Here is a 278,613-nt window from a genome sequence, read left to right as displayed (position 1 = left end):
GCCAGCCTGACTTTCTGGCACCCCCAAGAATTTAAATCATTTTTGCACATTTTTGTTAATTTTCTTTTATTTCTCTTATCACTACAACAAACTATCATATTCATGCTCTTCAAATTTTATTTTTCCTGAAAAATCTATTATAATTCGTATTTCAACACTTGTAATCAACGACTTCAAACCTAAATTTAAAGATATTTGTACCTTTTTTCTGTTAATTTTTCTTTTATCTAAACCTAAACTACATATTAATAGAACTTTTTTATCAACCAAACGAAGGTGAAAGACTATTTAACAAAACAAATTTTTGTTATTTTTTGTTTAAGCCTCAATTACATGTGATTTTAACATCTCTAATTTAAAAAATATACACTGAATATACATTTTGGCATCTCTATAGTTTTCAATTATTATTATTTTTTTTTTTACTTTTCAGTTTAAATATTCAAGTAAATATACACTTGTTGCTACGCTTCCAAATACATTATAAAGATTTCCTTAATGCTCACAAAAAATATTTCAAGAAAATTAAAAATTTGCATTTTTCACAAAAAAAAAGGTGGATTAACACTCATGGTTTTCGGTCGGTTTTGCAAATTCGTACATTAATCACCGTTCAATTAATTTATTTTTACCTTCGCCCGACTGTTGAGTTTAGAAAATTAAGAGGAGACTTTCAGTTGAGATTCTTGATTGTAGAGCACCCATTTGACAATGTTGGGCCTCACCATTGTATTTTTTATTTATTTTTCGGGTTAAATATTCTACTAAACATACATTCGTTGCTCAATAAACCGTAAAACTGCTTCCAAATTCTTTCAAAAGTTTAACTTAAACGCTCAGGAAAAATATTTTGTGAAAATAAAAAATTTGCATTTTTGTCAAAAAAACAAAGGTGTTTGACAGGCTTGAGGTATGCAAAACGAGGTGAATGATGCTCACGTAAAACAAGGCCAACCATGGCACCCAAAACAACGCGGGCTTCGCTCGCAAAAAACAAGCAAGCTTCTATCACGTAAAAAGAGACGAGCTTTACGCACAAAAAACGAGGAGGGATCCAAAATCTAGGTCAGCCCTGCGCATGAAAAACAAGGCTGGCTCCGTGCATGCCAAAACGACATGAACCTAGGCACATAGGACGAGCTGGCTCTGCCCACGCTGAACGAGCCGAACTCCCGGGTGCTCAAAAAATGAGTCGGGGTGCATGCACGGAAAAATAAATTTTGAAGAACATGAATATGATAGTTTGTTGTAATGACAAGAGAAATAAAAAGTAACATTAACTAAAATGTGCAAAAATGATTATTTTTATTTTTACTTTTCAGCTTAAATAGTCAAGTAAATATACACTTGTTGCTCTATAATCGTAAATACGCTTCCAAATACATTATAAAGATTTCCTTAATGCTCACGAAAAATATTTCAAGAAAATAAAAAATTTGTATTTTTCACAAAAAAAGGTGGATTAACATTCATGGTTTTTGGTCGGTTTTGCAAATTCGTACATTAATCACCGTTCAATTAATTTATTTTCACCTTCGCCCGACTGTTGAGTTTAGAAAATTAAGAGGAGACTTTCTGTTGAGATTCTTGATTGTAGAACCCCATTTGACAATGTTTTGGGCCTCACCACCATATTTTTCACTTATTTTTTTAGTTTTCAGCTTAAATATTCTACTGAATATACATTTGTTGCTCAATAAATCATAAAACTGCTTCCAAATGCCTTATAAAGTTTTTCTTAATGCAAACGGAAAATATTTCTAGAAAACAAAAATTTGCATTTTTCACAAAAAACGTGGGTTAACTCACAGTTTTTAGTCGGTTTTACAAATTTGTACATAAATCATCGTCCAAACTGTTTATTTTCACCTTCGCCACACCATGAAATTTTGAAAATTAAGATAAGACTTTCCTTGAGATTCTTGAGGGTAGAACTCCATTTGACAATGTTTTGAATCTCACTGGTATATTTTTCACTTATGTTTTTAGTTTTCGGCTTAAATATTCTACTAAATATACATTTGCTGCTCAATAAATCATACATCCGCTTCCAAATGCCTTATAAAGTTTTCTTGAATGCTCAGGGACAATATTTCCCAAAAATAAAAAATTTGCATTTTGGCAAAAAACATAGGTTAACACTTATGGTTTTTAGTCAGTTTTACAAATTCTTACGTAAATCATCATCCAATCTATTTATTTTCTCCTTCGCCTCACCTTGAAGTTTTGAAAATTAAGGTAAGACTTTCCATTGATATTCTTGTGGGTGGAACCCCATTTTAACAATGTTTTGGGCGTCACTTGTAAAATTTTCACTTATTTTATTAGTTTTCGGCTTAAAATATTGTATTAAATATACATTTGTTGCTCAATAAATCATAAAACCGCTTCCAAATGCCTTATAAAGTTCTCCTTAATGCTCACGGAAAGTATTTCACGAAAATAAAAAATTTGCATTATGACAAAAATCGTGGGTTAACACTTAGGGTTTTTAGTCAAGTTTTGCAAATTCATAAATCATCGTTCGATCTATTTAATTTAACCTTAGCCTCACAGTGAAATTTTGAAAATTAAGGTAAAACTTTCCATTGAAATTCTTGAGGGTGGAACCCCATTTTAACAATGTTTTGGGCCTCACTTGTATATTTTTCACTTTTTTTTTTTAGTTTCCGGCTTAAATATTCTACTAAATATACATTGTTTCTCAATAAATCGTAAATCCATTTCCAAAGGCCTTATAAGGTTTTCCTTAATGGTCACGGAAATATTTCGCGAAAATAAAAATTTGTTTATATGATAAAAAAAAACGTGGGTTAATGCTCATGGTTTTTAGTCAGATTTGCAAATTCGTACATAAATCATCATTCAATCTATTTATTTTCACATTCGCCTCACTCTGACGTTTTGAAAATTAAGGTAAGACTTTCTATTGATATTCTTGAGGGTTGAACAACATTTGACAATGTTTTCGACCATACTGGTATATTTTTCACTTATTTTTTTAGTTTTTCGGCTTAAATATTCTTCTAAAAAAACATTTGTTGCTCAATAGATCGTAATTCACTTCCAAATAGCTTATAAATTTGTTCTTAATTCTCACGGAAAATATTTCATGAAAATAAAAAATCTGCAATTTTGACAAAAAAAACGTGGGTTTACACTAACAATTTTTAGTCTGTTTTGCAAATTCGTACATAAATCATCGTTCAATCTATTTATTTTCACCTTCACCTCACCATGAAATTTTGAAAATTAAGTTAAGACTTTCCGGTTATATTCTTGAGGGTGGAACCCCATTTTACAATGTTTTGGGCCTCATTGGTATATTTTTCACTTATTTTTTTAGTTTTTAGCTTAAATATTTTATGAAATATACATTTGTTGTTCAATAAATCATAAATCCGCTTCCAAATGCCTTATAATTTTTTCCTTAATGCTCACGAACTATTTCACGGATACAAAATTTGCATTTTTGACCAAAAAAAAAAAAAAAAAAACGTAGGTATTACCCACTGCTTTTAGGTAGTTTTGCAAAATGGTAAAAAAAAACGTCTTAAAGTCTATACGCTTTCACCTGCAACATACCGTGACAATTTGAGAGTTAATGTTGTACTTTTTCTTTATATTCTTGTGAATGGAGTTCCTTTTCTGTAATATTTTGGTGCCAGCAACTATTTCTTTTACATTTGGTTTTCAACTTTTGGCTTAAATATTATATTAAATTTTATTTGTGGCTCAATAAATGGTAACACCCTTCCAAATGCCTTAGAAAGATTTTGTTAATTATGAGGGAAAATATCAGGTAAAAATAAAAAATTTGAAATTTTCTAAAAAAATGTGGACTAACCATCACTGTTTTTGGGCAGTTTTGCAAAATAGTAAAAAAATAATCGGCATAGAATCTATATGCTTTCACCTTCAATGCACTGTGACGATTTGAGAATCAATGTTAGACTTTTTGTTATATTATTGTGGATGGAGTTCCTTTTCGGCAATGTTTTAGGGCCAATACTATTTTTTTGCATTTATTTTTCAACTTTTGGCATAAATATTTTATTAAAAATTCATCTATGGCTCATAAATGGTAATACACTTCCAAATATCTTATAAATATATTTTTTTAATTATGAGGGACAATATTTGGGAAAAATAAAAAAAAATATTTGATTTTTACTCAAAAAACATGCACTAACCATCATGGTGTTTGGGCGGTTTTTCGAAACAGTACAAAAAAAAGGTCATATCTATATGCTTTCACCTTCAATGCACCGTGACGATTTGAGAATTAATGTTAGACTATTTGTTTATATTCTTGTGGATGGTTGTGAGTTCCATTTCGACAATGCTTCGGGGCCAGCAACTATTTTTTTACATTTATTTTTAAACTTGCAACTTAAATATTTTATTAAAAATTCATTTGTGGCTCGATAAATGGTAACACTATTTTTAAATGCCTTATAAAGATTTTTTTAATTATGAGGGAAAATTTTTGGCAAAAACAAAAAAAATTAATTTTCTCAAAAAATGTGAACTAACCAACATGGTTTTTAGGCGGTTTTGCAAAATAGAACCAAAAGTGTTGTAAAGTTTGTATGCTTTCATCTTCAACACATTGTGATGTCTTTAAAAGTCATCCAAGACTTTTCGTTAATAATCTTGAGGGTGAAGTCCCATTTCGGAAATGTTTTGAGCCCTTATTATTTTTTATTTCTTTATGTTTTCAATTTTCGGCTCAAATATTGTATTATAAATATATTTTTGGCTCAATATATGGTAAAACTTCTTTCAACCGCCTTCTAAAGTTTTTCTTAATCACGACGAAAAATATTTCACAGAAAAATAAAAAATAAAATTGCATTTTTCTAAAAGACATGGGCTAACCATCACGGTTTCTAGACAGTTTTGTAAATTTGTACAAAAGTTGTTATAAAAAATCTGCTTTCATCTTCACTGCATCGTAAGTTCTTGAAAATTCATCTAAGACTTTTTGTTAATACCCATTTCGGCAATATTTTGAGCACTACTACTATTTTTTTCCATTTATTTTTTCAATTATCAGCTTAAATGTTCTATTAAAGACATATTCGTGCTCAATATATAGGAAAACCTCTTTAATGTGCCTTAAAAAAAAAATCTTAATCATGAGGAAAAAAAAATTTGCAAAAATAAAAAAAATTCATTTTTTCAAAAAATATGGGCTAACTATCACGGTTTTTAGGTGGTTTTGCAAATTGTACAAAAGTCGTCATAAAATATTTCACGTTTGCCGCATCGTATGGTTTAGAAAATTTATGTAAAACCTTCCATTGATATTCTTGAGTTTGGAACTCCATTTCGGCAATGTTTTCGCCCCACTATATTTTTTCCTAATTTTCCGCTTAAATATTCTATGAGAAATTCATTTGTGGTTCAAAAAATGATAAACCTGCTTCACTATTCCTTATAAAGATTTTCATGATCATGACGAAAAATATTTCGTAAAAATAAAAAATTTACATTTTTCTCCAAAAAAACAAAAAAAAAAAAAAAAAAGGGACGATTGACAATTTTTAGTCTGTTTTGCAAATTTGGACAAAAGTTGTCATAAAATAGACTTACTTTCACCTTCATAGCGGCATGAGGTTTTGAGAATTCATGTAATACTTTTCGTTGATATTCATGAGGGTGAAATATTGTTTTGGCAATGTTATTTCTTCATTTATTTTTCAGTTTTCAGCTTAAATATTTTATAAAAATACATTTATGACTCAATAAATGTTAAAATCACTTCCAAATACCTTATAAAAAATTTCTTAATCATTACGAAAAATATTTGGCAAAATTAAAGTATCAGTTTTCGGTCCCATGCGGAGAAAAACTAGAGTAATCGAAAGGGATGGTATGGATATAGGACAGCTAAACCGAAATTGGAGAGTATCATGCTGCAGTTGCAGTGCACCTTTCCTATGCTGCCGGCCTATCCGAGTCTTATCAACCGACGACAAGGCATATTTGACATACATGTGACATAATCATTCTGCAATAAACTGCCGTCTTTTGTGTTGGGGTCGTAGGTTCAAAATCTCATGTACCAAAGTTTGTATAAAAATAAACAAACTGAAACTGTAATCACGCCTTGATTCATTTCTTACAAACAATTCATGCAGAACAAGAGGAACACATTGATAATCTCCTTCCAACTACCTTAATCTTCATATTAATCTATCCTTCCAACTGTTGATATACATGATGATAATCTACACCTATCAGATCTAACTATTTCTTCCCAAACCGCCTATTTTCGTTTACATCCATCTGGACAAAGATGGCTATAAATTAGCAGGCTAAAATTACATCTAGGATTCCCCATCTTACAAAAATCGTACTAAACTGTGCCACAGCCTTCGACATTTCACTTGGGGATTTCATACCTAAACATACATATATATTTACCAATAAATGGCCAAGTGATCACTTGATTTTACCTTCTCTATGCCTTCTCTTGATGCCTGGAGAGCTCCTTGTCAGCAAAATGCAAAAGCCTCCTCAATCTCAAAACCATATCGCAATGAAACGGCAGTGCACTTCGCCTCTCCAGGTACGCTGGACTTGCAGTCATCCATGAGAGTGCATGAAGCTCGGTTGCCAGGGATTCCAGAATGACATGAGTCTCAAACTCCAATTCTCTAGCTTCCGAGCTTGGACTCCTTCCAGCTTGTTTGGTATTACCCCTCATGAGTTTGTCTTGGCTAAAGCTATTACCTCCATAATGATCAATAAGACTGACCAAAAGAGATGAGGGCCATTCTTCTTTCAAGTTGCTCCTACGATCTCTCCTCACAGTAGGTACAGCTTTGGAAACCACAAAACAAGTAGAAAGGGGGATAGCAGAGCCTTTACTATGAAGGAGATGGGCTAGTGGAGGTGATTCGGCTGTGAGGCACGTGGGCAGCTGAAGAGGTGTTGGCGGGAGGAATCGCATGCTCGGTGATGGGATCAGAATGTAAGAAGCAGGTGTGGAGCCAAGAGACTTCACAGGTGTGAAGCCTTCCAGATATGCTGATGAGCCCATACCGACAGCACCTTGAGCTCCTGCACAAAAATTGGAGTCAATATTATAATCAAATTTCACAATTACTTCTCTGATCCGCTTGGCATATTAATAAAAATAAAGGTTTGAAGTGTCTCAGAAATAAACTTGCGTGATTTAGCTAACGGAACTATTTTCATAAAAAAATTTCTCTTGTTTGTGTGGATCTGTAGAACCCTGGTTCACATCGCATAAAAAAAAAGTCCCAATTAATGCTGTTAGCTTTTGTTCTCAATACTTCTTTTCCCCTCTTTTTTAAGACACGCAAAAGAAGAAAGAGAACTTCGCTATGCAAATGGAAAAGATGCGTGTTCAGTTCAGTGAAAACTATTATTCCAAAAATACCAAGTTCATGTATTGGCCCTTAAAGAACAAAGCACAACAGAGGTGCTGGTTATTAAATTTTCCTTTTCAGTCAGATATAAATTAACAGAAAATACAAAGAGTGTAAAAAAATGTACAGATAAGGACTGGAAGATATAACTGACCCGGAGATTGTGTATCTGCTTGAAAAACAAGATGCAAAGAGTGATCAATTGCAATTGTAACAAAGCTGATACTTTGCACCCACTGAAGCAAACTCCTTGAGCTGTCCATTAACTGTGTGCCCATGAGCTGCTTTCTGACAGAAGATTGTCCTAAGCCACCCTTATTATATCCAGACATTTTTGAGTGAGAGCTGCCATACAGAGGGCCAGGTGAAGAAGGTAAGGTTCTTTCTTGAATCATACTCATTTCCTGCTGTTGCATGGAAGGCCCATTACTACTAGCAGACATCCCATCAGACACAGATCGCCGCAGTTGTAAGTGCCATTTTTTCACTTCTGAACCCCCAACTGAATTAATTGCTTTCTGCCACTCTGTTCACAATTAGATGGGAAAATTTGAAAATTCAACACCGATGCCAATTTGAGAAAAGAGAATAAAAGCTGTGAATTAAAATTTACTGCATCAGTGAAAGTGATCTCAACATATAAGATGTACAAATAATAACCAAATTGATTGCAATTACCAACAGAAAAAGAGGTTAAAAGAATTCTAAATGCATGTGGATGTGGGCACTTCATCTCATAATTTATTTCTCACCCATGTGGCCACTGTATCTCATGATACAATTGTCACCCTAGAATCCCTAATAATATAGACTTCATTTTCCATCACAGTTCATCTTCAAAATTATTAATCTACTCAATACGTTGCAGCTTTGTAACCGCACCAACACACAACGTCAACTTTAAACAGAGAAGATAAGAACTATTAAACATAAAATGATGGGAATGAAACTCAGTATACCTTGGTATTCAAGTTCATAGAAACTTCCAATGCGTGCAATCACAAAATCCCTCGGCTTGGCAACACCAGTATCAGAAGAGCATGCCTGCAGTATCTGACAGCCTTGCTGCAGAACTTGCACAAAAAGGCATTCCAACCCCTTTGTGTCCTGTCTACTGCTGATTCCACCAAAAGGGAATATGTGGCTATCAAGTAATTCTCCCCTTGAATCTGTCCAGATACATATTAGCCAACGCCAGTCCTCTGTCCATCCGTAGCAACAATGCAGGCTTGGAGTCTTATCTGGCTCAGATCCATCTTGAGAACCTGATCCAGAATCCGCACTTCCACCCAAACTTGCATTCTGCAGAAAGCCTCCACTACTGTCATCTGACAATGGCTTTGAAGATTCTAATGATAAATTACCAAAAGCCAAAGGTGACAATGCACGCTCTAGAGAACCAGGTTCCGCAAGAATAAAAAGTGGCTCAAACATGTAGCGAGTCTCATCTTGCGGAAAAAAATCTCCAAGTCTGTTGGGATCACAGCTTACTGCTCCACTTCTTGTTGTTTGCCATGAACTATCCCAGCCACCAGTCCTCAAACTAGCATCAATTTCACCCTCTCTTGGAAGGGAATGCCCAGTAATTCGAGAGCCAACACAATCCTTCCACATCCCCGGAGTAGGAGAAGACATTTGTGTGAGGACAGTATGCGGTCTACTAGACAGTGATGACGATTGCACTGCATCACTAGATGCTCCTCGTGATATTCGGCGAGCCTTGTTGTAAACAGTAAAAGCAGTCTCCTTGAGAATTACAAGCTCATTCAGTGATGGGCTTGTAACTTTAAAAATGGCATCCACTGTCACAATCTGCAGTACCAATTTAGGAATACTAAAACCAGAAAGTACTAAAATATTTGATATTGATGCCTCATCCACTGTTGCCGAATAGCTCAATGCCTTGGAAACCTGACTGTGCAATAGAGATCTCCTATCTCTGTCCGACTGGAAAATGACCGATCCAATAGAAACAGAAGACTCAATGACAGTCTGTAAAACTGCAATAGGCTCAGGGAAGGGGCACACAACATAAATCACCTGGATACAAAGAACCAACATAATATAGGATGTCAATCACAAACTGTTAAAATAGTTTCATAATTATCTTAGGCAATTAGTAGAAAATACATTTTTCAAATAACTATCAAAATAAGGTAAAATTGACTTTCCAGCATACTCAACAGAGTCCCAAATGAATTAAGTTAAGAAAGCTTTGCAACTTAGGATAATAAAAAAATTTATCCAGATATAGGAACACCACTAAATTTCCATAATCAGGAAAGAAAAAGAACAGGTCTAAATACAAAAGTAATTGAAGGCCTACTTTACTCACCGTTGAAGGACCACTACTTCCTTCTTTTGCGTTTGTGGACAAGCAGTGACCAAGTTTCAAACCTCTGAGTGCCTTTGAGAGAGACTTAAGGTAGCTTGTCAGGTCCCAGCCATTCGAAAGAGAGAGAAAATAATCACTTATTGAGCTCACAAGAGATGCATTCCTGCTTTCTATCTTCATTGCTTGAGGGCAATCAAGTAGGACAAACCCAGGAGATGGCCTTCTCCCAGAGTCCACCTCCATTTGGTTCCCAACAATCTGGGGTAAATGAGTTCCCAATTTGCATGTTTCATAGACTGGAGAAAAGGAAGCAAAAGGTAGAATTAAAACACACAGAAAAAGGGGAGGGGTAAGAGATCAGGTGGAAGACAAATATTTTTCTCTTTCTAAACAGAGAACATCTGAAAGCATGCAAATTCACCATAGATAACTGAGTTATGCACAAACTTTTATTTTCCATTCAAGTAATAACTCCTAAATGTCTCTTTGAATTTTGAATTTACACATTTTCAGGGGTTGACTAGTCAATGTATGACTTCAACATAATTTATCCTGTTTAAAAGCCTATGTGGCAGAATTATTTCATAACATTAGGTGTTCCCTTGTGTGATTGTGAGTTTTGAGTTAAAATGTTAGAGCTTCTTCATCCTTATCTAATGATGGGATACCATCACTAAGATGATGATGCAGAACCAAGAGAAACTTAAAAGTAGGATATACAATTCTACATTTTTGTAAGGGAACTATTATTAACACTCCAAAAATCTCATTCTACACTCCTCACAAGTGTAGTTTTCTTATTAATTATAGAAAGTTTGGAGTGCAAAATGAGACTTTTGGAGTGCCAATAACAATTCCCTTTTGTAAAGGCAGATTGTTAGTTTCTTTGCTATGATACTTCAGGCAATTGTGTAACAGACAACAATAACAATTCAAATCTTGTAAACCCAAAAAGTGGATGATAATAACCTCAATTGAAGCAAACAACCACTTACCAGTTCCTAGTTGTTGGAAAAAATCAGCAGCAGCAGATGTAAGGGGATCAATGTCTGGACATACAACAGAATAAGTAATCTGCAACAATCAATAAACAGAAAGTTGAAGAAATTATTGGCAATTACAAGCATCTTAAATATTCTTCCAACAATTGGTATACAGAGATAACAGCATAAATAATTTCTATCTGGCGTTTGTTGCAAATTTGGTTCGATGAACTTACAGGTTTTTGTAGAGCATATGGCTCAAGCGGAGCCTTTTCCCAATGTTTCAGAGAGCTTGCTGATGTCTTAAGCCAGTCATCCTGATACCTAATACACAAATGATCATTTGCACATTTCTCTGTATGTGACTCACGCAAAATGAGGTAGAATAATTATTCCAAATATGTCAACAAATTCTTATCCTCTAGAAAATCAGTAAGAAGATGCCACAACCATTTCAACAAGCTATTTTTCTATCCTAACTATCATTTTCTTTTGACCATCAATAAGTTTAATACAGAACTACTGACAGTTTCATGAATCCTGAGGTGGTTTCTCATGGGCATTCAATGGCTAATGACTTCATACAAGGCTAGAACCAAAATAATTGCACAAAAGGGACAATTGACATATTTCCTAGGCTGAACACTTTTCAAGAGGTCTGGTATATTGAAACTACGCGTATACATATTACTTGTCAATGAGGGCTTTACCACCCACCACAAAGCAAAGCCTAAGCCTTTTGGATAGAAGTGCACACCTCACCAAATCCTTTGAAAACACCGGTAAATCATATTACAAGAACCTTTTGAGATGTATGGTTACATTACCAAAATGCAAGATCTTTTATTTTATCTGAGGTCCACCTAGATGAAAGGAGATTGCATTGGTCGCATTTGCACTTGATAGAAATAGCACTCATGAGGGATTTACTCTCGTGTATTTATATAATTTTGTCTGGTTGCAGGGAGCTATAAGTTGATTAAAAATAAGGCAGCTAAATGATAATTATCTTTGGGGTTAGTATGATGTTACTCGGCTATTTCAACTCTCAACCTTCTCTATCCAGGAGGTCAAAGAATCCTCCATACTATGTTGAATATGCCTCCTTATATATGAATCCTTGCTCTTAAACAAGTCAAAATCGATGCCTAATCTCACTTCCAGATGTTGTAAAAAATAGTTGTGGACACACATACCCAACAAGTATAGCAGGCAACGGATTAACAAAAAGTGTAGGTCTTAGCCGGGAGCATGTCTGCAGGTCAGACTCAGAAGTGCAGTTGTCTTGGTTTGATCTTCTTTGGGATGTCTCTTCCGCTTTTACCCCATCCATTGCACTGGAAACTGTTGAACTTCAAACTGTTAAATACATTAAAATCAACCACCTCATCAAGTACATACAAGCAAACAATACCTTTAATGAAAGTTGATCCAGCAGAACAAGACGGAGATGGGCTCAATGGTTCTCCAATAGAAGTTGCAACATCTCTACATTCACTTATAGCGGACTCAGCAGAATATACATCAAGTGTGCTCTCACCTGATTGGTTGCGACCTCTACACCAATCAGTGACTGACATTGGCCCATCCAGAATACCAAATGCAGACTTTAGTGCCGTCTTTATGTCAGACTGCAGCAAACTAATCACAGATGAAGCATGAACCTGAAATGGAGGGAACAAGAGTCATATTCTAATATCTGTTTCATCAATATATTAAACATAACCCGGTAGTAAGGTCACAAAAAGAATCTACAAGGTAAAAGTGTAATATACAGAATACAATAATTGACAAACCTAATAGACTGTCATATAATATCATTGTCTCAGAAGGTACTCAAAACTCAACCACGAGGTTGCTTTTATACAAAACAAGTAATAACTGGAACTGGCATAACATGGTTTCTTTGAAAATAACATTAATATTGACTTGGAGGAGGACATCTTTAAGAAAAGGACTTGCAAGCTTAAAGGGAACTATTTAACACTGCTACTAAAAGCATGACAGTTAGGTAACTCAACTTAAATCCTAGTATAGATGCCAAAGCACTGCATGTCCATTGATTCAATCAGTCTGTTAGGAATCTAGCTCAATTATCCAAGAAAGTTTTGACATTATCTAGTTAGACTTTAATAAATCTTCACCTCCATAGTAGTCTGTACCCGTAATTTGTAAGGCATAAGTAAATTTAATTTAGTGCAGTTCCTATAATAACTATTACCTAATAATAATATACTAATCCAAGGTTCATACATAATCAATCTCAAAGTCTTTATACTAAAGATCAGCATGAACATGCTACTGGAACAAGAACATCAATTTTCTGCGTAGAAGAACACCATATATAAGTTTATAACAAAAGCTTACATCTGCAGAGAGTGGATCAACTAACTCCACACCAGCAATGTCCAGGGAGTGACAAGAAGCCAGCGTGCCCCCACAACCTGCATGGACCATAGAAGGCCCACAAGAAAATCCCTTCCTCCATTGCTCTTGTAATGCCAGCCAACCATAAGGACCATCACCACAATCTGAGTCTAGGGCCAAATCAACAAAGGATGTAGCTTGCTGTACAAGTAATGTAAATCCATCCAGAAGTTCCTGAAGTGGTTGTCTTTGCCCATAAGATGGTAAACTTTCTTCATTGAAGGAAGAATGAGGCAAAGACGGGCTAATTTCTTTACTAGATGAACTTGTGGGTTTAGGGGCTCTAGGAGCTCCTACAGTGCGCCAGACACCCACAGGTGCATTAGGATGCCCATCTGTCATTCCTCTATCAATATCACCAGCAATTCTAACGGGTATCAATTCTTTCCTCTTCGCCTCATACTTTCCAGACATGTTTTCTGGCATGACACTTTGGTCACCTGGCAGACTACTGAAACCAGTAGATGAGAGACTGCTTGAAGACAAAAGGGTGTGCCTTATTCTACACATTGAAGTTTGAAATAGAATGCACTCAACTTCAGTTGCAAGAATGGTCCTCATAGACAGAAAGGGATTTTCTGACTCAAATCTGCCTTCAGTGATTTTCCTCTGGGCCACTTTAACAGCATTTGTAGAATTGAGAATTGGGAAAGGAGATGATGCTGCACCATCAGGGGCGAGCACAATTCCATTACTACCTGTAAGCAATCTTCCATCTTGTTGATCTTTTCCACTCTCCACATGAGTGTAATAATTCTTCGACCGGATAATATTGCTTGCATCCTTCTTTCCAGGCAATGATTTTGAATTTATTGGCATGCCAGTCTTCTCATCAGATCCATCAAAGCAAGAAGAAGGTGGTGTTGGACCATATGTGTAACTGCTTGAGTTTGAATTTGAACTCTCCGCTTTTCGAGATTTTGGCAAGTATGGGCTTCTAAAAACGGACGATGAAACTTCACTTGTAGGTGTTTCAACAGCTCCATATTCAGGAGCAAATGTCATCAGTGCCTCAGCTTTTATTATATGATCGAATTCACTTATATTAGATGCTGAAGAGCAGTTGACTGGAGCTGAGGACAGCACACTATTTATGACTTCTTGATTTTTAATGAGCGGCTCTTCCATGGCCGCTGGAGGGGGTGGAATAAAGCTTTCAAAGGATGGAAAGCCGTCAGACAAAAGCAACTGATCAGAAACATCCATCATCCCAACTGAATTGTCAACTACATCGCCAGGGTCTGGTGCAGAAAACATGAGAGACTGAGATTCGGCACTTCCTGGGGGCTTCACAAAACAAAGAAACGGGATCAGATCAAAAGAACCACAATCATGTCAATACAAGGAAAGGCGGGGACAACACAATGCAGGTATAAGAACACCTCCCCCACACCCATGGGTGTAAGAAAAGGCGAGAAGAAAACTTATTACTCAATTCAAGTAATATACAAGGCTTGAATCACACATATCAATCCATATGAATGTCATCCTTAAAGTCCATATATCTGGTATCGGATCTTAATATCAACTTACTGATAAATAACAATATCCTCCACTGTCAAATAAAGCTTGACCTCATCATTGTCAAAGACATTAAATTAATACATATATCAAGCAAAAACATATTGCAACACCAACTGCAAACAAGAAGCCTTGTAAATGAAAATCCTGGAAATATGCACTGCTTTATGATGTCAGACAGGATAAGAAAATACCTCCCCAAAAGGCAAAACATCATCTTCAAAGAGGTCACCGAAATCTCCAAATTCATTAATCAAAGCATGGATATCGGTGCCATCTCTGTCATCAACATCCCAATCCCAATGAGATCCAATCTGCTCATTTGCAAGTCCAGGGATCGCTGAGTTGCTAACTTCCATGGAACTAAAATCAGAGTTGTATGCATCCTGCAGAGAAGCACTTGTAGCTGTACCTACTTCAGCAAATGAATCTGCCATTCCAGCTCGCGGACGCTTAAAACCCTGTAGATAAATAATAATCATTTATCCCATAAACTCACCTCACATAAACAAGCAATAATATTAGGGAATCTGTAATAAGAACTTTGAAGCAAACACAGTCTGATACAAAGTCATGTTCCCATGCACTATTTATCAACATGAAGTACTAAGTCATGATACAGTCAAGTTCACATTAACTATTGATATACATTTGAGTACGAATTTTTTTAAGGCTTCTTATCCAAAATGGTCTCTGAGATTGGTATAACTTCTCATTTTGGTCTCTGAGATTTAAAATCGAAAGAAGTGGTCCCTGAGATTGTCCGCCTCAATCATTTTGGTCCTTCTGTGAGAAATCTCCGTTAAATTGAGGATATTTTTGTCAAATCAGCCCCTCCCCCTGAACTAGTGGTTTCTTCAATTTAACGGAGATTTTTAGCAGGAGAACCAAAATGATTGATGGTGGAAAATCTCAGGGACCACTTCTATCGATTTTAAATCTCAGGGACCAAAAGTGAGGAGTTTTGACAATCTCAGGGACCATTTTGGCTAAAAATCCTTCTTTTTTTTCAATTCCCAAACGAGTGTGCAAATGCCGTGATTTTTTTACATTTGATTTTTTTTTCTTTAACAGACAATAAATTGCTAATAAAAAGCCTGATTAATGGATAGATGAGATACCGATTTGGAGATATCATTTCCCAACCGATCATTAAAAGATAACCCAGACTGTCTACAGGTTAAAGAATCGGCATCTGCCTCTAGTTCACTGGCTCCTGTAGCCATCATGTAATCACTATCGCTGGAGCTGCTGCTTATGCTACTAATGCTGCTACTATTACTGTTGCTACTACTATTATACCAACGTTGAGTGCGAATCCCATCGGTTTCATTCCAGTCCTCCAAAGGTTCTATGTTTTCAGAACTGCAGAGACCAACAGACAGAAGTAAGAGAAAATACAATTCAGCCACCGTATTTTGACTCTATCTATAGTGATTGTCATAATGAACCTCAGTAATAAAGAAGTTTAGGAAAGACTTAAATTATAGGCAAAGGTAGAACATATAGTTTAGAAAATCAAACCAGATTATGTGAGAAAAGAATGACAAGCAATATTCTCGATCTAACTTGTGTGTTGATGAAAATGGAAACAACCACTACAATCTCCCAAGAAAATTGCAAATTTAGGTGTACATGTGAGTGTGTATTGAAGCAGTAGAGCGAACCTCAAAATAAACTAAATAAATATACTAAAAAGTCACAATGTGAAAATAAAATTATCTTGGCTCGAGAAACACTTAAATATAAACAATAAATCACTAACCAAAGCATAAAGAAAGATGAGCCAGCCATGGAGGGTCCAATCCAATTTTGTAGCCATAATCTACATGTTTACATCAACAGTTTTAGGTCAAGTAACATGCTAACACATAAGGAGCTAAATAAGAATGAGCAGTGCAATAATTGGACCACATATTATAGTTCTAAACAGTTTTGAACCTTGCACAATATAGTAATAAAATCATATTTCATATCGGTGCTTGCGAAGCATCCAAGTTATTCTTCTTGCATAAGTTCCTAAGCTCCTAAAATATCTTAGCACATACATATGTACACAAAACACCCAGCGGGGTTAGACAATTGCCTCCAATTTGAGCCAAGCTCTATATAATGTTAAAGAAATTTAACTCATCAATTGCAGCAACACCAGGCACAGAAAAACTAAAGGTACCTCTTCAGAGATGATCTGGCCACTTGCAAGGCCGGGACAAGCACTGCCTCAGCCGGATATACAAATGTTTTTTCATAAACGGATGAATTATCCAATGCCAACTTCTGATCACCTCTTCCCAAAGCAAGAGATTCAGAAAGGTTATGCTTTCCTGTATTTCTTAAGGAGTTTGAGTTTACTTGCAAGGACCTGTCACTTCCAGGTCTAGGACAACCAAGGGTAACTTCAACATAGCAATTTTGACCCCTTAGTTGGCAACCAGAACCTTGTGAGGCATGGTTTGCCAAACCAATAAAGCCGTTTCCAGTCTTAAACTTGCTAGAACTGCTTGAACAAAACATAATCATTAATATAATAATATTTTGTTTCTTATAAAGGAAGAAGTGCTAGTCAAAATAGTAAGAATAGTAGAGCAGGATGATAAAGGAGTAAATTCAACCTAAAATACACTTGTTTGACAAGATCACTTGGACAGCATCCAGTTAGCCTACCACACATTCCATGAGGAGAAACAATCACTGCGACCACCGATTCAATACACAATCAATGATGATTAGATTGTCAGTTGATAACATAAAGAACAACAGCCTTTTCAGGTCAAATTTTGTATACTAATCTGATTTTGTACTCCATTTAACAAAATGCAAACTGGATTAGAAAATCTGAGCAGATCCATCTCCCTACGTTCAAACTCAAATCGCAATTTAAAGGACAACGTTAAAGAGTTCTAGCACACCTCAAAGTAAATTGGGAACTAGAAGCATGGTATAGAAAGTAGACCAACCTGGAAGCCCACAACCACTATTTTTGGAAGAATGCTTTAGTTTTCTCTCTAGATCACCATTGGAAAGTGCTCGGACATGCCTATAAACATAAAGCACAAAAGAATCTGCTTGAACAAGTATCACACAAAATTTGCCAGTATAAAGTATGGTGTAGTTTTACATACTTTGCAGATACTAAAGCATGCACAAAGATTCCCTCGTCAGTGGCAGCAAAGATAAATTCAACTGTAGGCTGCCCTTTCCTGAAAATCATATATCAATCATTAGGCAACTCAACAAGCATCATGAAAGTACCAATTTATTTGGCACCTAATTATTGTAGAATCGCCCATACATGCATGCACAAACCAAGAAGGGAAAAAAAATGATCATTTACTTGGGAAGATTGTTACTTGTGAACAAGTTGATGTTAAATATAATAAAAACTTTTAACAGTAGCACCCGCACCCCCCAACCACCAACAAAAAGATGTAGGCAGTCAGATGATTGATCTGAAAATAACTTATATAATTAAGTTGAGGAACCAAGGCTATGATGATTTGAGATTGAGGTGAAATAATAAAGCATTGAATACCAGACTAAATATTTATCATCGCCATTAAATGCTGGTTATCACTGCCATCGTTCTTATTGAAAAATACGACTTTATAAAGCCTTTCTACCACTGGAATTGAAATTGAATGCATAAATTACCTGAGAAGCTCTTCACTTTCTGATGGGTGGAACTTTGAAAATACATCTCCAAATCTCATGTAGGCAAGTCCAGATAGTGCTCTGTAAATACCAAGAAAATCATTGTCAAGATACTAGTGAGAGGACTTTACTGCTTGGGTTTTCGCTGATTGATAAGCACTGACCTTTCTATACGATTCCTTAAAGCCTGAGAAAGGGCAGCTGCAACCTCTTCTGAGTCCCCAGGGGACATCCAAAGTCCAGATGCAACAACTTCTCACCAAAAATTTATAAAATTAAAATATAACTTAGCAGATACAATTTTATACCATAATAAATCTACTATTTGGCTATTGTACAAAACCATGATAACAAAAACCAAACACATAGTACCTCTTAATTTAGAGACTGCAGCTTGAGCAGAGTCAGCAACAGTTGAATGCCGCCCAGGAAGAAAAAGCCAGAGTTTAATTTTCTCATCTGTGCATGTTGTATAAAGCAGCAGTTTAGTAACCAAATTTTTGTCACCCATAGCACACAGAATTTATGGCATCTTTCTCCCTATTCTGTTAAACAAGTATCAAATGAGCATCCACCCCTAGTCCCAACAACTAAGCCATTAGGTATACACGACCATTTCATATTTGTACTTATATTATATTATATCTACAACCAGTATGGGATTTATTTCTTCAACATTACCAACCAAAAAGTTACGTGTACTAAGGAACTAAAGGATCCATTTCTCACCTGGATTGTGCACACCTTGAGATGGATCCCAAGGCCCAACAAAGGAATTGGTCCATGTGCTGAGAAATCCATCCTTCTGCAACTGTACATGTGATGAAAGTACCAGCCGTGTGGCAGCATCTTTCGCACTGCTCAACAGTGCAAATGAGAGTTAGCCTTGATAATGTTTAGAGAGCATGTCAAAGAGAGTAAGCTTTGCTAATGCTTAGAGACCATGACAGAGAGCCTTTTGCCTAACTATTAGGAAACTAAGAAGAAAGATACGGGGTGGATTTTTACCTTTTATCTGGTAGTGGGATCAACTCAGACTCATGGGGAAGCAACTGAAACCATGATACTTGATGAAAACCGCCCTGTTGAAGCAATCAATATTCTATTAACTAGCATAGCCATCATGCAAATATTTTTGAAGGATTATATTCTTTTCAAATAAGAACTAGAGAAATATAGCTCTCTCTCTCTCTCTCTCTCTCTCTCTCTCTCTCTGTGACACCCACTGAAAAAGGAAATCTCATCTCCTTCAAACCCGACTGTCTACTCTCTTTCCCTGTACAAAGATAAACGGCTTTCTTGACAATGACACATTATTTTCTTCAGCAGTAAAAATAGGGTAAATTTAAGGGGGTTTATTTTGTATGTTAATATCACAATCATACATCTTCTGCGTGTATATGTTTTACTTCCTCACACAGATTTTTTATTAAGATCCATTTTGAATTGTAATGTAAGAAAGCAATGAATCAAAGAAAAGAAGTATTCATACGTATCATGATTGAATTTACCATATGACAACATCAATATAATAAAGAAGGATTTGCAACAAAAAAACCAAATGCTTGTCTTTTGTAGCCTCAGATATCACAATAAAATTAATCAACAAGAATTAATAAGAGATTGACAAAATACATGGTTGCAAATGATCAATCATGGTTCCATTTATCATCAAAGTGGGTTTTGTTGTACTTTTATGCGAAAGCGGAAACGATTCTAACAAATTACGGCATAAGTGAAGAAACAAACAATATCAAAATAAGAACTCAAGAGATTAACGTGGTTCGGCGTAAAAGCCTACGTACGTCCACGGGCAAAGCACAACAAGGAATTTCACTGAACAAATGGAGATTGCAAAAGAGTGTTTGACTCTCACAACCCAAATCCCACAAATTACAAACCCTAAACCAAACGAGTGAAGAATCCAAACAAACGGAAGAGATTCTCCCAAATTGTTCTTGAACTCTCGAACTCACAAATTGACTCTCACCAAATTGCCACGCAAATAAGCCACACTCTCATAACTCCAAACGGTGACCTCCACCCAAAACACAATTACAGAAAACTCCCTAGAGCAATGATGCCAGCACACAAAATAAAACTACCCCCAAGGTCTTATTTATAGTGCATAGGACTTAGGTTTCAATAAGAATCCTAATCCTAATCCTAATTGGAAGTAAATCCAAATCCTAATCAAATGGTTAATCAACAAAATCTCTCCACCAAGCAGGAAATCCAACCAAGAAGTCAAAATCAAAAACAGACAGGACACCAAAACGAAATAGGTAACACAAACCTAATTTATGCATCATCCTAATTTCGAGCCGTAAATCACAACAGAGTCACCTCCCTAACTCCCAATATAATGGTGTCAGGTTATTATTAGCTTTCCTTATCCAGCGGGTTAGATTTAAGAACAGAGGGAAGCGATTGAAGTTGATTGGATGCGCAGCGTCCATTTTTCCTCTCTCCATGATCATTTCAAAAGGTAATTGGTTCCTCTCATAGTCTCGAAAAATTATTACAACCCTAGGATCTAATAACAATATCAATTAAAAGAGGAAATAAAAAAAATTAGTAAGGAAGCTACAACTAACATAGAGAGTAATTAAAGACATACAGCGTATGTTATGCAATATAAAGCAATTGTTTCTCTAGTTATGTCAGATGCATTTCAACTGTTAGATGGTAAAACAATTTAAGGACTACACATCTGTGTTCAATTATGTGGTTGTACTTGTATATGTGGCTCCTGAACAGAATCCATATACTAACAGTAATAAAGGGTTTTTCTCTCTTTTATTTAGTTAGCATTTCGGATTATATTAGGCGATATTTTCTTTGTATTAATCATTACACATTAAAAAGATCTTTTGTGGTCACTCTTCTTTTTCTCTTGCAAAGTTATAAAATATAACTGCATTCAAGCCATGATGCAATGCAAGTATGCCATATTAAGAATGAACTCAATACCGAAACTTTAAGAATTCAAAGCTAACGAAAAGAATGAAGAGAAGAGAATGGGGGTAAATGAACATACGATTTTGAAAACATTCGTCCACATTCCTTTTGAATATGATGGTAAAGCTGCAAAGCTCCTTGCCCCTCAGCTATTTACTACTCAGGACCCTTCTTTTATGATACTAAACTCATATCAAATCCAATCCCCAAGCATCTCTCACCTCTGCAAATAATACCACAATGAAAATTCATACACTTTTCCAACGCAGAGAAAAAAATAGCAAATTAAGAAAATTGTTTCCATAATGAAAATTCATACACGCTTCTAAACCCTATCTCTGTGTAAAGAGCTACAAACCCTAACAACCCGTTTGGTGGCAACAAATGGAGAGGGAAAACAAATTGAAAATTTGAAATTTCAGATACAAGCTGCACGATTTCGTAAGCTTCTCTTTCCCAATTCCGAAGATTTTCTTGGCAACGGAAAGACGGAGAGAAAAAGGAAGAAAATTTGCAATAGAACATAAGCGTACCTTGTGTGCTGTTTGGTTACCGGGAAAATTCAATCGGGGATTTTCTAACAGAGGGGTTTTCTTCTTCACTCAAGTCCCAACAGTCCAAGTGAAATGAATTTTGGATCGAATCAAGTAGAAATAATTATAGAGCGTCGGATCTCGTCCGGATCCTACCACGCACTCATTCGGATCCTTTATGTCACTCTCATCTTACGGGAGCTGCGTTAGAAATAAAATATGAATGTTTTTTGTTATTTGTCCGCGACCCGATGGGTTAACGTTGCGGATCCTGGTTCGTTCCTTACCCCTTGTCCAATTACAAGATCCAATTAGGCTCTTCCATACCATTAAAACTGCACAAGGCCCAAATGAAACTTCAAATTTCTTTGGACCACACAGACACTCTTGCCCCATACATTAACCACAAGCTCAAGAGTTAACACAAATGGCATTGGAAAAAGGATGGATGAAATTTTAGGTTTTTTAAAGTACGAGAGGGTGATTCAAACTTCGGTTCAAGATCCTTTTTCCGCATCATCTTATTAAGTTTGAGTTAACTATGTATAAAATCCAACAAGTCAATTGCGAAGCGGGTGTTACGTTGTAGTTATCTCAGGTTAATTTTGTTTTCATGTATTTTCTCTAACTATTATATATCATTTCTTCAAAAAAGACTATTATGTATCAGAGCGTCTGATTAAAAGTGTTTAATGAAGTTAAAACATTTACACCAAACTTTTCCATGTCCACCATTATTTGGCCTGATGATATGCAGTATCAAATTTATTACAAACCCTTTCTTGCACATCACAAGGTTAATTTAAATACAAATTTTTGCGTAGCCTCCAAGTAATTTGAGCACATATAAATAACCCTTCACTTTAAGCGCGGCTCTTATGCTGTCAACCATAATCTCTCACTCTCTCTCAGTCTCAAATTTCTCCAGCACAGCAGCAAAAAATAAAAAAACCATGCAGGCAGTGGCAAAGCTGAGCAAGAATCTCCCCCGCCCTCTCTTCCTCCTCCTCGCTCCCAGAACCTTAACCACCCTCACTTCTTCTTCTTCTCTATCACACTCGCTATCCTCACCGGGCTGTGACTCCGCCATCTTGCACACCACATACACGTGTCTCGCCGGAAGAACTCTGCTTCGTTCTCCCTGGTCCGCCATTCAACACCGCGGAGCCGTCGTCCAGGGCGCTGATGTAAGTTCCTGAATCCGTTTCGGTTTTTCATACTATGTATACGATTTTTTTTGAGTTGTAACTGTTGTTTGTAATCATGGGTATTCTGCAGGTAAAACCTGGAAATATCATTGAAAGGAATGGTGGGTTTGGAATTTCTCTGCGTTCAGTTTGAATTTTCGTTCAAAGTTTAAATTTTTACTAACCAAGTTTGTGAACATTGAAAAATATTGCGTCGTGGTCGGGGTTATGGTTTGCAATACCTCGTTCAGATCGTATTTATCAGGTGAGTTTGCTTATTATCTCTTTTAATGGTGATTGGTGTTGTTAATTAGTATTATGGGGTTTATTGTTGCATAATAATTTATTATTTAGGTGTTAAAGGCGGAGCATTCACATGAAGGAAGGGGAAAAGCGGTTGTTAAGGTGTGTTTCTGACCTTATCGTTATTAGAATGTTGCTCACAAGCTGTGATTGTAATTTACCAAGCTGATAACTTAATCTGTGTTTTCGTTGCAGGTGGAGGTTCGTGATCTTGACTCGGGGAACAAGACATCCCTACGATTGTCCACGGATGAGCAACTCGATAGTATGAAACTTTAACTTTGTAAATTCCTATTACTAGTTGCTTAATTGTCTACAATGTTCATAAATGGACGGTCAACGTTACCATTATTTGGTTGTCGTATCATCTTAGTTTCTTGGATATGTATTTATGCATTGCCCGTCATAATTCTTTTTTTTTGTTTCATGCCGTTTTTAATGTCTGTTTTGATAATACTGACGAACTCCAGTTGGCCGAGTTCCTTTAATCTTAATCATGCGCCATTGTTTGAGCTATTAAGCATGTGGTGCTTAAGATGATAAATCTCACACAAATTTGCTGCAGAGGTATTTGTTGAATCAAAAACTTACGTTTACATGTGCACAGACCGTGATGGCATAGTATGTTTGATAGAGTGAGTTTTATATGTTATCAAAATTTCCTTCTAGCATCACCTTTTCACTTTCTGCTGTTAATTTCCCTTCAATAATGTGTTCTGTTTTTAATTCTTATCAGCCCTGATACACTTGATCAACTCGATGTGCCGGAGGACTTGTTTGCAAAGAAGGCTAAATACCTACAAGGTCGATACTTAGTAGAGTACATGTTCCTTTTTGTTCAGTTATTTTCCATGATATTTACTTTGTTTCTTTTTCCTTATTGTCCGTCATCCAAACTATTGTTGATTGCCATGTATCTAAAATATGTTATTCACTGTGAATAGAGGAAATGGAAGTGACAGTGGAGCTGTATAATGATAAACCTCTATCCGTTAAAGTTCCAAAACACGTGACGTGCGTTGTCAAGGAAGCACAAACTCCTGTGAGGGGGACTGCACAAGCACCTAAGTATGTTTTCATTGTGAATTCAGGCTTCGCATCACTACTTGTTGTTTTCTCTTCCAGTATCTGTATTTATGGAAGTTAGTACATTGTGAGTATGCAATTGAACAAAAAAACCCTGCAATTCCTAAACCATTGATTTCTCAATTAACCTGTGAAACTAAAGCTTGCTAACATAAGACCTTTTAATCATCATGGACTTGCCTCCATCAAGGCATCAAGTGATACCTTTATGTGCGCTGGTTTGAGGACTTTGCTACAGTTGATCACGATCGGGTTGTTTATTATCTGGTGTACTTTGCATTCCCTTTTCTCCTACGAATCTTGTAGCTAAATTCTGAAGCAGTTTTCGGTTCCCATGTTCACACTAGTATACACTGTAATATTATTATATCATTTGCGCGCTTTTGCTATTCCCTTGATATTTCTCTCAAATGCAGGGAAATATTAGCTGTGATGGAACAGGGCTTCACTGTCAAAGTAAGATTAATTTTTCTGAATACATTCGATATTTAAATTTACTCATCTTCGTAGCTAATGTTTGTGTTTAATGTTTTTCGTAAATTTTCTTTTCGAACTTCTCCTAGGTACCACCTCACATCGTAGAAGGTGAAGCTGTGGTGGTTGACACCGGTGACGACTCTTATGTTAAAAGGTAATTTTATAGTTATCTCTGTGTGACATGTTTCACATCCTTGTAAGTTTCTGTTTTCTTGCACGGTTAAATATAAGATAAGCATTTTATTTCACATCTGCTCGAAGTGATAGCAGGATTTCTTTAACTTTTATAAAATATTTATAGACCAGATGCGTCTTCATACTCAACCGCCAGCGGCTAGCTCTAACGGGCTCCCAGTTTCCTGGGCTCTGCTCGCTCGGAAATGTGGTGGTTGGGGCAACAGTATCATACAAGATACTTAATTTTGGTTAATAACTAGAATGAGGCTGATGATTGAGATGTTGAAGTTAATGCCTGTACAATCGTAACTCTACTCGCGCACTGTGAAGCGTTTTTGGATTTTGCAGCAAGTCTGTTCCCTTATTTCGTTTCTTTTTTCGTTTTGGTATCAGGGCCAAGCCATAATGCTTAATATCATTGTTTCGATTGGATGGAGAGGTGGAGATTCAGTTGCTCAGCTCCACGATGACTGATTTCTTACCATCCTGACGTATAGCTGATTCAAAGTGATGTACATTTACTCGCACAACATAGTTTGGCAGCGGAAATGATACCGCTCCTTAGGCAGGATGATAGTTTTGCTCATTGACTTGCTGAACAATTGTTTTTCTCGGTGCAGTTTAGTTTATCAGTAAGAAAAAAGTTTCGCATTTTTATTAAACTACTGTTTTCGCTTAATCTTTGGCGGAAAGTGTTAAAATCTAAAAATCTTCGTCTAAGTAGGTTAAAGACTGAGTATGTCGAGTGCAAGTTCAGTGGAATAGGTGTCCGACTCCAAATGGGGTAGGGGTTAGGAATGAAAATCAAAAAGTACCGAATAGTGAAATTGGTAAGACTAAACCAGAATACTCCATAAGGAGCTTCATAAGACAGTAATTTTATGCACTAAAGTCTAATGAATGCATAGCTCTCTCCTCATTTGATGTGCAACGTGAGAAGACAGACAAGCTCAGATTGGGTATACACCACGTTGCACCAAAGTTCTCTCCAACACAAGGGATCCAAGATGTCGACATAATTTTGGTTTACCCAAGTGGTTTAAAGCTTATAATTCATTCCAACAAACAAATTCACTGGGGATTTACGCCCTCAATCAAAAACATAATTATTTAACATGATCATGCACTACAAGGAACACAAACTATAAACTTGCAGAGTATGATATGCAAAACCTTTGACGCTTCAAAACGCCAACCCCCGGTTTATACTGTGGTGTACAAAACTCATTATTTCGCTTCGACATTCATTCCTTGTCCAATTGTTCCTAACGAGAGGATCCCTCTCAAGTACTCAACTTCAAAATTAATAAGATGGGGTGTAATCCTCCTACAATTCCAGTCACACCCGAAAAATTACTAGTACAAATATCATAAATTCCAGTAAATCCTACTCCCAACTCCGATATTAGAATTCCCAATAATTAGTTTGACTTTGTAGGTGTGTTTTCGCAGAACAGGACTACAACACAACTAGAAAAATTATTGTTTGAAGTTTGAACTCAACTCCAGCAGAAATATCCGTCCACGAAGAAAACTACAACCCAAAGTTCTTTTCCAACTTCTGGATCTGGTTGAGGAAAATCCATGTCATCTGCACAATGAAACACCAAACAATTAGAATATCATCAAGAAAAATGTCCGAGGCATTCAAAAGTAAATGAAAGGCCACTTGCAATGTGAGAAAGAGAGAGTACCATGACATGGGGGGCAATTCTAACACAATATACAGGAAACCCAGTGTAAAATTTCAATGGACCTCCTGCTTTCAGGGTTTTCATGGCACAATCAAAAGAGCCAGTGTATGGATACTTTCCCTCAGCATCAGGCTGCATTTTCTGAATTTGGGTTTTCACATAGTCAAAGGGCAAACTGCAAGCAGCAGCGAAAAACCCTGAAACGGTGCTGGCACCTACAAAGATAAAGGAAGCACATGTCAATTCAACGATAATCATACGCCTAATATTAACCACGGAATGGAGAGAATAAGAGTTAACATTCCATTACTATGTAGGTGGCCATAAGCATAGGCCAAAACTAGAAAGTTCATTAACTGCTTTTTGCAGGACAGGATTGGATGAAATACCATGTAAATTATTTAATGGCATGCCACCAACTCATTAAAAGGAAACAAAAATATAGTTTCACTTTTTGGTCATAAAATATAATTTCAATTTGATAATGTAGATACAAAGGAAAGAGAGAGAGAGAGAGAGAGAGAGAGAGAGAGAGAGAGAGAGATCATCATTCAAATAGAATAACTGGAAAATAAAATATCATCGATACCCCTCAACTATCAAAATTCACAATCTTAAACAAGATGAACTCAAAATCTGTACGTGGACCGGCCTAGGGTCATAATAAGACTCAGGAAAATCTGTCCAACTTCTCTACAGATCAACCATCACCATTCATAGTTGCCGATGACAATGTTGTTCAATAATAAATTCTGGACTAAAAAGAGAGATTTTGGCTATATAGGTTTAACTCTACAATGTTCATTGTTTATTCCAAATCTTTCCTCACATAAAGCAAAACCTGCCCTAATATATGAAGTCCATTACTCTTCATTCCATGTTAACAATACTGGATATTTTCATTACTCACAAAAAGGATCGGTCATATAAAGAGTAGATTGAACAAAGTCAAGCCTAATTTCAATCACATCCAAAATAATTTAAAACAGAAGAGAATCACATTTTTATACTACTTGCAAAGAACCTTACCCAAGACAGTAGCACCTTCACCAAATCCAAGGGAATCCTTAAAAAATTCAACACTTTGATCATAAGAGGCAAGCATTCCCATGTTCAATGCCATTGCTCTAACTACGGTAGGACCTGCACCTTTCCAAAGTGCCAAAACCCCTTCATCTGCAGTAATACGATATAGAGCATGGAAAGCATTTGTGTAGTTACGGCGCTGAGCAGCAGGCAAAGTAGCATCAGCTTGCATACGAATGAGTGCTAAATCTGCTGGACTTCCAACAGATGCTCCAATGGCACCAGCAGTTAGCCCACACAAGGCTTTCTGGTATAGAGGTAGAGGCTTCCCATCATTGGCCTCAATTGCTTTGTTTGTCAGAATCCTGAACAAGTTTATCAGATTCAGATTAACAAGATGATCTAAAAAACAATGTACATATAAAATCACAATATCACATGACAAAAGTACATAAAAAGATCTAGAAAATGACACTAAACAAAGGCAAATCTTTCACTAAAAATTTTAAAAGCTTTCAAAAGCTTACTTAAGGCTGGATTTTGCAACAGACTCACCTGAATGATCCAAGACGAGCTGTGGTATATGTAGCTTGTCTTAGTAGCCCAGCAGAGAGTCCCTGCTCATAGAATTTCAGTTTAGATAAACTATCATTGTAACACATGAACTTAAGTCAATCAATCAGCACACGTAACATCAAGAACTTTAAATCAATAAAAAAACGTTCTTCCACATTTCGAACCTCAAATCTGACAATAAAATGACCTTAGATTGCACTAGGATCCAGGAAGCAGAGAGATGGGATTTGGAATACAATTTTAAGTTTAAATTGGTTGGATGTAGTATGAAAGACAACACTTTTTAGTCAAATACATGGATGAACTAAAACTTAAGTGGATGATGAATTTGATAACGGCTTGATAAAATGTGTTAATCGAAAGCCTATATCAAGTGATACTTCTGAAAGAGCTTATATTTTTTGGTCGAAACTGAAAGAACTTATCTTAGAAACATCTTTACCGATACAAATTCAAATCTAAACACCTTACAAGCATCACTTAATTTGAAATGTCATTCAACACTGGATCAATACCTTATACAAAGCACCAAAGCCTTCCTCTTTAATCATGGTCCTGGTGACCTGGGCAGCTGATCCCTGACCCAATTGAATTCTCACCTGTACCAGCCAAGTTAACAAGAACCCAGAAAGTGTGAGTCCCAATGAACCACATTACAGCACAAATCAAAACAAAAACTTTCAGGAAAAAAAAATTCCCAGATCTATAAATCATCAAGGAAACGCGATTTCAGCTCAAAAATGGAAGTGAGAATCAATAAAAACGAAGGAAAAAAAAAACATGGGTTCAATCCAAATCTCAAAAATGTAAAGAAAGATTCAAACTTTATAGTCCAAAAACTCACCTTGATCATATCAATCGGCTGGATGACACAGGTAGCAAGCATACCAGAGGCTCCGCCATTGACGAAGGGCTTAACGGTGGGCCAAACACCAGATTTGGGCGTACCTTTGTCTCCCATTATTTGGATTGGAAATGAAGAAGTGACGTGCTCGAAGAAGGTAAAGAAAGGGCGGGGGCTGATTCTGCTTTGGAGTTGCAGAAGAGGAGAAACAAAGAGGCAACGTAACAGGCTAGACTGATTGTCTTGCACTCGCAAGTCCCAACAGACCCTCCTCTGCCTCCTTGCTTTCCTCACGACCTGAAAGTTTTTCCTTTAATAAAAGAGGAAAATGAAAATGGAGTTTGTTCTATGACCTCAGATGTCTACCAAATTACAATGGTAAGACTACTTCGGGCCTCTATTCTTTATTTTTAAATTTAAATAAAATTTAATTTTCCATTTGTACAAAATAACTAAAAGAAATGATATTTGTCTTTTGACATGATCAATATTTAAAAAGATAGAGAAAATAGAAAAGTGCATCTCTTAGTGTAAGATTGAACGCTCTTACAAAATTTCTTGCAACATGTTAATATCTAACTCGCGATGAGGGCATTCTCAAACAACAAAGTCAAAAACTAAAAAGTTTAAGAATTTAATAAACAAAACACTTACATATATTAATCCATAAATTTTTCATACTAACATACAATATCCCTTAACGTATTTTCATGTTTTGAAAGCGTTGCATGACAACTTCATTACCACTTTAATATTGATACAAATATAAGCAATTCAAGGGGCAAATAAGTAATTAAATTACGCATGTCAATTGGCATGGACGTTAAGAATATTTTTTTCATGCACAGATGCACAGCGTATTACAAAAGGATCGATATTTTCAGGGGAATTCGATGTCTCCAAACGAAGTAGTGTTGGGAGGCTATTTCGGTAAATTCAAAATTAAGATTGGTGTTGCCCATTGTCCGCCTCACGAGGACCTCAGCTTATGCAACCAGCCAAAGGATTATTCACAAACATTAAATTACTGAACTGTCCAGGTTAAGATATTGGATCTGTTTCTCTTATTTTTGGGTGAAATATATTAGAGGATTTAGTAACCAGTTATCGCTAACGTGAGGAGTTTGATTTTTGTGGGAATAACATTTGATACCAACCTTGTGAAAATCGTTCATGTCACTTTCAGTTATGGGGCAGTGATCAACATCAATATATCCTCATAAACTTTCGGCCTTGTTCTTCTTTCTTTTTTTCGATAATAAACGTTAGGATCTAATATCAATGTTTTTGTAAATGTAGATTAAGTCGATTAGTCTGTAACGGTACCTTTCATTTTTTATATAAAAAGGTTTTAAGTTCGAATCTTCTCGTTGACTGATTAAAAATTAAAAACCTACACATTGTTTAGAACATCAATCACGTATTTATTATATATAATAGATTTAGATGGTATTGGTGTTGTTGATAGTGTGACGATGTGGAGGGTTGTCTCACATTAAAAAACTAATAACACTGTATGTGCTTATAACAAGTGAGAACACTTCATAGTTGGTTTTATAATGAAAGTTCAACTTTTTCATGGTATCAAAATAATTTAGTTAATTAATCACATATTGAGCTCAAAGCAATCCACATGCTCAAACGTCATATAATATACATGTTGTGCAAGTATTACACATAAAGAATGTGTTGAAAATGTAAATCCAACCTCAAAAAACTAAGAAATCTTATAAAGTTTGACGCCTTGTTATATTACCATTTAGTTAGTGAAATCTCAACGTAATAAGATGCAAATACTAATTTACAAGAATAAAATAATTAGAATCGAAGTTTGCAGTGAATGCTGATTACAAGTGACCAGCAACCACTTGGATCTGTAGTCATGCGTGATATCGTGATGAAGATTAATTATATGTTTATATAAGTACGTTTAACTTACGTGTTCGTGATCATATGGCATGTGCCATGCAAATTGCAAGGCATCTCATCATATATAGTCACAGTTTATATATTAAAATTAACAAAAAAAAATGTTATTAATCTCACCTTTTTAAAATATTGCAAATTCGCATCAGCTTCCCACCCCCCCCCCCCCCCCCCCAAATCCCAACTGCACCCACACCGCGCCCCACTTTAATCTACTTCCCACTTTGGTGTTTTATCTCACTTGTGGAAATCAATCATGCATGGCTCTGGTGCATATTTGATCTTTACCGATTTCTTTCTTAATAATAAATAATTTAATCTACTAACATTATTGTTTAGAAAAAAAAAATATATATATATTGCAAAGTCTTTTCATGAAAAATAAAAAATCAACGACTCAGACGAGTATAGATTCTCCAAGTTGGTAACTGTGTTGGACGGTTGGATTGTAAACAAAATTTGCAAATTAAACAATGCATCACCAATAGGAGTGAACACGTTTATCAACGTTTAAGTAATAATCCAATCATCAACTTACATATCATTTTGTTTACACAATTTTGTTTACAAATTTAGTCTCCCTAACATTACCTAAAGTTTAATTTCATACCCCGATCACAATCAAGGTTCTTAATCAGGTTCTAATGAAATCGTTGGAATAACCAAAGTTAGATATAATAACGTACGTATGTAATAGCTAGCATGGATGCATGAAAGACAATTGTTCGAGTTGGATTTCTAGATCTAGTCCCTCGCACAGCTCCCCAGGAAAATGGCTCTTTCTTGCTCATCGGGCAAGACCTTGTTGTTTGGTGTGCTGCAAGACAAGTTTATGGTTAGTTTGAAATGTGCCTTTGTGAGGCCTTTGATGTAGGTCTTAAGGCTCACAACCAAAACTAACAAATAGTTGTGTGTGCCATTGTTATCTTTATATAACAAATTCTTGAATAGGTGTGGATTAGGTAGTCTACTTGCACCTCAAGTTATTTAAACTTTTTGTTTATCAAAGGATTGTCGCATATGGGTTAAGTCTGCATTAAGTTCTTTTTCTTGCCTTGTAAACAAGGACTTGTAATTCATAACGTTGTATGTCCAAGATGAAGGGAGTTCAGAGCCCTTTTAACCATTTCCTCGATCAAAGTCTACTTTAATGAAAACATGCTTACTAACTTAAATAGATTTGAATGCAAATGAAACTCTTAAGTATAAAATAGTTGAAAATGACTTGAATACATGAAGGAAGCATTAAACTACAGATATACTACATATAAGTATAAACAAAAGAGACTGGGGCAAGATTTAACCTTGTCGGGCAACCACTTCTCTTTTGAGTTTACAAGGTTTTGTATGCAGTGAGGGGTGAAAAGTAAATAATTTTATTAGAGGGAATCGATACTACAACACTAAGGGAAAGTAGTAGAGCTTCTAAACTTGACAAAAGAAAGCTTTCTATGGAGATTCTACGACTGAAAAGGGGAAGTTTTGACAAACTAAGGCTTTCTAGTTTATGGCTTTGTTTGAGAGCAAAGTGAGATGTCTTTTGATTGATTGGTTGAGTGTCCTTGTCTATGGTGTCTTTCTCTGCTTTTATAGACAATTTGGTCCGACTGTCCCAGCTTTGCCTTTAGTTGATAGCTTTCAGAGGACAGTGAGTCATCATCTATTTACTCATTCATGTCATTGAAAAGTACTTTTTGGCTGTTGGTGAGATGTTCTCTGTTGCCCATCACTTCAAACATAAGCATGTGCCCTATGCCTTTGTTGAAATAGCTTCCAATTCATCTTGGGCCTATTGAATGGGCTCGGACAAGTCTTCATTTGCTTTTGCATCTATGGATCTCTATTATCACAAAACCCAATGGTAAATATAAACCCAAACAAGAATAATGCATGGAACCCCAGCTATATTATACTATTAATACATAAAAGAAAATTCTCTCTCAAAACTCCCCCAACTTGAATTATATATCCATTTCGCATATTTAAGCAGAATAGACAGCTACCATTCAATAATATACATATATAGATGTGCCAAGAAAACACATGCTCTACTTGTCCCATTTGTTGTGGTTGCAGACCAACCAATATTTTACTAGTAATAATTCAAAAGGTGCACTCATTTCTGCTATAATTATTATGCTTTGTTTCTGCCTTTTCATCGATGTTACTCTTTCAAATACACACTCATTATTCTACTAAATTTTTGGAAAATAAAAGTGAGAAAATAAAATAAATTTAGACGAAAAGAAAAATTGCGAAGAAACGCCCCCAAAGCAAGAATAACTAGTAAAGTCCCACAACCAAAACGAAGCAGAAATGTCAGACTCGTCCTTTGGTCGACATTGCTTCACTTTTGAGCGAATACAGTATTGAGATTTTTTTCTCCAAGTGCAATTGGTTTCTAAAATCGCTTTCAAATTACCTTATACCTACACTACACTGCAGGACCGATATGGAGCATCTACCTGCTCTATTGGTCCACAAAACCAAAAATCTTTCAACCTCATGCAATCAATGCCAAATGGGCCGTTTGATCAAATTTTAATGACCCGGATGCATTGATTAGTGAGCTTAGATCTTTATGGATTCGGAGGGGATCCAGTTCCTAAGAAAGCAGAGGAGCGAAGAAGCATAAAATATCAAAATCGGCCCAAAAATAAGAAACTATTAAATGATAAATTAAAATTAGAGGAGGAAAAGTTGGTGGATTGTAACATCCAGCACTAACAACAGCTATCACACTCGAAGGACGCTTGGCTTACTGCACATGGACAACCACAAGCTGGTCCGCCAACTTTTCATCTTATCCATATTGCCCTTTGAAATTAGCCACGGAATCATGCAAGTTCCAAGCGTGATAGGGTGTAACCATAATCCGATGAAGAATTCCTTGTGAGACGGATACAAGCTTAAGAATCACCGATTGAGTATTATGTCGACATGGTTACGATGAGATAAAACGTTAGTTTCCGATCCATCCTGTTGCCATCCCTAATCCAAAATGGGGAATGACCTAGAAGGGCAAAGGAGTCAATAACGTTGAAGCTGAGAACCAATGAATGTAGAAGCTGGGAGTTGGGACCCAAGGTTAGGCTGGCGCCAAATGGCAGGTAGAGGGTGACGGTGAGAGGAGGAGATCATCTTCGGATTTTTCTCCAAAGTTCAGAAATTAAGTGATCTGAGTTTTTAAAATTTGATCAAACGGTAAAAAATTGTTATAACTTTTAAAAGTTTTTATTAACTTCTTTATTTTTAACCGTTAGATCAAATTTAAAAGATCGGATTACTTAATCCTTGAATTTTGAAGGAAAAGAGAGGATGTCTAGGGTGAGGACGAGAGATGAGCTGTCTCATTTTCCCCCCTTTTTAGCAGCGGACTTCAAATCTCTGTCCATTCCCATTTTATCGAAAAAGGGCGACACACACACACAAAACCTACACGTATAGCAAAACGGGGGGTATCTTAGCACACAGCACAGCAGAGAGAGAAAGAGAGACTTCTGCAGTTCGTAAAGTTTCAATTTTTATCAGAGAAAAGAGAGAGAGATGAGAGAAATCATAAGCATTCATATTGGGCAGGCTGGAATTCAGGTGGGCAATTCATGCTGGGAGCTCTACTGCCTCGAGCATGGAATTCAACCTGATGGCCAGATGCCCAGGTAGGTTTTTGTATATCTCCATCGATATTTCTATTTATATATGCACTTTTTGTGGGTTTTTTGTTTATTTTGGTGGGTTTTTTTTTTCTCAAATGGTGGTGTGGATCAATGTGTTGTGATTTTATCATTATTGGTTATTAAAGGGTTTCTTGGAAATTTGGAATAGTTGATTTTAACATATCGGTGTTTGAGATCTTCTTTTGTATGAATTTCAGATGTCTGATTGTTGTTATCTATTTATTTGGGGGCTGTATCTGTTGATTACATCAGTAGTTTGTTGGAGTTTTTGGTTCTTTTGAGTGGACTCTCATAGGGTTCAGAAATATTTTCAAACGAATGGATTTTCTGAAAGTATTCGATGGCGAAACTAAAAGTTACCATAAAAGAAATAGAATTGATTTCGCTTGAATCCGACTGGATCGGATGCATTTGCTTTCTTTGCAAGGTTGTTGTAATCGATACGTCCCAAGTCTGGTGAGATTAGAGATAGTATTAAGGAACTAAATATGATGTTCTTTGGTTTCTGGACATAGTTATAACAATAAAACTTTGTTGATCTTTTAATAATAGTAATAATAAAGATTTATTGACAAAATGCGAATTCAAGCTTGTATGTGTTTTATTTTGTCCATGTGCATGCAATTTTAAGTTTGAATTTGTAGATGATTTGAGTGCCTAATGGACAGTTATGGTTTTGTGTCTTCAAAGTGATACCACAGTGGGCAGTGGCCACGATGCTTTCAACACCTTCTTCAGCGAGACTGGAGCAGGCAAGCATGTCCCAAGAGCCATATTTGTTGATCTCGAACCAACTGTCATTGATGAAGTTAGGACTGGGACTTACCGCCAACTCTTCCACCCTGAGCAGCTCATTTCTGGAAAGGAAGATGCTGCTAATAATTTCGCAAGAGGACACTATACAGGTAACGGATGCTGCTTCTATCTTGCATTAATGAACTCTTTTATTACGTTAATTTTGTTGAGTTAACCTTTCTGGTTCTGTTCTGCAGTTGGAAAGGAAATTGTAGATCTCTGTCTTGATCGAGTTAGGAAATTGGCCGATAATTGCACTGGTTTACAAGGATTTCTGGTGTTCAATGCTGTTGGTGGTGGTACTGGTTCTGGTTTGGGGTCCTTGCTCTTAGAACGCTTGTCGGTGGATTATGGAAAGAAGTCAAAGCTTGGGTTCACCATCTATCCTTCTCCGCAGGTACTTACGTTTACAAATACTATGACCATCCTGCATAAGTTCCAGCAGTTTCTTATTCTGGCTTAGCAATAAAACATGGAATTAGAAATGGATATACTTGAGCATTTATAAATTGTTCTGGTGGAAAAGACGTTTCTATTTTATCTAGCTTATATCAGAATATAAAATCAACTGCACTTGTTATTTCATAATGTATAATGTGATTAATAGGACTTGCTGATAAGAAGCTCATGTGTGCCTTAATTCTCTTGCATTGCAGGTTTCAACAGCAGTTGTTGAGCCTTATAATAGCGTTCTCTCTACTCATGCCCTCCTTGAACACACAGATGTATCTGTGCTCTTGGACAATGAAGCTATCTATGATATTTGCAGGAGATCTCTAGACATCGAGAGACCAACTTACACCAATTTGAATAGACTGATATCACAAGTCATATCCTCCTTGACAACATCATTGAGATTTGATGGAGCCATTAATGTTGATGTTACAGAGTTCCAGACAAACCTCGTTCCATACCCCCGCATCCATTTCATGCTTTCCTCATATGCCCCCGTTATCTCAGCTGCAAAGGCATACCATGAGCAGATCTCAATCCCTGAGATCACAAATGCAGTTTTTGAACCCTCAAGCATGATGGCCAAGTGTGATCCCCGGCATGGAAAATACATGGCCTGCTGCCTAATGTACAGGGGTGATGTAGTTCCCAAGGATGTCAATGCTGCCGTTGCAACTATCAAAACAAAAAGGACTGTGCAGTTTGTTGACTGGTAAGAACAATGCCTAAAGGGGAAAAGAAAACGATGTAAAATACTCATTTATTTTTTAAATCACATCTAATGTATCCGAAGAAACTTTGTTCAAATGCCATAGTGTCTTGAACATCAGTATACACGGTAGGAATGGAGATTTATACATGAAGCTGAAGTTATCTTGATGCCAAGTTGCTTAGATCTTTAATAACCAGTTTTCTTTCAGATAAACAGTTTGTGCATCATCCGTCTGAATTCTGGTCCACTTATATGTTTTATCTGACGAGTTCGGTGGTTCAATTCTGCAGGTGCCCAACAGGTTTCAAATGTGGTATTAACTATCAGCCTCCAACAGTTGTACCAGGGGGTGATCTTGCCAAGGTTCAGCGAGCAGTGTGCATGATCAGTAACAACACGGCAGTGGCTGAGGTGTTCTCACGCATTGACCACAAATTTGACCTCATGTATTCCAAGAGGGCATTCGTTCACTGGTATGTTGGTGAGGGAATGGAAGAAGGAGAGTTTTCAGAAGCTCGTGAAGATCTGGCTGCTCTAGAGAAAGATTACGAGGAAGTTGGCGCCGAAGGTGTTGATGATGAAGAGGGAAGTGAAGGTTACTAGTGTTGTAATGCAAGAGAAACAGTGTTTTATCATTCATCTTCGACTATCTGTGCTCCTTTTGTTGTGTAGTACACTTTCCATCTTCATGCTGTGAAATTGTCACAATCGTCACTAAGTTCTGATTATGTTTTTCTCGCTCTTTTTTGTGGTATCAATGAAGTGACATTTCTGAGAACCTGAATGTTTATGGTTCTCTTTCAAAGATATTATTACACTAGTATGTTTCCCAGGTGTTTCGAAGAGAATTCGATACGCATTATATGACGTATTTTATGTTGTTTCTCCATTTTCCTACAAGATGGTTTCATGGTATAATTTAAGGACAATACTTGCTACTCAAAGATGAGTAAGAATTTATACTCGAAACTCTTAGTGTTTTAATCACATAGCTTTATGCTTATGATCTGAAGTGTTCATACTATGAATCACAATGTAAAGATCATCTATGCTAAAAACAAATTAAAAATAAGGTCGTTTAGTCAATTTATTGTAGTAAATACATAGACGGTTCGTAATGCTTTTACTAATACCATTCATTTGTTTTCAAATAGTTTGATGACTAAACGACCTTAATTTTAATTGATTTTTTTTGCAGATGCCATCTTTATAGGATGATTTATAATATGAACGGTTTTGATTATAAACACGAAGTTCTATAAATTGACAACGAACAATTTTGAGAAATTTTAAGTAAGTTTCTACTTTATCTTTGAGTAGCTAAGTATTGATCATAACTTAATATCACTCATCGGTACCCCAACCTGCTGTCTTGAAATGCAGTTACATGTTAACTTGTTAGGTGAACCAGAAAAGTCTACTTTTTTTGTTTGATAGTTTTGAGAGAGGAGATTCGAACTTAGGATCTCTTTCAACATTGAGAGACCAAGAGATTGTATGTGTTTTAAAATGCGGTCCATTGATAAATTTTCGCTTTCATCAGTTGGCAGCAATATGATGTTTTAACAACCGATGAACCTGCCTGATTAGTTCTGGTATTTTTGTCCTGCGGTTGTTTTATAGGAATCTTCGACCTTCCCTCATTCTTCGTATTAATTGAATGCCTTGTAATATCGTGTTCGAAATTGTGGATCAAACATATATAATTGTTCTAAATCGGATAAGTGATTCTCGAATATCAATATACTACGGCATGTTACTTACTTGGAATGAAGGAAGTCACGAATCGAGAAAGGGAAAGAAGGAATGGAATCATTCTGATACCCATGTTTCAGTAAACGCGAGAAACTCAAGAATCATAATCATTACAATACTCATTCCTTCCATGCAACTTTGAAGATATTGTTCATTTTGCATCTTTAAATGGAAGTATAAGCCATTGATATCGTACAGCTTCCTACGCTTCTCATGCTTGCAAAAGCATTACACTAAACATAACCTCTCAAGATTCAAGAATAACCCTTCAATTCTCTCATTACAAAATAATCAAAACTATAAGATCACTCAGAAAAAGAGATGAAGAGTCGCCATCAGCCGAGGCAGAACAACTGAGAGAGACTAGTATGATCCCAGAGAGCGTCACCGGAGTCGTAACCATTGTCCAAGTACTCGTTCGCTCCATTCATTGCATAAATCGAAGCTGAAATCTGCCTCTCCTCAAATTCTGGCTCTGCTGCAACATTAGGTGACGATGTCATACCAATGTCTTTCGCTAGATCATTCCCTTCGTGGGTTACTGGAAGTTGATCAAACCCAGTTAAGAGTGGCCACTGGCGCCCGAAATGGTTACGAAACAACCCCGGTTGAAGAACACCGATGCAGTTGCTGACGTCTGGTCTATATGCATCATCAAACACCTGAACATTTTTCTGGCTTTTGCAATTAGGCAGAAAAGTCTCACTAAAAGTAGCAATGGAGTTGGCTGAACCGTCACTGAAAGTGGTATATTTGTTAGTAATTCTAGTAGTCGTAGCTATAGGGGTGGAATTTAGGCTGTTGGGGTTGGAACTTGAAGGGCTTTCTTTCAAGCCCTTTTTCTGGTTGAGGAGGTTTATGATCTTCAAAGAAAGTGGAGAGTTGGAAGGGACATGAGTGGGGAAGTTGGTTCTGGTATTCGAACCCCGAAGAAGGTAAGCAGCCTCGTCGTAAGCTCGAGCAGCTCCCTCGGCAGTCTCAAAGGTTCCAAGCCACATTCTTATCTTCTTTGTTGTGTCCTTGATCTCTGCAACCCACTTCCCGGATGGCCTTTGTCTCACCCCAACAAACTTGCACTTGGATTTGGTCCTCTCTTTGGACTTGCCTTGTTTGTTGGCAAAGGCTCTCTTTTGCTGCTTCGGGGCTTGATGTTCCATGCCAGATGCTGAAAGAGAGAACTTTAGCTTGTTTGAGAATGCTTCTGTAATAGCTAAAAGCACTTTCAGATAATCAAAGCGCTTTTAACAGCATTTGACATTAAAAAAAAAGAAAAGAAAAGAAAAGAAAATTCGAAGTGCTTTGGGGCTTCATGTGCCGTAGGAATGTTTGAAGAGAAGTTGTGAATGAATGAAAGAGAAAGAATGGGGGAGTCCTGTATATAAAGTTGGGACAAGGCAAAGGCTTTGTTTGGTACTTGGTAGTAGTAGGAAGCTCGTTTTCTTTCCCTTGTCAGCACGTCAATTTGTATCCGTTCGTTATTAAAAGGATGACTGATTTCTCAATGCTCACTCGCGACCAAATCATACGTTAGGTTTTTTTTTTTTTTTTTTTTTTTTTTTTTTTTGGGAATAAAAAAGCTTATGGAGGCCTGGATGACTCACAGCAACATTTAGCTTATTCTGAGTTCTGACTATCATCGTGTGATGTACCAGTATCATGAGTCGAATTAAGACATTTTACTTGGAATACGAACCTGAAATATATTCCTAACTATTGAGCCACCGATTGATAATGTCATATGTAAGTTATTTTGTGATATTTTCATCTGTAAGTGTTCCCCCTATCTTAAACTTTGTCTTGTCTAGAGAAGAATAATTATACGTCCTGCACCTAGAATTTCTAAAGATAAGAAGATAAGAAGAAGTTAAGAAGACGAAAAATATATAAATGAAATAAATGGGTTAAAGTCAAAGAACGGTTAGAAAGTAGGGCAGGGCCAGGAGGGTGTGAGTAGTTGTCGTGGTCGCTCCTCAGTCATCACCACCACCAAAGTCGCTGGTCAACGGAGAGAGAAACAAAATTCGTGGGAGCACGAAGGCATGACACATGGAGCACGAATTTGGTCCCCTCCAAATGTATTCTTAGAAAAAAGGGGAAGGAATCTCATGCTGCACGCTCTCTTGTGTTTGGTGGAATCTTTACGTAAAACATACCAAACAATTGACTTGCATTGCATCATAAAAAGATACAAACCAAAAACCAAACAAGTAAATAAGATTCAAAGCTCTAATGGCTATGGTTAGATAGAATTGGATTGTAACGGATCGTTGCTTTGTCCGATTTCTGGAGGTCATGCTCCCCAAGCCATGTTCCTGTCTCAGGCTCTAGGGTCCTTGAGACGGGCCCAAGTACGAGATTAGCTCACTTCTACACGTCGTTGAGGAGCCAAGCTTTGTTCTTTGGCATTGTTTCTCAAAGAAATGGAATCAGAAATGTCATCTTTGGATGCTCTAAAACTCTTGCACTCCTCAAGGATATATCGATCCAACACAACAGCATATACCGTTGAAATTATACCGTAAAGCCAATTTTATTGCCTTTGGGGATCAAAATTGAAAACATTATGAAAGAATCGCCATCGATAATTTCATCAACAGATTCTTACATCGGAGGTATAGGAAAATACAAGACATGATGAGACCAAAACTCCCACGAGAATTTTCTCACCAACAGCCCTCGTAACCTCGGGCACCAACAAAAACAAAAAAAAAAAAAAAAAAAGAAACCCGCACCAACAGGAACAAGTAGTCTTCTTTTCTTTTAGACTCAAAATCGTCACTATAAATTAACACTTTCATATACACCCTACAAAAAATGATTTGACCAAACCGCAACAATGACTTCCACGCTTAATCAGATGCTGACGGGTTGCTGTAAAACTTTTCGCAAAAATGACCGATGGGAAGCATCTTATGGAAAAGAATTGGTGACGTACAATGAACACGCAAGACAGGGAACAGTGTATCTGAAAGCGGCAATGTGCTCAATGCAAGCCAAAGTACTTATGAGGAGAGGATAGATTGCAGTGCAAGCTGTTGTTGGGGTTGCAAGGATGACCACGTTGAGGCCAATGTAGCTGGTGGCAACGTCTGCTGAAGCTGCTTTAACAAATTAATCATTCGGCTTGCAGTTTGTTCTGTTGCTAGATCCTTACCGGCACATAGAACCTGCATGAATAATCACACCCCTCAAAGTAAATATTCTGCAAAGCTTGAATATATATTACAAAGAGACATGCATTTAGTGGAACCATCTGATTGCCCGTACTGTTAAGATAACAATTAGACGAGAAAAAGAAAGCCTAGATTTAGGTTACAGTTATACTTGTTCGTTAATGAGTTCCTAGATCTTGCCACAAAGAAAAAATGGCTCAATCAACCAAGGTGTGCACACATCTATACCATACCATAAATCATTAAATAAGATACGTATAATCAAACTGATGGAATAGATGAATGAGAAATGAATTATTGAGGAAGCATTGATTTTGATCATGATATACGATAAATGTTGCGCCTATAATTGCTTCACCTCAATAACAATCATTAAACAAGATACATATATTCAAACAAACTGATGGAATAGAATAATAAGAAATGTATTGTTGAGGAAGCATCGATTTCAATCATGGTATATGACACTGAGAAATATAGCTTAAGAGAGCTAAATTAGATTCAAGATTACAGACCTCTGCAAACACTGCAACAATTTTGGGAAGATACTGATTGTTGGGACCCAAAAGTTCCCGATCAGACCTGTAGATGGATTACAAGGGTCACCTCTGAATTTGCTTGGTAATGATATTCCAAAAGGTAAATGTATGAAAAGGCAACAATTAACAGAACAAGGCACAAGTAAAAGAAAATTGAAACTCTACCTCTCTACCATAGAACAAAGTTGTTCATGAACAACTTTGGCTTCAACCAAGTCACCTTTAATCGGTAAACAGTTCAACCAAGCAGGAATGACCTGCAAAATTCCGAAAGGTTGACAATAAAAAAAAATTAAATAAATAATAATAAATAAATCAAACCAATAAAAAAGATATATTAATCTTAATTCTTGAAAGAGATAGTTGGCAAGACAAGTTATGATATAGTGTTGCACTAAACTGAGGAACATGCGCACAAAAAAGGTACTAGAGAGTACTGTATAGCACAGTAGTCGGATACTCATAGTCAAGACTCAAGACTCTAACGTTACTTTTTTGTGCATATATTCCATAACAACACCAACGACAAATTCTGATCATACCATATGACAACAGAGCAAATAAAAGTTAGTACCTGAGCTGCATCAATACTGTCACGGTGGAATTGGCTAATTTTTCCTAAAGCAGAAATAGCATTATCATATGCCATTACATTTTCAGATTGTTGGGCGTTAGGATGCTGGATGACAGCGTTCAGCCTTGATAGAGCCTCTGTACAAAGCCACAAGAAAATGTTACTCATAAACATACATAAATATTTCATCTATTTAATATATGCAAGCAGAATTACCGCCAATGAGAGGTTTAATTACTGCTCCACCAAACTCTGAACAAACACCAAGTCCATATACAGCTGCCTGAAAAACAAAAGTAAAACAAAAACCACTTAACACTAATGAGGAAAAGCAACCTGATACATATTGAAACAGTTCGTTGAGATCAGACCTGTCGAACATCAGGGTTTTCGTCATTGCAAGTCTCCAACAGAAAAGGAAGAAATGTGTCATAATATCTGATCCAACCAAATCAGAACCAATGAGTATAGAATGACAAGAATTACTTAAAAGTAAAACCTGAGGTTCTATTTAAAAAAACTTACTTTACAGCTGCTTCACGACACTGCTCTGCAACTTCATCAAAGATGCATATTGCAATCCTTCTCTCTTCAGGTGTTTTATCCTTGGCCTGTGTTTAGGACCCAAAATGAATAATATAATTCAGAAGACAAACAAATTAGCTCAAACATAATGGCTGACAAAAAAATTAACATTCTTCTTCCACAGGGTGAAGATTTCTAGGGAGTGATCAAGCAAATATAAACAACTAAAATCCTAAAATTGGAACTGAAAGAAAGGCTGCACCCGTGAGACGTAACTTACCCACATAGGCGTTAAATACGATGCTAGCTCATCAAAGAAAGGCAAGAAAGTGGCTTTAAACGTTTTAATCAAAGTTCCAATGATCTCTCCCACCTGGAACAATTAAAAGAAGTGTTGAAGAGAACCAGGACAAAGTCCCACACTATATAAACGATGGCCTACAAATTAAAAAATCAACAATATTATTGACGAGCTACCTAAGGATTGTGCTAAAAAAACTCACTTGATCAAAAACTTCTTCCTCTTGTTCATTTTCCTCTTTAATCAGCTCCTGTTCCTCAGCATCAAAGTCTTCTGCTTTGGTCCTTTCTGCTCTCTCTCTTTTTCTACTGGAGCTGGCAGTGATCACCTGCTTTATCTCCTCCACAATGGATCTGACCTGGCTTTCATCTAAAAGTGGTCCAGATGTCTGAAAGCAAAGATACAAGGCGCATGTATGGGGCCACACTCAAGAAATGATACGATATAAAAATGAAAATGCCACAACAATTTTTTTGTTTTGTGAACAAAGCAAATACAAATTTTTTGTTTTTTGAACAGAGCGAAGTATGATTAATTCAACAAAAATTTACTCCCAAAGCAGTTGGCTCATTTGCTGTTTCCATGCAAACTGAAATGAAGGATTGGACACTACAAAACAATTAATTAGTACTACACTGCAGTGACTGCTAGCATTTCCAAGTTCATGCCCAAAATCAAGGCAAATATTTAATTATAAAAGTTCTTGCAAATCAAACGAATTTTTTTATTCTGCAAAGAAAAGAAACTAAAATAGAAGTGGCAAAGCATGGAACGTGACTAGTATCCAGTATCTAATTAACATTTCTAATCATGAGTGTATTGACAACTTCCTTGCAGGGAAAAATATAGCAATTCCAGCACTACTGAATTGGTCATTTGGTGCGGAGTAAGTGCAAAAAGTAAAACAAACAGGGTCACAATGGAAATTCATACAATTTCTTAAAGAAAAATGACAAACCTGTAAGCATTCATTTAATGCATCCAATATATTTGCACAGATTTCGGTATCAGGTTCCTGCACACAAATTGCAATCTCATACTTCAGAGAATATTTAAATCATTACACCTAGATCAAGGAGGCTTAAGTGAAAAACAATGAACAACCTTATGTAATGCTTCCACAAGAGCTGGAACAATGTAGTCAGACAATTGCTTTATATATGTTTCATTACGACCTTGAGCTTGGCCTTTCTCTATAGCTAACTTTGCAGAACGCAGTAGCTCCGGCATTGCTAGAAAAAAAAAAAGTAGATATCTCTTTATTTAAAAATGGAGTAATCTCCAACAAAATTTGTAGAGGAAGGAGAAAATAAAAACATTGAGTATTAACAATTAATACTACCTGAAACAGCTGCCTTCCTAACTTCTTCATGGAAATAAAATTTAAGAAGTGGAACCAAAGTTGGGGCAACCTACATAAATATGACCTTAATAAGTATGCAGCCAAAGTTGGACAAAAAAAATAATCGTGACACTATCGAATACCTGATCAATCCAGGGAAAGAATCCTTCTTTCAGCTCATCAGCATAGCAACACAGCATATTGCAAGCTGTAGCTTTCTCCTCCAAGACACTAGTCTTGATTCCAATCCTTTTATCCCCAAGAGTAATTGTTTCCATACTGAAACACAAAAGCAGCTTTTAGCAAGAGAAGAAGTAACACAGAGCTACATAACAGCAATATTTCCAGATCTTGTTATCTTTTACACACTCACTTATCAAAACTATACCTCAAAACACTCTAAATCAGTTCATTGGTAACTTAACCAAATAATTATCCAGTATAGAAGCATATAAAAAATGCTGATGTGGATCTTAAAGCCACTGTGGTTATCCATGCAGTGAAAGTTCATATGAAACTACACTAGATTCAGGTACATTATATATGAAATAATGGGAAGGATACCAAGAAATAGGTAGTGGTGCAACATTTGAGACATCGTACATGCCTGTTGGTATGGAACTGAAGCAAAAAAGGAAATGAGAATAAGTTTCAGACCTATCATCATCAGAGTCATCAATATCATTGTCGTCATCTGCCGATGTGATGGTTACATCTGGCTTAAGTTGAGCAGACTGAAGCAAAGGAGGCATTACAACACTCATATATGGGAGGAAATCTTGTCCTAAGCACTTGCAGAGTCTAGCCCAGGCCTACAACATTGTAGATAAATTTTTACTGCAAATAATAAGTCTTTCTATAGTAGTTTTAGTGCAATTATAAGATAGGGCATACTTGTAACATGTAACTTGTAGTTGGATCATCCGTCTCCATGTGAGATCCTTGCAAAGCCATCAGCACTTCCATGACCTTCAGAGAAACAGTAACCACCAATCTGTGATTAGAGAAAATGGCAGCAGCATTTTTCTATTTGGTTTTTAGATTGGCCAAAATGCACAGGTTGAAAGACAATTTTTAAATTCCCAACTATAAGCAGAAAAGAGCTGAAGCATTTAACTTGACCATAGGAGAGTGTAGAAAAGGAAAAATAAAGAAGTCAATTTATGAATTTTGACAAAATCAAAATTCTATTTTGAGGAGTAAGGTAGGAAATGGTTCAAAATAGCATAAGTCTGCATGCACAAGCACCTTAAAAATTAACATGAAACCAATCATTCATCAAATTGCCATTCATATCCCAAGTCCAATAAAGTAAACGTAGTTTCATATGTATAATGACTTACTTGCTTAGCGTCTTCCCTGAATTTCTCTTTTCCAACTGCCATTCCAACCAAACTAATACACTCCATCGATTTGGCACGAAGCATACGATTAGACTTATCAGTGGCATTCACCAAGATAGCCTTCAGGTAAGGCATAACTGCATCATAGTATTTTTGAAAATGCTCCTACGCAATTACCATCAAAGTTAATCATCCATAAAAAATAACAAAAAAACCTTCACCTATAATATCGCATTATATAGTACAATACCTGAGATGAATCAGCAACGGATGCCAAAGCAGTTAAGGCACCCTCTTGCACCATTTGTTTTCCATTCTGCATGAGACGTAATAAATCAGGCACTAGTAAAAAAAAAAATACTAGTTTAAACGCATGTAATGAAGTAAGGTTTTACATCATGAATTTGGTGTTTGTATATATAATATATATACACACACACATAATCTTGAGAAGCATTACCTGCAGAAGTACAAGCAATTTGCTCACTACTCCATCCAAATACGGTGTTAAAATATCTGGAGTACAATTCTCACTGAAATTCAGCACAGCTGAAGCAGCATGCGCCTGCAGGTAACAAATTACAAAAAAGGAAGCAATAAATAGATAATCTTGCATGTGTAATTACATGAACTTGATAATGAGCTGAATAAAGCACATTCCACAATGATCACTTTTCTCCAATTTCAGAAAATAAAGAACCTCAAATGAAGGATGGCTTGCAACTATAGACACCGATGGTAGCTCACAAGTCACAACAAAAGCCCAAAAATTAGTTTTCTACTGTACTTTTCAAAAAGTTCATACTTAAATTCGACTAGAAACATACAGTCAAGCAGGTATGACTTTTGAGTGGACTCAATCAAACATCCCATCAACCAGAGACAAAAAGTGAACTAAATAAATTAGGCTTCTCCTGAAGTCAAGGACATAAGATGAACTAGCAACTTAGAACATTGATTTAAGAACACACACAAGAATGCTCTACAGTGCACAACTTGTAAAGAATCCTTAAGATGAGAAAATGCCAGTCAATGTTAGTATCGTGGTCACCCTCTAGTACATTAAAAAACTGACCTGCATTGCAAGATACAAATCCATACCATTCAAATAATGAAACTGAATATCACGTCAATCACTTAGAAACAGGACCAGATGCTACGATCAGGTACTAACCTGAACACGAGGGTTCTGAAAATCATCCATAGCTCCAGCCAATGCTGGGAGCACACTTTGGTGATATTGAACTTGCAGATCTGGGCCCAAATCAGTAGACAACTGCCCAATTGCATTAATCGCTGCCCACCTTACACGAGGATGTGGATCTTGAAATGAGTTCAAGACCATTGCTACCACTTGCTCCAAATTTTTAATCATTACCTGCAAAAAAAAAAAAAAAAAATGAAAGTAACGGATTAACGATCATCATTAATAATATGGTAATGGAAATGCATAGCTGTACTATTCACTTATTTGTGGATACAGAAGTGCCCCCTCGGAAACTGCATAGTAGGAATATACAATCACTTATGTGAAACATCTTACATCAGTGTATTATATCTGAAGGCTCTTCATTTATATTGTGTAAGTGTGAATGTGACAATCAAACCGTACAAACATTGAATAATTTCAAACGAATGTTTCTCATCACATCTAACCTGTTAGATACTCGAGTTCACACAATAGCACATTCAACACGTCAAAAACCTTGGCTCTTACCAAAACTCAACTCAATTACTTCAACAGAAAAGGCATGCTTTTTTTTTCAATACATACAATATTATCTACACTAAGGGGTGGGGAATTACACTATGTGGTTAAAGGCGGAACCATGTAAAACTGGAAAAGCAACAATTCCAAGCATAATATCACTAACTAATGACAATTAGTTAACCTGGATATACAATTTCACAAACAATGCACAACAATTAAGATAAAAATCTATACCTTAGCACAACCCTCAGCAATCTGAGCAAGGGCAATCAATGCAGCATGGTGCTTCTGCCACTCAGGGGCAGCCAAATATGCCGGCAATTGCTCAGAAGCTACCGGAACTATGGTATTCCCACCAAGGGAAATCGAAAGCCGATCCAAACACTCCTGACCAACACTGTAATTAGTGGTCTCACCGGCATCTTCATCTTCACTCTCTGCCGCATGCCATGCCGGTTCGTCCTCAATATCCAGAAGCATTTTCATTAAAATGGCAAACAATCGGCTTATAAACTGCGGCAATTTCCTCATCATGCCAGGAGCACGCTCTCTTGCCTCGGCCAGAGTGATGACGAACTCAATGGCCAAGTGCCTTGTTGATTCTTCCAAGGAATCGGCCTCAGCAATCTGTAACATTGCGCCAACGACTTCCACAATCTGCCGCCTTAGGAACCTCGGCTCGGTCCCAGCCAATTCAATCAACAATTCAAGAGCGTCCTGCGCGGTGGCTTCGTTCCCGTTGTTCAGAGCCTCCATCAACGTCTTCATCATCGCCGGCAACAGGTCCTGAAACCTATCCCTATCCACAGAGCTGGTCAAACACTGAATGAAATTGATGACGGCGTTCAAAGCCGCGATCTTCACGTCGGGGCTTGGCGAATTCCCCAGGCTATGCAAGAACACGGCGTGCAATTCCTTTATGTGCGGCACCATGATGTCGCCGATGTACTGCGATAATTGAGCGAATATCAAGAACGCCGCTTCTTGAAGCTTTGGCGAATCGGACGAGACGCACTGGAACATAAACGGCAACAGCTCCGGCCATCCGTTATCGGGTAAAATCCCAGAGGCGAGCTCGGAAATCGTATCGCAGAGCTTCTTGGAGATGGATTTCGTGTCCTCCTGCTGAATACACGTCAGCAGAATCGTCTTCAGCGTTGATTGGGTCGTCGGATTCAATCGGGGCCAGAGATACGAGTCGTTGCGGGTGAGCTGCTTGCGGAGGAGAATCGCGGACATGGCGCGGGCCTCGGCGGCGGGGGAGAACTGGAGGAGGTGGGCGAGCTTGAGGGAGAGGGAGTCGGGATCGGTCTGCTTGCAGAGGTTGAAGAGGAGCTCCGCCTGGGACCGCTGCTCGTTGGCGGAAGACATGAGGTGGGAGATCAGGGTTTGGAAAGGAGCCGGGTCGGGACCAAGAATCGTCGCCAGTTGGGCTTGCTGTAACTGAGTCGACTCGGCCATCGCAACCAGCTGCGGTTGTTTAGGGTTTTTGCCTGCCTTGGCCGTGGATTGGTGTCAGTGATGAGCCCGCGAAGAGAAGATGTCTTTTTTCTCTGTCCTCACTTTCGCTCTCTAGACTTTTGAATCAAATCAAAAGTGGGGAATTTTGGGGAGTTTTGGAGTGCGGAAGGAGGGTGCGGGGGAATTAAGGTAGGAGCGGGAGCAGAGGAGTGGGGCTCGTACATAAAAAGGAAAGAAATGCATATGGTTGGTTAGCTGGGCGTGGGTCACTCATCAATCATGATTTATGACTATATTTTTCGTACCAAATGTATTTTTGGAGGGAAGGGACATCGGACTCATTTTTTCCTTTAATATGTTATAAAATCATATCTTTGATTTTTTTTTTTTGAAAATTGTTATTAGCACTTTAAAAATCTTATTTATCACTTCAAACTTTCAATAATTAGAAAGGAAAATACACTTGTGAGAAGTGTAAATGAGATTTTTGGAGTACTAATAACAATTCTTTTTTTTTATCAAAAGAATAATATTAGGAACACTAAATTTTTAAGGGAGTTTTAACGAAACACATCCGGTCCTGTTTACTTTTAACGAAAAACCATATTTTTTAATTTTTCTGACACTATTCATTACACATTTATTTGTCATTTTTTATTAAAATTAAAGTTTTCTTGAACTTTTCAATAATTTTCTTAATTTTTAAATCAAATAATATGATTGTTGACGATTAAATTATTAATTAAGTATAAATTAATCTAATTATTTTTCATTAATAAAATATAATTTGATTGGTAAATTTAATTGAAAATTTTGTTCTGTTTAATATAATTTATGTCGACAATAGTTGGACCAATTACTTTATAAAGCAAAGCCCAACTTTTTAACAAAGTCACTTTATATATATATATATATATATATATATATATTTTTTATAAATATAAATTATTTTCTTTTTAATTTGCTTAATTCAATGGTTATGAATGTACTCCAACTGGTGTCTCTGAAGGCCATTTTAATGTTTGTTGTTGCTGTTGTTGTTTAATGAGCTTAAAAGTGTTTGGTGGCTCAAAATGAATTGATTTAATTTCAATCTAATTGTATTGTTTCTTAACTTATAAATATTGAAGAAATATTTTTTAATTTTATGTTTATGCTTTGCCAACTCCTTATTTTGGTTTTCTATGTTCCAAATTCATTAATTAAACTTCTCCTCCTTCATCTTTTATATTTATGCAAATGATTCCTTATATTTATGCAACTAATTCAAGAGCAAGGACAACATTGATTACTAAAATAATATATGAAGGACGAAATTGATGAAGTTGAAATAGAGGTGGGCTTGAAAAACGAAAAGAAAAAAAACAGAGCCATTCATTGATTCGAAAATTGAAAAAAAATCAAACCAAGGGAAAACAAAGAAACTGGACTAAACTAAAAGTTATTGGTTCAATTTCAACTTTAAAAGTTTAGAAACTAAACTGAATTAGATCTAAATTAATATTTTATATATTGATATATCCTGGGTATTTATTTTCCAAGCCCAATATTAATTTCAACACAAGTCGCACAAGCCTAACTTGAGGTGCAAAAAGTCTAAACGTCTTATTCTTAGGGAAACCTTAGCGTATTTTATTCTTCATTTTATCTCTTTGATGTCTCTTTCCTTCTATCTCATCTTATTTCTCTTTTTTTCTCTACAACTATCCCTCAATGAACTAAGGGTGCGTTTGTTGCACCGAACTGTCTCAAACTGAACTAGCTTCAGGGACCAAGCTGGACTGGCTTAGACTAGACTAAACTTGACTAACTTAGTGAAGCGTTTGGTACAGCGTCGGACTAAGAAGTTGGACTCTAATATTTTATTTTTAAATCTATATAGACAATATTTTATCATTAATTTAATGTAATCTACCAATTTATTATTATTATTTTATCATTTGCCCTTTCTCTAGAATCATCTTCTTCCATCATTTTTATCTCCACACATTGCCTCCTTCCCCTTTCCATTTTTTCTCCCTTTTTCTCCCTCATTTTCTCAGTACCACTGTCTCCCTCCACTCTATCTTTTTTGTCCCGTTTCACCCCCAGTCACTACTCTACTTTCCTCCCTCTTTTCCACACGCGATTGGAATTATCATCACAAGAGACTTGCCTCCCAAATTCTCAATTCCCAAAAAAAACCCCAACTCATCCCTCTCAAGCTTAAGATTGCCAATTCGAGTAGCGGCCATGGAAAATTTCCCATTCAGCTCCTTCTCTCTTCCCTTTGTTTTTTTTTTTTTTTGTCCAGATCCCTCCCTCTCTTCCCTCCGCCTCTTTTCCCTTCCAATCACTGGGTGGTAATTGAAACAGGGTTCTAAGAGTTTAAGTCACGGGGCTTGCAGTCAGTGAAGAAGGCTGCTTGCGACGGATAGGGAGAAGACAAGAGAGCGGCGAGATCTAGTCCTAGCTAATACCATACTTTCGGTCGGGATTAGTTAGCGCCAGTTAGCGAGGCCCGGAGTCGAGGCGAGTCCAAGCTAGCGTCATTAAAGCTAAGCCTTTGCTGCACCAAACACTGGGCTACATTAGCTATTAGTCTAGTCCAATCCAGTGAGACCTAAGGATGTCAAACAAACACACCCTAAAGGGCGTCTCCTTCCTCCCATGATCTTAATTGCAAGGTCTTTGATTTTGCTTTGAATGAATAGTAGCGAAGTCAGAGATTTGTATGAATAGGGGCATCCTCAAACAACAAAGTCACTATTAAAACTCTCAAGAATTTATTGAACAAAACACTAATATATTAATCTATAAAGTTTTTCATACAACTTATTACATTATTCCTCGAATCGTTTTCATGTTTTGAATGCATTGCATAACAATATCATTACCAATACCATTATATAAAAATAATCATGTTATCATTCATCCATTGATCTCTAAATTAGAAAGCTAAATTCTAAATTGAAATGCCAAAAACAAATTAATGAAGTAACGTCGTATAAAATACCTTGTGGAGATAAAATTCTTGTGTTGAATTTTGATAATTGATTACTTGAACTCCAACTGTCTATAACACTCCAAAATCAATTGAGTTTTGGTTGAATGAAAGGGGAGGAAAAATCTGGAGAAGTTGAGGACTGGAATTGCTTCGCAGTATGTGGTGGGATGAGTTTTGTGTGTATTAACGACCCAGGGTTAGAAAAATGAGAAGACATAATTAAATTAATTGTTAATTAAATTGTCATTAGGTAGGGCATTTGGGATCCAAAACGGTAGACTAGTTTAGTTGCCTACCAAAATTTTTAACTGTAGTTTAATTAGGGCTCGTTATTGAGAATTGGAACGCAACCATGCATATTTTTTAAATGAGTGGGGGCATCCGCCCCCTAGGCATACACTAGCTCCATCCTTGATGGTGGGATTTTTAAAAAGTCTTTCAAAATCAATAGAAATGGTCCTTGAGATTGTCCACCATCCATTATTTTGGTCATTCCGTTAAAAACTCCATTAAGTGTCCCGAAGCTCTTGGCCAGAAGTTTGGACAATTTTTAAAGCTTCGTAACTCAATTATACCTATTTGTAAGCCCAATGGTTGCCGGAGATGGCCGGAAAATAGCTTGAAAAGTGACTGGTCTGGGAGAAAACTGGAAAACTAGCCTGAAATTGGGTAAACTTTAAACGTTCATAACTTCTTCAATACTCAACGAAATCGAGTGATTCAAAAACGAAAATCATACTTCTCAACAAAATGAAGAGAATGGTATATTTCTTGATAGCTAACTCGCCATAGTTTGACCGGAAAATGGCTTGAAAGTGGCTAACTCGACAACCAAGACAACCACTTTTGAGCCATTTTCAGGCCAAACCACGGGGAGTTATCCTTCAAAAAAGGTACCATTCTTTTCATCTCGTCGAGAAGTATGATTTTCATTTTTAATCACTCAATTTGATTGAGTATTGAAGAAGTTATGAACGTTTAAAGTTTACCTAGTTTCGGGCAAGTTTTCCAGTTTTTCCACGGACCAGTCACCTTTCAGGCTATTTTTCGGCCATCTTCGGCAACCATTGGGCTTCCAAATGAGTATAATCTTGTTCTATACTTTCCTATCTTCATTTTGATATATTATGGGTCGAATTTGGTTAAGAAACGATCGAGTTACGAAGTTTTGAAAATTGCCTAAACTTTCGGCCAAGAGCTTTGGGATATTTAACGGAATTTTTAATGAAATGACCAAAATGATGTGTTATGCAAATCTCAATAACTATGTTGAATAAAAAGCTTTTTAAAAATTACAGGAAGTGATGCCCATAGAAATTCTTTGTAACCCAACTGGGCGGCTAGTTCTTGTGCGCTCTAGTTCTCTATCTGCAACTTTTCTCTCAACCCCTCTTCTTTACATTTATGTTTTCTTCTCTTGTTCGCACCATTCCAGAGTATATTCATGTGGGTGCTTGTTCCTTTTGGAAAATTAGATTGTACCCGTATGGGGATTTGTTTGATTATACCCCATAGATTAAGTTCTAGGTTTTAACAAAAAATTGAATCGAATGAAACTGAACTCACCTCTAGTATATACTTGCAGTTTAATCAATTTTAAATGCGAAAATGGTAATCACCCTATAGGGAGTTTGAATATGATTTGACATGATCATAATGCATCAAAGTGTGTATTATTAAATATAACATATTTACTGTAAAAAGAACTTTGTTGCTCGTATAGTTTGGCTTGACTATGTTTATCGTACAATTTGAGAGTAATAGTTTTTTAACAAGCTCTTTTTTGTTACTGCTGATTACAGTTGATGCCCCATTGTCAAACATAAAAAATGGAAAATGCTATGAAGATCATGTTTTTAAGATAATATTTTGTAGACCATACGATGTGGTAGTAATGATTGGGTACACTCATTAATGATTTGAACAAGGCTTATTTTTAGCTACACTATTTATAACTCGATTTTGATTATATTTTGTCATCAGAAACTCAAAAGTCGTCTCTATAAATTTCAAACTCGCTTTACATTGCCTTAGATCATTAATTTCATTATCTGCGTTTGATTTGGGAGCACTAGGCTAATCAATTTCTTTTTTATTATTTTCATCTCTTCAATTTCTTTTAAACTTAATATTTGTTTTATTATTGAATGTTAGCACATAGTAAAGATTTATAATCAAATTCATTGGCACATGTGTCATAGTCTTTCTAGGTATTAGGTCTCATTTTAGGAAGCGACTTTTGAATTTTAGGGAGGAGACTTCACAAGTCAAAAGTGAAACGGATTTTGAGTTTCAGAGAGCAAAGTTGTGACCTTTAAGTTAAAAGGGGACAAAATGTGATCAAAATCGAGTTTCAGAGCATAATTAAAAAAATATTTTTGTTTTTACAAACGATATTATGTATAGTAAGAGGGTTGGGGGGAATAGGCTAGCCTTAGAGCAAGTCTAGCCCAGCACATTTGACTGGCACCCAGTGAAGAAAATAGCCCGGCATGGCATTTTTGAGCTCCAGCCCGCACAATTGACTGGCACCCAGCCCGTGCCAGTCAACAGCCCAGCCCAAAATGGACAGACCCAGGAGCCGGTCAATTGCTTGGCGCGTGCAACACACGCGGGTGCCCAGGCGAGTAGCCGACAGGCTTTGCAGGCGCTGGGGCCCGCGTGCAGGTCCACTTGCAGTCATCCGGGTGAGGCCTACATGGCCCTCCTCAGAGCCGTTGGATTTCCAACGGTAAAAAAAATTTAAATTTAAATTTTAAATTGGACCGTTCGATCACAGATTAACGGTCCACGTTTATTTCACCAAAAATTTAAAAAAAAAAAAAAAAAAAGGCCCAACGGTCAGAAATTTGACCGTTGGCCACGTGGCATCGTGTTGGCTGTTGGATTTGATTATTTTTCAAATCCAACGGTCCAGATTAATTACAACATTAAAATTTATTAAAAATTAATTAAAAAATGTCAAAATTTTTTTAAAAAATACAGAAAAATTTTAAAAATTTAATTTTTTTTTTCTTCTATAAATACCTAACCCTCATCTTCCACCTTACACCACATTTTAATATTTTCTACACTTTCTACACTTTCTATATTTGAATATTTTGTACACATTGAGAGAAAAAAATGACTTCGTGGAAGCTCAGTGAAGATGTTACGTTTTGTGAATGTTGGGTTCGCACTACTCATGACCCGATTACGGGTAATGAGATGGATAAGCGAGAAATGTGGAGTAAAATTACGAAATCGTTCAACGATGTACATGGAAGAGATGTACATGGAAAAGATACCAGATCTAGTCAAGGTCTTCAAGGTCGTTGGAAAAAACTCAACGCATCCTTTACTTGTTGGAAAAACGTCCTCTCTCATGCTTCTGGTAATTTGCGTAGTGGGACAAGTTTAGCGGATGAGGTAACAATATTTTTATTTATTTATATGCATTCCACCCACATCAATATTTTAATTTATTTAATTTCTTATGTAATTTTTATGTAATATGCATTCCACAATACTTATGTAATTTTTATGTAATTTTTATATAATTTTTATGCATTCCACAATTCTTATGTAATTTTTATAGACACTACAAGCACAAGCATTCTACAATGCAAAGAACCATAACAAATCATTCAACAAATGAGAATGTTGGCAAATTGTCAAAGATTGCCCTAAATACCAAATTGTGGCAACCGGTCCAAAAGTTGTCATGCACGGTATGGGTTTACACAGTTCGCTAGAAGCAGACACAGCCGAACAAGAAGCCAACACATTTGAAGACACGAAAGGGATGCCTGAACAAGTGCCAGAGACCCAACCGACTCATCAGTCCCTCAGACCTCAAGGTAAAAAGGCATCAAAGAAAAAAGGTAGTTCTTCCAAAAATGACTACACTAAATATATGGAGGAACTTACTCGTCAAGGTGAACTGAACATGGCATGGGAAAATGCTAGAGATGAGGAAAAAGCTAGAGATATGGCAGCAATTATTGCAGCTACTGAGGCTCGTGATGCGGCGGCTGAGAGACAAAGAGAAATAGTTAATCGAGAGAACGAGATGATTAGAGAAGCACTTCATCGAGAGAATGAGATGCTTAGAGAAGAAAGGATGGCTCAAACAGATCGTGACACTATGAACAAGTCTCTAATAAGACTGTCTCCGAATTCAAAATATTTTTGGACTTCAGAAAAAAGAGATGTCGTGCGAAGGAGGCGTGCAAGAGATGCCGAAACAAGTCAAGGGGGTTCTAGCTACAGAAATCCTAGCAACCAAGATCCTAGCACCACATATCCTAACTCCACAGACTTTATTTAATTTCTTATGTAATTTCTTATTTACTTTTAGAACTTTATTTAATTTCTTATGTAATTTCTTATTTACTTTTAGAACTTTATTTAATTTCTTATGTAAACTTAAAACACCAAATAAAATTACATAAAACACCATTTAAACTTAAAATTACATAACCTCACCATTTAAACTTAAAACACCAAATAAAATTACATAACCTCACCATTTAAACTTAAAAAAAAAAGCAAACACACTAAATAAGATTACTTAAAAAACAATACACTTTATTCTTCAACCACAAGCCTTATTTTAATTATCTTCGCCTTCGTGCAATCTCCACTGATGGTCAATCAAGTCATTCTGGCGGGCTATGTGCCAGTATGGCTCTTGCAATGAAGTGTATCGTTGAATGATCAATTCATTGTAACGTCCATCCTGTTCCAACGGCTCGTGTTGCACGGGATCTTCGGTCCGGTCATGAGCATAGTAGATTTGTGTTCTTGAGTTGTTCATCGGATCCGGCTCGTATTCATCGACGGCATCATAATCATACTCGTCTTCAACAATCAAATTGTGGAGAATAATACACGTCATCATGATGGATCGAAGAGCCTCGACATCAAACATTCTAACTGCAGCCCTGACAATGGCCCAACGAGCTTGCAAGATACCAAAACAACGCTCGACATCCTTCCTTCACCCTTCTTGACACTTTGCGAAGTGTTTCTCTTTTTCACTTTGCGGGTGTGGCACTGTTTTGACAAATGTTGACCACCTTGGGTAAATACCATCTGCAAGGTAGTATGGTCCCTCGTACTTATTACCATTAACCCAATATGTGCATCTTGGCCCACGCCCTTGTAGCAGTTCGTCAAACACTGGAGATTGGGCAAGGACGTTTAGGTCATTCTGAGCTCCTGGAACACCAAAAAAAGCATGCCAAATCCATGTATCAAAAGAAGCCATCGCTTCCAGAATGATGCTTTTGGCTCATTTTCTGTCGCCATAAGCTCCTTGCCATGCACTTGGACAATTTTTCCATGTCCAGTGCATGCAGTCGATGCTTCCAATCATGCTAGGGAAGCCTCGCATCTCACCCTTCCTCTGAAGCCTTCGCATGTCCCTTGTCGTGGGTTGCCGAAGGTACTCATTGGTGTAAAGGGCTTCAATTGCAGAGCAAAACCGCATCAGGGACTCCAGAACTGTTGTTTTTCCCATCCTTGCGATCTCATCCACTTGATCTGCAGATGCTCCATATGCAAGCATTCGCAAGGCAGCAGTAATTTTTTGCTCAGGAAGAAGACCTAGAACATGAAAAGCATCCTCTTTTTGCACAAAATATGGATCATGGTTGCAAACATCATTCATGATTTTAGCGAACAAACTTCGTTGCATTCTAAAACGACGTCTAAAAACATGATCAGGGTAAACGCTGTTGGGAATAAAATAATCTTCCAAGAGATCTTTACCTCGTCTTTCCCTTCTTCTATCGATGTTTGCCGCACGTCCGGGTTTGGCTATCTGACCCATAGCTTCCATGATACGGCTGGAATGTGAGGCCCTCCGCCTTCTATGGTGATCATCCTCATCCTCCTCCATTGCGAAGGCCTTATCTCCACCTCCACCTTGGTCAAGATTGACCAATTCTTCCTGTTGTGCCAACAACCTTTTCTGCTGCTCTTGCAACTGTTTATACGCTCTCCTTGAAGAAGACATTGTAAGAACTCAAGATTTGAAAACGATAAAGAAGAATTCTGAGCTAAAAAAAAGGATTGAGTTTAGTGTGAGGATAGATGTAGGGATGTAGGGTTTATATGGACAAAAAAAAAAGAAGATGAGGTTCTGGACAATGCCACGTGGCACTACGTGATTGATTGAAAATCTTAGCGGAAATCTATTCAAAAAATAGTACGTTCGGATAATGACACGTGGCGTGACGAGATTGGTTAAAAATCTTATCGAAATCTTGCCTAAATTATTGTAAACAGGAAGTGACACGTGGGTTGTCGGGATTGGTTGAAAATCTTAGCGGAAATCTATTCAAAAAATAGTACGTTCGGATAATGACACGTGGCGTGACGAGATTGGTTAAAAATCCTATCCGAAATTAAAACTATTTTTTTTATTATTATTTTATAAAAAAATTATTTAATATTTTAAATGGACTGGGTGCCAGCGCATTTTGTAGGGGTGGAGATCGTTTGTGCCAGCGCATTTTTAGACTAGGTGCCAACACATTTTTTTTGGGGTGGAGATGCTTTGACCTATTACTGTTCATTGGGTCTATTACTGTTCAATTAAGTGGATAAATGGGCTGGGTGCTGGCGCAAAGTGGATAGGGGTGGAGTTGCTCTTATAATAGGTGAGACATGATAATATGGTTTAAGTTCATTTTTGACGGTAATCACTTACAAACGATCATCGTAATACTAAATAACAATAACGGTTAAAAATAAATATTTAAACAAAGAATCTAACTATCAACTAGCACTTGTATAATCTACAAAATGAACGGTCTCTTGCCTAACAAGGGAGCCCCACTCATCTACTCCCACTCATACTTTTAACGCAACGCACCGTTCCCTATCTCCGCAGTCGACACCCCAAAAAACCCTAAATTCGAAAAAGTCTAAGTGAGAGAAAGAGTGAGAGGAGAGAGAAAGAGAGATAGCCCGCCACCTTCCTCATCATCCACAGCCAAAGTCTCTAAAACCCTACCTGCAACTCTCGACTTCGCTGCAGCAATGGCCGAGTCGACTCAGCTACAGCAAGCTCAACTGGCGACGATTCTCGGGTCCGACCCGGCCCCTTTCCAAACCCTAATCTCCCACCTAATGTCCTCCGCCAATGAGCAGCGCTCCCAGGCCGAGCTCCTCTTCAATCTCTGCAAGCAGACCGATCCTGACTCCCTCTGCCTCAAACTCGCTCACCTCCTCCAGTTCTCTCCCGCTGCCGAGGCCCGAGCAATGTCTGCCATTCTCCTCCGCAAGCAGCTCACTCGCGACGACTCGTACCTCTGGCCCCGATTGAATCCGACAACCCAATCCTCGCTGAAAACGATTCTCCTGACCTGTATTCAGCAGGCGGACAACAAATCTATCTCCAAGAAGCTCTGCGATACAATTTCCGAGCTCGCCTCCGGAATCTTGCCCGACAACGGCTGGCCCGAGCTCTTGCCGTTCATGTTCCAATGCGTCTCGTCCGATTCGCCCAAGCTTCAGGAATCGGCGTTTTTGATATTTGCTCAGTTATCGCAGTACATCGGCGACACCATGGTGCCGCACATAAAGGAGTTGCACGCCGTGTTCTTGCATAGCCTGGGGAACTCGCCGAACCCTGACGTTAAAATCGCAGCTTTGAACGCCGTCATCAATTTCATCCAGTGTTTGACAAGCTCTGCCGAAAGGGATAGGTTTCAGGACCTGTTGCCGGCGATGATGAAGACGTTGATGGAGTCTTTGAACAACGGGAACGAGGCCACAGCACAGGACGCTCTTGAATTGTTGATTGAATTGGCAGGGACCGAGCCCAGGTTCCTCAGGCGGCAGATTGTGGAGGTTGTCGGGGCAATGTTACAGATTGCCGAGGCTGACACCTTGGAAGAAGCTACCCGGCACTTGGCAATTGAGTTCGTAATCACCCTTGCTGAGGCCAGGGAACGTGCTCCAGGGATGATGAGAAAATTACCACAGTTTATAAGCCGATTGTTTGCCATTTTGATGAGGATGCTTCTGGATATTGAGGACGAAGCCTCATGGCATACAGCGGAGAGTGAAGATGAGGATGCGGGTGAGACTGGTAATTACAGTGTTGGGCAGGAGTGTTTGGATAGGCTTGCCATATCCCTGGGTGGGAATACCATTGTTCCCGTGGCATCCGAGCAGTTGCCTGCTTATTTGGCTGCCCCTGAGTGGCAGAAGCACCATGCTGCATTGATTGCTCTCGCCCAAATTGCAGAGGGTTGTGGCAAGGTAGTAATTGTTATTCATTATTCATGAGTAGTATTTCCAGGTTAACTAAATGTTGGTTTGTTACACTATTATAGGATATTTTGTTGTCCAAACACTTCAGATGTTTTTCTGTTGAAGTGGTAGAATCTGCGAAAAGTACACCTTGATTGTTGATGGGTATTGTTACATTCACACTTGACACATCTAAACGAATTTTTTTAACAACAAAGCCTTATCCTACTAAGTGGGATCGGCTGTATGGATCCTAGAACGCCACTGAGCTTAGTTTTACGCTGAGTTTTCCATTAGTGCCGAGTCTTTGTTTACCTTATTGTTAATCTGTTGTTTGGTGTTTCAGGTAATGACAAAAAATTTGGAGCAAGTGGTGGCAATGGTATTGAACTCATTTCAAGATCCACATCCTCGTGTAAGGTGGGCAGCAATTAATGCAATTGGGCAACTGTCTACAGATTTGGGTCCAGATCTGCAAGTTCAATATCACCAAAGGGTACTCCCGGCATTGGCTGCAGCTATGGATGATTATCAGAATCCCCGCGTTCAGGTTAGTTGCTGATTGTGTTTTTGGGTTCTCTTTCTGATTAATTGAATTGGTGAATGATTTGGTTTTTGCCATGCTAGTGTCATCTTTAACCTACTATAACTAACACTATTTACCAAAAAAAGGTACGGTTCATGTTGACCTTGTCACCACAAGACAAATATTGAGAGACAGTTTCTCTTCTTAATACTTTACGAGTTGTGAACTGTAGAGCATTATGGTATGTATGAAGTTGCTTAAATCAATAATCTAATTAGATAGTTCATTTGATTGACGTTTACTTGAGGAGTCATTTATGCTGGAAGTAAAAAAAAAAATTAGGCTTTAGTTTTGTGAGCACTATTTATCACGGTAGGAAACAATTTGTTATGTGCTTTAGTTTTGTGAGTTTGAGTTGCTTTATGTATTGAATTTGTAATATGCGGTGATTGCTCTGGATGATAATATGACATGCCCTTTTTATTAGCTCATTATCTGGACCATGTTATTGCATGTGCTTGATTATCTATTCATTTGCGTCCTCTTTGTAATTTGATATCTGCAGGCACATGCTGCTTCAGCGTTGCTCAACTTCAGTGAGAATTGTACTCCGGATATTTTGACACCTTATTTGGATGGGGTAGTGAGCAAATTGCTTGTACTTTTACAGGTATGTGCTTCTAAAGAAAATAACATATTCATCTAATAAAAAAACTTGCATAATAATAATCTTGTTGAACTAGTATTAGTTTATGTGCTTCTAAATATTTATGTCTCATGCAGAATGGGAAACAAATGGTGCAAGAGGGAGCCCTTACTGCTTTGGCATCTGTTGCAGATTCATCTCAGGTATTGTTTCTATTTAATGTATTACCTCTTGTTTAATGTTTTTTAATAGATGATTAAGTTTGATGGTAATGGGATTTGTAGGAGCATTTCCAAAAATACTATGACGCAGTTATACCTTACCTGAAAGCTATCTTGGTGAATGCAACTGATAAGTCTAACCGCATGCTTCGTGCCAAATCCATGGAGTGCATTAGCTTGGTTGGAATGGCTGTTGGAAAGGATAAGTTTAGGGATGATGCGAAGCAGGTAAGACATTATATCTTTGTATCCATTTTTCACTGTATCAGAGCATCCTTGTTTTTGAGTTTGTATTGAAATAATTATCTTGCATACCACTGGTTATGGAATGGGTGGAACAGTCTGGATGCTTTGAAGCTTTGTTTTTTTAATTTATTTCGTAACCTCCCCCTCACGTCCCAATAGAAATTTAATTTCATTGGAATTGTAACTTTTCCTTTTTCTTGTGCACTCTACAGTTTTATATTTTTAAGCTCTTTTATGTTATGGGAATGATAAATTGAATCTTCAAGCTGTTAAAGTTCTGCTACCATTTTACTTAATCTAAGATAAGAAACCTGTTTGGAATATGCTGACAATTTCTTGTGTTGTGTGTTTGAACTTTTAACTTAGCTAATTATATAGACTCGTAAACTGATCGTACCATTATTCTTGAAGGTCATGGAAGTGCTGATGGCTTTACAAGGATCTGGAATGGAGGCAGATGATCCAACGACAAGTTACATGCTACAAGTATGTTCTTATTTCTTAAATTGCACAAACATTACTATACTTTCAACCTGGTATTTTCCATAAGAATTGATCTACAATGGTGTAGGCATGGGCAAGACTCTGCAAGTGCTTGGGACAAGATTTCCTCCCCTACATGAGTGTTGTAATGCCTCCTTTGCTTCATTCTGCTCAACTTAAGCCAGATGTAACCATTACATCTGCTGATGACAATAGTGATATTGATGATTCTGATGATGAAAGGTAGAATATTTTTCAATTTTTTTCATGCAAGTTCAATACCAACAGCCATGTATAATGTATGTGAATGTGGTATTATTAGCTATTTCTTGCTATCCTTCCTAAAGGTTGTTATAAATGCATCTGGATTTATTGTTGGTTCATATTCACTTTTACCACATTACACCATTATCTACATGCCGCAAAATGGATAAACATAATGGCTTTGACATCCATAAATGATGTTTCTCTTCTTGAACCTTTGGACGATTATCTGCGTAATGTACCAATTTAGCAATTTAAAGATTGCAAGTTGTAGTTAGTGTAATTGAATGCAGAAGATATTTACATGTTGCAGTAGGGTTATTATGCTGCTCTTTAGTAGCTGTTTCTCTTAATGTTGCTTTTCCGTTGCAGTATTGAAACAATTACTCTTGGGGATAAGAGGATTGGAATCAAGACTAGTGTCCTGGAGGAAAAAGCTACTGCTTGCAATATGCTTTGTTGCTATGCTGACGAGTTGAAAGAAGGATTCTTTCCTTGGATTGATCAGGTCTGTCATAGTGTATCGTAATTATTTTTCTTACCTGGCTTCCTATGAATGGTACTTAAAAATGTAATGTTTGTGCAGGTTGCCCCAACTTTGGTTCCACTTCTTAAATTTTATTTTCATGATGAAGTTAGGAAGGCAGCTGTTTCAGGTATTTTTTTAATTTTGATATTAAACGTTTTTATTTGGGTTTTCCCCTTCTGATAAAGAAGTAGTTGGAGGTTTGATAAAGAAAGATCTATTTTTTGTCTGTAGCGATGCCGGAGCTGCTGCTTTCTGCAAAATTAGCCATAGAGAAGGGGCAAGCTCAAGGTCGTAATGAAACCTATATAAAGCAGTTGTCTGACTACATTGTTCCAGCTCTGGTGGAAGCATTACACAAGGTTGTTTATTATTTGTCAATTAAGCCTCCTCGATCAGGGTGTAATGATATGATGTTTCTCTGAAGTATGAGAGTGCAATTTGTGTGCAGGAACCTGATACAGAAATATGTGCAAGTATTTTGGATGCACTAAATGAATGTTTACAGGTATGCCATATTTTGAAGAAATTTATTAAATTTCCTTCGAGACCTGGTTTAACTTGTGGTACTTATTCTGCACAAGTTCAGCTTTGTGGTGATGGGAATTGCTAAACCCGATTTGGGTGCCTTGCGCGGCGCACCAAAGTGCTTTACGCTTCTGACCTGGGATCGAGCCTGCCTCCTTAGAGTGTGCGGTGTCTCTCCCATGGGAATGGTTGGTAAGCTAGAGCTTATGCTTTGGTACCGTCCAGCAAGAGTCGCCCTATCGGGTGAGCTTTACTGGTCTCTCGGAGAGGTACCCAATCCTCGGAAGATCCGGGATGAAACCAGCGAATTCCCGCAATTGTGGGAAACTCGGGATAAATGTTGCCTCATATCTTGCTGGGCACCAGTAGTCTATGTATCTTGAATGCAATTTGATACTGGATGCTATTGGATACTCGAGTTACCCTGTTTTTCTGCTTTTTATTTCAACTGTTTGCAGAAGAAAAAACTGCAGTAACTATAAGAATAATAGTTTATCATTATATCTTAATTATTTTTAAACTTTGAATTGAAGACAGTTACTGCACCATAATACTAATTGTTATGTAGTTGCTACTCTACTGTCTAAAAAAAGTTCTATTTGAGTTTATTCATACTTTGCTTAGTTCGAAATTCAATAACTTTATTTTGGCATTTCCATCTTTATCATTGCTTGAATAAGACACCATTCATGCATTCTCTGCATCTTTTGTTTCAGATATCTGGACCACTTTTAGATGAAAACCAGGTCAGATCCATTGTAGAGGAGATAAAGCAGGTGATCACTGCCAGTTCAAGTAGAAAAAGAGAGAGAGCAGAAAGGACCAAAGCAGAAGACTTTGACGATGAGGAAAAAGAGCTAATTAAAGAGGAAAATGAACAAGAGGAAGAAGTTTTTGATCAAGTAAGTTTTCTCAAATACAATCTTTAAGTAGCCCATCAATACTATTGTTGATGTTTTCATGATTTTCTTTAACACCTTTTTCTCATTCCAGGTGGGGGAAATCTTAGGAACTCTGATTAAAACATTTAAAGCCTCTTTCTTACCTTTCTTTGATGAGCTATCATCGTATCTAACACCTATGTGGGTGAGTTTCATCTCAAGGGAGCTTCCCGCTTTAAGATTTCAACTTATTTGTTTATATTTGCTTAGTATCATTCCCTCTGATTGTCATTTTGAGGAACCAGAATGTTCATTTGAAAATCTTATTATTTATGTTCTATTGTGCCGATCTTTATTTTCGAGTTAGTTTCTTTGTTTAAATTATAATAGTGGGTCCAAACCAACAGGCCAAGGATAAAACACCTGAAGAGAGAAGGATCGCAATATGCATCTTTGATGATGTTGCGGAGCAGTGCCGTGAAGCAGCTTTAAAGTAAGTTTGTTCTATTAGAAATGTTTGGGCTGAACTAAGTCATATTGTTGTGAACTCATCTTTTGTTCTGATGTTGTTGGATCAGATATTATGACACATTTCTTCCTTTTCTATTGGAGGCCTGTAATGACGATAACCCTGATGTTCGACAGGTCTGATCTCACCAATCTATTTTAATGTGTAAGGGTACTTTTTTCCGTAAGTTTTATGTGATTCTTTTTGTTTTTCTTTCCTTTTCAGGCAGCTCTATATGGACTTGGTGTCTGTTCAGAGTTTGGCGGAATTGTAATTAAACCTCTTGTTGGCGGTGAGTCTGCTTGTATGTTTTACATAGTTGGAATATTTCTGATTGCTTATTGTAACACTTTCTGATGGCTTTATCCAGAGGCTCTTTCGAGGCTAAATGCTGTGATTCAGCATCCTAATGCCCTGCAAGCTGAAAATGTGATGGCATATGATAATGCTGTTTCTGCTTTAGGAAAAATATGCCAATTTCATCGTGACAGTATTGATGCAGCTCAGGTACTTTATTTTTGTTGTGACATCTGAAATTCATTTGTTCTGTTGCCACTGTATGCAGTGTGTGCACTATACAGTGTTTCCTGAATTTTTTTTGTAGCACAACACTAATGCTTTGTTGTAACTTTTATTCAAGATTTATTGACATATTTCTTTTATTGGCTGCAAATTTTTTATTTCTTCGCTTTATGGTTTGTCAACTTTCTGTCATTTGGCAGGTAATTCCTGCATGGTTGAACTGTTTACCAATTAAAGGTGACTTGATTGAAGCCAAAGTAGTTCATGACCAACTTTGTTCTATGGTGGAAAGGTAGAGCTTTGTCTGTCTTTTACTTTGTGCCTAATCCTGTTACTTTTCGCCTTTTCATGCAATTAATGTTTAGAACACCATGACCGATGAAATTTATAGAGGTGCACCTTTGTAATCCATCTGCAGGTCTGACAGAGAACTTTTGGGTCTCAACAATCAGTGTCTTCCTAAAATTGTTGCCGTGTTTGCTGAGGTTTGTGATCCATAAAATGATTTAGCACTTTTACACCAAGTATTTTACACACTTAGAAAATCATGATATGTGATATTCTCTTTTCCTCAATGACACATATCTCATTAACTGATAAAAGTACAAGTATTATCTACATTCAATTGCCTAATTTGCTTTGTTGTACTGGTCTTGCTGATAGCTGTAAACTTTTTTCACGATGATATTGCCCCTTGCTGATTTTGTTTGTAATACATATTCAAGAGTGCGAGTATATTTACTTTGAAGGGTATGATTGTTCTCTCGTAGGTTCTATGCGCGGGTAAGGATTTAGCAACAGAACAAACTGTAAGCAGAATGATTAATCTATTAAGGCAGCTTCAGCAGACTTTGCCGCCAGCTACATTGGCCTCAACATGGTCCTCCTTGCAACCTCAGCAACAGCTTGCACTGCAATCTATCCTCTCCTCATAAGTATCGTGGCTTGGATTGTGCATATTTCTGCTTTCGGATACACAGATCTGTCTTGTGTGGTAATTTGTGTCACCAATTCTTTTCCTTGAGATGGTTCCCGGCGGTTGGTTTTGCAAAGTGTGGGTGTCATCATTGTGATTTGATTGTCTACTCCTTTTGGTAAAGATGGGGTATATGCAAGTGTCAATTGTGGGGGCTCTTTTTGTGGGTGGCTGTGGTTCGTGAGGGTTGTTGGTCGACAAATTTGTGTACCAGTTTTGGTCTCGTTTGCATGTTTGGTGTATTCTATGTCTACATTTTATGTTGTGGGAGTCTGTTGCTAGTGGTTGATTCTTTCATTCTGTTTGAAATTTTGGATCCCAAAAGGCAATAAATTGGCTTTATGGTTTATACGACTGTAGATGCTCGTGTTGTGTTGGATTGAGCTTCGGCATCTCTCACATTTTTCGTCTTTTCATTACGTTCACGCGTAATCGCTTCAAGCGACCGTGGAAAGAGTGTTTGGGCCGTTTCTGTTCAAATTCGTACAAATAAATGTCCAGGAGTATCGGGTTATAATTTAAGGCGTACATTCAATGTCATTACTTGAAAATTGGGATCACGAACAAAGTTAGACTAGACTTGTAGCTCGTTTGGATGTGTTTTTAAAATAACTGAAAGTGTTTTTGGTAAAAATATTTTTGGAACCAATCTTTAGTAAAAATGAAAGTAAATCCTAGAAATGCTTTTGGAAAAGCACTTAAAAGTGTTTTATGGAAGAAGCCTATAATTGGTGTTTCTTGCAAAAATTACTTAAAATGCTTTTGGAACCTAAAAATATTTTCTCTAAAAGTGCTTTCAGCTATTTTAAAAACACATCTAAATGAGTTATTGGTTAACTGAACATTATGAAGGAAGTTAGGTCCTTTCGTATACCGAACAATTTGTAAACCTATAAATTTGAAGTGTGTAAAGATGAGTAAACCTTGAAAGATTTGTGGCAAGTTGGATGAAAATTCAAGAATAATTTTCTTTTAAGAACGACAATAAGGTTAGCAATGCAAATTGGAAGAGTGCATTGAGTTTGTTTGGTGTGTTGTAAAGCTTAAGAAAAAAGTTATATAGGACGTCAATAAGATCATCAATGTTTTATAACAAGAAATTTTGGTAGGTCAAAAAATAACACATGCAAAAAATTATTGTGTCGAAGATGAGAATGTTTTGATATGGATACGTGGACACATGAGAAAGTATAGGATTGGCACCACTTAGTGGGGAAACTTTATTGTTATTGTTGTTTTGGGTGGGAAGATTCATCTTCGGTATAAACAGAAGGTCCCAAGAAAACGAGTGCGCTTGGGCCTTGAGCAGAATCAGCACGGCAACCGTGACTTTTGCAGCACCGCGTGGTTGCTTGTCAGAGCATCTAAAGCGTCCAAAGCCAAAGCCAGACCAAAACCCGCCCTTTCTGTCTCACTCTCTCACTCTTCTCACTGGTTATGTGAGGCAAGTTAATAATCTCAAACTTGTCTTTGGCTTTGCAGTCACTTTAGTAATCTCACACTCCGTCATCGAATTACAAGTTTCAGACAGCGCGGAAGATCACTCGCTATTTACATTTTGAATGCACTCTAGCTGTTTGTGAAAAGTTGTGAGTGGCAGGTGGGTTGGGGGCTTTCGAGTTTCGACTTCATTTTTCGATGAATTATGGTGCTGAGGCTTAGTGGGAGGCGCTGAGGACAAGGGAGAAGATGCTTAATTGGTTAAGTAGGCGTTACTTTTGCACGGCTGCTCCACGGCCATGGCTATTTGTAGGTTTGGGCAATCCCGGCGATAAGTACAAAGGAACTAGACACAATGTACCCTACACTATAATGCATTCTAGATACCCTGATTTGACAATGTTTTGTGTTTCTTGTTTTTTGTTTTAATAACAAGTTTCAGATTACCTTCTTTTGGTTTGAAGCAGACGGGGTTTGAGATGATTGATGCTTTCGCTAATTCACAAGGCATTGAAATGAACACGGTCCATTGCAAAGCCATCTTTGGGCAAGGCATGTGAATCTTTGCCTATGTTACTTTGTTTGTTGTCATTTTTTATGTTTGTTTGTGAAGTTCATGGAAGTTTGGTATTGTAGGTTTTGTGGGTGGAGTTCCGGTTTTTCTTGCAAAGCCTCAAACTTACATGAATTTGAGTGGTGAATCTGTAAGTGGCTGATATACTTCCTTTTCACAATCTGATGGAATTATGATATTGTTCTTCTATTTGCAAAAAGGTTATTCATTGATCTAGCCTACCGAAATGATATTTGTTCCGTGCATTTCATTCCTTCTAGCACACTTCCAAACCCATTTGCAATTCCTTCGTGATTTTACCTGCTTCACTTTTGTATGTTAGAGACTTAGAGCTATTAATCCTACTGCTTATGTAACTAATGTTAGTAAAAGAGATATCAGTGAATGGTTTAACCTCGCGTTTCTCTTTGTTAAACAGATGGGGCCTCTTGCTGCTTATTATAAGCTACCTCTCAATCGTGTGCTAGTGGTACTTTCTTCTTCTAATTTTAAGCTTTTTTGTACTTATAGCATCTGTACGTATCTTTATGGTTTTCCTTTTATTCTTGGCTGCAGTTTCATGACGACATGACCTTACCATGTGGAGTACTTCGTCTTCACCCAAATGGAGGTCACTTATGCCACAATGGGTATGATCAAATTTATTACTTTCGGGTTTTAAGCAAATATGCTTCTATATGATTAAGCAATGATGAAAAATGTCTTGCCTAAATGTTAGAACCCACCTGGACATTTATGTTTACCATGGTTATAGTTACGTAGCCTGAATTGCTGAGTTCACAATAATTGGTGAGCTAATTATATAGCTGCATATTAAGATGGCTTTTTGGTATTAGTAGAACATCACTACTACCATGAAGAGTCAAGACCATTATTATGTGGTGTTACCAGAATTCTTCTGGTCAAGCTTGCCTTTTTCAGGATCATCAACCATTAAGCACTCATATATTTACTGAAAATGTATTAATTTTCCTCTATCTCTTGAAAGGCCTTTCAATTTTGCCATCTCCCACACTCAAACTTAGGGAAAATATGTGGAATCCGGTACTTATCACTGATTTTTTTTTTTTTTTTTTGTTATTCAGGTTGAAGAGTGTGATCTATCACTTTCGAGGGAACAGAGAATTTCCTCGACTAAGAATCGGTGAGTTTGAATGTCCAAATTTCATAGTTATGTTAATTTTATTATCACTTGCTAGAAAGTCTGTTGAATTTCTTGTAAGGTATCGGAAGGCCTCCTGGTCAAATGGATCCGAAAGCATTCTTGCTGCAAAAATTTAATGCCACAGCTCAAGGACGAGTAAGTATATTTTGGTTGTGTATTTGTCTCAAACAACATTTCTTGACACATCCATATTCTTAGTTTGTTTCTTCTATTGCATTACAACAATTACCAGATACTTAGAATTTATAAAAAGTATATTTTGAAGGATTATACTACCATTTGTTTGCTTGTTATTTACTGATTCAACTGTGGATAAGACGTTAATTAAAGAGGTAGACCTAGCTGTTTAGAAAACTTTATGAAATCTGATCTTTGTAAGATCCATTCATTCCATATGGATTGCATTCATTTTAAATTTGGCCAAGTATTATCGAATCCTGCATTTTATGTAATTGGACTCGTTTTCTGCTTAACAATTTGATGTCTAATCTTCGTTTGGTTTATGTTATCATTCCTTATATCCTAATGTAAGTCTAGTAATTACTTGGAGGGATAATGATGATGTGCCTGTTTGATCTAGATTGATGCTGCTTTGCAAGAGGGAGTTAATATATTGAAGGTCGTGCTTTCTAAAGGCTTCGCAGAAAGTGCGAGACGCTTCAATTCAGAGCAGAAATACAAGCATCTAAGAGTAGAAACCTTGCCAACATGAATTTACACAGCAGCGTCTGTAAATGAGTAAATGGGTTTTTGTTTTTTGGGATAACACTTGGGTCGTGATTGTCAGAATATATGGAAACTCGACCGGTCGTTGAATCTAAAATCAAGAGGACCTACGGGCGTTGCATTGTTGACAACCCATGTCATCGAGTAGGGTTCCAACAATCACGGCTCAAGGATTATCTTTGTTTTGAGATCGTCTTTTGTGCTATAAATGTGACCCATCACCCATCAGCTTTAAATTTCATCAATGAAGGTAGAGCGATAAACGACCTCAGACTCATCATTTCTCGAAGTTTTGCCGGGGAGTAGGCAGTCGGAAGTCTCAATGTCTCATGACTGGGGGTTGGGATCCGGTGGGCACCCAGTGCATAATTTTATCATAAATGCCCATTGTATGCAGTTTTATTTGCATTGAAGTTGTTTTCACGATTCGAACGATCTTTGGACCATAAAAAAATAATATTTTCGTTTCATGAAGACTCGTCTTTCGGTCAACTCGTTGAATAAAGCGGAGACTGGGGAGTGGCTGCCGCTGGTTGTAGTTGTATTTGTAAGGTTGTCTGAAAAATAATATAGAAAAGAAAAGAAAATAAAGGCTCAGTGCTCTGCGGGTCCCGTCTGCGGCCATCCTGTGCTGTCATTTCTGCTGCACTTTATGATTCAAACTCCGCCAGTCCCACGCGCATTCGGGTAAAGGTTAGACTGGTACTCTCCCATACGCAAAGCGTAATTGAAAGGAACATGAAAAAATAAAGTTAAAACAGAGTAGAGGTTGTAGGTTTCTAACTCTGAGTAGTTAAGATGATTAAGGCCTGGTTTGGTATTGAGGTGATTTTGAAAAAAGCTGGGAGCTGTTTTTGTGTTTGGTAAACATTCAGCTTTAGCTTTTTTTTCACAGTTTTGGGTTAAAAAAAGCCAAAAACAAGAAGCTGCAAAACCTAGCTTTGAAAAATCGACTTTTTTTCACATCTGTTTTACATAAAAGTTTACCAAACACTATAATACTGCTTTTTTTTTTTCAAAAGCATTTTTACAAAAAAGTTTACCAAACACTCTACTGCTTTATTTCACAGATGCTCATTCTCACAGCACAGCAGAATCAACTTTTTTTCAAAGTACAGCAATACCAAACCAGCCCTAATTCATGCACTCGATTTATATTGGAGGTTAAAAAATATAGAATTATATACACACCGTCTAATATTTTAGTGGATATAGTGCTTCAAAGCGTCTTGGGTTTGAAACTTTATTTAAAAAAAAAATTATTATAATATTTTCAAACCCTTCCACTCCTCTTAATAATAATAAATTAAAAAAAAAATACAGTATTATAAAATAAATCAATAAAAATCATCATATAAATGCTTAAAAGCTACTAATAACTAAGAGATATACATCAAGTGTATCTAATTAATATAGATGTACATAGCCACAATGGGAGAACTCCATACTGAAATTTTAAGTAAGGAAAAACATTGTGAGTGCACTAAATTGATGCAATTTTTTTTATAAGGCATCACTTAGTCGGATTCGTAATGTCATTTAATAAGAAATTATCACATTGACACGAGTAAGATGGAATTAACCAGCTGCCCCTAAATTCCAGTAGAGAAAATATAGCTCTGGTAAAGCAAGTGGTGTTAAAGCAATAGATAGGCGCGTGGGAGTATATTCAGCTGCCTATCACAATATTATTATAGCTGTGTCTCGGCTCCCCATCTTTTATCTCTCGATCTCATCTCCCATCCTCCTCAATACCAAACTAGGTGAAGGTACAAAACTATATCTACTTAAACACAAACAAAAAAAGAAAGAAAAACAAGATCAGGTTGTCAAGATATCAAAATCTCCATTTGTCTTCGCATTCGATCCACTCCTACTCAGAAGAAGAAGAAAAACAACACTGAAAAAGCTTTACAATGAGGAACCCCCCGTCGTCGTCGAAAGCAACAGCAGCAGCAAGTGCTACGATGACAACAGCATCGCCGTCGTCGAGTAAGGCGGGGATTGCCGGAGGGAGTAAGACGCCGTGTTGCGTAAAGGTGGGTTTGAAGAGGGGGCCGTGGACTCCCGAAGAGGACGAGCTGCTGGCCAATTACATCAAGAAAGAAGGTGAAGGACGGTGGCGGACCCTCCCTAAGCAGGCTGGGTTGCTCCGCTGCGGAAAAAGCTGTCGCCTCCGCTGGATGAACTACCTCCGCCCTTCCGTTAAGCGCGGCCAGATCGCCCCCGATGAAGAAGATCTCATTCTCCGCCTCCATCGCCTCCTCGGCAATCGGTAAAGCTACATACATACATACATACATTTATATACGCATTATCAATTTTCCTCGACAACATTATCTTATCCATATGTCCACTCTACAAATTTATCATCATTTCATTAAATTTTTAGGGTTAGGGTTTCACTGTTCATATATATTATTTTGAATTAGGGTTTAATTACTATTTTGGATGTGTGTATTATTTGTCTGTAGGTGGTCTTTGATAGCTGGGAGGATTCCAGGTCGTACGGACAATGAGATAAAGAACTACTGGAACACACACCTGAGCAAGAAGCTGATAAGCCAAGGCATAGATCCCAGAACCCACAAGCCTCTCAATCCAGATCATCACTCTGCTGCTGCCGATGCTGATGTGGACAACACAAATAAATCAGTTGCTGCTGCTGCTTCTTTCAAGGCCAATACCCGGTTCTCAAACCCTAATCCTAGTCCTCCTCCTTCTGATCGTCTTGTCCATCAAGGAGCGGATCCCAGTATCAACGGTAATGATGGAAACATCGCAATTGATCATGATCTGGGTACTATAGTCCATAGCTGTGCAAACTTGATCACGTCCATTAACAATCCCGATGCTTCTTCTTCGGCCGCAGCAATGGGCACTTTGAGTTTAAGGACCAACAACAACAGCCACGCTGGAGTACTACCTGGGGGAGGAGGAAATGAAGAGGACGAGGACATCAACTGTTGTGCGGACGACGTCTTCTCTTCGTTTCTGAATTCGTTGATCAACGAGGATCCATTTGCTGTACAACACCAATTGCAACAACAGGTACTGCACAATGGGAATGTTAGTACACACGCAGCTGGTGCTGGTTCCGACCACGTTCCTTTGATTTCTATGACTAGTGCTAGTACTATGACGCCGTCAACATTTAGCTGGGACTCTGCTGTGCTCATGTCTTCTGCTTTCATCCAAAATGATCACCAGAGGGTTACTGATCAAACGGAGCAGTAGCTAGCCACCTGTTTGATTGATCAATCACACTGCGCATGTTGAAACAAGCAATGCAGTTGCTTAATTAGTTAATTTATATGTGGAAATTAGTCCTAGGTAGGGTTTGAAATATCATATGAAATGTGATTTTGTGGGTAAGCGGTATCTCTATTCTTAATTATTCGACTACTTCAGCATCGATCATTTTGGCACTACGAATGGGGGCGTATATCACTGTATGGTCGATCATGTTTGTAATGTTATCTATATATATGTTACCGGTATTGTAAAACAAACATTTGATCAATGTTAATTAATCTATATTTATAAATATATAGAGGGTAATTTATGTGTGAATCAATTTCATGTTTTATATCTCTGCCACATTTCTCATTTTGCATGCATACATACATACATACATACATACATATACATATATGTATATGTATGTATGTATGTATGTATGTATGTATGTATGTATAGGGGTTTGTAACCCTGATGACAATGCACCGAAGAGCATCGAAATTATAATGTAAACACTTTGTATACAAAAATATAATGTCAGATGCTCAATTAAAGTTGATCTTCATGGAAGGAGATTATATATCCGTTCATTCTTTCTAAAGTGTGATCTTCAACGCATGCAAATTCAAGTTCATGGAGGGGGATCGATATGTGAATTCAACGCAGAAGAAGGTGCAAATTATCCCAGAAGTTCTTAACATGGTGAAGCTTTTACTTTACATTTATGATTAATATTGGCACTTAATGTATTCTTTGATGTTTGTATATCTCATATATAGTGTCAGTCAGATATATCCAGACTAATATGCTTCAATATTCAAAATCTACTAGCTAGCTAGGATCCGTGGATCATGAAGTGTATATGACAATCAGATACACATATATAGATGACATGAACATATAAATCTTCTTTGCTTAAATCCCAAATAAATCTTGTACTAATCCGTTTAGTATATCTGTATTCATTTAGTGCATAAACGTGGTAAATATTTGACATCTTTCTAAAATCTTATTACATCTAGCATATAATGCATCTGAGTGATAAAAGACTAGTTCTACAACCACACTTTAAACAAATTGATCATTGAGGGTAAGTATGCAAAATAAGTAAATAATGGTCGATATGATATATATGATTCCAAAATACGTTACAACACAATGATATTGCGTGCATGAAATAAGGCTATAATCATTATAGAAATTAAAATATCACATTCAGAATGTATTCATTTTTTTAAGTCATTTTTTTTAAATATTTCTAACTTTGAATTTTCTTGTTCTTGATTCTCATATAATTAAATTTAAAAAACGGGTCTTTTTTTATACCGTGTTTCCTTACTAAATCATCAAAAACATTTGAGACAATGACAAAAACACGAAACATATATAGTAGTGTTTATTATCTCCCTACATATATATACGATAGCTCCAAAACATAAACAGAAAGAGGATATGGCAACAACATAGAGGATATGGCAACAACATCAAGGTTATAGACACAACTACTGATGTAAATTAACGTTGAAAGGAACTAGAGAAAGAGAAAGAAAGATAATTAAGTTCTTATATATGAAAGATCAATGCATGGTATTAGTTAGAAATATGTTTTGGTGCAAACTTTAGTAGTGAGCACGTATTCTTGCTTTCTGTATATATAATGTGAATATATAACTGTTTAATTTGATCAGAAGTACTTAAACCTATACATAATACCTTAGAAGACATTAATTCCATTAAGGGAATGAAGTTCTAACCTTATATATAATTTTAAACTCAATCTAGTTATACACTTATACTACGAAAAATCTGGGGTTAATTAAACCACTGTTTCTGTTTAGATAGAAACAGTAGGTAGTACTTATGTTAATTCCACGTAAGCACCAATGAATCAAGAAGCTATTTAATTAAGCCATCATGCAATATGCATACATACGTGTCAAGGATGAAAGTCACTTTCTCAGAATGGCAGAGCATGAAATAACATCATCTGGTTTCAACTGATAAAAATAATTATTGAGTGTGTACACTTGATCATCTGTGGAACAAGATTTCGTTGAGCAATTTCAATCAGTTTCCCAACATTTCTGATGCGATATCGTCGTGTGAGCTTCCTGCAGAACCATGCATGAAGAATAAAATGAAATCAATAGAGTATACGCCCTTGATGCATATATGCATGATAATCATATGCTGACCGTAGGATAACATCAACACGTTCGTTCTAATTATCTAAGATGGAAGATGGCTCACAACACCAGGCTGTTGGCTTATTGTACCTTCTCTCCCTCTATGACATATCGTATATTTTACCATAACAGGACAAGGCACGACAAGCTTACTCCTCAACACCTCAAGGCTTACGCCTTGCTTTTGCGAGACCCTAAATGTCTTGATTTACATCTTCGCCTCTTGAAACATATATTGTTTATAGACCGATGTACAATAAATATTACAACAAATTCATATTCAAAGTTTTCTTTTTGTTGATAATTAAAAGGCCTAAATATTTTCACGAGCACCTCCTCTAAATATGTTGACTCACAAACTTCATGTCTTAAACTATGAGCTATAAAATTAGTTGGGTTGTGTTTAGATGAGGGACTTAGAAGTCTCAGGGCATCGAGGCCAAATTAGTAAAAAAAGATGAAACTATAAAATGTTACATAAATGCTATATTTGGACGAGGGATTTCCAAGTTATAGGATTAAAAGCCAAATTATGAAGAAAAAGGTTACAAAATGATAGGAGAGATTAGCTAATCCCTTTGCGGGGATGTGTCATTTGCAATCTCTCTTACATGTATTTGTATCGCTCTATATATAATGCATTATATCCAACATTTTGTTATCATTTTCTTTATAATTTGGCTTTTAATCCCATGACTTGGAACTACCTTATCCAAATTTAGCCAAAGGGTATTACAAATGCAATACAAGAGAACTATGAACACATATGTCTCTATAAATGATTATGTAGTACATTTTTAATTCTATGTTTTAGTGTGTTTCTTCCTTTTTTAACCTAAATTCCTGTCACTTAGTATTACAGTCTAGTGATATTTTTCTTCACTTGTAAGTGAGAGGTCTTTGGTTTGATTCTTGCCAAAAGCGAGTTTGAATCACATTATTGCTACCTCATTAGAAGACTAAACTCACCCATTTTCCCTTAGTGTAGATAATATCGTTTGCGAAAAACAAAAATCTAAATTCCTTAGGATTAAAGTCCCTCACCCAAACACAATCTTGGCTATTTGATCACTTTGTTAGAGGCACATGCAAGCGTTTAATTTCTACTACAAACTAGATACCTTTTCAGTAACTATAATAATGTTTGAAGAAAGCTCTCCCAGCCTAGAAAAAAAGCGCGGCTCCCCCTCTCCCAGAGTCAAGAACCTCCAAACTCCCATCTCGGCTTCAGCCGCCGAGCCCTTCCTCTTGGGTGGGATCGGTGGCAACCCCATCTCCTTCTTCCCTAATAACCTTCTTCTTCTTCCTTAACTCTTCTTCCCTAATAACCTTCTTCTTCTTCCTTAACTCTATCTTCTTCCTTTTCTTTTCATTTGGCCCTTGATTTCGGGTAGTTTTGTTCCGAGATTGTCTCATTTTCCTTGAGGTAATTTGTCTTATTTTTCTTCAGCTTTGTCTCAATTGTTGGCAAATCTTGTCGTTGATCCAAGTTTCATGCATTTTTATTTCCAAATTGTTGTTCCTAGTTGCGAGCCACTGCCCACCTACTAGTATGGCTACTAAAGTGCATTTTGCTCTATTTGGTAGGATTATTATGGGAGTGGTTTAAGTGCGAGTGGCTTGCCCAACCCCATTTTCCGTTCATCCTTTATGCCTGTAGGTTCTTCTTTTTGGTGGCGGCTTGACGATGGTGGTGACACTAATTTGGTGGAGGAGGCTGGTTCTTGTTTCCAGATCTAGGGTTTCGGCATAGGCATTGTTATGTGCTCATTTTTGAAGCTTGTTTTCTTATTTTACTTTTATAACTGGCTGCAATTTTACTTTAGTGTTGTGCATTGCATTTGAATTTGTCCCGCTTTTTATCAATATGTTTTATTTTTAATGAAATTAGTTGTTTGACCGAAAAAAAAAATAATGTCAATAAATTAACCAGGTAGAACTGAAACTCGAGCAAAGTGGTAGGTAACACAGTCCAAACTAGTAAAGAAACCTACCTTGGTATTGGGTATGTGGCCTGATTTTAACTTATATTGAATTCTAAATGGGCCTTTAAACATTAGCCCAAAGCTTATATTACTTGCGTGTTTGTCTACTTAAGGTGGAAAAATAACAAATTTAACCTAGCGCACTTTACAGTTGACCTTAGTTGCTGTCTCCTAACTGTTCAGGACCGTTGTGGTTTGACCTGAATATCGAAATATTTATATATCTGATAATCCGACCCTCCACTCAAAAGATCAAACTACCAGTCTTCTGCGATTGGTAGATGGTTGACTTGTTGCATGCCAATTCAGTAGCTGCTTCTACTGCAACTTGTTTGACTATTTAAAATTTGAATAGTGCTATTTGTATACTTATTTTTACTTCTTACATATTTTTCTCAGTTTTCGATCGTCGGATCGAATAGACTAAAAAGATGAATGACTAAAATTTAACAAGAATGTATGGAAAGTAAAAATAAATGTATGAATAACACATTCCTAAAACTTTGGTTGTCTATCTATTCCCTCATGAAATGTCTAACACTCCATTGATGTCCATGTGCATGAACATTTTTTGCGTATTGATACAAGCGTATCAACTACCAATCTAATCTTATATGAATAGTCAACTAATGGGTGTGAAAGAAAGAAAAAAACCCGGTTTCATGATTATAATCTTAGTGTTGTCAAGTTACAGACTTGTAATTCAAGTGAGTGAGCAAATTTACTTTCACTTCTCCGTCTGAGATCATGTTGGATTTTTTTTCATCCCTAATATGACTTGTACAGAAAACAGTGTGTCATTTTATTTTCTTAGCAAATTGCAGTTTTTTGTCATGATTAACATGCATCAAAACATTTTAAGGTTTTTTCTTTTCATGGGGTACTCTGCGAGTAAAGGGTTAAAACCTTTATTCAAGTCATTTCCAATTCATGAAGAAACAAAAAAAAGAGTGTATATATGATTTTGTATTAAATAATATTTCAGGGGTGGGTCAAAGGCTCCGAAACAAGCTTTGAGAATTTGTCTTCTGGTGGGGGTATTTTCTCATAATTTCAAATGGCCTCCGATGGGCACAATGCTGCACCTTTTCATGCCATAATATTTTCTCAACATGATAATTTGAAGAAAACATCTCAAAAATAAAAATAATCACAAAAATGTGAAAAAAGAAAGAAGAAGGAACATACACAGACAGACGGAGTGCGTCGTGAGAGTTTTGTCGTCGCTAAAAAAACATATAAACCTGAAAAACAGAGAAAAGAGAGAAAACATATATAAACAGGCATTTGCTATGAGCCCCATTTAACTTAATCATGATATTAACGTTTTTGGGCAGGCTCATTAACTAAGATGATAAGAATAAAAAGCTACCATGTACATGCATAAACCAACCTACTTCTCCAAAAAGCGCTTAACATCCACAAACATGAAGAAGGCAAGTATCATCACAAAATGATGAAAGCAAAGCACCATTAAAACAGAAAACAAGAAGCAAAAGTTTTTCAGGACTTACTGAATCATATTCATCCGCGAAAAACTGTACATCTCCGCCGTTCGAGTCCTTTTCGCCAAATGCATTACTGCTCGATGAGACTGGCGCAATGATCAAACGGGGTCATGGAAATCTCAGTAACTTAAAGTAAGGGTTGAAACTGGAAAAAGTTGTGTGAAAGAAACTTCGTGTTGTAGAAAGCTCTTGCACCCAGTTTTTTATAGGAAAGTACACGTGTCAGTCAGGTGCTTGGTGGCCAAAAGCTGCAGCTCCCTAGAGGAAAGGGATCATCTCAATATACCTTCTTTCTAATTCACCAAGTTCGGGGATCTGGATCGTTGAAATTTGATCCAACGATTATAAATAGGGACTCATTTTAAAAGTTATAATAATTTTAGCCGTTGAATCAAATTTCAATGGCCTAAATCCTTGAATTTAGTGGATTAGGAGGAAGGAATATAGAGATGATCCCTTTTCCTCCCTAGAGGCAGTGCAATGGGGGCTTATGAGAGAGGATCCGGATCTTCTTTGTGAAGATCCTCCAATTATATCCGTTTATTGTATATCGTGCGGTCAATTTTTATCAGTATTATTTATATTTAATTTTAAATAAAAAAAATTTACAATGATTTCCGACCATACGATATACGATGAACAGATGTGATTGAAGGATCATCCTAAGGCTTATAGCTGGAAGGTTTTATCTGGGATTTGACCGGTAGATTTGTATTGTTTATAAGAAAATAACCGGCTGAGAATCTTTCTGATAAAATTGGAAAACCCAACCAAACGTTCTAACCCAAAAAAAAGGTCATAGTGTTTGTTAGACAGACCAAACTTTCCAATCTCATTCTTTGCTGCCAAATACTTACTTTCCCTTCTTCCAACTGCCTATCAGCTCTCAGTCTCTATCTGCATTTTTTTTGTGGTACTATATATAATTTAACATCTGCTTATTGGGCCACTGTAGTATTTTTGTGTACTACGTTGGAGGGATGAGCATATTTTAGCAGTTGTTTATATATAACAAGGTATTAGAGCTCTAGTAAGGTTTAGAAACCTCCGACTCCCGTGCCCCACATAGTTTCAGTTATTGTACGAAGGGTGGGGTTGTACTTGTTCCGTTGTGTATGTAAGTTTTGATTTCCAAATGCATAATGGAGTTAGACATGAGGAGAAGTGTTAGCTTGATGTATATTGTCGTCTCATTCTTTTACAATATAAGATTTTCGGGCCTAATAGCTAGGCTGAGATTTGACAAAAGAAAAAAAAAAAAAAAATTAGGTCGAGAGATTATGAACAATGCTTTGCGGGTTTACAACTGATCAACTAATTAAAGATGTTTATGCTTAAGTGGATGATGTAAAAGTTTCAAAAAAAGAAGAAATGTTGATGATTTAAACAGAATTTTGTACAAAGTAGAGTATGGAACCACCATGAAAAACTGTTGTATGCAAATGTACTTCCATATTACCACCAAATAACAACCTACAGTCAGAATTTTATTATTTTATTCAAAAGGCAAACATCTAATTTAAGGACATGGAACCTACCATTCTACAGCTCAACATACAATTCCCACCGGGGAGAATATTTTAGTGTGCCGAAAACACTAGCTGATGCATTAAGAGTTAAGATACAATTTATTTTTTTCAAATTTTCAACTATTTATATTGTAACACTTGGTTGATCTAATCTTGTTTCTGTCACACTAAAACATCTCTCCTCATGCAGACCAATTTTTGATGAAAAAAATTAATATTCTTATGATTATGTGAGTCCTACTCAACTAATTGCCCCCCACCAAAATAAAAATTGTGATATTGCGAGAAGGAAAACCGAACATTAACACACAAATACAAAAAATAAATGTTCTAAATTATATAAAGTAGCTATTCAGATATAAACTCATTTCAAAGAAATTAAAAGTAAATAATTCTCAGATGCACAAGTGGATAAACCTGCTCTGCCAACTGTAAAGTTTCGCTTCATCACATAATTCCCAGTACTACGTTATATGGCAAAACATTGAGAATTTTATATGAATAAAAAAATATACAAGTTGACAGCTATAAACATCTGTTGAGAGAGAGAAAAAGATTAAAGTCACTTTACATCCCAAAAATAAAAATTATCATAAAATTTTTTTCACTAAAGAATATCTTAGAAAATTTAAGATATTGGATTGAGGTCGGTTTTTATTTTTTTTTATCTTTTTATAAGGATTCAACATGATAAGAAATTATTTTACATTTTAAAATACAGTGATGTTCAAGAATTCATATCGAACATAATTAGTGTAATAAAGTTTGATTGTTGTTATTTTTGTAGTAAAGAAAATAATTTTACGATTTACATTTCTCAGTAAAATATGTCATAACAAAAAAAAAAAAAAAAAACAAAAAAAAAAGAAAAAAGCTGTTTAACTAGAAATTGAACTTCCCTTTGCGCATGCGCGCGCTCTGTTTCTCTCTCTCCGCCCCCAATACCAATTTCTCAAATTAGGGATTTCAAATTTGATAAGCGATTTATCAAATTCACCAAAGCCTTCAGCTTCCTTTTCCAGCTGCCCTGTAATTTCAAGTAATTTGGCTATCTCGTTCTCTCGCACAAATCCCATTTCAAATTTTAAGCTCATTGGCTACAACAAAATCTAATCGAATCTCCAAATCAAAGCTCAGATTTTTACATAATTGAACTCTCGATTTTATTGCAACGTAGTTTGCCATTATTTCATCTGGGTTCGGATCATAACAAAAGTCAATTGTTTACAACAAGCGGTAGTGCTTTTTTTCCTCCTAAAGATTGAATTTCTTTGGTTCAATTAATTGCAGGAAATTGAATTGAAGAAATGGGCGAGTGGAAAAGGCATAGAATTTTGATGGTCTCTGATTTTTTCTATCCCAATTTTGGTGGGGTGGAGAATCACATCTATTATCTCACACAATGCCTTCTCAAGCTTGGTCACAAAGTCAGTATACACATTCTCCTTCACCTTCTGGGTTCTGTATATGTGTTTTTGTGTCTTTAGTTATTTAGCAGAAAAGTGGAAGTTCGAATTTCAACTGCTGATTTATTACTTCACAGTGCTGTCATGTTGCATTTCCATTACATAATGTTGCAGCTCCCATCGTGGTTATGGGAGCATTAGATGGACCTCCATTTTGTTTAGAGTAATGATGGAGGCGGGTTGTGCCCAATAATTTAGTAGATACTCACGCGTTATTGTGTAATGTGATTGGAACAGTTTAGCTGCCAAGTGAACTTTTGAGTTATAAATCAATGAAATTCTTTCATGACACAAGTCAGCTTCCTTTGTTTAATTAGTTGTTGACTAGGTGAACTTTCATTGCTTGAGTGTTCAGGTGGTCGTAATGACTCATGCCTACAACAATCGTTCTGGGGTGAGATATATGACAGGTGGTCTGAAAGTGTATTATGTACCATTTCTCATGCAGAATACATTTCCCACCTTTTATGGGACACTTCCAATAGCGAGGACTATCGTTATTCGACAAAAAATATCACTGGTACACGGACATCAAGCTTTCTCAACTCTTTGCCATGAGGCTTTGATGCACTCACCCACAATGGGGTACAAAGTCGTATTTACTGATCATTCACTCTATGGTTTTGCTTATGCGGGAAGCATACACATGAACAAGGTATTGCAGTTTACTTTGGCAGAAGTAAGTCAGGCCATTTGTGTTTCTCATACAAGCAAGGAAAACACAGTGCTAAGGTCAGGTTTGCCACCAGAAAAAGGTCTTTGTAATACCTGTTGCTGTTGACACAGCTATGTTCAAGCCTGCACCAGAACGACTGAGTAGTCATGAAATTGTAATTGTCGTTATAAGTAGATTGGTTTACCGAAAAGGGTGCAGATCTTCCTGTTGAAGTCATTCCAGAAGTATGCCGTTTATACCCTAATGTGAGTTATTTTGACATAGCATTAGATGAGATATTACATTTCTAATATCCGTTTCTGTTTGATGAATTTTGATATTGACAAGGACTTCCGTGTGCACATCAATATTTCTATGCTTGCATAACTTGGCAGCATTTCCTGTAAAATAATTTTGTTGCATGAAGCCATAACCTAAGGGGGATGCTTTTATTATAACGAAAATGTTGAGGGTGGTTTGAAGCATAGCATCATTGATGTAATTATTGGCATAGTTAAATAGCACTCAATCATCGCATTCAGAAATATGTGGTAAGGTTTGTTTCATTGTTGGAGGAGATGGACCTAAACGTGTGCGGTTGGAAGAGATGAGGGAAAAACATTCTCTTCAAGATCGAGTTGAGATGCTAGGAGCTGTGCAACTCTCTAAATTACGATCTGTCCTAATTTTTGGCCATATATTCTTAAACAGGTGCTTGTCAATCTCTTCTTTCAAGAACTGGAGAACAGTTTGTGTAATTTCTTTTGTAACTACACCAAATTATGTGAAAAAATTAATGTTGGATTTTGGTAGTTGACTTTACTGCTGGTCAAATTGGCTCTCTCTTTCTTTAATAGGAATAGTACAGCAGCAAGAATTAGATTCTCTGAAGTTAAACAGTGGTGCTACCAAAGCGGTGATACTATTAACAAAATTTGAAATATAAGTAAATTAGGAGCTGCAATAGCTTGCATATACATCTTTACATGGTTCTTTTTCTGACTAGCTTACTGTTAAAACTATGGGGAAAGTATCACAAGTTCACAACTACAGGAATTTGTACCAACATATAGGGAAATCAACTTATTGTACGGTTCTCATGCATGCTTGCTTCTGTTGTATTTTTTCCTGATACAATTTCTACCATTATTGCAGTTCTTTAACAGAAGCTTTTTGCATAGCGATCTTAGAGGCTGCAAGTTGTGGATTATTAACAGTCAGTCCACATGTAGGAGGCGTCCCAGAGGTATGATATGTGAAATCTTCCACCTCTTAGTAGAATAGTGTTTGTGGAATCTAGGCTTGTTTGAGATTTTAGCTAACGTCATTTCTGGACATAGGTACTTCCAGATGACATGATTGTACTTGCAAAACCAGATCCCAGTGATATGGTTCAAGCAATAGAGAAGGCAATATCTATACTTCCTAGAATTGACCCATAAGAAATGCACAGTCGTGTGAGTACACTGTCATTGATTGTGATCTTTAGGCAAAGTTGACTACTAATGCAGTGGTTAAATGTGCTTCCTTGTTTATTTGTTTGTTTCTACATGAAGGCATTGTACAATTGGCATGGTGTGGCAAAACGGACATAAATTGTTTTTGACCGTGCTTTGAAATGCTCAAATCAAAATCTTTTACAACGATTCTCACGGTGTGTTTTTCAGAGCTTTCTTCTAAATTGCGTACTCATACAGATGTTTGGCTAAGTCTGGTTCTTAGAACAAATTCATTGTGCATAGAGTGTGAATTGTCTGTTCTCTTCATCACATCAATGTCTGTAAAAGCACAGTGATCAATTTGAGTTTTTCCTCACCGCTTTGGGGTGAAAAGGATGCACTGGTGATTATTTTTGCATTTAGAATGCCGGATGTTGTATCTCTAGTTCCATTAGCCTATAATGATCGCAAGATGGAGGGGAGAGGGAATGTTTGTGTACTTTGTTGTTGTAAAATGTGACGGTGATTTTTATTTAAGCTGCCTTAATTGGATGAAGTAAACTTGATCAGGAGGCGGTGATGGATTTAGAGCTTCATGTCCTTACATAATTATGTCGATATGCAGAAACATCTTAGGGGCAAGGGTTGCTAATTGCTTAATTTCTTTATTGTAGATACCTTTCGTGTGGAACTTGGGCAGGAAAGATTTTTTGCTTGGTTATGATCATTGACTTACTGTTATGACATCTGTTGCAACTATGGAAGTTTGTAAAGTTTCTGTGCATGTCTTTGAATTTCCGGATTAACAAGATTGCCATGTTTAATGACCTTCCCTTCATTGTCCATCAGCCTGCAGAGGATATTGAAGAGGTGCCCGATTTTGTTCTATCCCATGATCAAGATGAAGGGACCTCGCTGGACAATGCAAACCAACGCTCGAGATGACTGCATACAAGATTGACCTTTTTTTCTTTATTATTTTTTGGTAGGGATACGTAGGATTGACCTGGTTCTTCTTTGTGTTGATTTCAGTTGGTAGCATCAGTTTAATCCCGCAAGTAATCAATTTTGTTCCAGATTTTGAATATACAAGACATAAAAGATGATTGTCTGTCGCTTGTATGACAACTTTCGAACAAATTTTGGTGGAAATTTTAAATTTGAAAGTTTATATGGCACAAAACTTGCAAACTGAATATTTTTCATTTGATAAGCTACTCTAATTTACAGGGTGAGAGATTCAACTTGCGTGTAAGGGGACGGAAACGTTGCCTTTCCCATTGGCCTAATTCACACTTGTAAATTTATAAACCACAGTCACATGATGTTACTAATTCACGTGTTATAGGCTTAACGTATAAATAAATGGCAAAATAGATACCTTACGAACTTAGATAAGTGTTCAAAGTTTATTAATAACACTGCATGACGGTGTAATGAAACTATTGAGATAGAAATGAAGGGCCCACAAACAAGTTTCTTTGTAAAAAGAATATAGAAAGGAAGGGCAATGGTACATGGCACTTGGCAAGTTGGGTACATGGAGCAAGCCTAGACATGAAACAAGCTGACCTCTAACCGTTGGTTCATCTTCAACCTCTTCCTCTCTTTCACAAGAATCAATACCATCTGTGGCTTCCATATGAGCTTCATATCTTGTTAGACAAATAAAGAATATGGTTGGAGTCCTTGTGTAATTGTATATAATATTATTCACTATTGGAAGTATAAGCCGTCCTATAAGCCGTCTTACCTACAAAGTATAAGCCGTCCTACCTACAAAGTATAAGCCGTCCTACCTACACACTTGTATCCCTTAATTTAGGGTGATTTGATCTTGTTACTTGAAGTCATGTATATAAATCCTTGTAACCTTGTAGAGAAAGATAATGAGAAAAAAAGCATTCTCTTCCATTTTTTCCACATTCACGTATCAATAACAAATATATTTTTTAGCCTACATACCTTTTTCTACATGGTATACAGAGCAGGTTTATAACCCTAGCCCTATTTTTTTTTTTTCGGCAGCTTTCTCTGCCGTTTCCATGGCTGACTCTTCTTCTTCCGATGGTGTTTTTTCCCTTCATCATTCCGACCACCCGAATCTTGTCCTTGTATCCAAGAAGTTGAATGGTGATAACTACACATCCTGGGCCCGTGGCATGCAGCTTTCCTTGAGTGCCAAGAATAAACTTGGTTTCATCACTGGCGATATCCAAGAACCTTCTTCCTCCGACGACCCTGATGCTCACGCGGCTTGGCGTCGTTGCAATGACATGATTCTCTCTTGGCTTCTGCATTCCTTGGAACCTGACCTTCAAGAATCTGTGCTTTTTTCCACCTCTGTCCAAGTTGTATGGGATGATCTTCGCGAACGCTTCTCTCAGAGTAATGCTCCACGCATCTTCCAACTCAACCGGGAACTTGCTACAATTTCTCAAGGTTTTTCTTCTATCTCCGCCTATTTTACTCGCCTGAAAGCTCTCTGGGATGAGCTTGCTTCTTATAATGATGGCTGCACGTGCTCTTGCAACGCCAAGCATGACCGTCAACAACTCATGCAATTTTTAATGGGCCTCAACGAATCCTTTGCTGCTGTTCGTGACCAGATTCTTTTAATGAATCCCCTTCCCACTGTTCGTCAGGCATGTTCCTCGGTGTCTCAAGCTGAAAAACAACGCTCCCTGGGCGTCCTCCGCTCTGTCGATCAACCTGCTGCCATGGCTGTTCGTGGCCCGTCCCGTCCCTCCTCTGCTCGTCCTCCCCTCCACTGCACCTACTGCAATTTTGATTATCATACCCGAGACACATGCCATAAACTTCATGGCTATCCCGTTGGCCATCCTCTCCATGGCCAACCGTGGCGACCACCGCGCCGTGCCACTGCTTCCAGTTCTTCCCGCAGCCATGCACCTTCCAATCCTCCCCGGCAGCCACGGTTTTCTGCTTCCCGGCCCCATAATTTCACCCAGGCCCATCACGTGCAAGACACCCAGGCCCCCGCCTCCTCTTCTACTCCAGCGACCCACCAAGTGCACGGGGCCCAGCCCACTTTGCATGACTTGCAGCTTGCCATACCTGACCTCTCTGCCGAGCAGCACTCCCGTGTTCTAGCTGCTCTACGTGACACCACCACCCCTTCTCAGGCCAATGCCGTGCTCACTACTGATTTTGCCCAAGGTTTGTTACCTGTCACCTCTCGTCATGGTCAATGGATTCTTGACAGTGGTGTTACAGATCATATTACTTCTTCCGCTTCATGTTTGGTTAATCGTTCTCCTTCACATTTGCCGCCTGTTTCTTTGCCTAGTGGTGCTTCCGCTCCCATTACTTTTACCGGCACTCTTCCTTTAAATTCCTCAGTTACTTTGAAGGATGTTTTATGTGTCCCTAATTTCCGAGTGGACCTTTTATCGGTTGGTAAACTTATAGATGGATTATCGTGTTCCATAACCTTCTTTCCTTCTTGGTGTGTTTTGCAGGACTTGGTTTCGAAGGCGATGATTGGTGTGGGTAAGCGACGTGGCAATCTGTATTACCTTGTGGCCCTTACCTCTTCTCTCCCCACCCGGCAACCTCTCTGCAACATCATTACCATCCCCTCCTCCCTCTGGCATAGGCGTCTTGGTCACCCCTCCTCCACTCGTTTGCAAGCTTTAGCTTCTAGCTCTCTTAATTGTACTTTTGATTCTAGTCATATTTGTGATGTTTGTCCGTTGGCAAAACAAACTCGTCAACCTTTTCTTTTGAGTTCAATTTCATCAACTTTCCCTTTTACTTTAATTCATTGTGATATTTGGGGCCCGAATCGTCAATCTTCTCTTTCTGGTGCTCATTATTTCTTAACCATTATGGATGATTTTTCTCGCTTTACGTGGGTCTTCCTCATGAAACATAAATCCGACACTCAACAATTAATTAAGGATTTTTTTGCTTATGTCACTACCCAATTCCGCACTACCATCCAATGCATTCGTACTGACAATGGTGGTGAATTTTTATCTCTTCGTAGTTTTTTCTCTGATCATGGGGTGCTTTTACAAACTTCTTGTGTTTATACCCCCCAACAAAATGGCGTTGTTAAAAGAAAACATCGTCATCTTCTTGAAACCGCTCGCGCCCTTCGTTTTCAATCCCATCTTCCTATCAAGTTTTGGGGGGAATGTGTTCTTACCGCTACTTATCTCATCAATCGTCTCCCTACCCGTCTTCTCCATCATAAATCCCCATTTGAGGTTCTCTTTTCGAAAACCCCATCTTATGACCACTTCCGCATCTTTGGTTGTCTGGCATATGCCACCTCTGTCACTCCCACCACCAAATTTTCCCCTCGGGCTCATCGTTGCATTTTTCTCGGTTATCCTCATGGACAAAAGGCCTATACCCTTTACGATCTCGACAATCACCGCATTTTCACTAGTCGAGACGTCATCTTTCACGAAACTACTTTCCCTTATGCCGTTTCTCACCCTCCTATCCCATCCTCTTCGCCTACCCTACCCATCCCACCCCCTCTGGACTTTACATATAACCCACCCCTTCCTGCCCCGACGCCTCACCCTCCTCCACCTTCCTCCCCTTCCACGCCTCCCACAGATTCCCTTGCTGCCCCATTACCCGTTCCTCCCCATGCCCCTGCCCTCTCGGCATCCCCTCTTTCTCCCCCCCCCCCCCCCCCCCCGCTACTTCCTTACCTTTCACCCTTTTACCCACGGACATCCCTACCCCCCCACTACCTACCAATCCTCCCCTTCCCCGCACCTCTTCCCGTGCCCATAAACCTTCATCCTATTTAAAAGACTACGTTTGCTCGCAGATGATTTTGCCATCCCACCCATCTTCGACTTCGCAACCCGGTTCTACACAAGGTACGCGATATCCACTTTGTAATTTTCTCTCTTATCACCGTTACTCTCCCAGGCATTTTTCTTACATTAACTCTGTCAGTCGGACTGTGGAGCCTTCCTCCTTTGCCGAGGCTGCCATTGACCCCAATTGGCAACGTGCTATGACTGAGGAGCTTCAAGCTTTACATGCTAATGGTACTTGGACTTTAACTTCCTTGCCCCCTGGCAAAATTCCCATTGGTTGTAAGTGGGTGTACAAACTCAAGCACAATTCCGACGGCTCTATTGACCGCTACAAAGCTCGTTTGGTTGCTAAAGGCTTCACTCAGGCTGAAGGTATTGATTATCATGACACTTTTTCTCCTACTGCTAAGATGATTACGTTGCATTGTCTTCTTGCTCTTGCTGCTAGTCAGTCTTGGTCTCTTCATCAGCTTGATGTTAATAATGCTTTCTTACATGGTGACTTACATGAAGAAATCTATATGTCTCCTCCTCCTGGTCTTCGGCGACAGGGGGAGAATCTTGTGTGTCGCCTTCACAAGTCACTTTATGGTCTTAAGCAGGCTTCTCGCCAATGGTTTGCCAAATTCACTAGTGCCATCATTTCTGCCGGTTTTCAACAATCCAAAGCTGACTATTCATTGTTCACTAAAAAGTCTGGTATTTCTTTCACAGCTTTGCTCATTTATGTGGATGATATTGTGATTACAGGCAATGATGCTAGTGCCATTAATTCTCTGAAGTCTTTTCTCCGTGATCATTTTCGGATAAAAGACCTTGGTGATTTAAAATATTTTTTGGGTATTGAGGTTTCTCGTTCCAAACAAGGGATTTATATTTCTCAACGCAAGTATGCATTAGAGATTCTCAAGGACTATGGTTTTTTGGGAGCACGACCCATTGCTTTTCCTATAGATGACACAAAATTATCTGATAAAGGAGAACTTCTCAAGGATCCTGAAAAGTATCGACGATTAGTAGGTCGGTTAATATATCTCACTATCACTCGGCCGGATATCACCTATTATGTGCATGTTCTAAGCCGTTTTATGCACGAGCCAAGGATATCTCATATGGATGATGCGCTTCGTATTGTTCGTTATTTGAAGGCTACTCCAGGTCAAGGTTTATTATTTCGTTCTGACAACCAGACCAAGTTAACTGCGTTTTGTGATTCTGATTGGGCAGGTTGCCCTATCACTCGCCGTTCGACTACTGGGTATTGTGTATTCTTGGGCGGTTCTTTGATTTCTTGGCGGACGAAACGACAGAAAACCGTTTCGCTCTCTTCAGCAGAGGCGGAATATAGGGCCATGGCAGGTGCTTGTTGCGAGATAGTTTGGCTTCGTTTTTTGTTGAAGGATTTGAACATTCCTTTCGATGGTCCTTCCATTTTATTTTGTGATAATCAAGCAGCGTTACATATAACTGCCAATCCTGTTTTTCATGAACGAACTCGTCACATTGAGATGGATTGTCACTTTATACGAGATAAGATTGTAGATGGCACAATAGAGACCAAGCATGTGGGTACGACACAACAGTTGGCAGACTTGTTTACCAAACCTCTTGGGAAAGAAAAGTTTTCGGGTATGTTACGCAAGTTGGGAGTTCTTGACATCCACTCTCCAACTTGAGGGGGAGTGTTAGACAAATAAGGAATATGGTTGGAGTCCTTGTGTAATTGTATATAATATTATTCACTATTGGAAGTATAAGCCGTCCTATAAGCCGTCCTACCTACAAAGTATAAGCCGTCCTACCTACACACTTGTATCCCTTAATTTAGGGTGATTTGATCTTGTTACTTGAAGTCATGTATATAAATCCTTGTAACCTTGTAGAGAAAGATAATGAGAAAAAAAGCATTCTCTTCCATTTTTTCCACATTCACGTATCATGTATCAATAACAAATATATTTTTTAGCCTACATACCTTTTTCTACATATCTCACTTCAAACTTCATCAGTCCATTGCTCTCTCTCTCTCCCTCTCTCTCTCTCTCTATCTCTCTCTCTCGTCAAAGCCATGGCAAGCACCAGCTCCCTCGCTCTTTGTCAAAACTGGACTTTCCACTACTTTCCTCTCAAAGAAACACGCAAAATGTCCACCAAGTTAAGATTCCTCGTAGGTTGTCCAAGTTTTCAGGGACTAAATCAAACGGGTTTGTCCTGTTTTCTTTTCTGAATGGCCAGATTGTTGAGACCAACCTTCCAAGTGTTGAAGAAACCACTTCAGTAAACAATGCGTCAGACGTCCAACTTCAAAGCAGGTGTCATGTTTTCAGTTTTCTGTTATTCGTTTTTTTTCATGGTTCTGTTTGGTTTTAGAGAGTAGGAGTATTTGAAGCAATTGTGAAGTCCTTGTTTCCGGTTTCTTGGGAACCAAACGGAACTTAGGGGATCAAATCATCGAAGTAGACGACTTTAATTTAGTTAGGGAGTTGTACATAAAATTATAAAATTATTGAGGTAATTTAATTTAAGTAACCATAGTAATTCAATTAAAATAATAAATTATGTTTGGTCCTATGTGTCACATCCCGATCCGGGCTCCACCACATCCCGGGCTCGACTCTGTCGTAGTACGATATTGTCCACTTTGGGCCCCGACCACACCATAACGGTTTTGTTTCTAAGAACTCACACGAGAATTTTCCAGTGGGTCACCCATCCTGGATTTGCTCTCGTGCGAACTCACTTAACTTCAGAGTTTTGATGAACTTCGAAGCCAATGAGCTCCCAAAAGGCCTTGTGTTATATGGAGGTGGGCATGTATATATAAGGTACAGAGGATCCTCCCCTGGGTGATGTGGGATCTAACAATCCATCTCCCTTAGGGGCCCGACGTCCTCATCGGCACATTTCCGGCCATGGATTGGCTTTGATACCAAATTGTCACATCCCGACCCGGGCTCCACCACATCCCGGGCTCGACTCCGCCATAGCACGATATTGTCTGCTTTGGGCCCCAACCACGCTATCATGGTTTTGTTTCTGGGAACTCACACGAAAACTTCTCAGTGGGTCACCCATCCTGAAATTGCTTTCAGGCGAACTCACTTAACTTTAGAGTTCCGAAACTTCGAAGCTAGTGAGCTTCCAAAAGGCCTCGTGCTATATGGATGTGGGCATGTACATATAAGGCATAGATGATCCTCATCCCTGAGCGATGTGGGATCTAACACTATGGCCCTGGGTTGGAGATGGTTTTTTGTGATAGTGCTATGTTTGGCCTGACCCTCGGTTGGAGACGGTAAGAAATATAGCCTTGCACTGTTCATTAAAATATTAATTTCTTGGAGGGTCAGAAGGTTAAAATGAGCCCTCTGGCCCTCCTTTGGTTGGAGATGGTCTTAAAGAGTGTTCCAATTTTGGTTGCCATTATATTGTATCTTTGATCCTTTATTTCAAGTGAATTGTAATTGATATGAATTATTTGTGTTTTCTATGATTATATTTATAGAGTAATGTTATTCTTACCATATTTTTGTACCACATTCATATACCACCTTATGTGGCATTTGATGTGGATAACCATATTATTTAAATTAATCAAAATTTAATTTAAATTAAAAACATTTGATAAACCAATAATTAAAAAAAAGTTTGAATTAAATGATGATTGTGGCTTACTAGGAGTCTTCTCCTTCCTTCCCTGTTCAATCCTGCTTCTTCTCCCGTTTCTTCTTTTACGCCATTTTTTTTCACTTTAGTGTGGACTATCACCCACGTCAGTACTTTTCTACCCACTCCACACTACTCACACCATACACCTTTTTTTTTTTTTTTTTTTTTTCACCCCATAGTACAAAACCACCTCTCATTATCGAGTAAAAAAGCTCCACCACCTCTTTCCACCTCTGGTCTCTAAGACACGCACTGATCATGGCCGACCAAGAGTACAAATTTCTATCACGCATTGCATAGAATTGAATAGAATTGGTGTCAATGCAAGATTGAATTAAATTCATGTAAGTAGTGGAAGTTACCTTCGACCCACTTTTGGCAATGAAGTCAACAACGGTGACGGCCTCCTTGAACTCGCCATTCTTGCAGAGGTAATTCAAGTCAGAGTTTGTGAATTTCGAGAGGGTTTTTCTGGAAAAGGAGATTGTGGGTTTGGTTTGTCGTGGTAAGAATTCATATGGGTTGCTGAATTTGGAAGGTATTATGGGTATTGGAGGTGTGAGTAGTGTGAAGTGGGTAAAAAAGTACAAGAGAGGGTGGTAGTCCACACTAACGAGAAAAAAACATGGGTGAAAAAAATGGCGTGGAAGAAGAAAAGGAGAAGATGCAGGATTGAACGGGAAAGGAAGGAAAAGACTCATCGTATGCCACAATCACCATTTAATTCTTTTTTTTTTAAGAGAAAACTAATGAAAATGATTTGAAAACTTTGAGTTTTAATCAAAAAGACAAAAAGGTGTTGTAAGTGAATAGTACCATGAGTGACTTTTTAGAGTAAAAATATCATTTTCGTTAAAAGTGAACAATACCAGGAGTGTTTTGTTAAAACTCCCATTTTTTTTAATTATTGGTTTATTTAATATTTTTAATTTAAATTAAATTCTGATTAATTTAAATGATGTGGTTGTTCACATCAGATGCGACATAAGGTGATATATAAATGTGGTATAAAACATGGTAAGAATAACATTTCTCTGTTTTTATATCACATTTATATACCACCTATGTGGCATTTGATGTGGACAGTTACATCATTTAAATTAATCAGAATTTAATTCAAATTAAAAATATTAAATAAACCAATAATTAAAAAAAAAAAACTAGAATTAAATGGTGATAGTGGCATACGATGAATCTTCTCCTTCATTTCCCGTTCAATCCTGCTTCTTCTCCGTTTCTTCTTCCACACCATTTTTTTTTCACCCAAGCTTTTTTCTTGTTAGTGTGGACTACCACACCCTCTCTTGTACTTTTGTACCTACTTCACACTACTCACACCTCCAATACCCATAGTACCCTCCAAATTCAGCAACCCATCTGAATTCTTACCATGACAAACCAAACCCACAATCTCCTTTTTCCAGAAAACCCTCCCAAAATTCACAGACTCTCACTTGAATTACATCCGCAAGCCTGGCGAGTTCACGGAGGCCGTCACCTTTCTTGACTCCATTGCCAAAAGTGGGTCGAAGGTAACTTCCACTACTTACATGAATTTACTTCAATCTTGCATTGACACCAATTCTATTCAATTCTACGCAATGCGTGAGAGAAATTTGTACTCTTGGTCGGCCATGATCGGTGCGTGTCTCAGAGACCAGAGGTGGAAAGAGGTGGTGGAGCTTTTTTACTCGATGATGAGAGGTGGGGTTTTGTACTATGGGGTGAAAAAAAAAAGGCGTCTAGTGTGAGTAGTGTAGGGGGGTGGGTACAAAAGTACTGGCGTGAGTGGTAGTCCACACTAAAGTGAAAAAAATTGGGGTGAAAAGAAAATGGCGTAAAAGAACTAGCGTGGAAGAAGAAACGGGAGAAGAAGCAGGATTGAACGGGGAAGGAAGGAGAAGACTCCTTGTATGCCTCAATCACCATTTAATTCCAACTTTTTTTTAATTATTGGTTTATTAAATGTTTTTAATTTAAATTAAATTCTGATTAATTTAAATGATGTAGCTATCCACATCAGATGTCACATAAGGTAGTATATAAATGTGGTATAAAAACATGGTAAGAATAACATTACTCATAAAAACATGGTAAGAATAACACTACTCATATTTTTAACGTTCTTTCTCCTGTGTGCCGTAGTATATGGAACTGGAGGGGTTATTCTATCCGATATCAGCATGCAGGCAACAGTGGCCCGGCATTAGTTTTGGTTCATCGTTTTGGAGCAAAGACGTCCACATCATCCACATATTACTTGTCATAAGCAGACGACTAATTGCTATAGGTATTACATGCACAAATTGCTAAGACAGTCATAATTTCACACACACAGAGACACGAGAGATATCTATTTTCGTTAGCTCGATGTATGATATGAGGTTTCATTAAATTTACATGCACATGGTTTTACTCTTTACATTGGTTGCCTATTAATTTGCTAGAGGATTATTTTGTACATAACCGGGAGAGAAATAATTAATTCTTTGCTAATTAGATTTAATAAGTCAGATCATTAGCTCCTGAAAACTGTCGCTAATGATTTAAGGATGCAGAGTCATTCGTAGAAACAAAATGAATGCTCGTTAGCACTCAAATTAGTACCCGATTAGTCCCTTATGATGATTTGAATACTTGAACAGTTAAGATCATGTTTAGAATGCATGCATACTGTGTTTAGTTCATTGGCTTTTACTGCTTCTGTCCTGTTAAAGCATGACATTTTGGACTCATGGGATGGGATACAGCAGAATAATATAATTAATACAAACTACAGACAATAGATCAATCATTAGAATTACTAATTATTTGGTTTGACAAAATAATGATGGGCTATTGTAAATTAGGCGGGAACAAACATTGATCCTAGTCTGTTGTGCTTTCTTTTTACTGTCTCCTTCATTAGTTTTTTCCCATGTGAAAACTAAGATGCATGCTGATTTATGTTAAATCTGTAGCAGATTCTCAAGGATTAAAATGAAATAAAGTCGGCAATATTGCTTCATAGTAAAATGGAGAAAAGAGACAAAATTAAGCCAGAGACATTTCACCAACATGTTCATTTGCCCATGTTTTTGTTTCACTATCGAATTTCTCTTTTTCTTTCTTGAACTATTATTAAAGCTTTGACCTTGAATTTCTCTTTTTCTTTCTTGAACTATTATTAGAGCTTTGACGTTATTCGCGTCGAATGAGGATAGAGATATGAATAAAGAATTCATGCACCGGTTATATCGAAGGTATACCTAATAAAAATAAGAAAAACAGATTGTAAGACAATTTCATCTTAAGAAAGATTGATCACGGGTCGTGCTTATGACGGTAATCCTTCGGCGGACTTGTGAAGATATGAAGAACTATTCCACACGAAATTTAAAAAACGTGTTTACAAAGAGTTTGGCGATTTCATTGTTAAATTGATTTAAGGATGAACTCTCAACTTCCACAACCCTAACAAAGAAAGTTGAATTCTTTTGGTGCCTCTTGTTCCTGCCTTTGTTCTTTGTTTTTCATTTCTTTATAGGTAACTTGCCCAAGTCCAAAGGCAACTAAACATGATTAGTGAAGCACCATATTAAAGCATGAGAGATTTCTACTTTAATTAAATCCGTTGTGGGCTCTTGTACATAATCATCATAAATAATGCACGCTTTAACCCCATTTTAGTATCATGCCTATCATAATTAAATCATGGATGGTCTAGGCCCAAGTGTGCACCAATATTGATCATTTAGTATAAGATATTCAAAGTAAAAAGTTGGCAAGTGTTCCAAGCACAGGGAGCTATATGCGGTTCTTATAGATTCATGAAAAAAAACTTATATATGGATTGAATAACCTGCTATTATGAAGGTGGGCAAACGGGTCTTGGATCCACGGGTAGGAGAATGTAGAAGTGGGTCGAGGTGGGTACAGAGCGGGTCTAATTTTTATAAATCTAAAACAGGGTGGGGTAGGACCGTTCTATGTTACTTGCGGGGCAGGGCAGGTCCAAATTGGGCCCCGACCGGACCGTATCTATTGTCCAATATGTGGAGATTTAATCTCCACCATTGATTAAATCCCACAATCCACATTCCACATTCCACATTCCTGCTCTTTTCTTTCCATACGCACCCAATCCAACTCGAATGAGTCCAGATCTCAGAAATTAGCACTCGTCTTCTTGGAAGTCTTGGTGGCGGTGGACCTGGTAATTGTGATTCTTCCATTGCCTTGACCGCTTGAGCTCCATGAGGAAGCATCAGTTCTTCTCGGGGGAAATCGTGTTGAAGTTGACCTTGCCAGTGATGGGGATTCGCTGGCTGGTCTCCGGCGAGGATAGAAAAACAGTGAACTGCCCCAGCAAGATTTTGATCTTGTGGCTTAGAACCGACAGGAACCGCGGGAAATCAAGCTTTGGGTAAACGACGAGGTCGCCGATATCGGTCTCGGTCTCATCGTAGGAGAAGACGACAGGGAACGAGACGCCTCTTTCGCCCTCCATCATCTCTACTCTCTCTTGTCTCCGGCGAGATGACATCAGATTTTCGATGATTAAATTCGTCAGAGATCACGTTGGCGACACGAAGGATCTAAGCTTAAGGGCAAGAGCGGAAGGGACGACCTTTTTGTTGAAGACCCTTTGTGGAGAAGGTGGTGGTCCAACATCTCCTGGAATGATCGAGATTTGAGAGAGCTAAAGAAGAAGAGAAAAAAAAAAAGAAAAAAAAAAAGACTCGTGGACCCAACTCGAACTGGCCCGTTTCAAACGAGCCGAGTTAGGTTCGGTTCTCGTATTAGAATTTCTTGTACCCACCCAGGCCTTTCTCGTTTCTTTTAAACTCGAGTCTGGTCTGATCCTTTTAAAATTGGGCCCGGCCCAACTCGTGCCCAACCCTAATTATGACGTCGCGGTTGATATAACTTGTTATCTACATCTACGTCAAAAGTTTCATTTTTGCTATATATATTAGCTTGAATTGAAGAAAAATGGCTATATCAACATATAAAACTTTTGAGAATCATGCATAGCAAATTATACAATGGGATTAAGCACCATAATAATCATCAAGATTATCAAATAGGATTGAAGCGTGGTCATAATTAAACCAAAAGGAGTGACCAGCAATATGACATATTGATACGACTGCTTATGATTAGGCGGTCAATGTGCTAAAAGTGCATGCATGCTAATGAGAATTTCCCTAAATTTTGCTATGTATGTATATATAGGATGGTACTATTCGCATATCCATTTTTATCTTTTACGCAATTTTCTCAATTTTTGGCCATTCGATCGAACGAATTGAAGAAAATTAATGGACAACAATTAACAAGAGTGTGGGAAGTAAAAATGAACGTGTGAATAAAATACTCTATATATATGTTGAAAAATTAAAGGATATTTTAAAGTATACCATTTAAACTAATTAGTACGATTGAGTCAATACGTTTTTAGCCACAAGATAGGTCTGTCAAAAGACAATATCATATCAAAATGTAATTTTGTTTTTATTTTCATTATTTATTTAAGCGATATTGGCAAGAGAAGGTACGAAACATTTTTGGTACTGTTCATTTTTAACGAAAAATCATATTTTTACCTTTTTTTTATACTATTCACTATACTTTTATTTGTCATTCTTTATTAAAACTAAAGTTTTTTTTGGACTTTTTATTAGTTCCCCATCCCCCCCCCCCCCTCCCTCTCTCAATTAGGAGTGAGATTTCTAAATTGAAACCTCTTCCAATATATTTGGCATTTGAATACAATAAAAGAGCTTAATTAGTTGATCAAATAAGATTTTTCCAAATCAAAGTAAGCGATGAATCTCCTCTACATAAATTCTAGGAAAAATTAGGATCCAATCCCTAGTCACCAATGTTTATAGAATGAAACTTTATTGGTTTTCAGTTTTTGATCAAAGTCCCTTGACTTCTTGACTTTGTACACCTCAGCATTTTACTATAAAATACTTCCATGTCATCTTTTTATTTTTTTTTACAACAAATTTTAATTTATAATTTCTCCCACATTATCACATTTGTAATTGAAAATCCCAAAATTTTCTCACTCAAATTTATGCTTGTATTCAAATTCAACATTATTATATTGAATATGTATCTTCAAATTTAAATTTCACCAAAAAAATTTCAAACTTATTTTTTCTCTATGACCATCATATTGCAAAATCGTAACAAATGAACATTTATATTGCTCTGAATGCAATTTTAATTTCATTGGATACATTCTCTTCTCTTGTTCCTTAATCCATGTACCCAACTTTTATTATATACTACCATTGTAACTTTTTATTTTTTTTTGTACCCATATATGTATAACTTTTTCCTATAAGATTTATATAGTATGTACTCTTAAGTAATTTGGTCTTATGGTTTGCTTCCATTTTTCTATCCTTTAATTATTTTTTACATTAAGAATTTATATGGGCAAATTGTTTTTCTTGTTTTTGTTACATATGGGTTTTAATGTTGAAATTGTTTATGGATACATTCTTGTGAATTACTATAATTGTACATGGGTACATTCTTATAGGAACATTTATCTTTTATCATGACATTCAATAAAAAAAACAATTCTTTTCTAATGGTGGAGTTTGTTGTTTAATCCCATAAAACGTTAAAGTTCAAATCTTATGGGATTTTTTATCCCATAAATATGGTAATTTATTTTATTTAATTGTTTTAAATGTTCGGACAAAAAAAATTACTTTAAAGGATGTCTATATTACAATATTTAATATAATGTTTAATTTAAAATGTAAAATACTTGACATGGAAATTGATTAATGCTAATATGTTGATGTGTACAAAGTCAAAGGACTTTGATCAAAATCTAAAAATTAATGAAGGTGCAGATCGAGAAGGGTATATATATTATTGGTGCACCCACCAAACACAAATGAGATATAGAATACAAGTGACTGAAAGAAAGGCAGAATCTTGTTTGACTGAAAATTGATAAATACTTGCATTATTTTCATATACGTGGGACCTCATACATACATACATGCATGCATGCATGCATACATACATACATATATAGCATCACCTCTCACGTGTCATGCAAGTTCTACAGTACAAAGAATTGTTAAATCGAGTATATATATGGGTGTGTGTATATAGGTAGACATCTTAATATTAGAGGGTCTGCGACTTATTCAGCAGAAACATGCAATTGATGGGTAAGTTCAAAAGGATGTGTGTATTTTGTGGAAGTAATTCAGGGCACAGAAAGATATTCAGTGATGCAGCTCTTCAACTTGGGAAAGAACTGGTTGGTACTTCTAACCTATATATATATATATATATATATATATAAAATAAAACACACTGGTTAATTAATAAATTGATTTGTTTTGTTTAATTATTGAATTTGCTTGATGGATTTGAGGGTTTTAATTGCAAGGGTTCTTAGTTAATCGATTAATTTTGCAGGTGGAGAGGAAGATGGATTTGGTGTATGGAGGAGGAAGTGTAGGGTTGATGGGGTTGGTTTCTCAAACAGTTTATGATGGCGGATGTCATGTTCTTGGGTAAGATAAGACTAATCAATGAGCACGAATATTATAAAAATAGAAAACTTTGGATTTTGAAGATATATATTCTTAGCTAATATGATTTGCGAATCTTTAGTTAATTAATCAAGTGATTAATATTCTTGTTTTTGCTTTGGCTAGAGTAATCCCAACAGTCCTAATTCCCCTTGAGGTTCTCTCTCTCTCTCTCTCTCTCTCTCTCTCTCTCTCTCTCTCTGTATTCTGCACACATATAAATGCTAACTCATGAGTATTTGTTTTGTGTTGTGATTGAATGTTATTTAGATATCAGGTAATTCAGTAGGAGAAGTATTGGTTGTATCGGATATGCATGAAAGAAAGGCTGAGATGGCACGTCGAGCTGATGCTTTCATTGCATTGCCTGGTATATATATGCATACACACACACACACACATGTTTCATATGCTTCCTTAATTACAGTATTAATTTGAATTAATTAACCAGCAAAACAAATTAACTAAAGTTACAAATATCAGAGTATGTATAAACTTCTGATGATAGTTAATTGTTAATTAATTAAGCTGCATGCATGTATGTATCATGCATTTTCATTGTTAATTAATTCTATATTTGCCTGGCTTGACTGCGAATTACTATAGGTGGGTATGGAACCATGGAAGAGTTGCTTGAGATGATAACATGGTCTCAGCTTGGAATCCATCATAAACCAGTAAGTAGTATATTACTATATGTACATATTGTATCAACAATTGCATATTAATTTTATTTTCAGTTGTCAATTTTTGTTGGGATTAACTAATTAACTAGCTAGCTAATAACCTAATTAGAATTATTGGACTTAGCATATATAATTTGATTGCATGAACTATAGGGTGAGGAGGCATGCATAACCCTAAACTATAGGCATCCTTAATGATAATATTGTTTACTCAGTTATTTGGAAAATTTAAATAATTCGTACAAATTTTCCACAACAAAATGATTGTAAGAAACAATAAGATTCCTCCCCACTCCGCTCTTTCTAGAAACTTTTCAATGTGCCCGGATTACAGCCCATTATACTAAATTTTATAGTATAAGTGGTTAGAAGTTTTTTTTTATTTTTTTATTTTTAAGTTTCCAATCACTTGTATTATAACACTTAGTGTACCGGACTGTATTCCTGGCACCCTGGAAAATCTTTGTAGACAAGTTTTGCAAACTAAATGATGCGTCATCAATAGGAATAACACGATTATCAACTTTTAAGTAATAATCCAATTATCAATTTCCATGTCATTTAGTTTACAAAATTTAATCTATAATTTTTCTTTTTTTTAAAAAAAAAAACAAACGATATTACTAAGGGGAAGGGAATAATCATTATCCTATAATTTCTCACATGTTTGTGGAATTTTTTTTATGAAATTTGTTAAAAAAAAGAAAATAGAATTCACTTGGTTTTTTCTTTTTGCGGAAAAGAAGACCACATGACATATTTATTCATCGAATATAATGTGTTAAGGTAAATCTTGGACGTGTACAATCACACCTATAGTGGTATTATTAGTCAAACATGTTTTTCATATCATTGTTTTTCGTTCTTGTAATAATTACTGCTACATGTGAAAGTTCATCAAAACTAAAAACTTCTTGGTATATATAAGCTTTTCATTTGAAATGATTATAAAAAGGGTCCATCCTAGGTCCTAAGAACTCCACCCTACACATTCATCTAGCTCTCCTCGGCTTCTTGTTCGATGGCGTGCACGTGAAATAACCTATTAATTTGGAAGGGAAAATATCATTGCACATTCTATGCAATGGAGGGAACTGGGTCTTAGGTGACAGTTGCTGTATAAGTTCACATATTCGTGATCTAATTATGTGATCTTGATTGTAGATCCATCATTTGTGATAAGACAATAGATTCTTTAAAAATTGATAATAGAACTTTCAATTTCTTAATGAATCTTGCTACGATCTGTCATATTAAACGCATATACAGTTTATAATCGTACATACATATCAACCTCACTATCCTCACTATGAGGTCTAAATGCGTTGTAAGGTCAAAAATTGCTCGCGCGCCACCGCGCAGCTGACCTTAGCACTCCTCTTCTTAGTTGCCATCCATTCAAATTAGCTAGCAAGTATTTAGCTCTATTTGGTTATAAGTCAGATCTTGCTTTCAGCTTGATAGCCATGGATATGTGATAAGGATGGCCATGGATAAAACTTGGCAACCATTTTTAGGCCCATATATAATGTGATTGAGCCCTACTCTTTCCTTGACAAATCCTTATTAGCATACCCTTGCACTAGGAAAAGGACATTTCACCTTTTTCAATAATAACCCACCAAATCTATGTCATTTATGAATTTGTAACCTTGACATTAACATATGAATATACCACATATTTTTGTCTGCAAAAATCAGGTGGGTCTCTTGAACATTGATGGGTATTATGATTGCTTGCTTCGTCTGTTTGACAAAGGTGTGGAAGAGGGGTTTATCAATTTATCTTCTAGGAATATTGTCATATCTGCAAAAACTGCTACAGAGCTGATACAGAAGATGGAGGTACTGGTATCACTCTCTCCTTTCATACTATTCCATGTCAAATTCCCGTTTTAGAAAGTACTTCTGCTCATAAACGCTTCTAGTAAAAGTTCAACACAATATTTGCTATCTGAAGTGCTTTCTAGTTGGTTTCCTTGTCCAGCACCAAAAACTGCTTTTAGAAACCATAAGCACTTTTGGTTATCTGGAAGCACTTTTCGCCCTTACAAAAGCATTCCCGAAATTACTTCAATGTGGAAACACCATTGAGGACAAGCATTGGAGATGCTCTTAGCTTTACATCAATTTCTGCTTTGAAGGCAGTTCATGTTTTCTTTTTCTTTTTTCTGCAGGAATACATACCTTTGCATAATCAAGTGGCTCCCCAAAACTGGAATGTGGAGGAAAACCATGCAAATGGTTTGTTTTAGATGAAAGCAAGGATTGAATTTAATTACATTTGATTTTCTATAGTTTAATTTGCGTCTTGAGATTGTGGATGTAATTGATACAATTGATATGGTATTTCCTTCCAGATGAAATAACAAATGTGCCTCTTAAGACATAATTCTTCATTCCCATATGCATAAAACTATAAACTGTTTAAGCATTCTGTAAAACTAAGAACACCAAAGGCGAACGATATGGCTACATGAGGAATTTTGGAGTTAAACCGATGCAAAAAGTTTCAAATTATCTGCAGGTTGAAATGTAAATCTAAACGTGCTGCATCGATCTAGACCTTTGACTCCACTTTTCAATTCAAATTTTCGCTCAATGGAATTGACTACAACTTCTAAGAGATAAAACTGATATAGGCTTTGATGTGATCAATAATACAACATATATAGCCTTTGATGATCAATATGAATTGCCAACATCCAATACAATAAAAGAACAAGCAAACAACAGCAATAAGCCTCACACGAATTCAACTGTATCATTCGAAAAGTGAATCAAAATATGGAATAAGGAACTATATGTTTCTCCAACCTGGGTCAGCATGTGTTGATTCCGTCCTTGCAATCTGCCGTCAAATTATAGAATGTTTCCACACGCGTCTTTGCCCTGTAAAGAACCTCGGTATCCACTTCAACCCTCATGTATCCATCAAAGTCAACTGGTCGTCCGTTGTTTAAAATGCTAGTCTCATTGTACCATTCACTTGTGTTACTCCAAAGTTCTTTGTAGTCATCAAGCAAATGAACCTTGTACTGCGACCTCAGTTTATCGAAGTAATTGTAGAACGGTTCATTGGTGGCTATATAAAGATTCCTCCAAGGCTGCACCATCGTCTTAACCTTCTCAAGAAGCATGTCGGGGGATGTATCATGATCGAGGTGAGGCCAAAGCTCCTTATTCTGTGCCTTCTCTCCTCGCACAACATGAACAGCATCAAAATCCCAGTCCATTTTCCCACTTATCTCTGTAACAATATTCATCAATCTCTTTGATTTCCACAGGGCATGCCACGGCCTCTGAACGTACTTAGCAGCCTGTCCTTCGCATACCCTGTACCAGTAGTTCTCTGGCTCCGGACCATCAAACTGCCTCCATATAATCGTGCTCCTCTCTTTCTTGAGTTGCATTGGGGTCACCTTATGGCTCGCAACCTTCTTAACGGGCACTTTCCTCTTATGGCTCCGATCCCACTTCTTCCAATCCTGCAGAAATTCAACCTCATCCACAATCGAGGCAGTTTCCTTCAGATGTTCATAATCAAAGTAATACCGAAAATCTTTCTCCTCCTCATCTTTATTACTCGCAGTATAACTCCCCGCCAAGCAGACACTCAAATCCATCACAAACGTCCTGTTCAAATACATAGCCTCACCTAAACCACACAAGAAACTCCATTGGAACTGATTCATCCCCTTGCAATAATCCCCTCCACGCGAATAGTACAAGTACCTCCCCCTCCTAAAATTCCTATCCGATCCCAAGCTAGGGATTGTATCATTGATCTGTTCATCACGAACTGGTGGGGCGATTTTAGCATTCCCACCACCCCTGGTGCCATTGCTACTAATCATCCTCGCCCTCCTCGCATTAATACCTGAATGCCACCCTCTGGCGTGCACCACCTTATAAGTACAATTCACTCCGAATCCGAGCTTAAACCTCCTAAAATCCCTATACTTCCTCCAAGACTTCTCCTTTCTGTTCCTAAATTTCCACAACACGTCACATTCATCCTCTTTCGACCCATTAACAGGCGTCTGATACTCCAAGAAGACAATGTTCTTAAACAACCTCAAATTAAATCTCTCCACCGCAATCAAAGCCCGTGGGTCAGAGCAATTCACTCTCTCCAAATCCTCACAATTCAACCCGTCCGACACGGTCGAATTGGTCGAACTAGAGACCTCGGCTTCGGCTTTCGCAATCACAGCCTCCGTGATTGCAAAACCCGAAGAAGGCGCAGGAACGGCGGGGGAAAGAGGTAAATCCTCGCCGGTTTTGAGGACAGAGTCGTCATTTTTGAAAGTGGCGTTCTCGGAAGCGGTGAAGAGTTTTGTTAAGGCCGGAGCTGACTCCAGCCATGGATCTGGGGGTTGGTAGGTGATGGCAATTACAGTAATTATAAGCACCGAAAATACAAAAACAGAGAAACAGAGATTGCTGATGAGTTTGATGATGTTTTGCCCGATGGGCTCGGTGGTCCGATTCGATTCTTTCATGAGTTTTCGAGAAAACCCAGGTGGGAAAACTGATAAGATCTTATGAATACATGAAAAAAATGGTGGGTTTTGAGAGAAAGTGGAAGAAAATGGGATGGGGAAAGGAAAACAGAGATTCGGAGTTGGGGATTTACTTACAGGTGATCGATTGACGAGATCTGCACAGAGAGACCAAAGTGTGAGACTTTTAGTTTTACTGGAGTGTTTGTTTTTGTTTACTTTTGTTTTGAGGACGGTGGGTTGGATGTTAATGTCGTGCGAGACAGATTTGGAGTGTAGAAGCGGAGGAGTGTTGGACTTAGGGAGCTTCAGCTGCAAGGGACGGAAGGAGGTTTCGGCTAGCTGGCCGCTGGCTTGTCTTTGACTGTTTGACTTGCACTGCTTGCATTTGCCCACGTCAGTCGTTTAGTAGGGCTCATACTTTTGTTAGGGCCCCTTTGGATGCATGGATTTGAGAGGGCCTAAAATTTCGACCAACTTTTTCTTTGGGCCTTAAACAAGAGCTTGTAAAAACGTGCAAGAACTCGTTCAAAAGTGCTAGCTGAAGTTGAGTTCTCAGGTACAAAACATCACTCGACTCCCCAAGATCTTCCCACGCAATTCCGATGTGAGATTCGGGGTATCATAATCTCCCCTCCATAGATATGGAACACAAACATTAACATGACCATGGATTTCACATTAGATCATTTTCAACCGAAGAGGTTAAACATAGTATTGTTCAAAATTATTATCATGTGAAAAATTATTTTTAAATGATCAATGTCACGCCAGATTTATATAAAAACCTAGCTCTCTCAATGATTGCTTTTACTCATCGTCAAGGAGATTCATCATCACTATTGGCCATGAATTCAGCAAGTTCATGTTCAGTAGTTTGGACTACTGGATAGTCTGACAATTTATCCATAAAATTGACAAGTTAATTAAAATAGTATTTATTCCTTTCAATTTTCATCGTCTATTTTCTACATTACTAATATGTATGGACTATTGAAGAAAAATTGAAATTTAACATAAACAAATGGGTTGCAGCTCAATATCAACTGTAATAACTCAAGGCATCATTCAAAAGTGAGACTTGGGAGTCTACATTTTTTTATTCTTACACATCTCTGGATGATTTATAATATGAACGGTTCTGATTATAAACACGAAGTTCTATAAATTAATAATGAACAATTTTGAGAAATTTTGAGTATGCGTTTCTATTTATCTTTGAGTAGTCAAGTATTGTTGATAAAATAATTATAGTGATTAGCCCACATGGTAAACAGCCGAAGAAACTGAGGAAAATCCCCACCTTCTTCAGAAACACACTAGAAGAGCCAAACCTTTTCTTTTTTCGTTGCTCCACTTAATTAATCCTAAGTTCTGTTGCTTTGTTTGGGTTAATCATTGTTTGTTCTTTCAATTTTCTTATTTTGGTTTCCATGTTACATATCAATTGTGCATTGCCACAATGACTCTTTGTAACTATATAAAGAGGCATTCTAAACATGATAGGAGATACGTTCCATACGAGATAGGCATTTTGATGACTCTGAAGGTTTTAGTAAAGAGAGCTATAGTAACGAAGAAGAAGATGACGACTTAAATCACCATGATCAAAGATAGATGGAAGCATTAAGAAATAGCATAGTCACTAGTTTGATGAATGCATCTAATTAAATTATTTTTATATTGAACTTGTACATATTTATTCTCTTTGAAGTATGTACGATATAGTTAATGGTATTTCAGTTAACCCGAGAATGACAACACTATTATTATATATTCGATGGTATTTTAAGGGTTGGATGAGGATCCTCACTGGATTCTCTTTATGAGGATCCCGAGAATCCTCCAATCATGTCTGTTTATCGTATGTTGTGCGGTTAGTTTTCATCAAGTACTATTTATATTCAATTTTAAATAAATGAATTTACAATGATTTATGACCGTACGATATACAATAAACGGACACGATTAGAGGATCCCCGGGATCCTCATTCTTAAGGGGTAAAATTATCCACACACCATTTTTACTTCTTACACACACCTCTCAATTTTCGGGTGTCGAATTGAATGAATTGAAGAATATCAATGACAAAAATTAACAAAAATGTTTGAGAGATCAAAATAAGTGTGCGGATAGTACTATCCTATTTTAACTACCATATTTCAATATTATAAATTTTTTTTCCATGATAATTATTTAGAACAGGGGCTAGGTAAAGTAAGACAGATTAAATTGGAATTGACCAATATTTTGAGTTTTTAACTACTTAATTAAATTAATGATCATCCAACAACATGTCATTTTTTATTATCTTACACACTCAATAGTTTTATATAAAAGTTTACCAAACATTCTTGATACAATGTTTTTTTTTTACTAAAAGCACTTTTATGAGTTTACCGAACACTTTCATGTTTTTCTTAAGTTATTTATTCTCACAACACAGCAGAATGGTTATAAAAAAAACATACCTAACCCCAAACGCCTTATGCGCAGTGAGCAAAGCTTAACCAGATCACCGAAGAGCATGGTTGTAGTCATGAAAGTGAAACTGTTTGTAGATAAAATGAGCCAACCATTTTGAAGCTGCGAATGACAGTATAGCAGCTGCAACGAGCATAGTTCTTGCAGCCACCGATATGGCAGCCTGCTTGGTTGCTGCAACAATTCCAACTAAAGAAAGAGCGACGACCTGCAAGACAACTTCAAGCACTTTCACACCTTTGTATCCGGCGCTGCAACTGCTGCAGTTCACCACATGGGACCAGTACCTGAAAGGGTTGTGCAAAAACCCATCGATGATGATTCAACAATATACGACTTTAAGTTTTAACACACTCTAACTTGGTTCTCAAGGCCACAACACAACCTGGTAAGGCAAATGCTTGCATTTCAACTAATAAACCCAAATTTTTTAATGTGTGCCGGAAAATTCTATATCTATTAATGGCTGAAGATTCGAAGAACAAACTGAGAGATACTTGAAGTTATTTCCAGGAAAGGAGTAAAAACTGCTCTAATTTTCTGAAACTAAGTAATCAAATTGTTGTTTAAGTCCTGCTTCATAACTATGTGAAAGTTACCTATCCAGCAACTGTTCTGTAGGAGGAGAGGGGGGAAGAGCCCCACTGAACTTGCCTCTCCAATCTACCTGACCGCCAGCATACTTGTTTAACCATTTTCTGAAACCAACCACGAGGGCATCTGACTTTGTTGGCACAAAACATGCTTTCTGCCACTGGGCAGGGCCGGCTTCCATTATCTTACGTTCCTGTACAAAGAACTCAGGTGTCAGGCAAGAATAACTGCGATAAAAGATTCGACTAAGACTTTTATTCCGTGGTCATGCAGCTGCATATTTTAACTCGTTCGAATATTTTTCTTATTGTTCAGAAGAAAACCCTCAACCGAAAAAGTAGTGTCTTACACATTCAGCAAGTGAAAAGCAAGATAATTTCTAAACCTACTATCAAGAGTTAAAAGTCACCTCAACATGAAGAAGACATAAATCGGAGTCCAGAACCAGATTGTGTCCAATATGAAACATCCACCGCGGAACAATCCTGTCAATCCATATGCCGAAGTTTCCTGGGAAGGTCCATATCAGCCTGCTATTACCCGGACTAACTGGGATGCAAATAAAAACTACAACAAGTGGCCCCTGGGCTGATGGCACCTACACAAATCACCAGACACATAAACAGATGTACAAGGATAAAAAGCTAAAGGATTTGAACAAAAAATAGAATGTTCTACCCTTTTGGTTTCAGATGATGATGCAGCCACATCACCCTGCTCAAGCGGATCAAGAGGAGAAACGTAGAACACACATGGTGACAAAAATTTACTTCGACCCCATTCCTGCTTTGCGATGAAACCATTTACGTCTAACTTCTGAACACTCAAATCCAATAGTTTACCTCCTTATCTATCAGCTTTCACTGTAAAGAAATGAAATGTAAATCATCCTGAACCTCCTACACAAAGCGAAATTAACTTAATGAAAGCGATGCATAAACTAGTATTTGCCTTTGGGTTTTTCTGGTTGCAATAATATTCCATAATGTGCATATGGAACATGAGCAGGGTCCATAAGATTTTCAATCAAGACCTCATACCTGGAATTGCAATAAAGATAACAAGCAAAGTTAAAAAGAGGAAAAGCTGAAAAATGAAAATTCCCCATACCAAAGCTTTCTCGAATCAATTAGTCACATAAGAATAATCGATATTACATATCGATACACCTAAAAATTCTTCGACATGAAAGAGGAAATAAGACCTGGATGCAGATTCACAAGGTTTCTTACTCAGTAGAGAAATAGTTTCATATCGGAACTAGTTGAAAAAATATATCTTTACTTACCCGTAAGGAATATTAAGCGACAATATCTTGGAGTATGATTGTTTCCTTTATTATAGGAATAGATTGATTTATGTAATCCTTGTATAAGTAGACTTCCTAGAATAGTCTAATTCTTATTGTATAAAGCTTGTACTTCCTGTGAAGAAAATATATACGAAAACATCTTCAACACTTCTCTCTCACGGCTTAAACCCTAGAACCCACGAAACCCTAGCAGGTCTTCAGCAGAAGCGGAGTATCGTGCCATGGCCTCTGCGACGTGTGAGCTTACATGGATGAAATACTTGTTGGCTGACTTACGAGTTGATCATCATGTGCCAGCAAAACTGCATTGTGACAATCAAGCGGCTCTTCATATAGCAGCCAATCCTGTGTTCCACGAGCGTACCAAACACATAGAGATCGATTGCCATGTTGTTCGTGAACGTATTCAATCAGGGGTTATCACGACAGCTTACGTTCGAACTGGAGCACAGTTGGCTGACATATTTACCAAGCCGCTTGGACAAGGGATGTTTCACTCATTACTTGGCAAGATGGGTGTGATTGACATTCACATTCCACCTTGAGGGGGAGTATTAAGCGACAATATCTTGGAGTATGATTGTTTCCTTTATTATAGGAATAGATTGATTTATGTAATCCTTGTATAAGTAGACTTCCTAGAATAGTCTAATTCTTATTGTATAAAGCTTGTACTTCCTGTGAAGAAAATATATACGAAAACATCTTCAACACTTCTCTCTCACGGCTTAAACCCTAGAACCCACGAAACCCTAGCAGGTTCATATTTTAACAAGGAATCTCTTTGTTTCCCATTGGACCACTATACGATGGATCATCTAGTTCAGGTATGTAGGGAGGTTTTTTATCTGCAAGAACATCTTTGTATTGAGGATCGGAATTTGGCCAAAACCACACAATGCCATTCTGCACCGTTGTTGGATAAGCAGCTACACACGCTTTTTTATTCGTGTGAATCTGCATATTAAGGTGAAAGCGTCATCCCTATTCATCTTATTTAAACTACAAATCATGCACAGCATGTAGTTTATTGCCATAGAACCATTTCTGCAAGAAGAACAACCATAGGAGTTTCGATTCAAACTTGGATACTATTACTATTACTAAGGCCACAGTTCGTCTCTAGGATTGGGTGATAAGTAACTCACTAGATTTGATGTATGGTGAAATAATAAATGAATTTCAACTGCCAAATTGTCATAGTTGAGGAATTAGATGGATTAACATAATTAAGCCATTGTCCTTGAACTGCAACAATTAGTAAGCTACAACACAAAAACGTCAGATCGCAACTGAAACTACAGAAATCAAAGAGGAACTTCGCCCGAAACTAGAGAAACCAAAATCATACTTCTATTCAAAACTATGGTATTATGTGGCATCTCTAGCAGTCTATCTGATTAACTTGTATGAAGGTTTACCGTAACCATAAGTAGCTATATATATATATGTGTGTGTGTGTGTGTGTGCGCGCGCGCGTGCGTGTGTGTGTATTACTTGCATGAAGGTGAAGGATTTCGTTCAAGAATTATTTACCGGAGGGCCATCAGTTGGTGCTTGAGGGATGAACTTGCAGTCACCGGAGCCATTAAAACACCAACCATGATAGACACACTGCAATCTGCCCCACTGATCAATCCTCCCTTCCGACAACGGCGCCAACCTGTGCGGACAAGCATCATCGAAAACCTTCCAAGCACTCTCGTTCCGGTCCCACCACACCACCACGTCTATCCCCAAAACCTTCTTTCCATGTGGGACCCTCTTATCAAGATCACAAACGGGCATCAGAGGATACCATTGGGCGTACCAGTCGAATTTCTCCTCTTGGGTCGGGTTCTCGAGTGATAAGTCGGGTGGGTTAGCAGGCTCGGTCGAAAAGGATTGTACGGCGGCGTTGAAAGTCTTGCATGCTGATGATGCAGTTCTTTGAAACAGTGAAAAGGGTGAACTGAGTTGCGGGTTAAAACCAGAGAAAGTAAGTTTTTTGGGTTGGGATTTGTCAAATTTGGAGGGGAGTTGCAGTGATGGAAGAGATGAAATTCTCAGAGCTTCCATGACTGCTGCCACCTTTGGAGGTAAAAACTTGCAAGTAAAAGTGTTGTGGCTTCTTTGTGTACTCAAACTTTTCTAGATGGTCGTAGTTGTTTTCCGCAAGGTACTTATTATACCATGACCGATTGGCCTTGTTTAATTTTCCACGTTCAGCTCGGCCCCACCCCAACCCCAACACACCCCCCCCCCCCCTCCCCCCCCCCCCCCAAACAACAAAGGAACAAATTGGTAGGAGGGAAAAATGCAAAAGCAGCACTAATATAAATCAAATTTTTAATCTAAATCTAGAAGCTATTGTTTGAAAAAAGGGTTCATATCAACACGATTTGTTGATAGAGTGAGTAATTTCAACCCAACATGGTATGATATGATTTTTTTCGTTTGAAAAAAAAAAAAAAAAAAGAGAGGAAAGAGGTAAACAGCACAAACGTCTTCCCAAACGAAAACTGAGGAAAAGTAAACCAATGACTGGGTCTTCATTTTTTTTCCACGCTGCCTATCATATTTGCAGCAAGCAATCACCATCACATAAAGCTAAAGGTTTAGATTTTTATGTGTCTGTCAAGCAACAGCAACAAACAAAAGAGCCCCAATTCAAAGATCAACCCTTTATTCAGAAAACTCTACGTTGCACAAATTTGTTGAATTGGAATCAAACTAATGAGACTGAAATCAAAATTTTAAACGAAATCCAAAAAATGAAATTGAAATTAAACAAAACCCTAACTCAATTAAAGCCCATGTTAAAAACTCCTCAGTGATATTGAAGGGTTATTCTCACTTTACTATCATCAAGTATTGTGATCTTCAAATAGTAAAAACGCTACTCTTACCATATTTATACCATCTCTCTATTAGAGATGAGATCCACATATGTTGGTGAGCCATGCCTCTAAGAAGTGGTACAAATACGGTTAGAAAATATAGTAAGTGCAAGAAGTAGGGAATGTCACGAGGTTGACAGTACATGAAGAAAAAATTGAATCTTGATTGTATTAGAATTAAAAGGGAATCAAACCCACCAATATTCTAGGATTTTGCCATCTCCTTTTGTACAAGTCTACAAGATGAAGGCATGAACAAACAAAATTGTTGCTTTATCATATTTTCTATACACAAAAGAATAAATGAATCTATATTTTTCAGTCATGAGACATTAGCAATGGCGGTTGCTCTACTTCCCGTAAAAAGTTGGAAGGACTGAGTTCTAGGAAGGCTAATGCTTTTTGAAGAAAACTTTCCTCTCTCAAGTGCCGGGGAGCTTACGAGTGCTTCCACCTCCCCAACACATTTTGTGGGTGTCAACACCCTTGGACTCAACGCACTGGTGATCTGAGGAGAGAAGTATGACCTCAAACCGGCAGCACTTCGTGGAGACAAGTTCACGTGCTCCAGTGCTCGGAACTGGAGCTCCGAGGGATAGTCCCTCACACAACCAATGCGAGGTCCAGCTCCCGTTGTCCATTTGCATGATAACTGCCTTCCAAGTTGGAATGATTCCATTCCCTTGTGTGAGTTAATCCTTTTGAGAATTGATTCTTGAGGAACCGCTTCTTCCTCCTTCTCCTCATGGTTTTCTTCAAATAGGTTCTTCTTTGAAACCATGTAATCCTGTTCCGATGGGAGAGTTTCATCCACCGTTTCATAACCATCAACTGGATTTTCTACTGGAATACCGCTGCAACTTGAACCAGCAGGTTGAGTTGCGCTCTCTACCTTCTCCAAATACCTTTCCCTGTTTCGTATTGCAAGATTAGACAATTTTCTGCTAAAACAGTGGGGCCGGCTTGACATATGAGAGTCGATTGCAGCAGCTTGTCCTACTGAATCAGTGTCCTCCGGAATCAAGTCTTCGTCAATAGTCTCTTCAGTCTTTAAATCACATACATTTGGGAGCAAGTCCTCCTCAGATGAGTTGCATCTAATATGAGCACTGCTTCTTTTCTTGCCAAGCGAACCCTCCTCTTCCTCATCAACAGGACTTAACTGAAAATAACAGAAAAGCGGGATTATTAGTATAAAGATTTCCACTAATTTTCTCTTGAAACCTATTAAATCGTAGTAAAAGAATATAAAGTTTTATTTTTCTTAATTTATACCTTAACATCTGTAAGATCCACGTTGTTCTCTTCAAGGAATGAAAGAAAGTCTCTGAAATTTTCTTCTGTAGGCCGATAGTGACCACTGTGAGGCCAAACAGCCTGTACAAAATTAACAAGAAATCAACGTTAGAAACAATCACAATATGTCAATCTCTGCCATCAAAACGATGGTATGTACGCAAGGAGTAGGAAGATTTTACGAGTTTCTCGTACTATAGCCATACCTTAATGATACCGTGTTCAACAACTAATCTCCCAGCAGCAGATGTGGCTCCTCCAGCCAAAAAACTTGAATGCTGAAATGTCCCCTTCTTTTTCTTGCCTACATATAAGGTTCTAGAAGCACTGAGGACAAAAATCCATTTGGCACCATCGGATTCTCCGGTTGTATGGAGGAGCTCCCCTGATTGCTTGAAGAATAATTTTCCATCCTCCAAAACAACTTCATAGGCCATTCTTTCCATCTACATTGAGAAGAATAAAAATCAGTAACAAAATTGGAGAAGAAACAGATTAAATGATCATCAATAAGAACATAAGGGCTCACCGGTCCGAGGTACTTGATACACTGCTGTTGAAGTTTCGATCGAGGGCATTTTTCAACAAGATTTACTTCCTTCCCTTCTCCTATGTCTAGCCAGTAGAAGAACGGTTCTCTACTCTGACAGTGAAGCCATTTAACGTAGTAAAAGTGTAGGTTATGTCCGTACCGATGCCTTGGATCAATCTGTTTTTAATCAATAACAAAGAATCGAGATCAGTAATGGCTCATGAGTCATAACAGATAGAAGAAGAAAAAAATCAAGAGTCAAATGCAATCAACTTACCGCCTCAAGCCAGTGCTGCAAAGCAAGCTTTTGTGCTTTTTCATTCTTTGATAGACCTTTTCCAACCTGCAGTGACAAAGAAATTCTTAGTTTTCCTGAAAAAATTATGAGAAACTTAAAAAGTGAAGTATAGTAATCTGTTAAAATTTTACCTTTGCGGCTCTGGTCCTTGCTCTAGACCAACGCGAAATGGCAGTTTCATGTTTCTCGATTTCAAAGAATGAAATAGAACTCCGCTTGAGCTCAGCGAAATCTAATAGCTTCCACCTAAATTATTTCAAAGAATTTAAAATTAATAAGATAAAAGCACATTAATTTTTATTTTTTTTTTTGATAAAATGGAAAGATTAGTTAGCACATGATAATGAAATGCATACCAGCTCTGTTCAACAAGAACTGCACAATCTGCTAGCTTTCGTCTGGTTCGGAAGCTTTTGTATACCTTCTGCAATTTAATTGCGGCCATGTGTTTGGGGCTGGCGGGATCCAAAAGTTGCGAGGGCCGGACCATCCCCAGAGGACTATCTGATCTTGGGGAGTGAATGTCAGTCTCTTTTCTAATGGGGCTGATTGGTGCAACGTTCATTTCTTTGCTGAAAGGGCTGAATGATGCATCGTTCTTGCTCTTTTCTAACGAAGGAGCCTTGTGCAACATCATTTTCTCTAACTCTCTCCCTTTAAAGCTAACAGAAGTTTCAAGTGTCATCTTTCCAGAACCTAAGGATTTCATTATTGTGGGTTCTGCATCACCACTATTGAAACTAACTGATCTAACCGGAGTTTTAACTTCATCGTGTCCAAAGCTGATAGACCTTACAATGACTGATTCTAACCCACTTTCCAAATCACCGTACTGCGAAAATGGGCAAGAAAAGGAAATCCCCATTCGACAGTGAAAGCAGTTTTAGCAACCCAGACAACTCGGAATCCTGAGAGAACAAAATAAATGAGGTTTAGTGAACAATTCATATCAGACAATCCATCATACAGCAAAAAAGCATGAATGAAGGTAAATCAAGCTGCTATCGGTGTAAACATGCAGTTAAATTATCCCACCATGAAAAGAACTTGGATCCACAAAACCTATAGCCTATGAGAAGATTTAGCATACAACCGAAAAGGTAACGAAACATACACATCCAGATGCAATTGCATTATCTATTTTCTCCTAATAGCATTGCCTATAAGGTAAAATCTGTCAATGTGCAAACAATTGAAGAACAAGAGGTATCATTTTATGCTTCTGCATAACCCATTGAAAAAGACCATGAATCCACATTTAGTGAATAATCCTTTGCATTATTGGATCAAACTTTGCATACAAACCCATTAAGCAAGGAGCAGGGATCCACAAAACCCATTACTTGGTAACTCAAACTCAAACAAAAATCACTGAAGAACAAGCACATTTGCATGAACTCGAGCAAACCCAGAGAAACCCATTTCATCAAAATATCATAAAGACCCAAACTTTCACCCAAGAAAGAAACTTTTACCATTTCTAACTTCATTTTACCAAACAGCAAACAGACAATACAAGTAGAAAAAGAAGAGCGAAATGCGAAATTATGTACAGAATTAAAGGGCGCATGCTTACCTTAAAAGGAGGATTTTGCAGCCAACGAAAGAGTAGACAGAGATTTTTGTGTAAAAATAGAAACGAAGGTTTTGAATTTGAATGGCGAGTGAGAGAGTTGGATTGGTTTGGTTTGGATTGAAAGGGTTCTTTTGGATTAAAAGAAGAGTTGGTTTCTCTCTTCCTTCCTTGCTGTACAAAGCTCTTGTGCTTTTCAAACTCTCCCTTCCATTGATGCATAATATATAGGAACATCACAGGTTAGAGAGAGAGAGAGAGAGAGAGAGAGAGAGAGAAATAGAGAGAGAGTCCATTTTCCCATTCCAACCACGTGGACTTGGGGATTTTACTGGGAAAAGAACCAAAATTTGAAAGAATTTTCTTTTTCCTTTAAATTTTGTTTTACCAAAAAATAAAACTTTATGTTTTTGTTTGTTTTTTCTTCCTTCTTCCCCTCTTTCTGAGAAATTGTAAGAATTCATAATTTTGATACTTGACCAAGTAGGCAAATCTGATATGTGCCCAAAAGTACATACAAATGACAAAATATAAATTTTAAATGGTTTTGCAAATGACAAAATATAACAACATATTACCCGTTCTAAAAAGATTAAAATAAAAAGTTCATGATGAAGTTACATATACATAAACATATAAATTATTAAATACTATCACTTAAGGAATTAGTATAAAAAGTTCAAAATTTGTTGTGATTAATATCTACTATCTTAATTACTATTTTCTTTTTCATGTGAATCCATCTAGCAGACTAGTAATATTTTAAGTCTTTGACTTCATCATAATTTGAACAATCTCAATATACGCGTAAGACAATTCTCATATATATCATGAAAGCTATCACATAATTTATTGTCTATATGTGTCATTTTCACTTGAAATCATAGTCAATTTACAAAGTGAGATTGACTCTCACATATAGTCGCCAGCACTTATGTCATTATATAGAATCGTGGTACCTCCAAGTAATATGGGTAACGTTGCTTAACTCGCAAGCTTTTAATTCGCTGCATATAAACCAAAGGGTTTACTAGAAGATAGAATTCACTTATATATATCTAAAAGTAAAATTACTTGGAAATACAAAAGTGACACACTTGTTAATACATGCTCTAATATAGGTTGACCCTGCTGTTATTTAAGTTTCGTTTGTGTTAGTCTTAACACGTGTGTCCAAATAACATCACATCTATCTGAGAAATATTTTTGCTCACCACCCTATTTATTACTGTTAGATGAGTTTAAATTTCAAGATATATATAGTGGATTAACACAAATTTTAAAATTTAAGCTCTTCTAATAGTGATAAATAAAACGGTGAGCATATTACCACCACTTGAGGGTGATGATTTCAAGATATATATAGTGGATTAACACAAATTTTAAAATTTAAGCTCTTCTAATAGTGATAAATAAAACGGTGAGCATATTACCACCACTTGAGGGTGATGAAACAAATGCATTCCTCTATCTATTCATACGTAAGTTGTTAGTTTGATATGGATGATGTGTGTTCACATGTGTAGTGTTTTGGATGGATATGATGAGTTGTTGGACATGATTAATTTGGATTGTTGTGTTAATTATATTGGTCTCTATTGAATTTGTTCTATATACGTGTATATTCGAAAGTGAAAGTTGAAAGTCTTTGAAACTTCCATGCATTCGCTTCTATAGTTAGAGCTATGTCCTACAAGTTGACTTGAAAATACCAAAATGCAAAAGGGGTTTGATGAGTTAATAACAAAAAGAATTCCTTGAAAAGTCTAAAGCTTGTGTTTTGTTTAGTTCCCACATATACATGAAACAGTGTATATATTATCTGTCCAAGGAAACAAAACTAAAGCGTTTATATATAGGCTGTCTGTCTGCAATATACATATATGAAATATATATGTATATGTGCATGCATTTTGGTACGAAACATTTCTTATTTAATTACAACGAACTACTTTATATCCCACTATAATTAATCAGTGCGACATACTATATATATATGTGTGTGTGTGTGAAAAAGGGTAATGCTAAAGTGACTAGTTATTTAAATCATATTTTGCAAATTATATGATGTGATTGTTGATGATTGAATTATTACTTAAATATTAATTAACGTGCTTATATTTTCTACTGGTGACATTGACACAACATATGATTTGCATTTATCTAAAAACTGCATATACCTAGCATTATCCTTTAAAGAAAGAAAAATTAACAAGGATATATGTGTTTGTGTGTGTGTATATATACATATATTAATAATTAGTAAAAGGCTATCCTTAGTAAAACATTAATAACTCTTTGTCTCAACTATATATACACAATGACTCAGCTGATGTATTTAAAAAAACAATTTAACGTACGTTTAAAAGACAGAAAAACTTGTGATTTCCAAATCTGAGTGATTTCTTTTGAACCGAAAAGGAAAAGAATAGAAAAAAGTAAAACAGTATGCTGTTGCCGTGGATAATGAAGCTAAATTTGTGTGCTACTTTTGCTTGCCATTGGACATACAACTTTTGAAAATCTGCACTTAAATGGCCAACAAAAGGATTCTTTTAAGTGGCTTTTACTAGTTCAATATTTTTAAGTTTGATCCATAATTATTTTCTATAGCTTGGAATCAAAGTTTATTTAATTTATTGCATGCATACGTAGAAATTTAGAATGACCATGCAGAGTGCATAAACGCGTAGCCGAAAAAAACCTACTTTATATCTATATCTATATATATATATATATATATATATATATATATATATGCATGTGTGTGGGAAAGTAGTCCACAGCAAAAGCGTATGAATAGTAAAATATCATATACCAGTAGACAATACGTACTATCACCCAATTGACAGCTAGGTTTACGCAGCTTGTTCATGAATTCAATGCATAACTCTGTACGGAAAACCTAAAAATGTTGCTTTAGGGGTCTGCTCCTAACAATAAAGTCTTATCACATTAAGTGATGTCAATATAATCATCACAATATCAAAACCTTACACCATAGCATTTTTGAGCAAGTTAAATGAGTGTATCATATGATGATTTTTGAACCATTTAGCTTGAGTAATGTTAGAGAAACCAAATTTTTAAACAGAATTTCTAAACCAAATGATGTGTCACCAATAAAAAATAAGTACGTTAATCAACACTTAGTTAATAATTCAATCATTAACGTTCACATCATTTGATGTACAAAATAATTTAGTTTACAAATTTAATTTCCCTAACATTATCCATTTCTATTTTTGGGATAAATTTCCTAGTTAGTTGTCACTCATGAATGAAAGTTAGATTTAGTAGTGACCTCGACACGCTAAATTGTTTTATTTATGCAATCACCAATTATCGTGGCGTAAGCTAATATGGAAAGTTTTAAAGTCAGTGTCCTGTGTTCTCGTTTGGTTTGGATAAGTACCATATTTCAATGCATATTAAAGTAAAAAAAGACATCAAACTTTTAATTTTGTCTAAATTGAAAGTAGAAAATAAATTACATATAAAAAAAACTTTTCACTTTTGATCCTACCAATATGAAAAAAAAAAATATTCGTCATGTCTAATTCATCTTGTAGCTAGCTTCAACTTGAACAAAATTTAAAAATTAATATCTTTTTTTATTTCAATGTAAATTGAATGTATTGACGAATCGAATCTAATTCAACAGAAACCATGAGAGGCAAATAATTGAAGTTTCACCGTCATTTGTGTGTTAATACGAGCCACACAATCAACAATAAGTGTGTTAAAGATTGATATTCTAACAAACCCGAATGAGATCTCAGTGTAATCTAAACGCAAACCGATCTAGATTTTCTTCCTTTTCCTTTTGGATATGGAGGTGTTAAAATATATATCATTAGTTTGGCACCTGTAAAATGAACATAAAATAGTTTTGTAGAACTCACATTTTGCAATTGGCAACGTGTTTGTCAGAAAGAGGAACCACTCAACAAACCTCGTCTTTATATACTGTGCAGTTGTTTTATAGTTTTGTTTTGTCTTTGTTTTCGAAAACCCTAATAAGTCAAAAACCATCGCGAACCTCAAAAGTTCTAAATTCTAAACTTCAAGTTTCAGTAATACATTATTATTTGGTCTGTATAATTAAAACCCTAGCTATATGCTAATTAACATTTAATTACTGAAAAATAAAAGTGAATCAGACATAACACCGTCACGTCCAACTGTCATCAATTTCGGATCTTCATGCATAAGCAAGATGATGGAAAGGATTCTCTCCGGATTCTTTCCTTCTAATCCATCGAATCAGAAAATCTGTACTATTGAAAATTGGTTCAACGGTTGAAATTATTATAACTTTTCAAATGGACTCTTATTTGTAACCGTTGAATCAAGTTTCAACGACACATATCTCTTAATTTGATAAATTAGAAGGAAAATATCCGAAGAGAATCCTTGTCAAAGATGAAAGGGTACTTTGCACCGTACAAGGTGTGGACTCGCCGACTACTGGTGCATCAAGGACACGTATCGGTTTTCTGGTCAACCACGATGTGCTGCCTGGTATGAGTGGTACATACATACATACCTAACACCCAGACAACTAAATCCCATGAGAGTCACCGTGTTCATACATATTAATTTTGTAGTTAATGTTTTATTTTCACTCGATCACTCGTTTTGCAGTCATATGCAGATCGATGTAGCTACCACATTGGCTATAGTCTATACGTCTACATTATTTTCTTGTTGAGGATTGCACTATATGATCACTTGCTCACCTCATGTTAAGGATCTTAATAATATATATGTGATTACTTTAAAAAGAATAATCTATACATGATTAATTTCTGATCATACATACGTATAAATTTCACAACTGGATGTTCATGCATCAACACCTAGAGATATATATGTCACTTTTCCACGTGTAATGACTCTAAAATCTTAGAGGAAGTAAGGTTAAGCCAAAACTACCCTACCCAGTTAATCATTAAGATGCCTACAAAATGCTTTAAGCACATATAATCTTTATCATCTCACTGCAGAGGTCTATACAACAATTACATGTTCAAAACGCGAAGTAACCTAACATAATTAGCTATAAGAATCCTACTACTTACAAAAAGCTGTAAAGAAAAGTAAATCAATCATACGAATCAATCACAATGTTGTCTTAACAATTAGGTATGCAAGTAATTTTGCTTTGGGGTTTTTTCTTGCAAACGAAAAAATCCCTATATATGAATTCATTCCATCATGATTAATTATAAAGTCACAATTAGATGTACTGATGTACATGTAATTTTGAGTTTATACCAACCACAAAACTTTGTTCCCTTTCATTTCAATGGGATTAATTAGGGTTACATAGGAAATTAGGTTTTAATAAAAGTCTTCCTATTTGCTAATCCGATGAACAATAATATAAAACATCTTCCTAATTGCTATCCAAATAGCAATAATGGATCCCTAATTAAGCTGAGGTACCAGTGAGCATAACAACATAGCTGGAGAGCACGCGTGGTCAATAAATATTATTTGACAGCATCTATATAAATAGCGATATGCTGCATGCTACATATTAGATAGGGGTAGATTCGTGGCACCATAAAAAAAAAACACAAGTTTTAAACCATTAGATTAGTCTACTTTTAATGGTTGAGATGCAATCTATTTAGTTTAATTAATTTTCTTTATCTAAGAAATTTTGTATTGAAATAAAATTCTAAAAACCTTTTAATTGAGATTTTTTTATTCTCTCTCTTGTCTCATTAATTATTTTTCATTAATTTGCTCTTTTTTCCCTTTGAATCTTTCTTCTTCATTCATCCTCCCCTGCTATTTTTTTACCAAGTTTTTTCTTCTGTTTTTTTTTTTTTTTTTTTTAACTAATTTCTTCCCCATCTTGATCATGATGGTCATATCTTGCTGCACCAACCAAACAGGTACCACTTATTGTTTTCAATTTTTAGGGTTTAGATTCGCACTCAATTTGGTGGTTTTAAAGTAATATAGTCCTCAACATCTTTAATCTCTAGATACAAACCCAAAACCACCGGATGGTAGTCGTGGTGGTGGTAAAGTATTATGAGAGAGAGGAAACTGGATATTTTTTTTTCTCAGTATTATTCAAAAATACATGATTTCTAAGGCTACAAAGTATATGTAAGGGTGTGAATAAAATCTAGTTACAAGAGCGAAGCTTTTATGTGGAAAAAAGACTTGTGGTGCAATTGACTGGAAGATGTGAACACGAAGTTGAAGAAAATTTTCAGAATAGAGGAGATGATGAAGAGAAAAAGGAAATAAAGGGGAATACAAGAGAGAATCAAAGAACAACTAATTAGTATTGAGGAGAGAGAATCAAATTCATAATTAAGAAAGTTTTGGATTTTTATTTTTATTTCTACTGTATATTTGTTTGAAGAGTTATATGTCAAAATAAATGTCATGTCACATTGTATCTCAACCACAAGTCCGCCGCTTTATATATGTACACACATATAGCCAAGGTTTGACTGCTTAATTGTTTGTGCCCTATTGACACTTCCAGTGAAATCCCAGCTCCCATGTTTTCAAAGGAAAACTAATGAAAATAACTTAAAAATTTTAAGTTTCAATAATAAAGACAAAATAAAGAGTAAAGTGAATAATATCAGGATTGACATTTTAGTGTAAAAATATGATTTTTCTTTAAAGTAAACAATATCGAAAGCTTTTCGTTAAAATTCCCTACTTTCAAAGATCCCAAAGAAACAGAAAAAAAAAAAAAAAAAAAAAACGCGTTTCTAACCGTGAGTAGTATTTGTCAGCACCGACGTATTATATATAGGAGCAATGCTGCATTAAAACATTATGGTGGTCTTACATTGTAGCAGTAGTAGTGCCGACCAAGTAAACTGTAAAGGTGAGCTCAACTTTACTGTGCTTCTTCCTTTCGATCTGTACGATCAAAGTGATTGTATTATGTTGACCAAGAGTATCCTATCGGATCCTCTGTGTGAGGATCCCAAAGATTTTCAAATCGTGTTCTTTCATCGTATATTATGCAATCAGTTTTCATCAAATATTATTTATATTTAATTTAAAATAAAAGTATTATAATAATTTCTAACTGCATAATATATAATAAACGAATACGATTTAAATATTCTCATAAAACCGAAGCATTTTTATGTAGACGTTTCCCAGATTTGGCTTTTGGCTTTCGGCTTTTGAAATTTGGTGGGTCATGGTTGATCTCTGCCGGTCAAACCGGTCCAGAAGCTGACGGTCCAGTTTGAGCTTAATACACATGGCGATTACTTACCATATAACATAGCAATAAAATATTCTCATCTCAAAATGCACGTCATAATAAGTTTGAACTTACTAATATTGGACGGCTATTAAAGCAAACTATGGATTAATTGACTTGGAAAACTTGGTGGATATATAAAAGGATTTGATCGTTATGTGATGTTACTAGTTCACTTATCATTGTATTGTTTACTTTATATTATTAAAATGTAGATTAACAACAATACTTAATAAAAATTTTCATACCGTTCTTATTTCGCACCACATAGAAAGAGGGGTAGTGTCATGACAGTTGACGTTGTTCCTTCCTCTTCAAGTTCATTTATGGGGACCCATCTGGTCTTGGTTAATTTTCAAGTGTTTCTTTAATTTTCAAAGGTGTTTGATCACCAAGAAACTAAGTTTCACTGTGGGGAGTATTATATTTAATTCCAGTTTCTTTTCCAATCCATAAACCCAGGAACTTGTCAAGCAAGTCAGCACGTACCCAACAAAGAACTTGTCAAGCAAGGAACAGCGATCAGTCAATTTTTGAAACATGATCCGTAAGAGTAACAAAAGGGTTTTGAAAAGTTTCAAACACATGTATAGGCAATGCCAAACCATGTTTTTCCGTCATGTTTAAGAATAATTTTATAAGGCATTTGAAAACAGTTTTGCCATTTATTGAGCCACATATGTAATTTCAATTTAATATTTAAGGCAAAAACATAAAAATAAATGAAAAAACAATTGTAGTAGGCCCAAAACGTTGCCGAAATGGGACTTTATCCACAGAATATCAACGAAAATTTTTAGACGAAATTTTAAGACCTCACGGTGCTTTGAAGGTGAATGCATATAGATTTTAAGAAGATTTTTGTACTATTTTGCAAAACTGCGTAAAATTGTGATACTTAGCCCACGTTTTTTTAAGAAAAATTCAAAAACAAATTTATGCAAATTATTTTCCGTCATGCTTAAGAATAAGTTTATAATGCATTTGAAAATGGGTTTACCATTCAATAGAATATTTAAGGCCCGAAACGGGACTTTATCCACAAGAAAATCAACGAAATTTCTTACGTGAAATTTCAAGACCTCACGGTGTGTTGAAGGTGAAAAGCATATAAATTTTAAGATGATTTTTGTACTATTTTGTAGAACCGCCAAAACTGTGATGGTTAGCCCATGTTTTTTGCGAAATTTTCAAATTTTATATTTTGAGAATTATTTTCCATCATGCTTAAGAATAACTCAATAAGGCATTTGAAAGTGGTTTTATTATTTATTGAGTCACAAATGTTTTTTCAATATAATATTTAAGGCGAATACCTAAATATAAATGGAAAAACACTTGTAGTGGGACCCAAAATGTTGCTGAAACTTCATTCACAAGAATATTAACAAAAAGTCTTACATAAATTTTCTAGACCACGGTGCGTTGCAGTAGCATATAGATTTTATGAAATTTTTGTACTACTTTTCAAAACCGCCTAAAATTGTGATGACCCACGTTTTTCGAAAATAATTCAATTTTTTTATTTTTGCTAATTATTTTTCTTCATGATTAAGAATAACTCTATATGACATTTAAAAGTGGTTTTACCATTTATTGATCCACAAATGTATTTTTAATAGAATATTTAAGCTAAAAACATAAAAATAAATGGTAAGCAAATTGTGGTGGGGAACAAAACAATGAGAAACGAGACTCCTTCCTCAAGAATATCAACAAAAAGTCTTATATAAATTTTCAAGACCTCAATGTGCACTAAAGGTGTAAGTATATAGATTTTTGTACTATTTTGCAAAATCGCCTAAAAACCACGACACCAACGTTTTTTTTTTTTGTTGAGAAAAATGCAAATTTTTATTTTCAGAAAATATTTTCTGTGGTCATTTAGAAAAATTTTACAAGGCATTTGAATACAGTTTTACCATTTGTTGAGGCACAAATGTATTTTTAATATAATAATTAAGCTGAAGTTGAAACATATATGGAAAACAAATTGTAGTGGGGCCCATCATTGCCAAAAAGGGTCTATTCTCAAGAATATCAACGGAAAGTTTTACATGAATTTTCATGACCTCACGGTGCGTTGAAGGTGAAAGCATATAGATTTTATGACGATTTTTGTACTATCTTACATATATTTTCAATAGAATATTTAAGCTCAAACTTGAAAATAACTGAGTTGTGGGACCAAATTATTGCCGAAACTGGATTCCATCTAAAAAAATATCAACAAAAAGTTTTACATGAATTTTCAAAATCTCACCGTGATAAAGCATATAGATTTTTGTACAATGTTGCAAAATCGCAAACCGAATTCTAGTATGGTAAGTTTAAAGCAATTCAGTTCCGTTTTAGCGTACGGATTCTACTCATCATAAAGCTACGCACACCTCTCTTCAGCCATATTCGAATAAAATGTTCAAAATTATACAGATTGCTCGCTCATGAGCTTTAAGCCATATATGCTCGACACACTACATTATATGTTTGCTTGTCGTATGGGGTGACGGTCTTAGAGAGACCCCATGGCCACTTGCTTCCAAAGTTATCTTTATAAACTTGATGATGCATGGCAGTATTAGTATATATAGCTCACCCCCTCAAACAAGTTGTGTTTGTTGGTTGACATTGAAAGCAGCTAGTGTCATATTTAATATTGCAAAAAGTCACCCAAGTTGATTTATTATATATATAACTTATGATTGACTTCAATCTTATATAGTTACTATATAAAGTAAACGGGATTCCTGTATAATTTAGGATCACATCACAATACTTCGTTATTTAGAGTTTTTAGATTCAATTTTAATAGTTGTCCAATTTCTTTGACAATCGTTGGATTGGATATTAGGGCTCTAATTTTCTTTGATAGCCGTTAGACGGGGTCTAAAGTATCGTGTAGTTCTCGCGTAATGTAACATAAAACATGTACATATGTTAATAGGTCAACCAAATCAAGTTTTTTGATAAAAAAACATATTTATACTAAGGAATGGTGGAATAAATTGGTTTCGAATTCGTTGATCATTCACTAGATTAGAACTTAAAATTTTTTATTTACAAGTAAAGAAAAATATCACTAAAATATTATCTGCCAAGTTAAGCACTTAAAGTTCACATATATAGCAATATGCTCATGCAATTTGTTCTTTAATTAGTACATTTGTATATTATATTTTGTATATATATTATCGAAAGGATGTAAGTTTATTTAGATGTATGCATGCGGGAGCAATCCCATCGCCAAGTGATCATTTGGCTTATAATTGAAATTTCCATATGCTTATTGTGTATGCGTTAGCTAGGTTCGATTTTATAAATACTAATTATTATGTTTTTATGTCGAATAAGTTCGATTTTAGCTGATAGAAAATAATTTAATTTAATGAAAGAATGTACTAACTAAGAACATAAATGGAATCATGCGCAGCATACAAAAGCAAGGGTTTGCCTATAACTGTATATACACGTGCGACATTATGCGATAACACCTACAGCTAAACAAAGCAACATGTTTAGTGGTTGAAATCTTGAACTAATTATACATAAATGATAGTCATGTCTTCTGATAATACTAAATTTACTGTTTTATATACAAAAATAATGATAATTAAGGGAAGAAAAAGAAGTTGAGGCAAACAGCATAACGTACTCTATTATTTCATAGTTGTACCTGCAGCTGCAGGCTGTATCAATCAGAGTTGCACATGACCTAATCCCATTTATAATTCTTCCATGTCTCTGGATTGGTGCGGGGGAGAAAGGAGTGAAATATTAGTATTGATCATTTGTTGTCAATAACTGTTTCATTATTCAACTAATCCAATATTAATCGTTGAAATTTGTAAATTATGGTTGGTATGAAATGGTCTTTTTAATTTATTAATAACCATATGTATGAAAGAAAATTTGACCCTTAGCTAGGTTGCATCTAGGAACAGTTTATTATGATTGTTTATATTGAATGAATACCATTTACATTGTAAAAAAATTTCACAGATTGTTATTTGGTGGGCTTCACCATCGATTGTGCTTTTATTTGTAGAATGACTTGATGTGCATGGTCTCTTGTTTGCTGAAATTTTTTGTGCATACCCCATTATAGATCTGCTTAATTATTTATCGTTGTTGTGACAGATTTATATACACATCTGGTAAGTTTTTGCTATCGATCAAATACTTTCTAGAACAAGAATTGTTTGAACATAACGTCTACGACCAATCATATATGTTTATTAGAAGATCGGCCGATCACTATTTGACTCTGTATATCGCTTAGGAATTAAAAAAAATTAATGATACCGTGTGGTTTGGGATGTTAGATGATTCAGACTGCATGGCATGCATGGAGGGAGCTTGGAGAAATTAATTAAGGGATTGCATGCTCTAGGTAGCTCAGAGGACGTGGATGTGGTCAACACTTGCAGACCGATCTTACCAGCTGAGCAAGCTGGCATGATTCATAAATTAAACCACCAACCATGCATCCCATTCCCGTTCACTCTGCATGGAGATAATAAAACTCAAAAGTTTGAACAATTATAATTAGGATTTTTATGATAAATGATCCTTGAAATTGATCAAATTCCTTATTTTGGCCTTTCAATTTTAGAAAGGATCAATATCGTCTCTAAAATTGACTATTGCACCTCAATTTGGACATTCCGTTAAGATTTATTAGTTATTTCGTTAGTGTGCTGACATGACACACGTTTGGAGTCTAGAAGTTCAATCAAATGTTGTCATGTTGAAAAATAATTTAAAACCACAATCAAAAGTGATTTAAAACAATATAAAAAACTTAAATAAGGTGTGATAGTCAATTCCATGGATGATATTGATCGATTTTGAAATTGAGGGATCAGAATGAGGAGTTAGATCAATTTCACAGACCATTTGAGACAAAAATCCTTATATAATTATCTGCATTAGTGTTTGTGTCAAAAATTAAAAAGCACAAATTAATCACGACGATATTATCTACAACTTGCACATCTACCTATATGTTAGCACAAGAAGTATGGTTCGATCATAAAAGAAATCAATGTAATTAGGAGTAAAACTATATATATTCGTTGTAGATATATTGTAATTCACTTCGTCACAGTTTCCCGACTTGAGATTTTTTGCAGTCTTCAACACTTATGTGCATGCATGGCAGCAGGAACATACATCTATCACGATCTTAACCGAATGATTTGTGTTATGCGGTGGCGTTCTAGATTAATTATATATGTACTTTCTTACTAGCTTTAAGCTTATACACTCTCACGTGATTGAGATATGTCAAGAAAAAGGTCTTTAGGAATTAATGACCAGTGATCTGTTTCTGCAAGGGAATTCGAGGTTTCATGTTGAAGTACCTACGGAAAATCAGATCTGCCGTTGAAAAGAAAGTAAATTATTTTTGTTTAAGTAGCTAATAACTAGGAGCCTGCTTATGGATCACATAGAAATAATGATAACTATGTTCAAGTCTTCAAGACAAGCTGGATGATTTTCCGGCAAGTTGCTCAGAGTATAAGCTGGCTCTGCAATCCCTCCTCATGGCTCATGCATGGGAATTATTTTTTTATAAAATTTGTTCAGTTTTCCCAGGACACTGTTTCTTACGGTTACTGAGTCATTAATACATGTAATGCGCAAAGTTTTCTACTTTTGTTTGGTGACATGAATTAGGGTTTTGAATGTGCAGATGTAATTACTATTTGCATAGGGGTGTGATATCCATGCACCATTTTTTACCTCTCACACACCCTTCTAATTTTCAGCCGTCGAATATGATGAATTGAAGAAGATCAACAGACAGAAATTAACAAAGGGTATATGAGAAGTAAATCTACACACCTCTTTGCATAAACAAATGTTCACATCCAAGAGAAATTATTGCATGGGGCCGGCCAATGAACCCTTTTAAATTTATCAATGTCATCCCAACATGAACAGCACAAGGCTGGCCATTTGGGCCAGCCCTAAAATGCAGCTGCAACACAAATGTTTCTCCTGTTTTTGTTTCATTTTTTTTCTTATAATTGATTTCTTAAGAGTGAATCTAACAAAACTTATAAAGTTTGTGCGTAATAAAAACAAAAACAGAAAGTGACGGATTATCTTGATGGTTACTAGATCGAGTCTCCCTGTTCCCTTAGTGTAGTTTAGAGTACGAGTATCAATTGTATTCAAATAAGGCGCAAAATCTATTAACAGACTTGTTAAATACAAAGTTGAGGACAAGTATTTCTTCTTTAAGATTTTCCAAGTGACAAAACCACTATGATAAACATCCCTGTAAACTCGGGTATGTCTTCAGCAACCGCATCAAGCAGACTTAAAGGGAAAAACATATCCGCAGGAGGAGTTGGGTCAAATTGAATCGTCGGATTCATCAGAGTCACTTCTATCGGGATCCCCAGCATTTGTAGCTGCCTCTGGAACATCAGGTTGTGACACAGGTTCTTCAACAGTCTTTTTACTTGCATTACGAGCATTTCCGTCTCCATCCTTTTCTTGCTCAGCTGCTTCAACATGTGAGCCTACTTAATTAAGGATAAGCAAAACAGACCATTCAGACTCTGCACATCTAATACAAATCTACTAATCTAGTGTGTCACAACAAGGCAACAAGGTCGAATTCATCATTCAATTGGAAAGTAAATTTCTCCATTGATAATCCAAACGTGTCACATGGTTTGACATAACAATATCAAATTTGTAACCTAAGAAACATGAGAACTTTAAAAGAAATATTGTCAAAAAAAAAAGGAAACATGTCCAACAGAGCAGTAAAACGCATGTCAGTAATTTAAGTAGCCTCAAACATCAGAAAATGGCATTCAATTAGGCTTGAGACTAGAACCAATAGTAGCGGGGATCCTATTTCTCACTTAACAGAAGAATTCATATTGCCTTTTGCACAAAATGATAACAAGAAAGTAATGAAACATAATATGTGAGGATATCAATATTATCAGCTGGTCCGCTTGTACTAATATTCAATAGATCTTCCTCAACACGCCGGACAAGCTCAGGCTGTAAAATGCAAGAAAATTGCAATCCGTAAAAGCATCCAGATATGAAAGAATATCGCAATAAGATAAAGCTGAAAAAAAAAAAATCCAAGTAAAGAGGCTAATGATACATTTAGATCAGGTTCCCTGCGAAATCTTCGCTTTCGAGCATCCCTCGTCGGAGGGGTGAGGCCATGCCTGTACTCCACTGTTTCTGGAGCTGGGTCATTCGGGTCTCTAACCATAATCATCTGTTAAAACCACAAATGTTCGAATAAATCCCTTCGAAATTAAGCACTGATCTATTTAACTGCTTCAATATTGATATACGAGACACACCTGACCAATATCTGCTGTCTTAATCAACACACTATCATCATATGTTTTGAACGACTCCACAACACAAGGAAGATCAAACAGTGATGCAGGGAAATGGTCATTGCCAATAACAAATGTGCCAGTCCTGCCATCCTCTGCATGATATTTCAAGTTTAAAAGTGCGACATTTGGTGAAACAGGGAAAAAACATAGTATTAAACAACTATGCTAGAAATTCATCGTTGTTACTTGTCCATCACTAGTTGGCTAGTTGTGCCATGTCCATAAAACATACTAGAAATGAGAGTTGATCGAGAAATTGATTTTAAAAAAAGGAGCTACAGGCATAAGTAGGCAAAACATTAAAATTAAATATGGGCAGTCCTGAATGTGGAATATGATTTTCCACACATGCCAAAGTACTATATCTGTGAAAACCTTTGAACAAATCTCACATATCTGCTCGACACTAAACCCAAAAGGTGCACGATACCTGTCATGCATCTGCATTATACTAAAAGTTCACGAGTTTAAGGAAAAGGTTAACACAACCAGGCATCACACAAATCACAACCAAGACTCATATACCACAAGACAATGCATAACATCAATATCACACATACCAAATGGCTGTAAAATGCCACCATCACAACTGCAACATAACAAAAGAAGCTTCAAACCGACAAAGTATACTTTTTGCCAAAACTAGGGCCTGACCGGGACTGCTCCCAAAAGAGCTAAAAGCACTTCCTAACTTAGAAGTGCTTGCGCGTTGTAGAACCACTTTCTGGGGAAGCAAGTGCTTTTCCAAGCACTCGGAATTCCCATAAAAATCTTGACATGTTTATAATATAAGCGTTTGTGAGCAAAAGTGCTTCTCACAAAAGCAGTCCCATAACAGGCCATTATTTCTTTCAAATCACTTCCTCACCCCGCCCCCCAACCCCCACCCCCCCAAACAAAAAAAAAAGAAAAGAAAAAAGAAAAAAGACAATCCAAGTTTGAACCAATCACTCCCATGCATAAGCAATATCAGCAAATTCCAACCATCACAAATGAAGCTACTTAATAACAAACATATTAATCCTTAAACACTGATAATTACGTTCCCAATTGGTCCTCATTAGCAAAACGCTTTCAATACAACAGATTAATTTACAATTAATAAATACTTAAAACGCAATTCAATCCAGCAAAAGGAGGTTTCTTTCTGACCTCCGAATGACAAATCCAACGACTTGTCGTCGGTAGAAGCGTTTTCGCCCAGAAGGCGGTCCAGTCGCTCTGCAACAGAAGGTGGGACTCTGAGCACGAACTGCTCCTCCATCACTGCGACAAAACGGCACCATATCAGCCTGAATACGAGCGCAAAAAGGGAGAATAAACCCTAGATGCCAAGCAAATGTACAATGAATTCAGAATTTCGGTCCTAATTGTAAACTAAATTCGTTGCCGGAGAGATTACCTGAGAGAAGATCAATGTCAGAAGGAGAGAAATTGGACTGCTCTGCTCGTGTGACCAATAAGGATGAGAGAGAGAGGAAAATCAAACAAAGCATTTGAGAAGGGTATTTTCGAAAATAAGGTAATATGAATCACGAGTTGGTAGTCCAGTTGTAAAGAGTGGATAACGAATCTTATTTAAAATTAAAAATTAAAGATTTTGGATTCGAAATCCGCTGTTAGTTAGAAAGCCAGATTTGTGACAGGAGAGGCTGGAATGCTACAGTGAATCTTTTCGGCTTTCAAAAATAGTAGATATCCAAACAAAGCATTTGAGAAGGGTATTTTCGAAAATAAGGTAATACGAATCATGAGTTGGTAGTCCAGTTGTAAAAAGTGGATAACGAGTCTTATTTAAAATTAAAAATTAAAGATTTTGGATTCGAAATCCGCTGTTAGTTAGAAAGCCAGATTTGTGACAGGAGAGGCTGGAATGCTACAGTGAATTTTTTCGGCTTTCAAAAATAGTAGATATCCGTGGCTAGCTTCCCTTCAAAAAAATAAAAATAAAAAAGAAAAAGAAAAATGAAATTGGGTCATAAGAAAACGGGTAACCCTAAACAAAGGACACTTTTATATAAACTCCTACGGATATTCATCTCTCTATCGACGCTGTGTCTGGGCGTTTACAGAGCCAAAACAAAAGCAAGCTACCGCCGTCGACTTCCAGTTCCTCAACCTCAATCCATCCTCTCCGATTCTCCCCCTTCAGGTCTCATTCTCTCTCTCTCTCTCTCTCTCTCAATATGTTTGCACATTGTTAGGGTTAGAGTTCGGAGCTCGGGAGTTTATGCCTGTTAGGGTTTATGTATTCGCAAGGAATTTTTTCAAATTGGTAAATTTTCTCCCAAATGTATGGTTATAATTCCTGATTAATGTAGCCAATTTCACTTATTATTCTAGTGTTTGAAAAAAAAGATCCATGTAAAAGGTTGTTGTAAAAACAAAATAAATTTGGGGGCTTTTTTTTCCATGGATTTGTTGTTCTTGTTTTTACGTAGTAATTTTGCTTTATTGCGAAGAACTTGAGCCGGGCTCGAATGTTTTTGCTTGAAATTTTGGTTCTTGATTGTTGGATTAAGTGGGTACTTATAGATAGTTTTTGTGATGTCGTAATATTCTGCTTTTGAAGTTTCTAATGAATTTTTGAAATTGGTCAGGAGGCTGCTGACAGTTCTATAATGAGGGGAAGGAGTTACAGTCCATCACCACCACCGAGGGGAGGATATGGTAGGAGGGGACAACGAAGTCCTAGCCCCAGGGGTCGCTATAGCGGTGGTCGTGGTAGCAGTAGAGATCTTCCTACAAGCCTTCTAGTTCGCAACCTTCGCCATGATTGCAGGTTTGTTGTGGTTAACACACATGGAATCTCTTTTTTATTTGAAACATTCGATTTGCATTGCAAATTTTGTGTAAGGGAGTGTGATGGCTGTTTTAAGGGGGAAAGTACAAGAAGGCATGGTATTTTGAATTTATGAATTAATGAGCTGTTGTTTTTCATGTGTTTTATCACAGGCCAGAAGATCTCCGCAGGCCATTTGGGCAGTTTGGCGTGCTTAAGGACATCTACCTGCCAAAGGATTACTATACTGGGTGAGCATATTAGAGTAACGTTAGTTGAATATCTTGATGAAATAATAATTTTGTTTTTCTTTATATGTTTAAGTATTCATTTTGTGTACGTATATTTTACCTTATGAGTAGAAATTTTATAGTTTTCTGCTTGCTTATTTTCCGTGATTTCTGAAACTATGGCATGATTTTGCAAGCTTTTGCAACACTGGTGTAGCAAATTTAAATTAAGTTTTAGATATAAGCTTTCTTGTAGATGGAATCTCTATGGTTGAACTTCTCTTGTTATGAAATTGCTACAATGTGTTTTAGCGTGCTTCTGTGCCCACATTTTATTTTAATGAAAACCAGAGCTTTTAAACCAACGAGGGTTGGCTCAGTTGGTAAGGTTGCGCGCTTTGTAAAGTCCTACGTAAATCCATACTGATGGCAGCTGGCAGTTAGGTGTCACACGTAAGTCCTTTAGGCTCCAGGTTGTGGGTATGCCTTGGTGTTGGTGGTGTGAGTAACCAATCTTCCCCTAAACTTTTCTTTACCAAAAACAAAAAAAAAAAAAAAAAAAAGGACAAAAAAAAAAGCAGAGCTTTCAAAAACAATTATTCATGGCAATATGTTCAATGCTATTTTAATTATTTATTAAGGAATCATTTTAATATTGGAATACTTTGGAGACCTGCTCTGCTTTTTCTAGATACTGTCCTTAAGAAGGGGGCTTATTTTACGTGATCTTTTCTTATTGTTACGATTGGTTGGGTGTGTTAATTAAAGTTTGTGAGGTTTAACAGTGAAATTAAAGTTTTGAAGACAAGAATCAAGTAATTAGAGTTTGAAGATGATGTTAGTGGTAGTGAAGATTTGAAGGAAGTTGGATTTGAGTACATTGTGAAGATGTTCCAAGTCTTGAAGAATTTCAAGTCATCTTAAAACTGAATCTTGCAAGGTCAGCAGCCAAGTGCTTGCTTCTTTATAGTGACCATCCATATTTTTTGGTGGTTATTTCGACAAATTTATTAGGAAAGATTTTGGGTCTGTTAAGTATTTGCATAATTTTGCTTTTCAGTGTAGCTCCTTTGTGATTATTGTTTTTCTTCTCTTTCCATCTATTTTCGCAGGGAGCCTCGTGGTTTTGGTTTTGTCCAGTTTGTTGACCCTTCCGATGCTGAAGAGGCTAAATATCAAATGGATGGTCAGCTTCTTCTTGGTCGGGAGATAACTGTTGTATTTGCAGAGGAGAACAGGAAGAAGCCATCTGATATGAGGCATAGGGAGCGTCCAAGGTAAAAAGCTGCCTCTTGCTTTTTTTCGTATCGCTTGTGAAGTTGATGCTTAATTCGAATAATATATCTTCTGGATGTCTATTTCATGTGGTTGTGAACTTGTTTAAAAGAACAAAGAAATCACTTGTATATTCCTAGTTGATGTATTTTAACATATACTAAGTCATTCAACAAGAAAAAACCAAAGGATTGCCAATCTGTGTATATCAATTTAGGAAGTGTAAAAAATGCCCATATTTAAATGGTTGAGTTCTTGCATTAGAATATACGTATTATGTGTATATATATGAATTAGTCATTCTAGTAATTTTAACGGGTCTGCTATCTAGTTTGCCTTCACACATTGTGCAAGGTGAATTGAGTTGAGATGATAATTAATAATGTGTAATTGAGAAACTGGTATGATACTTTTTCTGCTTCTGAGTTGCACCATCAGTCTAACTTTTTAAATCTTTTCTCTTAGCTCCCGGACTACTAGTCGATATCGTGATCGAAGACGGTCTCCTCCTCGCTATTCACGCTCTCCACCTCCACGCCGTGCAAGATCTCGGTCTCACAGCCGTGATTATTATTCTCCTCCAAAACGAAGGGATTATTCCAGGTAGTAGTTCTGTTTCTTCTCTGCTGTGTCCTCTTTCCGGTAAAGCCATTTCTTATTGGTTTTGGTTATGGAAACTAATTACTAATGTATGCAATCTGCTGTTTATCATTCCCAGGGTCCAAATAAGATGCATTAGAATATAGGGGATAAATATATATTTTGGGTTTTGGGTTTCTGACGGAATTATTCCTACCGGTATTGATTCCTCATATATTTTGGGTTTTGGGTTTCTGATGGAATATGGTAGACCTGTTGTATACGAGTCCCTTCCACATTAAGCGTATGAACTTAGATGCTTCTGTCTAGTGCTTCCTGCTATTTGTTCTAATGTGTGCTTCCTGCTTCTGTTTTCTAGATCTGTCTCACCCCAAGAGAGAAGGTACAGCAGAGAGAAGTCGTTTTCTCGATCTCCTCCACCATATGAGGGCTCAAGGAGCCGTAGTCAGAGCCCAGTTAGGGGTCCAAGCCAGAGCAGAAGCAGAAGCCATAGTCCAAGGCGGAGCATAAGAAGAAGCCGAAGCCCTATCAATGAAGATTACCCAAGGGAACCAAATGGAGACAGATCTCCTAGTCCATGAAACCTAGAAAGATAATTGCTCTCTTAAGCTAGCGGAAAGTGACTTGTTACACCATCTGTTGGATTTCGTTTAGTATTTTGGTCAGTCCGATGTTGATGCTACCGTTTGATGAGGAGACTTTGGTCGTTTTTCGGATTAAGATATGTAGGTTTATGCTTTTGTTTGAATGGCTTGTATTATGACAGAATTTCTAAACTTTCTTATCATCTCTTGCGATTTTGTTCCATTAACTTGGTGTTGCTGAGTCTTCGTCTCTAATGAGAGCCCATCTCCAGTGCATCTCTCCGCAGAACCGGCGATACTCGCTTTGCTTGGGAGGGAGAGACGTACAACCGGGATAGTTAAAGAGTCTTCTCTTTTCCCATCCGGGCTTGGCGTAATATTTTTGCCAGTCTTTCCTTATCCGATGCGAGTGTATTTTCAACTTTTTTTCTAAAATCGTATTCTTTTTGTTTTTTCGCAAATCGATAATTTAAGTTGGGTTACACAACTGAATTATCCATAATTAGTTATTGACCTTAGGAGTCGAATTGACGCCTCCCAATCATAATTGTAGCGTTAATGACACTATAAGTTCGATTTAAGATTTTTTTTTCCTCTCGAATAGATATTAAATTAGTTATTAACGAAATTTGAACTTATCATACAATAGCTCAACATCTTTCTACCATTATGATAAAAGGCGTTAAATCCGATTTAAGAGTTAAGAAGTACAAAACCGTTCGTCTTCACGCGGCTTATCCCATGACTTTTCATCACCTTTTTCTTTCTTTCAACCTGAGAAAATTGGCTTTTGGAGGGAAAACCTAATAAAATCACCGACATAATTAAATAAATTAACAAGGAAAAGTAGCGATAATCCCAATGACTCCGGTCAATGAAATTTCTTGTGTGAAAAAAAATAAAATAAAAATAGAAAAGAAAGACAAGGCAGAAAATGACAAGCAATGAAGAAACAAAGCAAGCGGAGTTTCGAATACCTGGCTTCAGTTGGGTTCACACTCTCAGTCTCAGTAGCTCCTCCACTTTGCATTTACAGGTTCAATCTACAACCTTCCTCTTCCCATTATTTTTTTTTATATTATATATATATATTTTATTTGTTACTGAATAATATTAAAATGATTGGATGGTGGGGGCAACTTTTGTCAGAAATTTCTTCTTTTTTATTTTCCTGGGATGTAAATTGTAGTAAAGGTTTTATTGTTTGTGAAGTGCTCATCTGGCTTCCACGTTTGAGCAAGTTACTTTTTTTGAGCTTTAAACAAATGAAGAACCTTTCTTGGATTCTTGCTTGGTTCTAGGCACTTCAGTTTCTTATGTGCTTTACTGTTTCTTATCTGGGTTTTTTGTTTGAATCGTTGGAAGTAAACTTTGCGTCTGTTTTCAGTTGGGCAAGTGGAATCGCGTACTGCTTTTCTGGTAATTTTTCTCTAATTTTCAGCTTCTGGGTTGTTCTTGGTTGTGTTGTTTGTGGTCGATTTGCTTCTGCACTGGCTTTTTTTTTTTCTGGTTTTCTACATCTGGGTTCTCTGGCTATGCGTTTTCCTGTGCCGGGTTCGTGCGAAAAATCGAAGCTTGCGCAATTTTATGTACTACTTAGTTTGCTCAAGCTGGGAGCTTGAGATCACAAGTTTTAGTTCAGATTTCGTATCGAAAATGATAAGTGGGGGAAGTGAAAGAAATTGTTGGAGGAAACGAAGAATTGTTGCTTTTGTTTGTCTGTCAGCTGTTGAGAATAAGAGTATATCATGTCTAAATCGGAATGTTTGGTTCTTGATAATTAAATTCACTTGCGATGAGCCTGTGTGGTTGCGAGTTGTGTTTACGTATGCGATCTCTCGTACTCTTTTTGTTATTCACATTTGCATCCCCTTTTCATGTTGTATATTATTTGGCAGTGCACATTATATTACGAATGCCATTGATAATACTCAAAGCTGTTGCTGAACTTTGGTTTTGTTAATCACGATCTCATCGCATTTTGTGTACGGTTCGTTTCTTTCAGTTTAGGAGTTACGAGCTAACTGCAGGGCATTGGAGGTCCAAATTGAAGTGTGGTTGGTACAAATGATGCGTGGAAAATGGATTGGAGGCATGATTTTCCTCCTAGTTGGCATGTTCACCAATGTACTAGGTAACATTGTAACCTTGTTCTGTTTTCTGTTGATTCCGTTTTTCTATTTTTGATAGTATGACTTCGAGCTCCACTCTGCCTGAAATCCTTGTCCTGAGGTCTTGGTTTTACCAATTTCTTCAATATTCCATTGCCTGCATCATGTTTATGTTACTACTTTTAAGCTCCGTATCAACACTGTTGATTTGCTTTCTAAACTACATCCTTATCTCGGTTTATGATAGCTGATAAGTGAGTATAATAAGAAACAAATTTATGGCCCCTCGTTATAATTGGAAAGCATACATCTACATAGTTTTAAGTATTTCACTTGTACTTGCAAAAAATATCGTTTTCCCTTTACCTTATCCGATATGGCAATATGTTGCCAGCCCCGCCTTGTTCTTGAGGCTTTGCCGTTGTAGGTATATGTGGTCTTGGGGGAACTTTTGGAGTATGTTCACTTGATATCTAGATTCTCTATATATTTTCAGGATTTTTTATACTTTAATGTTTTACTTTAACTGAAGCGCACAATTTGGAATTTTGAGATGCCTATGTTCGTTGTTGTACTGTTACCATTCTAACAAGTTACTGAAATCACAATTTCAAATTTATAGGTTCATTCATAGGGATAAACATTGGGACCGATGTTTCGGACCTTCCATCTGAGACAGATACGGTTGCACTCCTTAAAGCCCATCAAATTACACATGTGCGCCTCTACAATGCTGATGCTCACATGCTGAAAGCCCTTTCAAACAGCGGAATTGAAGTAATGGTAGGTGTTACAAATGAGGAAGTCCTAGGGATTGGAGAGTCTGCATCAGTAGCAGCTGCCTGGATTAACAAAAATGTGGCAGCTTATTTGCCTTCAACCAATATTACCGCCATTGCTGTTGGCAGTGAGGTCATTACCACAATCCCTAATGCTGCGCCAGTTTTGGTTTCTGCTATGAATTACCTTCATAAAGCCTTAGTTGCGTCAAACCTAAATTTTCAGATCAAAGTTTCGACTCCACAATCCATGGATATAATCCCAAAGCCTTTCCCCCCGTCCACTGCCACATTTAATTACTCATGGGGACCTACCATTTACCGTATCCTTCAGTTTATTAAAAACACTAATTCCTATTACATGCTAAATGCCTATCCTTATTATGGTTACACCAGTGGGGACGGAATTTTTCCGCTTGATTATGCTCTTTTCCGACCCCTTCCCCCTGTCAAGCAGATTGTTGACCCGAACACTCTTTTCCACTATAATAGCATGTTTGATGCTATGGTGGACGCCACCTATTATTCTATAGAGGATTTCAATTTCTCTGGGATCTCTGTTGTTGTCACCGAGACTGGCTGGCCATGGTTTGGCGGATCCAAAGAGCCTGATGCCAACACGGGAAATGCTCTGACCTACACTAATAATTTGATTCGACGAGTGTTAAATGGTTCGGGTCCACCCAGCCAGCCAAAGTTGCCCATCAACACGTACATTTACGAGTTGTTCAACGAAGATCAGAGGCCAGGGCCAGTGTCAGAGAAAAACTGGGGTGTGTTCTATGCGAATGGGTCTGCTGTATATCCTTTAAGTTTGAATGATTCCAATCAAATTACTGGGAATTCTTCAGGGGTTTTCTGTGTGGCAAAAGCTGATGCAGATCCAGATAAGTTGCAGGATGGCTTAAACTGGGCTTGTGGGCAAGGCGGGGCTAACTGCACTCCCATTCAAAAAGGGCAGCGGTGTTATCTCCCCGATACTATTGTAAATCATGCTTCATATGCTTTTAATGACTATTACCAAAAGATGCAAAGTGCTGGCGGAACATGTGACTTTGATGGCACTGCCATGACAACTACTGTTGATCCAAGTAAGTTTCTGTCACATCTTGTTATCCCTTGATATTTGAGTATGTTTGGATTCAGGAAGCACTATTTTTGTGATAGTTTTGAAGACAAGTTTTCAATTGCCTTTCATTAATCTGCGGTGTTATATCAGCTGGAAACAGCCCTAATTACAATTTCGACAATCATTAGGAGGGTTTGTTGTTTCTTGTTTTGTTGCAAAGAACCTCGTGGTTCTTATATTGGTTTTCCGGTTAAACAAAACAATAGTTTAGTTGGTTGCATAACCTTTCCGAGAAAAGTAAGCTTCTAGTAAATGCAGCTTTAACTAGTTTTTAAGGTGTGGTTTTTAAATCGGCGCTACCGTTGCATGAAAAATGGCTACATGTTTCTGATTGTAATATTGACTATTGATGTCTGCTTGTCAACCTTTGAAGTATTTTGTTTCTTTTTATGGCTACTTTGCCCATTCTACTACCTCTCAAGTTAAGCATATTCCTTCCATTTATTCTCTCTTTTTCCTCCTAATATTCGTTTTGGTCGGCATTCGTTTACAGGCTATGGCGCGTGTAAATTTTCCGGAAGGTGAGCATCTTTTTCAGATTTATAACTATAGAACTTGTACAATAAATTATGAGTTTGGCTCTAAACTTGCCCTATTGTGACAGTTCTAATTCAAGTGCATTTACGGGACTTACACCAGCGTCAATTGCACCTTCAAGCCCTGTTGGAGGCTGGAGTTCGAATCTACAAGTTTCCAATCTTCAATATCTCATGCCGGCTGCATTTCTTGTACTGTTTTTGCTTTGACTTGAGGTTCCGTCCAGTTTTTTACCATGTAGCGTAGTTATAGAACCAAATACGACATAGCAAAATGATTGAAGACTCGGGAAGCGTACGGCAGCACAAGCTTGGTGACACAGTGGAATGTCCGTACGTTGTTTCATCAATTTTGCTTGTGTTTCCAACTTCTGAGACCGTCTCCTTCACCTGTGCAAATTCCGGGGAGTTTTGTGTAGTTCGTTTTGCGCTTTGCGGGCATTTCTGATGAAGTAGTGGATAGACCTTGATTTTTTCGGACCAACTTAACTAGAACTTAATTTGTACCTTGTCAATGGAAAAGTAATTCTACCTTCCAATGTACTTTCATCGTATCGAATTTTATCTGTGCATGAATTTAACATGTTTCTTAATTTATGCATCTCCCCAAATCATCGGAAAAAATAATGTTGTCCGGATCATTTAGAAAGAGCTCATAATATCTTACTCCGCAACCAAATATGGGTGTAAACAAGTTGATCCTACACGAAAATAATGAGTTTCGAGTCAAACTTGTTAACTAGTCGGATCATTATCGGGTTATAGTAACTTGGTAATGTGTCATGTCGTCATTTAGTCGCCCCTTAAAAGAATCCGATGAGATATCGTTTGCCAAATTTAGAAATTAGGCATGACAATTTCTTGTATGACTCGTTAATCTAGCATGAAACGGCACGATCCGTTTACGAATCAGGTCGTTATTGGGTCACCTGTTAAAACTGTTAAAATAACATGTTTGACACGACAAGTCCCGTTATCTTAACGGTTATGATACAATACGACATGAACATGACCTGTTTGTCAAGTTTAATACCAATGTTAGAGTTATGGAAACAATTTATACTTTCTTTCGGCCCCATCTGTCAACACATCAGAGTGGCGCAGCGGAAGCGTGGTGGGCCCATAACCCACAGGTCCCAGGATCGAAACCTGGCTCTGATAAATTATCTTACTTCTTTTTTTGTTGTTTCCTCCTCTTTTCCCTCTAAATTCACCCAAAACGGCGCCGTTCCGTCATCCAACCTCTGCACTGCAGCTTCTGACCGAAGCAGCATTTATCTTTCTTTCCTCTAAATTCACCTAAAGTGAAGTGACAGGCGCGTCGAAGATGACGACACCGTCAGCACCGTCGTTGGCATCATCGTCGAGGTGGGCGTCGACGACCTCAGTGTCGTCCTCAGGGAAGAGGATTCATAGAGAAATGGTGGAGCTTAACATCGACCCACCTCCCGACTGCTGCGCTGGGCCCAAGGGCGACAATCTCTACCACTGGATCGCCACCGTTTTTGGCCCCCCAGGTTCTTTCACTTCCCTCCTGCAAATCACTTAAATAAAACGATATTCTCTGTTTTTTTCTTTCTGTTTTATGAATTGTCGCATGGATTTTGTTTGTTTTATTTTTCTGGGTTAGGCTTAATTTGTTACTCCAGTGTGGAGTTTTTGGTTTGAAATGGATGGTTCGGTGATGAATTTTTGGTTTCCCAGCTCAGTTTTCTCTTTTGAGATTTGTGTATTGTGTTTACTTTGCTTTCTGGATTAAGCTTTAATTTGTTAGCATTTTGCTTCTGTGTGGGGTTTTGGGTTCAAAATTGATGGTCTTTTGTGAGATATTTGTTTGCTTTGCTTTCTTGCTTTGTTTTTCTTTGCTTTTTTAATTTTTAATAACCAGAGTGAAGTGTAAGGTTTAAAACTTAAAAGTGAAGAATTTTGGTACTTTCCTGGGTGATGGGTTGGTTTCGAATTTCTGGGTTTAAGGCGGATCGATTTTTATATTTTTAGGTTTACTTTTGGGAAGAACATGAAAATGGATTTTGCCTTTTTCGAGTATTTCATCAGAACTAGCTTGCTGCGTAGTGCAAATATAGTTCCCTAAGCAATCTTTCTTGTTTTTCAACTCTTTAGCTGATGTGTGGCTGCAACATGATTTTGTTTAAGATTGCTGCCAAGGTCTTTTTATCAGTATTAGGTTTCTGGCATGCGCGTCAAGCAAGCTTATTCGTTTTTCAACTCATTATACTGATTATGGATTTGTAGTTGATCGAGTTTTATTTCGTCTGCTGCAAAGGGGTTTTCATTTGCATGTCTGGCGTGATAAAATCATGCCCTTTGGATTATGGTGCTTATTCTGATTTTTATCTGTAACTGTGGGTGATATAACATCGTAGGCCTGTGGGTAGTAGAATATGTAGTCTTTACCCTCAAAGATACTGAACACGTCCTAATAGCTCCATCCCTAGGTTTGTGATTTTGTTGCTTGATTACTGAGGTTTATTTTTGGATGTCTTTTGGCATGGATGTCAGAAAAACTTAAATTTGCGGACAAAAGGTTTTATGTTAGAACCAAATTTGTAATTTTTGTGTCTTGTAAAAGTTGAATGCTGTGGGAACCCATCAGTTCGTCATTTTTTGTGTAAGAATGCCGTTTTCTGCTCTTTTATGGTTTTGGGTAGTATTACATTACTGATATGGTTTATGTTTTGAATGGAGTTGAATAAATTATCCACTGGATATGATTTTGACCAGCTTTTCGGTTTATGTTTGTTCTGTAAGCTGCTAATAACTATGCAGATTGAGTGATCTAACCTCTCCTTGGCCATAGCGAGCTTTGACACACTTCTGTGTTCTTGTTCCTAGGAACACCTTACCACGGTGGCATATATTTCCTTGACATTACGTTTCCGAGTGACTATCCGTTTAAACCTCCAAAGGTATTGCGTCCTATAAATCTCCAAATAGTGCTGTTTCCTCTGGAAACTTGATAGAGTATAGAATAGTTAAATATTTGAGGTATTACTCTCTTATTTCATTATTTATTTTACTTTAAGGATCAGTTTTGTAGGTTGTATTCACAACTCGAATTTATCATTGCAATGTTGATTCTAACGGGAATCTAAGCCTGGAAATGTTAAAGGATAGTTGGAGTCCAGCTCTAACAATAACCAAGTTGCTACTAGCCATCCGATCCATCTTCACAAGACCTGATCCTTGTAAGTTCTAATATCTTTCCTCCAATTTTACCTACGGTATATCACTTCGTCGGTCTTAATTATGTAAGTAGTATATCACTTCGTCGATCTTAATTATGTAAGTATTTTTAAGGGAAATTTTGGCATAATTCCACGCAAATAAAAAAATTTGATAACAGGTTGGATCCATGTCTTGTATGCAAAATGATGTAGGAACAGAGAAAATATTCCCAACCATAGTAATAACTTAGCTTGCACCCCTGAGCAGCATGATGTATTTTTTGTACTGATTGAATGGATATTCACATCTGAGCAGATAATCCCCTTGTCCCCAGCATTGCCCGTTTGTACTTGGAAGATAAAGCTAAATATGATGAGCTTGCTTCTGAGTGGACGCTGCGATTTGCTAAGTGATTTTACCTGGGATCTTCTTATATCGTTGCAAATAGTCAGGAAGGACGTTATGTTATGAACTGAATACTGTGAGCTAGCGTGTTATGTACCCAACGGGTTTGATACCAAGCATGAATGTACCAGCTGAATTTTTTGTGGACCCATCGTTGAATAACCGAAAACCATGCTCAAAGGAAAATGCTTGTAATATATCCTTCATATGAGATCAATATCATATGTAATATATCCCTATTGCTTGATGTGATGCTCCACTAAGTTTACATGGTGCATGCTGCCGGGATTGTAATTTTCTCGTAAGGCCTTAGTATTCACCCGTTTCTCTCTCTTTCTTATGAAGAAGTCATGCAGGAACGTTGAGAAGAAGCAGTTTTAAGTACAAGATTTAAAAAAAGTGGTTCAAAGTTCCGACTTTGATTTGCATCAATGAAAATTGCAAGGATTGTGAGCTATCGTGGCTCAATCTTTTCCATTCATATTCTCTTCACACCTCTTGTTCAAAGAAGAACAAACTGTTATAATTATGACTCCTTTGGATCTTGCTTTTTGATGTATCCGGCAAATACACTAAACTTAGCAAATTAAAGAATTAAAAACACACAAGATTTATATTGGTTCGGTAGAACTTATGTCTATGTCTAGTTGTGATTTCTTTGGATAGAGAAACAATGGCTTCTTTGATTAATAATAGAGTTACAATACTTTTGCAAAACCCTAGAACTAATCTCTCTTTGTCCCTCTCGGCTGTCTCTGGCTTTTCTCACTTGCCAGCGTCTGTTTATGGCTTTTCAGCAAGCTTTCCCTAGCCTTGCCACACCCTATATACAAGTATAGGTTGTGGTTTATATGCCTATTTTCTGATTAAGTTTCCTATTCTATATGTAATAGGAAAGTACACTTACTTTCCTTTTTCCAATGATCAATAAGGATTTCCAATCTAATTGTACAAGGAAACTTTTATTCTTTCGAGTCCTTTTAAGAGAAGAATCGGTGCACCTTTAATTTCCCTAATACGATCCTAAACAAGAAAGAACACTAACTTTGACGAGCCAAAATCCTGACACAAACATTTTGGTGATCCTCAGAAAAGAGAGAGACAGGCGGCAAATCCTCTTCTAGCAGGAGCGCTAGGCAATCGACGATGCATAGCTGTTGAAGAGAGCCTAGTTGTTGAGGTCCTTCTCCGGGCAGGGATTCGAGAGTGCCAGGTGTTTTGATCCAAAGATTTCAAACTTGGTAGTCCAGATGGTGAGTGGTGGAGAGCAGCTTTTGTTTGAGCAATGTCTCCAACCGAATCTTAAATTCTCCACTGTTAAAAAAGCACAGATATTATAAATGCAAATCTAGACAAGCAAAATGAAGAAAGCAAAGGAAAAGGAAGGTACAGTACAATTTACGAATCATCACTGTTCAACCGGAGATGTAATCTTTCGGTAAAATCTGTAGCAGAACAACCAGCCTCCTTGTACTGGCACTGGCATTGGCATTCATCCAAACACAGTTAAGTGTCGAACTTTGAAGACAACCAATTATATAGGAAAATACAATCAATTTAACATTAACTACAGATAAGTGGTGCGAAATACGTACACATGTACCAGACTTTGTCTTGAGAGTTGAGAGTGAAAAAGGAACGATGAACCCCAACTGAAGTGTCTCTTTTCCCAGCTAACATGAACCCCTAACTGATTAGCAATTTTACTGCGACAACGTACGTGAAGCACTACAACGGTTCAGAGTTGTTGCGTACCAACAAAGTTTCTAAACATGACGGCCTGCTCCAAACCATTCTCCATCAAATTTTGGTAAAGAAGTATCATCCGTTTCTCCACTGCATCTTCCTCTGGAGTTGTTAATGAATAAGATGATCGCCTATGCTGCGAGTGACTCTGCAATGTTTCTACGCAAATTCAAGTCAAGTCATGCGTAAGTCATCACATACACACACACACACATATCGGAAACTAACCTATGCACAACCTTGTTGGTCTCCCATCTCTCTCGCAAGCACAATGAACAATTGCATTAGAGCGTAGCCTTGCCATCATGAAATATATTAGACCAAACACTCAATAATTCTGCTCCTTTTGTAGCCACCATTTGCATCCCGTGATGTAGTGCCATGGCCTCGATGTGTAGAGGGGACTGAACCCCGATGCACTTGGCTGAACAGGTACCAATCAGAAAAACTAAAACCAATCAAGAGAAACAATCAATGGACCCCTTCGCGATTAGAATTTACTGGTGCTATCTGCAATAATGTATACACGAAGCACTATCATGGTTGAAGTTATTACTTACCAAAAAAGTTTCTAAATTTTCAGGGGCTGCTCCAACTTTCCCCATCATCTATTTCTCCACAGCTTCTTTCCACTGGAGCGATTAATGAATCAGATTATCGCCTACACAGTGAGAAAATCTGCAATGTTCAAATAAATATTTTTTTTTTCTTTTGTTAACTTGCCATGCGTGCCACGTGACACCACACACGCTAATACATTGAAAACAAACCTCCGAGTCCAGATGCAACTTTGAATATTCTCGTGATTGCTCATGAAATCCACAATGGCGAGAAGAATGCTATAATCTCTTAGTTCCTTTGGTTCGCTAACAGGAGATAAGATGTTCATAGGCGGCCAGCAACAATAGGCACAAGTTCAGATAGAAACATGTGATATTTTCCTTTAAGGGATGGGGATGCAGAGTTTTGATGCAAATGTAGGAAAAGAACGCAGAGCTTTTTACCTTCACTTGCTTTGTACCATTGTTACAATCTAAATCGAACTGTGAAAGACATGTTTTCTCTCATTTCCATTTCAATAGGATGCCAACTTAATTGCTTTCCTCTTTCATCCCGAGCTCAACAAGATACTCCTAAATTCATAGATGAATAAATTATCACTGATACATTATCTTAGAAAACAAGCAAATGGAACTTAAAATAAAAGAGAGTGGAAAGCTGAATTACAGCTCATGTGCAGCGCTCAACGTAAGAAATATCACTCCTGTGAAATCCATAGCACACCAGCCAACCACCTATTCTAGTAACATCATTTACTGGAATTCCAACAAGCGCGAGCATGATGGCTAGTGCTACAACGATCACGCTGAGCTATTCAACCACTTTGCCTGTACAAAAGCATATCTGCACCCACTTGAAGATGAGAGTGACATCAAGAGAAGATGAAAAGACACGCCTCTCATATTCCAAGTTCAAACCGTAGCAGTATTAGAAAAAAAAAAAAAAAAATCGTTCCAGGGGTTACCTCTCATTCATGCCAGACAGCCGGAGCTAGCACCATTCAAGGACAACTAATTTATGCACGTTTAAATTGTTGGCAGTAGATGATCCTATCTTAACAATTATAGAGGTGCCATCTGCATCAACAAAGCCAACGTATATGTCAGTCCCATCTTGTTGTCCTGACAGATAGCATGGTTGAATTACACTGTTACGGAAAGGAAGAATAACTTACACTCAAGTGTTCAACTGCTTACACTGAAATCTGTAGGCGCGGCAGCCAGCTATCGAGTCTAGTAACACTCAAGTGTTCAACTGCTTACACTGAAATCTGTAGGCACGGCAGCCAGCCACCGAGTCTAGTAACACTGGCATTCTAGCAAGCGGTGCTAATAAGCCATGCTCTCTTCAAACATTGTGTTTGTAAAGAAACATGTGTATACACCTACCTCAAGATGACATAGGCATTGAAAGATGAGTAAGCATTCCGCCGTATGGAAACCACAGCAGTATATATATACACAAGTACCTGAGTTGTTGATGTAATCTAACATCATTTGCCCTCTGATAATCCTATCCTTACAGTTCAATAGTTTTTTCTCTGGACCGATGAAGTCCAGGTGGTGTTGAAAGTCCATTTCCGTCCTAAGATTTCAAAGTTGATAGTCTAGAAACCCAGAGCAACATTTGATGATCCTGTCTTTACAGGTTTACTCTATTTGCTTGCTGCATCAATGAAACCGATATATCAGTTAGTCCTATCACATTTTCTTGACTTAGCATATGGTTGAATTGAACTGTTAAAGTGATTATATAAATGCAATACGGATAAGGCAAACTGAATATAGAAAAAGTGAGAGGGATTAATTACAATTTACAGCTGATCCGCAATGTTCCACCGGTGAAATCTATAGCACAACAACCACCCTCCTTATCTAGTATCGTAATGTACGTACTGGCATTCAAGCAAACACAACCTACCTGAAGATTACAGTTACAGTGAAAGATGAGAAAGTTATGCCGAGAGAAGCATGAAAAAACCATCATGCAGGGTTTACCTCTTCTCAGGCAGGAATATATATATATATCCACCCCAAGTAGTTTCACGGTATCAGACTAGAAAGAAGTCACTCTCCTCGCATTCTCCTGTAATTTCATTGGAATTGGACTCTTAAACTTGAATTTAAGTAAGAATATTGATGAAGACAATCAATATAAATAAAAAAGTACCTGGCTTTTTTCTTGAGAGTTGAGAGTTGGAGAGAGTGAAATGAAAGCTCATTGGATGATGACTTGGTCATTTATCTTTATGCAAGGAATGCGAGATATCTTTCTCCAATATTTTGCCTTCTTCAGTGTAGGACAATCCCAGATGATCAGATAAGAAAGAGATGCCGGCAAACCCTCTTTTGGCAGGAATTCGAGACTCTTGCAGCATGAAATTCGTAGCTCTTGAAGAGAAGTGAGGTGCTCAAGTCCCTTCCCGTCCAAAGACTTCAGATTCGATACATAAGAGATATCGAGAGTGTGAAGAGTGGCGGGGAGCAGCTGTTCATTAAGCAACGTCTCCAGCACATCCTGGCTTCTGCCGATACAATAAAATGAATGTAGGTTGGAAGGCAAACCCCCCTGTGCAAATGACACCACATTTGGAAGATTTTGTATCCAAAAACGTTGAAGGGCGGTGAGGGTGTGCATTCGGTCCGGCAACAACTTCAAATTCTCGCATCCAGCGACTCTAAAGTCAGTCAGGTTGGGAGTGGGCAGTCCTCCGTAGGGAAAAGAGACAAAATTTGGACAGTAACTGATATCCAGGGTGTTGAGATGGTTGAGATTTTCATTTGCTCCTCCTTCAACAGAAAGGGATTCCAGATTCTGACAACCATCGATATCAAGAGATGAAAGTTTAGGGAAAATGCCCAAGGGGAAGGACCTCAGAGAATCACAGCTATTGAATAGATCCAGAGACTGAAGGGAAGTCAATTTGGCCATCATCTCAGGTGATAGGAATTCTAATTTCTTGCAATGCTCTATACGGAGTGACGTCAGGGTGGTGGGCAGACCATTTGAAGGCAACGACAAGAGTGAGGAGCAGCTATATAGAGTCAAACTTTGAAGACGATTGCTGTTGTGCAGCATTTGCGGCAACGACTGTGTCCCTGTCCCAACAAGATTAATATGGAGCATCTGAAGCGACGGCAGCGTCTCCGTCGTCTCTAGTAGCAATGAGAGACCCGGGCATCCTCTTATTTGCACTTCTTCAAGAGATGGCCGAAAGGATTCCGTGTTCAGGGTATTACTGGCTCTGTTTTCATGTAGAACCTCACAGTTGGACACCCAAAGTACCTTCAAGGAAGGAAGATGTGTGGGCAAGTTTCCTCTCAGCTTCCCACAATTTATTAAAGTCAAGTTCTTAAGACGAGGAAAATCTGGACTTTCACCTCCACTTGGAGGCACCCATTCCTCCCACGCTGGCATATCCATAAACTCTAGCTTCTCTAAAGATGGAAACGGTTGATTTCCCCCATAGAATTCAGCACTAACACTCGTAACAAATTCCATCCTTTCTACGTAGAGCTCTTTCAGAGCAGGTAGCTGACCAACTGGTGGCAGAGAACTACAATTACTACAATCAATCAGACGCATCACTTGTAAGTTGGAGAAGGACGAGTCTCCCACCCATTTCGGGAAACTGGTTCCACCATATGACCTGATGGTCAGTTTCACCAGTTTTACAGAAGGTTGAAGGCTTTCAAGTACTTGTCTCTCTTTCACGGAATCGTCGGAAACCACGCTACCCCATGACAACTCTACATCATTGAGATCTTTCTTATCCTTCAGCAAGGCATCAATAGCACCGACTAGATTTCGCAGATTCAAGATAGAAATTTTTCCTCGAAGGTGCGACAACTCCCTCAGTTCTCCAATATTTGACCCAGTAGATTTCCCTAACACAAAAGCAGTAAGCGTTCTCAAACTTCTTAGTTTACCCATTTGCACCGGCATCGCTTTTATTTTAGTTCCACTAATATCAAGATGACGCAAATGAATCAATTTCCTCATGTCTGCAGGCAATTCAACAAGAGAAAAACAGCCTAACAACAATAGAGTTTGTAAATTATAAAGAGTACACACTCTATCTGGTAACCTTTTAATTTTTGTGTAAGAGAGATCAATGTAGCGCAAGTGTGTTTGTTTACCAATGGAATCAGGTAAGCGACTGATATTATCATATCTTGACAATGAAAATGCCCGTAAACATTTTTGTGCTTGCAGTAATTTATCAAGAACCTTATTACTTACATTTCCCCGGCTATTATATGGTGATAAAGACATTGGCAAGAAGGCACGCAAACATGTAACTCCATCTAATGGCTTAAATTTTGGGGCTGTATCAAATTTTCCTCTCATATACGACCAATGGCGAACTCTTTTAGGAACTTCATGTGAGTTTTCCTGATCCAATCTAAAACAAAATTTTCTAGACAAAGACATAGCCAAGTCATTGATGAGATCATGCATAGTGAATTTTGGTTGATCCAATCTTGATCTTTGAAATAGTGATCGCGATAACAGTTCATCAAAGTATCTTTCACCAACCTCTTCCATTGCTTTCTCGCTCTCTGGTTGTGGAATTAAACCTTCTGCCACCCATAATAGAATTACATTTTCCTTATCAAATTCATAGTCCTTCGGGAAAATTGAGCAATAAGCAAAGCATCGTTTCAAGTAAGTTGGAAGATAATGGTAACTCAATTTTAGAGAAGGAAGAACACTATTAGTGTGTGGTAGATCCCAAAGATTGCTATCCAATATGTCATTCCATTCCTTATAGTCTAGGTTACAACCTAAGAGACCCCCTAGTGTTTTTGAAGCTAAAGGCAAACCACTGCATTTACGTGCAATTTTCTTACCAACTTCTTCCAAGTCTGGATGTGCACTGGGGTTTTCATTTCTAAATGCATGTTTTTTCAGTAGCAACCAACAATCCTCCTCCGACAATTTTTCTAAGTCGTGAATTGGAATGGTATTGTGCACGATGGATGCAACACGTTTACTCCTTGTTGTTACAATGACCTTGCTTCCCTTCGTCCCATACGTGAAAAGAGTTCGTATCCGATCCCAATCACCATAGCTTTCATTCCAAAGGTCATCCAGGACAAATAAAAATGTCTTTCCCCTTACTTGTTCCCTTAGTCGAATTTCAAGGGAATTCATATCTGAGATATCACAAGATTTCTCGGTGATTTGCTCAAAAAGGGTCTTAATCACCCTCAAAGCATCGTACTGTTCGGAAACACAAACCCAAGCATTCATATCAAAGTGCTCTTTAACTTGTTCATCATTGTAAAGGACTTGAGCAAGAGTTGTCTTACCAACCCCACCCATTCCGACTATAGGGACTACAGAAAAATTATTGCTACCTTCATTGTCAGATAGCAGCAGTAGAGCTTTTAACTTTTTTTTGTCTCCATCCCTACCATAGGTACAAAATCCTTCCTCAACAACAGAAGTTGTGGGATTTCTTTGTGAAACCTTGCCCCCAACACCTCCTCTAAGACCGAGGATATCCTTTTGTTTTGCAAGGTGTTCCAACTTGTTGAATAAATTTTCTAATCTATCATTCAAGCCTTTATAATTAAAAGGATTCAGAGAGGTAGAAAGGATGTTCCACACCTGGGTTGTCCCAGTCTGATCTTTCGCCTTGTGATGCAAAGCTTCAGTATCAATCTCATCCACCAAGTCCTCGGCATCGAACACAGCATCTTTGAGCTCGTCAAGCCACATCTCGACGGCAGGGTTGACAATCTGCTTCTCCTCTGCATCGTTGAGCACTGCATGGAGGGTCATCAACGTCACCTTCAGTCTGTCCACGAGTGAATGGTTGAATCTTCTTGCCCGGAAGAAGTCCATGAACTCTCTGGAGGCAATCTTGTGGCATATCACCTGGATTGAACCGGAGAGTAAAGCCTCTCCAACCAAAGCCATTTTCTCTTCTTGGCAAAAAGACTAATTTTGATGGAGAATTTGAAGTTGAAAAACTGGAAATTCTTGTGAAATTCAAGTAAGGAACTAGCAAGCCTGCAGGATTATATATCTTAATTTTACATCGTAATCAGTAGTGACACGACTTGGATGGACATGCGTCTTGGCGTGTGGGTTGAAATTTCCAAAGGAGTACAAAAGGGTGTAGAAAATGCGTCCGAGGGATGACATTTTCCTTTTCTTGTGAATCATAAGTATGGAATAGGAAAACATATTTAGTGGTAAAACGTAATGTGTCGGTTGGATGACGTTGGATTTTTGCGCCATATTCAACGGTTTCGTTCTCCGGGTCAATTCCACAACTCTATATATAAAAGAGGTTACCGATTTCATGTACAATATGATACGTGTTGACATCTTGAGCATCAACACCTTGAGCATTAATATATATATATATATATATTTTTTTTTTTTTCTTTTCAAATCTCTCTTTTAATTTTTTCTTTTATTTTGCAAATTTATGTAGCCACTTTGTTGAAATATCTCACATCGGCAGAATGAGAGAGAAATAAAATATTTTAAACATCTTAATTCCATTTTAATTAATAATGAGACCTGATATTTGTCGGATTATGCATGTAGTTAACAAGTTAAAGATAATATTGATGTTATTGAAAGTGAGCATTTGATTAATTTCTCTAATAATTGGACATTGTATTAGAGAGTTTCTCTTCGACAGGATTAATTGGATGTCGTTAAATTGCATTACTACACAAATTTTGTCGTGAAAAGTGTATATAATAAACTTTCATTTGATTTTATAAAAACAAAATTTCTGGTATATCAATAAAATGGCAAAGTTGTAACTTGATTCTGTGATTTTTGTTGTCAAATCAGAGCTTTTTTGTTTGACTAGCTCTTTAAGTATCATTTGTATAAAGAAAAATATTTGATAAACAACAGATGGACAATCATTAACATAATCAAATTTTTTTTAGGAAATTAATTTAATCAAATTAATAAAGAAATTCAAGAAGTCATCAACTGCTCATTTAACTAGTTTTTAGTTGCTACCATAGTCAGAAACGAGAAAATATGCTCGCGGGTTGCTGCGGGACTTGAATAAATTTGTCGCAACAGGCATGAATAGTTTCCACACAAAGCAACTAAAAACACAGCACCTAAGAATCAATGAACAATTGGGACATCTTACTCATGTGAGTCTCAATCCCTATTTCAAATCCCTAGTGAACAAAAGTCCTATTTCTTCTTCAAATTGAATCAACATCATTGATCAAGCAATTAAACATTCCTACTAACAAATAATTGACCCAAGAGTTGAGCAGATATATAGGGATTGGAAAAAGGGGACGCAATTAAACTATATACCTAATTTACCAGAAAACTTCGTAAAATTAATAGTTTACCCGATATAAGCACTTAATTTTCCTATTTAAAACAGTTTACCCATTCTTGATAAGTAAAATATAGCTTAAGCTTAATTTATTAATAGCTTAATGCAGTTCAAAAGTATTTTCTGTTGTGGCAAGAAGGAGAAGCTACAGCTAACCCGCCTTAACTTTTTACTTTTTCCATATGCATATGTACAGTTTACCTGCATCCTCATACCATGTGTCTTGAGCTGTTATCTATCCTCCACTTGCAGCATGTTTGCTTTTCTGCACGGGAACCTCGACATCAAACGATTTCTTCTGTTACCGGTTAATGGAGATGTCTTCTGCACAACTGTACTACAAAGAGGGAGAGAAACAGTATTAGGAAAACACATTATACTCAAAATCATCACTAAAGATATTTTTAAACAGATCAAAATCCATTCATATGAATAGTTTCCACACAAAGCAACTAAAAAGATGTAGTACCTAAGAACCAGTGAAGTCAAACTTTGCTTGCTATATATGGATAGCTATAAGAAACATTCATTTGTAGATTGTACTGTGTCATCAATATCATAGTTTCAAGTAATCAGCCCACTACATGGAAGAAAAACACAGAAAACGGAAAGTAGAAAAGTAGAATACATAATACTTGAGCTCTAGCAAGAATACTAAGTTTCTGAAAAAATTGCTAAACCGTCTTACAAATTCAATCATTAAACATTATACTTAACCTAAGACAAAGTATATAGTTTGTTTACAAAGCAAAACGAAGTGCTGCTATAATCTGCAACAGATATGAATCATTTCCACATAAAGATACTCAAATTTGATGGCACATTGAATAACCAGCAAGCAAAGCAATATACGCCATGTGCTAGCACGAAACTAAAACAAAAGGAGGATTAAAACGGATCAACCAAATAAAGAATCTATTAATGGTTATTTTTAACCTAACTATTAAAAGGAGCTTTATAACACCACAATCAATATATTTGAACCCAACCAAAAAGAAACTAATTGCATGTCATAAGTTTATAAACACGCATAAAATATATAACCTTTCATAACTACTCAAAAGCTCATACTCAAAAGTAATGAATTTCGCATTACATATTTCAATTACAAACCGCAAATAAAGTGGAATTCAAATTGATAAACTGGCAGAGGAAAATGCATTAACATTTTCATGCTATCTGCCTTGATGACAATATTCATGAGTATTGAGATTTTATAGAAATAGATAATGAAATGGGTGAGAAAATAACAAAGAATGTTCATCCTTTTTCAATCAGGAGCAATCCAAAACAGAACTAAAAAGAACCCATCTTTCAATTTTAGCTCTTTGACATCATTGAAAAAACATTACAATAAAATTTTGCAAATCGTTACTTATCATTCTTCAGAAGCATTTTTATGATTTCTAGGCATATTTTAAAAAAGAAGAAGGTAGAAATATGAATCCAAACAACCTCCAATGGATACGCTAATAGGATCGTTAGCCAACCACTAAATACTTCCAAAGATTATAAAAAAGTGGTGTCTCTGTCCCTCCCCCACCCCATGGCAGGCGATAAAAGGGAAGGCAAAAATCAAAATTTGCCTCTGCCTTGCGTTACTGAAAGTTTAAACTAAAATATTGTCTTAATTTGAAATCCGTCAAGGGTTATAGCTATCCCCTAAACTACCATGTTACCCAAAATTCTTTTATCAGCAACGTAGAAAAGCATTAAACCACCACCATTCCAATAAATCTCACACAAAACCCAAGAAAGAACAATGCAAAGAATAGTAGAAAAATATTGAAAGACATGATTTACCTGAATGTTCACAATGAAGAAAAATTCTCGCCAATCATGCGCCGCATATTTCTACATAACAAAAAAATTGCAAAAAATATGAGTCACGTTTTAATCACCATTTCTAACAACTATTCAATAAAGGATCAAACAACATATAACAATTTGAGAAAAAAAGGGAACTAAATTTAAGTTGAGTAGGGTAAATAATTGAAGTGACCTTGAGTCATTTAAGGTAAGATTTTTGTGTAGTGTTGAGCCATATAGCAAGAACAATTGATATGCAACACATTTAGCCCATGCGTTGTTGCGGGAATGTCAAATGGATCATAAATATTGTAAGTGTTAAAATAAGGGAAACTTCTGAACAAACTATCAGTTGACATGAAAGTTCCTTATAGGAAGGAATTGTTATGATGCTGCTACTATTGAGATGATTGTGAAACTGATCATGTTCAACTGGATATATTTAAGCATTGATAAAATGAGGATTAGATCTATGATTGCCATGTTAATTTTTATTATGATTTTTCTCATAACCTTAAAATAGGGCCAAGAATTTCGATTCACCATCCCCCTTTAGCACAGAGCAACTCGCTTCCTTTGTTAACAGACCAAAATAACACGCTCCTGTTGAGAATGACTCCAATGCCACACAACTGAAACATTACAAAGACAATTATAGAAAAATCCATGAATCCCTGGCTTTCATTTATCCAAAAGCATTTCGCATATTCATCATCTCTCTGATCATGAAAAATTTAAATTAATAATAATCACTCAAATCATATTATAGTATATCACAAACTCTGCCATCTGATAATCGATAAATTTAAAATGAAAACCATAATCTGAAATGTCCTAATTTTCACAAACACTTTCACAAAAGCCAAACAAAAAAAAAAAAAAAACAAAAGGAGATGAATGAGAAATGAGAATCGAGTAATTACCATGTCCGGATTTGGATGAGGAAGGAAGAGAAGGCCATGATCGGCGCTCAGTCTTCCTCTTCTTGTAATTTATGTTCCCCTTTCAAATTTCAAAAACAAAAAAAACCACCCATACTTGATTCCCATAAAATAAAAATAAAAATAAATAAATAAATAAAACTGGTATAAAAATTTCATGACACCTATAAAAATCCACCGTGCATAGTTCTTTTAATTCTATCACAGAAACTTCATTTTAAACTAACCTTTACACAATCCTAATCATTTGTGAATTACCATATGCTTATCATTATTTCAATGTCTTCTTATATATAGGGTGAGCTCAGACCAGTCACTAAAGTTGCTAATGTATTAGGCATGACTTACAATATTCTTCAGTGTCATCCCCACTCCATTTCTTCCCAAAACCCAAGTATTCGGTGCCAGAACTCCATCTTCTCAGTTGCTGCATGTCTTCTTGCAAATAAGTCATTGACTTCTCACACCTAGAGACCAAGCCATCACGCTGCAAATGCAAGCATCTCTGATCAGCATCAAAGGGGGTTGGCTTGGAAAATGATAACTGAGCATCATTCAAGGGATTATTCTGTAGCGATGTGCCTACTCTGGATGATGCCAAAGTGGCCCCTTGAATAGGTAATGAAGGTAGTCGTCCATCGAGCCCTTGGAAAGGTGCACTGTACTGCATGAACATGAGAAATGCGAAAAAAAATAAGAATTATAAAAAATAAGAATTATAAAAAATAAAGTGAATCAAACCCATGGATCTTATTGGAATTACTTTCATAAAAGCTTAAGCATTTTGGAAAGAACATTTTCATTTAAAAATAAATTTTAATGTCTTTCTATTCAAGTATGTTGTCCCAAAATTAAAAGTGATAGATGCTTTCAAACAGTTTGCTTTGTACCCATCATTAACATTACAATTTTTTAGAAGTAATGTAGACGGATTTGTTTAGTTGCATCAGGCTCCTCAGTTTTCAACTGACATTCCAATTTATGATCCACTGCCCCTTCTTTTCAGACAATAAATCTAAAACATTGATATAACCAAATGTATCCGATAATAGAAAACTACGTAAATTTCCTAAGAGAGTTCATGAACAGAAGAACCGACAAAGTATTGAGTTGATCATGGCTTTTATACCTAACCCAGTGAACAGCTGCTGGAAGAAGTATCTCAGGAATAAGCAATATTTTAATGGATTGCTCGGAAGCGCATATTCTTCAAATTCCTCATCGCAAGGACAGCAGCAAAGAGCACCCATCTCTACATTTCCACCAATATATACAAAAAAGTCAAAATTTGAGTTTCTGAAGACAAATCACACTTAAAACGGGCTCACCATCTCTTATTACTTATTCTCAGTGTATAGTAAGATCCAGTATCACATTCATACGCAATAGCATCTAGTACTAAAGCTCTTTCAAGTTTCACTCCAAAACCTCAAGTTACAGCTATAGATTATAATGACATTCATACACGATAATATTTAGTACTAAAGCTTTTTCGAGTTTCACTCCAAAACTCAAGTTACAGCTTTGTATTATAATGTTTCCCTTAGAAATGATCATTCACATTCAACAAAAGCATTCCAGCTGCTTCATTGATAAAGATTCATCAGCTATTTAACTCTACAAATAAGATAAACATAGAAAATTTAAAAAGAAACAGACATAACCACATAAACAGGCACGACAACATATATTTTAAAACAAACAAAACCAAGTCACAAACATGCTTGATTTCTCATCCAGCGATCAAAACCAAACCACATCTATAAACCATGAAATAGTAAATATGGAAATAAAATGTGATCGTCATCTAAAACTCGATAAATTAATTGTCAACATAAAAAATTACCTCACATCTTCACTTCTCTTCTGCTTTGGCATCAGCGGGTTGACTTCTAGGTTAACGAAGTCCTGAAAACAAAATAACGAAAAACGTTTACCGGTCCAACATTTCAACATGTGGTTTTGGTAAGTATGACATTTCAACATAAACGTGATATAGAAGACAGATATCCACATGTCATTTCATTTTTTCAGAACCAACAAAAAGGCCAAATATAAGAGAATTGAACCAATTTAAAACAGTAAATCAGTCTCCCAATAAAGGAGAACATAAGCATGATATACAAAGATCGAAAGGCACTTTTAATTTGGTTTCCTCAAAAGCAATGAAAATAATGCTAAATCAAATTGAATTGAACAAAGTGGAAATGTAACATCCCACATCGCCCAGGGGGGTGATCCTTATATGTATATTCCCATCTCTACCTAGCACGAGGCCTTTTGGGAGCTCACTGGCTTCGGGTTCCATAGGAACTCCGAAGTTAAGTGAGAAGGGAGCTAGAGCAATCCCATGATGGGTGACCCACTGGGAAGTTGCTCGTGAGTTCCCAAAAACAAAACCGTGAGGGAATGGTAAGCCCAAAACGGACAATATCGTGCTACGGTGGTGGAGCGGGCCCGAGAAGTGATCCGCCCCGGGCCGGGATGTGACAATTTGGTATCAGAGCCTAACCCTAGCCGCGTGTGTGCCGACGAGGACGTCGGGCCCCTAAGGGGGGTGGATTGTAACATCCCACATCGCCCAGGGGGTGATCCTTATATGTATATTCCCAAAGCGGACAATATCATGCTACGGTGGTGGAGCAGGCCTGGGAAGTGATCCGTCCTAGGCCGGGATGTGACAAGAAACGAGATAAATGAAGATTTGAAATTGCTTACATCTCTATCATATCCCGCATTTCCCTTACAAAATAAACAATTATGAATAGAGTACATGAAAATCAGCACAACAAAAAAAAAAACCCTATTTTTTATTATGCTGAACAATTACGAATACAGAAAACCATATAAAACAGTTCCTAATTACAGACTTAATACATACAATGGCCTAAAAAAAAAAGGCAAAATCTAATCAATTTCATCCAAATTCAATATTATACATCAAAGACACAATCTTTCGATATCCTAAACCAAAATTATCATACAAAAACCATAAATTTCCGAATTCGCAAGCAGCAAGTCAATCTCTCTCAATTCCTAAACAAATTCTCATAATTCTAGAATCCAAATTGTAATCTTCAATAATTTTTTAAAGAAAATCAAGAAATTATACCTTCCATCGACTAACGTACCACTCCTCATTCTCCACAAAGAAAGCATTGAACTTTTCCAATTTGTTCTCCAGCAACTTCACGAAATTGGTGACGTCCTTGGAAACCTCACCAGCTTCGCTGACTTTGCATACTAAATCTCTGTCGTCGGCCAATATGGGCTATTTAGTAGAGATTTGCCTTCGTCTCTGGGATAGATCAGCGTCAGCTGCTTCTTCAAGTCCTTGTACGACATATGAAGAATGGGTTAGAGATTAGTTTGATTAAGAATTAACTCACCTGTTATTGATTAAGAATTAATCCCAACCATGGCAGCTCTCCACTCTCAATTCACTTATTATTGATTAAGAATTAACTCCTAAAATTAATTAACAAAACCCATTACTCAAAAATCCAAACTTCATAAGGAAAAAAAAGTAAATACTGGTAAAGCTCAATTAAAAAATGAATAGGAAATTGAAACTGAGAAGAAACACAGTAGGGATCACCTTATCGTCTTCAAAACCACCTTATTCGGTTTTTCCTTGTTGATGATCTTGTTAAATCTACAAAAACAAAAATACAAATTCAATTAATCAAACAGCTTACATTATTTATGAATAAAAAAGTGATGGAAAATACACGGTTGGCCGAACATGCCGTCTTCGAAAGCAGAAGAACTTGAGATTCAATTTGGGTGGAATTGGGCACTGCTAGAAGGGAAAATAACACTAATAAAAACCAATACTATTTCAACTAAACCTATACCCCAACCAAGCACAACCAAATGCACACTAATCACATCTGTAACTATAGAAATAGGGAACCAAACAGATATAACAAATGTAATATCATTGGTTCAAAAATATTAAAGGAGCTATAGGTCGTAATGTAGCATGCAAAAGTGCTACTACTCTGAATTTCCAACATGCTCAACAGATCTCTGACTTTCCATATGTATTTAAATTGAAACTAAGAGATCATTTTTCCGCACACTGATTATTTGAGATTCGCTACGAAAATGAATCCATAACTTACTTACATTTCAAAATGCACTCTAACATCCATTAATCTAAACATAATTGCTTGAGCAAAGCAAACAATTCAATCTCATTCCTCCATAAATGTCCTTGTTTTATTACTTCATGGGGCTAATTTCTTCCAAAAGATTCACAGCCAATGGTTTCCAACATTAAAATATAACAACATGTTGAACACATTAAACAAACAGTTTTTCCAATTACTAAACAGTTTTATTAAACGGGAAATAAGGTTATTTTCTTGTCACATAAATAGCATTTACAATGTATCAAAGCAAGTGGTGGTTACTAAAATGAATATGTTAGCATACTCTTATAGCATAAAATCTAATAACCTAAATGATAGTGTTTCAATTGATATCAACAATCAGAAACAACACAATTGCAAACATAAAGTTAGGTGATTTCATGGTTAAAACCCATGTAAACCACCTAGACATAAAGAAATAAAAAATACATGAAAATTAAGGACTGACTTGAGCTTGGAGTCCTCATAATGCTTTTAAGAGTAGCAAATGTTCTTTTGGACTGAGTTCTGTTGGAGAGAGTTCCTTGTAATAAGATATCTCCTCTCTGCACAAACAACAAAATGGCAAAAATGGTTAGTCTGTCTAAAGAATGAAACCATATTAAATACAGTGAATGGCGCTAAGATGAATAAAACTGAAACAAACACCCATAATTTATAATTAAGCTAAGCAAATCACAGCAAGCACAACACAATGACAACAATATGAACTTTCAAATAACATAACATCTATCAACTACTCTGCACAGGATTTTCAAAAATGGATAACTAACCTGTAATTTAGAAACTTATGTCGTTCACTCGCTTACTGATTAAGTGTCTTAAGTTTGGGAAGAGTATTCCATGAGCTGCAAAACACAGTGAAACAAAGATCAAACAAAGACAAAAAGAAGTAGTTGAATGAATCATAATTTTGCCAAATTGTATGGCCATATGGTACAATGGGGGATCGTGACAGGCCATGGATATTGATGTTAACCTCAAACCTCACAAATCATATATAATTCCTTAAGAACTATATGTAATTTATCAACAAACAAACAGCTAAAAGCCAGCCCTGCAACTAATTATCTCACAAATAATGATTGTATGCATATCTAAGATAAAACTGAACCAGATTCAAAGAATTATTCGGAGAGTTCTTTCATAGCTTTCATACGGTCATCAATTAAGTTTTGCAGAATTATGTCTCATACTTCTTAGCAATGAAAGAAACACAAATAGCACTCATACTCAGAACAAAAAATAATCTTTAATTTCTTCTAATAATGTTCTTGAGGGAGAGAATGAAACTGAAAATTTATATTTTGGAGATTTTAGTGCACACATACATACCAACATGTGCAAGGAAAATATTCTGAATTTGAATTGCAGCTATAACCTCAATTGGCAATCAAGAATAAAACAGAAACCTATTCCTTATCGAGAACTACAGAGCTTGACTAAGAACATGCAACCATAATTGATGTTCTAGATTCTTATATTGAAAATTTTAAAGGACCAAAAGTGCATTGCTCTCTCGGCTAGACTGTGGCTATATGTAGCTTGTACCCTTCTTACCCTGACATGGATATAGTCTTGCTTGGGTGGCTCGGAAGGTTTAGAGCTTTCTTCAGCTGGCTTGTTGTCACCAGCAGCTGAACTTTCTTCAACTTTAGCCTTCAAACTGCCATTTTCATTACTGGATCCTGCTAATTTCACCCGTTTTCCACCTGAATCTTTCTGTTTGTGAACAAACAGGGCAAAGAAAACAATAAACAACGATACAAAAAATTCAAGACCAATCAAACAACATACAAACAGACATCAATAACTGAAAATCATGCAGCTTAACTCCCTTAACGACACACATCACGCCATTTTCAGATGCATTAACATTAAAAATCAAGTCTTTGCATATAGCTGAGACAGTAGAATCGCAACTTCAGAATTTCCGAATAGGACATGGATTCTATAACATTAGATAAAATTATCTATACTACACATATGCAGATCAATTCCAGATAAATTAAGATCAAATCAAGGTATGGAATATATCAATTTAGGGTTGGAAAATAACCTTGAAATTTCAATGGACATAGAGTAAGTGAGAAAGCCGAGAGACAGAGACAATGGGAGAGATGGGAGAGAGAGAAATGGTTTGAGAGATGAGAAAGTGAGAGATGCAGAGTCTTAGAGCCGGCTTCCCTCAACCTCTTGCGTTGTCCCCATCACCTCGATCTGATCGAAACGAAGCACAGCCTCTCTCCCCCTTGAAATCTGAAATCCCCACCCAAAAAACCACGCACGGGCTTCCATGACGCAAACGATGGAGTAAGACGACATAGGCGAGGGAAGGCAGACTGCGGTGAGAGGAGGATAGGATAGACGCGAGACCGTATGTGTCGTTCTCGTCGGGTCTGTGAGACGGAAGAGGCAATGAGGGTTTGGGAAAGAAACGGAAAAGACCGCCTTTACCATCGTTCTTCCTTCCCACGATCATCAACATGTATGCATCAAGATTAGCGGCAGAGATGACCAGTGGTAGTCTTGTAAATAAACTGAAATGTCTTACAAAACACTGTTCATTTCTACAGTGCAATTTCGCCTCCTTCTTTAGACTAAAGTAACTAATGACGGCTGTACGACCACCACGCGGGTCAACTGTCTTTCACATCTCTCACCTCCGAATCTTCTTTGCAAGGATCTCGAGATCCGTAAATCATGTACATTAATCGTATATCGTGCAGTAAGTTTTCATCAGGTACTGTTTGTAACGACCCGTTCCTAAATTTTAAGGTTTTTATAATTTTAATATGTGAATTTACGAAAATGCCCTTCGAGATAAAAACGCTGACTTTTGTTGACCATATTGTTGTGTCACGTAAGATTCATTCCCTTGGTGTAGCATCGTAGTACTCGTTGTTACGAATGCGTGGGCATAAGCGGAAGTGAAGTTGGAGCTAAAACAAAGATTTTACGGAACTCAGAACAATAAGGGTATTTTGGTAATTTTATAATTGGAGATATTTCCCTATCATGGACCACTGGCGAGCTAACACGTGGCAGATCTTTCCCCGATCTCATGGAATCCCTCTCCCTTCTCTCCCAGACTCTCATTCTCTCTCTCGAGCTCTCTCTCTTTTCTCCTCCTTCACTGTGCCACACCCATAACCCATATCCTAAAATCATCATCAAAACACAATTTCGACATCACCATCTTCTTTATCTCATCATTACGAACACAACCATAATCTTGGCATCTTAGAAGTCGAACCATGAAGCCTCGTACACGAACTTCGACGCAGGCCGCCAATTTTCGAGCGATCCACAACGAGTTAAGAAAGGTATCATTCTCTTTGTCTCATCGAGAATGATTTTCGTTTTTGAATCACCCAATGTCGTTGAGTATTGAAGAAGTTATATCCATTTGAATCTTACCCAGTTTCCAGCGACCTCCGAGGCTTTTGAGCCATTTTCCGACCAAATTACGGCGATTTAGCGGTCAAGGAGGGTACCAATTTGTTCGTCTCGTTTTGAAGTACGGTTTTTGTTTTTGAATCACTTGATTTTGTTGAACCCGTACCTTCCAGGCCATTTTCCGGCCAACTCCGGCCGCGGTTGAGGAAACCAAAGGTATATTCCCATTCCTTGTTCGTTGGGCTTCAATTTGATATATTGAATGACTAGTTTTGGTTAAGATTTAAGGTCGATTACTGAGGTTTATTTTTGGATGTCTTGTGGCATGGATGTCAGAAAAACTTAAATTTGCGGACAATAGGTTTTATCTTAGAACCAAATTTGTAATTTTTGTGTCTTGTGAAAGTTGAATGCTGTGGGAACCCATCAGTTCTTCATTTTTCATGTAAGAATGCCGTTTTCTGCTCTTTTATGGTTTTGGGTAGTATTACATTACTGATATGGTTTATGTTTTGAATGGAATTGAATAAATTATCCACTGGATATGATTTTGACCGGCTTTTCGGTTTATGTTTGTTATGTAAGCTGCTAATAACTATGTAGATTGAGTGATCTAACCTCTCCTTGGCCATAGCGAGCTTTGACACACTTCTGTGTTCTCGTTCCTAGGAACACCTTACCACGGTGGCATATATTTCCTTGACATTACGTTTCCGAGTGACTATCCGTTTAAACCTCCAAAGGTATTGCGTCCTATAAATCTCCAAATAGTGCTGTTTATTACTCTCTTATTTCATTATTTATTTTACTTTAAGGATCAGTTTTGTAGGTTGTATTCCCAACTCGAATTTATCATTGCAATGTTGATTCTAATGGCAATCTAAGCCTGGAAATGTTAAAGGATAGTTGGAGTCCAGCTCTAACAATAACCAAGTTGCTACTAGCCATCCGATCCATCTTCACAAGACCTGATCCGTGTAAGTTCTAATATCTTTCCTCCAATTTTACCTTCGGTATATCACTTCGTCGGTCTTAATTATGTAAGTAGTATATCACTTCGTCGATCTTAATTATGCAAGTATTTTTAAGGGAAATTTTGTCATAATTCCACGCAAATAAAAAAATTTGATAACAGGTTGGATCCATGTCTCGTATGAAAAATGATGTAGGAACAGAGAAAAATATTCCCAACCATAATAATAACTTAGCTTGCACCCCTGAGCAGCATGATGTATTTTTTGTACTGATTGAATGGATATTCACATCTGAGCAGATAATCCCCTTGTCCCCAGCATTGCCCGTTTGTACTTGGAAGATAAAGCTAAATATGATGAGCTTGCTTCTGAGTGGACGCTGCGATTTGCTAAGTGATTTTACCTGGGATCTTCTTATATCGTTGCAAATAGTCAGGAAGGACGTTATGTTATGAACTGAATACTGTGAGCTAGCGTGTTATGTACGCAACGGGTTTGATACCAAGCATGAATGTACCAGCTGAATTTTTTGTGGACCGATCGTTGAATAACCGAAAACCATGCTCAAAGGAAAATGCTTGTAATATATCCTTCATATGAGATCAATATCATATGTAATATAACCCTATTGCTTGATTTGATGCTCTACTAAGTTTACATGGTGCATGCTGCCGGGATTGTAAGTTTCTTGTAAGACCTTCGTATTCACCTGTTTCTCTCTCTTTCTTATGAAGAAGTCACGCAGGAACGTTGAGAAGAAGCAGTTTTAAGTACAAGATTTTAAAAAAAAGTGGTTCAAAGTTCCGACTTTGATTTGCATCAATGAAAATTGCAAGGAATGTGAACTATCTTGGCTCAATCTTTTCCATTCATATTATCTGCACGCCTCTTGTTCAAAGAAGAACAAACTGTTATAATTCTGACTTTCCTTTGGATCTTGCTTTTTGATGTATCTGGCAAATACACTAAACTTAGCAAATTAGAGAATAACTAAAAACACACAAGATTTATACTGGTTTGGTATAACTTTTGTCTAGGTCCAGTTGTGATTTCTCTGGATAGAGAAACAACGGCTTCTTTGATTAATAATAGAGTTACCATACTTTTGCAGAACCCTAGAACTAATCTCTCTTTGTCCCTCTCGGCTGTCTCTGGCTTTTCTCACTTGCCAGCGTTTGTTTCTAGCTTTCCAGCAAGCTTTCCCTAGCCTTGCCACACCCTATATATAAGTATAGGGTGTGGTTTACATGCCTATTCTCTAATTAAGTTTCCTATTCTATATGTAATAGGAAAGTGCACTTTCTTTCCTTTTTCCAATGATCTTCTAAGATTTCCAATCTAATTGTACAAGGAAGATTTCCAATCTAATTGTACAAGGAAACTTTTATTCTTTCTAGTCCTTTTAAGAGAAGAATCGGTGCATCTTTAATTTTCCTAATATGATCCTAAACAAGAAAGGACACTAACTTTGACGAGCCAAAATCCTGACACAAACATTTTGGTGATCCTCAGAAAAGAAAGAGACAGGCGGCAAATCCTCTTCTAGCAGGAACGCAAGACAATCGACGATGCATAGCTGTTGAAGAGAGCCTAGTAGTTGAGGTCCTTCTCCGGGCAGGGATTCGAGAGTGCCAGGTGTTTTGATCCAAAGATTTCGAACTTGTTAGTCCAGATGGTGAGTGGTGGAGAGCAACTTCTGTTTGAGAAACGGACTTCGTCTTGAGAGTTGAGAGTGAAAAAGGAACGATGAACCCTAACTGACGTGTCTCTTTTCCCAGCTAACATGAACCCCTAACTGATTAGCAATTTTACTGCGACGTACGTGAAGCACTACAACGGTTCAGAGTTGTTGCGTACCAAGAAAGTTTCTAAACATGAAGGCCTGCATCAAACCATTCTCCATCAAAATTTGGTAAAGAAGTATCATCCGTTTCTCCACTGCATCTTCCTCTGGAGCTGTTAATGAATAAGATGATCGCCTATGCTGCGAGTGACTCTGCAATGTTTCTACGCAAATTCAAGTCAAGTCATGCGTAAGTCATCACACACACACACACACACACACATATCGGAAACTAACCTATGCGCAACCTTGTTGGTCTCCCATCTCTCTCGCAAGCACAACGAACAATTGCATTATAGCGTAGCCTTGCCATCATGAAATATATTAGACCAAACACACAATAATCCTGCTCCTTTTGTCGCAGCGCCGCCAAAGCTAGAGTGGAATCACTCTCCACTTCCACAGCAGCTGCCCCCAAATCAGCCACCATTTACATCCCGTGATGTAGTGCCATGGCCTCGATGTGTAGAGGGGACTTGAACCCCGACGCACTTGGCTGAACAGGTACCAATCAGAAAAACTAAAACCAATAAAGAGAAACAATCAATGGACCAAGGTACCAATCAGAAAAACTAAAACCAATCAGGAGAAATATTGAATTTTGTGAATGGTATATTCATCATAAGACAATCAAGTACAAGAGATAGCAATATATATGTGCTAGAGGGAAGAAAACAAGACTTCCTATCCCTCATTGATTTACGTCTAAAGCTAACGAAAAAGAACAAATAAGACACATCCCTTGAATTAAGGGAATTGACAAGACAAATAAGACAAATTGAGGAAATTGACAACAAGAGACACATCCCTTGAATTAAGGGAATTGACAACACTATCTATCACCCTAAAATCTTTTGTACGGTGAACATGCAACCTAACCTAACCCTAGTTGCTATTCTTTCTTCCAATAAGAAACAATCAATGGACCCCTTGGCGATTAGAATTTGCTGGTGCTTTTTTTTTCTTTTGTTAACTTGCCATTGGTTCGGAATACCAACTGGCAGAGGTGAGTTGGAGTTCCCGCATCTTGAATTTTTTTTAATGTTGACAGTCACAGTGATTACTTTTATTGATTTTAAATCTTGGATCAAAATAAATAGTTATGTCAATTTTATATAAATCATTTTGACTCAAAAGTCAAGAAAAATTGAAAAATGGTATACATGTCTAGTGTAAAACACGATGCAAGAACGTAGCAATGCTCATTTTGTTTAACAAAGTATGAGTTGGAGTGGACAGGAATTGGGCACCACATGTCAATATGATCCACATAAATATTAAAAAATTACCAATTTAAAAAAATTAAAAATTAAAAAACTAAACCAACAAAAAAATGGCCTAGGGAGGCGGGCTTTCCCATTCCTCCACCGGCCACAGTTCTGCTGTCCCCAAAATATATGTCTCATTCATGTCTCATATTTAATATTACGTCACCTGTTCAACACTTAACAGATAATTACCACTGTTAAATCTTTTTTTTTTTTTTTGGTTCGAACGTTTAAGTCCTTTCTTATGGAGGTACCCACTGGTACCAGAACCATTCCGATAGACTCATCCTCCATATCTTCCGCCCAGCAGCTGCGAGCACACGCCACCAGGAACGTCCACTCTGCTAATCTTAACGAATTTGTTAAAACAAGTCATTGTATCTTTCAATATTTCAATTTCAATTTCAAACTCGTTTTATCTTTTCATCAATCAATTTTTCGGTTATCGTTAATGAAAACTGAAAAAAGTGGTTTTGCTCTAACCCGTGGTTGCAAACAAAGAAATAACAGAGGAGGAGGTTTGTTAAGGGGACTTGAGTGTTAATTCTCTGTTAAGTGTTGGACAGGTGTCGCAAAATTACCGAACAGACACCAAGGAGACATTTATTTTGGGGACAGCGGACCCGTGGCCTCCTCCACCTGCACCACCTCTTTTTCTTATCTTTGACAGCCACAAAGAGCTTATCTTCGACAGCCATAAAGCTTATCTTGTGTCTGCTGTCGAGGAAGAAATACATATCGATTTTCGGACTCTAAAGTTTGAATACAAGACTAATAGTTTTGCAAAGTTTAATATCAAATTCAGCTTTCAGTGTACCAAATGTTAAGTAACTTGATAATACTTCACATTGTCGAGAAAGTTAATGAGATGACCTCTTTACTTTTCACCGACAAAGACTTAAATAGATAATCAATCAATCTCAAAGTAGTACTATTTATCTAAACTAAAAGTATGTTGTCGGAATAAAAAAATAAAAATTTCAAAATGTTTGAGGTTTCTTGTAAAACGAAAGTTTTTGCATAGCAATTTTGTGAGTTAATTTTTTGGGTAAATATCAGTTTACTACCCTCAAGTTTCGTGGTTTTCAACATTTAGTGTATGAAGTTTTTTTTCGTCTCAGAGTCATATCTAAAGTGTTAATTTTGGGACAGTCTCATATATCTGTTAGTCTGGCTATTAAGTTTTCTTTTAACTAATGATGTGGTGCCTATGTGGACAATGACTGGACGCTACATGTCAATAAGGGGTCCACATGGAAATTAAACATTAAAAAAAAATTCCTGCCCAAATTTAAAATATTAAAATAAAAAAAAATAAAAAAAAAAAACCAAACCAAACCAAACCAAACCCAGAACCTCCATCCCCTTCACTCTCGGATTTGCTCGAGCTCTCTTCACCTTAGCTCCCTCTCATCTCTCGGCTCTCTTTCACCTTTAACTCTCTTTTACTCTAACTCTCTCTCTCTCTGCTTCACTACATCGTGAGCACCACCATCCCTTTCCGCCATTTTTTCACAACGAACAACTCAGGCCACCCCGAATTATGAAAACCCAAGCTCGAACCTAGGCCAAGGTTTCTTTTCCCTCTTTGAACATGAAGACAATGACCATGGTCAACACGACGAGTTCAATTAGTGTTTCGGTGTCGGAGAAAGTAAGCCCTGGTGAGGGAATCGGGTCGGGCCAATGCGCTCCGGTCCACGAGCTAGTACCAGGGGCGGCGTTGCAAGAAGCCATGGCGGATAGAAGAGGATTAGCCATGGTGGACGGAGGAGGAGAAGCCAGTTCGTCCCAGAGTTGAACCAGGGTCAGCATTGCCAGTTCGTATATTGTTCACCATGAAAAATGGCGGAAAGGGATGATGGTGCTGACGGTGTAGTGAAGCAGAAAGGGAGATAGTTAGAGCAAGAAAGAGTTAGAGGTGAAAGAAAGCTGAGAGATGAGAGGGAGCTGAGGGGAAGAGAGCTTAAGCAAATCCGAGAGTGGAAAGGATGGAGGTTTTGGGTTTGGTTTTTTTTTTTTTTTTATAATTATTTTAAAATTTTAAATTTGGGCGGGAATTTTTTTTTTTGAATTTTTAATTTCCACGTGGACCCGTTAATGACACGTGGCGTCTAGTCATTGTCAACATAGGCACCACGTCATCAGTTAAATGGATAATTAACGGCTAGATTAACGGATGTATGAGATTGTCCCAAAATTAACACTTTAGGTATGGCTCAAGGACGAAAAAAATTTCATGTACTAAATGTTGAAAACCACGAAACTTAATGGTAGTAAACTGATATTTACCCTAATTTTTTTGAAGATTTTCTGTTGTAAAGCACCTTGTATTGATAGCTTTCTTATTTTCTGCTTGGCACAGCTTGATAACTGAAACCCAAACTCCCAGTCAATGGAGATGGACACGTGACATAGGCTAAAACCTATCTTCTAGGGGAACGGATCCCCTCATGAGCAAATCACACGGGCCATTGGATTTTGATCCAATGGCTACAATTATTATAACTTTTAGAGGAATCATTTGTTTATAACTATTAGATCAAAATTCAACTACCCGTGTGATTTGCTCAGGAAGCTCAGCCTCCTAAGCTTAGGAGGGGATCCATTCCCATCTTCCAGATGACTATCCATAACTTTCCAACAAAATGAAAGCCTATCCAGGTCACATAATGACCAAAAGCCTACCTACATGGGCCCCTTATCTCATCATCATAATTCCATCACCTTTAAACCCATCCTGGTCCTTGTCTAATCAAGTTTCAAATTTATTTTTGACTACTTATCAATCTGTCACCACCACCACATTTTTTGGATTTGGATCCTCTCCGGATCCAAAGGATATGAGCCCACAAATCAACTGATTCAGGCTATTTAAATTTGATCCAATGACTCCTATCCTTTGGATGGCCTGAATCATTTGATATGCGCACTCCAATCCTTTGGATCCGAAAAGGATGCAAATCCACATTTTTGGGGGGATGTTTGTTTATTTATTTTTTATGAAGTTTGTGATTCTCAAAAATATTGTTCACTGCAGTGTTAGGGAGATTTCAGCATCAACTTAATAGCCATTTGCGGTATTAGCGAAGCGGTGGGGGCAATGGGATTCCTTGACCCCAATAACCTTACGCTAACAGCCCTAAATAAGAAGAAGAATAAGAAGAAAGAGCTATTGCTCCATTTGTTAGCCATCACTCCATCAGTGCCTCTTCTCCCCTTGCTAAATCTTCCCACCACCGTGAATCTATCGCTTGGCAGCCTCCAGATCTTTAGACCTGCGTTTTCAGCCTGCCCTGTTTAGGGCATCGAATCGGCCGGCACTTCGTCGTTGTCGCGTGGGGATTTGGATTCTTTGGACTCCTCGATGGGTTCCATACAATTTGTGCGACCCTTTTATACAGACCTCATTTGTGAGCTTCTATGCTAAGCTTGGTAAGTTGTGCGATGCGCGTAAAGTGTTTAAGGAAATGTCTGAACCATGTGTGGTTGCGTGGAATGCGATGATTGATTGCTTTGGGAAGAATGAGGATATGGGTTATGCTGGTTTGCTATTTGAAAGCATGCTGGGAAAGGACGTGGTTTCATGGACAAGCGTTATAAACGGGTTTGGGAGAAATGAGTGTTTTAGCAAGGGGCAAGGGAATTCGGTTTTTTTTTTTTTTTTTTTTTTTTGCAGATGATGTTGAATCATGAGAATGTGATGGGTTGTTTTGTGAAGCCAAATGAAGCTAGTTATGTTAGTGTGCTTTTTTCCTATGCTAATTTGGGTGGGTGGGATCTATTTACTGGGGGAAGCAAATACATGGGCATGGTTCCGAATTTGGTGTCATCGAAGCTCCTGCTCTCAGGCCAGACGCAGGTGTCCCAGTGCTCCGATGATGATGTCACTGGCCAAGGGTAAGTTTCTGACCCCATCGTTGTAAATTTCTGGCTCCGCCATTGGTTTGCAGCGTACCACTTGAATTTGTCAACCAATCCAAATTGATCCAATCCACACGTCAACACGTTAGACATCCCAAATCAATTTGAACTCTACTGCTTTCTTGGAGATATAGGCTTCGTTTGAATGTGCTTTTAAAATGACTAAAAACGCTTTTAGAAAAAATCTTTTTAAGTTCTAAAAGCACTTGAAGTGCTTTTTGCAAGAAGCACCAGTTATGTGCTTCTTTCAAGAAGTATTTTAAGTGCTTTTCTAGGATTTACTTGCATTTTACTAAAGATTGGTTCTAAAAACATTTTCACCAAAAACGCTTTCAATCATTTTAAAAGCATGTCCAAATGAACTCATAATTTGCATCTTTTTTATTCCGTAGAAGAAAGTACCAAGATAATTCACATTAAAAGATAATAATAATTAATATGATAAAAAACTATAATATTATCTTTTAACAACAACAAAATTATTTTAACTTTCTTCATCCAACATCTAGAATCTTGCCAATCCATACTTTGTCCACAAAAGTGTATAGAATAAGCTTTCATTTGATTTATAAAAACAAAAAGCCTTTTAGCTAAAATAGTTTATAAGATTTAAATAACTCATCACTTTGATCTTTGAAATTTGAAATCAATAGAAGTGATCCCTGAATTTGTCAACCATAAATTATTTTGATTATTTCATCAAAAATTATATTACGACCAAAATAACAAAAATACCCTCAATTTAATAAACAATGAGCCAAATGATTTAATAGAAATTGAGCGTATTTTTATCATTTTAACTTTATTTAAAGGAAATTTGTCATGAATGATCAAAGTGATTGAGAGCAGACAAACTCAATGACTACTTATATTAATTTTAAATTTCAAATATCAAAATGATGAGTTGTATAAATATCAAGAACTATTTTGGCTAAAAAGTCAAAACCAAATCTTCATCCAGAAATAAGATGGTAAAGTTGCCACTTGTACGGAATCCGAGATTGTGTGTTTATAACTTGTATAAAGAAAAAAAAATTGATATACCACATATGGACAATCATTAATATAATAATTTTTTAAAAAGGAGATTAATTTAGTCAAATTAATAAAGAAAACTCATGACCCAATTCAATAAGTCAGTGACTACTAATTTAGCTAGTTTATCTTTTAGTCGTTACCATAGTCCGAAGCTAGTGACGACGATATGATCAGCACGTGGGTCCACTGTCTTCACGTTTCTCACCTACTTAGATGAGGCGGGCACACCACACAAATCGTCCCTTAGCACATGCAAAACCCTGCAAAACCAGAGAGAGAGAGAGAGAGAGAGAGAGAGAGAGAGAGAGAGAGAGAGAAATGGTGAAGAACATAAGTGAGATGGGAGTGGAGGACTTTGTTCAGGCAGGGCTAGACGTTGAAGAGGCCAAGGATTTCGGAACAGTCCTAAAAAATACAATCTCCCGCACGAACACAACGGACCCAAAAGAGATATGGCGGCAGATAGTGGCTGAGAGATTGCTGAAACCATCACACCCTCATGAGCTGCACCAGTTGATCTACTACTCAGTCTATGCCAATTGGGATGCCTCCACCAAAGGCCCTCCTCTCTACTGGTTCCCTTCTCTGTAACTCACTTTTCTCCACTCTCCCACTTTTCTTTTGCCTTTTCTTTCTCTGTTTCATTGTTTAATGGAAGGTACGTGGTCTGCTTACCTGCCAATCACAATGCGACGTGCGTGCAGAAAATTTTCGTTTTTGTGTTTTCCGTGTAGAGTCCCGCGTTCTTTTTAACTTGGCATGTGAGGAATGAAATCTGAAATCTATAAAATTAAAGAGATTGTTATTGGCATTCTTAAATTTAATTAGAAAGAAAAATAGGTTGTGTAGAATGAGATTTTTAAGATTTTTGAAATGTTAATAACAGTTTCTAAAATTAAATCCACGTATTAATATCGAGGATATAAGAGGTAACTTTTGATTAATTCAAATATTTGACGCTTGTATGTATATCATTAATGTGTGGATCTTGGAGAAATAATTCTGCAGACATGGAATGTCTTCTTGCTTCTACTTTTTAATTTTGTTTCTATATCCTAACTGAACCCTGTTCTTCTCTATTTTCAGATACCAGTCGCGACAAACAAACTTGGGGCGATTGATGGAAAAGCACGGTCCAGAGCTTTTAGGAACATCATATAAGGATCCCATAACAAGTTACACACTCTTCCAGGAATTCTCTGTTCAGAATCCAGAGGTAACTACCCATTCGTATCCTTGAGTTCTGGCAGGCTTGCTGCATGTTTTTTATTGAACGAGCTGTGCTGTTATTGTTCTAGGCTTACTGGTCACTTGTTCTAAAAGAGCTCTCGGTTTCATTTCGAAAAGTCCCAAAGTGTATTTTGGATAGGACTGACAAATCAAAACGCGGTGGATCTTGGCTTCCACATTCAGTTTTGAATATTGCTGAATGTTGTTTGCTACCCACCAGACACCCAAGAAAAGACGATGATGGTTTGGCTGTTGTATGGAGGGATGAAGTTTGCGACGATGATTCTTTTGTTAATCGTATGACATTAAAGGAGCTTCGGGAACAAGTAATGTATGCTCCTATTTGATTTCCTCAGCACAGTGGCATATGCTTCAGATCAGTGCAATTTCTGCTTTGACAATTGTTTAAGCCTTTTGATTTCATCTTTTCTCAACTTTTCCATCATTCTGCTTGTAATGTTGCCGGAGCTTTATTCCCTTTGCATACACAGTGTCTTTGGTTTTCCTCCTTTTTTGATGTTGTCCACGACATAATTGACAGGTTGGTGGCTAATGCACTGGATGCAACCTTTTCAAAGGGTGATGCAATTGCTATCGACATGCCAATGAATGTCAATGCGGTTATCATATATTTAGCAATTGTACTAGCAGGATTTGTTGTTGTATCAATAGCAGACAGTTTTGCTGCAAATGAAATTGCAACTCGTCTACGCGTGTCTAAAGCAAAGGCCATCTTTACCCAGGTGAGTTTCCGTGACTGGTGGCTAAATGCACTGGATTGCACTGATTATTCTCTGCTAGGAATTTTTTACTTGCTAAAGTATCCTGATGAATTCTCATGTCAGCTATTTTCAATAACATATCTGCTTGATTAAATTTTGAATAATCCACTTACTTGACTAAAAAGCCTTGAAAGTGCTGAAAATTCAGGATACAGAATTTCATACCAAGAGTGTGTTTTCAAAATATAATTTTCAATTCTCTCTGGATTTCATATTTTGCAGTGTGTTTTTATGGCTCTTTTTCTAGTAAATGATTTCTACTTTCACTTTGTATTCAGGATTTCATACTAAGAGGAGGTCCGAAGTTTCCTCTCTACAGGTAGATACTGCTTCCTTATAAATAATGCTAGATGCTAACATCTCTCTGCTCTTTCAGAGGTTGAAATGTCGAAGTGTTAATTATACATATAAATGCTAGTTTAACTGTTGCATCTGTGAAATGTTGTATGTTCATGTTCGTGGATATGATTTTTCTTTCCATTCAGTCGAGTTGCAGAGGCCGCTCCACATTTAGCTATTGTACTTCCAGCAATTGGGAGCAATGTAGGCATTCAATTGAGAGAACAGGATCTATCGTGGCATGATTTTCTTTCTCGTGTCGATCACCTTCCAAGGTAATTAGTATACCAGCGATATTGATCTGGCCAATTAGACTTTGTTATGCAATGAGAGACTTATCTTGTTTCTCAATCAATGTACTTTCAAACCAATTTGTATATCCATGTAACGCTATTATCTTCTTTGCAGAAAGAACTACTACTCTCCAGTCTATCGGCCAGTCGACTCCGTGACTAATATTCTCTTTTCATCTGGAACCACAGGTAAAGAAATTGCTTCAAAGAAAACTTTTATGGTTAGCTCTACTTTGTAACACATTTTCATCTTTTGATCTTCAGTTCATATTTTGGTGTTTATCAGGAGATCCGAAAGCTATTCCATGGACACAACTGTCACCAATTAGAGGTGCTGCTGATTCATGGGCTCACATGGATAATCAAGTTGGGGATGTCTTCTGCTGGCCAACAAATTTGGGATGGGTTTTGGGTACAATCTTACTCTACTCGTGCTTTCTAACTGGTACAACTCTTGCTCTGTACCATGGATCTCCTCTCGGTCGTGGCTTCGGAAAATTTGTTCAGGTGAAACTTACATACTTTTGCTCAAAGTTCATATAAAAAGTGCAAAAACTTAATGTATTATAACTAGTAACTACGTATGAGTACCATCCTATCGAATGCCTCCTTTCGTCTATTGTATCTGGTCAGGATGCCGGAGTCACTATATTGGGCACAGTTCCTAGCTTAGTAAAAACTTGGAAGAGTACACGGTGTATGAAAGGCCTAGACTGGACAAAGATAAGGTAATATTTCTATTTAAACTTCAGAACGATTTATTAACATGAGACCGAGAATATGGACTTAAACATTGGTTTCTCCAGATCATTTTGTTCTGCTGGTGAAGCGTCTAGCGTTGATGATGACCTTTGGCTCACTTCCCGTGCTTACTACAGACCCATCCTTGAAAATTGTGGGGGCACAGAGCTTGCTTCGTCCTACATCATGGGAAGTCTGCTGCAGCCACAAGCTTTTGGAGCATTTAGCACAAAGTCGATGACAGTAGGCTTTGTCATCTTTGATGAACATGGAATTCCTTATGTAAGTACATGACTAGCTTGTTTTCTAATTGTGGTTCAATTCCTTTAACCTACCCGTCACTCGTTTACATCATGCTAGTCCCGGGGATATGTTTTTCTTGAATGACGGGTGACAGGCGGGAAAAAATAATGAGAACAAACATCAAGGAATAAAGTCCACTCATTTATATTATTAGACTATATTGTATGTCAATATCTTTGATCTCCTTGATCATACAGCCAGAGGAGCAAGCTTGTGTCGGGGAAGTGGGTTTGTTCCCGCTATTAATGGGAGCGACTGACAGGCTGCTAAATGCTGATCATGAAAAAGTTTACTTCAAGGGAATGCCAATGTACAGTGGAACGGTAAGATTAGAACTGCATTTCTTACAATATTTGAACCTCTTCATATGCTTAAATGTGAACTTATTGATGTTTGGCAATGCCATTGATCTGTGATGAAAGTAAGAATCTTTTCTATTACTTGACATATGATTGGCAGCAACTTAGGAGACATGGAGACATACTTAAAAGAACTATTGGAGGCTATTTAATTGTTCAAGGCAGGTCCGATGATACCATGAACCTCGGCGGCATCAAGGTAAAGTATTCACCTGCACCCTTTATTTGATGAGCGAGTGCTTTGGCTGCCTGATCATCTGTTTACCTTTAAACTAATATGCTCGGACTTGTTTTCGAAACATTAATGAGCATTGATCTTTCTTGAATTTCAGACAAGTTCTGTTGAAATTGAGCGCGTCTGTGACCAGGCTGATGAAAGCATCTTGGAGACAGCTGCAGTCACCGTTGCACCCATGAGTGGCGGTCCTGAACAGTTGGTTATATATGTCGTATTAAAGAAGGGATACGACTCCAAACCAGATGAGCTAAAGAAGAAATTCTCAAAAGCCATTCAAGGCAACCTTAACCCTCTATTTAAGGTTTGTCTTCTAATAATTTTCAAAACAAAAACATGTCCCGTCAGATCGCTTGTGTTTCATCGTTGCTGCTTCAGAAACCAAAGCATGTTCATGGCATTTTAGCTGTTTTTTTTTGTCTGTGAAGGTTCTGAAGTTTTCAAAGATTTTAATGGATTGTACAGGTGAGCTTGGTCAAGATTGTAGCAGAGTTTCCTCGAACAGCCTCCAACAAGTTACTAAGAAGAGTTTTGAGGGACCAAATGAAGCATGAGCTCTCTGTTCGGAGCAGAATGTAGCAGCGTGCAGCAGACTCACGTGTCAGTTTAATAACAGCTATGATACGGTAATTTCGTTATGAAAGCAGAGAGTATTCTTGGTCGGTCATTCCATGTAGTGGCTTATGGTTTCAATTTTAGTGTATTTAATTTTGTTTATTTGGTGTTACATATCTCATTTGCTATTGAGCTTGGCCTTAATGGTCATTACTGATCACATTTCTTACTACCTGAGAACATTTTCGTACGTAGTGCATGATGTTTATATTTTGGCAAACTCAATCGTTCTCTTCCCATCATGGGGCTTGGCAAAGAAATGCTAGACATAATCAGAATACAGAACTTGCTTATACACTGGTTTCTCCCCACTCACAAGCACTTCCAGCAGCGGAGAGAATATTTCCGTAGGCCTTGGTGGGACAAATATGGGAACTGAAACCCTATTGTTGCTTGCATTGGCAGCCACTCGATGCTCACTGCTCTTGTACCGTCCATTGCTCATTATTTGCAGTGCATCACCAATGTGGCTAAGAGTAAATTAACAGAACTAATGGCAAGTGGTGTTATATATATACATAAGTACCTGAGTGGTGGGGGTAAGCTAACATCGTTTGCCCTTTGATAATCCTACCTTTTTCAGTTCAATAGTTTTCTCTCTGGACCGATGAAGTCCCACATACATTCAATATTTATATAGCAGTCGACAAGAGCTGAGGTCTAGAGGTCCCTGTCCCGGCAGGAACTGCGTGAATAGGAATAGTATTGTACACGATGGATGCTACATGTCTACTCCTTGTTGTTACAATGACCTTACTTTCATTTGCTCCATACGTGAAAAGAGTTTGTAGCCGATCCCAATCACCATAGTTTTCATTCCAAAGGTCATCCAGGACAAGTAAGTTCTATTTCCCCTCAATTGATCCCTTAGTTGAAGTTCAAGGGAATTCATCTCCAAAATATCACAAGGTTTTTAGTGATTTCCTCTATAAAGGGACTTAATCACCATCAAAGCCTCATATTCGGAAACATAAACCCAAGCATTTGTATCAAAATGCTCTTTAACTTGTTCATCATTGGTTCATTGTGAAGGAGTTGAGCAAGAGTTGTCTTACCAACCCCGCCCATTCGGACTATAGGGACCACAGAAAAATTACTGCTACTTTTATTTTATGGTCACATAGCAACAGTATTATTTTTAACTTTTCTTTATCCTTATCCCTCCCATAGGTACATAATCCGTCCTCAACAACAGAAGTTGTGGGAGTTGTTTGTGAAACCTTGCCCCCAACACCTGCTCTAAGATCGAGGGTATTTTTTTTGTTTTGCAAGGTGTTCCAACTTGTTGAATAAATCTTCTAATCTATCATTCGAGCCTTTATAATTAAAAGGATTAAGAGATGTAGAAAGGATGTTCCACACCTGGGTTTTCTTAGTATGATCTTTCGCCTTGCAACGCAAAGCTTCAGTGTCGATCTCATCCACCAAGTCCTCGGCATCGAACACAACATGTTTGTGCTGGCCAAGCCACATCCCGACGGCAGGGTTGACAATCTGCTTCTCCTGTGCATCGTTGAGCACTGCATGGAGGGTCATCAACGTCACCTTCAGTCTATCATGAGTGAATGATTGAGTCTTGTTGCCCGGAAGAAGTCCATGAACTCTCCGGAGGCAATCTTGTCGCACAGCACCTGGATTGATCCGGATAGCAAAGCCTCTCCGACCAAAGCCATTTTCTCTTCTTGGCAAAAGGCTTTGATGGAGTATTTGAAAGTTGAAAAACTGAAAATTATTGTGCAATTCAAGTAAAGAAGTAGCAAAGCGTGAAGGGTTATATATCTTAATTTTACACGGTGATCATCCGTAGTGAGACGACTTGGAAATTTTTTTCATTACCATCGGAATACGAGTAGTACACCACGTGTGATAATATGAGTAGTACACCACGTGTTTTTATATAAATATTGAAAATTTTTATTTTTTAAATTATTAAAATTTTTAAACACATATTTTAGTATTTTGTATAGTATGATATATAATACACTATCTTTTATTCTAATCATTGAAAAATCTCTCGTCGATTTGATATTGTTTTGGTTAGTCATGTGAGCTGAAATTTCAGAAAAGTAGAGGGTGTGGAACATGCGTGGTAGGTGGGATGACATTTTTTCATTTTCTTTCTTCCTTTTTCTATTTTCTACGGGATAAATAATAAATTAACATGGACCCACTCCCTACTGCTACGCTGGGTCAAGGGCGGCTATCTTTACCATTGAGTCGCAGCCGCTTTTGGCCGCCGGCTTCTTTCACTACCTCCAAAAAAATGATTTTTTTTTTAATTATTGAGAATTATTATTAGTATTTCAAAAATCTTATTTTACATTCTAAATTTTCTATATTAAAAAATAAAAAATACAATTATAAGAAGTGTAGAATGAGATTTTTAAATTGCCAATAACACTTCCTTTTTTATTTTATGTTTTATGAATTTTGGCAAGAATTTTATTAGTTTTATTTTCCTAGGTTGAGTTTAATATGTTGATTTTGTTCTTGTGTGTGGATTTTGGCTCTGTAATTGATAGTCTTTTGGTACGGTTTAGTGATGAATTTGTGGTTTCCCAGCTCAATTTTCTCTTTAGAGAATTGGGTTTGTTTCTGGGTTAAGCTTGATTTGTTAGTGTTTTGCTTCAGTTTGGAGTTTTGGGTTTAAAAGTGGTGGTCTTTTGGTATGGTGTAGACTGTAGTGATCAATTTCTGGTTTCCCATCTCAGTTTTCGTTTTTTAGATAACTGAACACATTCTACAGTTGCATCTCTTGGTTTGTTTCTTTTGTTGTTCTGTCCTGGGTGTCATGTTTTTCAGACTTACTGCAGACTGTAGGTTTTAGTTAGAATCAAATCTGTAGTTGTGTTTTGGAAGATGAGTGTGTGGGAACCCATCAGAATTCTTTTTCATGATTTTCGGATGGTATTACATTACTGATTTTGTTTATGTCTCGAGCGGAGGTGAATAAACTATTAACTGTATATGATTTTCCAATGGCTTTCGGTTTATTTATGTTTGTTATTTTAGCAGCTAATATCTATGTTGATAACTGAGTAATAAGGAAAGAAAGAACCAGAATGATTGACGTTGGGGCAGTCTTGGAGACCATTTTTATTGATTTTAAATCTCATAGATCAAAATAAAGAGTTGCGTTAATCTCATATGAATGATTTTGGCTAAAAAGCCAAGAAAAATTGAAAAATGGTATACATGTCTTGTGTAAAACACGATGTAAGAACGTAGCAATGCTCATTTTGTTTAACAAGGTATGAGTTGAGTTTGGTATAAGATAGCAAAATATTCCTAAACATCATATTCCTGTAGCTAGTACCCTTTAGAAGCATTGGTATTTGTGTGCCTTTTTGTACTGACTGAATTCATATTTGAGCAGACAATCCGCTTGTCCTCAGCATTTCCCGTTTGTACTTGGAAGATAAACACGATGAGCTTGCTTCTGGGTGGACGTTGCGGTTTGCTAAGTGATTTTACAAAGGATCTTCTTACATCGTTGCAAATAGTCAGGAAGGATGTTGTGTTATGAAATATGAACCGAATACTACGAGCTAGCGTGTTATGTTCCTGAAGGGATGATACCGAGTAAATGTACCAGCAGAATTTTCTGTCGATTCATCGTTGAGTAGGGTTTAGGGTATGCTGATCTCCAAAGTTAGATGGTACATGCTGCCTGGATTTTTGAGTTTCTTGTAAGACCGTAATCGTAGGTTTGACCTTTCGAACATTTCAGGAAATGGTGCTGGTTTGGACAAATCCATGCACTTCCCCTCTCCATCTGGCTCTCCCGCCCCGATCCCGTGACCCCTCTCTCTCTCGCGATGAAAGAAGAAAGAGAGACTTATGAAGTAAAAGGGAAAATAAAACATATATTAAGGGAAATGCTAAAGATACTAAATTTCTAGATCATATTCTGTAAATCACATAATATGGTGATTGATGACTAAATTTTTTTTTTTAATTATTAAAAAAATAAGTTCAACAATGGACTGTCACATGTGATCTACAAGTGATGTTCTAAAAATTTAGTTTTTGCATTTTCTTAAAATAAAATGGGTTAATCTCAGTTTATTACCTTAAAGTTTCATAGTTTTCAATATTTGGTATATGATGTTTTTTCATTTCAGAGTCACACCTCAAATCTTAGTTTTGGGATAGTCTCATAAATTCGTTAAATTAGCTGTGAAGTCAGCTGATGACGGAACATTCACGTGAACAGTGATTAACATCACATGTCAATATGACCCACATAAATATTAAAAAAATAAAAAATAAAAAACTAAACAAACAAAAGATGGCCTAGGGATGCGGACTTTCCCTTCCTCCACCGGCACCACCCCTTTTCCTTATCTTCAACAGCCACAAAGCTTATGTTGACTGCGTTTGAGAAATAAACACGTTTTGGTCTTCGAGTTTTAGAACTTGAAGACAAAGTTGCTAGTTTTGCGAAGTTCAATATTAAATTTGATTTTCAATGTGTCGAATGTTAAATAACTTTGGTAATAACTCACATAGTCGACAAAGATTTAAATAGATAATCAGTCGGTATTGAAATAATGCTATTTATTCAAACTGAAAATATATTGTCAAGAAAAAAAAAAATATCTTTTATGTGTGAGAGGTTTCTCGTAAAGTGAAAAATTGCATAACAATTTTTTGAGTTAAATTTTTTGGAGAGATTCTCTGTTGTAAAGCACATTGTACTGATAGCTTTCATATTTTCTGCTTGACATGGTATAGGCTAAAGCCTATCTTCTAGGAGAGATTTTTCAGTGTGATCATCACAGGAAGTGGTACATCATGTGTCATTTTTATAAATGGTGGATTATGTGTGTTAAAACCAATAGACTGAAATTTGAATAACTCATTACTTTTGTTCTTGAGATTTTGAAACTAATAGAAGTAGTTCATGAGTTTATCCATTATTAATTATTTTGATCATTCTATAAAAAATTATATTACGATCAAATTAACAAAAATAGCATCAATTTAATAAACAATATGCCAAATGATTTAATAGAAATTGAACGTATTTGTGTCATTTTAGCCTTATTTAATGAAGATTTTTCATGAATAATCAAAATGATTAATGATAGACAAACTCAGAGACTATTTATATTAATTTTAAATTTTAAAAATTAAAATGATAAGTTATGCAAATTCTAAAAACTATTTTGACTAAAAAGCCAAAACAAAATCTTCGTCGAAAAATAAGATAGTAAAATTGTAATCTGAAAGGAATCCGAGATCGTATGTTTATAACTTGTGTAAAGAAAAATATTTGATAAACCACAAATAGACAATCATTAATATAATCAATTTTTTTTAAGGAGATTAATTTAATCAAATTAATAAAGAAAACTCATGACCCAATTCAAGAAGTCATCAACTACTAATTTAACTAGTTTTTCTTTTAGTTGTTAGTTACCGTAGTCCGAAGCTAGTGACGACCATATGATCAGCACGTGAGTCGACTGTTTTCACATCTCTCACCTACTCCTTAAATTAGGCACACCACACAAATCGTCCTTTTAATACATGCAAAAACCTGCAAAAAACCACGGGGAGAGAGAGAGAGAGAGAGAGAGAGAGAGAGAGAGAGAGAGAGAGAGAGAGAGAGAGAGAGGGAGATGGTGAAGAACATAAGTGAGGTGGGAGCGGAGGACTTCGTTCAGGCAGGGCTAGACGTTGAAGAGGCCAAGGATTTCGAAACAGTCCTAAAAAATACAATCTCCCGCACGAACACAACGGACCCAAAAGAGATATGGCGGCAGATAGTGGCTGAGAGATTGCTGAAACCATCACACCCTCATGAGCTGCACCAGTTGATCTACTACTCAGTCTATGCCAATTGGGATGCCTCCACCAAAGGCCCTCCTCTCTACTGGTTCCCTTCTCTGTAATTCACTTTCTTTTGCCTTTTCTTTCTCTGTTTCATTGTTTAATAAAAGATACGTGGCTTGCTTACCTGTCAATCACAATTTGACATGTGTACAGAAAATTTTCGTTTTTGTACTTTCCATGGAGAGTCCCACGTTCTTTTTAACTTGGCATGTGAGGAATGAAATCTGAAATCTATAAAATTAAAGAGATTGTTATTGACATTTCTAAATTCTTATTTTGTACTCTAAATTAAATTAGAATGAGATTTATGAGACTTTTAAAATGCTAATAACAGTTTCCAAAATTAAAACATGTCATTGAGTTAATCCACATATTAATATCGAGGATATAAGAGGTAACCTTCGATTAATTCAAATATATGACGCTTGTATGTATATCATTAATGTGTGGATCTTGGAGAAATAATTCTGCAGACATGGAATGTCTTCTTGCTTCTACTTTTTAATTTTGTTTCTAAATCCTAACTGAACCCTGTTCTTCTCTATTTTCAGATACCAGTCGCGACAAACAAACTTGGGGCGATTGATGGAAAAGCACGGTCCAGAGCTTTTAGGAACATCATATAAGGATCCCATAACAAGTTACACACTCTTCCAGGAATTCTCTGTTCAGAATCCAGAGGTAACTACTCATTCGTATCCTTGAGTTCTGGCAGGCTTGCTGCATGTTTTTTATTGAACGAGCTGTGCTGTTATTGTTCTAGGCTTACTGGTCACTTGTTCTAAAAGAGCTCTCGGTTTCCTTTCGAAAAGTCCCAAAGTGTATTTTGGATAGGACTGACAAATCAAAACGCGGTGGATCTTGGCTTCCACATTCAGTTTTGAATATTGCTGAATGTTGTTTGCTACCCACCAGCCACCCAAGAAAAGAGGATGATGGTTTGGCTGTTGTGTGGAGGGATGAAGGTTGCGACGATGATTCTTCTGTTAATCGTATGACATTAAAGGAACTTCGGGAACAAGTAATGTATGCTTCTATTTGATTTCCTTAGCACAGTGGCATATGCTTCAGATCAGTGCAATTTCTGCTTTCACAATTGATTAAGCCTTTTGATTTCATCTTTGCTGAACTTTTCCATTGTTCTGCTTGTAATGTTGCCGGAGCTTTATTCCCTTTGTATACACGATGTCTTTAGTTTTCCTCCTTTTTTGATGTTGTCTACGACATAATTGACAGGTTGGTGGCTAATGCACTGGATGCAACCTTTTCAAAGGGTGATGCAATTGCTATCGACATGCCAATGAATGTCAATTCGGTTATCATATATTTAGCAATTGTACTAGCAGGATTTGTTGTTGTATCAATAGCAGACAGTTTTGCTGTAAATGAAATTGCAACTCGTCTACGCGTGTCTAAAGCAAAGGGTGTCTTTACCCAGGTGAGTTTCCATGACTGGTGGCTAAATGCACTGGATCGCCCTGATTATTCTCTGCTAGGAATTTTTTACTTGCTAAAGTATCCTGATGAATTCTCATGCCAGCAAATTTCAGTAACATATCTGCTTGACTTAAAAGCCTTGAAAGTGCTGAAATTTCAGGATACAGGATTTCATACTAAGAGTGTGTTTTCAAACTATAATTTTCAATTCTCTCTGGATTTAATATTTTGCAGTGTGTATTTATGGCTCTTTTTCTAGCAAATGATTTCTACTTTCACATTGTATTCAGGATTTCATACTAAGAGGAGGCCGAAAGTTTCCTCTCTACAGGTAGATACTGCTTCCTTATAAATAATGCTAGATGCTAACATCTCTTCCGCTCTTTTAGAGATTGAGATGTCAAAGTGTTAATTATAAATATAAATGCTAGTTTAACTGTTACATCTGTAAAATGTTGCATGTTCATGTTCATGGATATGATTTTTCTTTCCATGCAGTCGAGTTGCAGAGGCCGCTCCACATTTAGCTATTGTGCTTCCAGCAATTGGGAGCAATGTAGGCATTCAGTTAAGAGAACAGGATCTATCCTGGCATGATTTTCTTTCTCGTGTCGATCACCTTCCAAGGTAATGAGTATACCAGCGATATTGATCGGGCCAATTAGACTTTGTTATGCAATGAGAGACTTATCTTGTTTCTCAATCAATATAGTTTCAAACCAATTTGTATATCCATTTAACGCTATTCTCTTCTTTGCAGAAAGAACTACTACTCTCCAGTCTATCAGCCAGTCGACTCCGTGACTAATATTCTCTTTTCATCTGGAACCACAGGTAAAGAAATTGCTTTTAAAAAAACTTTGATGGTTAGCTCTACTTTGTAACACATTTTCATCTTTTGATCTTCGGTCTATATTTTGGTGTTTATCAGGAGACCCGAAAGCTATTCCATGGACACAACTTTCACCAATTAGAGCTGTTGCTGATTCATGGGCTCACAATGATAATCAAGTTGGGGATGTCTTCTGCTGGCCAACAAATTTGGGATGGGTTATGGGTCCAATCTTACTCTACTCGTGCTTTCTGACTGGTTCAACTCTTGCTCTGTATCATGGGTCTCCTCTCGGTCGTGGCTTTGGAAAATTTGTTCAGGTGAAACCTATATACTTTTGCTCAAAGTTCATATAAACAGTGCAAGAACATCATGTATTATAACTAGTAACTACCTACGAGTACCATGCTATTGAATGCCTTCTTACTTTCCTCTATTGTATCTGTTCAGGATGCCGGAGTAACTATATTGGGCACAGTTCCTAGCTTAGTAAAGGCTTGGAAGAGTACACAGTGTATGAAAGGCCTAGACTGGACAAAGATAAGGTAATCTTTTTATTTAAACTTCAGAACGATTTATTAACATGAGACCGAGAATATGGACTTAAAACACCAGTTTGTGCAGATCATTTTGTTCCACTGGTGAAGCGTCTAGTGTTGATGACGACCTTTGGCTCGCTTCCCGTGCTTACTATGGACCCATCATTGAATGTTGTGGGGGCACAGAACTTGCTTCGTCCTACATCATGGGAAGTTGGCTGCAGCCACAAGCTTTTGGAGCATTTAGCACAAAGTCGATGACAACAGGCTTTGTCGTATTTGATGAACATGGAATTCCTTATGTAAGCACATGACTAGCTGGTTTCTAATTGTGGTTCAATTCCTTTAACCTACCTGTCACTCGTTTACATCATGCGAGTCCTGAACGATGGGTGACAGGCGGGAAAAAATAATAAGAACAAACATCAAGGAACAAAGTCAACTCATTTATATTATTAGACTATATTGTATGTCAATATCTTTGATCTGCTTGATCATACAGCCAGAGGAGCAAGCTTGTGTTGGGGAAGTGGGTTTGTTCCCGCTATTAATGGGAGCGACTGACAGGCTGCTAAATGCTGATCATGAAAAAGTTTACTTCAAGGGAATGCCAATGTATAATGGAACGGTAAGATCAGAACTACATTTCTTACAATACTTGAACCTCTTCATATGCTTAAATGTGAACTTATCTAATCTTTTGAAATTATGTTTGGTACCGCAATTGATCTGTGATGAAAGTAAGAATCTTTTCTATTACTTGACATATGATCGGCAGCAACTTAGGAGACACGGAGACATACTTAAAAGAACTGTTGGAGGCTATTTGATTGTTCAAGGCAGGTCCGATGATACCATGAACCTCGGTGGCATCAAGGTAAAGTATTCACCAGCACCCTTTATTTGATGAGCAAGTGCAAGCTTTGTTGCCTGATCATCTGTTTACATTTAAACTGATATGCTCGGACTCGTTTTCGAAACATTAAATGCCTTCGATCTTTCTTGAATTTCAGACAAGTTCTGTTGAAATCGAGCGCGTCTGTGACCGGGCTGATGAAAGCATCTTGGAGACAGCTGCAGTCAGTGTTGCACCCAAGAGTGGTGGTCCTGAACAGTTGGTTATATATGTCGTATTAAAGAAGGGATACGACTCCGAACCAGACGAGCTAAAGAAGAAATTCTCAAAAGCCATTCAAAGCAACCTTAACCCTTTGTTTAAGGTTTGACTTCTAATAATTTTCAAAACAAAAACATGTCCCGTGACAGTTTGCATGTGTTTCTTTGTTGCTGCTTCAGAAACCAAAGCATGTTCACGGCATTTTTAGCTGTTTTTTTTTTTCCTCTGAATGTTCTGAAGTTTCCAAACATTTTAATGGACTGGACAGGTGAGCTTGGTCAAGATTATACCAGAATTTCCTCGAACAGCCTCCAACAAGTTACTAAGAAGAGTTTTGAGGGACCAAGTTAAGCATGAGCTCTCTGTTCGGAGCAGAATGTAGCAGCGCCCAGCAGACTCGACTGTCAGCCAACAGAGTCCACCTCCCTTTTTATGGGTGAATAGGCCAAGTTTTCGGTTAGCATTACACTGTAAATTTCAGTTTGCTAGAAGTGTTTCTGTTTAATAATGGTCACTTGGCAACATTCTAAATTGATTACAAAAAAAATTATATATCGGGGGTCTCACGTTGAAAGATTTTTCAGAGGTGATTTCAGAGAGTATTCTTGGTCAGTCATCCCATGTAATGGCTTATGGCTTCATTGCCTATCAATTTTAGTGTCTTTAATTTTGTTTATTTGGTGGTACATATCTCATTTGCTATTGAGCTTGGCTTTAATGGTCATTATTGATCACATTTCTTACATGAGAACATTTTCATGCGTAGTGCATGATGTTTATATTTTGGCAAACTCAATCGTTCTCTTCCCATCATGGGGCTTCGCAAAGAAATGCTTGACATAATCAGAATACAGAACTTGCTTATACACTGGTTTCTCCCCACTCACAAGCACTTCCGGCAGCGGAGAGATGATTTCCGAAGGCCTTGGAGTGACAAATATGGGAACTGAAACCCTATTGTTGCTCGCATTGGCAGACACTCGATGCTCACTGCTCTTGTTGCTGGCATTGGGACCTGAAACCCTATTGTTGCTTGCATTGGCCGAATTGGATATGGTAAGAAGTCGAATGCTCAGGCGAATGTTCGTTCAAATACTTACTCCTCCTCAACTGGCAACTCAAAGAAGCGATAGTTGCCTCCACATTCTCAAGCACTTGAATGGGAACCCCATGATTTACTAACTGAAAGAACCCCCACTTTTCTGCTGCCTTGCAAATAGAATCTGGCACTTTCCGGTCGTCCCAGTTCGACATGTGAATGATAGGGATGGAGTCTTTTGACATTATCATGGTATTGAATTCTTTCTTCAAGGGGTTGTATATATTGGTAGGGAATGCTTTTGAGGCCCAATTCTGAGAGACCCTTTACTCCATTACCTTTGTTTATAACAAAGTCAGTGATATGTGAGAGGTTGGTGATGGTTTTTGGGCCTATAGTTGTTAAGTCTTCTACAATCTGGGAACTGGAGAAGAGAGTACTTAATTGACTATATATACTTGCATATTCTGTAGGGAACTTTAACGAAAAGCTTTCAGTACTGTTCACTTTAACAAAAAATCATATTTTTACACTAAAAAGTCAATCCTGGTACTATTCACTTTACCCTTTATTTTGTTCTTATCGTTAAACTCAAAGTTTACAAATCATTTTCATTAGTTTTCCTTATTCTATATCTATCCTTCCAGCTCTGTATATTAACAACTAACCTAGAATCAAATGCAATTAGAATGCTTCTTGATCACGTGAGCTTTAGGTTGGGCACTAAATTACCTAGTCTTATGTGTTAGGTGTTGTTTTATCTTAGTGCTACTACAATAGCGTGCAGCAGTGGGCCTTCACCTACCCACCAGTCAAGCCAGAATTTTGCTCTTTGCCCATTCCAAATTAGCCATTGACTTCCCATGTATTTTTAAGTGTTACACAATAATGCTCATTCAAATCATTTATTTTTAGCCAACTAACTAGTGGCTCGCATACACAGGCAAGAGTCAAAGACTACAACAAATTAAGGTATATATATATTCACACTAATTTTATTAGTCACGCAAACTTTTTAGGCACACCAACTTTATTTCCCATATAGAACGGTATTTTATAGGGAATTGATTTGGGCTTCATTTTGTAGGGATTTTAGAAATTTTTACATTTTAACAATTTATCGTATATCGTGCAGTCAGAAATTATTTGACTTTTTTTTATTTAAAATTAAATACAAATAGTATCAGACGAAAATTGATTGAACAAAGTACGATAAACGGTTAGAATGTAATAATCTCTAAGATTTCCACAAAATGAATCCGAAGAAGATCCTTCATTTTATAGCCAATTTTCGCAGTGCATACAAATTCTTGTATCGGGGGTAGGTGATGTAACACGCAATATTAATACATATCTAATTATGCATTGACATATGTACATTGAGATTGAGTTTGACTTATTTGTAATTGTACATATATATACACGAAGTAGATTTTAAATATATTAAATATTAAGTTTTAAACAATAGTAGAGTTCACATGGTAACAAAGAGTTGGGAAAGACAGGTTAAGAAAGGTAATAAAAAAAAGGTAGCTAGCATCCTTCTTACAATGAAATATTACTTATGCAGTCTTGTATATATACATTTAGTATATATGTGATTGTGTAAATTATTAGTAAATTATACTTAAGATACTATAAGATCATTTCACTTTAGAATTGTATTACTTGCAAAGCAAAAAATCCTACTTGATTTACTATAAATATAAATAAAGTCACAAGATCCGGGAATAAAATACAGAATTCCTCAAGCCTCGTCTTTATATTCTCTCTGCCGGCCCGTCTATCTCTCCCTTCTCTAAAATAGGCTACAAAATCCGTCTCCTCCTTCTCTAAAATAGGCCACAACACCAGCATGTTCTTGACACTGCACTAAAAAAAATTGTTCATCTTCAATAAGGAGATTATTATGTTTTAATCATTATTATGAATAAAATTTTTACCGTTTTAAATTCATATACTATTATTAATTCAATTTATTTTTATGTCGAATGAAATACACGTTTTGAAGATGGAAGAAATTGGAGGAGGAACTCCTGCAAACTCGTTCACAATATTTATCATCACAATCAAAGTTCTTTTAAAACGCAGTCGAAATTTTTTAAACCTAATTGCATGAACATTCAGTATAATGCATAACCGCGGCCTAAAGCCGCAACGCGTAAACCGAGCCGACGTCCAAAACCCAGGAGATATCCATACGAACCGTTTCGTCCCTCGATCTCTCCGTTAACCTCATCGCCTTCGTGCGATATCCTGTGGAGATCTATGATCTCTGACCACGCAGACGACCTGCAGTCGTGCAGTCGTCCCAGGTGACACGCTCATCTTCTTCTCTCGCCACCATGCCTAGGCATAGTTTGTAAGTTTAAACTTTTCTGAGGTTATAATTGTCATAGACTCCTTGTGAACAGTTGGATTTGCAACATTTTCTTTGTGTGCATTTAGTGTGAAAGGAGAAAGATTCAATATAAACGGTCAAAGAAGGATATTTCGTATTCGTCAAGCTGTCACTAAGAAGAAGAAGAAAATCAGATCACATACTCAGTTCAATTTAGAGTTGGATATGATGAGTTGTAGTAGGATAAGAATGCATACATTTAAGAGATTTAATCGCATCTCTTACTACATGAGAAAATTTTCGTGCGTAGTGCATAATCTTCATATTTTGGCAAACTCAATCGTTGTCTTTCCATTATGGGGCTTCGCAAAGAAATGCTTGACATAATCAGAAAAGAGAACTGACTTATACACTGGTTTCTCGCCACTTTCAAGCACCTCTGGCAGCGGAGAGAACATCTCAGATGGCCTTGGGAAGACAAATATGGGAATCGAAACCCTGTTCTTACTTGAATTGACCGCTACTCGATGCTCAACGCTCTTGTATCGCCCATTGCTTATTATTTGCAGTGCATCACCAATGTTGATAACTAAGGACCCCTTCACAGGTGGAACATGAATCCAGCCGCTATCCTTGTCATTGCCATTGTCATTCCTTCGCACGTAAAGCCCACCAATATCGTCCTGAAGGAGGATTGTAAGCGTTGAGATATCAGAGTGACGGCCATTTCCGACTGCGAGCTCAGGATTTGGGCAAATGGGGTAGTAGTTGAGCTGGATCCGCTTGGCCCCCATTAAAAGATATTCTTTTGCTTTGTCTATTTCTTTCACATTTAGTCTTCTCATTAGCAACTCTACGAGTCGTTTTGTAAGAATTTCAGACTTCTTCATATATTCAAGTACTTCATCCCTAAAACCATAAATACATATATACATAGTCGATAACTTGGTATAAATACTTTTATTCAGATTAATCAGTTAAAAAATCTAAAGAAGATATAATGACTTTTAAGATGATGGCAAGGAGAAATGAATTGTTTAGTACGTACTAATCTATCATATGTGGTACGATGTCCATACTTGGTCGATACTTACTATTTGGTTCATATTTGACATGATTGACAAAATATATCAACCAAATTAATATCCATGATACACTATATATCGTAGATTTGGTGTCTACTAACTAGCCACTGTCCTACAAGTGATCTTCTTTGTTATGATTAAAAGTTCTTTCTTATGAGCGGAATGATATGGAAAATGAACATGATATGAATGTACTTACTAGCAATCTTGTGTTTGAACGTGTATCATTTATTATTTTTATAGCTTTATTCGTGTCCTAATTTTTGGAAATTTATTTTGTATAGTGTTCGTACTTGTAGCGTATCTCTACCAGTACCTGTGCAACATAGTTTATCATGCTGTATACCTGAATTTATAAAATGGATGTACATGTTAGGGTGAATTTTACTTCATGTACATGTTAGGGTGCATTAATTTACTTCTTACCTGCACACAGGAGGCCAAAACGCAGAGGCCTCATGCTCGTCCCCATAAGCATAGAGACCAAGGAAATCTTTCCACTCCAGAGCCTTCTCTGCTTGAGGATTAAAGCTCGTACCATATTGGACATTGTTCGAAGGCGAACGCTCTTTCGAGTACTTGCTCTTCGCCTCAGCTGGCAACAAAAAGAAGCGATGAGTTGCTTCCTTCACATTCTCGAGCACTTCAACCGGCACCCCGTGATTCACTAGTTGAAAGAACCCCAACTTCTCTGCTGCACTGCAAATAGATTCTACCACTTTCGGGTCGTTCCAATTCGACATGTCAATGATAGGAATGGAGTCTTGGGACATTATCATAGTACTGATTCTTTCTTCAAGGGGTTGGATGTATTGGTTGGGGATGCTTTTGAGGCCCAATTCTGAGAGACCCTTTACTCCATTGCCTTTGTTTATAACAAAGTCAGTGATATCTGAGAGGTCGGAGATGGTTTTGGCCATAGTAGTTAAGTCTTCTACAATCTGGGTACGGGAGACGGGAGAAGAGAGTGCTTAGTTTACTATCTATATAATAGAGTTTTGATCCAGCGACTAATTCATATACTTGGATATTCTACATCTACCCTTCTACTCTGTGTATTAACATCTAACCTACCATCAAATGCAATTAGAATGCTAGCTTGATCACGTGAGCTTTAGGTTGGGCACTAAATTACCTAATCCTAAGTGCTAGGTGTTGCTTTACCTTAGTGCTACGACAAGGTGCAGAAATATTTTTATGTGTAATGCGACAGTATGACAATCACTTGTTAGAAAAAAAAATTCGCTAATGCTCATGCAAATCAGTTATGTTTAGCCAACTAACTAGTGGCTCGCATACATAGGTAAGAGTCCGACTACAACAAATTAAGGCACATATATATAGATCTTCCTACCTTGTGGGATAGGTCTATTAGTCACACAAAGAGTCACACAAACTTAGTGCATATAAACTACAGTGGTAAGGTTGCTGACTGCAGGTTCTCAATAAACAAAAAAAATGTTGGAGGTTCCGAATTCAATGGTCTGATCTGGTAAGTCTGCTTGGCCCTGGCCACAGGCAGAGTGAAATTCCCCATAGCCTCTTTGATCTTAAAAGAAATAGATAACCGTGACTTACCATCCGTTGTCTCTCTTTTTAAAAGAGAAACAGTGTGCATATAAATTCTTCTATAGTGGGTAGGTGGTGTAACACGCAATATTAATACATACCTACTTATGATCGACATTGAATTTGGCTCATCTGTAATTGTACGTCTAGGTCAACTAAGTAGTTTTTCAACCCATGCAAGACGTTTACTATGGTCTGTTAGGATTTTTTTTTTCTTTTTTTTTGTGTTGAGAAAATTAGAATTCCCTATTTATCTTTCATATTTTATGATTAAACATTTCTCTCTTTTTAAGATTTAATTAAAGCACTTTGAATTTGTCCACATCAGCATTTTAGGTTTTATTTATTTTATGTCATTTTTGTGCTTTCATTTAATCAAAGTGGTAGATATTAATTTTCAATTTTGTCTTGTCTGTTGTTTGAGATTTTTTTTTTTTTTGGCCATGAGATTGAGAAAAATTGTCCCTTTTTCCTACTGTACAATTACCTTTAAAGACAAAATTCAATTGAAACTAAAAGCAAAATTTATCTATAAACTCATGTTCAATAATCAAACACTCCGCTCTATGGCTCGATTCTTGGAGAGCAATGGATTCTCCAAACCCTTGAAAAAGTTTATTTCAAAATCAGAAATCGAGAATGGTGGACTGAAGGACATTTTACTGGATTTGAAAGAAATGTATTGCAAGTATTCCGAGATGTGCAGTGGAGGTACAAATGTACACAGCGAGGAGAAAGTATTTAAGGCCTTAGAATTGCGGTCAAGACTGATAAGTATTGCAAGGAGGCAAAGAAAGGATTTTCAGATTTCGATTTAAATATTCTTTTGAAAATACATTTGTGGTTTAAGAAAGGGTAAAACTGATTTCAAATGCTTACAAACTTATTCTTAATCATGAAGGAAAAAAGTTTGCAAATTTGTTTTTTGTTTGAATTTTTTTTTTTTTTTAAACAAGGGCTAACCATCATAGTTTTTTGGCAGTTTTGGGCTCTACTATGTTTTCAGCTTAAACATTATATTAAAAAAAACATTTGTGCCTTAATAAATGGTAAAACCGTTTTCAATTGTCTTATAAAGTTTTTCTTAATGACCATCCCATCACAGTTTTTAGACGGTTTTGAAAAATTGTACAAAATTCGTCATAAAATATATAGCCTTTCACCATACCGCACTGTAACGTCTTGAAAATTCATTTAAGACTTTTCGTTGATATTCTTGATGATGGATTCCCATTTTAGCAATGTTTTGGGCTCCACTATAATTTTTTTTCTTTTTATTTTTGAACTTCAGCTTAAATTCTACTAAAAAGTGCATTTGTGGCTCAATAAATTCTACTAAAAAGTACATTTGTGGCTCGATAAATAATTCACAAAATCATATGTTTATTCCACTAAGTTCAAGCAGAAAAGCATAGTATTCCTCAATCGTTCAATATAACCTGACAACATGTAATTCCTAGGCTCATGCTACACAGCAAACCCTCATGAAATCATGATTTCTCTTCCATCCAACATATAAATCATTATGTCTCATCATGATATCGCAATTCACAACATACATCAATTTACGAACCGACTAAACACAAAACCCTCCTCTAGCCACATTAATTAATTAATTTGATCAAAGTAATAACAATTATTCTCATATCTTCTAAATTCATACCTTATCAAATCATAATCGAATCATAGAAAATCCCAAAGGAGTCACTCAGACGTCCAACATCTTTTCTAACTCAATTCACAAGACTCTCGAAACCATTGACACAATTATATATATATATATATATATATAAAACTAAGGTTAGAGTGACACAGTTAGGCCAAGCCTACTTCTCTAAATAATGGGATTTCAAACCACTCTATGAAATCCACAACCTCGGGTTCCGGACCACTCAACAGAACCAAACTAAATATGATCGTCTATCAAATGTACCAAGTACAACTAGTCATCATCACCTCTAGAATGCGTATGGTCCCCCATCGCGGATATACCAAGCAGGACCATAGGCATAAACTCATCGTGCAGGCAGTGATCACCCATCGCAGATATACCAAGCATGATCACCCCTGAATACATATGGTCCCCCCATCACGGATATACCAAGCAGGACCATCCATGTACCACAACTACGTGGTGCAATCTCATCATCACACATTAAACATAATTATACGCCTACATGTTATCGATCCCACATATCAACCAACATCAAGTCATATGGAGCACAGCACAAGGAATTCCCTTAATTACTATTTCTACTAAAAATCTAATAAAGTACCTAACTCATCTCCTGACTTCCGTCTCCATCTTATGCTAGGTAATAATGCCAAGTTCAAATAGGTATTCAGTTGGCAATCATATCCAAATAATTATCAAACAATAATTAGCTCCCATAATTGTCATAACATTCATCATAATTATTATTCACATTATTAAAAAGTTAATCATACACATATATATCACAAACATCATCAATACACAAGCCAAATCATAGTTAATCAGCATAGGTCTATGGCTAAATATATAAATTCACATTTCAATAGAAATCATAATTATAAGACCAATTCATATTCCCAAATGATACTAATATAAAAATTTAAGATAATACTCATATTTCATATAATCAAGTCGCTATCTAACCAATATAGGCCCACTAGATTTTCACTAGTAATTCCCTAAGGTTCGTAAAGCATATCTACAATAGCATACTAAAATTTGGTGTCAATTCAATGGTAATATCGTCAATTGTTAGAATATTCAAGTGGCGGACCTTATCGAAAATATACTCAACCAACAGTATTTAATAAATCGAATGCTACATATCGGAAAATTCGACTTTTTTCAAAAATTCTCAAATTTTACAAAAATGAAGATCTCAACAAGCAGAGTAAACTTTATACATGTGGCCAAGGCCAATTTGGCTGGAAAACACCCCAAACTGGCCACGAACCGCCGAAACCCTAAGGTGGGTGTTCTTCAATTCGACTTCCTCGGTGTCCCAACGCCCCTACAACCTATTGGGTCTTGTTCCTGGGTCCAAGGGGAGTTGAGTAAGGGTAGTGGTGGGTGGTGAAACTCACCGGAACGGTGGAATCGCCGTCAAAGCTCCATGGGTCACCCGCACGGTTTTTACACGGTTTTGGACCTAAAAACCCTTAACTTGGGGTGGAAATGGAAGATGGGAGATGGTGGAAGAGGTTGCAGGTGATGGATAGTTGAATTTTACCTGAAAAAATGGTGGAAGTGGCCAGAAACCACTCCGGGTTGGCGCGGGTAAATGGGTTCACAGGAATGGAGGGAAAAAATATCCTTTTTCCCCCCATTGGTCCTTTCTTTCCTTCTAATTGGTCCCCTTTTCCACTTAAAATGGCCGGTCCTTTAATCCTAAAAAGTGTTTGGGCCTTTTTATCCCTAAGTGGAAATTAAAATAATTCTCACAATCTATAGTTTCACAACTGCAAACGTACGTAACTATACCGTTATAATCCGGACTCGCAAACGGCTTTCGCCTAAGCGCTCGTGGCTTCGAGACCTATTTGAAAACGTTACTTATGAATTCAAAAGGTCAACAAGTAAATAATAATTTGCCAAACTTCACTTTTCGTAACTAGTTTAATTGAAATCTAATTTCAAATAAACTAATATAAATTCTTGAAAAATAATATAAAATCTCAATAATACAAATACGTAGATTATATCAGTGTTCTTAATCATGAAGGAAAAAAGTTTGCAAATTTGTTTTTTGTTTGAATTTTTTTTTTTTTTTAAACAAGGGCTAACCATCATAGTTTTTTGGCAGTTTTGGGCCCTACTATGTTTTCAGCTTAAACATTATATTAAAAAAAACATTTGTGCCTCAATAAATAGTAAAATCATTTTCAATTGTCTTATAAAGTTTTTCTTAATGACCATAAAAAATATTTCGCGAAAATAAAAAATTGTGTTTTTCTCCAAAAACATGGGCGTCATCACAGGTTTTAGGCGGTTTTGAAAAATTGTACAAAATTCGTCATAAAATATATAGCCTTTCAGCATACCGCACTGTAAGGTCTTGAAAATTCATTGAAGACTTTTCGTTGATATTTTTGAGGATGGATTCCCATTTTAGCTATGTTTTGGGCTCCACTATAATTTTTTTTTTTTTTTTTCGAACTTCAGCTTAAATTCTACTAAAAAGTACATTTGTGGCTCAATAAATAATCAAATGCAAGTTCCAACATTGCATTGTTATACCCTAAAATTAGAATAGAAAAAAAAATACATAAAATCGAAGTTTTCTCTAATTGAGAACTCTATTTTTTTTTTTTTTGTTCAAATTGTGTTTCAAGTTCTGTGCATTGCAAGTTCGAGGAAAGCAATGTATGTGACATTTAAAGAATTAATACAGACAGAGGAGTCATGCTTAGCAACCAGAAAGCGAGGTTTTCTATAAACGGGACTTCGACTAATCATTTTCTTGGCACGTCCACCTTCGGTGAATACACTGTTGTTCATTCCGGCTGACTTGCCAAGATCAATCCCCCGGCTCCTTTGGATAAAACTTGCATCCTCAGCTGTGGCATCTCTACAGGGTTGGTGTTCTGCCCGAAATATTACGGTTTTGGTTTATGTAGCCAAAGTTGATCCCCTATGTTCTCGTTGTGTAATACCAAATATTTTCTTTTCAAACATCAGGTTTGGGTGCCACTCTGAATGTGGCAAAACCAAAGAACGGATCTTCACATGTATGTAAATAGTTTGGCGCAACACTTATTTTGTTTCTTATTGTAAATAGGGTGTAAATAAATTTTCACATATATGTATATAGATTTCCACGTATATATACTCACTACATTTTTGTATTGTTTTAAAACTTGCAGTATGGCATAGGCGCTCTTGCTAGTGAGCTATGATAGGACGTTTGTCAGTGCCGACCTTGAACCGTCAACGCATTGTGATTCATAAACGAAGGAAGGACTAGCAAACAAACACCATCATAAATACTTGCGTGCAATTAGGACAATAGGGATATCTAGGTCTGTATTTCAATTGCATCTAAATTTTCATCCAGCGTAATAAAGAAACAGAGATAACCCGTATGATAAAAATTCACATGCAACTAGGTCAATAGGATGCTAAAGGTGGTGCTATCTCGAGGCTATCTCAAGCTTTGCATTTCATCAGTTGCAAATAAACTGTTTCAAACTGTAATAAGGGTTAATAGAAAATCGCACGAAAAAAGCTTACATGCAATTAAAATAATAAAATGTTAAGGTATCAAATATCTCAAACTAGCGATATAAATTTTATGTCTACGTTTCAAGTTTCGTGTAAATTTTTCAAGTTCATGTAAATTTTTCTCCAATCTCGAACCATCGAATGTACCGCAATTCTTCATAGTGTGATGAGTCCTAGAGCCTATTTGCCGAAACGAAGGAACACTCGAAAAGACCCTATACAATTCTTGTATATATAATGCATGTAGGTATTACGAACGTAAGATACCAAAACTATACGTCATACATTCAAATAAAGAAAAAAGGTTGCACCCAAAAATCATACATATACTCATGTGTCATTATCCTTACTAGTTAATATCTAAATCTCAACGCAGCAACCTGATTGAACAAACCCAGAAAACTCGTCAGGCACACTAATCCTATCTAATTTGCCATTTTGCCCTCCCTCCGTTTCTTCCGCCATATAGAACCCTTGACTTGACCCTTGGTACTCCGACCCCACCACCAGGGTCCCACCCCCAAGAATGACACCGCAGGTTCCAACTCGGACCGCCGAGTCCAACTCACCCCGACTCACCAATCTCCCATCTTCCCCTACTCCAACACAATGCCTCGGACAATGTCCCGCCTCCCACGCCTCGTCCTCCAGCCTCCACCGCCCCGACCCCAACTCCAACACCTCGGCACCTGCCTCGAAGACTCCTTGACTCTCGGTGCGATACCCGCTTACCACCCAAAACTCGCTCCCTATCATCACCCCCTGACACTCGTCTCGCTCCTGACTCATCTGAGTCAACTCAGTCCACTCGTCTAGTCTCACATCATAAACCCATGCAGACTTCAACGCGTCCTTGTTCTCGTCGTGCCCGCCCGCCACGTAGACCCGTCCAGCGTCCGATCCGATGGCAAAAAAAGAGCGCTTGGACGGCATGTCGTTGGCTTTCTTCCAACGTGAAGTGGTGAAGTCGTACACAAACACGTCTGTGACCGGGCTGTAACTCACCGGGTCCCACCCGCCAATCACCACAAGCTTCCCTTCACAGCTTGCCAATTGGCAAAACAAGGGCATACCATTTGGGTACTGAGGAACCGGGTCGAGTCTATCCCACGAACGACTCACCGGGTCAAACACGGTGATTCCGAAACTCGGTGACTCGGTGGATTTAGGTACGTCAGATTCTGAGGCAATAAGCTTTCGAGGAAGAGCTTGAACCAAGCATGCAACTTTGTGGGTGCGTGCGATTTTCTTCCTGTGATGGTAAAATTCTTGGCTTTCCAACAGAGTCCGCCATGGACTGCAGACCCGGGAAGCAACTGGATGAGCTGAGTACGGCAACCGCGTCATACACTCGAGTCCGAGTTCTGCAGGCAGACCCGGGATCAAATCGGTAAGCTCGATACTCCACATTTTAGCAGAGAAGTGTGGTTTTGCAGCAAAGCAAATTAAGCAAGAAGTGCTTTTTGCAGCTAAGGAGGAAGTGATGTTTGCCAAAAAAAAAAGAAGCGTTGTTTTGCATCAAAGAAGTGTATTGTGCAATTGCGTAGTAGGCCATGGACTAATTACTTATAGAAACGGTTAGATGGTGGACTCTGTAAAAAGGAAACATATTGTAATTGCATTAGTCATGTTCGAAAACATCTAATTTCAGATTGGACGGCAAATATTTTTTTTTCCCTCAAAAACCATATATTATAAATTGAAAATGAGAGTTTCCCCCTTAAAACTTATTTTTCTCACTCATTCTTTTTATTTTTTTCAGACGTAAACCCATTTACTAGAGTCCAACTAAGCAAATTTCCTTAACAAGCTTGGTATGTCAGTTTTATAATTCTTGTGTTCCTAAAATACCCTCATAGAGTGTAACGTGGGTTAGATTTGACTTATAATTAATCATAAATTTGCATTGCATTTTATTATTTTCAATGCAATTAAATGTCAATTAACCTATTATTTGATTAGGCCTTTTCCTTCTCAAATTTTTTTACCAAAAATTGTTTTATCGTGAAACTAGCTTACCTTATTAGCATGCAATATATAATATAAATAAATAAAAAATTATGGTGTTTTACGTTGAGACATGGACAAATAATTTCTGTCAAAAAAATTATACAAAATAATGGTTGTATTTTTTTCTTTCCATAGAAAATAATTTACCTATCTATATGTTAGTACCCACTTAGAATAGAAATCCTGTAAAAATAATTTACCTACCACATAGGTGTGATATTGTAAAGAAAAAATGTATATGATTATTATAAGTAATAATATGCATGACAGTATTATTTATATAGGTAAATTAATAAGTAGATTGGTAAATTAGTATGTACTACAAAAATGCAGATAAATTAGCTTGTAACAAAAGAATGTATGTAAATTAGTAATTTTTTTTTATTTAAATATAGGTAAATAGTTTGTATCAAAAGAATGTTGGTCAATTAGTTTGTATCAAAAGAATGTAGGTAAATTAGTAAATTTTTAAAATATAGGTAAATAGTTTGTAATACGTGGTTTTAAAACAGGAGCTCAATTGCTCATTGCCAGCATAATTGAAGGTGAGTAATAATAATATTTATTGACATATATTAGGTCATTGTGGCGTAAGTTGTAAATATTTTATACGGATATGTCGTTTATTTGTCAACATGGCAGACTATTTGAATTTTGGATTTTATTTGGATGTTTAATATGAGGTGGGTTTTTGTCTAGATAATATCAGTTACAAAGGTCTATATCTAAACAACCCTATTATAAATGGCCTCGGCCCCATATGATTCTATTTACATTCAGTTTTTTTTTTTTTTTTTTTTTTTTTTTTGAAAGCAGACCAATTAGTTGCTTTGTCATGACAATTCATTTTTTGTAGGGATCGAAAAGATTCACATAATATTTCAGCGTCTCATAATTAAACTTCCGCATCTTTACTAAGACTTCATTCTTTACAAAATAGGTACATTTACAAAGATTTGATCCTGAAACAAACATGAATATAGTCTCGAACTCTACTAACAAATAGAAAAACAATCACAATCTTTATCCTAATAGAAAATCATAATACATAAAATACTAAACATTCCTTAAGCTAAAAATAAACTAAATTGCTAACTTATTATTACTCAACACTTTGAAAATATATCACTAAAGTGTGCACTGATCATATTATGGAAACTAATTATGTCACATCCCGACCCAGGACGGATCACTTTCCTTATGTCACATCCCGACCCGGGGCGGATCACTTCCCGAGCCCGCTCCACCACTGTAGCACTATATTGTTCGCTTTGGGCCCCGACCACGCCCTGGGAACTCACAAGCAACTTTCCAGTGGGTCACCCATCATGGGATTGCTCTGGCCTCCTTCTCGCTTAACTTCGGAGTTCCTACGGAACCCGAAGCCAGTGAGCTCCCAAAAGGCCTCGTGCTAGGTAGGGATGGAAATATACATTTAAGGATCACTCCCCTGGACGATGTGAAATGTTACAAATTATATTGCATGGTATTGATTCAAAGGAAAACTAATCAAAAGAACTTGAAAACTTTAAATTTTAATCAAAATGATAAAAATGTGTTGTAAGTGATTAGTACTATGAATGATTTTTTAAAATAAAAATATCATTTTCATTAAAAATAAATAATACTAAAAATATTTTGTTAAAACTCTTTTGATTCAATAGCCAACCACTATTACTGAATTGATTGATAAAAACAAAGGGGATAAGGGTCGGAAAGGAAGGGATGACATAGCAGCGGCAATTGGACATGACGTAATGTGGGCTCTATCAAACGTGGCATGTAACCAACTATCGTGATCATGGTAAAATCGGCCTGCCATGTGGCAGATAAGTGGATGTGTGTATACAATTCAATTGTATGGGAATACTGTTTGATGAGGATGAGGATGAATTTCATTCATTAGTTATTACTTAATCGCTTGCAACCTTTGGATAGAGACAATAATGACTTTTTCCGTGCCAAGTTGCGAGTGAGTGGATGTTATATTCCAAGTTTATCGTATCTCAAGCAGGAAAAAGTTGAAATGTGCAATTTATAAATATTTGGTCAGTGAAAGTGAAATTTAGTACTAGTTTTATCTTGACAAGCACAATATGTCGATCGCATGGGTTTAATGGCTAAAAGAATCAAGATAAGGTTCGTTGATCTCATCCTTTCTTGGTGCAAGAGTCGATGGGTGATTACTCAAGTTGGTTGAAAAGATAGAATTACTTGGGAAAAACATTCCATAGAGCAGTACCAAGGAGGTCACACTACTAAAGAAACACGACTCTACAATTTCAAACTCATAAAAAATTGCTATTAATCAAATTCAACAGAGGTCGAGTTTCCTGTAGTTATTTCCTAAGAGCAACAATTATAAAAAACAATTAAAACAAAAAATACAAAAGATTTTTCTCGACAAAGTAAAAAAGTGAGCACAACCACAAAAACTTTTTTCGACCGTGCGAGAGAGCAATCACAACCAATAGAGAAGATAAATAAGTAAAGAGGGAAAGAGGTGTCCAGAGGAATTGCTTCCGACCCTCAAAGCCAAAAACGAGGATCCGCGGCTATAAGAACTTTTCCTCTAGTTTTTCTATCTAGCAGCTGATTTTATATGCTTAGATATGGTTTGGCGAACAGCGTGACATAGTTGTTCATAAGTTATAGTTATTGATAGATCTATTTGGCGGTAAAGGATGGATTGCGAGTCTTCCTTCAAATTGGTGGCATAGTGGTAAAGGGTGGATTGCCAAGCTTCCTTCAAACTAAAAACGGGAGGTCTCATGGTTGAAACCCGCTGCTAGTGTGGAAACCAGACTTGTGGCCAGAAAGAGGCTGACATGCCTCTGTGAGTCTACCCAGCCTCTGAAAAAAGTGGATAACTGTGATTTGCCACTAGGTATTCCCCTTTGAAAAATAAAAACAAAGATATATTTGGCGTGTGACACTCTTTGAGTTGAAAGCCCTAGGCTAAATTAAGCGCCATTTCCTTAAGTATGGATACTCCCAATAATTCTATTGTATGATTTGTATACAACTCTTCAACCCATCACAATTTACTATATTAAGCAATGTTTTTTCTTCCGCTTTCTTTGGACAAACGAATCACATCAAATCAGTTTTCAATGACTAATCTAATCCAAACAAACAACAAAATAAATTATATGTGGAGCGCATGGGTTTAATGGCTAAAAGAATCAAGATAAGGTCGTTGATCTCATCCTCTCTTGGTGCAAGAGTTGATGAGTGATTGTCTAAGTTGGTTGCAAAGATAGAATTACTTAGGAAAAACATTCCATAGAGCAGTACCAAGGAGGTCACACTACTAAAGAAACACGACTCTACAATTGCAAATTCATAAAAAATTGCTATTAATCAAATCCAACAGAGGTCAAGTTTCCAACACTTATAAAAAAACAATTAAAACAAAAAAATACAAAAGACTTTTCTTGACAAAGTAAAAAAGTGAGCAAAACCACAGAGACTTTTTTCCACCGTGCAAAAGAACAATCACAACCAATAAAGAAGATAAATAAGCAAAGAGGGAAAGAGGTGTCCAGAGGAATTGCTTCCGACCGCTCAAAGCCAAAAACAAGGATCAGCGGCTGTAAGAACTTTTCCTCTATATTTTCTATCTAGCAGCTGATTTTATATGCTTAGATATGGTTTGGCGAACAGCGTGACATAGTTGTTCATAAGTTATAGTTATTGATAGATCTATTTGGCGGTGGATTGTGAGTCTTCCTTCAAATTGGTGGCCTAGTGGTAAAGAGTGGATTGCCAAACTTCCTTCAAACTAAAAACTGGAGGTCTCGTGTTCGAAACCCACTGTTGATTTGGAAACCAGACTTGTGGCCAGAAAGAGGCTGAAATGCCTCTATGAGTCCTCTGGCCCCCGAAAAAAAATGGATAACTATGATTTGCCACTAGTTATTCCCCTTTGAAAATAAAAACAAAGATATATTTGGCGTGTGACACTTTTTGAGTTGAAAGCCCGAGGCTAATCCTCTGAGTATGGATACTCCCAATAATTTTAAGGAAAACTAACAAAAAATTCAAAAAAACTTCATTTTTAATGAAATGCCATTTTTAAAGATATAGTGAATAATACCAAAGAAATGTATAAATATGATTTTTCGTTAAAAATGAACAATACCGAAAGTGTTTTGTTAAACCTCTCATAATTCTATCGTATGATTTGTATACAACTCTTCAACCCATCACAATTTACTATATTAAGCAATGCTTTTTCTTCCGCTTTCTTTGGACACCAATCACATCAAATCAGTTTTCGATGACTAATCTAATCCAAACAAACAACGAAATAAATTATATTGTTTGGATTGGAATGAATCAGTCAATTTGATCGGCCATATATGGGAAATGAATTATTGACCTGTGAACACCTCTCTACTCACGTAAGTAAACTTACTAGCTAAAGATGCTTAATAAAAAAATCTTGAACGTTCTAGTGAGCGACGGACTCAGAGGTTTGAGAGCGAAAGAAAGCGAGGTTTGAAAGAGAGAAGTGGAAATTGACACGTTCCGATTCTAATATTCCATGAACACCAGAATATGCACGTACTGGTCGATACCCGAGGGTGACGAAAGCCATTTATTGAATGCAAATGCTGAAAACAAGGAATAAATAAGACTGTTGAGAACAAGGAATAAATAAGACTTATAAATTTAAATATAATGAATATGCATTTAAGGAACTTGTTCAAAGTATACAACTAATTACAATACTAAAAAGAAATAATATAAAATTGAATGAATAAGAGGATGGGTCCTACACCGTGAGGACTTGAAGATGCCGATGCAGAAGTGCCTGAACACCGGAATTGTATGCCTCGATTCCAAGTCTTGAAGGGGGCGCAAAACAAATATGAGTGGACCAAATTGATATAGATATAACAAAACAGTTATCAACATACTAATCCCCAAGTTTTATGAAAACTCATAAACAATTATAAAAATAGGTTTTCCGAAACCTAGCATGTCGTGCAATGTCTCAAAATATATCTCGTATACATCGTAATCACTAGTGAATGTTCAATATCCCTCCAGGCCCCATGCCAGATCCCTGTCTCTATGCCAATTGCTAGAGGAAAATCACCTTCAGGCCCCGTGCCAGCTCCTCGTCCCTGGGCTAATTGTCAGAGGAAAAACCCTTCAGGCCCTATGCCAACACTGTAACCATCGCCCAGGACGGAATCTATCCTTCACCCCGTAACGGAATAGGGACACTAGGTAAGTACAAAACCATTGAATATACATTTATTTGAAAGGCAACTTCATAGTATAAAGTCATCCATCATCTATACTATAAAGAGGTGTTATAAACGTGTTCTAAATATTATATTGTCATCCATCAGATATTAAAGAACATGGGTTATAGGAAAAATAGTAATAATTCAAAGTAACCTCAATAAGCATGTTATCTCATAAAACGTTTCATAAAACGTAATCATTAAAATCATGATTTTCATGTATGCATTTCCACTATTAAAACATGCATTTTAGAATGGGTCCACTCACATATACTTAGCCGCCGAAGAGCCACACAAAATGCCACAATAAATTGCCCTTAAGCACATAAAGGGTACAATTAATAAAACTTTATTATAACAATTGAATTTGGAAAAATGGATGTTGGAAACAAATTCAGGACGTCGAATTATCCTAAGAAGAGTCCCAAGTAAGTTTTATAAAAGTCAACATAAGAATATTCCAGAGAATATTCCTCGGAAGGTTCCAACTGGGTTTAGGGCTTAGGGTTTGGACTTGGGTTAGGTTTAGGTTTAGGTTTAGGTAGGTTGGGCTTCGGATAATGGGTTAAGGGTTTCAAATTTAAAATGGGTTTTAGGGCTGGGTTATATTAGGTTTGGGCTTGAAAGCTCATGGGTCTTGGGCTGGCTTAATGGCCTAAAGGCCTGTCTCACTTAGGTTCTCAAATGGGTTGGGCTTGAAGGCCTGACCCTATTCCTTTGGGTTTTAACACAAAATAAAAAAAATAAAAGGTTTGGGTTGGGTTTAAAGGGGCCTAAGGCCCGAGTTCTAAACAGCGCAAGGGGCTTGGGTTTACTGGATTGTGGGTTGCCGAATTCGTAGAAAGAAAAAGGTCGGATTTCGGCCGGAATTTTAGACAAACTTTAAACATTCATAACATTGTCAATACTCAACAAAATTGAGTGATACAAAAATGGAAATCATGGTTCTCGACGAGACAAAGAGAATGGTACCTCGCACGACGTTAACTCGCCTTAGTTTGGCCAGAAAACACCTCGAAAGCCTCGGAGGTCGCTAGAAACTGGGTAAGATTCAAATAGATATAACTTCTTCAATACTCAAAGAAATTGGATGAAACAAAAAGGAAAGTTGTAGTACTCAGCAAGACGAAGAGATTGATACCTGCATACGGCCAAATCGCTGTGGTTTGGCCGGAAATTTCCTCGAAAGGGACAGTACTTGCTGGAAAATTTGGAAAAGCTACTCTGAGCAGTTTTTTGCGGTTCACGCGTATGCACTACTTAAAACAACCTTCGATCTAACCCTAAAAGATAACCCCAAGGGTTTCTATAAGCTTACCAACGTCGGAAAAACAAGAAACACGTCGGAGAAGACGATGAACAGTGACACCGTCACTATTGGGGTTCCTTGAAGGTTTGCTTGAGTTTTCTCAAGGTTCCTACGTCCAGTAATGTTGGTTTGGGGTTGTTGTTGCTTATGTAAGTGACAAACTTGGGAAGAGAGGGAGAGATCATAGAGGGAGAGAGATATCCGGGAGTCACATGGGAGAGGGAAGAAGAGAAGAAAAAGAGGGAGAGAAAGATGAGGTTACGGTGAGGGAAGAGAGGAGAGAGAGAAAGAGTTATAAAAATCAAGAAAAGAAAGAAAAAGGGAAGGGAACCGAGGGACAAATCAGGAGGTGGGCCCCTTGGGCTCACCATTAAGACCCAAAAACCAATTTTAAAAGAAAAAGATCTAGTTTAAGGTGAAATTTCACGAAAATACCTCATTCGTTCCGATAAAATCAGGATGGGTTGTTACAGAAACGACAGAAAAAATCGAGATTGTATAGTCGAAGCAGAGCATTTAATAGCAATCGACGCGTGGGCAGCCGTGGATACAGACATCGTTCCACTGTGCCAAGGAGGAAAAAAGAGGGAGAATGAAGAGCTGATTGAGGGCATTTTTGTCATTTCACTATTGTGAATATTGTTTTTTGAACCGAGTAGTAATGTCTATATATAATTTATGCATTCTAGCACAGTTGATCCAAAGCAAAAAAATTAATAACCACATTATTGATAGCTTATTTATAACACAAACCTTACATTATTCTTCTCATAAATCAATCAAGTTGATAGGGATATGTCAAACTTAAAAAACTTCACTAAAATGTATATACAACTAGTCAGCTCCATTCTTGATCTATTGAATACTTAATCACTTCTTCACAAATTGGTCATAGTAGCTGCAAGATCATCCAAAGGACAAAAATGGAATCAGCACCATCATAAACGGATGGAAAAATATAGATAGATAGACTCTTTTTTTTAAACAAATGTCTTTAAGAAGCATTAATATCATAAACTCACCCCAAATCTTCATAATCTGCTAGTTTTGCCACAAGATGGTAGAAGCCAAGCCACATTTAAGCCTGGAAAATCTTCATGCAGTGGTACCAAATAATCCCAAACACAGTCAGCACAGCAATCACCAAGTACACAACTTTTGTGCCAACACAAGTTACATACACCAAAATTCCAAACGGAATAAATAACACTGCTATTAACCCTCTCAGCCTTGTAACTGGAACTTTGAAGGGCCTCTGTAAATCCGGAATCTTCACCCTCAACCAAAGAAAAGCCGAAAATTCAACTAGCATGCTCAAACTGAACAAAACATTCACTAAAGATGTGACATGCCTAAACTTCATGTAAGAAACCAAGTTTGATATCACTGCTGATATAAAAATTCCCACCCAAGGAGTGTCGAACCATTTTGACCGTGCCCCGAAAAGTCTAGGCAGCAACCCTAATTCAGCCATGCCTAAAAGCTGGTGTGAGCAACTGCTCAATTGGGACTGGTAGACACCAATGCTAGACAAAAAGGCTCCAGCCCTAACCCATTTTTTGAACCTTTTCCCTACGATTTTTTCTGCCACAACTGTGTAATACCCATCAACCCAATCATCTAGGTCAAGAGACATGGCACCAGTTGCAGCTAGTAGAGGTATTAGGGAAGTCAAAAAAGTCAACAACCCAGCTGAGAGAAATGCTTTTGGTAATGTTTTGGGGGGATTTTTAACACCTTCCAGAACTAAAGTACTAACATTGTCCCAACAATTTAAGTTCCAAAATAAGGAATTAAAAAACAATGGCCAATTTTTTTTCTTCCTATTTTGGCCAGAAAAAACCCATTTGCTTGGGTCAATTTTGGGAATAGCAAAAAGCGAAATTACTACAAATGGCAAGTATGATAAAATGCCTAAAAATATTGCAGCATAGCCAACAGTAGGCAGACCAATGAAGTTAAGAACTGAGAGCAAAAGGGTTGAAAGAGAGATGAGAAAATAGTGAGGCAAGTGTGACAAAGTTGGTAGCATGGGATCAATGTAGTCTATACAGAGAACTGGGTAGGACGACAGGTTAATGACAGCACTAAGGAACTTCCAGAAACCAATGAGGAAGCCCCAGAAGGGACCAAAGGCTTGGTGAGTCCATATGACAAAGCCGCCATTGCCAGGAAAGGCGGTGGCTAGCTCAGCAGTGACAAGGGCCTCAGGAATGCACCAGATGATGGGGAAGAGGAGAAAGCCAAGGATGGCAAAGAAAGGCCCCCCGGAACCGACAGTGGACTCAGTGCCATAGGGACCGCCGGAGACTTGAAAGTAAATGAGGAAAACAAGTGGGATGAATGCTAGTTTTTTGCTTTTGATCTTGGTGTTGCTAAACATTGGATATTCTTGTACTTCTTTTTCATTTTCAAGAAGAGAGGTTTTCGATTTTGGAGAAGATTGGGGAGATTTCATGGTGTTTCTTTTTTCCTTTGGGATTTCTTGGATTTTCAATGGGAATTTCAAGAGTTATGTGATTGGATTTCAAGATTGAAGGTGGAGGATGGATTGGAAGGCTGGTTGCCTTGCTTGCTAGTTCATTGGATATATAAATTGGTCCATGTGGCATGCAACAAAATGCTGTCAATGCTGTCAGAATGTATGCAACTAATATACTCAAACAATGTTTCAACTCTTCTGCTGCTTCTTTGTGGTGTTGTACTGAGTGTGCTGCTTCCTGGGAAATTGCTTATACCAGTACACATTCTTGTCACTTGTGAGAAGGGGGTATGATTAACTTTTACATGGTGACAGGGGACGTTATGAGTGAAACAGGATGATGAGTGATATATTTACGGTGACACCCAAGTTTTTCTCTAAGTGGTTTGTACAATAAACTATAATTCATCACCAGAATACAACTTTCATGCACATGTACATTGTTCACCATCTAGTTAAATAATTTTCATGTGGCAACAAAAAGTCTGAGGTAAATAAAACATATGGATACAAAACATGGCCTCCTTTCATTCCCTTTCTCGCTTCTTGTACTGATCATGCAGCTTCTTTCTTGGAAATTTCTTCGGCTCCTAACAACAAAAGAAGGACGAGAGTAACTTTAGATTCCTAAATTTATCTTACATTATTTTCTTGTACGGCAAATCCGTTCCCAAAAACCGACATATTTAAAATTGTTGATAGCAAACTTCCTTTGAGTAAGTTGCTCCTTAATACAACGGTCTAGTGGTATTTCTCTTCATTTGTAAGTGAGAGGTCTTAGGTTCGATTCTCATCTTGAACCACATTATTGCTAGCTCATGTAATGCTGAGCCCGCCCACCCTGGACTTTTAGTGTAGATAATATCGTTTTTTTAAAATAAATAAAAAATAAAAAAAACTCTCTTTGAGTTAGTTGTGAATAAGGTGTGATGACCATATTAAAAAACTAACCAAGCAATTCATCGCTGCCTTCCTCAAACATTCTCTTCGTTAGTTGTTAATATGGTGTGATGACCGTGGATCAAATTGTTGGTAAGAAACATTAACTAGAAAGGATCAATGCCATCCAATTCCAACCAAGTTCATCACATCACTACTAATAGGTATGGTGTTTTCGGATCAATAGTCATCCCAAAGATCAGAAATGGAGACGGAATCAAACAGAGAGAAGGAATAGCTTTGTATGAATTGTATACTTCAACTAAAGTACCCAAGATTTCAAAGAAGGTGTCAGCTAAAGAAAACAAATTAAATGAGTATTTGTAAGCAGAGACTATTTGCATATTCATTTCGCTGGCGCGGTTCCTTTGGAATCAATTTAGGTGCTTAATTTGGATGATATGGTTCATGCGACTGGTGTTCAAGTCCATAAATTTTACGACCATAACTCCCTCTCGAGAAATTATTTTCTGAAGATGCTTGACCCAAACATTCAATGAGCTTTAACTGACTAAAATTATTGGGCTGAAATCTATGAGGCTTCGTATTAAAGAGATACTAGAAATCGAGAAGTTCATTAGTCATGTCCCAAAAATATCACAGGTCGTCATTGTTCTAATGTTCTCACATAGCCTCGAATCATTAGTTTGAGACACTCTTGGAATTTTTATTTCATATAAGTATTCATAATTAGCTCCTGGGCTTGATGGATGGTTGGATAGGCTCTTTGTAAGTGCTTTTGCACTGAAATATGTTCACTTGGGTTTTGATTCATTAGAAAAAATAATTAGAAAGGATCAGACATGCTATACTTACCACATTTTTCATTTTACATTTGTATCATCTCTCTCATAGTTTCAGTTTGTCGCTGCAACAAATAATTTTGTGAACTTGTTCAGATCATGGAACGGTCAGCATGATACTTTTCAGTCATGAAGTGGTGGTCTTACACGGCGGGGGTAGTGGTGGCGTATTGGTTTAGAGATTGAATGGTTTAGAGGAGAATTGAGGAGGAAAATAGTGAAGAGTTCCATGAAGAGTGTGTTGCCTGTTTAAAATTTACTTGAGAAAGGATTATAAGATCGAAACAAGTTATAGCAGAAACCATGCAACTTCATGTCATTCGACATTTTTTTTTAAATTTGAATAGAACTCAATATAAACAAATTCTACTTTGATCAATGGAATCTCGGACTTCTTTATCAACAAAGAGATTCAATCATGCACAACCGGTTTCCCAATTCGATGCCATTAGAAATGGTTCGCTAACTATAAGCAATTTCTGCTTGTCATCCTTCATCAACTTCTATAGTACTGAACGCACAAAACTTCTTAGACTTGAAAATTTTCATTAAAAAGTACCATCCGATTGCCGCCACGGTCATCAAACCGCTGATCAAGTACACAGTCCTGGTAGCAATAGCCATGATAAAGACCAAAAACCCAGATGGAATCAAGCACATGATCACCAAACCTGGCAGCCTCATCGGAACTCGATAAGGCCTCTTCAATGCTGGCAACTTCCTCCTCAACCAAAGAAAAGCAGAAAATTCCAATAGCATTCCCAAACTGTACAAGAAATTTGCAGATGCAATAATATCTGTAAAGTTCATGAAGGAAACTGCAAGAATTATCACTGTGGAAAGTAAAATTCCGACCCACGGGGTGTTAAACCTACTGGACCGAAGAGCAAAAAACTTAGGCAAGAACCCTAAATTCGCCATGCCAAGAAGTTGGTAACCGTAACTGCTTAGTTGTGCTTCAAAAAGTCCAATTCCAGATAACACTGCACCAACTTCAATCCAATACTTCAACCATTTTCCAGCAATCATTTCAGCAGCCTCTGCATGAAATCCAGAACCCCATCTAGTTTGATCCACATTAACCGAACCAATAACAGCAAAAAGCGGGAACAAGTACGCCAAGCAAGTAAAGATCACCGCCACGAAAAGAGCCACCGGAAAAGTTTTTTGGGGGTTATCTACTTCCCCAGCTAAAGTACTCACATTGTCCCAAAAATTTAAATTCCAAAAGAGGGTGTTGAAGAACAAGTTCCAATCTTTCTCCACACCCTTCCGCCCGAGACTCAACCAACGGTGAGGATGAATCTTCGGAATGGCAATCAAACACATCAAAATAAAAGGCGAAAGGGAAGCGACAGCGAGAAGAACAGCAGCATATCCAACAATAGTTAAACCAGTATAGTTTACGAAAGATAGAATCAGAGTAGAAATAGAGATTGCAAGATGCCTAGGCCAACCGGATTCGAAAGCAGGGATTATCTTGTCCATGTAATCAATGCAAAGAACTGGAAATGCTGCAATGTTGATGACGCCGCTTAGGTACTTCCAGGTGCCCATCAAAGAGCCCCAGAAAGGACCAAAAGCACGGTCGGCCCAGATGACATAACCGCCATTTCCAGGGAAGGCGGTGGAGAGCTCTGCAGTGATGAGAGCTTCCGGGACACTCCAGATAAATGGGAAGATGAGGAAGCCGAGAAGGGCGAAAAGGGGTCCTGCGGCTTGCACTGCAGGCTCTTCTCCAAAAGGGCCGCCGGCAACTTCAAAGTAGATGAGGAAGATGAGAGGGATCAGGGTGAGCTTCTTTCGGTTTGTGGCAGCGGTTGTGGTGGTGGCGGCGGTGGTGACGGGAAGGTCTTGAGGAACCATTGCAGTTTTTGAAGAAGGTTCCATAGTGGACTCTTGGTTTGGCATGTTTGATTGTTTGATGAATTAAAGACTTGGCTTGGATATATAAGAAGATGGAGTCCTAACGAAAATCTTTTTTTTTTTGGGTCATTCAAATAGGAATGCAGTTGGATTCTGATGAGTGAATCCTTAATAAGATAAGATTCTGGATGCTCTCGCCATCCAATATTGCGGAGAGACTCGGTAACTTTCAGTGGTGACCGTTATTCCGTAATTTGCATTTTGCTCATAAAAAATACATGTATCTTATATTCTTATTTATTGAACTATATACTCTATCTTCTTCACATATCAACTCCATTGTACGTGGTAGATTTCTCTAGTGATTACAGTGTTTTTCTATCACCTACTGCATGTCGGGTTTTAAATCCTTTTTTCTCTTGAATGTAAAAAATATTAATTCTATTGTCCGCTCCTATATGATATGTGTATTAATAAATCACGAAAATAAATTGGTCGTCGGACTAAAAAGTTCGGTACAGCCAACTTTTCATTAGAATTATTGTAGCAAATCTTATTAGGGTTATAGACACCTGCCCTTTGCATAAAACCAATGAAGACAGCTGACTTCGTTCTGGACGGTCCATATCAAGTTTACCAATATAGCAAAGAATGCATCTGTTTCTGTTCATATTGTCTGTGGGTGATATTTTGGATGGACATGTCGCATAACTTAAGAGTCTATGATTAATACAAGGTCATTCGTGTATTCCATTAAAAATCAAAATACAAAGTCAATAATTCATGCAAGTTGAGAAATTGAGATATATTTTCTCTGTTTTCTAGATAGAAAGATATATTTTCCATAGAAGTGAGTGATTGGTTTTGTATTTTTGTGTTGGATTTAGCAAATTTTTCTACCTATTGTTCTTTATAATGGCTTCTAGTCCATGGTGTCAGTATCCATCTTGAATGTTTGAAAACAGCAAGCACCATATATATTAGGCTAGGAGACGTGGATTTTCCTTGGATTAAAGTTACCTTTCTTAATGTAACTAGGATTTATAAGTGAGTGGGTGGGACACAAATAACTATTATTATTTGAATTCAAACTTGAGTGCAAAATGATAGAGTTAGTTGTACCTTAATTCTGGTGTAAAACTGCTCTTATTAACAAGATGGGATTAATTACAATGAGAGAGCTCAACACAAATACTGCTTATAAGCTAATTCCAAAATCCCGGCCGCAATTTGGTGCCTAACAAACTAACAACCAAAACTACTAGAACTGACCAACAAGTACCTCTTGATAACACAAGGAGACGGAGATACTATTATGGTCAACTGATCTAACCTGCTATTATTTAAGACTACATCATAAGTAGTGCCAAATGTTGTATCAATACGTTGTTTCATACAAATTTCTAGACTTTCAGATACCATATTTGTTGTCACAACTTAAAAAAAAGTGATAATTTCTTGTAGCTTTAGTTATTGTGCAAATAATGCGACAAATTCATGTAATACAGGGTTTAAGGTTTATGCTAACTGCTAAGTGCCTACAATGTTCTTTAAACTCTCTAAATTCAGGTCAGTGGAGGTGAGGAAGTATGAGCTTGACCGTTTATTTGTCGTATCAAAGTTCTTTGAACGACAACTGGAGAAAATCTTCAGTATATATTGGTTTCAATACAAGTCACACGCTGAGGGACATATATCATGCTTGGACTTCTTCCTGGTATGGAATGGACCGTCATGATCAGCATGGCTGCATGGTCTTGCCGGTCGTGCGCCTTTCCTTCAACAGAACGCAGAAAACGGGATATATGTTCAGAAGGGTCAACTAGCAGACTTTCCTTTCAACCCGACTTGCTTTTAGTGTAATTTAACCTTTATCATATGTGGTATAAACATGTTTATTTAATTCACTGGGATCACCAAAATTTAAAATAAGCACGTCTTTAATGTGATAATAAAACAAAGACAGATCACATTCACATAACGGAAGATTTTGTTTCATCTGTCAAGATTTTCGTTGTTGTTTTTTATTATGAATTATTCTAGAAAGTTATTTGATATTTTACTCAATCAACTGACAATGGTGCTATTTTACATGCATCAAATTTGACGACACCCTTAATTTGCAACAATAATTGAGTAGTTAGTACGTAAGATATGTAAAATATGCAATCCCTCACACCATATAAGATTAATTTATAGGATTTAAGTTTTTAAATGTATTAGATGCCATTGACCATAATTAAACATCAAATGTATAGAAGATGTTGTGTTCATATATTTAAGAGGCCTTTCCTGTGTCAGTCTATATGTTCACTACACAGTTTGAGAAGAAGTGTACTTGTACAATGTGCTCAACATTTTCTCTTGCAGCAAAGGCATACATGAGAGACAGCAATGGAAAATTCCTGCCCCGAAAATATATGGTCATAGCAACAAAAAGGAGAGCTCCCAAGCAAATTATAAGCATACCTGTTTTTCCGGAATTATCAATACAAGTCATTCCCTCTGTTGCTGATTTACAAGTACAAGATCATTCAAAGGCAGTCCCTGACATGTAAAATGGCCAAAGAAGACGGCCGCAGAAAACCAGGGTTGGATCTTAGCTTTGTTGAAGAATCATATGAAAGATGCAGGAAGATTTGTGAAGAATATGGCAAAACATACCATCTAGGTTCACTGTCCAACTTCATTCTTTTATTTCCCATCGAATCTTGTTAATTATATATAGCATTACATGATCTTTCCTTGCCAATCTATTTGTCACATTTGCATGAGTACTGGTGCATGGTCTTGATTCAGGCACGTTATTGATGACAGAGGAGCGCCGAAAGGCATTATGGGCTATCTATGGTAAAAATTTAACTCTATGTTCATATAGTAACAAGAAGTTTTGTCCTAGACATAATATGAGCTATCTATGGTAAAAATTTAACTCTCTATGTTCAGTTTCGATAAAATTTCAATAACAGAGTTTTCAACGTATTTTGATCCATTGTCGATGCACAATTTTTTTGAAAAAAAAAAAAAATGTGATCGTCCTTCTCAAAGAATTTCTATAATAAGTGGTGGTGTACATATAAAGTTTTCAAATCAAGATGAAAGGGGAAGTTTTTATGGGCGGGGGACTCCCGGAATGTTCTCACTCCTTTGGATGTGGTTTTGTGGGTGCTCTCTAGACCGTTATTGAGGAATTAATCTCGCATGATCCTTCTCAACAAAGACATATCTTTGGGTTTATGCAAAATAAGCAACTATGAGTTTAAGATCTTGTAACCAGTAGGACTCGTTATGTGATAAATTTTGTTTTTTATTCTTGTCAAATTGAAATGCATGCAGCTTGGGGTAGGAGGACAGATGAACTTGTGGATGGCCCCAATTCTGTCCACATGAGCTCGGATGTTCTTGATATGTGAGAAGTGAGACTGCAAGACATTTTTGAAGGACGCGCGCACAACATAATCGATGTTGCACTGACTCATATCGTTTTAAGTTTCTCCTTGGATATCAAGGTGTTTAATTATTTATTAATGCAACTAATCATGCTTGGATATTCTTTTTCAAACATGCAATGCATATATTCCATTAGTTTCATAAAAATTATTTCCATGATTCTATCTCATATAGAATATCCTTGTTTGATCATGGCCATTTAGAGATGTCATCGAGGGAATGCGAATGGACACAAGAAAATTTCACTATCAGAATTTTCAAGGGCTCTATATTTACAGCCACTGCGTGGCCGGGACTTTTGGCTTAATGAGTGTTCATGTTCTGGAAATTGCACCAGATTCTCTGATTTTTGCTCAAGGTGTATATGAAGGCGCAATTCATTTTGGCACTGCAAATCAACTGACCAACATCCTTAGAGACGTTGGGGAGGAGTAAGCTTCCTTAATATGTGTATACATCATGTTGAGAGTTGTCCAGCGTCGAAATATGAAGCTTTGCCTTAGCGGATTATATCATATTGAGCCTCTCTTTATTATTGTCAATCGTTTTTGGGTTGGATGCTGACATTCTAAAACAAATGTCAGTTTTAATTTCTTCACTCACTCTATTTATCTAACTCATCATTGTCCCTTTTTCTGTTATTTTTTCTAGTGCTACGCTTGGCAGAGTTTATCTTCCCCAAGACGAGCTTACACATTTTGGGTTATCTGATACCGATATTTTAAAGAGAAAGGTAACTGATCAGTGGAGAAAGTTCATGAAAGAACAGATTGCAAGAGCTAGGATATATTTCAAATGCGCAGAGTAGGGAACTTCTCAGCTTGATAAGGCTAGCCGTTGGCCGATATATACATATACCTCTTTACATAATGTTAGACAAATAAGGAATATGGTTGAAGTTCTTGTGTAATTGTATATAATATTATTATTGGAAGAATAAGCTGTCCTACAGCCGTCCTACCTTGTCCTACCTACACACTAGCCATCCTACAGCCGTCAAGCTGTCCTACAGCCGTCCTACCTTGTCCTACCTACACACTAGGACGGCTATCTTGTCCTACCTACACATTTGTATCATGTATATATATCCTTGTAATCTTGTAGAGAAATATAATGAAAAAATTAAGCATTATCTTCCATAAGCATTCTCTTCCATAAGCATTCTCTTCCATTTGCATTCTCTTCCATTTTTCCACATTCACGTATCAATAACAAATATATTTTTTAGCCTACATACCTTTTTCTACATGGTATACAGAGTAGGTTTATAACCCTAGCCCTAATTTTTTTTTTTTTTCGGCAGCTTTCTCTGCCGTTCCCATGGCTGTTCGTGGCCCGTCCCGTCCCTCCTCTGCTCGTCCTCCCATCCACTGCACCTACTGCAATTTTGATTATCATACCTGAGACACCTGCCATAAACTTCATTTCTATCCCGTTGGCCATCCCCTCCATGGCCAACCGTGGCGACCACCGCGTCGTGCCACTGCTTCCAGTTCTTCCCGCAGCCATGCACCTTCCAGTCTTCCCCGGCAGCCACGGTTTTCTGCTTCCCGGCCCCATAATTTCACCCAGGCCCATCACGTGCAAGGCACCCAGGCTCCCGCCTCTTCTTCTACTCCAGCGACCCACCAAGTGCACGGGACCCAGCCCACTTTGCATGACTTGCAGCTTGCCATGCCTGACCTCTCTGCCGAGCAGCACTTCCGTGTTCTAGCTGCTCTACGTGACACCACCACCCCTTCTCAGGCCAATGCCGTGCTCACTACTGATTTTGCCCAAGGTTTGTTACCTGTCACCTCTCGTCATGGTCAATGGATTCTTGACAGTGGTGCTACGGATCATATTACTTCTTCCGCTTCATGTTTGGTTAATCGTTCTCCTTCACATTTGCCGCCTGTTTCTTTGCCTAGTGGTGCTTCCGCTCCCATTACTTTTACCGGCACTCTTCCTTTAAATTCCTCAGTTACTTTGAAGGATGTTTTATGTGTCCCTAATTTCCGAGTGGACCTTTTATCGGTTGGTAAACTTACAGATGGATTATCGTGTTCTATAACCTTCTTTCCTTCTTGGTGTGTTTTGCAGGACTTGGTTTCGAAGGCGATGATTGGTGTGGGTAAGCGACGTGGCGATCTGTATTACCTTGTGGCCCTTACCTCTTCTCTCCCCACCCGTCAACCTCTCTGCAACATCATTACCATCCCCTCCTCCCTCTGGCATAGGCGTCTAGGTCACCCCTCCTCCACTCGTTTGCAAGCTTTAGCATTTAGCTCTCTTAATTGTACTTTTGATTCTAGTCATATTTGTGATGTTTGTCCGTTGGCAAAACAAACTCGTCAACCTTTTCTTTTGAGTTCAATTTCATCAACTTTCCCTTTTGCTTTAATTCATTGTGATATTTGGGGCCCAAATCGTCAATCTTCTCTTTCTGGTGCTCATTATTTCTTAAGCATTGTGGATGATTTTTCTCGCTTTACGTGGGTCTTCCTCATGAAACATAAATCCGACACTCAACAATTAATTAAGGATTTTTTTGCTTATGTCACTACCCAATTCCGCACTACCATCCAATACATTCGTACTGACAATGGTGGTGAATTTTTATCTCTTCATAGTTTTTTCTCTGATCATGGGGTGCTTTTACAAACTTCTTGTGTTTATACCCCCAACAAAATGGCGTTGTTGAAAGAAAACATCGTCATCTTCTTGAAACCGCTCGCGCCCTTCGTTTTCAATCCCATCTTCCTATCAAGTTTTGGGGGGAATGTGTTCTTACCGCTACTTATCTCATCAATCGTCTCCCTATCCGTCTTCTCCATCATAAATCCCCATTTGAGGTTCTCTTTTCGAAAACCCCATCTTATGACCACTTCCGCGTCTTTGGTTGTCTGGCATATGCCACCTCTGTCACTCCCACCACCAAATTTTCCCCTCGGGCTCATCGTTGCATTTTTCTCGGTTATCATCATGGACAAAAGGCCTATACCCTTTACGATCTCGACAATCACCGCATTTTCACTAGTCGAGACGTCATCTTTCACGAAACTACTTTCCCTTATGCCGTTTCTCACCCTCCTATCCCATCCTCTTCGCCTACCCTACCCATCCCACCCCTTCTGGACTTTACATATAACCCACCCCTTCCTGCCCCGACGCCTCACCCTCCTCCACCTTTCTCCCCTTCCACGCCTCCCATAGATTCCCTTGCTACCCCATTACCCATTCCTCCCCATGCCCCTGCCCTCTCGGCATCCCCTCCTTCCCCCCCCCCCCCCCCGCGCTACTTCCTTACCTTTCACCCTTTTACCCACGGACATCCCTAACCCCCCCCCCCACTACCTACCAATCCTCCCCTTCCCCGCACCTCTTCCCGTGCCCATAAACCTCCATCCTATTTAAAAGACTACGTTTGCTCGCAGGTGATTCTGCCATCCCACCCATCTTCGACTTCGCAACCCGGTTCTACACAAGGTACGCGATATCCACTTTGTAATTTTCTCTCTTATCACCGTTACTCTCCCAGGCATTTTTCTTACATTAACTCTGTCAGTCGGACTGTGGAGCCTTCCTCCTTTGCCGAGGCTGCCACTGACCCCAATTGGCAACGTGCTATGACTGAGGAGCTTCAAGCTTTACATGCTAATGGTACTTGGACTTTAACTTCCTTGCCCCCTGGCAAAATTCCCATTGGTTGTAAGTGGGTGTACAAACTCAAGCACAATTCCGACGGCTCTATTGACCGCTACAAAGCTCGTTTGGTTGCTAAAGGTTTCACTCAGGCTGAAGGTATTGATTATCATGACACTTTTTCTCCTACTGCTAAGATGATTACGGTGCGTTGTCTTCTTGCTCTTGCTGCTAGTCAGTCTTGGTCTCTTCATCAGCTTGATGTTAATAATGCTTTCTTACATGGTGACTTACATGAAGAAATCTATATGTCTCCTCCTCCTGGTCTTCGGCGACAGGGGGAGAATCTTGTGTGTCGCCTTCACAAGTCAATTTATGGTCTTAAGCAGGCTTCTCGCCAATGGTTTGCCAAATTCACTAGTGCCATCATTTTTGCCGGTTTTCAACAATCCAAAACTGACTATTCATTGTTCACTAAAAAGTCTGGTATTTCTTTCACAGGTTTGCTCATTTATGTGGATGATATTGTGATTACAGGCAATGATGCTAGTGCCATTAATTCTCTGAAGTCTTTTCTCCGTGATCATTTTCGGATAAAAGACCTTGGTGATTTAAAATATTTTTTGGGTATTGAGGTTTCTCGTTCCAAACAAAGGATTTATATTTCTCAACGCAAGTATGCATTAGAGATTCTCAAGGACTATGGTTTTTTGGGAGCACGATCCATTGCTTTTCCTATGGATGACACAAAATTATCTGATAAAGGAGAACTTCTCAAGGATCCTGAAAAGTATCGACGATTAGTAGGTCAGTTAATATATCTCACTATCACTTGGCCGGATATCACCTATTCTGTGCATGTTCTAAGCCGTTTTATGCACGAGCCAAGGATATCTCATATGGATGCTGCGCTTCGTATTGTTCGTTATTTGAAGGCTACTCCAGGTCAAGGTTTATTATTTCGTTCTGACAACCAGACCAAGTTAACTGCGTTTTGTGATTCTGATTGGGCAGGTTGCCCTATCACTCGCCGTTCGACTACTGGGTATTGTGTATTCTTGGGCGGTTCTTTGATTTCTTGGCGGACGAAACGACAGAAAACCGTTTCGCTCTCTTCAGCAGAGGCAGAATATAGGGCCATGGCAGGTGCTTGTTGCGAGATAGTTTGGCTTCGTTTTTTGTTGAAGGATTTGAACATTCCTTTGGATGGTCCTTCCATTTTATTTTGTGATAATCAAACAGCGTTACATATAGCTGCCAATCCTGTTTTTCATGAACGAACTCGTCACATTGAGATGGATTATCACTTTATACGAGATAAGATTGTAGATGGCACAATAGAGACCAAGCATGTGGGTACGGCACAACAGTTGGCAGACTTGTTTACCAGACCTCTTGGGAAAGAAAAGTTTTCGGGTATGTTACGCAAGTTGGGAGTTCTTGACATCCACTCTCCAACTTGAGAGGGAGTGTTAGACAAATAAGGAATATGGTTGGAGTCCTTATGTAATTGTATATAATATTATTATTGGAAGAATAATCCGTCCTACAGCCGTCCTACCTTGTCCTACCTACACACTAGGACGGCTACCTTGTCCTCTACAGTCGTCCTACCTTGTCCTACCTACACACTAGGACGGTTATCTTGTCCTACCTATACATTTGTATCATGTATATATATCCTTGTAATCTTGTAGAGAAATATAATGAAAAAATTAAGCATTCTCTTCCATAAGCATTCTCTTCCATAAGCATTCTCTTCCATTTTTCCACATTCACATATCAATAACAAATATATTTTTTAGCCTACATACCTTTTTCTACACATAACACTACAAATTTACAACAATGAACGTACTTGCAGCCTTGGATTGTTTCTTGAACTAATATTTCTTTCAAAGTAAATATAAAATAAAAATTATCGCGCTGCATGTGGGAAAGGTTGTCTTCTTCTGATGAGTGCAGTAATTCTGCAGATATGGTCAGCGATATTCATGTATCGTGGCATCTTGGATGCTATTGAAGATAACGGCTATGATAACTTGACAAAGAGAGCATACGTAAGAAGAGCTAAGAAACTTCTCATGTTGCCTTTGGCTTACAAAAGATCTCTATAAAATGGAGCAGTACTCAAATTTACATCTTGGTGAAATGTAAAGTTATATATAAAAGTGGTTTTTACATCTTAAATTTTACATATAAAATTGCTCATCAAGGAATTAGTGTGATATTATTTAAAAGCTCTTTTGATAAACAAGCTAGAATTATATATGTCAAATTACCATGATGTATATTGCGTATGATATTCAGAGAAGAAAAAATACGTTTCATGTATAACATGTAATTAGGACATGTATTCGAGTTTCACCTTGGTTATTCATTTTAACTTTGTGTGAAGGGGAAAACTAAACTTCTTCAAATGCAACCATGAATGTTCCACGCATCCCTCTCTTTATTGATACATAACTTGCCTTTCATAACTTGTTTCGTGTGAAATAAATAATTAGGACATACACTCGCGTTTCACCTTATTATTCATTTTAATTTTGTGTTAAGGTGAAAACTAAACTTCTTTGAATGCAACCATAAATGTACGCATCCCACTTTTTATTCATTCACAACTTTCCTTTTTGTGCACCTTTCATAATTGAAAACATAAAATCGACAAAAAGAAACGCAAATGCGTTTGCCGGGAGTCGAACCCGGGTCTATTGCTTGGAAGGCAATTATCCTAACCGTTGGACTACAAACGCCCAGATGTTCAACAATCTCAAATACTCCGTAATTTCCTTTTTTTCGTTACTTTTAATATTAACAAACCTAACGAAAATTTTAAAAAACTTTAGTTTTAATAAAAATTAAAAAATAATAATGCAAATAATAGTATCAAAAAAAATAAAAATTTTCATTTTCATTAAAAGTAAAGAGTGTCGAAAGTTTTTGGTTAAAACCCTTTTAATTTTTTCTATTTTTAAGATGCGGAATCTATACGAACTCTCATTCATTCTGTCTCAAGCTGCTTGCGTCTGGCTCTGAAACTGCAGCCATGGAGTCGATTCCTCTGAGGCATTCAATCTCCGCAACCAATCAGAGCCTTCTATTAAGAAGACAAAGAAACCCAGAAAATCAATTTCAGAGCAGCAGCCAAAGGTTTCACCTTCACACCCCAACTCGGCGTTTTCGAATCCATTCCAAACTCTCTGGTTTTCAAGGTAAACAGACGCCCGCCAAATTCTTTTCCACTTAATGGGATTTCCTTCATTTGAAGAAAGATAAATTCTTTGTTTGGTTTCTGAGAAAACTCAGGAAAATTTTTAAATTTTGGGATTGGCTTTAATGCTTTATTTGCTTGTTTAGAAGTTAAAGACAAAGGGTTTGAATTCTTATTAGATTTCGTTCACTTGGTTTTGGATTTTCTTCTGTTGTTTGGAGGCCATTTACTTGTGTGTGTGTGTGTGTGTGTGTGTGTGAGAGAGAGAGAGAGAGAGAGAGAGAGAGAGAGAGAGAAGAGAGAGAGAGAATTGAGATTAATCAGAGGATGCGAATTTGACTTGGAGATGGTTTCATTTAGGTTGTAACGAACCCAACACTAATATCAAAAGCTTAAATTTTTGGATGACCTGCCTGTGAAATCTTTGAATTTCTATACTTTTGTCAAATATGTACCGTTAAACAAACAACATTGGGGGAGGGGGAACTGAAGCGCGGGACATTAGACGTTCCATGTATGCAGGGATTGATATTGTAACTGTATGCTAAAATATTTCCCTTTTTTTGTTCAGATTCCAAGGGCTATGCAAGGCCTTCGCGTCTCTTGCCAGCTACAGAAGTGAAAATCTGCACAGATAACTCAGTGGAAAAGCTTTTCTCGTCTTTAAGGGATGACGGATCTCAGTCTTTATACAAGGTTAAGTTAGGTACTAGTAATGTTTATGGCTCAAGTCTCTCTGACTTGAATGCTGGGATCCTCCTTTGCGTGATAGACGAAAATGGTGACTCCATATTACAGAGGATACCATCGAGTATCATAACAAATCATGCTACAGAGTTGGAGGATGGCGTGCTTCACTTTCAAAGAGGTTCTGTTGATGAGTTCACATTTGAGGGACCTAAGCTTGGAAAAGTTGGAGCTGTTTGGATCAGTCTTGAATCAGGTTAGACTTACTAGAATTAGTTTAGCATCCGTAGGCTTAGTATGAAATAATGAATATGCATACCGAAAAATTACATTTGGCTTACCTATGTTATATTGAGGCTTACTCTTTGCAGATTAACTATATGTACTCTTGTCTCTGCTATGCGTACTAGTTGAATTTCTGTAGGATCAAAAGGTGAGCTTTAAAAACTGACTTACGCATGTTTTACTAAATCATGCTAACAATTTTTCTGTAAACTCTCCAAGGTCAGGTCAATGGCGGTTAGGAAGTGTGAGCTTGACCGTTATCTGTGGGAAACAAAGTTCGATGGAAGAAAAAGACGAAGAAAAACTTCAGTATACTGGTTTCAGTTACAACTTTGCTGTTGAGGATATCTTGCTGGGTGAGGGAAGTGACAGTTCCATGCTGCAACTTAGACCTTGCCTTGTGACCGAGCTATCCGGGGTTGACCCCGTCACCATCTTCACCAAAAGCCTCCCTGAATCAACTCTATCTGTGAGTGGGATATCAAACAAGGAAACCATGAGAGAATACGAGGATTTGAAACTATCTTTGCTACTTTATGATGCCATGCTGATCTTTGTTGGTACATCAGTTGCATCCTTCTCAGCTGGGGAAAACATAAGCTTTGCATTTTTAAGAGGTGGGATGGGCGGCTTCTTCTATCTCTTGCTACTGCAAAGGTCGGTTGATGGATTGCCTGCTGCAGAATTGACTTCCATGAACACGGGACAGACCAACCAAACCTTCGGAGGATCTAAGGTTCCAATATTTGTCTTTGCATTGGCTATTGGTTTTACTCTAGTCACAGTGAAGTATGGCGGGGATGTCCCAATCGTATTCACTCCGAAACAACTCATAGCCGGGATGATTGGATTTCTTGCATGTAAAGTTTCTGTGGTCCTGGCAGCAGTTAAGCCCTTGCCAATAAGTCTAAAGATAAACGAGTGATATATCTTCAGTGTAGACAACATAGTTGTATTGTATATATTAGGAAAAAAAGAAATTGCAGCTGATACTTTCATAGTTTCGTACAAATTACACATCACTATAAGTTAATAGATACAATCTGTTGCATATTTTCCTTGTTGATCTCTGTTTCTGTACCCCGTTTTCGTAGGACAAAGTTTGCTCGAAGTCGGACATGCCGAATTACCCGTTTCTTATTGTCCTTTCGGCTTTGGGGGTTGTTTCTGCTTGCCTTAGCCTTCATTACCTCGATGTTGTCATTAAAACAACAAAAACCCTTGCACAATTGGGAAAATCACAAATCGGCAAATGATTTGTAGCTTAAGTAGTTAAGAACATTTACTCACTCTTCACCTGAGATCTCATATGCGAACCCTTCTTCCTCGATATCACTTGTATCATGAAGGGAAAAAAAAAAAAAAGTGAAGGCATGTCATGTATAGTATTTTGTCTTCAATTTTTTCAAAGAGGATTAAGATGGTAGATGAACATGCCTTGAAGATGTGTTTCACGAGTCAAAGGTTGAATATTATTACTTAATCATAGTTTATTTTATATGTTACTTAATCAGCATACAATAGTGCTGTTATATATGCTTTAACCTACTTAATCCAGAAATCTCTTGATCAACCCATGGCATCTTCATGTGCGGATGCAGTACTAATTTGAGGATTGGACAAAACTTTAAGTTCCAACGTATCATTTTACACATGATATTTTCAAGTTCCAAAACAATTTATTCATTCTGGCTGGATATTGTCAACAAATGTGCACCCACCACCACCCCCCAACCCACCCACCCCCCAAGACGCCCTGTAGTTAGCAAAAGATTTATAAATTTATTAATCTGTCTCCATAGTGGGGAGAACTGAAAGCAAGGTAAAATATAAAATATTGTGTATCTGTACATGTAGGCATTGTTTGATGTATAAAGTTAGATTTGAATTAGTTATCATTGAAACTTCTTCCTTTACATCTTTGTACACATACATCTCGTTTGGTGTCTAAAGTTGGATTTGGATTAGTTTTTAAAGAAATTCTTCCTTCCAATCGTTATAAAATATGGTGAGATTGAGAGCGATAAGCTTACTTCGTGACTAATTCATCTTCTACCTTCAATTTGGACAAAATTTCAAAGTTTAATCCATTTATTTATTCAACATATATTGAATCCAATGTTTTATCCAATCAAATCCAACCACAGACATCAATCAAGACCATAGGTCACATTTGGTGCCTAGGGATGTATTAGTTAACTCACTAAAATTATATGTATGTTGCAGTAAGAAATGTACGTCAACTTCCAAATTACCAAATCAAAGGAATTAAATAGTTTAGTTATAAAATGTTGACATCTTATCATTTTATGGAAACTGAAAAGTAAATTTATTTCATGATTGATTCATCTTTTACCTTCATTCGTCGACTTCATAGCCGTCTGCAATGTGGCTGAAATTCCTAAACAAACAACAATAAACAAAAATATTCAATACTAATATTGGATCCATAGTGCTTCATTCATAATTAAGTACTTCCCTCGCCATCCTTAGCTTCCAAATTCATTACAGATGACAACAGTTTAATCTGTTTCCTTATTATTTTTTTCAATCATGCTTTATTTAATCACTATAAGCATCTTTTTCCTCCAAAGTTAATTTCCACTTGGAGCCCCAAAATCTTAAATCTGAAACGTCACTCCATGACAAAATACTAAAAAAGGATTCAAGAAGCTCAAGCTCAAAGGAGCATCAAATTCTGATGATTTCAGAAAGATTCTGTCGATGAGATTTGCAGAAGAAGACAGTTTGTGCAACAATGTTTGGGTAGATAAGCTAAATACAGCACAAAACAACACAACAGCCTCTTTGTAAATCACGTCACATTCTCCTACCCAACAAGGGTTTTGTGCTCAAGTGTGTATATTTGTCAGTTGACGCCATATAATCTGAAGAAATATGCTCAAACAAAACCAATTACAAACTTTTCATTAAAATAACAAACAATAATTTGCTTATATAATATGTTTTGGATCCAAGACGGATTGGGTTAATTGAAGAGGAAGATCTTATCCACCAGGGCAATTCACCACTTGCTATATAAAATAATTTAGAATCATTTTCTTGTTCATTTAGTGCTCTTTTAATTCTATTTTTACAAATATTCTATTTCACTAGAGGGACACTAAACCGACGATAAAGTAGCACTAAAACTTATTTTACTGCATGCTTAGTGTCCCTATAGTAAAAACCAACAGAAATTCAATTTACTACAAACAAGAAGCGTTTGGGAAGAAAGCGAGGTGGAAATGTCATCAACGTTTAATCCAAGATTTGGCTTGTTTCAATCGTGGGCCTTTTTTCTGCATTATATTTAACGTTGTATCTTCAATTATCACATCATGAAAGAGAGCGAGGGGTATTTAAATGCAGAGGAGGTCTTCCATTTCACATTTCTATCTTACTCCCTAGACCCTTTCGAAAAGAAGTGAAACTTCCAAATGTGTTCTTCAATTTCCTTCGCAGGAAAGACTTACATCGGAGAGAGCAATGGAAGAATTCCGCGTCAAAAATCTATGGTCACAGCAGCAAAAGCTCAAGTGATTACAGCTCCCAAGCAAAGAAGCAGGCCTGTTTTTCGGGAGCTTTCAATTCAAGGCATTCCTCTTGCTGATTTACACGTGCAAGAAATCGTTCAAAGGCAGTCTCAGACTCGTAGTGTGGACGGGGAAGGCGGCCGCCGCAGGCCGCAGTTCAACCCTAGCTTTCTTGAAGAAGCATATGAGAGGTGCAAGAACCTTTGTGCAGAATATGCCAAGACATTCTATCTAGGTACAACTTCATCACCCTTGTTTCTTTCTCCATCAAATATTTTTATTGGATCTTTTGCTTGCCAGGCGACTGAATTCAAAAATAATGATCATTTTTTCATGAATATGAGATTTAATTATGGTGTGCTCTTTTGATGCAGGCACTTTACTTATGACAGAAGAGCGTCAAAAGGCGATATGGGCAATCTATGGTGAGAATTCAACTCTCTATGATCATGTAGTATCACGTGGTAGATGTGGTTTAGGCTAGTTGATTAAGGCAATATACCGGTCCCTTTGCAGTCGAGCTCAAGTTCTTGTCTTGCTAATTAGATTACTTTAGAGTATCACTTTGTTAAAAATAATAAATAAATAAATAAAAGGTGGTGACGTACAACTTAATATAATTGGAAGAAAAATCATGTTCATAAAGTTGCCACACAAGAAATCATTCGTTGCCAAAAATAAAATTTGAATGATTATAAAATTGATTCTTAGAAAAATGAAATGCAGTTTGGTGCAGGAGGACAGATGAACTGGTGGATGGTCCAAATTCCGGTTACATGAGCTCGGAAGTTCTTGATCGATGGGAACAGAGACTGGAAGATATTTTCGAAGGACGACCTTATGACATGCTTGATGCTGCGCTGACTCATACCGTTTTCAATTTTCCCTTGGACATCAAGGTGCTTATAAAATATCTCATTTAGTTCATTAAACGTATGGTCATTTGATTCTTGTGAAATTTTTCTTCTTATGAACTCCTCTTCTTGTGACCAAAAGCCTTTTCGAGACATGATTGACGGTATGCGAATGGACACGCAAAAATGCCGATACCAAAATTTTCAAGAGCTCTATCTTTACTGCTACTATGTGGCAGGGACGGTCGGCCTAATGAGTGTTCCTGTAATGGGAATTGCACCAGATTCTCGGATTTCTGCTCAAAGTACATATGATTCTGCATTATATTTGGGCATAGGAAACCAACTCACAAACATCCTTAGAGATGTTGGAGAGGAGTAAGTTTCTTTGATGTGTACCAATTTCTCAATTCTATGTTCCTCACTACCTAACGTGAATTAAGTCAGTTGATTAAGGCAATGTGTCATCCTCTCTTACACACAAGTTCGAGTTCACTTTGACTGGGATCTGATTTTTTTTTTTTTCTATATATATATATTTTTTTCCAGTGCAATGAGAGGGAGAGTTTATCTTCCCCAAGACGAGCTTGCGCAGTTTGGGTTGTGCGATAACGATGTTTTTTCAAGAAAAGTGACTGATCCATGGAGAGCATTCATGAAAGAACAGATTACAAGAGCAAGGTTTTATTTCAACCTAGCAGAAGAAGGAGCTTCTCAGCTTGATAAGGCTAGCCGTTGGCCGGTATATACCTCTTTGCAAAATTTCATTAAGTGATTTTGTTCCATTACTAGCATCATTGATGTCATGGACTAAAAAGAAATCCATCCATATTGCCTCTTTGAGAGTAATCTAAAAGGGCTAAAAGCGTTTTCTGATGATTAAAAGCACTTCTAACCATATTTTGTAAGAAAGACTTGATAGTCCTGGTTCAGAGAAGGGCTTTCTGGGCACGTTCTTCTTCGAGAAGCACTTGAAATTTAATATGAATTTAACGTGTTTCTAGCATGAACTTCTAACAAGAGCGCTTCATACAGAAGCAAATTCCAAACGGTTAGAAAACAGTACATTCTACTTCTTAGGGTATATAAACTAATAGAATATACAAAGACAAACAACAAAACGAATCTGTTGTCGAAGTTGTTGTCCCTTTGTTGCTGTCTTACCTGTTCATTCATCAACAATACACGTTCTTGTCATGCAGGATAGATTAGAGGTTATCTCCCCTTTTCTTTGTCTAATGATCTGCTGTACTTTTGCAGGTATGGTCATCGTTACTGATATATCGAAACATACTGGACGCGATCGAAGAAAACGATTACGATAACTTGACAAAGAGAGCGTATGTAAAGAGAGCCAAGAAACTTCTCATGCTGCCTTTGGCATACACAAGATCTCTATCAACACATAATTTGATGTCCCAATAATAAAAACATGAAGTTGCACATCAAATTACTTGGACATGTTTTGCGAGTAATCAAGCTATGTATAAATCATTACATTTTTGCTCGTTATAGATTTCAAGGCACTTATAGCTCAAACGGTTAAGAACGTTTACTGCCTGTATCAATTGAAGAACAAGGAATCAAATGAAAATTCGCATTCATAACAAAGGTGCAAATAATGATCGTTTGAACTTTCCTTCCCTTTGTACCTCATCTCAAAAGAATATAATAGTTGATCTGTTAGAGCAATGCACTCCCACCTCTACATCCAAGTTCGTATCTCTCACCCGTACCTTGAATGACTTTAATATAGAATATCATCTCTATCAATAAATAGAGACATTCTCTTGTCGAAAGAAAAAAGAATAGCTCATCTAAAGAAACTCTCCCATCCAAGGGCAATTTTTTCTTTCTTGGCCGAAGCCATTCTATTTTTTTCCCGAGTTTTGGGAAGTTTGGTTTCCGACTAGCGAAACATAATTGGAATCTTCAAACGTCCAATTTCGCTAATCGGAATCTTCAAACGTCCATCCTTTGATTTATTCAATACAAACGGCCAAAATCAAGAGCAAAACAACATAGATTCGTGTAGTGGAAAACTACAAGACAATCAATTGGACTATGAAAAAAAATTGAGATAAAATAAACCTATTGGAACATTTAGAATTCAATACTAAGGGGAAAATTTTAAAAAATAAAAAAGCACCCATCATAGGAAGCAAGCTCATCATCCCTCTACAGATCACCAACCCCCCAAAAATACCATCCTTCTACAGAAAAATTAAATAAAAGAAGAAAAAAAAAATATGAAAAATCAGAACAGAAGATGCCACATTGTTTGCTGGAAACGGTACATATGCTGCAACAGTGTCGCCACCTCCACTGCTTCCTTTTTGCAGAGACTCGTGCACCATCAAATGAAGCCTAACCTGCCAATCCTACACGATTTCTTTCTCAAACCGAACACCACCACTGTTGTGTAATTCATAATCTTAAATTTAAGAATAACCCTCAATACGTAGACCTTGCAGGCAGCAGCAGCAGGTAATTCAGCAACTGATTTGACACTCATTATAGGAAGTAATCAGGTGTTCTTCGGGTCACATCTGGTTCTCCCCTCCTTGGAGCTGGCTCAAACTGAAATACAAGATAACAAAGTTTCAAGCCTTTCTCCCATGCAAATTTTGCAGGCAAGCCAATTAATAGATCACGTCAACCCTTACGAATAACCATTCAGTAACTACAACATATCAATTTGGTCACATTTGTTTTCACGTGCTGAGAAGAGGGGGGTTGTGGGTGGTTGTGTTTGGCAGAGAGCAGAACCAACCTGAATGAATGTGTGACCTTTGCAGTCATCTACTTCCAGGATGGATGCCATATTTCCACAGCGATAACAATAGTTGGGTGCGCTAAATATAGTGACCACTTTTTGTTCCTGCATAAGGTAAACAAATCAATTACAGAAACTTTCCTTCGCAAAATAAACCATATGCAAAAACAGCCACAGAATTAGGATAAATACTCACATGACCCCAGTTGTATCCTTCCATGACCAGCTGATGTGCTCTAGCAATCAACTTTAAGTTATTTGTGTGATTAAACTGCTCGGATATGTCCTATTAAAACAACAAAAGGAAGCAAATCAGCCTACAAGGTCACAACTCTAGAAGACTGGCCAGCTGATTCAAACCATCAACCCCAACAAGAAACGAAATGGATGGGTAACGTACCTGACCAAACGTATATCCAGCACCCCTGGGAGAGATACCCCAACCACAGCGATCATCAGGGTCAGACCATAAAAGATCACACATGGGACCCTCATGAGGAACCTCTTGTACACGGTCAAAATTACGTATGTTATCAAGGGTTTCAATGGATGGAGACAGCCCTCCATGCAGACAGAATATTTCACTTTCAACCTTTTTAACAAATAAAAGAAAATATGTCAATACTTGGAAAAAGAACTATTACACCTACAACTATCAACAATGAGCGTATAACAAAAGATGCAAGGGTCGATCAATGTGACAGGTGGTGGTAAAGTAATTGCAGTTTACAGTCATGCTGCAGAACAACACGATTGAGGACAGCAAGTAGAAAAGGAACTAGAGGCACTCATGCAATTAAACCGGTAGCAATGAACTAGAACGTTGCACCCAGAAATTTCTAGGGTGCATATTTTCAAATGATACAATAACAAGAATGTTCATGGTCATGTTGACCGCTAACTTAATCCAAGTGCAGGCACTGGCTCGCTAACCTACACAGACCATTTATGCATCATAATTAAGTCACATATAACTATACTAACCAATGCTGTCAGTGGAAAATAGTCAAATAAATCTGTAAAGATCTTCCAAACATTGGCATTACCATACCTGCAAAGAGAAATAAAACGGGTCACTATACATGCTTGACAAATAGGATACATCCAATCAAGGACAAGCAGGAAGACAAAAACTAGATGACTGATCAACAGTCAACTTCGTAGGCATAAGAGATTAATAGAGGCCAACAGTAGGTTGAATTCTTTAAGGTAATATACTTCTGACATAATATTGATTTGGTACACCCCAAGGATTGATTCACACTATAGTGTTCATCAATTTAATTCCTGGTTCATATTTTACTCTTTTATCCAGTAAAAGAAGTATGATCATGAAATCAAACTGAAAATACATCAAATGAATGTGAATGTGATATGGGGGCATTATGATGTAGCATAGAAAGTGCAAATACAAATATACTATATCAACATGCGTTCATAAATATGCATACCTACATTCATGCATGTACAGATAAAAGCACACAATACCCTACATTCATGCATGTACAGATACATGCGCACAATAGCTCACTGATCATTTTAAAAATTTTACGCCTAAACTTAGAAGACAACTAAACATAAAAAGCAAACCTTTACATGTATATAGTTTTTAGGCCTGAACATAGGCAAATGAAAAATGGAGTTCTTCCAGAAGTCACATGCCACACATAAATCTTAATTGTATCAAAATTGACCCATAAAACAAAAGATGCCAAGAAACTCACTTCCGTAGGCACTCGTCATAAAAACCATAAACTTGAGTAATCTGCAATGGGGAAACAAAAAGCCACAATCAAAGACCACGCATGCAAGTACTACCAAACTTATATGAACAAGAACGCGGATGGTAAAAACACCTGACGGCTTTCATGGTTTCCTCTTAGGATAGTAATACGCTGATGATAACGCACCTTCAAGGCCACTAGGAGCTGAATAAAAAAAGATAAAGTTAGGAGCATAATGATATACATAAATGGATGCCAAAAGGGAAGATGACGCATCCCCTTTTTCCCAGAAATTCCCATGATAAGAACACTAAGTTCTCAAGTGCAATATAGCTTAGGGGCCAATCTCATGATCTTTATGTGTACTACTACCCTATTTCAGTCTCCCCTGCTAGTATAACCTTGGAAGCGCTAACATATCCCAACCATACTATTTCATTATAGCTCATGTTCAACATGTATCCAACTCTCAATAGTAAAACTTTAAGGTCTTTCGTTAGGAATTGTAACTTATTGTATTGACCAAAACCCTAAATAATCAAACCAAAACATTGCTCAGAGTTTCCAAAATATCTTTTATCTTAGTGCCAAAAGGAGAACCCTAAAATTATAGCTTAACTAATTGAAAGATAAGTAGAAATAAAAATAATCATACTTACTGTCACTGTTTCAACTGAATAATAGCCACGGTCCACATAATCTCCCATAAACAAATAGTTTGTATCTGGGCACTGCAAACAAAATTGCAACAACGGGAAATAAATGTTAGTTTTGGAAAGTGAAACATCCAACAGAACAAACCAGAAAACTACAAATTAGGAAAGAGAAAACATCACCAATAAGTAGCAACCTATTAAGCAAATGTAAGAAGAATTAAATAGCCCAAATCAGAACAAATACCTTTCCTCCAATGCGGAAGAGCTCCGCTAGATCATGGAATTGTCCATGAATATCCCCACAGATAGTTACAGGGCTTTTTACAGGCTGCAAAACATAAGACCCAAAATGGTTATTCATTTATCTCAAGACATGTCCAAATCATTATAGGTCCGAAACCTGTATGAAACAATAAAAAGAAAAACATGAAACAGAAACTTGCAACTAAAAAGGCCCACCTGGACATTGCTTTCTTCCATTAATATTTCCTTGGCCTTCTCGCAGAGCACCCTTACCTATATTAAACAAAAATAATTAAGATGACAATTATTTTACATCTTAAATAAACTCCCCAGAAACCAACAAACATTAAATTGAACATGCACACACTTTCAATAACAGATTTCCATTTTCTTGCTCATTAGAGTTTTCAATGAGCAATTTTTTTGGTCTTATAACGCGTAGTAGTGTATAGGCTGGTGTACCACAGAACATAGCCAATGTTCTGAAATTCAAGAAGCACTAAAGCAACTCAGTTTTGAAGCTACCACTCTTGTAAAGTATGTTATCAGCCTTGCATACCCACACAACCCTTCATCCCTCCCCAAGAATATTGGTATGCTTACATGCACTATAAACCATATACCACAGCGTGCACATTATTTGGCAAATCAGAAGGTGTATAGAGTTTCCTCATAGAATAGAACGTAAACTAAGGATGTTTAACATTACTGATTTCAGAACTGCCCAAATAAGGAAGAATTCAAGGTATCTCCTTGACGATGTATTGCAATGACCACATTTAGCCAAAACCATACTCAAATACTACGCTCCACAAAGTCTCTGCTAATCACAACTCCACATAGGTTTAAAAATCTATTGAAAGATTCAGATTTTGTGGCCTTAAGACTTAGAAACCCAAATTTTGCTTTTCTTGTTCACAAATATACACGCAGAAGCCCTCAGTGCCACAGAAAAGGGGATCTGACCCACACTGCCAATACCCAATCCTAACAGCAGAACAAATCATTACAAACCACCAAGTTCATGTATTTCTTTAGAATTTTTAACCCAGTGGTAAATCCAATAAAAAGATCGACCCACCTAAGTGAAATCAAAACATTCATTCATGGATCCCCAAATTATATGAAATCACAACCCTAGATCGGTCCCATAACAACCCTAATTCAGATAAATTCAATTCACAGACCACGCCCATGGTCACAAACAAAGAAATGCACCACATTTTTCGATCTGCCCCATCAAGCTCTAACATTTCAGAGCTCGATCCGTCTCATTTCCTAAAACTCAACACAAATTCTCACCAAAAACACATTCACGCAAAAATTAATTAAAAAATAAAAAGAAATGGACTAAAATTAATATTAAAATAATTAAAAATCAGAAAAGTTAGATGCTTTGGGTACCTCTTGTTCGGACAAGGGCTTGCACTGCATGAGCTGAGCAATCTGTTCATCCAGGTTCCCATGTGAGTTCGAAGGGACCGAATCCATCCTCTTCTTCCTCTTCCCCCAAAACGCACCGTCTTTCGCAGATCAAGATGCCCCTCCGAAACCCTAACCCTAGATCTGTAGGCAATCGTCGATTTCCCTCTTCGTCTTCTTCGTTTTCTTCGAGCCACTCAGAGAGAGAGAGTAGGGAGAGAGAGCGGTGGTGGAGAAACCAAAGGCCTTTCAGTTCTTTTGAATTTTTCTTTTTATTTTTTTTGGATTTTTTTTTTATTTATTTTTAGTTTTTATATTGGTCTCGGGAGTTTGAAACGATAAACCGGTAGTGCGGAGTGGGTAGGCGCGTGGGGATGACTGGACCAGTTCATGGGCTTTGTGCCGGGAGTTAGAGTTTTGTGATTGGGCGGTCGATAACACTGGGTTTCCAAAGCGCGTGAAAGACAAAGATATTTGTGGGTATTTGAGATTGTGGACGGAAATAATGAATCGCCATTAGTGTGCGATGTTTTTCAACAAAGGGGTCTCTCGCACACCCGTATTCAAATTTGTAGAAATGTGTTCAAGTTGATTCACGTAGATGATAAGTTTAAATTTAAATTATTAAGGTTAATGTATTGTGAATAACGTGCGGATGAATTAGAGATCGATCGAAAAAGAATATTATAGTGTTGATTATCATTAATCGTGTCATTATTGATGATATCAAGCATTTAGCAACTCAATTTCAATTTTTCATGCATTCATTTTGTTTCAGTCCTAGAAAATGTAATAAGATAGGTTTAGCAGTAAGCCATGTCGAGAAACTGTTGGGCTCTATTGTAGGCCTACTGCAGTGGGGCCCACTCCTGCAAGTTTTTGCACGTTTTACATGCACTTTGCAAAAAAAAAATTAAAAAATGGTTGGCATCAGTGTGGCGCCATGCTAACGTTAGCTTGCCCACCAGCACAAAGTCGAACTTATCTTTTTCGGCTTTTGGACGAACTGGTGTTGGCTCACCACTTGCCTTCCACAAATTGGACTAGTGGAGGTTTTTTTTGGGTTAAAGGACAAGTTCATAGCCCTTGCTTTGCCTTTAGGAGAGTGAGATTGTTGTCTCTAACACTTGTATTCAAATTTCTTTAAATGCATTCAATTTGATTTGTGGAGATGGCAAGTTCAATTTAAAATTACTATGGTTAACGTATTGTGGATAAATTGCTGGTGAATCAGTGATCGATCGAGAAAGAATATTACAATGTTGATTATCATTGTGCCATTATTGATAACATCTAGCGTTTAACGACTCAACTTTCATGTTTCATGCATTTGTTTTGTTTCAAACCTATAAATTGTAATAAGATCATCAACTGGTTATGCATGCTTTAAGCATGATATAATACGGAAGTGTAGCTAGATGGAGGAAGGGGGGCTCTCTTATTGCTTAAGGGTTGATGTTGAACTTTCTTTCTATTTGATCGAATTTATTTTATCTAATAAGGAAAAAGGTTTTAGATATATCTAGAGTTATATGCACATACTTTGGATATGGATTCGTTTTTTGACATTTACTTTAAGCCAAATTTAAGACTTCGATCGTGGCTCAAGATGTTGAGCTGATACATAAAACTTGGGCTCATAGTTAAGCTCAAGACTCGTGACATAGACTAGAGAAACCATATACGAGAACCAAAACTTGAGCCTCTATGTGGAATGAGGATGCGGCTTTGTGAGAATTTCGGAGATTCTCCATTCACGTCCATTCATCGTACATCGTGCAGTCATAAATTATTGTTAATCTTTTTATTTAAAATTGAATATAAATAATACATAACGAAAACTAGCCACACGATTACGATGAACGGATGTAATTGAAGGATCCCTGAGATTCTCATCATTCGTCTATGTGAGGCTCAATGGCTTAACTCTAAACCCTTAAGGTGCGTTTGTTTCACCTCCTTAGGAGGGACTGGCTTGAGTAGGAATATAATACTGTGTTTGGTATATCCTTGGACTAAAATAAGTGGGACTCGCCTCGACTACGAGGCCTTCCAGGGTTCGCTAAAGCAGGTTATCTAATCCCAAGTTTTCGCTTGGTATTAAGGGGGACTAGAAGGGAAGGCTGACATCCAATCCCTGAGTTTTGCTTACTGACATATTGGCCTGAGAAATTTGTTGGTTAGGTTGGATATTAAAATTGGGGAAAATGAAAAGGGGTTGACTTTTGGGGGTATAGTTGATAGTTTGAGGGGGGGGGGGAGTGAGGAGTGGAGGGGTAATTTGGAAATTGAGAAAAGATTGAAAAACAATGAAAAGATGAGTTTGAAAGTTCGAAAAATCAATGTGATTTTTATCTGGGTTCTTCTAATTCATATGAGTGGTAATTCAATATAAAGTTGAGTTCCCAATTGAAAATTTTGAAGGGTTTTCAATTGGGCTTCTAGGTTCCATTGATTTATTGGAAAGTTTTGTTTTTGGGTTAAGAGAACGTAAAAATTGAGGGTTCAAATCATGTCTTTGAGAGAATGTAAAATTTGATTGCCAAGTGTAGTTGGATTCAACAGAAAATTTTTGATGTTGGGTTCAATTTCTTTGTATTAGAAAATTATGGAGAAAGTTTTGTTAACAAAAACTTTTTTTTTTTTTTTTGTCCAGTCCAACTTAATCTATAAAGTTTGTCCAGTCCGTGATAATCCGGTGCAACAAATGCACCCTTAAAGTAACAACGAATCTAGACTTTCATATGTGAGCAGCCCCATATAGTAAAGTTTTATAAACACAAATAACTATACAAGTTTCATACATGATGCATACTCCCAAAAAGATTTTCGAGCTCGGGGCCACAACAGCTTCGTGTCTAATCATGAACATGACATCCCAACTCTAACCTGAATTCTTATACGGAATCAGATCCCCTTCTGGATCATTTGAAACTGAGGCTCCTGATAAAGGGATCCGGATCGTTGAAATTTGATCAAACGGCTACAATTATTATAACCTCTATGATTTTTAGAGGGACCCCCTGTTTGTAGCCGTTTGATCAAATTTCAACGGTCCGGATCCCTTGATCAGGAGTCTTAGTTTACAAGGATCCGAAGGGGATCCGATTCCTTCTTATACCATCATGAGCTGGAATTGGGAAATGGATAATTATAGTAGTATCAAAAGGGATTATATTAGTATGAAGTGTTTGACTTCCAACTTTTGATGTATGAAAGACGATTAGTTGAGAGGGGAGATTAGCCCTTAACAGTATTTGTTGTGGAGTAAGGAATGACACACCCATTAACATGGTCCCAATCGAGATGGGCATGTTTTGACGTCAATAGTGTTTTTATAATGTTTTAAGTTTAAAAAACAAGTTCATATATATTACAGAAATACTGAGAATACAATCAAAATTTATGAATTTGATCATAAGTCTTGAAATGGCCCATTCTTTTTTAATTGAAGACTTTCACTTCAAAAACTAAATCCACATTGTTATTTAAGAATATTGACAAATGACTTTGAGTTTGGGTTCGTGCATTATGGTAATAGCAATTGTGATATTGTGGTAGAAATTTGAACTAAGATAAGATTAGATCATGGATAGTTGGACCCAGAAATTTGAATTGAGATAAGATTAGATCATGGATGGTTGGACCGGAGCGTAGGGTCTTCAGGTTTAATCTCAAGCATCACTGGTTGGTTACTCATGGACACATATCCAAAGGTTGTGTCCATGAAGTCATTTGCCAGCATTAGGTCACTAAGTCCAATCTAGTGCGAGAATTGGGCTTTCATGATGCATGTTGATCCCCGCGTTGTAGGAGCCATGTCTCCAAGTCCTAGGTGTTAGGTTACAAGGTCAGTAGGTTCGATTTCAAGCATCATTGCCCTAAATCAAATCCCATGACACGAGTCATCGGGTCCAGATTTGGGGGAGATAGTTAGATTTATACGTTCAATTTTGGGCAACAAAGTTAAGGGTGCTGCGTCTTTATGGGTCGGGTCTGAACTTCAGTGTATAGAGACCAGGTTTGGTCCTAAGCATCGAGGTTGCACCGCCCAAGATCACAAGCTCCTATGCACGGGGGCAGGGTCCAAACTGTGTGAATTTCGATGCCAGATCAATCATTTATTATAGAAATTTTCGTTTTTTGTGGAATTCAGAGGTGAAATTTTGGCTTCTCCAAATCCGATGCATACTTTTTTTCTTTCATTTGATAAATGAAATTTATGAAGTTCCCTTACCTAAAAATACAATCTTGGTGGATAACCCCCAAAACAAGAGTTTGGTTGTGTATCCATTGGGCACAACTTTGATGAAATGACAAAGGCTCGTATGTAGGGTTCAATATGCAAGTAATTACACAAATTCACTATATATTTTACGGCGCAGTAAATCACGCAAAATTACCATAAATAATGGTTAAATTGTGAGATGAGGTGAATGTAAATAAGATTGAATTGATAGATATTAGGAATTAGTATAGATAGTGAAAATATTAAGACCTCCCATTCTAATTCACCAACAAGTCGCCAGCCGCAATACTTGTTGGATTTTCGGCTTCTCCTTTTCTTCTCCCAATTTTCCTTTTTATTTTCCTCCTAATTTAAATAAATAAATAACTAAATAAACCTCCTCCTCCTTTGGAAAAAGCAATAAAATCGAAAAAAATAATTAAAATTAAATTAATAATTTCTATTTTTTTAGAGAGAGAAAAGGGAGCGGCTTTCGGTTTGGATATTTTTGTCAGCGAGCTGCACCAACAAAACATTAGGGTTTTTTTCTCTCTCAGATCTTTTTCCTTCTTCTTCCAACTTCCGTCGTCGTCACGTCCGCACTACTGCTACAGGCTTTTGCTTCCGTACAGATCTCTCTCTTTCTCTCTCTCCCCATCTCTCTCTTTCTCTCTCTACTGTGCATGTCAATCTCTTGCCTTGCATTAGCATCGATTCTGCTGTTTTCGTTGCATTTAGATCGGGGATTGTTCTCCCATTGCTTTTGTTTGGGTTCTGTTTGTTGCTGGGAAAATTTTATCGAAGGAGGAGAGAAAATGGGAAAATTTTATTAATTGGTTTCAGTGGTGAAATGGGTTTTCTTTTTTGGTGATTTTGGGTGCATTGTTGTTGAGTTGTTGGTTTTGTGTTTGGTGATCATTCCTTTAGCATATTTGAATTGATATTTGTGTAAAGTTTTTTGCTTGTTTATTTTTTCTTACTTAGTGTTTATTTGTTCAGGGTTTTATCGTCTGCGTTGATTGGATTTTGTTGGAATTGTAATTGAATTAGGGATTCAATTGTGGAGAATTTTGAAGTGGGTTCAAAGATTGTATATTTTTTTGGAGGCTATTTTGGAGTGATAATTTTGTCCCAGTTGTATCGACTATGCGGACTTCATGGGCAGATTTGGCTGCAAATTCTGCAGCTGAGAATGTAGGTTCTGGCTCTTCTGGCAATGCTGGTTCAGGGAATGCTGCTGCTCCTGCTCCTAATCGGTCCACCTATGTCCCCCCACATCTCCGTAACCGTCCACCTTCCTCGGACCCACCTGCTCCAGCATATACTGCGCCGGTTACCAATGATAGAGGTGGCCCAGGTGGGTTCAGTGCACCTCGTTGGGGTGGTCCCAGAAACGACAACAGTCGAACTGGCCATGTTGGCAATGCTGGTCGCGGTGGAGGATGGGGAAGCAGAAGTGGTGGTTGGGATGGGAGAACACGAGAAGTGAACCCCTTTAGAGATGATGATGAAACAGAGCAGCCGTTTAGTGAGCAAGAGAACAGTGGTATTAACTTTGATGCATATGAAGATATTCCGGTTGAGACAAGTGGCGACAATGTTCCCACTCCTGTGAATACCTTTGCAGATATTGACTTGGGGGACGCACTGAATAAAAATATTCAGAGGTGCAAATATGTGAAACCCACACCTGTGCAGCGTCATGCCATTCCTATCTCCCTTGCAGGCCGAGACTTGATGGCATGTGCCCAAACTGGTTCTGGAAAGACTGCTGCTTTCTGTTTCCCAATCATCAGTGGAATTATGAAGGGACAACCTGCACAGAGGCCACCCCGTGGTGCACATACAGTTTATCCGCTTGCTCTCATTCTTTCTCCTACTAGGGAGCTTTCAATTCAAGTATGTTTAAAAAGGTTATTTTCTGATTTCCTCACATGTTGCAGGCCATGAGAATTAAAATTTTCTCTGTGTTTCAGATTCATGAGGAAGCCCGGAAATTTTCATATCAAACAGGTGTTAGGGTGGTTGTTGCGTATGGAGGAGCACCAATTAACCAACAGGTTTCTCATTCTTTTTTTTCTCTTTCTGTTGACTTGGTTTTTAGCCCTATGTTGGATTGGCTTTTGCCCTCATGCACTGTTTCATAATGATGACTTTACGTTTCTAATGACACTTGTTAGAGTGGTGATTACTCAGTCCAACTTATGAACTTTACATTTTTAGAACCTATGGGCTTATTTGTTGCAATTTCATTTACCCAAGCTATGATTGTGCCTGCTATTTTCATTATTTGTTTAAACTATAATTGAAAGAAATTACGTGAAGTTCTTTTGTTATGCCGTATTATGAAAGTTTGTGGCTTGTTAAATTTCTTGATTGCATTTTGTAGTTATTGTGTCTCAGCTGTGCTTCATTTGAAAAAGCATGTCAAAGTTAATAAATTTGAAATTGCTTAAATAGCTCTCTTAATATATATGCATGAAACATATTAGAAATTTCAGAGACGAAGAATTTTGGACTGAATAGTGAGCTCATGTGTTGCAGTGGATTTATCTAAACAGTTAAGTTCAATAAGCAAATTACTGTGTAGGTCTCTTTGGGCATTTTTTTTTTTGGAGATTTGGGTTGGGACTGAAACTGTGAAGAAGCTTGATTGGAGTTAAATATGGCATAGAGAAGGGGCAGAAGATATTCCAGGGAGGTTCATTCCTCATTCTGGGATATCATTTTGGAAAGGTATTAGGAAAGGTTTGGATACCTCTTGCAAACCAATAAGGCTTAAGATGGGGGATGGTAGTCGGATACAGCTGTCAGTTGTCATATGTGTAGTGTGACATCTTAACTCGTAAGCTATAGGCTATAGCTGATAAGTAAACGACATGATTGCATTATAGTTAGCATATTAAATACTCACATCTTGCTGCTGTTATGTTGGTATTTTGTGAAATGATGCGTAGTTTGGTTTAGGATATTTTCTTCCTAACTGTTTATTCGTTGTGGTCATTCATGTAATACATATTTTTTTTATTGGGATCAGATACATGGTGCGCACACGCATATGCCTTATGCCTATGAGCATTTCTGTTCTGTTGTACTTAATCCTGCAAGTTGTTACACTTACACTGCTTTACTGGATCCTAGTGTATCTAAATTTTCTTGTTTACCGTACCGAATCGTTATTTTTGAGATATATAGCAGATCTTGATGATGTATTTTTGGACAGCTGCGGGAACTTGAAAGAGGTGTTGATATTCTTGTGGCAACTCCTGGAAGATTGGTGGATTTGCTGGAGAGAGCCAGGGTTTCATTGCAGATGATTAGATATTTAGCCCTAGATGAGGCTGATCGAATGCTGGATATGGGTTTTGAACCACAAATAAGGAAAATTGTGGAGCAAATGGACATGCCTCCTCCAGGTATGCGACAGACTATGCTGTTCAGTGCCACTTTTCCGAAGGAAATACAGGTAATTTTTCTTTTTGTGGGAAAAACTTTATAAATGCAAGACTTTCTTCATAGATTTTTTGTAGACATTTTCCGAACTAGAACAGTGTCAGTGTATCACACTTCATTAATCTAACCAACTAATTAATCAGGCCTCAGTAGATCTATGTTGTGATTACCAGATGAATTTATGTTGTAGAAACTAAGTAGAATTGATAATTTTATTTTTTTATTTTTTTTTTGGTTTTATGTTCTGGCCTTATGCTGAAAAGCTCTAATGCGTTTGATTTGAAACTTTTGTTTTGCATGCAGAGACTGGCCTCTGATTTTCTTGCAAAGTACATCTTTCTGGCAGTTGGAAGGGTGGGTTCTAGTACTGATTTGATTGTCCAAAGAGTGGAATTTGTGCATGAATCTGATAAAAGAAGTCACCTCATGGACCTTATTCATGCACAGAGGGCCAATGGCGCACAGGGCAAGGTATTCTTGTGGAACTTCTTTTGAACTTTTTAGCTACTAATGTGAAAACTATTACTAATTGGATAATTTAAATTTGTGTGATTCTTGCATTTATTAATGTGAAAACATTGGTTGCTTGCATTGTTTTTTTATTTTGCAGCAAGCTTTGACATTAGTTTTTGTTGAGACAAAGAAGGGAGCTGATTCGCTGGAACATTGGCTGTGTATGAATGGTTTTCCTGCAACTACTATTCATGGTGACAGATCACAGCAGGTACGTTGGTTTTGCTATCTGGTTTCTGTCATTTCGGGGGTACATGTCTTGATATACTGTATGTATTTAACTTTAAGGTGGGGGGGGTAACATTGGTGTGGTTTTGTAATTGTTGCTATCAACACACACCTCACAAACATGGCGAGTTATCAGATTCAGGCTTCTCGTCGTGGTAGAACAAACATGGATATTCTAACTCAGATTTTTTAGTTAGTAGATTGTTCATGCTTGGGAATGTTGTATTTAGGGTTCTCCTTCCTGGATGTTGAGATTCCAGTGAACATTAAGTAGCATGTTAGCAAAGAATGACAGGTACATAACCAGTAGAGAACACGAGGACTATGAAATACCTTGTTTGAATCTTTTGCTGCTTGCTGATACTGTGTGTGTCATGATATGGCTTTCCATGGGCTTGTTGGTATTTATAAGCATGCATTGGCCCTTTTATTTTGGTTATTGACCCATGTACATCACATTGCGAAGCATATGAGTTTTAGGTTTGGGATTTTTGTTGGTTTGTTGTCAAGTTGCACCAGGCAGTGATTGGAGATGCATTCTTCCTCTTTTATGTTGATAAAAGAAATATGAATTGGGTGATAAAGTGGTATGGAGAAGCTGTTTTTAGGATATACACTGTTTTGAACTTTCGGCTTAGAAGAAACTTAATTGGCTTGATGTCTAAGAATGTACCCTTGTATAATCAATTTGAGACTTAGGATTGGATGTTATTCCAGGGGCTTGAGATCATGTAGTAGTTACGATGGACTGCATTGTTATAAGATTAATGTTTGAATTCTACCTTTTGTTTATATATTTGTTTACCTGTACTTGTCTGCAGGAAAGAGAACAAGCATTGAGGTCATTTAAGAGTGGGAACACTCCAATCTTGGTGGCTACTGATGTGGCTGCGCGTGGGCTAGACATTCCTCATGTTGCACATGTTGTCAACTTTGATCTTCCAAATGACATTGATGATTATGTTCACCGCATTGGTCGTACTGGACGAGCTGGGAAGTCTGGCTTGGCTACTGCCTTCTTTAATGAGAACAATTCATCACTTGCCAGGTCTTTGGCAGAATTGATGCAAGAATCAAATCAAGAAGTACCTGCTTGGCTGTCTCGGTACGCAGCTCGAGCTTCTTTTGGTGGTGGGAGGAACCGTCGTTCTGGGGGAGGCCGGTTTGGTGGCCGTGACTTCCGAAGGGATTCATCTTTCAGCAGGGGTGGCAATGATTACTATGGTGGAGGCGGTGGGGGTAGCAGCGGCGGATATGGGGGTGCTTCTGGTGGATATGGGGGTGCCTCTGGAGGATATGGTGCTGGGGTGGCCAGTGCGTGGGACTAACCGCTAACTCCTCAAAGCAGTTACAGTGTCTTAGGTAATGGATGCAGACTTCTTTATAAGGTCATATTTTTGTTTATGTAATGTTTGGTTTGAACGACCAATGTTTTACATTGTCGGAGACGCTCATCGATGTTTTGAGGGGAGGGGGTACTTATGTTCGGTATTGGTGCCACAGGAATAGAAGGTTTGTGTAATGTTCGTAGGTGTCGATTTAAAAGGTGCTAACAGAGTAGGGATTACTGTCATTTTAGTCATTCTGTACCCTTATTACGTACTCTGGCGTGTGAGTTGGGATGGGTTGTAGAATATGTAGTGGGAGAGGGGAGAGGGTTTCTTTTCGGCCACATCTTTGTTTATCTCATAGGCATGTTCGTTTCAACCCAGTTTGTCGGGTTTATAGTGTTTGAGGGTTCTTCAGTTCCTGCCAATTCTTTCCTCCTTTCAAGGAGTTGAACACGAGGAATTATAGGGCTTTTGTAATATTTTGGTTCTGACTGAAATAAATACAAAGCTCTCGTTGAAAACCAGATTTCTCCGATTTGAACGGGAACTTTCGGTACCAATTGGACCGGAGTAATCTTAGTTGCCAGTCGTTGTTGAACGCGAAACGTTTGTTATTTTTATGCAAGCTATGTGAAATTCAGAAGGGCCAAGTATTTTCAGATCGGTTTTCTTTTATTTTGAGTGCCTACTTTGCTTTGAATGCGTTTTTTCTTCTTGTTATGAATGAGAAATTTGTGTTGGAACTGAATGAGAAATTTTAGCAAGGGAAGAAAGGTCCTAACTTCTAAGTTAACATCGATTTTATTTCTAAATGTGACTGGTAGTTGAGTTGGTTAATTCACTTTTGTATCCGACTCTGGAGGTTCTATGCTTGTCTTCTCTCTTCCCTATATCGTTTCTAAATATATATAAAATGGCTACATAAAGAAGTTGAAAAATGCAAATGTATGTTAGGTCAGTTGAGCAGGCAACACGCTTGTCATTTTTGCACTTTCGATTTTTTATTTATTTATTTTTACAATTGATATTATTTATACTAAGGAGAGGGGGTGAACTAAGTTTTACAATGAGCTAGCAATAATGTGATTCAATTTACTTTTGACGAGAATCAAACTTAATACCTCTTACTTACGAGTGAGGAGGAATATCGCTAGATTGTAGCATTAAGTAGCCGATTTTCTTTTTATATTAAAACAATTTAGAGCGTTGGATTGTCAAATCCTAACACCAAATAGAGTGGGAGAGAGAGACCTACATTTTCATTTGTGGCGTGTGGGACATAAAGGAGAGGTAAGTGACCAACAACAACTCTATTAAGTGGTTAATCACGTAGAAAAAAGAGGTTCTTTATTCCCTTTGAGTCTTTTGACATATCAAAACTTAAACGAAGCTTCTTTGACAAGTGCATATGAGCCAAAAGAGCAAGTACACATTTTATGTTATTCTTTCTCACATCCAAATCAAAATGCTAGAAGACTCCTCTTTCAAGTCTTTGTCCATTTTTATATTCTCTTCCCCCACTCCTTTTCTTAACTTCCAATTTTTCTTCAATCCCTCAGTAGTTTAGAAAATGAATGGTGAAGATTGACTCTAAAAAATCGATTGTGAAAATTGTTTAGAAAGTCGGACTACTTGTAAGATTAGACTACCGAAGACAAACCCTTTAATGAAAATTTGATTTACCGAGTCGGACTACTAACATAATGAAAATTTGGTATAGCGATGCACAATCATTAATTTGTTGGAGTAAGTCATGAGCTCGGACCTCATAAGTGACGTTAAAAATAGTCTATTTCAATTAATTTATCTCCCATGGAAATAATTGGACACTAAAATTTGGAGAAAAGGATAAGAAGATAATAGGGGGGAAGTGAGAAACAGAAAATGATATTTCATAAAAACAGTCACCAATGGATAGGTAAGCTCATTAAAGAGTGGTGGAGGTGAGCTATTAATATTTCGTGAGACCAAAAGCAATATTCAAACCTTCCCGTTGTCTTCTCTCTCTCTCTCTCTCTCTCTCTCTCTGTGATACTAGTTCTCTCTCCTAAATTGAGTTTTGGGCATGAGCTCTGTCACCCTTGTTGGAGTTGAAATTAAAATAAAACATTTTAGAAGGGGGTTAAAACACCATTTTGGTTCCTCTATTTGCTTGCATTTTGTTTGATTTATTATGTTTTACATTTAACTTTTAAATAATGTTACGGTTTAGTAATATTTTTCTTGTAAGTATGAAGATTTAGATTCAACATCAATGACTGAAGAGTTCAATACCTATTTATGTTGGTTAATTATGCAGTTTAACCAAAATCATCTTCCAATTTCGTTGTATAAACAAATTTGTGTTTTGAATTTAACCAATTAGGTCATTGTGTTTCATCTCGTCAGTAATGTTGTTGGTCCATCTTATCTATTTTAACGTTAATTTTTATGCGCGAGTCTCTGCATGTGTGTGACGTGTCACCATAACGCTCAAATTAAATGAAAAAACAAAAAAGGTTTAACAATTTCAAAAGTGCATTAAAATAAATTAGTTCAAATTTTTCAAGACCCACCTCTATATTATTTTAAGTTTTTCAGACTAAAAATACAAAAATTACTTATCACTATACAATACCAGAAGTTCGAGAAAATTTTGATATTGATTGGAACACGAATGATACATTATGTGTTTTTATATAAATAGTGAATAATTTTATTTTTTAAGTTATTAACTTTTTAATATATATATATATATTATATCATTAATATAATAATACATAATATACCATTTTGTATTTCTGTCACGCTTAAAAATCTCTCTAAAAGTTGGTCAGGTCCACGGTCCAGCTGTACTCTTTAGGTTAGAGAGAGAAAGAAACACGAGAGTGCAAACAAGTCTTCTCTTCTGGAGAGAGATAGAGACGGTGAAAGAGAGAGAAGACGTGCCCTCACATTTTGATGTTCGTAGTCTAACTTCCCAGTTGGTGGAGGCAGACTTCTATTTTTTTTTCTGCATTTTTTGTTTGCATCTGCAGATAAAATGGAAAAACAGACCTCCCCAGAAGAAAAAAAACAAAGCTTTTAGTTCATTTCTGCTATCGGCTGGATCGGATTCAAGAAATTGAACTTCCAGCTCCAAAGTGGCTTCTCGATCCAAGCTTCATCCAACCATTTTTCTATGAGCTTGTGATTCGCAGATGGACCAGAACACTGAACAGCCTTCCAATGCTCAGAGGGGCTTCAGAGTTCAAGCCCCACTGGTTAGTCTCCTCACTGATCTCGGAACCCAATTTCCCTTTTATGTTTTTATAATTTTTCCTTTGAATTCATGGCATTTTAGAGATACCCAGATGAAAGTTTAACTTAATTGTGAAAAATTGTGGAGAAATTTTGGATTTTGCTTCTGGGTTTTTGTTTTCTTAAGATTTTAGAGGTGCTCAGCAAGTATTTTTGTTGAATGTGTGATTCTTTGGGGGAAAGGTTTTGACTTTTTATTGTATGAACATAGGGGATGAGGAAATGTTTAACTTTGATTTTTATGAGCTGAACCGTGCAAAATTGTTGACAAAAGATTGGACATTTGGTTGTTTTTTCTTCTTGAGTGCTCTAATGGGTACCTTATTTTTAAAGTTCGAGGTGCAGTATTCTGATTTTCGTGGTGTTGGGATCGTATTTGCTGCTTCTCAGTGATGATCAAATTGGAACCTGAGATATCTCTCTTGGTTTAATTAGAAAGTGTGTTCTTCCTAAACGTATGTTTTAAAGAATAAAGTTAGAGAAAGGAGGTCATTCTTTGCTAAGAAATTACTGTTCTTTGACGATTAACTGCCTTCCACATGAGTTACAGTTACGCTTTTGTAACATTTACAAATATTTTGGATGAAATTACTGCATTTACTTTTCACGTCGATGGTTACTCAAGCTATTTCTATCTTGTTCTCTGGTATATCTTTTAGGGTGCGTTTGGATGAGGGACTTTAAAGTGCCATGGAACTTAGGCCAAATTTATTTGTTAGGAATGCACTGCCAAATTAGGAAGAGGATCTCAAAATGACTAGATGCAGTAGCTTTGAGAGAACTTTCAGATGACTCCTTTGAGGTCCTTAAAGGTGTCACTTGCAAGTCCTTTGGTTAGTGTCTTTGTAGCGTATTTCTAGAGTTTTAATAATAACTTTGTAGTGCTTGAGTAGTTCATTTTTGAGCAACAATATCATTCTTTTTGCGTGATAAATTACATGTAGATAAATACTGGCATCCTTTACATTGTAGATAGATACTTGCATCCTTTAACCCCTCCACCCTTTTCATGCTGTGGAAAAGGATTCAATTGCTACTTTCATTTTCTTGTATTTTGAACTTTTGTTACCATCCCAGATTTTTTTTTTTTTTTTCAAAATTTTATTTCAGTGGGTGCGAATCATGCTATTTTACTAAGCAGTCCCATATAATGTCTCCAAATCCATGCCTACTGTATGTCTGTTGTCACAAGCACATCAAAATATGTGTCATGGACTCGTGGCCACTAGCTTCCCCTCGGTGTTTCTAACTTACCTTTTACTTTCGTTATCTCATGCATCCTGACATGCCTTCGTTTTGCAGGTTGACTCCATATCATGCTATTGTAAAGTAGATGCAGGCTTCAAAACTGTTGCAGGGGCAAGAAAGTTTGTCCCAGGATCAAAGATTTGCATCCAGCCTGATATCAATCCTAATGCACACAGGGGAAAAAACTTACGCCGGGAAAGGACCAGAATCCAGCCACCCCTCCTGCCTGGTCTACCTGATGATCTTGCAATTGCTTGTTTAATCAGAGTCCCCCGTGTTGAACATAGGAAACTCCGTATAGTTTGCAAAAGATGGTATCGCCTTCTAGCTGGAAACTTCTTTTATTCGCTTAGGAAAAGTCTTGGAATGGCGGAAGAATGGGTTTATGTTATCAAAAGAGACCGTGATGGAAGGATCTCTTGGCATGCTTTTGATCCCACATATCAGCTCTGGCAGCCACTTCCACCCGTTCCTGGTGAGTATTCTGCCGCACTTGGTTTTGGTTGTGCTGTCCTTAGCGGTTGTCACCTGTACTTGTTTGGAGGAAAACATCCACTGAAGGGATCTATGAGACGGGTTATTTTTTACAGTGCTCGGACAAATAAATGGCACAGGGCACCGGATATGCTTCGGAAACGCCATTTCTTTGGCTCTTGTGTTATTAATAATTGTCTTTATGTAGCTGGTGGGGAGTGTGAAGGAATTCAAAGGACTCTTCGTTCTGCTGAAATTTATGATCCAAACAAAAATCGGTGGAGCTTTATTTCCGATATGAGCACAGCTATGGTGCCATTTATTGGGGTGGTTCATGATGGAATGTGGTTCCTAAAAGGACTTGGGTCACACCGTGAGGTAATGAGTGAAGCCTATGCTCCTGAAGCCAATACCTGGACCCCTATTAGTGACGGGATGGTTGATGGGTGGCGCAACCCAAGTATTTCTTTAAATGGGCAGCTCTATGCTCTGGACTGCCATGATGGGTGCAAGCTTAGGGTTTATGATAGAGTATCAGATTCATGGAACAAATTTATAGATAGCAAGGTTCATCTAGGGAGTTCTTGTGCTTTGGAGGCTGCTGCGCTTGTTCCCCTTAACGGGAAGCTTTGCATTATTCGTAATAACATGAGCATCAGTTTAGTTGATGTTTCAAGTCCGGATAAACATGTAGAAAGCAACCCTCACCTTTGGGAAAATATCGCCGGCAAAGGTCATTTTAGAACTCTAGTCTCAAATATATGGTCTAGTATAGCAGGCCGAAATGGTTTGAAGAGTCACATTGTACACTGTCAAGTGCTCCAAGCATGACAGGCTGACAACTGCTGTCGGTGTTGCTTATGCTTTGTGTGAAGCAAGAGTTGCGATGAGAAGCATTGTTGGTGTATCTGTAGAGCCAAGACAGTCATCTCTTGCAAGCGATCTGGTATGCGACTGGTGAATACTGGTTTCGGAAATAGAATTTCGAGGTTATTGGTCTCGGAAATAGATTTTTGATGTCATTTCTATATATTCATGATCAAGAGAGGGCAGATAAATTTGTAAATCTAGTTATATTGGTCAAGGCCTTTTTGTCTTGTGCTTTGGGGATTTTATGTTTAGTATCATGTAATCTTAGAGATGCTTTTGTGAATATACATGGGTCATTAGAGATCATTCAATATATACTTTTCCATTAATCCATCATCTCTTCTTTTTCGATGTGTGTCATCCGTGTGCAGGGGCCATGGTAATCTTTTGAATTGTTCTAATTTCACCGGACAGGACATCAAATTTCTTTATTTTGCTGGAATATCAGCGTCACCTATTTTTTTGTACAACAAAAATTATGAATTTGTAGCCACGACGCACATAATTTTAGTTATTTTTGTTCATAGCAAGACATTTCAAACTCCACGAGCAAGCATTTCCTGAAACCGTTTGAACGACTCTTCCCTTTGAATCTTGAGCTGGTTTCTGAACTTTTTGATGAAGGCATCAGCCATTTCATTGACGTCGCCTTCCTGATCATCCACCGCATTCATCCTCCGGTTCACCATTTGTTTCTTCATTGTATTCTCCTTTTCCTTCTGCATCCTTTGGCTCCCGTCGGCAGCCGCAACCTCTTGACGAGCATCCATCGCAGCAGCTTGCTCGGAAAGTTCAGTAACCAAAAGGGTAATTTTGATGTCGGATTCGGCAAGGGATTGAAGAGAAACGTGCCTCGAAACTCAAAGTCGATTTGTGTTGGGGAATGAGCAGAATGAATGTATTTATAGCTTCAAACGTTTCTAAAACTTAGAAGCATGAGTTTCATATGGATTGAAGGAAAGGAAAGGAAAGGAAAGGAAAGGGGAAAGAAAGAACAAAGAAGTTACACAAGAGTAACAAAATTATGTTTATCGTAGAATTTCAAGTCAGATTTGCTTTTTGGTTTTGAATTCGAGGTACAAAACTAGCACAAATATAGGTGATTGCCTAGTTGAAAACTTTGAGAGAATCTGTGTCATTTAACTGTAATCAGAAATGAACTGAAACGCCTTTAAACTTTCCAAGCCTATTAATTAATAATACTTTTTGGGGCCCAACAGGATACCTCAGGCTTCAAAAACTAAAAAAAACAGAAAAGGTGAAAAAAGTTTTTTTTATCATTTTATGCTTGATAATTAGGCCAAAGATTGACCTAAAAATAAATTAGTCCAAAGATTGCATCTAAAATAACTATTCTATTGGCAAGTTGGTGAAAAAAATTAAGTAAAATATTTGGATTCCCTCGTGGATAAAGATGGATGATTGAGACCTTAATCACTAACTAATTAGGCTGATTAGACGACCTAATCATAGACTAATAGTGCATGCTGATTGTTAATTAGTGTACACACTATTTGTATTTGAGAGCTTACACGTACACGTCAGGGTAATAATTTTTTTGACCTTAAATAATATCTGCCATTATTGACTACAGGATTCAACCATCCAAGACTATAAAATTGGTGTCATTTGTAGGGTTCACATTGGATTTGGTTCTAAAACACATGATTAAATAGGATTAATTAGGTTTTAGGTTTCTCAACTAATCTAATTACATACTAGTTGACCAAAATGGTTTGGTTCTAGTTCATACTTCATACTTCATAGTACAGACATTAACCAATCTCTCTAATAGAGTTTTTACCTTGCTTTAAGTATGGAGCTGTTGCTTTATGTCGTTACGTGGTCAATTTATATCGTGGGTTGTTGTTTGAGTAGGTTTTTATGTGACTTTGGTGGCTGAATTTGAAGTTCTTTTGTGTTTGCGTGACCCCCTCTTGATCATTTCATCTTTGCATTCGGAGTCGTTACAAAAATGATGTTAGATTGGTTACTAGGGAAACAGCTTTGCGTCTGGATTCGTTACAAAAAAGATGTCGGATTGGTTACTAGGGAACAACTTTGAGTTTGGATTCATTATAAAAGATAGGCTTTTTAGCCAAATGGTCCAAGATTGGCATAATTCCTCATTTTGGTCCCTGACAAAGAAAATCGATAGGAGTGGTCATTAAGTTTGTTCACCATAAATCATTCTGGTCATTCCATAAAAAATCTGTCAATATCCTGGTTAGGTAGAGTGATTGATTTGACAAAAATATTCTTAAAAGGTAATTACTTGGTTGTTCACATGATAATTTAAGAAGAAATGAGAGACTGAAAGATCCACCAAATAATTATTGACAAGCATGAAATTTATATATACATATATGTACTAAGGTTTATACCAGGTTTACACCAGAATAACACCTCTCTCTCTCTCTCTCTCTCTCTCTCTCTACTAACAAGAATTCATACGCATATTTATTTGCTTCTACCGACCACTTGTACAATCATAAAGATGATTGCATGAGATCGATGGAAAGATCTGCAGATGGTTTCCTTCTTCCATGCAGTGGTTGCATAATTTGCATTGTACTCTTTCTACCTGCAACAATATCGGAGCAGCTACATTAGTCCTCCGATGATTAGCCTAATTACTACCTTAGCAAGTAAAGCCTACATTAGGTCAATGCCAATGAAACCAATTTAATGAAGCAAGTCAGAGTTTAACTTTTGCTTAAGAAATCTAGAGAGAAACTTTAATTTTCAAAATATCATATTTCAAACAGAAAACATACACCCGGGAAGCTGCGCGATGTTGTCCAGCTTCTCAGCTGTATGATTAGCGCTTCACATATGAAGGTTTCAGGCTTCAACAACACAAATTTGGTTTTGGTTTTGTTTTATGGTAACCTAGAAGCCTTTTCATCATGCAGCATCACTAGAAATATCTTTTTGAATGATCCTTGAAGAAAACTTGAAGAGATTACAAGATTTTCACCAGCATAGCTCCACCAAATCTCGTTAAACGGAGAAATGATAATGCAATGCCGTCCATAACGATAAACCGATTTAGAGCAACGTTAGTACAAACTGCAAAATGACACATCAGAAATGTACCAGATCATCAAGTGCTGTGAACTTCCTGTAACAGGAATTAAGAAAATAAGGTCCAAGATGGGGTTGATAAAGTTAACCCTTCAACCTGAGACCTGAACCTCCAATATTTGAACACAATTATAGGAGAAAATTAAGCAATGCCCCAAAGAATTAGAGAATGGATAGTAGTGAAACAAAGCGAAAGAAGATTGGAACAAGATTTGCAGTTCAGATGTCAAGTGCCTATATGGAAGTAAAGAATCAGAGATTCCAAACTTTGGTGATTCAAATGTCAAGTGCCTATATTATCACCTTATTATGATTGAAATCCTTGATCTTTCTCGAGCATGATCGTTAACATTCCATATCCAAATCGAGCAAGTTGTTAATCGGAAAAAGAAAAAACTTCGCTGTTTATCATAGGTCCTAAAGAGAAATCAAAACCAAAGGCAGACATATCCCTTTCAATCTGCCTGCAATAAAGCTTTTGATCCTTCTGTTGGTCCAATAATCTAATCCGCCGAGACAAATAATCAACAAATATCAGTTTCCTTCGGTTAATCTTACAAAGATCAAGCTCAGAGGAAAATATAAAGGCTGAACTTCCTGAAAAATAAAAATGTTCGTGGATTTTTTTGTTTGTTTTGTTGCTACATGCGATATTAGGATAGGTGGATTTACATAAACCCGAGGTGCAGGAGTAAACGCTCATAACCACTCGAGCTACATGCGAAACTAGTATAAAAAAAATCTTATCTTTCCTATTTGATCCAATAAAACACAAATAAAACCAATAATTCTGTATTTCTAGAAGGAAAGAATAATACCTCAGATTGATTCAACAGAACCACTTCTGATCCCATGGCAAGCCTTGTTCTTACAGTCAGGAATATCTTCAAACTGTTTCGCCGGCAGCTTCTCCGACAAGGCACCAACGTAAAACACAACGGAATCCGATCCTTTGTCGCGGTGAATCCCGGTAACAGAAACCCAAATAAAAAGCTTCTTCGCTTGAATCCCAGACACATCAGAAACTTCCCCATAACTCAGCTTCCCTCTAATATGCTTGTTGTAGTAAACCAACTGATCAAAGTGCACGTAACACGGGCTTTCGAGAAAGATCTCGAAGCTTCCATCTTCTGTGAGAGAGTAGGATTTTACGTTGTTTGGTAAGAGACCCTTCGGGAGGCCGTACTGGGGGAGGAGGTCATGGACGTCTGCGATTGATTGGGAGGTGTTGGATGAACCATTGGGATTGGGTTTGAGGTCTCTGAGGGACAGAGTGAGATGGGTTTTTGAGAAGAGGGTTAGGAGGAGAAGGTAGAGAGAGATCTGAGCGGAGGCTGATGCCATTGTTGCAGAGCTCTGAGGAAGAAAGGTGGAGCTTGACTTGGGGAAGAACAGAGGGAGAGGGATGCAAGTTTAAGAGAGTTGTGAAGGGTAATATGGGAAGGGAACTTTGTTCAATGATTGGGCTGGGTGGTTGTTGGTAGGTAATTTTAGATGGAAGGAAAGTCCAGTGCACTTCTTAGTTACTAGGGTGAGTTAATGACAATTTTACCCCAGTTCAATTATTGGAAATTGTATCATCCCTGCCCAAGGACAAATGTGAAAGCAAACGACACTGAATAATAGAGCTATCCTACAAGGTTTATGTGATGTAAATTGCTAAATTGGGCAATGAAAGGTCTTAAGTTCGAGTCGATATATAAAAAGATGATTATAGTGTTGATTACGTATGTAATGTTGATTACTTTAATGGTAACTTGCCAACAAGTCTTTACTCATGCCATTTCCTCAAAGCAATTCGACCGAGCTGTAACTTTCTTGAGGGTCAGATACAACCTAAGATTTTTTTCATTGAAATCCTTATCCTTCCTCTTGCTTGTTGGTAGTAGACTGAACAGTGTCACGGGGGCAATGAAGATATTGACGCGTAGCAAAAGTTCTGTATTCCTCTCCCTTGCTTTTAATTTTCTTGATGAGGATATGCCTACTGGTGATGGCCTGGTGGACTTTGATGGATTTCAACGTCTTCGATTCTTGGATACGAGTTTTGCTAACCTCATTGGAGAAATACCTGATTTTAGGTGAATTTCTGAAGGAACTTTGCAGACTTCCGATGTTGGTATCCGAACAAAATGCAGACGTACTAGATCATGAATATCTTGAGTTGCCTATCTTCGGGCGATGCATTCTTCTTGGAGAAGGTCTAGAGTACAACTATTTGTATTATACAAGATTGTTACAGTACAATTATCAGTCTTACTTTCAACCATCCATACTCCCATACAACAATACCATCAACAGCAGCATACCTACTGAAATTGGTCAGTTGAAGCTTCTCCTCCGGTTGGCTCTTAATGACAACCAATGCTCGGCAACATTCCATATCAAATATCTAACCTAAAGAACTTAGAGATGTTGTACCTCTCTACCAATAATTTGTCTGGAAAAATTTCGACGCATTGTCTAATCTTAATTTCTTGTCACATTTTAATGTTTCATACAATAATTCGAGGGACCAATACCGGCAAGCACTCAGTTCCAAAGCTTCAATGCCTCTGCCTTTGAGGGGAATCCGAAACTTTGTGGCGCCCCATTTCCAAATGAGTGCAGACCGATTCATAGTGCTGTTGTAGATGGCTAGAACAATAAAGACGTGGACAATGGGCTTCAAATTCCATGGTTTCATATTTCCATTGTGCTTGGTTTCCTTTTTGGATTCTGGGGAGCTTGCGGTCCTCTAATGCGCAAGGGAATGTGGTGATACGCATATTTTCAAGTCACAGACAATGTACAAGACAACCTTTTTGTAATGATAACGGGGTGGATGACCAGGACGCAGAGAATGATCAGCAACTAAGTTGTAATATAACTTTTCATCTTATAACTTTCAGGGAAACAAGCCCATTGTTGTAAACTAGTCTTTGCACAAGTAAATGAAATCCTTGAAAGCAATCTGCGACTGAGTCACTGAGCTCTATCAACTTAGAGGAAAATCTGAGATTCTTAGAAATCCTTGTCCTTCCTCTCGCTTGATGGCAACAAATCGACCAATGTACGTCGATACCTGTTATCGCAAACGTCTTGTATTTCTATCCCCTTCCTCATACAAGCAATTCTGTAGGCGAGCAAATTCCAGCCGGCTGTTGTTAATGGCACGGTTGAGCTTGATGGATTCCAAAATCTTCGAGTTCCCGATCATCAAATTTCAACATGCACGCTTTAGGGTTTGAATTTGATTGTGCTTCATCATGCATACTTTGATTAATTTGCAAAATCTTCAGCTAACAGCGTTCACGTATCGTCTTTATGTTGATGTTTCCAGATTAGTCTGTCTAGTAAAGCAAAACGAACATTTATTCCAGAAGGATGCGAAAGAGAGGAGATTTTTAGCCTGTGAATTGCACTTGACACTTACGACAACGCTACCAAGGTAATATCACCAAGATGCACACATCCATTTCAACTTTCACCCTTGATATTAATGGGTACAAGTAACAGTCTTGAGTTTTAACATCCAGCTTAATATACAAGATTTGATTCCTTCACATACAGCAGATACAACAAACTACAACGTTACAGCGAGGAACACTAGTACGTATTCCCTTATGGAGTACATAACACACTGAATTCTACTAAAACCAAACTCGACGGCTTTTGTGAGTCTGAAAGTGTGAACTACTCTTGAAGAGCCTTTGCTCAGCTACTACACATCGTACAGTATAACCACTCGTTGGTGTCTACCTATTCGGTTATTAGCATCTCAATTTCTTCCACTGGAGATGGAAGCTGCAAATCACCACAGGACAATAAAAAGTTACATAAACATCAGTAGGGAGAGAAGTGCTCAACAAGTACGTATTCCAATTTGAAAGCGGCATAAAAATTTCAGGAAAATGGACTTTAACTTTAAAGCTCCCTTAATGCAGATATTAAGACAATCAATCAGCTAAAAATCAAATTACAAAATGTCCAAAGAAGTGATCACAATGAGATGAACAGCTAGAAAAACAAAATGTTGGGTATCTCCTGACACATCCCTTCCGAGAAAGAGATGCATATTAAAACATAATACTAAATGCACCCATAACCAAAGAGAGAAATCAAATTTAAATAATAGAACTAAAAAATGAGTCTCCTTAGAATGTTCGGCATCTCCTGAGAAACTTCAGTAACCGTTAATTTTTATGTTAGAGGAGAAAGGTAATAATGCATCATAATACAATTTTTCCCCAGACCAAGGTTTGGTCACTTTGTAATCATGTGATGCTAAGGGTATGTTTACCCTCCTTAAAAACAAAATGGGTATGTTTTCTTATTTCTGCCAAGGTTCCCTACAGAACAACACAACTTAAAGATAACCATAATTTTTCATCTTTAATATCTCTAAAACCGTGGTCTCTCATTGTCAGTGTAAAATAGAAAAGAAACCAAATGGAGGGATTAATTTTTCATGTGATTGAAGAGATTGGTGAAATCAACTTGTTGGATTTAGAGTTTTTATAGAGTACATTCCCAGTCCTTAACTCCTATGTTACCAATACAAAGTCACAGACGCAACAATCTCATTCCCACAAGACAAACCTATGCTGATACTTACTCCCAAAACTCCAGACTTCTCATATTTTTTAAAGAGAAATAACAATGCATAAATCTCAACACACCCTTTCCCATGGTGGGACCCCAGGAGGGCCGGGACCACCCGATTTCCTATCTTTCATTTAACATCGTAGATTCTACATTAATCTTAAAGGTACAACATACACAAGAGTTCGAACTGAAGATGTTATGCATGACAAACAATATTGAACCTCCGCAATCCTCCATCCCAGTTCCCACCCACAAATTGAAACCACTATATAGTACCATACCAATCATAATCCACAAAACGACCTTACAGTATCTTACCAGACAAACTAGCAAAGGATAAAAATGCATGCGAATATCTCAGTCCCTTTGTTGCTTAAAAGAATTTAGTGAGTAAACGAACTCAATATCTTTACAATAACATGCTTCTAAAATTGGGTGACTTGGTTTTCATGATACTCCAACACTAGACTCATATTCCATTTAAGACTTTAAAACACGACTGCGTATTTACCCCAAGCCAACAAAGCTCCTTGCTTTGCGAGGGTTGGGGGAGGAATATCTATTGTACGCAGCCTTACCCTTGCTTTGCAAAGAAGCTGTGTCCACGACTCGAACCTATGACCTTTTAGTCTCAAAGGAGCAACATAAGCCAAGAATCCTTCTAATGAAAGCCACCATAGAATCCTTCTAATTCAATGTAATGCATAAGGCTCAAATAACACAAGTTTGCAGACTCTGCACGCTATCATTTGTTACACGGTGTTGGTGGTTTTGCAGTTTCGTTAGGCAGCAGACAGAATAACTGTCCAAGCTGATGCCTTCCCTTGCAGCCACCCAACTATGTCAGTAGCTTCGTAATGTATCATTCTTTTCTGGCTTTATGTGCAAGCTGATGATTAGGAAATTTCTTGAGTAGCTTCCCTCAATGGGAGCACTCAATTCTATGTTTTTGTTGTTTTCCATTTCGGTTCGTATCAGTTACTTCCGTAGATTCAATGTAAACTACCTCCTCAATTACCAGGAAACACAATGACAATCCAGAAATTGAATTAAACTTCTCATCTATTCACAAACAAAAGGGAAATCTTTACAAACAAAATTAATTCTTTTTAACAAAAATAATCACTTCAATGATTCAAACTTTAATTTAATTATCTTCTTTAACTCTATCACAACAAACCCAGACGCATAAAGTTGCATGAATGCAAACTCAAAAATCCAAATTCTACACAATAATTAAAGAAAAACGCAAATATACCCAAAAAAAAAAAATATCAAAACATAAATGTAATCAATAAACAGTTAATTAGTTAATCAAATAAATACATTACCTGAATGCCCCGTTTGAACGACCCGACGCAAGACCCCGATAACCCGTCACGGCAAGACCGGACATTTTGGAACTGACCGATATCCAGCTTCTTATTGATGATCCCCACAGTGAAGTAAATGCTATCGGACGGCGGCAAATCGACCCTGATCTCGCCGACGCCGAGCCAGAACAAGAACCTCTGGACCTGAATGCCCTTCAAGTCGGTGATCGCCCCGTATGAGAGCTTGCCTGTTATGGTCTTTTCGTAGTAGACCAAGTAATCGAACTGCAGGTAGCAGGTCTTGGGCAAAACGACGACGAATCGTCCGTCGTCGGAGACCGTGTAGTTGGAGACCGATGCCGGTAAGAGGCCGCGGGGAAGGCCGAATTTGGATAAAATGTCAAACACTGTGGGAGGGGAGTCAGAGAGAGAAAGAGAGAGACTTGGGATGACGGAGAGAGAGAGGAGGAGGAGGATCGGGATCAGACCCAGATGGGGTTTCGGGGTCGGTGACATATTCGGGTCGGGTTTTAGAGAGAGAAAGTGTGTGGGGTTTTCGGATTTTTGAGTATATTGCAGGTTGGATCTTCCGGAAACAAGTTTTTTGGGTTCTCATTTTATATTGATGACGTGAGGGGTTTAGAGAAGTTTGGACCGTTGGATTTGAGATATTTGGACGGTTTGGATTTAGTTTGGGGTTAGTGGTATATGTGGGAAGTCATGGGTTGTTCTTGGAGTCCAGGTGGGTTAGTGCAGAAGATGTGTCAAGAATACCAATCAGAAAATGGATAATGATTTGGGATAAAAACAAAAAGAAAAGGATATTAGGACTTGTACATGAAGTCTGGTTACGGTGCATCGGAGTATGAGATATTTAATCTAATTTAAAGAGTTGAATTTAACATTTTAATGTATCAAAATATGTTATACTTTAGTGTGTGGTAAAAATATTATCAAACTGACCCAAAAGATTGCCTCTTGATTTCACCTTATCCAATTAAATTCTCAATTAAAAAAAATACAAAAACAGTTAAGATGGATGAGTCACTACTATAACCAAAAAAAGGGAAGGAAATAAAAATAGAAAGGTACACCAATGCATCGGTTACATTTCATGATCAATCACAATTAAAATATGAGGGTGTACAACTCCACATAGCCTTGATATAGTTTTATTGTTGAAGCATGCAAGACTTATAATGCATATTGTGAGCAAATGACGATGGCGAAATGGTTGGAAGATAAGGATACAAGGATTGGTTGAGTTGGTAAGAATCATTCTTTTCTTTAGACTAAGGCATATTTAGGTTTGAGTTTTGCTGCCGAGAATAACTCTTAGTGGGCGATCTATAAAAAATAAAAATAAAAATAAAAAAATAAAAAGGGCTAAGACCCCTTCTATAAATCCTAAAAAAACTTGTAGTATGCCCTGACCCTAGGATGAGGTAATCTCCCCTCTCCTTAAACTTTTTGTAAATTTTGTTAGAAGATAATGCAAGGGGTGTTTTCGATAGTTACTCATGGTCATACATATGATATTTTCCTTCAATGCAAAGCCGGTATAGAAACTTAGATCCCATGTGATGTACATAACTTTGGGCTTGAATTGGAGAACACTAAAGAAAAAGGGTTTGTGGTTTATGAACAATAACGAAAAAGGTCAATGAAGTGAGAGACTTAAGGGATAAGGAATGAGAAAGTGATGGTGTTTTACGCTAATTAAGAGTTGCTAGATGTTTTAACTTTTTCACGAGTTACGTGATTAGTATGGAATACTGCTACTTAAATGTTATTGTTTCATGTAAGGTTTTTTTAGTGAAAGAAAGAGAATTCAAACGTATAAATAAAGGATTGTTGGTGTGACTTTGAGCCAAAAATTAGAGTCCCACATCAGTGGATGTGGAGAGCATCAAGTCCTTTATAAGGAATGGTTCCACACACATACATTGCCGAGGGCTTTTGATAAAAATCCCATACCTGTTACTTCTGGATGGCTAAAGTGGGGGGAGTATTGGCAATTCGACTTGTGTGTGTGAGACCTGTTGGCGACCCGTCCGTTGGCACCGTTGCTATTCTTAAGATAAAGGGAGTGAGGAAGACTGAAAACATTGAGGTCTACTTAACAATTTTCTTTTCCTTCACGTTTTATTGGTAGCCAAAAAGAAAGAATAGAAGTGAAGGCAAACAGGATATAACCACGATAAGGGGCCTAGTAGAAAAATGCGGACAACAGCGAGAACTTATGAATTCGATACTTTGTAAGTTGTGAATCTACTTTCAAATGATTCCAATTGATCCATACACGCCAAAATAATATCCAATTAATATAAAGAAATAAGTGCAGATGATGACAGACAGGAAGAGAGATAGATCTCACAACACACAAAACGACCAGCTGTAAGGACAAGCCAGTCTTATATCAAACATAAAACACCAGGTGTGGAATATAAAACAACAGTAAACTCCCAAAGAGCATCTCTATTCCAATCAAGCTCTTTCCCAGGCTCCCACCATCACTCTTTTCTTGAGCTACTGTACCACTGCTTGTAGAATTCCCTATAATAATTAACATAAAACCAAGTAAATTAAACATATATTACTAGATAAAGAGCTGTTAAATTCTAAAAAACTAATTACCATAAAAATAGGTTAAAATTCTGGAGTAAATTTGTTATAATACCGCTGGATATAGGGGCAGTGGTGCTGCTTCTAGCTTCAGTCTTGTTTTCATAATCCCGGAACATCTTCGCGTCTGGAGAGTTTGATGGCAAATTCAAGAGATCTGAATCCATCACCAACGTTGAAATGATCAAACTAGTGTTATATATAAACATGTATATTTCTAGAAAAATTAAACTAACTTATATATATTTCAGTTCATATATATGTACTTACCAACGCATCTTGATATGTTGATAGGTACATGGCAGGAACTGGGAAGGTTTAAGGCAAGAGTGGCATTGATCTTGAGGCCGAGTTTTGGATCATCGCGGTCCTTAATTAGGACACAGAGGCATTTCTTGCTCTTCTGCACCACTACTTTAATCCCACTGCAACAGTCTATGGTTGGACTTTTGGCATCACCGCCGACGTACGGAAGGCAGGGGGCAAGCCCTACTAGTTGGTCTGCACATTCTGCCTTATCTTGGTCTATGTTGCAGCTGCCAAAACCAACTAGGAATATCAACAAGAAGGTGCATGAGAGTGCCTGCACACTCACATTCTTTGAGTTACTCATTGTAGTGCAGAAAGAACGGAGAAAGAGAGAGAGAGAGAGAGAGAGAGAGAGAGAAGAAATGGGGTGCTATTTGTAGGTTTTGTGCTTTTTCTTGGCTGCCCTTTTGGTTTTTATGCAATTTGAGAAGTAGTTGGGTGGTGGAGTGGCAGTAATTGTTATTTATGCATGCATCTGGTATAAAGTGATCTCATTGGAGGGGCTTCACATGTGAATTATGTGAAGGACATGTTTTGTCCTGAAATGGCTATCACTTGTCACATAGTGCAATAAAATAACGCATCTAAAACTAGAAGAAATAATGGACTCATCTCCAGCACTAGTGCCCTACCATTTATCCAAAACCCTAAAATGAACTGAAATACTGTCGTTGCAACAAAACCACCCCACCCTCCAAAAATAATCTGGAGAAAAGTGACACTGGTGTGGTAACTTTTGTATCTCTTGATTATACGTAAAATTTACGGTGATTGTATGTATTCTATTAATTAGTAAGACTTTCGAAGCAAAGATACACCGATGTGATAATTTCTGAAACTCTTTATTGTACATAGAATGTAAATATTACAATGATTGTATGTATCAAAATTGTTGAGTTAGCAAACTACCACAGTAAAGAGACACCGATATGGTAATTTATATGTAACTCTTATATATCCATACATTATGTAGGATGTGAATTACGATAATTGTATGTTTCAGAATCATTGAATTAGTACATGTTACTTAAAAGTACAATATGGTAATCTTTTTTCTTTTTTAATTTTTCTTCCATTTGTGTTCTATGTTTTAGACAGATCTGGAACCACAGAAGAGAAAGTTGGGATCTTTCAGTTGGCTGGAGGATGAGTTGCAGTATCAATCTCAAAACCAGAAGGCGAAAACACAAAATTATTAAATATTTCTCTAATTTGTTTCACTCAAAATCATTTTTTACGTATTTAGTTTTGGAATCGAAACTCGTGATTTGGATTAAAATCCTGGACCCGTGACCATTTTCATCCATCCGTGATTAGACAGTACTTAACTAAGCTTATGCCCGGCCCCAAACAAAATCTTTCATTCATATTATAATTATATGAGTAAAAGAATTAGGAAATAAGAAGACAACTTACTTTATATTTCTAATATTGTTTGGAGGCAGACAATTCTGCCTTCACAATGATGCTGGTGAAGAAGGAAGCCATAAAGAAGCTTTCACTGCCAGAAATTTGGGTTTCACCTCTCCCCCATGGGACATGAATCGTCTCCAAATCTCTTCTATCAAATTCACCAATCTTGATCTTTGAAATTTGATCAAACGGTTAAAAACATGAGCTTTTTTAAAAGTTATAATAATTTTAATTATTGGATCAAATTTCAAAAATTCGAATTAATGAATTTAATATATTTAGTAGAAAGAATCCAGGGAGAATCCCCTCCCTTCCCATGTGGACTTGTTTTGCTTTTAGACACTAGGGTTTCACCTCTTCCCCATGTGATAAAATGCTTTTACTATTCAGAAATTTCAATGTGCTCATGATGCAGTAAATTTGGTTTCGAGCTGATTTTTACACAATTCTTAAGGCTTTTCACTTATTTTTTTAATTTTATTTTTTGTCATCAATTAAATAAATTAAAAAAAATAAGTTTAAGCAGAGTATGTTAAAAAAAAAAAAAAAAAGTTGTGTTTATAATTCTCCAATTGGTTTTCTTTCCATTCCAAAAGTGCAATCTCACAAGTCCATCAAGATTGGTACCATGATTATTGTTTTAGAGTGATTTTTCTATAAATAAGGTCTAAAAAGAGTGAGGATAAATACTTATAAAGGAATCCAATGATAAAAATTCAAGAACTTTTCGAACACTTCTTTAATTTTATTTTAAGTTATTCTTGCAAAACGAAAAACTTTATTGACATTTTAGAATATTTTAATGTCCTGCATCTCAAGTTCGTAGCAAAAAGGAAAAAAAAAAAAAAGAATTATCATGTACAAACTTAAGATGGCAGGGACATGATAATCCTTTATCCCTCAAAGATATTATGGCTAACACCACCCGAGGAGATGAACATAAAATTCAACAATTTATAACGTATGGACAAAGATTAGTTCAACAATTTATAATGTATGGACAAAGATTAGGTAAAGTTGTATAATTAAAGAGGTGTGCTATCCACACACTCCATTTTACTTTTCGCACACTCCTTGATAATTTCTGTCCATTAATCATTTTCAATTCATCTGATTCGATGGTTAAAAATTAAAAAGGTATGTAAGAAGTAAAATGAAGAGTGTAGATATCACATTCCTAATTAAATATGCATTTGCATATTACTTTTTCCTGCAAAGTTTAAAGGCAAATAATGTATGGACATAGACTTCTAGTTTAAGGTAGACTAATGGATCACTCTCTCGATCAATATTTAGGTCATGCGCGTGGATCACAAAAACAGGTAGTAAACCATATAACCAGACCACACCAGCACATAGGTGTTAGTTATAAATCACACATTATACTTAAGAGCAATTAGCGAAACTCAAAATCTAATTAAGCAAACAAACAACCCTCTCTCTTTCTATTATTTCAATTTCGTGGAGCTTAGAAAAAGGAAATAGACCAAATAAAGAGGACTCAGATGAAATTTTCAATGTGATCGAATCGAAACAGTAAAATCTTAGAAATAAATTGAGTAAATTATAACAATAGTTCCTTAACTTTAATTAAATTGAAGCAATGATTCTTCAACTAAAACCATTGGTCCACTCATCAAAACATGTAGCTATAATCATTTTTGTCAACTTCGTCAAAATTTTGTCAAAATGAGTTAGCTTGGAAGGATCATTTTTACAAATGGGTTAAAATTGAGGAACCATTTTTCCAATTAGATTAAAGTTGAGAGATCATTGCCTGGTAATGAATTTTTAGCTGAGGAACAATTGTTGCATGTTTTGATGGGTTGATGGACTAATGATAATGAATTTTTAATTGATGAACTGTTGCTTCAATTAAGTTAAAATTGAGGATCGCTACCATTTACTCAAATAAAATCACCAAAAGGATCCGACTTTACATGTGGATTTAGCTGGAATGGAGGCGTAGCAACCCATTGCGAGCATTTGATGTTCTTAGAATATGCAACTGTAAATTAGCGGTGTCCGTGAAATTGCATAGAACCCCGATCATTTCTGCCCCTCTTCTCCGAGCGGATAGGAGTTCTGTAACCAAACCCAAATGCCTCCGACCAAATTCTCACCGAAACTCCACCATGAAGCCACAGTGATCAGATCAGCAATCCAGTCCAGACTCCTAGTCCTGACTCTTATCCTCCTATGGCGGACTCTCTTGTCCTCCTACGACACCTCCGCCTCCATCAATCCCGATTGCCTATCTACCATCCCCTCACAAAAAAACGTTCTCTTTCATTCCCTGGGTTTGGCTATCGAGTCCAGCATTGTATGGGACAGTGTCTACTTTGTTCGGATTGCAGAGTGTGGCTACGAGTACGAGCAGATCTACGCTTTCTTCCCCCTTCTTCCTCTTTGCATGTCGTTCTTATCCCGCACAGGTTAGGCTCAGATTATCAGCTTTCAGTAATGCCATTTTGGAATTGTTAGTTCTACGGTTTCAAGCAATACCTAATTTGCAATTTGTGAACTTTAAGCAATACCCAATTGGCGATTTGTGAACTTTGAGCTTTCCCAATTTGAAATTTGTGAAACTTGAGCTTACCAAAATGACATATTTTGAAATTTAAGCTTACCCAATTGGCAATTTGTGAACTTTGAGCTTGCCCAATTGGCAATTTGTGAACTTTGAGCTTACCCAATTGGCAATTTCTGAACTTTAAGCATACCCAATTGGTGTTTGTATCAGTTTGTTGAGTTTGAATAAGTGCTTTTTTTGTAATTAGCAGTTGTGCTTTGTGTTTCAGTTTTGGCGCCATTGGTTCCAGTTATTGGGCAAAGAGCTGTGTTGGGATTATCCGGCTATGTCATTAATAACATTGGCTTCGTGTTTGCGGCAGTTTATTTATACAGGTGAGCTAGTTAGGATTTTCATAATTTCAATTCGATTCGGAAAAGCTTTATCCGGACTATAACCATTTGGCATCTTCAATTGTGTTTCATTCCAGCAATAATTAGATCTTGTCTGCCACCTTAATGAGGCCCTTATTCTCTGAAATTGGATTTTATCAATAATTAAAAGGAAAGATTGTAGATATATATCAGAATGAAGTTTTAGAGAATAAGGAGCTATAGTATTATCAACCTGGATCCAATTGGCTGCCCTTGATTGTTTTACATTGACTTTTTGATTGGTTTAACACTTTTGATTACTTAAGTCTTTCCCTTGTCACTTTAACAGGCTTTCAGTTGTCATTTTGAAGGACCAAGAAGCAGCAGTGAGGGCTTCAGTTTTGTTTTGCTTCAATCCAGCTTCCATATTCTATTCATCAATGTAATTTCCCTTTTCTTTTGTTTCTTTCTAGTTGGTACCTATGATACCTATGATATGGCATCAGGCTGATGTTTTCATCTGCTTTATACTGCAGATATTCGGAGACATTGTTCGCCCTTTTTTCAGTTGGAGGATTGTACCATCTAATATCTGGAAAAGATGTCATTGCTGTTCTTTGGTTTGCTCTTTCAGGATTTTCAAGGTCCAATGGAGTGCTTAATGCTGGTTATTTCGGTTTTCAGACTATGCATCAGGCCTATGATGCTGTTTTCTTGAGAAAGCGTCCTTTTGTAGGTTTCAATTTTTTTCTTTTATTTATGATTTTAAGCTGATACATATGAAAGATTAAGCTTCGGTATCATGATTATCAATAATTTATTTTGCCTACTCAGTTCCATAAAAGTAGACTTTCATTCAGCAAATCATACAACTCCATACCATGTAGATGCAGTTAGAATATTATTATACAATATCAAAGAAAACAGAACATGTCAATTATGTAGCACAACGCAATTTGTTGATTTATACTTATCAAGAGGATGACTGCTTAGTAATTTTAATTTCTGTGGCAGTTGGCATTGCAGGCTGTTGTTGGTGGAGCTCTGCGCTGCATATGTATATTTGTTCCTTTTATTGCATTTCAAGCATACGGATACAACAATCTCTGTCTTGGACATCTTCCGTCCGATATGAGACCCTGGTGCAAAGCAAGAGTCCCTTTGTTGTACAATTATATTCAGAGTCACTATTGGTATGTGATCTTTAATCACCAATGCTTGTTCATCGGATTAACACCTTTTCTTTTTTTTTTTTTTTTTTTTTTGTGTCTAGCTAAAGGTTGACAATCATTACTGTCAATTGTTGTTGAAGAGCAATGTTACGAAAATAGTCCTTGTTCTGCTGATTATTGGAAAATCATTAATAAATAGTAATAAAGGATAGTCTATTGTGTATAAGATACAAATTAATATTTGACTTTTTAAGGAATGGTAATTGGATTAGCTCTATATACATCTGTACTGTTTCATCTTGTTATACTTATAGTTATACCGTGCGAATACAGGATAAATATAAAAAGTTGGAATAAATAGAAAGATATTCATAGTTGATGGTTTACCTTCATGCCAGGGGAGTAGGTTTCTTGAGATATTTCCAAGTTAAACAGTTGCCAAACTTTCTGCTGGCTTCACCAATATTGTCTCTCGCACTTTGCTCAATCGTCCATTACGCAAAGTCAAAGCCGGAAAAGTTCTTCTCTTTGGGTTTTCATGCTCCTCCTGAGGATAAAGATTCTGCTGCTGTGCTCTTTTCTCTAGCAGAATACTCCTCCAGAAGTAAGGGTATTACTTTTAAACAGCCATTGCCTTGTGATTGACATATTATTACTGTCATTGCTTTATAGCTTATTCTGTTGACATGTGTGAAGCTAGTAAATCAATCGTTTAGCATAAATCAATGTGCACATGCATCCAATTGTTTTATTATGCATGACCTAATCAGTATTTTTGGAATATTGTTTCTCTTCCATTCATGCTGGCTTTCAACAGCGTGTAATCAATCGTTTGCAAATCTAACAGAAAATCGCACAAGGAAGCAAGTGAACATAGATGGTCCTGCTTTACTCTCAGAAGAACATAAAGTATTAGCAAAGCAAGGATACTTGTCTGTTGCTGTGCTTCCATGTATTCTACATTTGGGATTTATGGCAGCCACCGCATTTTTTGTCATGCATGTGCAGGTTTGATTTTATTCCCTCTTATAGTTCTTTATCTTGCCAAAAAAATTTAAGCTAGGAGTATTTGAGAAATATAGAATACTAAATTTCTGCTTCATGAAATTATGGTTGTCTGTAATTCTCTTCGACTTGATCAATATAATTTTGTCAAATTTTTGGGTTTATATTTGGATTCTGATGTTAAAACAAAAGAGATTCGATCATCACTGGCATCATGATTTATTTTATCTTTCAATGGAAAAATCAAGCTAGAGGGAATCAGTTGCTTGTTTCCCTTTGAAATTGACAAATTGTTTCAGGGACGAAAAGCTTGATAGATGAAGATTAACCAATCATGTAAAGATTAATCATGCTCAAGTTTTATATTTTGAATAGAACTGACTCACAAAAAACTCCGAACTATGCATGTATTTCCCAATTTGTATGCACCAAGACTAAAACTTTACACTTAGTTAGATGACGCGTAAAGTTTTCTTCCAAATATGGTGCGAAGATGCTGCCTTGCGATTAGAATGGCATAATAGATTAGTGATTACCATCTTGGTTTTCAGCTTGTGCTCTTTACTGGTATTATTATGTTATTTTTCTGGCAAGGTTTGTATTTGGAAAATTGATATCATAACTTTGAACAGGTTGCTACGCGTTTCTTATCCTTCAGCCCTCCCCTCTATTGGTTTGCGTCGTATATAATGAAATCTCGTGGTACTGGTAAGAGATGGGGATATATAATTTGGGCATACTCTGCTGCGTACATTCTTCTAGGCAGCTTGCTCTTTTCGAACTTCTATCCTTTCACTTGATGGTTTTACAGCAAGGAGTCTCGGCTGTTAGCTTTTCTATCAAAGAGTTTGTGCGTTTCAGAGTCTCAGATTGAATTTGCATACTGACGGATATTCTTCTATTGTTTGGGGAGTCCCACTGCTTAATATCTTTAGTTGCTTGCCCCTGTGTATAAGCATCGTGTGACTGTCGGTCCCGAAGAGGCGACAGTTTTGTTCCTTTCTGCATGTTATATATAGTTTTTATAAATGATAAGAATATTATTGAACAAACAAAATTGTCGAAATGACTATAAAACTTCAAAAAGCTACATCGTGACTAACGTTTTATTTTATAGAGTTACAAAGTACCATATAAATATAGAAAACTGACCTATCCCTAATAGGAAAAAAAACAAAACCCTAATACTAACGAGTTAGGCCCAAAATACCCAACATTAAAATAACAAAAGTGTTACTCTTACAATTTATTTGTATTCATATGCGTTGGCTTAATAAGTAAGGAAATGAAACCCCATTACCAACGGGTTAGATCCAAAATACCAAACATTAAAATAACAAAAATGTTATTGTTACTATTTATTTGTATTCACATGAGTTTGCGGACCCTACCTCCATTAAAGAGATGGGTATACGTGATGGTACAAATAGCTACTCTTAAAATAAATCTAGATACTAGTGTTTTCCAACAAGATTAACCCATATCATACAAACTGTCTTAATTCTAGAACACACATACATATGAGTAATATTCAAACATTGCAATTCAATTCTCTCCTCTCGAATGCTTTTTTATTTTCTGGAATTATTTTAATTCTTGCTGGATGCATCTCATCAGTTATAGTAGTGGTGACAAAATAGTATTACAAGGCCTGAGGCCGCATAGATGACAGATGCAGTACACTTGAACCGGAGAGGAAATGGGATTGTGATGGAAACGAAGAAGGCGGTCACTCCAGTGAAGACACCGAAATAATGGAAGAGATGAACTATGATTCGTGGACATTTGGAGTTCTGAATGAACTTGCTAACCAAGATGCTAGAAAACGAGAGTGATTGCGAGACCGAGAAAGCAAAAGGTTAGAGGGACCTGCTTGGAGTGAAGTTGGATGGGTACGAGAGCCATTGTAATTGCCGTTGACAAGCAATACGCCAGAATAATCGTTGCCCAATCAAAGTTGTGCTTCCTAGGCGGCCTAGAGCTGGCGGCAGCTGCTGGTGGTGGTGGCTCGGCAGGTGCAGTTGTTTCCAGGTCATTATCCAACGCGCTAGTGAAGATTTTGTTTACTTGCTGCAAACATGAGCATGCCTTCATTCCTGTGGAAAGGGGAGAGGGAGAGATGGGTTTGTTTATTGATTTTTGGTCGGGGAGAGATACGTTTGTTAATTTCCAACTAATCGCTCATGATACATATATACACACACACATAGAATTATAAACGTGAAAACCACGAGTGCATATTTGTTTGGGCCCAAAATATTATTGCTAGGCCGAGCAGCAGGATGTGCTCGGCCCAAGGTGATGGTAAATACTATGGGCCGAGTAATAAATCCCGGGCCAGCTGGCAGGATCGGCCAAATCCTATCCTAAGTAGTCCGGATGAATAGGAAAGGTCGAGGAAGTCCTAGTGCGACCAGGATTCTCGACCGGCAAGGAATGAAGTTCTGAAAAGAAGGAAAATTCAGAATCCCAGTAGGAATAGGTTTGTTCGAGTTAGAGGCGAAATGGGACAAGGACTCCCAATCCAAATCAGAATTGGTTTCAAGGAATGGGGCACTATAAATACAAGAAATCATGCAACAGAAAAGCCCTTCAAAAATCAGCATACAATTGCCCTGCGCAAAACCTCTCAAACACCTTGAGATTTTTCCTTTTCTTTTCCTGCCGACACACCTTCAGTTTGGATAAACAGCACTGCTGCCGCAGAATCAGCCGACCAAGAAGCACCTTCAGTTTGGATAAACAGCACTGCGTCGAGGTCGACCGGTTATCTATCTAAGTCTCGGTCGAGAAGGGTTTTCGAACCTTTGTTGGCAGAGGTCACCTTACTAGCCTTCTCGGCATAGTTAGGTGTTACGAATTGCATTACTCGGCGTACTGGACGCCGAATGGTTTTATGATTGGATACTCGCAAGTGAGTTTCAGGGTTCGGCATTCCGACGGCCGAACTACGTTCACCATCAAGACATACATCACGTTTGAGTACCTGTGCCCATATAGTTTGGTCTCGATTCGATGTGCTTATACTCTTACGAATATAATCACAGTGACCGAATCGGGCTCCGACGATTCGTGAACTCCGCAGAATTAGCAGCCTTGTCTTCAGGCTGTAGAACCCAGAGACCGAGAGCGTTCCTTCCTCGGTCGCAATCGCAAGATAGAGAAGTCAACAACGCGCTCAAAGCGACATCAACAAATTTTACTCCTTGGCCAAGCTCGGCCGACGAGTTGGCACGCCCCGCATTCGACCGAAGGACGTAGTTAGCTTATTAGTTACTCGACCTGCGCGCCACGTAGGTTTTGTAATTTTTAGAGTCAACAATATTCTACGAAATGTCATGTACTTTTGCTAACCTCGTCATTTGCCCCTTCTAAATTTATTATTTATTTTAATTTTTTTAAAATTATTTTTATCACTCTAAAAATATAATTATATAGTCACTTAATACTACAGTCTTAATGGTATTCCTCTTTATTTATGAGTAAGAGGTTTTAAGTTTGATTATCGTCAAAAACAAATATGAAACATATTATGATTAAGTTTATTGTGAGATTTATTCCACTTTCTTTCCATAATTAATGTAAATTATATCGTTTATTAAAAATAAAGAAAAAGTACAACCTAAGTGTGCATTTTCAATTTTTTATAATTAAAAAGAAATATCCTCTTCGGCAGTGGCGGCAGAAATGTCTTGTTAATGAAAAGGTGGACGAGAGAGAGAGAGAGAGATTGGAAAGAGAAGAATGAAAGAATAATTCAGTCGAAACATTGGTTTCTTTTTCTCCCTGATGTGTACAAAAAGACATGTCTAGTAAAATAATCTAAATTATATCGTTTATTTGTTTATTAAAAATAAAGAAAAAGTACAACCTAAGTGTGCATTTTCAATTTTTTTTATAATTAAAAAGAAATATCCTCTTCGGCAGTGGCCGCAGAAATGTCTTGTTAATGAAAAGTAGACGAATTGAAAAGAGAAGAATGAAATAATTCAGTCGAAACATTGGTTTCTTTTTCTTCCTGAAGTGTACAAAAAGACATGTTATAGTAAAATAATGTAGCAAAAAGACATGTCTAGAAAAAAGACATATCTAGAAAAAAACATGTCTAGCAAAACGTACGGATTATAAATGGAGTAATGTTATTCTTATCATAATTTTATGAATGTATTTTTGCTCATGACTATTTATTTGATGTATGTTCACCATCCTATTTATCATCGTTAGATGAGTTTGAATTTTGAGATTTGTGTCTATCCACTATATGGATATCAAAATTCAAACTCATTTAATAATGATAAATATGATGGTGAGCATACATCACACTAAATGGTGGCAAGCAAAATGCTCTCTAATTTTATACCACATTTATTTACCATCTTAGGTGACAGAGGAGTTGGACAAACTACATAATTTAATTTCAATATTTTTATTAATTAGAACACTTAAATAATATTAGGTGGAAGAATAAGACTTCTCGTATACCATAATCATCATTTAATTAACAATCTTTTTATTAATTATTGATTAACATTTTAAAATTAATTCTAATTAATTTAGATGATGCGGCTGTTCATATCATATATCATCTAAAATGGTATACAATTATGATATAAAAATATGGTAAGGATAACATTATTGTTATAAATGGTGTGTCTAGCAAAATTACATGTCTTTAGTGTCCCGCAAAAAGACGCCTTTCCAGATTCTCCCAAAAAAAGACGCCCTTTAGACATGTCTTTTAAAAAGAGATTTTAAAGACAGTCTTTTAAAAAGAGATTTTAAAGACATGTTATGCAAAACGTATTACTAACGTAAGGATTGCAGTTGCACTGTTCATTTGTTTTTAACCGAATTTCCACTTATTTACGGTTCTGCCACTGGCTCAGGGATTTCACGTTATTTAAGCTAGGAGTATTTGAGAAATGTGGAATACTAAATTTCAGCTTCTTGAAAATCATGGTTTTCAGTAATTCTCTTCGACTTGATCAATATAATTTTGTGAAATTTTTGATTTTATATTTGGATTCTGATGTTAAAACAAAAGAAATTCGATCATCACGGGCATCATGATTTATTTTATCTTTCAATGGAAAAAGCAAGCTAGAGGGAATGAATTGCTTGTTTCCCCTTGTAATTGACAAATTGTTTCAGGGACGAAAAGCTTTATAGATGAAGATTAACCAATCATGTAAAGGTTAATCATGCTGAAGTTTTAAAATTTGAATAGAACCGACTCACAAAAAACTCCGAACTATGCATGTATTTCCAAATTTGTATGCACCAAGACTAAAACTTTTCAGTTAGTTAGATGACGAGTAAAGTTTTCTTCCAAAGATGGTGCGAAGATGCTGCCTTGTGATCAGAATGGCATAATAGATTAGTGATCACCATCTTGGTTTTCAGCTTGTGCTCTTTACTGGTATTATTATGTTATTTTTCTGGCAAGGTTTGTATTTGGAAAATTGATATCATAACTTTGAATGCTTCATGTTTGACAGGTTGCTACTCGTTTCTTATCCTTCAGCCCTTCCCTCTATTGGTTTGCGTCGTATATAATGAAATCTCGTGGTACTGGTAAGAGATGGGGATATATAGTTTGGGCATACTCTGCTGCGTACATTCTTCTAGGCAGTTTGCTCTTTTCGAACTTCTATCCTTTCACTTGATGGTGTACAGCAACTGCAAGGAGTCTCAGCTGAGAGCTTTTCTATCGAAGAGTTTGTGCCTTTCACAGAGTCCCAGATTGAATTTGCGTACTGAAGTATATTCTTCTATTATTTGGGGAGTCCCAACTGCTTAAGATGGTACATCACACGAATAGCTACTCTTAAAATAACAGGAATTGTTATTGTCACTCCAAAAATCTCATTCTACAATCCAAACATTTTACATTTGAAAAAAAAAAAAAAAAAAAAAAAAAAAAAAAAAACACTTGTGAGGAGTGTAGAATGAGATTTTTGAAGTGTCAATAACACTTCCCAAAATAAATCTAGATACAAGTGTTTTGCAACAAGATTCACCCATATCACACAAACTGTCTTAATTCTAGAACACACATACATCTGAGTAATATTCAAACATTGCAATTCAATTCTCTACTTCGAATGCTTTTTTATTTTCTGGAATTATTTTAATTCTTGCTGGATGCATCTGATCAGTTGTAGTAGTGGTGACAAAATAGTATTACAAAGCCTGAGGCCGCATAGATGACAGATGCAGTACACTTGAACCAGAGAGGAAATGGGATTGTGATGGAAACGAAGAAGGCGGTCACTCCAGAGAAAACACCGAAATAATGGAAGAGATGCACTATGATTCGTGGACATTTGGAGTTCTGAATGAACTTGCTAACCAAGATGCTAGAAAACGAGAGTGTGATTGCGAGACCGAGAAAGCAAAAGGTTAGAGGGAGCTGCTTGGAGTGAAGTTGGATGGGTACGAGAGCCATTGCAATTGCCGTTGACAAGCAATACGCCAGAATAATCGTTGCCCAATCAAAGTTGTGCTTCCTAGGCGGCCTAGAGCTGGCGGCAGCTGCTGCTGGTGGTGGCTCGACAGGTGCAGTTGCTTCCAGGTCATTATCCAACGCGCCAGTGAAGATTTTGTTTACTTGCTGCAAACATGCCTTCATTCTTGTGGAAAGGAGAGAGAGGGAGAGATGGGTTTGTTAATTTCCAATTATGAGCCTTGTATACACACACGCACGCACCACATATAGATTAATAATACACACATGTACACACATATAAACGTGAAATCGACTAGTGCATATTCTACGAAATGTCAAGGAAGTTGTACTTTTGCTAACCTCGTCATTCCCTTTCTTAATTTATTATTTATTTTAAGAAAAACTAACAGAAATAACTTAAAAAGTTTTAGTTTTAATAAAAAACCATGTTATAAGTTTTGTTTAATGATTAGTACAAGGCTCATATTAAAATAGTCAAACTAAAAATGACCCAACTATAATACATTATGATTTGTCGATTTTACCCCTAACTTTTTTAGGTTGAGTTCTAGATTTTTGTCGTTAATGAAGTTCATCATTGTTTTGCAGACATTCTTCTTTTTCTTTGAAACAAAAATATAGATCCTCATGCTATTTAATTTATATTTTTTATTATTTCGTTGAAA

At 37.2% G+C, this 278,613-nt stretch overlaps 33 protein-coding genes, 2 long non-coding RNA genes, 3 other non-coding genes and 4 pseudogenes across 79 annotated transcripts; 20 read left to right on the top strand and 22 right to left on the bottom strand.

Annotated features, from left to right (window-relative positions):
• Nucleotides 1-6,097: 6,097 nt before the first annotated feature.
• Nucleotides 6,098-22,001, bottom strand: GCT (RNA polymerase II transcription mediator). Of its 2 annotated transcripts, XM_068454187.2 has the most exons (23): nt 21,815-22,001; nt 21,361-21,504; nt 19,329-19,402; nt 19,050-19,177; nt 18,693-18,779; nt 18,485-18,572; nt 18,321-18,401; nt 17,792-17,869; nt 17,627-17,706; nt 17,282-17,360; nt 16,843-17,166; nt 16,435-16,494; nt 15,791-16,034; nt 14,864-15,130; nt 13,089-14,435; nt 12,136-12,385; nt 11,918-12,065; nt 10,958-11,045; nt 10,734-10,812; nt 9,739-10,034; nt 8,363-9,443; nt 7,558-7,929; nt 6,098-7,071 (listed from the first exon to the last, which is right to left on the bottom strand). In XM_068454187.2, exons 2-23 carry the CDS (start codon nt 21,382-21,384, stop codon nt 6,470-6,472), a joined length of 5,877 nt encoding a protein of 1,958 aa, XP_068310288.1. In that variant the 5' UTR covers nt 21,385-21,504; nt 21,815-22,001; the 3' UTR covers nt 6,098-6,469. The 2 variants fall into 2 exon arrangements, with proteins under 2 accessions (XP_068310288.1, XP_088548001.1); XM_088691875.1 differs by lacking the exon at nt 16,435-16,494 and having other exon boundaries at nt 21,815-21,955.
• Nucleotides 22,002-22,757: 756 nt separating this feature from the next.
• LOC137715550 (uncharacterized) lies at nt 22,758-23,943 on the top strand. Its single transcript, XM_068454897.2, has 6 exons — nt 22,758-23,001; nt 23,093-23,123; nt 23,253-23,266; nt 23,356-23,406; nt 23,500-23,569; nt 23,870-23,943. Exons 1-6 carry the CDS (start codon nt 22,768-22,770, stop codon nt 23,941-23,943), a joined length of 474 nt encoding a protein of 157 aa, XP_068310998.2. The 5' UTR covers nt 22,758-22,767.
• Nucleotides 23,944-26,114: 2,171 nt separating this feature from the next.
• On the bottom strand, nt 26,115-29,575 carry LOC137715891 (mitochondrial dicarboxylate/tricarboxylate transporter DTC). Its single transcript, XM_068455253.2, has 6 exons — nt 29,185-29,575; nt 28,856-28,939; nt 28,320-28,381; nt 27,768-28,129; nt 26,739-26,953; nt 26,115-26,635 (listed from the first exon to the last, which is right to left on the bottom strand). The coding sequence occupies exons 1-6, from the start codon at nt 29,299-29,301 to the stop codon at nt 26,579-26,581; spliced, it is 897 nt and encodes a 298-aa protein (XP_068311354.1). The 5' UTR covers nt 29,302-29,575; the 3' UTR covers nt 26,115-26,578.
• Nucleotides 29,576-34,417: 4,842 nt separating this feature from the next.
• Nucleotides 34,418-37,552, top strand: LOC137715445 (tubulin alpha-5 chain). The gene is made up of 5 exons (XM_068454780.2): nt 34,418-34,769; nt 35,478-35,692; nt 35,780-35,979; nt 36,239-36,747; nt 37,038-37,552. Exons 1-5 carry the CDS (start codon nt 34,657-34,659, stop codon nt 37,348-37,350), a joined length of 1,350 nt encoding a protein of 449 aa, XP_068310881.1. The 5' UTR covers nt 34,418-34,656; the 3' UTR covers nt 37,351-37,552.
• Nucleotides 37,553-38,576: 1,024 nt separating this feature from the next.
• LOC137714695 (ethylene-responsive transcription factor RAP2-11) lies at nt 38,577-39,874 on the bottom strand. Its single transcript, XM_068453839.2, has one exon. The coding sequence runs from the start codon at nt 39,657-39,659 to the stop codon at nt 38,838-38,840; it is 822 nt and encodes a 273-aa protein (XP_068309940.2). The 5' UTR covers nt 39,660-39,874; the 3' UTR covers nt 38,577-38,837.
• Nucleotides 39,875-41,063: 1,189 nt separating this feature from the next.
• On the bottom strand, nt 41,064-49,728 carry LOC137715376 (uncharacterized). Its single transcript, XM_068454681.2, has 20 exons — nt 48,245-49,728; nt 47,474-47,677; nt 46,760-46,864; nt 46,550-46,615; nt 46,300-46,464; nt 45,851-45,925; nt 45,614-45,768; nt 45,100-45,235; nt 44,957-45,026; nt 44,719-44,846; nt 44,573-44,629; nt 43,817-44,002; nt 43,594-43,686; nt 43,314-43,399; nt 43,160-43,226; nt 43,005-43,071; nt 42,789-42,925; nt 42,380-42,471; nt 42,191-42,257; nt 41,064-41,669 (listed from the first exon to the last, which is right to left on the bottom strand). The coding sequence occupies exons 1-20, from the start codon at nt 49,469-49,471 to the stop codon at nt 41,505-41,507; spliced, it is 3,348 nt and encodes a 1,115-aa protein (XP_068310782.2). The 5' UTR covers nt 49,472-49,728; the 3' UTR covers nt 41,064-41,504.
• Nucleotides 49,729-59,229: 9,501 nt separating this feature from the next.
• Nucleotides 59,230-67,390, top strand: LOC137715226 (uncharacterized). Its single transcript, XM_068454472.2, has 20 exons — nt 59,230-60,713; nt 61,051-61,254; nt 61,796-61,900; nt 62,014-62,079; nt 62,161-62,325; nt 62,755-62,829; nt 62,915-63,069; nt 63,463-63,598; nt 63,677-63,746; nt 63,851-63,978; nt 64,068-64,124; nt 64,861-65,046; nt 65,138-65,230; nt 65,433-65,518; nt 65,604-65,670; nt 65,759-65,825; nt 65,904-66,040; nt 66,256-66,347; nt 66,474-66,540; nt 66,826-67,390. Exons 1-20 carry the CDS (start codon nt 59,487-59,489, stop codon nt 66,988-66,990), a joined length of 3,348 nt encoding a protein of 1,115 aa, XP_068310573.2. The 5' UTR covers nt 59,230-59,486; the 3' UTR covers nt 66,991-67,390.
• A 659-nt stretch (nt 67,391-68,049) lies between these two features.
• LOC137716214 (peptidyl-tRNA hydrolase, mitochondrial) lies at nt 68,050-71,410 on the top strand. Of its 6 annotated transcripts, none has more exons than XM_088691872.1 (9): nt 68,137-68,475; nt 68,632-68,828; nt 68,936-69,023; nt 69,108-69,175; nt 69,464-69,514; nt 69,601-69,674; nt 70,131-70,189; nt 70,269-70,345; nt 70,791-71,410. In XM_088691872.1, the coding sequence occupies exons 2-9, from the start codon at nt 68,721-68,723 to the stop codon at nt 70,920-70,922; spliced, it is 657 nt and encodes a 218-aa protein (XP_088547998.1). In that variant the 5' UTR covers nt 68,137-68,475; nt 68,632-68,720; the 3' UTR covers nt 70,923-71,410. The 6 variants fall into 6 exon arrangements, with proteins under 6 accessions (XP_068311734.1, XP_088547998.1, XP_088547996.1 ...); XM_088691870.1 differs by having other exon boundaries at nt 68,559-68,828; XM_088691871.1 differs by having other exon boundaries at nt 68,137-68,479; nt 68,563-68,828.
• Nucleotides 71,411-72,453: 1,043 nt separating this feature from the next.
• Nucleotides 72,454-80,151, bottom strand: LOC137716018 (uncharacterized). The gene is made up of 5 exons (XR_011065624.2): nt 79,862-80,151; nt 79,536-79,591; nt 76,110-76,287; nt 73,481-74,202; nt 72,454-73,217 (listed from the first exon to the last, which is right to left on the bottom strand). It is a non-coding gene; the product is annotated as an uncharacterized LOC137716018 (long non-coding RNA).
• LOC137716017 (uncharacterized) lies at nt 72,853-74,485 on the top strand. Its single transcript, XM_068455403.2, has 2 exons — nt 72,853-73,211; nt 73,411-74,485. The coding sequence occupies exons 1-2, from the start codon at nt 72,853-72,855 to the stop codon at nt 74,171-74,173; spliced, it is 1,122 nt and encodes a 373-aa protein (XP_068311504.2). The 3' UTR covers nt 74,174-74,485.
• Nucleotides 80,152-82,266: 2,115 nt separating the features above from the next.
• LOC137716284 (phosphatidylinositol N-acetylglucosaminyltransferase subunit A) lies at nt 82,267-86,127 on the top strand. The gene is given in 9 exon segments (XM_088691867.1): nt 82,267-82,423; nt 82,675-82,811; nt 83,206-83,601; nt 83,603-83,713; nt 83,715-83,771; nt 84,062-84,216; nt 84,661-84,751; nt 84,846-84,962; nt 85,619-86,127. Coding segments are annotated over 7 exon segments (1,032 nt in total). The 5' UTR covers nt 82,267-82,423; nt 82,675-82,691; the 3' UTR covers nt 84,948-84,962; nt 85,619-86,127.
• A 14,423-nt stretch (nt 86,128-100,550) lies between these two features.
• Nucleotides 100,551-106,554, top strand: LOC137714182 (cytokinin riboside 5'-monophosphate phosphoribohydrolase LOG8-like). 2 transcript variants are annotated; one of them, XM_068453460.2, is made up of 7 exons: nt 100,551-100,706; nt 100,868-100,965; nt 101,110-101,140; nt 101,254-101,353; nt 101,590-101,660; nt 103,371-103,514; nt 103,847-106,554. In XM_068453460.2, the coding sequence occupies exons 1-7, from the start codon at nt 100,602-100,604 to the stop codon at nt 103,922-103,924; spliced, it is 627 nt and encodes a 208-aa protein (XP_068309561.1). In that variant the 5' UTR covers nt 100,551-100,601; the 3' UTR covers nt 103,925-106,554. The 2 variants fall into 2 exon arrangements, with proteins under 2 accessions (XP_068309561.1, XP_088547991.1); XM_088691865.1 differs by having other exon boundaries at nt 103,371-103,520.
• LOC137714180 (uncharacterized) lies at nt 104,321-106,174 on the bottom strand. The gene has a single exon (XM_068453459.2). It carries the CDS (start codon nt 106,172-106,174, stop codon nt 104,492-104,494), a length of 1,683 nt encoding a protein of 560 aa, XP_068309560.1. The 3' UTR covers nt 104,321-104,491.
• Nucleotides 106,555-108,441: 1,887 nt separating the features above from the next.
• Nucleotides 108,442-110,117, bottom strand: LOC137714183 (protochlorophyllide-dependent translocon component 52, chloroplastic-like). The gene is made up of 4 exons (XM_088691866.1): nt 109,932-110,117; nt 109,663-109,851; nt 109,259-109,446; nt 108,442-108,946 (listed from the first exon to the last, which is right to left on the bottom strand). The coding sequence occupies exons 2-4, from the start codon at nt 109,720-109,722 to the stop codon at nt 108,691-108,693; spliced, it is 504 nt and encodes a 167-aa protein (XP_088547992.1). The 5' UTR covers nt 109,723-109,851; nt 109,932-110,117; the 3' UTR covers nt 108,442-108,690.
• Nucleotides 110,118-111,333: 1,216 nt separating this feature from the next.
• On the bottom strand, nt 111,334-112,776 carry LOC148698310 (protochlorophyllide-dependent translocon component 52, chloroplastic pseudogene; annotated as a pseudogene). Its single transcript, XR_015960406.1, has 2 exons — nt 112,102-112,776; nt 111,334-111,522 (listed from the first exon to the last, which is right to left on the bottom strand). The product of XR_015960406.1 is annotated as a protochlorophyllide-dependent translocon component 52, chloroplastic pseudogene (transcript).
• Nucleotides 112,777-113,588: 812 nt separating this feature from the next.
• LOC137714179 (IQ domain-containing protein IQM2-like) lies at nt 113,589-117,359 on the bottom strand. The gene is made up of 8 exons (XM_068453458.2): nt 117,147-117,359; nt 115,927-116,478; nt 115,702-115,816; nt 115,550-115,615; nt 115,270-115,449; nt 114,947-115,186; nt 114,720-114,821; nt 113,589-114,606 (listed from the first exon to the last, which is right to left on the bottom strand). Exons 2-8 carry the CDS (start codon nt 116,433-116,435, stop codon nt 113,767-113,769), a joined length of 2,052 nt encoding a protein of 683 aa, XP_068309559.1. The 5' UTR covers nt 116,436-116,478; nt 117,147-117,359; the 3' UTR covers nt 113,589-113,766.
• A 13,218-nt stretch (nt 117,360-130,577) lies between these two features.
• LOC137716394 (transcription initiation factor TFIID subunit 7-like) lies at nt 130,578-133,400 on the bottom strand. Of its 2 annotated transcripts, none has more exons than XM_088691863.1 (6): nt 133,195-133,400; nt 132,945-133,058; nt 131,751-131,884; nt 131,543-131,662; nt 131,364-131,433; nt 130,578-130,931 (listed from the first exon to the last, which is right to left on the bottom strand). In XM_088691863.1, exons 1-6 carry the CDS (start codon nt 133,286-133,288, stop codon nt 130,768-130,770), a joined length of 696 nt encoding a protein of 231 aa, XP_088547989.1. In that variant the 5' UTR covers nt 133,289-133,400; the 3' UTR covers nt 130,578-130,767. The 2 variants fall into 2 exon arrangements, with proteins under 2 accessions (XP_088547989.1, XP_088547990.1); XM_088691864.1 differs by having other exon boundaries at nt 132,945-133,084; nt 133,195-133,298.
• A 262-nt stretch (nt 133,401-133,662) lies between these two features.
• On the top strand, nt 133,663-137,486 carry LOC137715443 (serine/arginine-rich SC35-like splicing factor SCL30A). Of its 2 annotated transcripts, none has more exons than XM_068454778.2 (6): nt 133,663-133,944; nt 134,393-134,574; nt 134,748-134,825; nt 135,917-136,081; nt 136,545-136,682; nt 137,038-137,486. In XM_068454778.2, the coding sequence occupies exons 2-6, from the start codon at nt 134,414-134,416 to the stop codon at nt 137,258-137,260; spliced, it is 765 nt and encodes a 254-aa protein (XP_068310879.1). In that variant the 5' UTR covers nt 133,663-133,944; nt 134,393-134,413; the 3' UTR covers nt 137,261-137,486. The 2 variants fall into 2 exon arrangements, with proteins under 2 accessions (XP_068310879.1, XP_088547988.1); XM_088691862.1 differs by having other exon boundaries at nt 133,844-134,067.
• Nucleotides 137,487-138,101: 615 nt separating this feature from the next.
• LOC137714772 (glucan endo-1,3-beta-glucosidase 4) lies at nt 138,102-142,361 on the top strand. 3 transcript variants are annotated; one of them, XM_068453912.2, is made up of 6 exons: nt 138,205-138,299; nt 138,651-138,682; nt 139,269-139,397; nt 139,997-141,244; nt 141,776-141,803; nt 141,887-142,361. In XM_068453912.2, exons 3-6 carry the CDS (start codon nt 139,331-139,333, stop codon nt 142,026-142,028), a joined length of 1,485 nt encoding a protein of 494 aa, XP_068310013.2. In that variant the 5' UTR covers nt 138,205-138,299; nt 138,651-138,682; nt 139,269-139,330; the 3' UTR covers nt 142,029-142,361. The 3 variants fall into 3 exon arrangements, with proteins under 3 accessions (XP_088547987.1, XP_068310013.2, XP_068310014.2); XM_088691861.1 differs by lacking the exon at nt 138,651-138,682 and having other exon boundaries at nt 138,102-138,299; XM_068453913.2 differs by lacking the exon at nt 138,205-138,299 and having other exon boundaries at nt 138,408-138,682.
• Nucleotides 142,362-142,907: 546 nt separating this feature from the next.
• On the top strand, nt 142,908-142,979 carry TRNAM-CAU (transfer RNA methionine (anticodon CAU)). The gene has a single exon. It is a non-coding gene; the product is annotated as a tRNA-Met (tRNA).
• A 40-nt stretch (nt 142,980-143,019) lies between these two features.
• On the top strand, nt 143,020-145,656 carry FUS9 (Ubiquitin-conjugating enzyme family protein). 2 transcript variants are annotated; one of them, XM_088691860.1, is made up of 4 exons: nt 143,020-143,335; nt 144,672-144,745; nt 144,877-145,024; nt 145,339-145,656. In XM_088691860.1, exons 1-4 carry the CDS (start codon nt 143,146-143,148, stop codon nt 145,473-145,475), a joined length of 549 nt encoding a protein of 182 aa, XP_088547986.1. In that variant the 5' UTR covers nt 143,020-143,145; the 3' UTR covers nt 145,476-145,656. The 2 variants fall into 2 exon arrangements, with proteins under 2 accessions (XP_088547986.1, XP_068310015.1); XM_068453914.1 differs by having other exon boundaries at nt 143,029-143,335; nt 145,320-145,656.
• A 406-nt stretch (nt 145,657-146,062) lies between these two features.
• Nucleotides 146,063-153,797, bottom strand: LOC137714771 (putative disease resistance RPP13-like protein 1). 21 transcript variants are annotated; one of them, XM_088691849.1, is made up of 14 exons: nt 149,886-153,797; nt 149,714-149,801; nt 149,527-149,636; nt 149,185-149,381; nt 148,891-149,100; nt 148,681-148,792; nt 148,383-148,568; nt 148,160-148,288; nt 147,926-148,021; nt 147,716-147,816; nt 147,384-147,603; nt 147,005-147,303; nt 146,805-146,888; nt 146,063-146,723 (listed from the first exon to the last, which is right to left on the bottom strand). In XM_088691849.1, exon 1 carries the CDS (start codon nt 153,642-153,644, stop codon nt 149,934-149,936), a length of 3,711 nt encoding a protein of 1,236 aa, XP_088547975.1. In that variant the 5' UTR covers nt 153,645-153,797; the 3' UTR covers nt 146,063-146,723; nt 146,805-146,888; nt 147,005-147,303; nt 147,384-147,603; nt 147,716-147,816; nt 147,926-148,021; nt 148,160-148,288; nt 148,383-148,568; nt 148,681-148,792; nt 148,891-149,100; nt 149,185-149,381; nt 149,527-149,636; nt 149,714-149,801; nt 149,886-149,933. The 21 variants fall into 21 exon arrangements, with proteins under 21 accessions (XP_088547975.1, XP_088547980.1, XP_088547985.1 ...); XM_088691854.1 differs by having other exon boundaries at nt 147,395-147,603; XM_088691859.1 differs by having other exon boundaries at nt 147,005-147,082; nt 147,165-147,314; nt 147,926-148,288; nt 148,383-148,559.
• A 1,248-nt stretch (nt 153,798-155,045) lies between these two features.
• Nucleotides 155,046-163,244, bottom strand: LOC137733225 (uncharacterized). 3 transcript variants are annotated; one of them, XR_011068426.2, is made up of 11 exons: nt 162,736-163,244; nt 162,411-162,507; nt 161,404-161,460; nt 160,918-161,138; nt 159,652-159,713; nt 158,935-159,057; nt 158,154-158,469; nt 157,788-157,866; nt 157,408-157,496; nt 156,859-156,909; nt 155,046-155,387 (listed from the first exon to the last, which is right to left on the bottom strand). It is a non-coding gene; the product is annotated as an uncharacterized LOC137733225 (long non-coding RNA). The 3 variants fall into 3 exon arrangements; XR_015961157.1 differs by lacking the exon at nt 157,788-157,866; XR_015961156.1 differs by lacking the exon at nt 157,408-157,496 and having other exon boundaries at nt 162,736-163,240.
• A 2,281-nt stretch (nt 163,245-165,525) lies between these two features.
• LOC137716618 (constitutive photomorphogenesis protein 10-like) lies at nt 165,526-166,979 on the top strand (the record flags this gene model as incomplete). Its single annotated transcript, XM_088690425.1, has 4 exons — nt 165,526-165,577; nt 166,031-166,104; nt 166,191-166,338; nt 166,635-166,979. Coding segments are annotated over 4 exons (372 nt in total), but the record flags the coding sequence as incomplete, so codon positions are not given.
• Nucleotides 166,980-174,633: 7,654 nt separating this feature from the next.
• Nucleotides 174,634-179,525, top strand: LOC137715276 (putative CoA ligase CCL12). Its single transcript, XM_068454541.2, has 14 exons — nt 174,634-174,995; nt 175,495-175,624; nt 175,707-175,969; nt 176,180-176,381; nt 176,699-176,739; nt 176,906-177,034; nt 177,168-177,241; nt 177,339-177,559; nt 177,686-177,780; nt 177,859-178,075; nt 178,294-178,419; nt 178,556-178,654; nt 178,788-178,994; nt 179,156-179,525. Exons 1-14 carry the CDS (start codon nt 174,727-174,729, stop codon nt 179,267-179,269), a joined length of 2,187 nt encoding a protein of 728 aa, XP_068310642.2. The 5' UTR covers nt 174,634-174,726; the 3' UTR covers nt 179,270-179,525.
• Nucleotides 179,526-184,819: 5,294 nt separating this feature from the next.
• LOC137715519 (putative CoA ligase CCL12) lies at nt 184,820-189,747 on the top strand. The gene is made up of 14 exons (XM_068454868.2): nt 184,820-185,201; nt 185,698-185,827; nt 185,910-186,172; nt 186,383-186,584; nt 186,874-186,914; nt 187,082-187,210; nt 187,344-187,417; nt 187,515-187,735; nt 187,866-187,960; nt 188,040-188,256; nt 188,457-188,582; nt 188,733-188,831; nt 188,968-189,174; nt 189,340-189,747. The coding sequence occupies exons 1-14, from the start codon at nt 184,933-184,935 to the stop codon at nt 189,451-189,453; spliced, it is 2,187 nt and encodes a 728-aa protein (XP_068310969.2). The 5' UTR covers nt 184,820-184,932; the 3' UTR covers nt 189,454-189,747.
• Nucleotides 189,748-192,581: 2,834 nt separating this feature from the next.
• LOC137716510 (feruloyl CoA ortho-hydroxylase F6H1-3) lies at nt 192,582-194,554 on the bottom strand. Of its 2 annotated transcripts, XR_015961155.1 has the most exons (3): nt 193,963-194,554; nt 192,709-193,360; nt 192,582-192,617 (listed from the first exon to the last, which is right to left on the bottom strand). XR_015961155.1 is itself a non-coding variant. In XM_068455965.2 (2 exons), the coding sequence occupies exons 1-2, from the start codon at nt 194,454-194,456 to the stop codon at nt 192,772-192,774; spliced, it is 1,083 nt and encodes a 360-aa protein (XP_068312066.2). In that variant the 5' UTR covers nt 194,457-194,553; the 3' UTR covers nt 192,582-192,771. The 2 variants fall into 2 exon arrangements, 1 of the variants encoding a protein (XP_068312066.2); XM_068455965.2 differs by having other exon boundaries at nt 192,582-193,360; nt 193,963-194,553.
• A 5,977-nt stretch (nt 194,555-200,531) lies between these two features.
• Nucleotides 200,532-201,884, bottom strand: LOC137716156 (F-box/kelch-repeat protein At2g44130-like). Its single transcript, XM_068455562.2, has one exon. The coding sequence runs from the start codon at nt 201,728-201,730 to the stop codon at nt 200,681-200,683; it is 1,050 nt and encodes a 349-aa protein (XP_068311663.2). The 5' UTR covers nt 201,731-201,884; the 3' UTR covers nt 200,532-200,680.
• Nucleotides 201,885-209,613: 7,729 nt separating this feature from the next.
• LOC137716430 (putative polyamine transporter At3g13620 pseudogene) lies at nt 209,614-211,528 on the bottom strand (annotated as a pseudogene). Its single transcript, XR_015961154.1, has 2 exons — nt 209,923-211,528; nt 209,614-209,798 (listed from the first exon to the last, which is right to left on the bottom strand). The product of XR_015961154.1 is annotated as a putative polyamine transporter At3g13620 pseudogene (transcript).
• Nucleotides 211,529-213,413: 1,885 nt separating this feature from the next.
• LOC137714185 (putative polyamine transporter At3g13620 pseudogene) lies at nt 213,414-215,100 on the bottom strand (annotated as a pseudogene). The gene has a single exon (XR_015961153.1). The product of XR_015961153.1 is annotated as a putative polyamine transporter At3g13620 pseudogene (transcript).
• A 2,235-nt stretch (nt 215,101-217,335) lies between these two features.
• Nucleotides 217,336-224,181, top strand: LOC137716452 (phytoene synthase 2, chloroplastic-like; annotated as a pseudogene).
• Nucleotides 224,182-224,745: 564 nt separating this feature from the next.
• On the bottom strand, nt 224,746-224,817 carry TRNAG-UCC (transfer RNA glycine (anticodon UCC)). The gene has a single exon. It is a non-coding gene; the product is annotated as a tRNA-Gly (tRNA).
• Nucleotides 224,818-225,026: 209 nt separating this feature from the next.
• LOC137716277 (Lipase/lipooxygenase, PLAT/LH2 family protein) lies at nt 225,027-227,300 on the top strand. Its single transcript, XM_068455704.2, has 3 exons — nt 225,027-225,276; nt 225,847-226,218; nt 226,472-227,300. Exons 1-3 carry the CDS (start codon nt 225,111-225,113, stop codon nt 227,170-227,172), a joined length of 1,239 nt encoding a protein of 412 aa, XP_068311805.2. The 5' UTR covers nt 225,027-225,110; the 3' UTR covers nt 227,173-227,300.
• A 2,147-nt stretch (nt 227,301-229,447) lies between these two features.
• Nucleotides 229,448-232,248, top strand: LOC137716429 (phytoene synthase 2, chloroplastic). Its single transcript, XM_068455886.2, has 6 exons — nt 229,448-230,018; nt 230,158-230,208; nt 230,510-230,682; nt 230,780-231,015; nt 231,187-231,379; nt 231,898-232,248. The coding sequence occupies exons 1-6, from the start codon at nt 229,688-229,690 to the stop codon at nt 232,060-232,062; spliced, it is 1,149 nt and encodes a 382-aa protein (XP_068311987.2). The 5' UTR covers nt 229,448-229,687; the 3' UTR covers nt 232,063-232,248.
• A 446-nt stretch (nt 232,249-232,694) lies between these two features.
• Nucleotides 232,695-237,771, bottom strand: LOC137715491 (serine/threonine-protein phosphatase PP2A catalytic subunit). Its single transcript, XM_068454838.2, has 11 exons — nt 237,441-237,771; nt 236,253-236,309; nt 236,038-236,121; nt 235,797-235,868; nt 235,270-235,341; nt 235,138-235,178; nt 234,398-234,464; nt 233,814-234,005; nt 233,610-233,699; nt 233,411-233,518; nt 232,695-233,217 (listed from the first exon to the last, which is right to left on the bottom strand). The coding sequence occupies exons 1-11, from the start codon at nt 237,525-237,527 to the stop codon at nt 233,152-233,154; spliced, it is 936 nt and encodes a 311-aa protein (XP_068310939.1). The 5' UTR covers nt 237,528-237,771; the 3' UTR covers nt 232,695-233,151.
• Nucleotides 237,772-242,127: 4,356 nt separating this feature from the next.
• Nucleotides 242,128-247,870, top strand: LOC137715144 (DEAD-box ATP-dependent RNA helicase 37). The gene is made up of 7 exons (XM_068454380.2): nt 242,128-242,312; nt 242,686-243,585; nt 243,663-243,746; nt 244,910-245,152; nt 245,443-245,610; nt 245,750-245,863; nt 246,702-247,870. The coding sequence occupies exons 2-7, from the start codon at nt 242,833-242,835 to the stop codon at nt 247,206-247,208; spliced, it is 1,869 nt and encodes a 622-aa protein (XP_068310481.2). The 5' UTR covers nt 242,128-242,312; nt 242,686-242,832; the 3' UTR covers nt 247,209-247,870.
• A 2,183-nt stretch (nt 247,871-250,053) lies between these two features.
• Nucleotides 250,054-253,418, top strand: LOC137715497 (F-box/kelch-repeat protein At1g55270). The gene is made up of 2 exons (XM_068454842.2): nt 250,054-250,453; nt 251,793-253,418. Exons 1-2 carry the CDS (start codon nt 250,391-250,393, stop codon nt 253,041-253,043), a joined length of 1,314 nt encoding a protein of 437 aa, XP_068310943.2. The 5' UTR covers nt 250,054-250,390; the 3' UTR covers nt 253,044-253,418.
• On the bottom strand, nt 253,408-253,510 carry LOC137716646 (U6 spliceosomal RNA). Its single transcript, XR_011065711.2, has one exon. It is a non-coding gene; the product is annotated as a U6 spliceosomal RNA (small nuclear RNA).
• Nucleotides 253,511-255,393: 1,883 nt separating this feature from the next.
• LOC137716317 (uncharacterized) lies at nt 255,394-257,650 on the bottom strand. Its single transcript, XM_068455755.2, has 2 exons — nt 256,988-257,650; nt 255,394-255,666 (listed from the first exon to the last, which is right to left on the bottom strand). Exon 1 carries the CDS (start codon nt 257,511-257,513, stop codon nt 256,989-256,991), a length of 525 nt encoding a protein of 174 aa, XP_068311856.2. The 5' UTR covers nt 257,514-257,650; the 3' UTR covers nt 255,394-255,666; nt 256,988.
• Nucleotides 257,651-259,622: 1,972 nt separating this feature from the next.
• On the bottom strand, nt 259,623-262,673 carry LOC137715347 (uncharacterized protein At5g01610). The gene is made up of 2 exons (XM_068454640.2): nt 262,088-262,673; nt 259,623-259,955 (listed from the first exon to the last, which is right to left on the bottom strand). The coding sequence occupies exons 1-2, from the start codon at nt 262,583-262,585 to the stop codon at nt 259,911-259,913; spliced, it is 543 nt and encodes a 180-aa protein (XP_068310741.2). The 5' UTR covers nt 262,586-262,673; the 3' UTR covers nt 259,623-259,910.
• Nucleotides 262,674-264,368: 1,695 nt separating this feature from the next.
• LOC137715465 (non-specific lipid transfer protein GPI-anchored 6) lies at nt 264,369-265,430 on the bottom strand. The gene is made up of 3 exons (XM_068454807.2): nt 264,965-265,430; nt 264,750-264,851; nt 264,369-264,625 (listed from the first exon to the last, which is right to left on the bottom strand). The coding sequence occupies exons 1-3, from the start codon at nt 265,305-265,307 to the stop codon at nt 264,489-264,491; spliced, it is 582 nt and encodes a 193-aa protein (XP_068310908.1). The 5' UTR covers nt 265,308-265,430; the 3' UTR covers nt 264,369-264,488.
• Nucleotides 265,431-268,325: 2,895 nt separating this feature from the next.
• Nucleotides 268,326-277,217, top strand: LOC137716240 (uncharacterized). 4 transcript variants are annotated; one of them, XM_088691838.1, is made up of 8 exons: nt 268,326-268,851; nt 269,218-269,323; nt 269,652-269,744; nt 269,839-270,034; nt 270,317-270,495; nt 270,873-271,084; nt 271,322-271,482; nt 272,112-272,536. In XM_088691838.1, the coding sequence occupies exons 1-8, from the start codon at nt 268,518-268,520 to the stop codon at nt 272,277-272,279; spliced, it is 1,449 nt and encodes a 482-aa protein (XP_088547964.1). In that variant the 5' UTR covers nt 268,326-268,517; the 3' UTR covers nt 272,280-272,536. The 4 variants fall into 4 exon arrangements, with proteins under 4 accessions (XP_088547964.1, XP_088547965.1, XP_088547966.1 ...); XM_088691839.1 differs by lacking the exon at nt 272,112-272,536 and adding an exon at nt 276,978-277,217 and having other exon boundaries at nt 268,355-268,851; XM_088691840.1 differs by having other exon boundaries at nt 268,355-268,851; nt 270,873-271,078.
• The last annotated feature ends 1,396 nt before the right edge of the window (nt 277,218-278,613 follow it).

The sequence above is a fragment of the Pyrus communis genome, chromosome 3 (genome assembly GCF_041283825.1).
Source record: "Pyrus communis isolate YQ-2024b chromosome 3, ASM4128382v1, whole genome shotgun sequence".
NCBI lineage: Eukaryota > Viridiplantae > Streptophyta > Magnoliopsida > Rosales > Rosaceae > Pyrus > Pyrus communis.
Note: the sequence above shows the minus strand (reverse complement) of the source record. Positions and strands in the feature narration are given on the sequence as shown.

Excerpts from the sequence above, each read along its gene's own strand:
- GCT (XM_068454187.2), bottom strand. The coding sequence starts at position 21,384 with ATGTGGACGAATGTTTTCAAAATC. Across the intron at positions 16,495-16,842 it reads GCCAGATCATCTCTGAAGAG|ATTATGGCTACAAAATTGGA; the intron begins GTACCTTTAGTT and ends GTAAACATGTAG. Across the intron at positions 10,813-10,957 it reads CATATGCTCTACAAAAACCT|ATTACTTATTCTGTTGTATG; the intron begins GTAAGTTCATCG and ends TGATTGTTGCAG.
- LOC137715550 (XM_068454897.2), top strand. The coding sequence starts at position 22,768 with ATGCAGGCAGTGGCAAAGCTGAGCAAGAATCTCCCCCGCCCTCTCTTC. Across the intron at positions 23,002-23,092 it reads CCGTCGTCCAGGGCGCTGAT|GTAAAACCTGGAAATATCAT; the intron begins GTAAGTTCCTGA and ends GGTATTCTGCAG. Across the intron at positions 23,570-23,869 it reads CACGGATGAGCAACTCGATA|AGGTATTTGTTGAATCAAAA; the intron begins GTATGAAACTTT and ends AATTTGCTGCAG.
- LOC137715891 (XM_068455253.2), bottom strand. The coding sequence starts at position 29,301 with ATGGGAGACAAAGGTACGCCCAAATCTGGTGTTTGGCCCACCGTTAAG. Across the intron at positions 28,382-28,855 it reads GCTTTGGTGCTTTGTATAAG|GGACTCTCTGCTGGGCTACT; the intron begins GTATTGATCCAG and ends TTCTATGAGCAG. Across the intron at positions 26,636-26,738 it reads GAATTGCCCCCCATGTCATG|ATGACATGGATTTTCCTCAA; the intron begins GTACTCTCTCTT and ends TTCATTGTGCAG.
- LOC137715445 (XM_068454780.2), top strand. The coding sequence starts at position 34,657 with ATGAGAGAAATCATAAGCATTCATATTGGGCAGGCTGGAATTCAGGTG. Across the intron at positions 34,770-35,477 it reads CCTGATGGCCAGATGCCCAG|TGATACCACAGTGGGCAGTG; the intron begins GTAGGTTTTTGT and ends GTGTCTTCAAAG. Across the intron at positions 36,748-37,037 it reads ACTGTGCAGTTTGTTGACTG|GTGCCCAACAGGTTTCAAAT; the intron begins GTAAGAACAATG and ends TCAATTCTGCAG.
- LOC137714695 (XM_068453839.2), bottom strand. The coding sequence starts at position 39,659 with ATGGAACATCAAGCCCCGAAGCAGCAAAAGAGAGCCTTTGCCAACAAA.
- LOC137715376 (XM_068454681.2), bottom strand. The coding sequence starts at position 49,471 with ATGGCCGAGTCGACTCAGTTACAGCAAGCCCAACTGGCGACGATTCTT. Across the intron at positions 43,400-43,593 it reads CGTATTTAACGCCTATGTGG|GCCAAGGATAAAACACCTGA; the intron begins GTAAGTTACGTC and ends TCCTAAACACAG. Across the intron at positions 41,670-42,190 it reads TTGTTGCAGTGTTTGCAGAG|GTTCTATGTGCCGGTAAGGA; the intron begins GTCTGTAATCTT and ends TTATTCATGCAG.
- LOC137715226 (XM_068454472.2), top strand. The coding sequence starts at position 59,487 with ATGGCCGAGTCGACTCAGCTACAGCAAGCTCAACTGGCGACGATTCTC. Across the intron at positions 60,714-61,050 it reads TTGCAGAGGGTTGTGGCAAG|GTAATGACAAAAAATTTGGA; the intron begins GTAGTAATTGTT and ends TTGGTGTTTCAG. Across the intron at positions 63,979-64,067 it reads TGGTGGAAGCATTACACAAG|GAACCTGATACAGAAATATG; the intron begins GTTGTTTATTAT and ends ATTTGTGTGCAG.
- LOC137716214 (XM_088691872.1), top strand. The coding sequence starts at position 68,721 with ATGCTTAATTGGTTAAGTAGGCGTTACTTTTGCACGGCTGCTCCACGG. Across the intron at positions 69,024-69,107 it reads CAAAGCCATCTTTGGGCAAG|GTTTTGTGGGTGGAGTTCCG; the intron begins GCATGTGAATCT and ends TTGGTATTGTAG. Across the intron at positions 69,675-70,130 it reads GGTCACTTATGCCACAATGG|GTTGAAGAGTGTGATCTATC; the intron begins GTATGATCAAAT and ends TTTGTTATTCAG.
- LOC137716017 (XM_068455403.2), top strand. The coding sequence starts at position 72,853 with ATGAGGAACCCCCCGTCGTCGTCGAAAGCAACAGCAGCAGCAAGTGCT. Across the intron at positions 73,212-73,410 it reads CATCGCCTCCTCGGCAATCG|GTGGTCTTTGATAGCTGGGA; the intron begins GTAAAGCTACAT and ends ATTTGTCTGTAG.
- LOC137714182 (XM_088691865.1), top strand. The coding sequence starts at position 100,602 with ATGCAATTGATGGGTAAGTTCAAAAGGATGTGTGTATTTTGTGGAAGT. Across the intron at positions 100,966-101,109 it reads GGCGGATGTCATGTTCTTGG|AGTAATCCCAACAGTCCTAA; the intron begins GTAAGATAAGAC and ends TGCTTTGGCTAG. Across the intron at positions 101,661-103,370 it reads TTGGAATCCATCATAAACCA|GTGGGTCTCTTGAACATTGA; the intron begins GTAAGTAGTATA and ends TGCAAAAATCAG.
- LOC137714180 (XM_068453459.2), bottom strand. The coding sequence starts at position 106,174 with ATGAAAGAATCGAATCGGACCACCGAGCCCATCGGGCAAAACATCATC.
- LOC137714183 (XM_088691866.1), bottom strand. The coding sequence starts at position 109,722 with ATGTTTCATATTGGACACAATCTGGTTCTGGACTCCGATTTATGTCTT. Across the intron at positions 109,447-109,662 it reads TATGTCTTCTTCATGTTGAG|GAACGTAAGATAATGGAAGC; the intron begins GTGACTTTTAAC and ends TTCTTTGTACAG. Across the intron at positions 108,947-109,258 it reads ACAGAACAGTTGCTGGATAG|GTACTGGTCCCATGTGGTGA; the intron begins GTAACTTTCACA and ends CAACCCTTTCAG.
- LOC137714179 (XM_068453458.2), bottom strand. The coding sequence starts at position 116,435 with ATGGGGATTTCCTTTTCTTGCCCATTTTCGCAGTACGGTGATTTGGAA. Across the intron at positions 115,450-115,549 it reads TGCAGCACTGGCTTGAGGCG|ATTGATCCAAGGCATCGGTA; the intron begins GTAAGTTGATTG and ends GATTAAAAACAG. Across the intron at positions 115,187-115,269 it reads GTATCAAGTACCTCGGACCG|ATGGAAAGAATGGCCTATGA; the intron begins GTGAGCCCTTAT and ends TTCTCAATGTAG.
- LOC137716394 (XM_088691863.1), bottom strand. The coding sequence starts at position 133,288 with ATGCTTTGTTTGATTTTCCTCTCTCTCTCATCCTTATTGGTCACACGA. Across the intron at positions 133,059-133,194 it reads TGACATTGATCTTCTCTCAG|TGATGGAGGAGCAGTTCGTG; the intron begins GTAATCTCTCCG and ends GTTTTGTCGCAG. Across the intron at positions 131,885-132,944 it reads GTTGGATTTGTCATTCGGAG|AGGATGGCAGGACTGGCACA; the intron begins GTCAGAAAGAAA and ends AATATCATGCAG.
- LOC137715443 (XM_088691862.1), top strand. The coding sequence starts at position 134,023 with ATGCCTGTTAGGGTTTATGTATTCGCAAGGAATTTTTTCAAATTG. Across the intron at positions 134,826-135,916 it reads CCAAAGGATTACTATACTGG|GGAGCCTCGTGGTTTTGGTT; the intron begins GTGAGCATATTA and ends CTATTTTCGCAG. Across the intron at positions 136,082-136,544 it reads AGGCATAGGGAGCGTCCAAG|CTCCCGGACTACTAGTCGAT; the intron begins GTAAAAAGCTGC and ends CTTTTCTCTTAG.
- LOC137714772 (XM_088691861.1), top strand. The coding sequence starts at position 139,331 with ATGATGCGTGGAAAATGGATTGGAGGCATGATTTTCCTCCTAGTTGGC. Across the intron at positions 141,245-141,775 it reads GACAACTACTGTTGATCCAA|GCTATGGCGCGTGTAAATTT; the intron begins GTAAGTTTCTGT and ends ATTCGTTTACAG. Across the intron at positions 141,804-141,886 it reads GCGTGTAAATTTTCCGGAAG|TTCTAATTCAAGTGCATTTA; the intron begins GTGAGCATCTTT and ends CTATTGTGACAG.
- FUS9 (XM_088691860.1), top strand. The coding sequence starts at position 143,146 with ATGACGACACCGTCAGCACCGTCGTTGGCATCATCGTCGAGGTGGGCG. Across the intron at positions 143,336-144,671 it reads CACCGTTTTTGGCCCCCCAG|GAACACCTTACCACGGTGGC; the intron begins GTTCTTTCACTT and ends TCTTGTTCCTAG. Across the intron at positions 145,025-145,338 it reads CTTCACAAGACCTGATCCTT|CATTGCCCGTTTGTACTTGG; the intron begins GTAAGTTCTAAT and ends CCTTGTCCCCAG.
- LOC137714771 (XM_088691845.1), bottom strand. The coding sequence starts at position 153,644 with ATGGCTTTGGTTGGAGAGGCTTTACTCTCCGGTTCAATCCAGGTGATA.
- LOC137715276 (XM_068454541.2), top strand. The coding sequence starts at position 174,727 with ATGGTGAAGAACATAAGTGAGATGGGAGTGGAGGACTTTGTTCAGGCA. Across the intron at positions 175,970-176,179 it reads GAGCTTCGGGAACAAGTAAT|GTTGGTGGCTAATGCACTGG; the intron begins GTATGCTCCTAT and ends CATAATTGACAG. Across the intron at positions 177,035-177,167 it reads CGTGTCGATCACCTTCCAAG|AAAGAACTACTACTCTCCAG; the intron begins GTAATTAGTATA and ends TCTTCTTTGCAG.
- LOC137715519 (XM_068454868.2), top strand. The coding sequence starts at position 184,933 with ATGGTGAAGAACATAAGTGAGGTGGGAGCGGAGGACTTCGTTCAGGCA. Across the intron at positions 186,173-186,382 it reads GAACTTCGGGAACAAGTAAT|GTTGGTGGCTAATGCACTGG; the intron begins GTATGCTTCTAT and ends CATAATTGACAG. Across the intron at positions 187,736-187,865 it reads GCTTTGGAAAATTTGTTCAG|GATGCCGGAGTAACTATATT; the intron begins GTGAAACCTATA and ends GTATCTGTTCAG.
- LOC137716510 (XM_068455965.2), bottom strand. The coding sequence starts at position 194,456 with ATGGCCAAAACCATCTCCGACCTCTCAGATATCACTGACTTTGTTATA. Across the intron at positions 193,361-193,962 it reads TTTTGGCCTCCTGTGTGCAG|GGATGAAGTACTTGAATATA; the intron begins GTAAGAAGTAAA and ends TTATGGTTTTAG.
- LOC137716156 (XM_068455562.2), bottom strand. The coding sequence starts at position 201,730 with ATGTGGAGTATCGAGCTTACCGATTTGATCCCGGGTCTGCCTGCAGAA.
- LOC137716277 (XM_068455704.2), top strand. The coding sequence starts at position 225,111 with ATGGAGTCGATTCCTCTGAGGCATTCAATCTCCGCAACCAATCAGAGC. Across the intron at positions 225,277-225,846 it reads CAAACTCTCTGGTTTTCAAG|ATTCCAAGGGCTATGCAAGG; the intron begins GTAAACAGACGC and ends TTTTTTGTTCAG. Across the intron at positions 226,219-226,471 it reads TTGGATCAGTCTTGAATCAG|GTCAATGGCGGTTAGGAAGT; the intron begins GTTAGACTTACT and ends CTCCAAGGTCAG.
- LOC137716429 (XM_068455886.2), top strand. The coding sequence starts at position 229,688 with ATGTGTTCTTCAATTTCCTTCGCAGGAAAGACTTACATCGGAGAGAGC. Across the intron at positions 230,683-230,779 it reads ATTTTCCCTTGGACATCAAG|CCTTTTCGAGACATGATTGA; the intron begins GTGCTTATAAAA and ends TGTGACCAAAAG. Across the intron at positions 231,380-231,897 it reads ATAAGGCTAGCCGTTGGCCG|GTATGGTCATCGTTACTGAT; the intron begins GTATATACCTCT and ends GTACTTTTGCAG.
- LOC137715491 (XM_068454838.2), bottom strand. The coding sequence starts at position 237,527 with ATGGATTCGGTCCCTTCGAACTCACATGGGAACCTGGATGAACAGATT. Across the intron at positions 233,700-233,813 it reads CTGGATATACGTTTGGTCAG|GACATATCCGAGCAGTTTAA; the intron begins GTACGTTACCCA and ends TTGTTTTAATAG. Across the intron at positions 233,519-233,609 it reads AAGGATACAACTGGGGTCAT|GAACAAAAAGTGGTCACTAT; the intron begins GTGAGTATTTAT and ends TACCTTATGCAG.
- LOC137715144 (XM_068454380.2), top strand. The coding sequence starts at position 242,833 with ATGCGGACTTCATGGGCAGATTTGGCTGCAAATTCTGCAGCTGAGAAT. Across the intron at positions 245,153-245,442 it reads CTTTTCCGAAGGAAATACAG|AGACTGGCCTCTGATTTTCT; the intron begins GTAATTTTTCTT and ends TTTTGCATGCAG. Across the intron at positions 245,864-246,701 it reads ATGGTGACAGATCACAGCAG|GAAAGAGAACAAGCATTGAG; the intron begins GTACGTTGGTTT and ends ACTTGTCTGCAG.
- LOC137715497 (XM_068454842.2), top strand. The coding sequence starts at position 250,391 with ATGGACCAGAACACTGAACAGCCTTCCAATGCTCAGAGGGGCTTCAGA. Across the intron at positions 250,454-251,792 it reads TCAGAGTTCAAGCCCCACTG|GTTGACTCCATATCATGCTA; the intron begins GTTAGTCTCCTC and ends TTCGTTTTGCAG.
- LOC137716317 (XM_068455755.2), bottom strand. The coding sequence starts at position 257,513 with ATGGCATCAGCCTCCGCTCAGATCTCTCTCTACCTTCTCCTCCTAACC.
- LOC137715347 (XM_068454640.2), bottom strand. The coding sequence starts at position 262,585 with ATGTCACCGACCCCGAAACCCCATCTGGGTCTGATCCCGATCCTCCTC. Across the intron at positions 259,956-262,087 it reads CGTTCAAACGGGGCATTCAG|CTTCCATCTCCAGTGGAAGA; the intron begins GTAATGTATTTA and ends GGTGATTTGCAG.
- LOC137715465 (XM_068454807.2), bottom strand. The coding sequence starts at position 265,307 with ATGAGTAACTCAAAGAATGTGAGTGTGCAGGCACTCTCATGCACCTTC. Across the intron at positions 264,852-264,964 it reads CAACATATCAAGATGCGTTG|ATCTCTTGAATTTGCCATCA; the intron begins GTAAGTACATAT and ends TGATGGATTCAG. Across the intron at positions 264,626-264,749 it reads CACTGCCCCTATATCCAGCG|GGAATTCTACAAGCAGTGGT; the intron begins GTATTATAACAA and ends TAATTATTATAG.
- LOC137716240 (XM_088691839.1), top strand. The coding sequence starts at position 268,518 with ATGCCTCCGACCAAATTCTCACCGAAACTCCACCATGAAGCCACAGTG. Across the intron at positions 269,324-269,651 it reads GCGGCAGTTTATTTATACAG|GCTTTCAGTTGTCATTTTGA; the intron begins GTGAGCTAGTTA and ends TCACTTTAACAG. Across the intron at positions 269,745-269,838 it reads TCCATATTCTATTCATCAAT|ATATTCGGAGACATTGTTCG; the intron begins GTAATTTCCCTT and ends TTTATACTGCAG.